Source organism: Myotis nattereri (assembly GCF_964212035.1).
Source record: "Myotis nattereri genome assembly, chromosome: 14".
In the NCBI taxonomy this organism is placed as follows: domain Eukaryota; kingdom Metazoa; phylum Chordata; class Mammalia; order Chiroptera; family Vespertilionidae; genus Myotis; species Myotis nattereri.
In genome coordinates, this window is record NC_138089.1 from 28,333,994 (window position 1) to 28,596,573 (window position 262,580).

General features: G+C 42.4%; 2 protein-coding genes and 2 pseudogenes across 9 annotated transcripts; 3 read left to right on the top strand and 1 right to left on the bottom strand.

The window, feature by feature from the left end:
- The first annotated feature begins 4,416 nt into the window (after positions 1 to 4,416).
- Positions 4,417 to 4,927, top strand: LOC308529528 (translationally-controlled tumor protein-like; annotated as a pseudogene). The gene has a single exon. The product of its transcript is annotated as a translationally-controlled tumor protein-like (transcript).
- Positions 4,928 to 20,050: 15,123 nt separating this feature from the next.
- Positions 20,051 to 184,077, bottom strand: TMCC1 (transmembrane and coiled-coil domain family 1). Of its 5 annotated transcripts, XM_081105661.1 has the most exons (7): positions 183,886 to 184,077; positions 164,635 to 164,884; positions 133,012 to 133,067; positions 127,080 to 127,784; positions 43,752 to 44,683; positions 29,715 to 29,850; positions 20,051 to 21,308 (listed from the first exon to the last, which is right to left on the bottom strand). In XM_081105661.1, exons 4-7 carry the CDS (start codon positions 127,650 to 127,652, stop codon positions 20,994 to 20,996), a joined length of 1,956 nt encoding a protein of 651 aa, XP_080961787.1. In that variant the 5' UTR covers positions 127,653 to 127,784; positions 133,012 to 133,067; positions 164,635 to 164,884; positions 183,886 to 184,077; the 3' UTR covers positions 20,051 to 20,993. The 5 variants fall into 5 exon arrangements, with proteins under 5 accessions (XP_080961787.1, XP_080961791.1, XP_080961789.1 ...); XM_081105665.1 differs by lacking the exons at positions 127,080 to 127,784; positions 164,635 to 164,884 and having other exon boundaries at positions 183,886 to 183,974; XM_081105663.1 differs by lacking the exons at positions 127,080 to 127,784; positions 133,012 to 133,067; positions 164,635 to 164,884; positions 183,886 to 184,077 and adding an exon at positions 59,591 to 60,205.
- Positions 184,078 to 184,838: 761 nt separating this feature from the next.
- Positions 184,839 to 185,868, top strand: LOC308530157 (cell adhesion molecule CEACAM21-like; annotated as a pseudogene). Its single transcript has one exon. The product of its transcript is annotated as a cell adhesion molecule CEACAM21-like (transcript).
- Positions 185,869 to 240,393: 54,525 nt separating this feature from the next.
- Positions 240,394 to 243,597, top strand: TRH (thyrotropin releasing hormone). Of its 2 annotated transcripts, none has more exons than XM_081105667.1 (3): positions 240,394 to 240,638; positions 241,474 to 241,695; positions 242,304 to 243,597. In XM_081105667.1, the coding sequence occupies exons 2-3, from the start codon at positions 241,482 to 241,484 to the stop codon at positions 242,813 to 242,815; spliced, it is 726 nt and encodes a 241-aa protein (XP_080961793.1). In that variant the 5' UTR covers positions 240,394 to 240,638; positions 241,474 to 241,481; the 3' UTR covers positions 242,816 to 243,597. The 2 variants fall into 2 exon arrangements, with proteins under 2 accessions (XP_080961793.1, XP_080961794.1); XM_081105668.1 differs by lacking the exon at positions 240,394 to 240,638 and adding an exon at positions 241,270 to 241,352.
- Positions 243,598 to 262,580: the final 18,983 nt, after the last annotated feature.

Sequence of the window (262,580 nt, forward strand, 5' to 3'; positions counted from 1 at the left end):
GCCATTCAAGTTAATTTCGCCAGGGGTGCTGTTATCCGCATTTTACAGATAAGGAAACAAGCTCAGAGAACTCACTGCCCAAACTCACACAGCCTTGTGCGCTGTCCCATCTGCACCCGCTCTGTGCCTACACCCGCTGCCCCTCCGACCCCCTGGCCTCCCATCTGAACTGCCTTCCCCCTCCCAGATCAAGACCCTTGAGCAATCACGCTCTCCTCAGCTGGTGTCCACTGAGGGCCATCTTTAGGCCCCGTGCGGAGCTCAGAGTCTCATGCAGAGGAGACGACCCTACACCAACACAACCAGCCCACAGTGGAAGGTCGATTATAACTTAATAAGAGCAGGAAGGTGCTGCTGACACCAGTTCAGTCGTGGCGGGGGATGAGGGAGGGCTTCCTGGAGGAGGTGTTGCTTCAAGGAGGCACTGGAGCTACCAACGGGGCCAGGTGTTGGGGTGGGAGGGGGACAGCACGCACAATGATCCACAGGCAGAAAGGAGCACATCAGGTCTTTTCCGAATGCTTGCCCTGCCTAGACCACTCCCCCCTCCCTGCTCTCCTCCCTCCCACCCAGTCCCCCCCTGACCTCCCCCGCCCACACTCATCCTCTCCTGGCAGCTCCTCGGAACACCAACACCGGAAAGCAAAGTGGGAATCCAGCCCCACGGCTCTCAGATGAGGAGAAACTGCTAGGAAGGGAAAAAAATTATTTCATTGTTTCTGCTCCCAGATCCTTCCTGAAAAACAAGAACAAAATCAAACCCCAGCTGGAAAGGCTTTATCTGGCAAAGTTCTCAAGGAGGGGGCTTGGATTGTGGGCCAGTCAGGACTCCCAGCAAGGTGGAGCAGGGAGACCCGGCTCCCTCAGCCACGGAGGGGGCAGGCACCTCCACGCACCTCCACGCAGCTGCGGGTGCTGGCGCTCTGCCCTAAGAGGTTCACTTACTCCCCAAGCAGCTGAGGAGGCAGAGCAGCGCCCCTCATAGAGCTGAGCTGGGGTTTGTATCTGAGTCTTTCTGACCCCAGAACCTGCCAGCTTGCCCACTTCACAGGGCTCTCGGAGCAAATAATGAGGAAATGTTGGTGAGGTCACCTCCTCCACATTCAGCTGTCTCTGCTCACGCCTCCAGGGACAGGGAGCTCACTCCTCAAAGTCCCCTTTCACGTATTTTGCAGTCAGGAATGTCCACTGCTGCCCCTACCCTTGGCTTGGTTCCTCATTTCTGACAGGAACACCAGGAGGCTCTGAAGTGACAGGGACAGGACTGGAGGAGCCGTCCCATGGGCCACTTCAGAATGGGAACAAGAATGGGGAGGTCCCAGGAGGGACGGTAAAATCTGGCCCCTTCTAGCACTACGGTCCCTCGGCCAGGTCCCTTGGAGACCTACCTCTCCGATGGTTATGATTAGGCCCATTTTATGGATGGGGAAGCTAAAGCCCCAGCACTGCACGGGCTGGCAGCTTCAGAAGCAGGAGGAGCCCCCAGGGCAGGCCACGCAGACCCCTGTGCAGGGGCCGTGCCTCCTCCCTCCCACGCGCCCGGGGTTGACCTGAACAGCCCCTGGCCGGGCTTTTCCCAGAGCCGAGGCCAGGAGCACAGGTCCCGCATGTTTGTTCAGGCCAGGCTGGGGCTCCGGGCAGGCGAGCGGAAACGGCCACAAGATGTTTGTCCAAGAGGGGGTCAGGCTCCACGGCCAGGAGGAAGGAGGAAGGGCCGGAGGAGCAGAAGGCCTGAGTCAGCAGCCTCTGTGGCCTGGATTCTGGCCCCCAGGCCTCTCCTTCCTCACCCACAGGGGCAAGCTGCACCCTACAGGCACTTAGTGGATAAGGAATCAGGCTGGAAGCAAGGAGAAACTGGCACCCTCAGCCCAGCCCCAGCGCCCCTCATTTTCTCCTCCTTCTCCAGCCACATCCCTTCTTCCCTCCTCTGGGAAACCTGCTGCTCCGCCTCTCAAACATAACAAGGCTGATCCCTGTCCCCACTGTGCGCTGTCCCATCTGTACCCGCTCTGCGCCTATACCCGCTGCCCCTCCGACACCCTGGCCCTCCCATCTGAACCTGATCCTCCCCTTCTGCCTTCCCCCTCCCAGATCAAGACGCTTGACCAATCAGTGAGGACCATGGTGCAGGGACTGGGTCCCCTACCACCCAGGTCCAGCTACCAGTTTCCAGCCCACGGCAGTGGTTCCCTCACCGTTCTCCCCATCACCCCCTGCAGACTCTTCTGGGCTTTGGCCTCAGAGGGATCCTATTAACATGCAAATCATAGCTCCTCTCTTCTAGCTCAACACTCACGAAGGCCCCCACCTCCCTGATAGCTAAAGCCATCTGTTATGAGCTACACTGTACGCCCCCCCCCCCCCCCGCCCACACACGCACACGTTAAATTCATATGTTGAAGTCCTAACCCCTAGTACCTGAGAATGTGACAGCATATGGAGACAGGGTCCCTGAAGAGGTGATGAGGTTAACATGAGGGCATATGGATGCGCCCTCTCTAATAGGGCTAGTGTCCTTATAAGGAGAGATTAGGCCAGCTGTGGGCAAACTATGGCCCACAGGCCAGATCCGGCCCATTTGAAATGAATAAGACTAAAAAAAAAAAAAAGACCGTACCCTTTTATGTAATGATGTTTACTTTGAATTTATATTAGTTCACACAAACACTCCATCCATGCTTTTGTTCCGGCCCTCCGGTCCAGTTTAAGAATCCATTGTGGCCCTCGAGTCAAAAAGTTTGCCCACCCCTGGATTAGGCCATGGACGTGTTCAGACACGGGAAAGACCACGTGAGGACACAGCAAGAAGGTGGCTCGCTCCAGACCAAAGAGGCCTCAGAAGAAACCAAACCTGCTGACACCTTGACTTTGGACTTCCGGACGCCAGAACTGTGAGGAAAGAAATTTCTGTGGTTAAACCGGTGGTGCTTTGTTATGGCAGCTGAAGCAGACTAAGCACCATCTGAGCCCATGACCTCACCAACCTTCCTCTCTTCCCTTTTCTCTCTGCCCCAGCATCACTGCCTCCTCACTGTTGCCTCTGAGTACGAAGCATGCTCCCACGTCCAGGCCTTTGCCTCTGCCTGTTAAGTCTTTCCCTAGGGCTGCCACCTTGTCATCATTCGAGTCCCTGCTCAGACATCCCCCTTCCAAAAGGCCCTCCCCGACAGAGCAGATAGGAGGACCCAGGTTGAAACCCAGTCCCATCACTTTTGACCTGGGGACTCAGTACCGGCTCCTCCCCCTGAAGCATCTGGGAAGGACTGGAGCGCAGGAAGGTGCGTGCCCCTGAGGCATGATGGGGCAGACATCTGTCCATCTGGGGTCTGACTCTGGCCCCAGGACCCCTGCCTGGACCTAAGTTCTGCCTGGAAGGTGGGGAAAGACTGGGACACGGAGGGCCCTTCCTGGAAGTGGGAACACTCTGGGTGTTTGCTCTGATTTAGTCAATAAACTCTCTTGAGACAACTCCACACCCACTGAAGGAGCTGAAATTTAAAAGACTCACAACACCAAGTATGGAGCCATGGGAGCTCTCATATACTGCTGGGGCGGGGGGTGGGGGGGTGGGGGGGGTAGGGTATTTGTGTGTGTGAAATGGTGTAGCCACTCTGGAAAACCATTTGGTAGTTTTTTTTTAAAGTCAAATGTAGACTTATGCAACCCAGCAATCCCACTCCTAGGTATTGAATAAAATGAAAACACACAACTACATAAAAACCTGTACATAAATGTTTACAGTAGATCTATTAAGAGTTGCCCTAAATTGGAAATAACCCAATGTCCCACAGCTAGTGCATAGAAAAATAGATAAAGGTACATACAGCCATACAATGGGTAATAAAGAATGAACTATTAATACACAAAGTAACATGGCTCTAGCCAGTTTGGCTCCGTGGATAGAGCATTGACCTGCAGACCAAAGGATCCTGGGTACGATTCCGGTCAAGGGCAGGTACCTTGGTCGCAGCTCCTCCCTGGACCAGGCCCTAGTCACGTGTGTGCAGGAGGCAACCAATCGATGTGTTTCTCTCACATTAATGTTTCTCTTTGTCTTTCTCTCTTCCACTCTCCCTAAAAATCAATGGAAAAATATCCTCGGGTGAGGATTAACAACAACAACAACAACAAAACAAAAGGATGGATCTCAAAGTCAGAATCTAAAGTCTTGTTAGGGGCTGGGGTTGGGGTCAGGGATTGACTGGGAAGGGGTACAAGGGACTCCTTAGAGCTGGGCATGTTCTCTCTTGTTCTGAAAATTGGTTACAGGGTATAAATGTGTAAAAACTCATCATAGCTTTTCTACCCTCCCTCTGCTACACACACACACACACACACACACACACACACCACTCCTCGGAGCTCCGTGCTCCTGCTAAGGCAGCGCCGCCCGTCTCCTTCCAGCCACCATCCAACATGATCATCTACCAGAACCTCACCAGCCATGTGAGATGTTCTCCGATATCTACAAGACCCGGGAGATGGCAGACGGGCTGTGCCTGGAGGTAGAGGGGAAGATGGTCAGTAGGACAGAGGGCAACATTGATGACTCGCTGATTGGTGGAAATGCCTCCGATGCAGGCCCTGTGGGCCACGGTACATAAGTACAGTCATCGCTGGTGTGGATATTGTTGTCACGAACCATCATTTGCAGGAAACCAGAAGCCTACAAGAAGTACGTACATCAAAGATGAGATGAAATCAATCAAAGGGAAACTCGACGAGCAAAAACCAGAAAGAATAAAGCCTTTTATGACAGGGGCTGCAGAATAGATCAAGCACATCCTGGCCAACTTCAAAAACTACCAGTTCTTTATTGTGAAGACATGAATCCAGATGGCCTGGTGGCTCTGCTGGGCTGCCGTGAGGATGGTGTGACCCATGTATGGTTTTCTTTAAGGATGGTTTAGAAGTGGGAAAATGTTAACAAATTTGGCAATTTGGATCTATCCCCTGTCATCCTAACTGGCTGCTGCCTTTCACCCACACGCCAGGACTACGACAAATGGGAATGATGGTATCGTGAGCTCTTCATTTATTTTGACCTTGATGTATTTGGAGCGGAGTCATTGTTTTTAAGAACAAACATGTCCTGTAAGTTGTCTAAAAATAAAATGCATTAGAACTCATTTGAGAGAATGCCTCTTGGTTGAATACATTTTAAAATCCATCCTGTGTCGTGTGCTGGGAGACGCTAGAGACGGGTGGTCGGCCACTACTACCTATACAGCATACAGACTGTCTGCAGTGGAAACTACTTCTGAGACTGGGGAGAAAAAATGACACCCCAAAACCAAGAATCAAACGTCTTAATTCTGAGTTGAAGCAAAGGGAAAAGACCATGCTCACAGCAGAGCCAACATTTGATGTGGATTCCTTAGACACTTCATCACCTACAAACAGAAGTAGTTAACGGGAAGAAATTACCAAAAGAATAAAAAGAGACTAAGGCAGCCGGGAGCAAAGTATTGTCTGAGCTTATTTATCATGTCAAGTTAGAACCACGTCCCATGGAAACCTGGGTCTCCTGGAATTGTCTTGCAAGCTTTTGTCAGATTTCATGAAATGGGGCTGGCAAAGTCTGTATGACTTCAAGGTGGTTACGTTTTTAAATGGGAAAAGGCAGTAGCTTGCGGGTTAGGAGCTCTAATTCGGTGTTCGGCTTTACCGGGACTTTGCCGCGACCGCTTGTTTTAGATGGCTCTGGCGCTGCAAGAGCAGAGATGAGTAACAGACCTGTGTGGCCTAGAATAAATGTGTGGACTTCTGCAAAAACAAACAAAAAAACTCATCATAGTTCACAATGAGATTTGTCCATTTCCCTTTTGGTAACTTTTACCTCAATTAAAAAAAAAAGTTTTAAAAAGCAACCACTCCCCTTGCCAGGCCGCCTGGGGACAGGGGTGGGTCGGAGTGGACCCCTGGCCCCTAGGACAGCCGCTGTGGGCAGAGCTTCGCGGCTCCGGTCCCCTCCGCTCCAGCGCCTGGCGGCGGCTGAGAAAGCCCGGAAGCTGGTGGGCGCGGGGTGGGGGTGGGGAGGGGGGGAAATGGGGGGTGGGAGGGTGGAGGAGGGGTGGCTACTGTTCCCACGTCCACTCCAGCCCCGCCTTTGCCATTGTCCCAGGGGTGGGATCCGCAGCGGAGCCAGGTCTGCCAGTAGGACCGGGAGGGAAGGGGGCTGAGTGGGGGGTGGGGAATGGGGGTGGGGGTGGGTCTGTAGATTGCGCCCCGAGAATCTCCAGCCCGAGCTGTCCCCCCTCGCTTGGAAAGGCGAGGTCCCCGCACTGGACGGGGCGGCTCTCCTGGGAGGTCCGAGCTTGGCGTCGGCGTTGGGAGTGCACACGAGCCCCTCAGCACCCCTCGCCCCGCAGTGTCGCACTCTTTTCTCTGACAGTGAACGCTGTCACCAGAGAGAAGGGCCACCACTGGCACCCCCAACACACACCCCCTTGGAGCCTTCAGCCCCCCGCCCCCCCAAACCAGATGCCCCGGCCCTCTCTGGGCCTCAGTGTCCCTCGTCGTAGAAAGCTTCTGGGTTGGAAGCCCTGACATCCTGACGTCCCTCACACCAAGATTACTGTGCCTTCACTTTGGCTGCACAAGAGATGCGCCTGCAGTGGCTCACAAAGCCAGACGGACCTAACTACGAAGCGAAATCAAACCTGTCCGGCCGGGACGCTCTGCACAGGGAAGTGGGGAGCCGATGCCAGAGGCGGCGAGTTGAAAGGACTCGGACCCTAGGGTGCGCTCCCCGCAATAGCCACCAGGCGGCGACAGAGACCAGGCTTGCCGCGTCAGAGTGTGTTTTGAAATAATTTCTGTTACAAAGTTGTGAGAACAGTACGGAGAAGGCTTGGACGCTCTTCTTAACCGAATTCACCAAGTTTTAGCATTTTGACCCCCTCTCTGCACGTTCAAGTCCCCCTCCGAGCATCAAAGAGGAAGTTGCAGATGTGATGGGCCTTGAACCCTAAACCATTCCGTGTGTATTTCCCCAGAGCAAGGACATTCTATTACCCAACCACAGCAGAGTTTTCAAGATCGGGTGATTTAATTAGGATGCAATACCATTACTTAATCTGCAAAACCGTATGCAAATATTTCCAGTTATCCCAAGGAGGTCTTTTATAGTGTTTCCCCCACCCCTGCTCCACCCACCCCACTCCACTATCACATTTTTTTGCTTTTAATTAAGTGAAATTAATTCGCACTCTGGACCGGCGGTTCAGTTGGTTGACGCACCCTCCCGGACCCCAAAAGGTTGCAGGTTCAATTCCAGGTCAGGGTACATACCTAGGTTGTGGGTTCAACCCCCAGTTGGGGTGCCTACCGATGCACGATTCTCTCTCCTTTCCTCTCTCTCTCAAGTCAATTTAAAACACACACACACACACACACACACAACAAAAACACATTCTCGAATGAGGATTTTTTTTTTAAAAAAAGAAAGAAATTAATTCACTTTAGTTAAACTTTCCTGGGCTGAAGTATCTTGCAAAAGATGGATGGAAATAGTTCCAGCCTCACCCTTCTTAACCACATGCCCCTGGGCAGGTCCCTTGTTCTCTCCACTGAGAGGTGCCAGGTTCTGGGCAGGGTGCATGGGGGAGGTTGGAGGGGGAGAGAGAATGCACTTGTATTCTGAGATGGAATCTTTCTCTCCTTCTCAGCCTGACCCATTTCCCCAGGCCTTTGGGGAAATGGGTCACCCACCACCGTCTTCAAATGGACCCACTCCTAGAGAAAGCTTCTAGCTTTGGGAAAGAAAGGCAAACGCCCCAGCCTGCCTGAGGCTGACAAAAGGCCAGTTGGAAGTCTTGCGCTGGATCTGGAGAGATGAACGGCTCCAAAGACTGGGAAATAAATCCTTTAGCCAGTCAAGTACACAGTTCCCATTTTTCACTTGCAACACAACTGCAGGAGGGTCTAATTTTCTTGTCATCTAAGAGATTAATCATAATTTCTTTAACTTTTACTATGTACAGTAAAATGGAAACAAACACAAAAGCAGAGGAACTAGTATAATAAACCCTCATTTACCTGTCACCCAGTTGCAGCAAAAAAACACAATTCTTATTGATATAATATTATTGATTTAAAATACTGGCATGACACGGCTCCATACTCCCTCCATTCTCTTACTTATGTCACGGGACTTCTGAGTGCTTTGCCTGTAAGAATGAGAACTAGGGAGAGATGAAGCTGTACACCGTCTTGAAAAAAGAAGTATCTATCCATTGATACACAAAATGGGGGAAACCCAGTCAACTCATAAAATACATTCTAATATTTTGCTGAATAAATATCAATATTTGTAATATATTTATGTTGTTTTGATCAACTGCATACTAATATTTGTAATTAAAACTTTCCAGGATAACGTTTTTAAACACTTAGTGGCTTATGGTCACAGAAAAATTTTAATTTTTAAAATGTCAGTTTGTATCTCTAGTTTTTGCTACAGAGAAGTATGACGATGTGATCAGCAGAATCTTTTAGGCATAAGGACATATTACATTAGGCTAAAACTGTGGGGACAGTAGAATTGAGCACAAGTTCAAAGAGAAAAATAAGGTAAAACCTCATTAATACGGAAGAGCTTGTTTGTGTAATTCCCATTGGGGTGACAGTGGGTATTCAATCACTATCTTTAGATTCACTGGCTGTATTACAAGTGACGAAACCGTTTAACCTTACAATGTCAATATTTAAAATACTCTGGACAATACATCCTTTGCAACTGTTTAAACATTTATATTGTAAATGTCAACTTTAAAACATGTAAGACTATTCCCAAATTCTTTGCAGGCAGGGAAGGTGCCCATCAGTAAAACAATTTGCAGTTCTCCAACAGGTGGCACCAGAGAGCTGGGTCTGAAGCGTGGGGAACCCTTGGAACGCTGGCCTCCAGATGATTCAAGTTCCTCTGAGTCCTTGTCCCATAAACCAGGAGATTTCTACCTCAATCACTGACTGTTTCATACTTGGTATCTTCCTCTCCAAAGCTGGAAGCACCCTGAGGCGCCCTTGTGGGACAGGGGCCCATAGCCCCTGCCGTTGCCTATCTATTGAGACTGCGGGGCCCCTGAGAAGAGGAGCTCGCCCTCCCCGAGTTCCCCTCACAGTCCTGCAGGTCTGCGCCACCAACTCACCCTGTGGTTGTTACAAAGGCCCAGCACAGCTGAGAAGCGGCTTCACTGCTCTGTTTGGGGAAAATAGTGAGGGGAGAAAGGTTGGTTCGGAAAGACTTCTTCTTTTTTAAAAAAATATATTTCTTTATTGTTTTCAGAGAGGAAGGGAGGAGAGAGAGATAGAAACATCAATGATGAGAGAGAATCATTGATCGGCTGCCTCCTGCACACCCCCTACTGGGGATCGAGCCTGCAACCCAGGCGTGTGCCCTTGGCCGGAATCGAACCTGGGACCCATTGGCCTGCAGGCTGATGCTCTATTCACTGAGCCAAGGCAGCTAGGGCAGTTCGGGAAGACTTTTGAGAAGAGAGGGTGTCTGAAGGAAGAATAGAAATCCGAAGTGGACAGAGGGACAGTGGGAACTTCATGTGCAGAAGTATGAAGGTGACAGCAAGCATGGAAGTGGCAACGATTTGTTACAGCCTAGCTGAGCCAAACCAGCTGGGCTAAAATGATTAATTTTATGTTACATGAATTTCACCTTAATAAAAAGAACATTTGACCAAAAATAAATAAATAAAAGAATCAAAGTGGACAAATAATGTATGCTCTCTAGTATTTGCTTCAAAAGGATCCAGTTTGAGGGGAGTAGGGACTGGAGGGCAGGTAAGGATGAAGAAAGATTGACCACATGTTGGTAATTGTTGATTGGGGTTTATTATACTACTCATTTTTTGCCTTTGGCTGAAAAAATTCTTTAATAAAGGGTTAAATAAAAGAATGAATAAGGCCCTAACTGGTTTGGCTCAGTGGATAGAGCGTCGGCCTGCAGACTGAAGGGTCCCAGGTTCGATTCCGATCAAGGGCATGTACCTTGGTTGCAGGCACATGCCCAGTAGGGGGTGTGCAGGAGGCAGCTGATTGATGTTTCTCTCTCATTGATGTTTCTACCTCTATCCCTCTCCCTTCCTCTCTGTAAAAAATCAACAAAATATATATTTTTTAAAAAAGAATGAATAAGAGCTTGCCAGGCAGACAAGTGGGGTGGGGGGAGGGGTCACTGGAAAAAGGAACAGCACATGCAAAGGTCCAGAGGAGTGAAGGGGTACCAGGCATGAAGCAAGGAGAGGGAGGACACCTGTATTAAGACTTGGGCCAACCAAGCCCACTAGTAGAAAGCCACGCTTCCCTCTTCCTTCCCTTTCTCCTTTTTCTCTTTCTCACTCTCTCTCTCCCTCCCTCCCTTTCTGCTTTCCTTCTTCTTTTTCATAAAATCGTGGTTTTAAGCAGAATCATCGCAAAGCTGCTAGATCAGCAGTCACAAAGTGCAAGTACATACCTTACTGCATGGCAGGGCCTCATCCAGAACCCATTTAATCTCACGTTGGACATAATCCTGACAAGCTGGGATATATGGAATCCTGGCCCATAGTAGATGGAAAGCAGTTTTTAGAAGGGAATTGAAAGGCTTTTTAGGTACGGCAACCACATTGGCAATAATGAAATGTGACAGCCACAGCCTGGTTTGGGAGGATATAGATAGGAAAGCTGGTGAAAAGAGATATTAGAATAAAAACACACAGTCATCAAGGAAATGCAAATCAAAACCACAATGAGATATCATTTCACACCCACAGGGTGGGTAAGAAGTCAGATAATGAAAAGTACCGGAGGATGTGGAGACTGATGGTGGGAATATAAAAGGGTTCAGCCACTTTGGAAACAGTCTGATAGTTTCTCAAAGGGTTAAACATAGTTACGATATGACCCAGCAATTCCACTCCTACGTATATACCCAAGAGAAATGAAACATGTTCATTCAAAAACTTGCACATGAATGTTCACAGTAGCACTATTCTGAATAGCCAAAAAAGTGAAAACAACCCAAATATCCATCATCTGATGAATGGATAAAAATATGGTATATCTATACAATGCCATCTTATTCAGCAACAAAAAGGAATGAAGTACTGAAACATGCTACCAGATGAATGAAGCTTGAAAACATCCTAAGTAAAAGAAGCCAGTCACAAAGGAACACATATTGCATGATTCCATTTCTATGGAATGCCCAGAATAGGCAAATCTATAGATAGAAAGATTAATGGTTTCTTAGGGCTGGGAGGGATAGAAGAGCAGCAGAGTGGCAGCTAAGGGGTGCAGGGTTCCTTTTGGGGATGATGAAAATGTTCTGGAATTAGTGATGCTGGATGCACAGCTCTGAATATATAAAAAACCACTGAATAGAACACTTTAAATGGGTGAATTGTATGGTGTGTGAATTATATACCTCAGTAAGTTGACATTTTTAAAAAAGAACAAAAGCACAGTAGTCTAGGTTGTTTTAGTGCAGGGGCAAAGAGCATCACACTCCAATCATCTGAGTCAGCTTCCCCAGGCTGACAACTGGGTCATGAAGATTAAATTAATTTCAGCAGGAAGTGTGTCATATGTTTTGGAAGACACCTGTTGGAAATGAGTAAGAGAAAAGAAAAAGCTTACACCACTGCTTAAAGCTGTGTGTGATTCAGGGTCTCTATTAAAAGGAGGCTATCAAGGACCGCCGGGGCAGGCAGCTGCCCCCACTGAACGATAACACTCATGAAGTCAACTTTTCACATTCACGAATTACACATACTCTTTAAGCTTAATTATCTAAGAAAAAGGTCCATCGATACATTAAAATACATACATATATTTGGAACTGGATAAAGGGGTCTTAAAATGAAGAAAAACCAAACTACGCGATAGAGCATTTAAAATGGACAAAAACTTTGTGACATTATGTTTGAAACTTTTACATTTTGTGCTTGAAAAATCAATTATTAAAATTAATACTTATTATTTTAAAGGACATGATGAGAAAATTTTAAGCTGCTTGTAACTACTTCTTTCAGATAACCCATGAGCCTTTAATCATTACAGTAAATGAAGACTTAAATGGGATAAAACTGTTACTATATGTTTTTTAGAACATTGAAGTACCACAGATGTGTTGATGTGCTCTGTAAGAATTCTGACCGGTTGAACACAACTTGCAGATTTCATGAAGAACATATTGAGAAGGCCCTAACCGGTTTGGCTCAGTGGATAGAGCGTTGGCCTGCGGACTGAAGGGTCCCAGGTTCAATTCCCGTCAAGGGCATGTACCTTGGTTGCGGGCACATCCCCAGTAGGAGGTTTGGAGGAGACAGCTGATCGATGTTTCTCTCTTATCGATGTTTCTAACTCTCTATCCCTTTCCCTTCCTCTCTGTAAAAAAAATCAATAAAATATATTTTTAAAAAAGAACATATTGAGAGGAATTGGCTCAATTATCATCCATTAATGTGCTATGCCACTGCCATGATACCTTGTTTTTTTCTTTTAGCTCATGAAATATTTCATATAGTAAGAGTACAGAACACCCCTGAACCCACTATCATGCAGACATTTTGTTACATTTACATCCTCCTCCCCTGGCTTCCTGCTCCCTCCCTCTACAAATCCCATTTTGGTCATACCTAGACCTCAGCTACATACTCCTATTTTGTCTTGTCCTGATGCTTAATCAGCTCAGCGATTTCAGCTTATGCTTCTAAGAAGATTGTGAGCTGGGTATCAAGCACTGTACTAAGAATATCATTTTTGTGCTGGAAAAGAACTAAGGTGACTGACTTTACACTGAGGCCCAGAAAAAGTAATTTGCCTTCTCAAGGTCAAAGAGTCTGAAATCCACAAATCTGATTCTCTGTCCAGCCAAATGGAATAGTAGAAACAGCATGGGCCTATGGCAAACTCAGCTGAATTCAAAAGCTGACTTTGCCATTTACTAGTGGAGTGGCTTATCTATAGGATGAAATTCAAGCACCTATCTGAGCTTCTGTTTTCATCTGCAACATGGAATTTATGCCGCCTCCTCTTCAGAGGAGCTGTAAGAATTAGAAGGGGAACAAGTGGCACTGTGTCTGGCACAGAAAAGGTATTCAATAAACAACATTTTAAAATGCCACTCTTTAACAAGCACCTTTTAAGTGCCAGGCACCATTCCAGGCATTAAGGACAAAGCCATGAACACAACAGTGTCCTTGTGGTTAAGAAAGCACCAGTAAAATCTATCATTAGCCAATTGTATGGGAGTCCATTTGCAAGTTTGTTCTCCATGGCTGTGATGTTCTCTTTTGTTGTTTCTATTGTCAGGGTATATTTGACCTATACTGATTTTTTTTGGTTTCCCAAACCAACTCAAGAGTCAGGGCTGGTCAGGGACAGCTCAAATTCTGGCTATTGGGCCCTTTTCCTCAGGTAAGAATGGGAAACATGATATATTCTAAAGAGATCCAGATGAGTGAGACAAATCGCTGTCTTCAAGGAATTATCAGTCTATTATTAATATTAATAGCCCGGCTGGTGTGCTCAGTGGTTGAGCGTCGAACCATAAACCAAGAGGCCACTGGTTTGATCCCGGGTCAGGGAACATGCCTGGGTTGGGGGCTCAATCCCCAGTGGGGGCGGGGTGCAGGAGGCAGCCGATTGATGTTTCTCTCTCATCTATGTTCCTATCTCTTTAACCCTCTCTCTAAAATCAATAAAAACATCTTTAAAAAATAACATTAATAATGGAAACTATTTGTGAAACGCTTACTCTACGTCAGTTGCTGGGAAAGGCACTGTATAATTATTTCATTTAATTCTCAGTATCTTTTCTTTAAGGTATGGTGGTTGTCATTTATTCCCATCATGGTTTGCTGTACATTTAATAGGAGTCTCAATAACTGTTGAAATGAAGTCTTCTAAAAGAATATTCCTTTGGACAATTTAAGCATTAAAGCAGAAACCGGAATAAATTGTGTCAAGTCCAAGCTCTAGCATTTAAGAATTAAAAAATTTAAATGTTTTTATTGATTTTTTTTTTTTAAAGAGGAGGGAGAGATAGAAACATCAATGAGAGACACACATCAATCAGCTGCCTCCTGCACACCTTCCCACTGCGGGGGTTGAGCCCAAAACCGCAACCGGACATGTGCCCCAACTGGGAATCCAACCGGAGATCTCTTGGTGCATGGGGCAATGCTCAATCCACTAGCCACTCTGAGGGTGGTGGAGGGGGGCACATTTAAGAATTTTAATGCCAAAGGTGACAGGGATTGTTTTTTGTTTGTTTTTGTAACAAGAATTGGACTCTGAGCTTCCTATACCCTCACTTCCTAGATACCAAATAATAAAATTTTCAGCTCCCCCCATTATAGGATCAAAAGGCAAAAGATCAAATACCTTGGACAGCATTTCTCAACCAGCCGATTAACTTAATGACATGAAAAAGGCTACAGGTTCCTTTAGAAAGTATTATAATTACCTTTAAACACAAGGCTGGATCATTACACCTCCCAACAGCTTTAATGGCTTCTCTTGCAACCATAGGGCAAACCTTAGCATGGCATTTGAGATTTCTTAAAACCTTCCCTACCTCCCCTACCACTTTAACTTTGTTCTTGATTCACACTTTCTTCCAAGGCAGCCTACCAGCCATCCAAGGCTCACATCCATTGCTTGAACTACTCATCTTGGCCTTTTTCACTTCTGTGAGTTTTGCTAATATTGTTCCTTCTATGTGGAATGCCCTCCTCATTCATTTCCACTCATCAGAAACCCATCATCTCTCAGCCCAGATACCACTCCCTCCTCCGTCCAGCCTTTCCCACTTGCCTCTCAGAATTGCTTCCTCCTCCTCACTCCCACACACGGCTTCTGACTCTATGACAACATGTATCTCCTTCCGCCACATTCCTTTCCCCTGGATTCAGCAATCCCCACAGCGCTGTCTTGTGCAGAATGGCTCTCAAACGCTGTTGGATGAATGAAGGGCTGAACTGAATAGGCTATCCCAGTTGCTGCAAGCACACTTCTCCACTTGTGCCCTCAAGTGGAGATATCCATTTGACCACCAAGCCCAGAAAAAGATGGTCTATTATAGCCTGGCATTAGGAACACTATCAACCTTTTTATTTTTTTAAATTTTTTACCTCTCACAATGGACTTATTATTTTCTTTAAGTTTTTACATATATACATGTATATGTGTGTGTGTGTGTGTGTGTGTGTGTATATATATATATATATATATATATATATATATATATATGTATTTCAGAGAGGACGGGAGAGGGAATGATAGAAATATCAATGAGAGAATCATTGATCGGTTGCCTCCTGCACGCCACCCACTGAGCCAAACCAGCTTGGCTAAGTTTTTATATTTTTAATTTAAAAATACACAATATACATTCATGTTAAGAGATCCATATTTTACAGGAGTCAAGCATCAAAGTCCCACGATTACTCCCACTCCTTTTCCCAGAAGTAACTATTGGGGACAGTTTTCTATGCAGTTATGTTTCTATATATTTACATATATATTTATTTACACAAAAATATTTTAAATGTAAATAGGAGACAATTCCACAACTGGCTCCTCCCCCCCCCCCCCATTTAATGCACTGATTTACACACAAGGCTGAACATTTTCTTTTGAATGCTTATTGGTAATTCGTTTCTTTTTTTTGAACTATTTTTCATAACCTTTGTCTATTTTCTATCGAGTTGACTTTTCTTCTTGGTTTGTATTAATTCTTATACTGACACACTGTGGACACCCATCTTTTGTTACATATCCTGCCAGTGTAACTTTGAGCAAGCCATTTAATTCACGCTTTTTAGCTCCACAACCAGGACAACATTGCTTGTGGGAGATTGTGGGGGAATTGAGAACTAAATGTCAAGTACCAAGCATTATGGTTGGCATTCAATAAGTACTCAACAAATGTAGCTACTCTACCTAGACCTAGTCCATAGAGTTTAAAAGTAACACATCTGAATCCTTTAGGTGAGTCATACATTTTCTAGTTGGCCGTACTGTCCCTTACCTCCCCAATCTGTTTGCTACATGGCAACTTCTCAGATTTATGCTACCAGCCTTCCATTCTCCAGTTTTTAATGAATGAAAATAACGCAGGCTTTGAAATTACATATCACCTATAATCAGAGCTGCTCTTTGTGCCCATTATGCACTGTACAACACTAAGCTGTATCCTTCATAGTGTAACTTACTTACCGAGCCCCTTGGGATTGGGCAACATACAACCTGCATTCTGTTTCTAGGAGCTTACGGAAGGGCATTCTCACAACAATTTTAAAAACTTTCTCAAGAGACCTCTCTTATTTTCACAACATCTACTAGGAAGGATCAAGATGGGTGTGATGTTTCTAGTTCATAGATGTGGTAGGAAGAACAGAGCTACTAAACCAGAAGTATGGCCCCAAATATCTTGAAATGCAGATTGGGACCGTGAAGAAGTAAGACATCAGGTCCCTGCTTAGTACCCTGTCAAAGGCAAGATTAAGCTTCTGGATTTCCAGAGGCCTTCCGTAGATCAAAAACTAATAGAAATTACTACCTCAGCCCTGGCCAATTTGACTCAGTGGATAGAGCATCGGCCTGGTGACTGAAGAGTCTCAGTTTGATTCCAATCAAGGGCGTGTATATCAGTTGCAGGCTTGATCCCCAGCCCTGGTCAGGGTGCGTGTGGGAGGCAACCAATCGATGTGTCTCTCTCACATCGTCGTTTCTGTCTGTCTCTCCCTTCCACTCTCTCTAAAAATCAATGGAAAAATACCCTCGGGTGAGGATTAACAAAAAATAAAGAAATTACTACCTCTACAACAAAACCATCCATGGAATTAGGCTAGGTAAACCCTTTACATGCACATAGAACTTGAATGTTAAATGTTTACAAAGTATGTTTATACACCCATCATAACATTTGTTTATTAACAAATGGACAGGGATTACCATCCCCACTGTGGGATCTTCAGATGCTGAATTGGGGAGTACTGCCTCTAAAGAACTCCTTCCAAAGGTCTAAAAGGCAGTCTTACCAGTCTAAAGGAATTGTGGCAAAAGGCCACATCTGAAGTGATGTGTATAAAATCCAGGGAGACAGTGATAGCCACTCAGCTATCAGTTACAGTTTCAAGATACTGGCTAAACATATACTCGCACATGCACGCACTCACACAACACAGACACACAGTTTCTAATGCACAAACCAGTGGAAAGTTTTCAGACTGACAAACTTGTCACTGGAAACGGAATATGCAAAAATAAAGAGCAAAACAAACCCAAGTCCAACCACCTCGTTAATAGCTGAGGTCTTTATTTCAATTTGTATATACAGTAAAAGTGCTGCTGAGAATCTGCAGCAACCAGACAAAACATAAATGTAATTCTCTCTCAACAATTAGCAGCTTAAGATCTATCAACTACAGTGTTAACGTTCACACGTTCACAAGTGTCATTTCTGTACTTTTCAATTCGTGCGAGTTTTTATTCTTACACACTTTGATAAAACACACTTACAGTCTAGTAGTCAGTCCTACTGGGGATATCACTTAGCATACATAACACACAGATAGAAATGTTAACTCTTAGAGCCACATTCAAAATCCCCAGTCTCATTTAGGGGTGGGAACCATAATTTTGCCTTTGTGAATTTGTTGACTATAATATTTGGTTTTGTTTTGGATGCATATTTTCCAAAGCTGATAGGCAGCTCTGTACTGGAACTCACTCGGAATTCAGCATTTCATCTGACTGTACCTCAAAGGAATATGAAATTAGAAACAAAACCAAATGTAGTGAAAGACACATGAAAATATGCTCATTATTAAGACATGACTAGCAAGGAAGGCTTAATCTCAGTATTTTCCTTGGTATCAGATTTTTACGTCAATTGGGTGGAAGGGGTACAAGGGAGAGAAAGGGTTCCAGTCAATATGAAGTGTAAAATTTAACCTACTTTTGCTTAAGGAGCCACTGGAATAGAAAGCCTTCCTTGCTAGGATGTACTGAGTATATACCAAGAAACTGAAATTGGAGCAGACAGACATGTCCTTCAATTATCATTAAAAAATGTAAAATATTAGTCATTCTATAACCTGAACAGTGTCACCCAGGCTACCACAACTAGCCTCAGGCACCACCACTAACAAGTAATCCAGGAATGCTTCATTTCAAAGGGAATGCATGTAGTCTTTAAAAGAGAAGAAGCATTAAAATGATGGGAATTTTCCACCTACAGAACAATCGTTAAATTATTAGAGCAAGGTTATAGAAGAGCTTTGAACAGACAGGAGAATCCAAGAACAGTCACAATGCAAAGAAACTCAAAGGTAATAGGTATGGGCAGCAGAAAATGGGGAAAGGCATCAAACCATATTCAGTTACAAATAGCATTAAATGCAGACAACTGTTGGGCCTGCTGAACAATCAAGAAACAAGAGAGCTAGAAGGCCATTACTGTGCCTGACCCAGCCTGAACGTCCTTCCTAAGACAGTTTGAGAGAGGAGAATGGAAAGTTAGCACAGGCATGTTTGGCTGGGAGATCAGGGGGCTTTCCAGAGGCAACAACATTCCTTTGATAGAAACCATCCCAAGGCATAAGGAATAATTGAAATTCATCTATCACAGTGACTTCCAGTGCCCACAAAACTTAGTATCCTCTACACAGTTTAGGGGACGCAAAGGTTCCATCTTAGAAAAACGGGAGAACTGTGGCTCTCTATTCTGAGCCGTAGCTAAAACAGAAAGAACAAGCTGTGCTAGTTCAACAAGGTCACGGTATCCTTTGGCACTCCGGTCTAAAATCACTGCAATATTTTTAGACAAAGTTAACATTTTAAATACATAGGCTTGGGAACAATTTGTTTTTGGCCTGAACATGAATTGGTTCCAATTATTTTTTAAAAGAAAAATCTCCCTTGAGATTAAAAAAAAAAAATCCACCCTGGTCCCTGCTCTGGGCACTAATTTTGAGAGGTCAACAGAGCTAACAGGTATGCTACAATCATCTGGGGATAGAATGAAGACTGGGGTACCTGAGTTAAAATATCAAAATGATTATGGTAACAACATGCTGACTCTGAGAAGGCCAGCTTGCCAAAGCCACCAGAGGCTGGAGCTGTCATGTAAACCATGCTGTCAGACAGACAAGGCAATGCTAATCTAGTTTCAAAGGAATTCCCCGGGATAGGGGGAAACAGGCAAAGCATGGTTTGGGGCACATCATGTGTCCCTTGCTCATTACTTGGTTGCACAGAGCTGAAGCTAAGAGGAACAACATTTTGTGACTTAATGCTGCAAATATGAAAAGATTAGCCAAAGTTTCTAGATAAATTCTAAAAGCCCAAGTTCCACCAAGATGATGGAACTGGTTATAGGAAGGGGAAGAAGACTCAGTCCATTTTTCTAAACTGTCTATAAAAGTCCACTGAGCATAATTATGTTAATGTCAGTCTATATGAAAAGGAAGCCGACAACACTTTACACCCCAAACTTGGGTCCTTCTAACCTGATATCTCCTTCTCTGCTCTTTAGGGAGAATCACCTTCAGTCAATTCTCTCAGGCAGACAAAATAAAGCTTTGAAATTAAGGATGTGGGGGCCAAAATGCAGACACAAGATTCATAATCACTTTGGTTTCAGTAATTAGGAGGTGTTAAAAAATAAATTAAGGAAACACAAGGAATTATTTATGACTCTCATAGTCTCATTTTTTTCCTAAAGACAGCTCAGCCCAAAGTCACTGAGTGAACATTTTCTTGGGGCAAAAAAATCTCTATCCTATCATGTTGGCTTGTGGAAACAGCTTCTCCCTGCACACCCCATTCCTCTCCAACCAAACCAAGCCCATGAAGTGGTGGTGGTGGTGGGGCAGCAAACACCAAAAGCAGCAGCAGCAGCAGCAGCAGCAGCCAGACAAAGGAGTTTAAGCTGCATCATAAAACAAGGGCATCAGAGGGCAGCATTTATAGCAAGTCTTCCTTTACTCAAACTGTTTCAAGATAAGAGGGAGCAGCACACTTAAATATCCACACATTTCTTCATTTAAAAACATCACTTCTTTATTTCAAAGGAAAAGTAAAAGACCCTCCCAACCCTTTCAAAAAGCAAAACAAAAAACACAAACCACCCAATAATAATAATAACAATAAAAAATCCTATTAGAAACCATAAGGAAGCACTGAGAGTTTGAGTATTACATTCTTCAAGTATGCTGTTTGGATTTATTTTTTTTTAATTGATGACTATACACGTTTTTAAAAAAACCTTAAAAGTGCGGCCATGGGATTTTGCTTAAAATTAAGTATTTGGAGGGCTACTTCAAAACACTGTAGTAGGACTATGCAGTGATCCTGTGGGGCATGATGCTCTCACACTTGTATCCTAGCAAAGGTTAAGGGACCAGGTTCAAAAGCAATCATACTTCCAGCATTAGCACGAGTAGCCAACTTGGGTGAGAAAGCCAGGGAGATCCATGTGTTCTTCCACGGACAAGGAAAATCCGCCCTGAATCCAAAAATTCAGACATGGAATGTGGTAGGATTTCACAGTAAAGTTAGTCTGGGAGGGGAGAGGTGGTGAGCCCAGACAAGGCAGGGTGTTAGGTTTAACTGGTTTCCCTAATCAGGTTTTTGCATCTTTTTAGTGGGTTTTAGTGCAGTTTTTCAAGCCACATTTTAGATGCCCTTCAGTGTGCTCCAGATTGTTGGTTCATGTTAAAGGACTGTTTAAGATTTGCATCCCAAGGAAAATCATGCTACATAAAAATGATCCAAGAATTTTGCCCAAAAAACTTCTTGGATAAAATCTAAAAAATACTATTGCAATTGTGTCTCTTGAAGAAAAAAACATTATTCTAAATGTAAACAGATTCACTCAACTCTTTTGTTGTTGTAGAAAACTTCAGAGTAGGTAAGTTGCTGTCTAATTCTTTGCTGCATGCACTCGCCAGAGGGTAGGGGAGCACTGCCTTCTTTTGCCAGCATCATCTGGGGGATGAAAAGAACCGTTCCACATAGCTGAAGAGGGCATCCCAGTGCTTCCAGAGAAAGGCAATGAAAACCACAAGAAATAAAGTGCTGAACGTCCTGTTGCGAGTCTTCATAAGAGGAACCACGCAGTTGGCTACGGTGGAGACAAAGACCAAAAGAACTGCCATGACAGCCAGAAGAATGTTGATGAGTTTGCCCAGAAGGTTCCGGGCAGTGGCATTCTCCAGCCCTTCCAGCTGCACCACCTGCTGCTGCTGCTGCTGTAGCTCCATCTTGGAGATGCGGGTCTGGCACGCCTCCAGGGCCTCCTGTGGGCCAGAACAGGGAATAGTTAAACCTTTTGCTTACAAGTAATCTGAGAAGCTGATTTGCCCCTGAGGCAAGCCAGATGCATCTTGAGCTATGCCAATGATTTTAAATATACTAGAGAGTGACCACAGCATCATGGTGAAATGGGAAGACTCCTTTGTTTCTCCCCTTAAAGTAGGAAAAGAGAGGAAAAAGGGAACAGAGAGCCTATTCAAACAAATAATGACAACTTCCCAAATAGAAAGTTAAACAAGGAAATATCGATCTTAAATGACATTACAGCTCTGGCCAGTTGCTCCGTGGTTAGAGCATTGGCCCAAGGACCGAACCAAGGGGCCACAGGTTCAATTCCTGGGCAAGGACATGGGCCTCAGTTGCAGGTTCCCAGCACCTGCAGGGACAGGCGTGGAGGCAACCAACTGATGTGTCTCGCTCACATGGATTTTTTTCTTTCTCTCTCCCCCTTCTTCCTCCCTACCACTCTCTCTAGAAATCAATGGCAAAAATATCCTGTGGGGGAGGATTAAAAAAAAGGACACATTAGAGCAAAGAACATATTTGATATTTATCGAACTTTCCACCCCCAAAGTAACAAAAATATACATTCTTTTCAAGTGCACACGAAACATTCTCAAGGATAGACCATGTTGTAGCACAAAACCAGTCTCAATAAATTTGAGAAGACAGAAATCATACCAAAGCATATTATCTGATCAAAATGGTATAAAACTACAGGAAGAAAGCTGACAAAAACATGAATATGTGAAGATAAAACAACATACTGCTGAACAACTACTGGGTCAAAGAAGAAATAAATAAAATAAAAGATCAAAAGATACAGAGAGACAAATAAAAATAAAAATACGACATACCAAAATTTTGGGGATGCAACAAAAATGGTACAAAAAGGTTTACAGCATTACATGCCTATCTCAAGAAATAAGAAAACTCTCAAATAAACCACCTAACATTATACATTAAAGAACTATAAAAAGAACAAAAATTCCAAAGTCAGTAGAAGAAAGTAATAAAAATTAGAGTGGAAATAAATGAAATAGAGAACAAAAGGATAATAGAAAAAAATAATGAAGCAAAGAGCTGGTTCTTCGAAAACAAAGAAAATTGACAAATCTCTGGCTAGACTTGCTAAGGAAAAAAGAGAAAAAGACTCAAATAAAATAAAAAATGAAAGAGAAGTTACAACGAACATCAGAGAAATACAAAGGATTATACAAGAATACCATGAAAGGCTTTATACCACCAAATTTGATAACCTTGAAAAAATAGACAAATTCTTAGAAATATGTAACCTTCCTAGACCGAGAAATGAAAAATTGGAAAACCTAAATAGTCCGATCACTAGTAAGGAAATTGAAACTGTCATAAAAAAAACTCTCAAAAAACAAAAAGTCCAAGACCAGATGGCTTCACAAGTGAATTCCACCAAACATTCAAAGAAGGTTTAATACCTATTGTTCTCATGCTCTTCAAAAAAAACTGAAAGGAAGTAATACTTCCTGACTAATTTTACAAGGCTAACATTATCCTGATACCAAAACCTGGTAAGAACAACACAAAAAAGAAAATTATAGGCCAATATCTTTGATGAACATAGATGCAAAAATCCTAAACAAAATATTGGCAAATTGAATACAGGGTACATTAAAAAGATAAAACATCATCATCAAGTGGGGTTCATTCCAGGGATGCAAGGATGGTTCAATGCATGCAAACTGGCCAATACACGACATTAACAAATAAAAGATAAGAATCATATAATCATATCAATAGATGTAGAAAAAGTTGTATCTGACAAGATACAACATCCACTTATGATAAAACACTTAATATAACTGGTTTAGAAGAAAAGTACCTTAACACAACAAAGGCCATATATAACAAACCCTCAGCTAACATCATACTAAATGGTAAAAAACTTTTCTTCTAAGATCAGGAACAAGACAAGGATGCCCATTCTCACCACTGCTATTCAATAAAGTACTGGAAGTCTTGGCCAGAGCAATTAAGCAAGAGAAAAAAGAAAAGACATCTAAATTTGGAATGAAGAAGTAAAACTGCCATTATTTGCAGATGACATGATTCTCTATATAGAAAATCCTAAAGACTACATGAAAAAACTATTAGAAACAATAAATACAGTAAAGTTAAAGGATCAACATAAAAAAATCTGCTGCACTCCTATATACTAAACAAAGTATCAGAAAGCGAGATGAAGAAAAAAATTCATTTACAATTGCAACAAAAAGGATAAAATATTTAGGAATAAACTTAACAAAAGAAGTGAAGGACTTGTACATTGAAAACTACAACACAGTGTTGCAATATATGTTTAATGCAACCCCTATCAAAATCCCAGTAGCATTTCTCTTAGAAATAGAATTTTTAAACCCCTCAAATTTGTATGGAACCACAAAAGATCCCCAATAACCAAAGCTATCCTGGAAAAAAAAAAAAAAAAGAACAAAGCTATAGGTATCACACTCCCTGTGTGATTATACTACAAATTATACTACAAAACTACAGTAATCAAAACAATAAGGTATTGGCAGAGAAATGGACAAATGGAACAGAACTGAGAGCCTAGAGATAAACCCACACATATATGGGCAACTACTTTTCAAAGGAGCCAAAAATATACAATGGAGAAAGGAAAGTCTTTAATAAATAGTGTTGGGGAAACTGAAAAGAATGAAACTAGACTATCTGACACCACACACAAAAATGAACTCAAAAGTAGTTTAAAGGCTTGAATATAAGACCAGAAACAATAAGATAGATAGAAGAAAACATAGTCACCAAACTTCAGGATGGGTATTTGTGACACCAAAGGGAAGGGAAGTAAAAGCAAAAATAAATGAATAGGACGACATCAAACCAAAAGCTTCTGCACAGCAAAAGGAACAATTAACAAAACAAAAAGGCAACCAACGAAATTCCAGAAGGTATTTGCAAATGTTACCTACCTAAAGGGGATAAAATCCAAAATATACAAAGAACAACTCAACAAGAAAAAACCCCAAACAATCCAATTAAAAAATGGGCAGAGGACCTGAATAGACATTTTCCAAGGAAGACATACAGATGACCAACAGATATATGAAAAAATGCTCAACATCACTAGCTATAAGGAAAATGCAAACCAAAACTACAATGAAGTAGTTGGAATGGCTATTATCAATAAGATAAGAAATAAATATTGCACAGGATGTGGAGGAAAGAGAACTCTCATATACTGCTGGTAGAAATATAAACTGGTGTAGCCACTATGGAATACAGCGAAGAGGTTCCTCAAAAAATTAAGGATTAGAGCTACCATATGACCCATCAATCCCTCTTCTGGGTATCTACCTGAAAATTCTGAAAACATTTATTTGTGGGTTTTTTTGGTTTATTTTTTTTACTGTTCATCAGATTATTTATTCACTTGATTTTTAGATTCACTTGTTGATAGATGTGTATTTGTTGTTCATAATTTGTATCTTTACCTTTTTCTTCTTCTTCCTCTTTTTAAAGGATACCTTTCAGTATTTCATATAATACTGGTTTGGTGGTGATGAACTCCTTTAGCTTTTTCTTATCTGAAGCTCTTTATCTGGCCTTCACTTCTGAATGATAGCTTTGCTGGATAAAGTAGTCTTGGTTGTAGGTTCTTGGTATTCATCACTTTGAATATTTCTTGCCACTCCCTTCCGGCCTGCAAAGTTTCTGTTGAGAAATCAGCTGACAGTCGTATGGGTATTCCCTTGTAGGTAACTGATTTTCTTTCTCTTGCTGCTTTTAGGATTCTCTCTTTGTCTTTTGCTCTTGGCATTTTAATTATGATGTGTCTTGGTGTGGTCCTCTTTGGATTCCTTTTGTTTGGGGTTCTCTGTGCTTCCTGGACTTGGAAATCTATTTCTTTCACCAGGTAGGGGAAGTTTTCTGTCATTATTTCTTCAAATAGGTTTTCAATATCTTGCTCTCTCTCTTCTTCTGGCACCCCTATAATTTGGATGTTGGTACGCTTGAAGCTGTCCCAGAGGCTCCTTACACTATCTTCGTATTTTTGGATTCTTTTTTCATTTTGCTTTTCTGGTTGGGTGTTTTTTGCTTCTTTTTATTTCAAATCTTTGACTTGATTCTTGCGATCCTCTGGTCTGCTGTTGGGAGTCTGTATAATATTCTTTATTTCAGTCAGTGTATGCTTAATTTCTAGTTGGTTCTTTATCACAACATCGAGGGTTTCACCAGTCTTCTTGAAGATCTCACTACATTTATCGGCAGTCTCACCAGTCTTTTTGAGGGCCTTATTAAGTTTATTGGTGGCTTCTAGACAGTTCTTTAAAGACCTTAAAAGTGTGGTTTTGAACTCTATATCCAGCAGGTTGCTTTCCTCCAATTCTGTCGTTTGTGTCCTGTTTCTTTGTCTCAGTATTTTTTATGCTTTGCTGTGTCGATAGAGTGCCTTTCTGTGCTAAGTGTCCCAATTACCTGAGGTAGATACTCTTGGTGCACCCCCTTGTGGGCTTTGTGCACAGTCTTGTTGTAGTTAAGCCTTGATTGTTGTAGTTATCACTGGGAGGAATTGACCTCCAGGCCAATTGGCTGTGAGAATCAGCTGTGTCTGCAGTGGGAGAACTTCTGTGCTGGAGACACCCCTCTGGGGCTAGACTTGCTTCGATGGGGCTTTGGTGCTCACTGAGTCTGCCCCCTGAGTGTGTCTTTTATGGTTCCACAGAGCTGCCCATTTATTTGTAAAGATATACAGACACCTATGTTCACTGCAGCATTACTTACAATAGCCAAGGCATGCAAATAACACAAGTATCTGATAGATGGTTGCATAAAGAAGATGTAGTATATATATATATACATACACACAATGGAATACTACTACTTAGCCATAAAAAGATGAAATATTGCCCTAGCTGGTTTGGCTGAGGAGAGAGAGTCAGTCTGCAGACTGAAGGGTCAGGTGTTCAAATCCGGTCAAGGGTATGTACTTCGGTTGCAGGCTTGAGCCCCAGGCCCTGGTCAGGGTGCGTGCAGGAGACACAATCCATGTGTCTCTCTCACAATGTTTCTTACTCTCTGACTCTCCCCCTCTCTTCCTCTCTCTAAAACTCAATGGAAAAATATCTTCGGGTGAGAATCAATCAACAAATGATGAAATATTGCCATTCATGACAAGATGGATGGATTTTGAAAGTCTTATGCTAAGTAAAATAAGTCAGACAGAAAAAAACAAGAAACCATATCATTTCGTTCATATGTGGGATATAAAACAAAAAGCAAACAAACAAAAAGCAAACCAAAACAAACAAACCCATAGATACAGACAACAAAATGGTGGTTATCAGAGAAGAAGGGGGTAGGGGGAGGACAAAGAGGGTAAAGGGGATTAAATACAAGGTGACAAAAGGAGTCTAGACCAGTGGTTGGCAAACTCTTTAGTCAACAGAGCCAAATATCAACAGTACAACAACTGAAATTTCTTTTGAGAGCCAAATTTTTTAAACTTAAACTATATAGGTAGGTACATTGTTATTAACTTAATTAGGGTACTCCTAAGCTGGCCTTTGCTAAAAACGTCCTCAATCTGAGGGGTTGACCTCAGCGAATGTACCCCCACTTCTTCTAATGCCACTTCTTCAAAATAGACTCGCCCAGGCCGAAAACCGACTTCCGCACATGGGCCATGAAGTTTCAATTGCACTGTACGTGCGTGTCCGCACATGGTATTTTGTGGAAGAGCCACACTCAAGGGGCCAAAGAGCCGCATGTGGCTCATGAGCCACGGTTTGCCCACCACTGGTCTAGACTAATATTCACCTAAACTGTCCTCCAATGCACTCCTGTGGGATGGCTCACAAGAAGCAGTGGGTACAATTAGATTTGGTTGAACATTTTATGGACAAGATCTCAAATATATAATGTTTCTTTTTTTATAATTTTCTTTCATTTAAAAATTATTAATTTAAGTTGCACAAGACATACCTACTTGTTCACCATAAAAAATTTCAAATAGGACACATACTTTCTCTTGATATTTTCCTCAATTCCAGCCCCTGCTCTTGAAGTAATACTGCAGTTTGGTTTGTTTTCATCCTTTCACCTATATTTTAAGTGTATACAAATATGTGCCTAGGGAAATGTATGGAATCATTTTTTTATTTTCTATCATAATATAGGACTGGTCCACACTTGCCTCTTTCACTCAACAGTGAGTCTTGGCGCTCTCTCTACGTCAATGCATAGAGATCCACCTCATTCTTTTTAACTGATGCAGGTAATTTTATAGCAGGGGTCCTCAAACTTTTTAAACAGGGGACCAGTTCACTGTCCCTCAGACCGTTGGAGGGCTGGACTATAGTTTAAAAAAAAAACTATGAACAAATTCCTATGCACACTGCACATATCTTATTTTGAACTAAAAAAACAAAACGGGAACAAATACAATATTTGTATTTGCATGTGACCAGCGGGCCATAGTTTGAGGTCCCATTTTATAGTATAAATATGTATTGGAGAGATTTAGGTTATTTCCAATGTTTCCACTAAAACAATGGAAATACACCCTACCAGGTGTTCTTTTAAATCAAGTAAGTCTCTGACATCAGTGGAAAGAGCTCTCTGCTCTGCTTTTTAAGTACAGAGCAGAGAGTACTTTCCCTTTTTAAGATTTACTGATCTATGTAGAGAGGACACTATGCTCAAATACTAGACCAAACATTATAAGAGATCTGTTCCCCTTAAGGCTATGACCTTCACCCATGAGTTTTTATGAAATTTACCATAACACTCAGGATAGAACCTATTCCCTTAGGTCAGATATCCTCCAAAATTCAGCAGTGGTGGAACCCTGGGTTTTTCTGATCTTGGTTTCAATGGGTCCTGGTTTCCTAGGATTTGAAGTGAAGATCAGGCAACTTCAGATTGAAGCTAGATGGAGAATGGACAAAGGATACTTCCTGGTCCACTATGATCTTGGGGAAAAAACTAAAAAATAAACAGAATTCCAGGCACCTGGACAAGACAGTAGCTGGGCAAATAATATAGATATTCCCTTGTTTCTTTTAAGCTACTGTAATACTAGTTTCCTGGGCCTTCTCCAAGACTAATTTCATGATGCCTTCATATTACCTCCCAACTGGATGAGCAAAAGATAAATATTCTACTTTCCCACAGAATAACTAGAAGGTCACTACTAACCTTACACACGATTGCCTTGTGGTATGCTCACAAACTGCCTAGCAATGTACCTATAGAAGGTTTTGATGTGGCAGCTAGGACAAAAGTCCCCTTTGCTACAGAAGATCGGCAAGATGGCCAGGAGACTTGTCTGCACAGCTCTTGAAGCAGTAACTACAGATGTAGTGCATATGGTTTTCTATAGGCTGAGACTATTATGAGCTTAGAAACATTTCCCAGAAAACCAAGCAAACATATCACCTCCAAATTGTACAGATTTTTGAGAACTGAAGAGCAGGTATATTATAGCTGGTATTGGGTTTATTTTGACACTCTACCCTCCCCATCTTTTCCCCTAAACTTCTTATTATGGTAAAATACACCTAACACAAAATTTAACATTTTAAAAAAGTGTACCATCTTAAGAACATTTAGTAAATTCACAATGTTGTGCACTACTATAAAAATTCCAGAACATTCTCATCATCCCAAAAAGAAACCCTCTACTCCTCAGCTATCACTTGCCGTTTTCCTTTTCCACAGCCCCAGGCAACCACTTATCTACTTTGTCTCCATAGATTGGTCTATTCTGGACATTTCATATAAGTGGAATAATATAATATGTGCCTTCTGTGACAAGTTTCTTTCACTGAACACCATGTTTTTTTGTTTGTTTGTTTTTAAAAAATATATTTTATTGATTTTTTTACAGAGAGAAAGGGAGAGGGATAGAGAGTTAGAAACATCGATGAGAGAGAAACATTGATCAGCTGCCTCCTGCACACCCCCTAGTGGGGATGTGCCTGCAAACAAGGTACATGCCCTTGACCGGAATCAAACCTGGGACCTTTCAGTCCATAGGCCAATGCTCTATCCACTGAGCCAAACCGGTTAGGGCTGAACACAATGTTTTTCAGATTCATCTATGTTGTAAAATTATCAGTACTTCATTCCTTTTTCTTTTTTTATTGTGTTAAAATATACATAACAAAATTTATCATTTAAACTTTTTAAGTATAAAGTTCAGTGGTATTAAATACAATCATATTGTTGTGCAACCATCACCACCATCCATCTTATAACTCTTTTCATCTTGTAAAACTAAAACTCTATATCTATTTAACAACAATTCCCCCTACCCACTAGCCAATGGCAACAATCATTCTACTTTCTTTTTAATCTTTTGCTTTTACACCTGGATCCTTCATGCTAACCTGGATGTCCCGGGCCCGTTCATAGGACTGATATGCAATTTTCTCTTCCATGCTGGCCAATTCCTGCTTCAAGTTCAAGATTTCATTCTGATGGAGCTCCGTTAGGTCATTTAGTTGTTCTTCTAATCGTTCACATCTAAGAAGGGGGGAAAGTTAAAATTTTAGGCATTCTGTATTTTCCTGGTGTTATTCACATCTAATCCCAAAACTCATTCTGTAAAGGAATAAAATAAAAGCACACAAAAATTGAGAGGCCTGGGGTAACAGGGCATCCTAGTGGATACAGCACTTCCCTAAAATGGGCAGTTTATCACAAGGCCATATCATAGTGGCAACATAGCTCTTTTACATTCTTCTTCACACACAGTATTTGCAGTGATGCCAGCAGCCCTGGTTAGCTTTGAGCATACCTATAATAAATGAGGCAGTTCTTTTTCTGTTCTGAGCAGAATATGGGAGAAGTGAAAACTAGAGTACAATTAAGCAGGTCTCATCAAAAGATAAATAGCACGTATAATGGAAACTGACCAAGCAGTCCCCAGTTGCTTATTTTGACCTTGGACAGGTCACTCACCTTAATGCCCATGATTCACAGCCCATCGTTCCCATGGTCAAGCACAGTGTCAAGGACAACTCAGTCAACAAATATTTACTGAAAGCCTGATGTGTGTCAGTTATGTTCAAACTACTGGGAATATTGTGGTAAGCAAGATAGAAACTCGGCCTTCAGGAGTTTACATTCTAAAGCGGAGGTGGAAGAGATGAAGGAGAGGCAGAAAACCCAAGATGATGGCAGAAAGGAATAAGTAATCCAAATAAGATCACTAGGGGTATACAGCAGAGCACCTGGTGGCTGGTTAAGATGGAAGGCCTCTTCCCAGTTCAACACTCTTCAACAATGAGAACTGAAACTTGAATGATGATATGAATAAGTGCTGTGAAGATGGGGATAGGGGGCATCTTAAAGTAGAAGGAATAACAAGTGTAAAGTTCTCAAGGTGGAAAACAAGCTTTGTAGGTTTGAGGGAAAGAACGTAGGCCTGTGTGACTATAGCTGAGTAAAAATGAGGGAAAATGAAGGGAGATGAGATTCATTGCGAGCATGGTAATATTTATTTACTTATTTATTTATTTATTTATTTGTTGTCTAAAGTTTTACATATGTCTCCTTCCCCCACCCCCCCCGCTTGACATTTTCCCCTTCCTGCCATACCCACCCCAGGCAAGCCCCCACTGCCCAGAGTCTGTGTCCACTGGCTATGCTAATATGCATGCATACAAGTCCTTTGGGAGCAAGGTGATTTTAATTCACCTTATATGACTAGCACTAGGACTACATATAAGAAAGCTTATTCTTCATAAAGATGGAACCTGGGCAGGGCATCTAAGGACCCATGGAACTGGAACAGGTTTAAAGAACAAGAGCAGAGATTCCGTGTAGAAAAGAGCATGGGTAAAGGACAAGAGGTAGAAATGTATTAGGATAATTGGAATAGTGGATCTATGTTGGAGGAAAAAAGAGAAGTTTGGTCTTAAAAGATAGGCAGGTGAGTGGGGATTCTGGAATAGATAGTAGATGGGTCCAAAGCAGATTGCTGAAAGGGGAAAGGGTGACATGATGAACACAGTGTTTTAGGAAAATAGGTTATATGTTAGTGGTGAGGAGGACAGACTGGGGTACGTTGTGTGGGGAGTCCCAGGAATCAAATTAAGAGCTACATAGGCAGGAGAAAGGTTGAAGACTACACATTTAAAAAGACTAGAAAGGAAAGAATAAACACAGCCCCAGCTAATGGTGACTAGAATGGAAGCCTCTGTCAGACAGAGGGTTCATCCCAACCGGCGCATATACTAACTAGCGAGCACTACTCAAGTAAGCACACACCTAACACTAGCATGTGAGCCTCAGAGGACTTCGTATTAAAAAAATAAAAATGCCAGAACAAACTCAAACATTTAAAACTACCCTCCCCTTTCCCTCATTTTTAACCACATCTATAGCACACAAACTTTTAAGAACTACATGAAAGGTCTTCGTTTAAGGAAATTCTTCTGTTGTGGCATCACCAACATTCTTTCTTCCAATGATTATATTATAAATAACTATATCCTTAACTTCATTCCTCCTATAAGAAACAAGATTTTTAAAAAAATATATATTTTATTGATTTTTTTATGGAGAGGAAGGGAGAGGGATAGAGAGAAACATCGATGAGAGAAACATCGATCAGCTACCTCCTGCACACCTCCCACTGGGGATGTGCCTACAACCAAGGTACATGGCTCTTGAACGGAATGGAACCTGGGACCCTTCAGTCCGCAGGCCAACGCTCTATCCACTGAGCCAAATCGGTCAGGGCAAGAAACAAGAATTTTTTTAAAAGGCATAGTCTGACCCTTTTACTATGTTACTGAATCCTGCTTAATTCTCCTTTATCCTTGATAGGAATCTGTACTGCTTCCTTTCATGCTGAGTTAGTTCTGTTACTAAAGTGACTGAACAGGATGATCAAAAAGCATTTCTACCTTTTGTCTGTAACTATGGCCAATATTTTCCATAACGCTGCCTTTTCACTTCATCTGCTGTCCAGGGCCTGTGCTCAAAAATAGGTGCCACCTCTGGAATTGATTTTCTATCAAATTTTAAGTTCACTCAAAGCTAGAAGATTAATATTTTGTCTTTTTATGAAATTAAGCCCATTGTTTTATGGTGTTTTTAGTGTTTGATGATTTTCATAATTCTCTCTCCTCACCAGAGAGGGGCTTTTAAAAACGGGTGTTCCAATGTGTCACTTCCTTGAGATTTAAGAGAAAGGCTGGGCATGTCAGCAAATAACTCTCCTAAGCTAAGGATTAATGTTGGTGGCAGGGAGGGAGCATGGTGCATCAACCTGCATACTGATGAAAGCAGACCCATGTGATATCTTTGGCATGTGTTCTATAAACTACTGCCCAACCTCTTGGCCCACAAATTATACAGTCTTTCAGGAATGTTGGGGAATCTTTATTTGATATTAAACACAGTTCACATATACCATTAGGACAGATTAAAAAGAAATAGCAGCAAAGTTACCATTTATTCAGTGCTTTCTATGCAAATTCATTTCTATAACACCAAGAAGGTAGTAGAAATTATCTTCATTTTAAAGATGAGGTAAAGTAACCTGCCCAAGGCACACAGAAATTAAGTAGGGGAGCAAGGATTTGAATCAAGATTTGACTTTATTTTAAAAATATATATATTTTTATTGATTTCAGAGAGGAAGGGAGAGGGAGAGGTAGAAACATCAATGATGAGAGAGAATCATTGATTGGCTGCCTCCTGCATGCCCCCTACTGGGGATCAAGCCCGAAACCCAGGCATGTGCCCTTGACCGGAATCAAACCCAGAACCCTTCAGTCCACAGGCCGATGCTCTATCCACTGAGCCAAACCAGCTAGGACAGGTTTATTTGACTTTAAAACCCAAGTTTTTAACCTCTACACTGTGATGCCACTTTTAAACTACTCAAGAAGCCCAGATAAGCTAACCCCTTTATAAGTAAGACATCTGAGCCAGGTGTATAGCTGATCCAAATCACACAGCTACAAAGGGAGATGGGGTGTAACAAAAAGATTATGAATCTAGAATAAAATACAAGATAATAACAAGAGTTGGCGAAGATGTGGAGAAATTCAAACCCTGAAATATTGCTGGTGGAAATATAACATGATGCAACTGTTTGGAAAAGTTTGGCAGTTCCTCAAAAAGCTAAACTTCTAACCCAGAAATTCCACTCCAAGTATATGCCAAAGAGAAATTATTTCCACACAAAAACTTGTACATAGCCCTAATCAGTTTGGCTCAGTGGATAGAGCGTCGGCCTGTGGACTGAAGGGTCCCAGGTTTGATTCCGGTCAAAGGCATGTATCTTGGTTGCGGGCACATCCCCAGTGGGAGGTGTGTAGGAGGTAGCTGATCGATGTTTCTCTCTCATCGATGATTCTGTCTCTCTATCCCTCTCCCTTCCTCTCTGTAAAATCAATAAAATATATTTTTTAAAAAAACAAAACAAAAACTTGTACATGAATGTTCACAGCAGCCTTATTCATAATAGCCCAAAAGTGGAAACAACCCAATATCCATCAACTGATAAATGAGTACATAAAATGTGGTTTACTCATAAAATGAATTATTATTGGAAAGGAAATGAAATGAGCCCTGGCTAGGTAGTTCAGTTGGTAGTTCAGCTGGTTACAGTGTTTTCCTGATATGCCAAGGTTGCAGATTCAATCTCTGGTCGGAATCAACCAATGAATGCATAAATAAGTGGAACAAATCGATGTTTCTCTCTCTCTCTCTCTTCCTCAAAATCAATGAAAAAAATATATATATACACACACATATATATAAATGAAGAAATGTAGTAATGATGCATGCTACAGTATGGATGAGCCTTGAAAATACTATGCTCCAATATGCTCAATTAATATTTGACAAAGGAGGCAAGAACATACAATGGAGCCAAGATAGTCTCTTCAATAAATGGTGTTGGGAAAATTGGACAGATATATGCAAGAAAATGAAACTAGACCACCAACTTACACCATACACAAAAATAAACTCAAAATGGATAAAGGACTTAAATGTACGGCAGGAAACCATAAAAATTCTAGAAGAATCCAAAGGCAACAAAATCTCAGACATATGCCGAAGCAATTTCTTCACTGATACAGCTCCTAGGGCACTTGAAACTAAAGAGAAAATGAACAAATGGGACTACATCAAAATAAAAATTCTAAAATGGAGAAGCCAGATACCTAGGGAATTCATATAAAGAACACTTCTATCTTTTCATTAAATATTAACACTAAAGATTGGGGGGGGGGGGAGGTCAATTGTGTTCAGCCTTTCATATGTGATTTTTTTTAAAATCAAGAACTCCCTGTAAGGAATTTTTATTTTAATCCCTTCATCTGACAATAATTAAAGCTATCTGGAAATGAAAAGGGGGATTCTTTTTTTAAAGAAAACTTTTATTATTATTTATTTTATGCTGAATTTATTCCCAGGCCACAAGTTTTTGTTTCTTCAGTGTTTTGTTTTGTTTTAAAAAAATATCTTTTTCTTCTGTGCAACTTCCTCTTCTGCTTTTCTTCACAGTAAGACCATATCAATATGACAGGGAGAGCTTATGGGTTAATCCGCTCATGAGGTCTGTTAAATTCTATGTCGCATCTTGGGAGCTTTGTTCACCTGGATGTGCTCAATGACCAGAGAATATACATCTAAACCCTAAGTTCAGCATTACCCTCTGCATTTTTAAGCATGCGCGGCAAAAATTCAGGCTCTTTTTGGCCACTGACCCTCTGTCCTGTCCCACTGTTTGGCACGGGCACACCGACCAACTCCACCATTGCAACAAGGGAATGGGACACATTGCTTTCATAAAGTGACATCCTTCAAATAGTTGGTGGCTTTGTGAATATGCATACACTGATGGCCTGGGCAATTTCACAAGTGTTCTTAAAGTGAACATGAAGATCTGAACCTCTTGATCCGCATGATTTTGTGGAGTTTTCTGGGTCAAATGAATAGCAAGCCATTTTCAGAAGTCACCTCTAGCCACTTTCAGGAAGACAGTGAAAAGGAGGATTTTTTTATCCAATAGCATATGATTTTGATTAGCATGTGCTTTTCAAGAGACTCAGTGTGGAACACAAAGTAATAATTTCATTTTAATACTTTTTCCTCAAAGGTCCTTTGTAAATCAGTACAACTCAAAGGGAACATAGACATTTCAATATGTTTTGTTGTTGGTGAACAATTCATAAATGAATACTGATCTTGGAAAAGTGTTTCATCCACTGGATTAATCAACACAGTAGTCACCTTCCTAGATCAAAGATAAGCCAGGGCTCTTTTGGGTCAAATTCCTGAGAATGAGAAACTGGGTGAGGGTACAGGTTGGGAATGCTTCACCTAATGCATCAGTCTTTAGGTGTGGCTCAAAAGTTTGGAGCCAGTGGCACTTCCCTAGTTGGGCAATAGGTCACTAGGACAGGATGGCTGAAGAATCTTGTAGAGTAGGTATTTGAGAGAAACAGGAAGAACTAGGTCCCAGGACTGACACAGATAGGCAACTATGGGAGCAAACTACTGCATTATTTTCCAAATGTTTGCCAGGGATCTGATGTAGCTTCTGCTAGTATTTGACCACAATAAAGAGACATAGTTGGAGTAGGGGATATGACATGTGGTGGGAGCTTGAATACATTCTTGGCAGAATCGCAAAAAGTGGATTTTGCCTTCTTAACTTTTGTTACCTCATTTGTGTTGAAGACTGAAAAGAGGCTCAGAAACACTGAACTAGTCTTCAGTTGAAAAAGAAGAGATTAGCCAAAGAATATATATGCATGGCCCATGAATACAAACAATGGTGTGGTGAGGGCCAGAGGGAGGGGTGGGTGGGGGCTGAGTGGAGGTAGGCAAAGGAGGGAAAATGGGGGGGCATCTGTAATAGTGTCATACACACACACACACACACACACACACACATACACACACATATACATATACTAGAGGCCTGATGCACAAAAATTTGTGCACTTGGGGGGGGGGTGGGGGGAGGAGGGGTCCCCCAGCCTGGCCTGTGCCCTCTCACAGTCTGGGACCCCTTGGGAGATGACCACCTGCTGGCTTAGGCCCACTCCCCGGGTATTGGGCCTAAGCTGGCAATCAGACATCCCTCTGGCAGCCTGGGAGCCCTCGGGGGATGTCCACTTGCCAGCGGGGAGCAGGCCTAAGTTGCAGTCTGACATCCTTAGTGCTGCTGAGGAGGTGGGAGAGGCTCCCACCACCACCGCTGTACTGGCAGCCATCCGCCTGGCTTGTGGCTGAGCAGAGCTCCCCCTGTGGGAGCGCACTGACCACCAGGGGGCAGCTCCTGCATTGAGAGTCTGCCCCCTGGTGGTCAGTGTGTGTCATAGTGACCAGTCATTCCCAGTCTTTCTGCTGTTAGGGTCAGTTTGCATATTACCCTTTTATTATATAGGATAGAGGCCTGATGCATGGGTGGGGGCCGGCTGGTTTGCCCTTCAGGGTGGGGGTCCCCACTGGGGTGCCTGGCCAGCCTGCGTGAGGGGCTGATAGCTGTTTGCAGGCTGGTCAAGCCCCCCCCCCACCCCGTGGGGACCCTCACCCCATGGAGGTTTGGCTAGCCTGGGTGAGGGGCTGATGGCTGTTTTCAGGCTGGCCACACTCCCGTTAGGGTGGGGGTCCCCACTGGGGTGCCTAGCCAGTCTGGGTGAGGGGCTGAGGGCCGTTTTCAGGCTGGCCAAGCCTCCCCGGCGACTAAAGCTCCCAGCCTCTCCTTTCTTTCTTTTTTTTTTCTGGGATTTATTTACCTTCTATAATTGAAACTTTGTAACCTGGAGTGGAGCTCAGAGCTGGCCAGGGCTTGGCTTCCTCCATCACCAGGGGCAACCCAAGGCTCCAGCTCCGTGGCCATGGCTGGCTGAAAGCAGGTATCTGGGGTTTATTTACCTTCTATAATTGAAACTTTGTTGCCTGAGTGGAGCTCAGAGCTGGCCAGGGTGGGTGGGAGGGAAAGCCTCCTGCTCGCTCCAGCTCTGTGGCCACGGCCAGCTGAAAGCAGGTATCTGGGGTTTGTTTAGCTTCTATAATTGAAACTTTGTTGCTTTCAGAGCTCAGAGCCGGGCCGCGGCAGGCGGGGAACCTTGGCTTCCTCCATCACTGGAGCAAGCAAGCCTCCTGCTCGCTCCAGCTCTGTGGCTTCTGGCCGCCATCTTTGTTGGCGGTTATTTTGCATATCTCACTGATTAGCCAATGGGAGGCATAGCAAAGGTATGGTCAATTACCATGTTTGTCTATTATTAGGTAAGACATATATATATGGCTAATATGCAAAGTTGCAAAGTGTCCCCTCGGGAGTTTAACCGGGAGTTCGACCACTCACTATGACGTGCGCTGACCACCAGGAGGGTGGTACAGAATGAGGAAGGCCCTGGTCGGCAGCCAACAGTCGGGGAAGGAAGGCCCTGGCTGGCAGCCGGAAGGCCCCAATAGGCCTTGATCACCGGCCAGGCCTAGGGACCCTACCCGTGCACATATTTCGTGCACCAGGCCTCTAGTCCTATATAATAAAAGCCTAACATGCTAAGTGTACGACTGTTTGACCAGTTGTTATGATGCACACTGACCACCAGGGAGCAGACACTCCGACTGGTAGGTTAGCTTATTGCTGGGATCTGGCCGATTGGGACTGGGTGAGATGGGCTGGACATGCCCTGGAGCCCTCCCATGGTCCCTCCCCGGCTCCGATCGTGCACCAGTGGGGTCCCTTGGCCTGGCCTGCACCCTCTCGCAATAGGGACCACTCAGGGGATGTCGGAGAGCCGGTTGCAGCCCGATCCCTGCAGGTCAGGCCAAGGGACCCCACCGGTGCACGAATCCGTGCACCGGGCCTCTAGTCTATATGTATTAAAGCTTAAGCAACCGGTCAACCATCCGGTAGCTATGACATGCACTGACCACCAGGGGGGCAGACGCTCAACGCAGGAACAGAAACCACAGGCATGGAAACATGGAACAGACTGATGAATCTCGGAAGGGGGGTTGGGGGGTGGGAAGAGATTAACCAAAGATCTTATATGCATACTAGAGGCCCAGTGAACAGATTCGTGCACCGGTGGGGTCCCTTGGCCTGGCCTGCGGGGATTGGCTCTCCGACATCTCCTGAGGGGTCCTGGATTGCGAGAGGGTGCAGGCCAGGCTGAGGGACCCCACTGGTGCATGAATCTGTGTACCAGGCCTCTAGTCTATATATATAAAAGCCTAAGTGCAGTCCCTCAGCCTGGCCTGCAGGTTTCAGCCTGATCCCCGCAGGCCAGGCCAAGGGACCCCACCAGTGCACGAATCTGTGCACCGGGCCTCTAGTCTATATATATAAAAGTCTAAGCACAGGTCCCTCGGCCTGGCCTGCGGGGATCAGGCTGAAACCGGCTCTCCAACATCCTCCAAGGGGTCCCGGATTGGGAGAGGGCGCAGGCCAGGCTGAGGGACCCCACCAGTGCACGAATTTGTGTACCGGGCCTCTAGTAAATAAATTTTAGAAAAAGGAAAGGAAAAAGTACAGAATCAGTCCCCATGGACTACTAGCCCCCCAAACTTTTAGGGCAGTGCATTGTCTTAAAGACAAGAGACAGCAGATGCCTAAAGTATATAGGGAATAAATAAAAGCTAGAAGGGCTTTCTGGGTAATTCAGACTTGGTAATGACAGCTTTCTAACATCCTGGTACACCCCAGACCATATCTCATTTAATAATCTCAACAACATGTACAATAGATATCATCATCTTGTTTTTACAGAGGAAACTGAGGCTTAAATGAGTTACATAAGGTCTTCCTCCAACCTTAATTTATTAATGAAGTAATTTATCTCCTCTCCCTTCCTTCCCTACTCTAACCTTCCTTCCCATTTTTCCTCCATTACCTTTTTAGTGGCTAAACTGGGAGGAGCTCATCTGTAAATTTCTTTTATGAAAGGTCTTATCCTTCCTAAGAGCATCTCCTAATTGGGCTTTTTTCTCTTAGAAACAAAGAGCTAATTTGATCCAATATTTTCTGTTTCTATTTCAAATTTGTTGGCCAAACCTAGTCTACATATCTTCTGGAGATTCTCTGATCAATTTGCTAGATGACAAACAGGGCTAAAACCAGAAATAAAGGGGCTAACATAGCTATATCTGTCTTATGTCCAGTGATAATTACTTTATTTTAAGTAAAATTATATTTAAGCAACAATTTGTTTAGTTAGAACTTCAATGGCCTGTACCTAATTGGGTTAGCCTAGTTACTGACTGTTCTACTGCAAGTGATGACTGCTAATGGTGACTGCTTCCTTCTGTATTTTTGCTCTTATGACTCAGTGCAATTTAAAATATTCTGGGCTTAATATAATTTCAGAAGCCAATTTCTAAAGCACAATAATCCCCTTAAAATAGAAGCTTTCATCAACATCCCTGCCCTACATGATATTGCTTTAAACAGGCAGTAGATGGGTAGGATTCTGGGCCAGATCTCCTAGGGAAAAACTACAAAAGGAACCTGTAAAACTGTTTTCCTAGTTCTCTCCTGTTTACAATGCATTTTGCCACAGCTGAATTTTTTCCTACAGTAACTCATTAATATATTATACTCACTATGAAAATAGGACTGGTTCTCCAGTTTTTAAACAGCAAATTAAATATTAATTAAACCATTTTACTGTGTGACCTGGCAAAAGTCACTTTATCTTTCTAGGTCTCACTGTACTCATTTGTAGAACAAGATTAAACTAGATATCTAAGGGCTCCTTTTATCTCTGAAGTACTAAGTGAATACTCTATTGCTACTAACAGATCTACAATAATACTTAAATGGGATGAAAAGACTACTAGCAAGACAAGAAGAATATGAAGTCAGTACAGATCCCATCACTAAAAACCTGTCTAAACCTTGTCTCCTACCTTTCCAAAAATAGTCTCACTCATATCTGAGTGCCCGATGCAAAGCTCAAATTCTAAACTACTAGTCAAAAGTTGGGGTGGAGTTTAGATCCAAGCTCTGCTACAATGGCTTCCAGGACTAAGTGCATGTGGGTGGCTAAAGTACTATTCAGTCATGACACAATTACATGGCTAGAGAGAGAGAGAGAGAGAGAGAGAGAGAGAAGGAAACTGTACTCTACAGGATCCTTAATGCTTCTGATTTTTCCAGAGTAAGTAGATGACCTTGAGCAAGAATCCTGACTTGGCACTGTCACTGAGGTAGAGAGCAATGGGAAGCACAATAAGTAACATTACTGAGAAGGAACTCTGAAAAGGGGAAATAAAGATGGGGATGAGGGTTTCTTTATAATATATATATATATTATATAAAGTTTATATATTCCTCTAGTACATATCTACACTGTTGTATTAGCTTGAGAAAACTTTCCAGAGCTTATGCATTCACAGAATTTTCCAAAATATGTTAAAAATAGTGACTCGACTTTTAGTGAAACCTAGAAAAGGTCTAATATCCATTGCCAATGACGTCTAGGTTTCTTAGAGCTAGACTATAAAAGTAGTCTTTCAATCATAGAGGTTTTAGGTTTAAGCTTGGAAAACAAAACAACTGGCCTGATATGAAAAAAACACTGGCTTTGGAATCAGATAAAACTGGGTTTGATTCCTGGCTTTACTACTTACCAAGTGACCTACCTTTGGCAAATTTTAAAACCCCACTGGGGCCAATTTCCTTATCTGTAAAATAAGGATAATACAATCCACTTGCAGGGCTATTGTGAGGATTAGCAAATATATGTAAAGCACCTAGCATTATTTGAATCACAGGAGTTTAGCAAATGCTGTTAGTGATAGCGTCCTCCTCCCCTATCACTTAAAATAACAAGCAGCAATTCTGTGTATGACCGTCCTCCTGTCAACTGTGATAATCTATAATAATAAAAGTGGAATATGCTAATTAGACTGACATCCTTCGGGATGTAGCCGGGGCTGCAAGGGAAGCCCAGGTCCCAGGTGCCTGCCGGTGGCCAGAGGGAAGCCGGTGCCGGCAGCCGGGGGAAGGAAGGCCTACTCTCACATGAATTTCATGCATTGGGCCTCTAGTCCTATATAATAAAAGGCTAATATGCAAATTGACTGAACGGCGGAACGACTGGTTGCTATGACTTGCACTGACCACCAGAGGGCAGATGCTCTACGCAGGAGCTGCCCTCTGGTGGTTAGTGTGCTCCCGCAGGGGGAGCGCCACTCAGCCAGAAGTCGGGCTCACAGCTGGCGAGCGGCCTAAACTGTCAGTTGGACATCCCCCAAGTGCTCCCAGACTGCAAGAGTGAGCAGGCTGGGCTGAAGGACCCCTGAGTCCATGAATTTTGTGCACTGGGCCTCTAGTTAGTAAAATAAACGAAAGCATTGAAAATAACCAGAAATGCATCTAGAGCAGTCATGTACACATTAATGGTTCTTGGTTAGAAAAGTATTCCTTGAGTTCATCCCTAGGCTACTTCCTTCCCAGACAAAAAGACAAGCCTGCAGGAGTCTCTCTCTTCTAATTTCTATTTCTACTCTCCTGGAGGCTTGGCTTTTTGTCTAGGAAGGAAGTAGACTGGGGATGGAGCTAAAGTTCTATCCTGTCTCTGAATTACTTTAAATGGATACAAAGGTGGATCTTGGGAGACCTGTTTTTCCTCTCTGACTTTCTCACATTGGCCTACATCTGATCTGAAGACATAACAACTCTATATGAATTTTTAAACTCTGGAAGAATTTAAAAACTGGAATGTTTTGCTATCCATTTAAAATAAAAGGGTCAAAGCAGGCAGTTGGTTTTTTGAGCAACTATGGAACACCCAGGTCTCCATGGCTCAAAGGGGCATATTTAAAAAGCAGCAGCAGCAGCTGCTACTTAACATCAACAAAGTACTTACTGGGCCAGGCACCAAGCTATGTGCTTTACATAAATTATTTCATTTAAATGTCACAGTAACCTTTGAACGACTATTATTTTTCCTGTGTTAGAGATGTGGAAACCAGAACTTAGGAACGTTAAGAAACTTGCCCAATTTTCAAGATTAGTAAGTGGCAGAACAAGAATTTGAATGTAAGACTTAAATATAATATAGTACAAAGGACCAGGTGCTTTATTTTGAGTCTACTTGAATATCTGTTAGATTGCTCACCACTTTAGATATTGTCTTCTAAGTATATTAAAGACTATATAAAACAACGAATTAAGAATGGTAATGTTTTTGCTTTTAGAACTTCCTTTCTCTTTCCCACACTTCTTTTCTTTTCTCACAGTCTTAAGTTTGAATTAAAGGATGGAAGAGTGAAGATAACAGACAGAACTGAATTACTGATTAGCATTTTCACCATGTGAAAGAGTTTGCTGCTGCAACTCTTCACTCATCTTACTGATTCACATGAATAATTTATTCAGGCCCTGAGATTATCTCACAAAAACAAACTTTAAAAAAATCACTTTAAAAAAAAAAAGGTGAAAGGGACCTTAAAAGATTGCCTGTTCAACCCTTGAGATAGTAAAATTACTGAGGATTCCCTCTCATTAGAAACTGGAACAAAACCAGAACTCACATCTTTCAAGGCCTAACCCAACCTGTGGCTCCCATGAGATTAGCCCTTAATCTGTATCAATGAGGTGGTTTGTCTCTGGTTGACAAAGTTTAGATCTGATTAAGTACTACATGGTGGACATTATTTTCTATCTGCATGTGATGGAAACAAGAGGAAAAGACACACATTTGAAGATAACTAAGAATGGTCTAATATGAATATACAGTGTAATATGAAACAAAAAAGCTATTAGCTTCTACCTTTAGCACAGATTATAACTAAAAGCATTTACCCCTTTGAGAATTCTCTAACTATTGCAGAACCATTTCACATGTTGAAGTTCACTCCCATTCAAATGTTTGCCAATTCATAGTAAAGGTAACAGACATGCTTATCTGGATTTATTTCCAGTCTAATCTTTCTACACCAACTGCCTAGATAAATGTGCTTAAAGCCCAATAACTACAGGTTCATTACATTTTGGACAGGCTATGTCTTTGATTTATACAGAGTTGGGGGTTATAACAAATCTTTTGAATTTAATGTAGTATACATACAGGCTGCAATGACTTGTGATTCTGTAATTACAAATAGGTGAAATGCCTCAGAAACCTTGGGCTTCATTTGAAAGTCTTAACCTAGAATGGAAGACTGGAGAGCTACAGTAATCATCACCTCTCAACTACAATGCTTCATGGTGTGTAACCTTGGGAGTTACTTAATTTTGTCATGCCTGTCATTTGCATTCTATGATAGGAACTCATGCAGACATCATATTACATATCTAAAGTGCTCTGGACATTACAGAAAAAGACACTCTACTAAAGATCTTTAAAAGCCAGCCCCCGCCCACAATAGCCAAAGCAAAGGGAACCCCAAACATAAGTAATTTCGGATTGTAATTCCATAGAACTTACCTATATCGCTCTTCCTGCAAGGCCTGCATTATTAATGAATAGTCCCTCTGATAATGTTCCTTGAGGGTCTCAAAGGATTCCTCTAGCCTGGCCTGGGTTTCCCGGATCTCCTGGATCTCATGTAATAGTGCATCAAACCCTGAGCTCTGCATGTCCAGAGTGTTTGTTTTGGAGCTAGATGCTCCTATAGCGATGCCTCCAGTGGTGCTATTGGCTCCTACAGAGCCTGAAGTGGCACTAGAACAATCTTCTTCACTACCATATTTTGGGCTCGACTGAAAGTTTGAAATCACTCCCAAAGCCTTCCCATCATCTACCTGCCCTTCTTCTAAAGAGTCCTTCAGGTTAGGGATGTTGTCTGCACTGCCAAATTTATTCCGAATTAATGAAGCAATCTCTCTGGGCTTTGAGACTACTGCCCCTGCTGCTGAATGAGTTGCCTGGGAGAAGCTGGAAAGTCCACCTTTGACACTGTCTACCACACCTTCACTGAAGCCAGTCACCTTCGCTCCCACATCTTTCAAACCCTGATGCATGTCCCTGAAGACATCCTTTGGCTGCCGGGGGATCCCATTCTGTTCCACTTCTCGGAGCTTCCTGTGGTAGTGCTCAAGCTTCTTTTGTAGCTGGAGGATGGTTTGGGCAGATTTCTGGTTCTTCTTCTCAAAGACCTGCTTGATGCGGGCAGCCTGCTGCTTATCTGCGCTGTTGGCAAGCTTCAAGTACTCAGCAACGTTGTCATCCCGGGCTGTTTGTGCAATCTTGATTTGTTCTGTGAGCTTCAGGATCTTCTGCTGCAGGTGAGCAATAGCAGCCTTTGTACGCTGAGGGTCTGGTGTTCCATCCACAGAGTCTGTGTGGATGCTGCCATCAGTGCTGGAGGCCACTGCACTGGAAGTCTGGGCGAGGCTGCTTACTTCCAACCGCTCGATCTAGCATCAAAGCAAAAGGTAGATGTTAAAAAGACCCCAAAAGAAGACTACTTTTCCAGAATCAATAGGCCAATCAATTATACTTTGCTTTAAGCAAGACAGATATATGAGGATTTACACAAGATGTAAACTGGGGTATTTTTCCTTTGTTAGAGGATTTAGTATGGTATATCTTGAAATAACAAAGCTCCTTAGTGGGTTTAAAGCATAAATTAATTTACATTCTTCACACATACTTTTGCTTACAAGCGTATCTATGTAAAACAAGGTACATCTGCAGTTCAATTTAATTATATAAAAATCATTTTAGTATTCAGACATCACTGTAATTCCAACCCATGTTCTAAGATTACGCTCATCTGAAAACGTTGGTGAGAACAAGTATTTTACTGGCTAGATATAAAAATCCAATTTTTATCACAGTGGGCCCATGATTTTTGGGTCTAAATCATGTCATGGGCAATGGAATCATTCTTTCCATTCTAATAGTGACACTTATTGGTAGCTGGAGACAGGTGCAGGTAAGATTGAGAAGGTACTGCTGAAAGTGGTAAGAATGAATGTGTACACTCTTGAGAGTTAAAATTCCAAAACACAAGCAACTGTGATAAACTTGGGCAACATTATGTGAACATTAGAGACAGAGACAGTAAGGTAAGTAATTTAAAAAGTCAATGACTAAGTTCAGACCTTTTAGAGGCCAAATTCTATGAGTTCTAACCAGGAAACAATTTTTATTAGGCAAGAGTCTCCAAAACACACACAATGACTATCCTTTCATACAGGTAAGCAACCATTAAAAAGAGCTAAAGAAAAAGACATGCTGCTTAGATATGAAAACTTAAACTATCATACTTCAAAACTCTTAGCCAAAGCAGGGGATAGGTTAGTTTATCTAACTCAGGAGAAAAAAGTCTTTTAACAAGGTGCCAATTGATATGGCTTGTAGTGCTGAATTAGAGTAGGGTCTATGCAGAAAGGTTTTAGAAACTATTCTCTATTGAACAATAACAGAAATACATAATTAAATAACCACTCTAGGTAATAAAAATTCCCAATAAGCACGTCAAATTACAAATTTACCATCTCAGAGACTTAAGAGCACACCCTTTTCCTTGCTTCCCATCCCTAATTTGTCATCATCAGCAATTTGCCAGAAAGAACTGTATAAAAAAAGGTTGAATTACATTTTTGTGATGACAATAATATACCAATTCTGAAATGTTCATAAAATGCTAATAATTAACTTGCCAGTCCAGACATGCATTCTCTTTTTTTCATTTTGGTTGTATCTCCTCAGTTTGCCGTCTGAACAGAATTTATGCTGATCTCTAACTCTAAAACACACTGAGTTCATGAATGAATTCAATATATTACTATTGATGTGAATAAAACAATATTTTCTTTCTAGATGAACACAAAAGAAATATCGCGCCTTTAAATAAAATCAAAATATAATTTAAAATCAAAATGAATAATAAAATGACATTATATACTCCACTAATAAAAAAAAACAAAAACAAAAAAACACCATAAAGAATAGTTAGGGACTAGTACAATAACTATTTTGTTTTTTGTTTTTCCTTTTTATTTCTTCTTCTTCTTTTTTTTTTTACAGTAACTGTTTGGTATGGCTTCCTCCATCTGCCCTATTCATCTTTTAAGTACATGCTAACTAGCAGTGAAAAGACCAGAGGAAGGCAGCAGAAGGGAAGATGAGTGAAAGTTCCAGATAGTCAAGTTGCCAAGAGTTTCAACTCTTCAGTGCCTTAGGTTCACTCTCTTAGGATGTACAGGGTTCCCACTGTGTGATTTTTCTTTCTGAATGGGATTTCAGATGCCATAATTACAATATGTAATATTGATACCATTGTAATTAACTAGTTACTAAAACTAGAGGCCCAGTGCACTGGGGGGGGGGGGGGTGTGCGGGTGAGGGGGGGGTGGGAGTCCCCTCAGTATAGCCTGCGCCCTTTCCCAGTCTGGGACCCCTCAGCGGACATCCCCCAAGGGGTCCTTAGCGCTGCCGCAGAGCCGTGAGCCCGTCTTCTGGCTGAGTGGTGCTCCCCCTGTGGGAGCACACTGACCACCAGGGGGCAGCACCTGTGTTGGGCGTCTGCCCCCTGGTGGTCAGTGTGCATCATAGTGACCAGTTGTTCTACCGTTTGGTTGATTTGCATATTAGCCTTTTATTATATAGAATAGGAAAGGAGCGAAGGGAAGGCCAGGTATTATAGGTATGTTCCCCATAAAACACTGGGGGGAGGGGATTGGCCAAAAGGAAGATAGTCGCATGCCCAGTAAAGTTGGGATGACATAGGGAAGACACTTGACTGTCAATCACACCTGGGGACAGAGATGGTTGGCCAGAATAGGGGTGGCAACTGCAAGCAAAATTTGGATACTCAATTCCCTGAACAAAGAAACTTGCTCTCTTGTGCTCTTGGCTCCTTGGGACTCGTGTGGCTCTGGGCTTATGGGGCTCTTTTGTTCCTGCTCCCCTGCATTCCCCCACATGGTCCACGGCCATGTGGACCCCATACACCATGGACTAATGGACTATAGCTAGCCTGGCTCCAACATGGAAAGGAAACTCTAGATGCTGGCTTTGATTCTAGCTTTACTGAAACCCCAGCTATACTTCTTCTATGGCTGAACTAAGAGAAATGGGACTTTGGAAACCAAGGGGTATAATTCCAAGGAAATAAAGCTTTCTATCATATCTCACCCTCTTGTGAGGGCCTCTGGAAATGTTTACTCCAGCGGTACCCCAAGAACCCCTCTTCCACTGATAAAAGATAACAATATGACCCTTATGTTTATGTTTAATAACTCAAAATCCACCACAATATAAAAGGGAAGCAAATACGAAATATAATTTGATCCAAGACTACCAGAGTAGGCATGGTTTAGTTTTCTTAGGTTGTTGTTATTAATTTGAATATCAACTTATATGTAATCTGTTGTCTAAGGAAATACAGATATGGAAATCAAGTTTAACTATTACTCTGGTAGGATAAAAATTGACTATACTGGTGAAAAGATGGCTTTGAGACTAGAATCTTTAGAACTGGAAAAAACACACACAACCAAACAAAACAAAAAACACCAACAAACTTTTAATATAATTATTTACAAATGATCAGTTAGATGTGAGTTGTTTTCTCTACACAGTAACTAAAGAAATAAACCAGGCTTTAATCTGACTTCTTTCCTACCTGGGCTATGTCCTTCCAGTGCATGGCTCCCCTGCAAGAGCTCAGCTGACAGAATCCAGTCCTCAGCTTCCAAAGAAAACTAACCCACAGCTTCAGCAGGAAGATAGTTTTAATACCTGAAACCATGAGTCACTGGATTACTCACCAACTACTCCCAATTTTGGCAGGCACTATCCTCATAAAGGAAGGAGAGAGAGAAGTGAGAAATTGGAAGCAAAAGGGAGTGGAGGGGAAGATAGCAGAGGACAGGGGGGGCAGGAGTGGAGGAGGAAAGAGGAAGATATACTGAATTGTAGAATTATAGGTCAGCTATGAACAAAGCCCTTAGAAATACAAATACTTAGCACTGGAAGTGCCTGACTTAGCCATGAGTTATGAAGACATCAACTGAAAAGTGATTCTTTTTTCCAACAGCCTTTGCTAGCATATTAGGTTATCCATATTGTGGGGGCTAAGCTAAAAAAGTAATTTTCCTCCCACCTAAGTTCTAGCTTATAAAGCTTATAAGCTAGTAATAAAATTTAACAGAGACAGATTAAGAGGAGAAAAAGTCCAAGGTTTATTATTACGTATATCAGGGGTGTCATAATAATGAGTTCCAAAACACACTGGGCTGTAGAGACTTACATACTATATGGACAAAGGAGAAAAGGGGGCATGGGTCTGGGATTTTGAAGAGGAGATAGGCAATTCACAGGTAGCAAAGAAAGAGTAAAACACACTCATGGCCAAGTTCCTGCTAGGCAACCCAGAAACAATGGGATTTAGGGGAATCTAGCTAATAGGCTCCTGCTTGGATCCTTCGTATCTACCAAACTTAATTCAGATAGGCTACTGTGAATATTCTTAAGGTGAATATGCTAAGATTCCCTTCCCAAAGCAGGTTTTTCCATCTGGATTCATTACATCAACTGTAAAATTCATCAACTGTAAAATGAATGGGGATAATATTAATGCCCATTGCAGAAAACTGCTGTAGGGATAAAATGAGTCAATAAATATAACAGTGTTCAAAACAGTACCAGGCACAGAGTAACTGCTATTACTGGGTATTACTTTTATATCATTTAATTGGGTTTTTTTAAAAATTCAAATATTAAAAGATTCCAGAATATACTTCCTTCCTAAATTTTTTACATTTCAGGCAAAACAAGGGATATATATGTAGAGAGTCTAAGCCAAAGGAATAATGTAATTCAACACTATAGTAAAATAACAGTCACGTTTCTGAATAGTTGGTCTTATGGCTAGGCACTTAGTTAGCTTATCTTCCAGTCCTCACAACAACCCCCCCAAAAAAAATAGAATTTTTATCACTAATTTACAGATGAACTGACTGTTGAGATGCCTCCTACTACCTTACCACAAGGCAGTTTGACAACAGCAGCAATAGCAGTATTACCTACTCAATAGGGCTGCCCTGATATCCTGATCATATCCATCAACGTAGCAAGTCAAAAGACATTTATGGTGGAGGTTAGAATTAATTTGTATAGAAAAAAATCTAGGTCCCTAACTGGTTTGGCTCAGTGGATAGAGCCTACGGACTGAAGGGTCCCAGGTTCGATTCCAGTCAAGGGCATGTATCTTGGTTGCAGGCACATCCCCAGTAGGGGGTGTGCAGGAGGCAGCTGATCCATGTTTCTCTCTCATCGATGTTTCTGACTCTCTATCCCTCTCCCTTCCTCTCTGTAAAAAATCAATAAAATATATATTTTTTTAAAAAGGAAAAAGAAAGAAAAAAATCTAGGACCAAAATTCAGTCAGTTAAATATATTATATCTTGACAAAACATATTATATATTGACTACTTATAAGCTAGGCAATGTGCTACAAAGCTATTTTTTTTGTATGCCCTTGACCGGAATCGAACCTGGGACTCTTCAGTCCACAGGCTGATGCTCTATCCACTGAGCCAAACCAGTCAGGGCTACAAAGCTATCTAATTGTTGCTATAACAAGCAGACACTACTGCTTTGTTTGCAGTTTGTCTCTTACTATTGAGAATTCATTTGCAAGGCTTAAATTATCTATTAATTGATCTAAATGAATTATCAGAAAACAGCCCAAGACAACATTTAAATAGACACCTCAAAACACCAATTAATCAGAGGCAGAGTAGAGTCATCTAGGACAGAGTATTAGATAAGCTTTATAATGGCTTGCAATTTTCATTTGCAAACATATTAAAAATATATCTATTTTCTTTAAGTGAATGAAAGTGTCAGAACATGGCAACACCTGGCTTTGAGAACAATCATGTTAAAGGCAATATTGTACAAAAAGCAAGGACAAGAGCAAAAGGACCTAAGTTCAAATCTGGCTTCATGCCTCCTTACTAGCTGTATTCTTTGGTCTACCTACTTGTTCTCTTTGAGTCTTAAGTTTTGTCATCTACACAATGGAGTTAACATTGTCTCAGGAAATTATCTGAAAAGATGTTAAATGTGTGTTAAATCAGATCATGCCTGCCAAACATGGTAAGCATTCAAGCAGTTATCTTTTCTATTCCTTACCTGGTTCATTATTTAAAATCCAAATTTGTAACTAGAAAAGATTCAGAAATCTCTGACTTGACATTACTATCTTCAAAAGATGACAGCCCCTACTTTAGTATGCCGAAGTCATCTTATCTATGCTTTATAGAGTACTAGTGGCCCAGTGCACGAAATCTGTGCACATTAAAAGGGAACTGATTAGAGGAAATATTTTAATATTGCTATTTGCCCTTTCTCTATAATAGAAGTGTCAGAGATGAAAGAAAATTAGTAAAATGTATATGAAAATCTTCCTCCTGTCAGAGTCTGGAGCATGCTGCAGGACCCAGAGTCAAGTCTCTGCCCACCAGTGTACACCTCGAAATTGTGTGAGACCCAGACCCGGCTGGTCCCTTCCCTTCTCACTCTATTGAGCAATTCTTTCATGTACAATTCTGACTGATATTTAGTTTGCTGTGCTGTGGAATAGAGAGATCTCAAGTGGGTGTAGTAGGAAATAAAAATGGACTAAGTTCCACTAGTTCACAGACAAAAAGCTTTTTCTCACGAGCCACAACCTGGGCATGTGCCCTGGCCAGGAATTGAACTGCGACCTCCTGGTTCATAGGTCGACACTCAACCACTGAGCCACGCTGGCCAGGTAGGCCCTACTCTTTTTCCCACCACCAGCATATTCCAGGTTCAGGTTTATCTTCATAAAAAACAAAGTTTTAAAATCGTTTCATGGGTGATATTGAATATGTGATAATGAGTAGAGGACATGCTTGTTCAAATGTGAATTCTGGTGGGGTTTGCTCACCAGCTTTGTAGCTAAAGCAAAATGACAAAAAACAAAACAAAACACCAAACACACACACAAAACAAAGCCCTATCATGGATTACTTAGGAATAATGGAAACCTTAAATTTAAATCCATATATGCTAAGAGTCACAACTATCATTTGGTTCTTCGGAATGATGTGGCATGCTGTTTTACACCTCCAGGCTTTTGCACATACAGTTGCCTCAGCCAGTCCAGGGCTTGCTCTCCTTCCCTTTTCTAGCTCACTACTATTCATCCTTCAAGACCCAGTTCAGGTGTAACCTTTTCTAGGAAGTCTTTCCTGAAAACCTCTCTCCCAGCTGGATTAATGACTTTTCCTTTATATTCCCATATATCTGTATATACATTTCTATCACTGTTCTTATCATATTACATTGAAATGACTGTTTGGGTGTCTTGCCTTCACTGACAGTTCCTGAGGGCGGGGTCATGCCACATTTATCTTTGGACCCCAAGAAGCTCGCATAATACCTTGTACAAAGACACACAGTGAATTTCTGTTTAATATAAATGCTCACCAGCATCTTAGCATGATCCTTCTAGATCTCATATGCCAGGCAGCACTGAGTCTATGTTACCATGAATGGAACAAATGTCAGAATTTTTGCAAGAAAAATAGCTTCCAATAGATGATACCCATCCTTCCAAGGCTGCTGAATAAAAACTCCTGACTGGGTTGAATATCAGTTTAGATTATTAACATCCTATCTAGCCCACCCTGCTCCAACCCAACTGCAAAATATCCATTATGGGATCTAGAGCTACTGTTCAGAATTGCTTTGTCACCGGAGGACTGATTTCCTGGCTTATGTGAAAGACATCATTGAGAATTACCACTGCCAGATATTCTTTAGACCTGATGATTGGACTTAATGGATACATGTGAGCCTGGCCAGATGATTTATTGTTCTTTTAACACTTTGCACAATGCCTCCTATGGACATGGCCTACATTAAACAATTGAGGTACTCCCTCCCCCGCCCCCTGCAAAAAAAAAAAAAGCTCTTTAGGAGCCTGCAATCCTAGTAGTGATCGTGTAAGTAGACAATAAGATGCTTTGTTATGGTTTAGTATTATTTTTACAAGCACAGATTCTCTGAGCTTATAGGAAGGAAACTGAGAGGTCACCCACTTAAGAAAATTTATTTTATAGATGAGTAACAGATTTTTAAGAGAAAGATCTCTCCCTGATACTAAAAGAAAAAATAAGTGACATATACTGAAATAAGGAGATAACAGTTTCTGCATGCTACTGGAGTATTCAAGTGCATACTTTCACCTCTGCATGTTAAGAATTTCATAGACTGCCCTAACTGGATTTGGCTCAGTGGATAGAGCGTCAGTCAGAAGACTCAAGGGCCCCAGGTTTGATTCCGGTCAAGGGCATGTATCTTGGTTGCGGGCACATCCCCAGTAGGGAATGTGCAGGAGGTAGCTGATCGATGTTTCTCTCTCATAAATGTTTCTAACTCTCTCTCTCCCTTCCTCTCTGTAAAAAATCAATAAAATATATATATTTTTAAAAAGAATTTCATAGAGTATACACTGATTGATGGTTGGAACAGATAGATGATCCAAGTTTCCTTCTAATGTTAAGATTTTAACTTTTGTTTGCAAAAAATAGTGACTCAGGCTATGGATTATTCAAAAAACATGACTTCACAATGAAGAATGAGTCCTAGCTGGTTTGGCTCAGTGGATAGAACATCGGCCTGCAAACTGAAAGGTCCTGGGTTTGATTCTGATGAAGGGCACATGCCTGGGTTGCAGGCTTGATCCCCAATAGGGGGCGTGAAGGAGATGGCCAATCAATGATTCTCATCATTGATGTTTCTATCTCTCTCTCCCTCTCTCGTCTTCTCTGAAATCAATAAAAATGCTTAAAAAAATGGAAAATGATAGTTTGAAGCATACATCCCTGCTAATGCTAAAATTAGTCTCTATTTTCTGAGTAAATGTTCACCAGTAAAAGAAGGTAACACAGAAATGTTTTCACTGCTAAGGATTTAAAAATACATATGAAGTGCGCTGGCCAATGTGGCTCAGTTGGGTGGAACATCATCCTGTGCGCAGAAGGGTCTCGGGTTCAATTCCTGGTCAGGGTACATACCCAGGTTTGTGGGTTTAATCTGGTCAGGGTGCATACTGGAGGCAATCGATCAATGTTTCTCACATTGATATTTCTCTCTCTCTTCCCCTTTCCCACAACCTTTCTCTCTCTAGAGCAGGGGTGGGCAAACTTTTTGACTCGAGGGCCACAATGGGTTCTTAAACTGGATCGGAGGACCGGAACAAAAGCATGGATGGAGTGTTTGTGTGAACTAATATAAATTCAAAGTAAACATCATTACATAAAAGGGTACGGTCTTTTTTTTCAATAGTTTTATTCATTTCAAATGGGCTGGATCCGGCCCACGGGCCATAGTTTGCCCACGGCTGCTCTAGAGTCAATGAAAAGCATATCCTCGGATGAGGATTAAATAAACATAAAAAATCCATATGCAGATAAGCCAATTGGTAAAACCACTGAGTTCCCCTTTCCAAGTTAATTTCCTACAAATACTTTTATGACACAAGTCTCATTGAGACAAAAGATTTCTAAGACTCAGTTAATCGTATTTATTTCAAGTAATTTTAATAAAATAAAATTCTAATGCAATGAAAGAATTTGGAATGCTCCGTGGGGTCTGTGATAATCTGGCTCTCTCTAAACTAGCTATTGTTAGGCTTGTCAGGTAGCTTTTGAAGAATAGAGGCTTTAAGAAGGACCTGTCCAAACTATACATTCCCAATCTCATTTTAGGGTGTAACTGATCCTTCCTCTTAAAATGGTCTTAAATATAATTTATTTGCTAATAACTTCCAAATGTATACCTCCAACCCATACTTCCCTTAATTCTAAACTCAGATATCTAACTATCTACTCAATATCTCTACATACTAATATATGCCTAACAGTCATTTCAAATTTCCTATGTACAGCCCTGGCGGGTGTGGCTTAGTTGGCTGAGTGTCATCCCATGCACTGAAAGGTTGCTGGTCGATTCCTGGTCAGGCCACATACCCAGGTTGCAGGTTTGATCACTGGTTCAGGGAATACACAGGAGGCAGCCGATCAATGTTTCTCTTTCTCCCTCTCCCTTCCTCTCTAAAATCAATGAAAACATATTTTTTTAAAAATTACTATGTGCAAAACTGAGTTCCTGATATCCCCAAACCTGCTCTTTGTGCAGTCTTTCCCATGTCAGCTAATGGCTATTCCACTGATTCCCATGCTCAGATCAAAAGCCTTGGAGTCATCTTTGATTCCTCTTTCTCTCACATACCCTATCCAGTTAACAACAACATTAATAATTCATAGGTGCTAATATATATAGTATAGTACTTACTATGTGCCAGACACTGTTCTAAATTCTTTGTATGTTTACTAAATTATTTAATTCTTACAACAATACTACAGCATGGGTATTATTATCATTTCTATTTTATAGCTAAGAAAACTGAAGCATAAAGAATTTAAGTTGAGCCTGGCCAGTGTGGCTTGGTGATTGAGCGTTGGCCCATGAACCAAGAAACCACCAGTTCGATTCCCACTCGGGTTCCATTAAAACAAGACCAGCTCCCTGCTCCTTCCCCACCATCAGATAAGTGCTTGACAGGTTAGTGGGAGGTGTGGCAAAAACAAATTTTTGGTTTCTGATAGAATAAAAACTAATATTATAATAGTTTTCTAAAACTAATGTTTCCAGCCCTGGCCGGTATGGCTCAGTTGGTTGACTGTTGTCCCTTGCACCGAAAGGTTGCCGGTTTGGTTTCCAGTCAGGGCATATACCAAGGTTTTGGGTTTGATTCCTGGTTGGGGTGCTAACGAAAGGCAACCAATCAATGTTTCTCTCTCACATCGATGTCTCTCTCTTTCTCTCTAAAAATCAGTAAAAACATATTTTTAATTAAGAAAACCCAAAACACAGCCCAGCTGGTGTGGCTCAGTGGTTGAGTGTTGACCCATGAACCAGGAGGTCATGATTCAATTCCCAGTCAGGGCATCTGGCCGGGTTGCGGGCTCGATCCCCAGTAGGAGGTATGTGGAAGGCAGCTGATCAATGTTTCTCTCTCATCATTGTATCTCTATATATCTCTCCCTTCCTCTCTCTCTCAAATCAATAAAAACATTTTTTTTAAAGGGAAAAGGAACAGAAAATGCTTCTTGGAGGAAGTAACAAATGAAATGAACCTTGAAGGAAGAAATGAACCTAAAAAGAGAAGAAAAGGCATTTCAGGTTGACAGCCTAGTATGAGGAAAGGTCTGGAAGATGAAATGTAATAACACCTTCATGGTAACTGAATGGTTCATGAGGCTGTAAAAGTACGGCAGAGGAGAGCCTTCGGTGGGAGATGAGCTCTGAAGGTAGGTCTAAACTACTGTTTTGGATTTTATTCCAAGGATATCACTGAATGCTTCCCAATGGTAAGAGTTATATAATCTGCTTTGAATCTAGACTTACTTGACTATATCAAAATCTATATATGCAAATCAACACCACGATTCTCCTCTAACACTGGTTCTCTTAAAGCATTCTGTATCTCAGGAAAAGCATCATTATCCATCAGGTTACACAAGTCCAAACCAAACCAAAGCCCAGGAACCAATCTTGACATATGCTTTCTACCTCTATCAAATCCAATCTATTTCAGTTTCCTAATTCCATGCTATCTAATAAAGAGGGAATATGCTAATTGACTTCCCCGCCCTCAAAGATGGCGGCGCCCAGTCCCCTCAGCCCTGCCAGGGTGCCTGCCTCTTGAGTCCCCCAGTCCCCTCAACCCCCCAGCCGCCCAGGGCGGGCCCGAGGCGCAGGTAACAAGGGCCGGCCAAGGCTTGCTCTGCCGGCAGTGGCAGCAGCAGAGTTGTGATGGGGGCGTCACCTTCCCCTGATCGCTGGGTCGCCTCCCGCCCTTGAGGGCTCCCGGACTGTGAGAGGGGGCAGGTTGGGCTGAGGGATGGCCCCCTTCCAGTGCATGAATTTTCATCCACTGGGCCTCTAGTCCTATGTAATACTCTCCATCTATTTCTATTTATTTCTACTGCCACCACCTTGTCATCTCTCTCCTGGATCACTCACTCTGAATAATCAATCTATCTGCATTCACTTAGGCTCTCAGTTAAGCCGGAGAATTTGTTTAAAAAAGCAGTCCTAGCCCTGGCTGGTGTGGCTCAGTGGATAAGAGTGTCAGCCTGCGGACTGAAGGGTCCCAGGTTCGATTCTGGTCAAGGGCACATGCCTGGGTTGTGGGCTCAATCCCCAGTGTGGGGTCTGCAGGAGGCAGCCGATCAATGATTCTCTCTCATCACTGATGTTTCTCTCTCTCTCTCTCTCTTTCTCATTTTCTCTCTCTCCCTTCCTCTCTGAAATCAATAAAAATATATTAAAAAAACAAAAGCAGTCCTAAATCACCCAATGCTTAAATTCTTTTAGTAGCTTCCCACAACTCTTCAAATATTAAGAACAAGAATTTGAACAGGGTCTATTAAGTCAGTCCTACGTGATTAGGCTCTGGATCTCTCTCTAGCTTCATCTTAGAGCATGCTCCCCCTATTCTGATCACACTGGCCTTTTTTAGCCTGTTTGGTTCATCCTGTTTCTTCTCACCATGGGGCCTTTGCACATGCAATACTGTGTACTTGTTCTTTCTTCAACTCTCAGCCAGTTATTTTGCTAGGTGCTTGGGTATATACTGATGAACAAAACAAAGTCTCAGTTTTCACAATGCTTAGGGCTGAGGGCGAAAAAGTGGTAGAGACAGAAAAACCAATAATCAAATAATAAAAATTGCTGAAAAGTGGTATGAAGAAAAAGAACAAAGTGATGTGAGAAAAGGAATAAAGTAAAGAAGGGAAATCTACTTTAGATTGTGTGGACAAATAGGGGCCACATGCTAACAGCTAACCTGACTAGCTCAAGGAAGGCCTGCATGGCAGCCTTGCAAATTTAGAGACCTAAAGTAAGCACAAAGGATGGTCTGAAATTAAAACTTTTTTTAAACTAAAAGCAGTTTATGGTGGATAGTTATGTCCTAAGGCAGTATTTTTCCATAACAAAGGTCAATTTTCACATTAACTAAGCCTATCCTTTTGTCTTTTTGTATCTAGGATAACATGCCTGATTAACAAAGTAATTTCCCTTTATCTGGATCCCTCAAAGTATCACAAATCCCCTCATTGTTATTGAGTTCACTGTTGACCATTAACTGTCCTGTACACACCTAAGTAAAGGAAGTATGTGTCTATCATTTTATCCAATCCTACCCGCCCCCCCACTCCCCGCCCCTCCCCGCTTTGCTTTCTCCCACCTCCCTAATCTATCACCAATAGATTTCATGTAACCCACTTACATCTCTCTCTTTTGACTGTAATGTATAAAACAAGGTGCAAAACTGCCATTCTCCAGAGCATTATCTCAATCCGTTGAGATTCTGCTTTCTGGCAATTGTCAACAGTTTGGCTCAAATAAACTCACAAAAATTCTTCACAGGTTTGAATGTTTCTTATGTTAACAATTGGGAGATCATAGAAGAATTCTTTGAACAGGGGCATTTGAACTGAGCTCTCAAAGATAGAAAAAGAAGTTGTTACTTTAACCAGGTCATAAATGAAGAAAAGTATTATTACTATACTAGAAAAGTATTATTACTATACTAGTATATTATTACTATACTAATACTACTATACTATTATTACTATTACTATACTTATATGTTACACGAGTCAAGAGAATACAGAATTTGGAATTTTATCAATACTCAAGATGAAAATACACAGTTAACATGGCAATTCAAGTAAAGACAAAAGAAAAGGATTTGTTTGTCTACTGCTTAAGAATTCACTTGGTGAAAGTATTAACAAAAAAGGTTAAGGAGCCCTAACCAGTTTGGCTCAGCAGATAGAGCGTCGGACTGCGGACTGAAGGGTCCCAGGTTCGATTCCGGTCAAGGTCATGTACCTGGGTTGTGGGCACATCCCCAGTAGGGAGCGTGCAAGAGGCAGCTGAATCGATGTTTCTCTCTCATGGATGTTTCTAACTCTGTATCCCTCGCCCTCTCCCTTCATCTCTGTGAAAAAATCAATATATTATATTAAAAAAAAGGTTAACGAAGGAGCAAAAGGATGCTAAGATAGGAAAAGGTGAGTAGTCAGGAAGGGGACTACCTGCCCAGTATCCTAATGGAGTATATGGACAGTTGTGGTTACAAGGCTTACATAACCAATGAGTCAGCAAAAAGTCAGGGCACAGGATCTCTTCAATGCCCATTCTAAACATCTAGGAAGTTTGGCTCTCTCTACCAGTGAGACGAGGGGCCCGAGAACAAGATCTGAGGCAGGCCAATTAAAGGTACCATATCTTTCAGCAATACTTGCCTAACTTATTTATTAGCATGAGGAAAAGTAAACCTTCTTGCTTAGCAAAACATAAGAAACAGGATCCAACTTAAAGCAGATTAGAGCAAGGCAATTCTGGTAAGATTTCACAGATCTAATGTTGCCCATTTCTTTAACTTGTAAAAATTCCAAAATCAAGACTCCAGAAGGTGCTGAAAACAAAACCTAGATTTAAAGAGAAAATGTCTTTATATATTTTGGGGTCCATAAATATTTCAGGGCTACTTTCTTACTCTAATATAAGCTAATATGTATTAATAGTAACAGAAAAAGGCTTCATAATGATAAAACTGGGTCTAGTAAACAAAGAAGAACATATAAAAGGGATTAAATCACAGTACAGAAAAAGATACAGCACTAACATCCACTTGGTACTGATCTGCAATGATGATGAATCCAAGACAAATGCTCGCCAACACACAGCTATGAAAACAGCAGACTCCTCATCCTGCCTTCCTCTACCTCCATACTTATATTCTCAGCCTATTACTGTTCCAGTGACAACTCAGTTAAAGCAGAAAGCCTTTATTTTTTCTTTTCCACTTCAGGCCATAGGAAAAAGCTGGTGTGAGGGGGAGGGGTGGGGAAGGGGAGGAAAAGTAGGGTGGAGGAAGGGTGTAAATATGACTGTTCAAAGAAGGGAAAGATTATCTGTTAGCATTCTTGGCTCTATAAATTCTTGGCTTCTGCCTGTTTACGGATATCTGAGAAAACGTGATAATTATCTCTGAAGGTCACAATTGAATGACCAGAAATAATGTTTTCCTTTCTGGTTCCCTTAGCCATCCCTTTCAATCAAATGTGAATCTGCAAAATGTTTTAATTATTGCAGACACAATTCTATGTAGCTGATATAGGAAAGTAAAACAAACAAGCAAACAAAAACAAGAAAAAAACAAAAACAAAACACAAGCAACACATTTACCTTACCAAAACCCCCTGTCAGGCAGTCTGCTGATTTTGCTTGCCACAAAGCTCATCCTTCATTTGTGCACTGCCAGAACAAGCTTGGATCGTGAAAACAAATCACAACCTCTTTTGGCTATAAGCTCTTTCCATTTGTCCCAGTTTCCAAGCTGCAGAGGAGCTGTGGCATAGTCTGTCACGGCTGCACGTACTTGGTTTCCGAGAATAACGCTGTAAATGAGGACAGCTACCACTGGGAATTCATTCCCCCACCAAAGAGCCAGCCGAAATGAAGCTTCTCCCTGGGCCTCTCACCTTCACAGACTCAGAAAAGGGCCTTTCACAGAACAGGCAGGTACAGCCGCACCACATCAACATCCCGCATAGCCAATCCTCCGCAGTGCCCACCTCGGCCTACGTACAGTTCCGGTTCTGTCTGCTGCACCAATTCTTAGAGCTTTCTATATCTGAGAGCCTGGGAGGACTCCGTGCTGAATAAACAGAAAGCGTCTGCCAAACAAATACCCGTGTGCGTGTGCATGTGTGTGGTTTGGGATAGCTGCTAATGCAAATGAAGTTTGAGAATGGAGATCACAAACAGTATCTGCCTCTCTTCTCAAGCTGTGAGCATCTTTTATAAAAGAGAAAGGCACCAAACTGGTTGAATTTAAAGCTACAGTACATTAATTCAACATTATGTGTCTTCTCACTTAAAACCAAATAAAATTTAGAATAACTTAAAGAAGGTTAAAAACATTCTCAATAAAGTAACACCATTTAGGTACCTTGGTTTAATAAATACAAAGAAATCTACCCATGCTTTGATAAAGGATTAACGTAAGATTGCCAGAACAGATTTCTTATGAGCCTTCCTAATGTTTCTTCTCTTGTTTTCACATGAGGCTCACAAAACCATTTAAATGAGAATTGAGCAAGGAAAAGAAAATTGAACATGAGACCCTAAAGTCTTATTCTTATGGACAAAGAGAAAAAAGCTCTTCTGAATGAAAGGCATTAGAGTTCTGTGAAGTTAAGCAACAGAGTAAAACACCACAACTATAAGCCCAGGCTCAGTCCCTGTTCTATCACATACTATTTATTGAATACCTGCAATATTGCATGAAATAACTGAACACCTTAAGGATACTATTCCTGCCCTGAAAATTCACTTCGGGATTTAGGCAAGCTATCAGAAACAAGCTTTATTTCTTCTATTGTAAAAACAGTTTTGGGGACTGCACATAGGAAGAATTTTAATGATTATAAAATACAGTGTAGCAATACAATGTATAATATCTAGTAACATTTCTCTCTGGTTAATATGTAGAAAAAAATCAGACATGACAACAGTTTGATATAGTATAGTACAGTCCTTTCTATGAGCCTAAAGTTGTGATAATTTCTGTTCTAGTTAAGTACTGAGCTGGAAGCTCAGGCTATCACAGTACTGAAAGGTCAAAGGTCTTTCCAAACAGTATTCACCAGCTTCATATAGAATTCTTTCATTTAAATCAGACAAAGCCCTCTGAATAGAATCCAAAGCCCCTTAATTTTTCAAAAAATATATTTCTATTAATTTCAGAGAGGAAGGGAGAGGGATAGAAAGATAGAAACATCAATGATGAGAAAGAATCATTGATTGGCTGCCTCTTACACGCCCCACACTGGGAATCAAGCCTGCAACCTGGACATGCGCCCTGACCGGGAATGGAACGGTGACCTCCTGGTTCATAGGTCGATGCTCAAGCTCAAGCACTGAGCCACACAGGTTGGGCCCCTTAACTGAATTTGAAGAAAATTCTGGGTTGAAACCAGGGTTCTAGAAATTCCTCTTCTGTGTTTAGAGGAACAGAACTCTGACCTTGACCCATCAGAAAAAATTAATAAAAAATTTAATGACTTAACACAAGTTTTGTTTTTGTTTCAACAAATATTTGTTTATATAAAAACAGTGTCAAAAAATTATCAACACTAGCTGATGTTAGCTTAATTCTGTTTATTAGCATTTTTAATATCCCTTATTTTAAGACAATTGTGTTCATTATAGAAAATTTTGAAATTATAAATGGGCATAAAAGAAAGTAAAAATTTTTTGTAATCTCACTGCTCACAGAAAGCCAAACCAGACACGGTATGAGGTTCTTTCATCCTTTTTTCTTACCATTGAGATCACTGAAGCCTGTGTTGAGACAAAGTGCCATAAGATCAAAACTGCCTTGATTGGACTGGATAAGCTACCATATGGACGACAGCAGCCCTGAAGAGTTGCCTGGGTCTCAAGTGGACTTGTGTATGAGAAGTGTTCATTGTATATTTGTAGGAGAGACATGATTATACTTTTAAAATTTATCCTAAAACAGCCTAGCTGGTTTGCTTCAGTGGATAGAGCATCAGCCTTCAGACTGAAGGGTCCCAAGTTTGATTCCGGTCAAGGGCACATACTCTGGTTGTAGGCTCTAGCCCGGGTCAGGGTGCATGCAGGAGGCAACCAGGAGGCAACCACTCCATGTGTCATCTCACATTGATGTTTCTCTCTGTGTCTCCCTCTCCCTTCTACTCTCTATAAAAATCAATGGGAAAATATCCTCAGGTGAGAATTAACAACAACAAAAAAATTTATCTTAGAACAGTTTTTGAGGTTCCACCAAGATGCCAATAGATTTACGAGTTGCCAGAGAAGTGGCCCTCGTTAGCTGCAATAAGCCTGGGTATATCTCTTCTTGGATCCCCAAGTAAATCTCATGTGGCAACAGAACTTTAATTTTGCTGACTTTCTGTTCTCTCAAAAATTTTTTTTCTCTTGCTGATTTTGCTTTTGTTTCTGGTTTAAGCACAGTTGATAAGTTACTCCTCATTGATGGCAGCACTTATTGAGAATTTGATTTTTAAGGTTGACCATTTGATGGTCTCTGCTGAATGATAAATATTTACTTTCTGTTGGGTGAGAAACCAAAAGAGAACCATATTAAGGAACAACAGTTGACTTTCTATAGGGAACCAATGTCTATAAAGAAGCCTTCCCAGGAAAACTGACCTGATGCCTGTATTTACAGGGTCCCTGGCTTACAGGTGGTAAAGAAGGCCACTTACTTCCTGGTAAGCCTTAGCAAATGTTGGGGAGTTGAAGATAAGATTAACTCATCCAACTTTATCAGCACTGCAGGTGAAATCTAGTCAGAGAGTTTCTTAGACATGTTCTCCTAACCTTGGAATAGTAAATAATAGAGGTGTTTAAAAGTCCATTCTAGGATTCCTTATGAAAACTTCCATACAGGAATTAATCTTGTAGCCTAAATAATTGTTCAAGCCCTGGCCGGGTGGCTCAGTTGGATGGAGCGTTGTCCGTACACCAAAAGATTGCAGGTTTGATTCCCAGTCAGAGCACATATCAAGGTTGTGGGTTTGATGCCCAGTTGGGGCATGGGAGACAACTGATTGATGTGTGTGGGGGTTTTTTCTCTCTCTCTCTCCCTTCATCTCTCTAAAAAAATTTTTTTCTTTTCTTTTTCTATTATTTTATTGCTTAAAGTATTACAAAGAGTATTACATATGTCTCCTTTTTCCCCCCGCCCTTGACAATCCCCTGGCCTCCCTTACCCCCCAGTGTCTTATGTCCATTGGTTATGCTTATATGCATGCATACAAGTCCTTCGGTTGATATCTTACTACCCCCCCCCCCAACCCTCCCTGGCCTTCCTGCTGTAGTTTGATAGTCTGTTCGATGTTGTTCTGCCTCTGTATCTATTTTTGTTCATCAGTTTATAATGGTCTTAATTATCCATAAATGAGTGAGATCATTTGGTATTTTTCTTTCATTGACGGGCTTATTTCACTTAGCATAATGCTCTCCAGTTCCATCCATGCTGTTGCAAATGGTAAGAGTTCCTTCTTTTTTACAGCAGCATAGTATTCCATCGTGTAGATGTACCACAGTTTTCTAATCCTCTCATCTGCTGATGGGCACTTAGGCTGTTTCCAGATCTTAACTATGGTAAATTGTGATGCTATGAACATAGGGGTGCACATATCCTTTCTGATTGGTGTTTCTGGTTTCTTGGGATATATTCCAAGAAGTGGAATCACTGGGTCAAATGGGAGTTCCATTTTTAACTTTTTGAGCAAACTCCATACTGTCTTCCATAATGGCTGCACCAGTCTGCATTCCCACCAGCAGTGCACGAGTGTTCCTTTTTCTCCACATCCTCTCCAGCACTTGTCGTTTGTTGATTTGTTGATGATAGCTATTCTGACAGGTGTGAGATGGTACCTCATTGTTGTTTTGATTTGCATCTCTCAGATGATTAGTGACTTTGAGCATGTTTTCATATGTCTCTTGGCTTTCTGAATGTCCTCTTTTGAAAGGTGGCTATTTAGGTCCTTTGCCCATTTTTTGATTGGATTGTTTATCTTCCTTTTGTTAAGTCGTATGAGTTCCCTATAAATGTTGGAGATTAAACCCTTATTGGTGATAACATTGGCAAATATGTTCTCCCATGAAGTGGGCTTTCTTGTTGTTTTGTTGATGGTTTCTTTTGCTGTGCAGAAGCTTTTTATTTTGATGTAGTCCCATTTGTTTATTTTCTCTTTATTTTCCAACGCCCTAGGAGCTGTATCATTGAAGAAATTGCTTCAGCAATGCCTGAGATTTTGTTGCCTTTGGATTCTTCCAGTATTTTTATGGTTTCCCGTCGTATATTTAAGCCCTTTATCCACTTTGAGTTTATTTTTGTGTATGGTGTAAGTTGGTGGTCTAGTTTCATTTTCTTGCATGTATCTGTCCAATTTTCCCAACACTATTTATTGAAGAGACTATCTTGACTCCACTGTATGTTCTTGCCTCCTTTGCCAAATATTAATTGAGCATATTGGTTCGGGCCGATTTCTGGGCTCTCTATTCTATTCCATTGATCTATATGTCTGTTCTTCTGCCAGTATCAGGCAGTTTTGAGAACAGCGGCTTTGTAAAACAGCTTAATATCTGGTATTGAGATCCCACCTACTTTGTTCTTTCTCAGGATCGCTGCAGCTATTTGGGGTCTTTTTGTTATTCCAAATGAATTTTTGGAGAGTTTGTTCTAGGTCTGTGAAATATGCCGTTGGTATTTTAATGGGAAGTGCGTTGAATTTATAGATTGCTTTGGGTAGTATGGACATTTTAATGATGTTGATTCTACCAATCCAAGAACATGGTATGTTCTTCCATCTGTTTATGTCTTCCTCTATCTCTTTTTTCAACGTCCTGTAGTTTTCTGAGTAGAGGTCTTTTACCTCTTTAGTTAAGTTTATTCCTAGGTAGCTTAATTTTTTTGGTGCGACGGTAAATGGGATTGTTTTTTTTGTCTCTCTTTCTGAAAGTTCACTATTGGTGTATAGAAATGCCACAGATTTCTTGGCGTTAATTTTGTATCCTGCTACATTGCCAAATTCATTTATTAAGTCTAATAGTTTTTTGATGGAGTCTTTAGGGTTTTTTATAAAAAATTTTTTTTTGATAAAATATCATTGCTTAAAACTCTGGATTTGCAAAGAAAATTTAAGGATGTCTGTATGATTAATTAACACTTGCTGTACTTTTGTAAATAATCCAGTCAAACCTAATGAGACCAATAATTTTGTGATCAAGAATAATCTTTAGGAATTATTTATGATCACCAGAAGGATGGGAGAGTTTCAGCAAAAATTGTGAAAAACTAAAATGGAAAAGATTTTAAGTGTCTTTTCGAGGGACTTCCTAGTGTTATCTATCCAATTCTCTGGCTTTTTGTCTTTGGCTAGGTTATTTTATAGCTCTGAAGAGATGGAAATTACCTTGGGGACAGTGTTGGTGATGCAATGCAAATAGATGTCTGGTAGAGAATATAAGTTTCCTTAAGCCCAATTCTTATTTGGACCAATTTAACATCTTACCGGTTCTTAATAACTGGTTAATTAGTGAGTTAAATAAATATTTGACACATTTTGAATGAGAGTCATACTTTTACCTTTAAAAATATTTGTATCCTTACTTTTTATTTCTCAAAGCATCTAACTAAAAAACAATTGCGTAGTTGAAATTAGCCTTTTGCCTATTTTTTAAAAGCTCTTACAAAAGAGCTAACAAGAATTTTTACATTTTTAAAGAATTGTGAAGAAGAACAAAACAAAGACGACTATGTAACAGAGAATATATGGCCCTTAATGCCTGAAATATTTATTATCTGGCTCTTTACAAAAAAAGTTTGCCAATACTTGCTTTAAAGTTATAGTATCTCAAATAGCATTGATATCTTAATATGAGTGATCAACCTAACAATATAGAAGAGACTGACTTACTCAAGTCAGCATTTTAGCAGCAAAGTCAACTTAGGACCCAGACTGAGAAAATAGGCTCCTTAATAAATATACCATAATCTTTACAATAACATAAATAAATGACTTACTAAATTTAGAATTATCTCTGACAAGAACATATTTTCTTCCCCAGTAATACAAACCTAAAATAATATCTTTATTGTATTCAATACTGTTGAGTATCAAGAATGTTGAAAGTTTCATAAGGAAATATATTTTATCTTTCCAAAATTTCTGGGAAAGATGCTTTTTAAAAACCTGTTTATTTACATATATAAAAGCAGAGAAGATAAGAAATCCTGCGCAGTCTTCATCCAGCTTAACTCATAGCCCATGCGCCCCTCTCCTACAATTATTTGGAAGCAAATTCCAGACAAAAGGTGTTCTTTATAAAAACCAAGGCTAATTCCAGAGGCTTTCCTATATTATTAAAGCCTATCTCAGCCGTCAGACTTCATGAATACTGTACTATATTTTTTCAGATAAAATGCCTAATGTTCTCCTCCCCTTCTACCCTTTACTATATTATATTCATAAAGAATCCACTGGGGAAAAATGTCCAAAGACAACAGAACTTATTCTGTTTCTATGGACTGATGGTCTTGATGTTGATACTTGATGACTGACTAGATATTTTTTCCAAAGTGGCAAAAGATGGGTAAAGTTGAGTCAAGGAAGTGTAAGTCTAACAAATCAATTACTATCTGTAGTTCTAGATGGCAGAGAACAGATGTGCAAGGAAGGCACTAAAGTTAAAATGTGTCCCATCAGTTGGCTGGGCATTCCTCAAGGAGTTTCTTTTGCGCTTCTCTATGTGGCAACCAGTTCAGCTAAAAAGTCCCTAACTGCATTTACACCTCCCACTGGGATTCCATTCTGACTTCAGCAGCTCTCTTTATGCATAAACAAATGCCCATAACCAGCCAGTCGGTGAGGGAGCAGAAAAATGACAAAGCAAGGAATTAGAAAAGGTTTTTAAATCTTCTGAGATTAATATGATCATATGGATCTCTAACTAAGGCAAGCACTTTCTTTTACTGCTTAGAACTAATTAATTCAGAAAGGAGAGCAAGAGAGGCTTTTGCTTAGTGTCAAAGCCAATATCAGAATTATGAGGTTTTAGGAAGGAATATAGGCATTGACCTTCTTTAAAAACTAAATTATCTGAGACACCTAACTAAATAATTAGAATAAGCAATGAAAATTGCTTATTTAGGCTCTGTCTACATCAAAGGAATCATGTATCATGATGCCATCTATCACCCAAGGGGCTCAAAGGTGCTGCATGAGCTGTTTCACAACTGCAAAGTACATAAAGCCATGACGGAATACCACCCCCAACTAAGGAAGGGCCAGTTAACCCCTAGTACCGTCTGCAAAGCAACTGCAGAATCATATAAATTATTAAATTAAATTGTATAATAAAATAGTCTTTTTTAATGTCATAAAAAAGAATATAGAATAGTGATTTCCAACCTCAGGTCCACAAAAGGGTCAAGTTGTTTTCAAGATTTCCAAATGCCCAATGGAAATTGTACATTCTCCCATAATAAAGGTGTATAGGCAGACCAAAATGACAAACATTTAATTTTGTCTAGAATTATAATTACTCTAGGTGATATCATTGTATCAGTGTTGTTCAGAAATGCTGACTGGCTCCTAGTCCCTATTTTTTTTTTTTAAAGGGAAAATCATATATGCTGTTTGTAAATAAACATTTTCAAAATAGCAGGCTCATGAGGGAAAAAAAATACTGGTGAATAAGGTTGATTTAAGTTTCATTTTCTAAGTAAGATCACACCTTCAATGTTAATAAAAACCAAAACACTTAAATTTAAAAAGTATGAAGTAAATCATTAGAATATGCATATTCTATGCCTGGAAAATTACCATCTGGAGGCAATATATAAGTAATGCTATAATGTTTTAGAAAATGCTATTCACCACAGTGACTGTCAGAGCTATATAAGCCATCTCTTGAAAATCCTTACTTAATATCTATTTTATATCTCCCAAATCCCATACTGGAGGCTCTCAGGAATAAAAAATAAACACAACTTTCCACATCCTAGAAAATATGAAGAAAAATAGCATCAAATGGACTATTTCAAGTCCATGTGAGAAGAACAAGGAATCATCTCAATTTATTCTTTTCAAAATATTACCAGGCATAGATGGTTGGTGTGTGTGTGTGGCGGTGGCGGGAGGGGGGGGGAGGGAGGGGGGGGGGGAGGCGGAGTGGACAGATACAAAGCTATTTTAACTGAAAATAACCTGGCTTCATTATTCTTTACTATTTAATTTTCCACTAAACTGTATAGAACCTTAGTGGTCAAATATTCTCTAAGAATAGCCACATGACTCAATATAGAAATACAACCAAGAAAGAGTAGAAAGCAAGGTGAAGACTGATTCTATAGGTATTAACTGGCTACTTACTGAAACGTACCTCCTTCTAAATTTCTTTAAGTTTGTTATAAAAAACAACAACAACTGCCCTAACCAGTTTGGCTCAGTGGATAGAGCGTCAGCCTACAGACTCAAGGCTCCCAGGTTCGATTCCGGTCAAGGGCATATACCTTGGTTGCAGGCACATGCCCAGTAGGGAGTGTGCAGGAGGCAGCTGATGTTTCTCTCTCATCGATGTTTCTAACTATCCATCTCTCTCCCTTCCTCTCTGTAAAAAATCAATAAAAAAAATTAAAAAGTAAAATAAAATAAAAAACAACAACAACCAAATGGCCAGTTTCTCATCCCTTTACCTTTTCTCTTAATATACCGACATATTATACAGTACTCTGCTTTTTTACACCATTAAGCTTAGATAGCAGGCCATATTATACTAGTAAGATGGGGTTGGAAGGGTGCTTGCCAGTCTGCAGAGGAGATGGAATTGAGTCCTTGCTTTGCCACCCATCAGTTGTGGGACTTATAGAGCTTAAAACCAATCAAGGTTTAGTACCTAAGAAATGGGATTGAAGCTTGCAGGGTTAAGGCTGAAGATGAAAAACTAGAGGGCGGGAGGTGGGTGGATTGATAAATTCCTAGACATCTGATTTTTACAATTTAAGAGTTTTCACAAGACATGATTCATTCTTTAAATACCTGAAAGCCTTCAATCTTGATTTTACTTGCCAGAATCCAGTAGTAGATGACATCACATTCACTGGTCTGATTTCTTTAGGCTCAATATATTTAAAATAATTTTTTAAAAAATCTAACATAACAATAAAATGACTTGTTCCAAATTCAAAGAGAGAAAAAACCTTGTTCAAACATTTCAGTATTTCATTATAGTATACAGACTTTCCATAGTATTTAAATAGGTAAATTAACAGGAGATGATTAAACTCTTAACAATAAAATAAGGTCAACAATCTGTGGTTCTAGTGAAATAACTCAAAAAATTATGCCCCCTAAAGGTTACTAAGACCAACTCATCATAATTATTATCATTTTTAAATTTTTTATTTTATTTTTTTAATCCTCGCTTGAGGATATGATTATTGGTTTTAGAGAGAAAGGGAGAGGGAGAGAGAAAGGGAGGGAGGGAGGGAAGAAAGGAGGGAGGGAGGGAGGGAGGGAGAGGGAGAAGATAGATCTTTGATCTTTGGGCTGCCTCCCTTTACTCACCCTGACCAGGCATCAAACCCACAACCTAAGTATGTGACCTGACCAGGAACTGAACCATGACCTCCTGGTTCATAGGTTAACACTCAATCACTGAGCCACACTGGCCTGGCTCATAATTATTTGTAAAAAGAGGGAGAGATACAAATGGAAGGCCTTACATTCACTTCTAGTTTTCCAGGACCACACAGACAGTATAGACTCAGTAAACATCTATTAAATGAATCAGTAAGAAACCTATAATAATAAAAGTGTAATATACAAATCGACGAAATGGCTGAGCAGCAGAACCACTGTCCGGGCGACCACGCTATGACATGCACTGGCACCAGGCCAGCCAAGGCAGGTGCGATGCGATTGGTCGTGTCCCCCCACCCCCCGCCATTGCCCCACGATCGCCCGCAGAGGGAAGCCCAGGTCACTGGCCGGCGGGGTGATCAACCAAGGGGGGAGGGGGGTGGTGGTGGCGGATGCGTGCAGTGCCAGGCCAAGGCAGGTGCAGGCGGGGGGGGGGGGGGGGGGGGGGCAGTGCCGATTGCAGGCAGCCAGAGAGAAGCGCGGATCCCAGGTGCCAGCAGCCAGAGGGAAGCCGGTGCCATCTGCCAGGGGAAGGAAGGCCTACCCTTGCACGATTTCGTGCATCAGGCCTCTAGTAAAAACATAAAATCATATCAGCTCAAATACATGCTTATATTATTTAAGTCTACAGCTAGTAGTGGCTGGTTTCTGAATTGAAATCTTCCATTTCTTTTATTCAGTGTTTTATAGAGTCACCTATGATTGTTAGGCAGTGTTTGTTTATGAATTGATATTAATCCTCCAAGGATTGAGTTAGTTTCTGACATTCTACAACTATATAAAAAGTAGAATTACCAAAAAACCCCAAAAACAACAACACACAAAACAACAACAACAAAACACAGAATTTCAAACTATACTTGCAGGAGTCTATAAAAGATAGTCTACCCAATGATTAAGCAAATTTATTAGAAATGTCTGAGGGGAAAAAACTCATTCACAATGAATAATAGGAGACAAATTTCTCATATAGAACTAAGAAGCAATAAATATGAAAGACCTCTATCTATAAGCCATTATTTAGAAAAATCACTATGAAACCGTCTCTCATTTGTTCCTGACTTCAGCAGCCATTCAGGAAATAAACATTTTTCATCTTCCCACAAATATGTTCTGACAAAATTGCTTTTATGTTCTTATGATTTGACAAAAAATACCATGCAAAAGATTTTAAAGTTAAAATTGGGATGACAGAATTTGTAGACCGCTAAGCCAGGGAGTTGAAAAGGAAAAAGCCCTAATTAAAATTTCTAACGTAGTGCTTTGTCTTGTACATTAAAGGGAAAACTTTAAAAAGATAAATTTGGCCCTAGCTAGTTTAGCTCAGTGGATAGAATGTTGGCCTGCAGACTGAAGGGTCCCGGGTTCGATTCTGGTCAAGGGCACATACCTGGGTTGCAGGCTCGATCCCCACTAGGGGGGCATGTAGGAGGCAACTGATTAATGATTCTTTCTCATCATTGACATTTCTATCTCTCCTCCCATCCTCTCTGAAATCAATAAAAATATATTTTAAAAAATAAATAAACAGATAAACTTGTCCATGATCAATTGATAACAGATGCTCTTTTAGTATTTCTCTGTAAACAAATTTGAAATAGGGATATTGTTAGGCATTTCATTTATTCATTTACTAGAAACTGTTTTCTCTCAGGATGTTTTATGTTGTAATTACATTAACAACAATGTTTCTAGCATAACCTATACTAATAATAGAGGAATATGCAAATTGTCTGGGACACTGTCACAGTAACAGTAACGATTGAACAGCAGGCTGTGTGGGGCGACAAGGCCGGCAGGGGGGTTAGTGAGGGATGACCAAATGACTGAACAGCAGGCTGCATGGGGCGACCAAGCCAGCAGGGGCGTTAGTGAGGGACGACCAAACGACTGAACAGCAGACTGCGTGGGTGACCAGGCCGGCAGGGGGGCAGTTGGGGGCGACCAGGCTGGCGGGGTGGGGGTGGGGGCAGTGAGGGGCAACCAGGCCAGCGGGGGGGGGGGGAGGGGACAGTAAGGGGCAACCAGGCCGGCGGGGGGTGGGGGGGTGGGGCGGGGGGTGAAGGGGGCAGTTAGGGGCAATCAGGCAGGCAGGTGAGCAGTTAGCAGCCAGCAGTCCTGGATTGTGAGAGGGATGTCCGAGGGGTCCCAGATTGGAGAGGGTGCAGGCTGGGCTGAGGGGACCCCCCCTCCCATGCATGAATTTCGTGCACCAGGCCTCTAATATACTAATAGTAAGGCAATATTAACAATGCTTTTTTTTTCTAGAATTTTAATTTCAAAATATGAGTAAGGTATCCTAATATTTTAAATGTATTGCAATGTAACAAGAGCACTGTCTGATATAGGTTCATTAAGATCCCACAAGGCAGACTCTTTCTGGTACAGAATCTAAATCACTTTGTTAAGAGTCAGACATTTGCTAGAGAACCTAGCAAATTAAATAGCCTTTAATTTAGCTCCTGTGTTTGCTTCCTTTTTCACTGAAAATGATGTTAACAATAGTTGCATCATTTGGGGAAACAAAAGAAAAAATGAACAAATAGGACTACATCAAACTAAAAACTTTTTGCACAGCAAAGGAAACCATAAAAACAAAAAAAAAGACACCCTATGGAATGGGAGAAGATATCTGCCAACAATACATATGATAAGGGGTTAATATCCAAAATATATAAAGAACTCATATAACTTAACACCAAAAAAAAAAAAAAAAGGAGGACCCAAATAGACATTTCTCCAAAGAGGACATACAGGCCAAGAGGCATGAAAAGATGCTCAAATCACTAATCAGCAGAGAAACACAAATTAAAACCACACCTATCCAAATGGCTATCATCAATAAATCAACAAATAACAAGTGTTGGGGAGAATATGGAAAAAAGGGAAACCTCATACACTGTTGGTGGGATTGCAAATTGGTGCAACTACTGTGGGAAACAGTGTGGAGGTTCCTTAAAAAATTAAAAATAGCCGAAACCGGTTTGGCTCAGTGGATAGAGCGTTGGCCTGCAGACTGAAAGGTCCCAGGTTCGATTCCGGTCAAGGGCATGTACCTGGGTTGTGGGCACATCCCCAGTAGGAGATGTGCAGGAGGCAGCTGATCGATGTTACTCTCTTGTTGATGTTTCTAACTTTCTATCTCTCTCCCTTCCTCTCTGTAAAAAATCAATAAAATATATATTTTTTTAAAAATTTAAAATAGAACTACTTTATGACCCAGCAATTCTGGCTATTTTTTTCTAAGAAATCCAAAACACTAATTCAAAAAGATATATGCATCTCTATGTTCACTGCAGCATTGTTTGGTACAACAGCCAAGATATGGAAGCAACCTAGGTGTCCATCAAAAGATGATTGGATAAAGAAATTATGGTACATATATACAATGGAATATTACTTGACCACTAAAAAGAATGAAATCTTTACCATTTGTAACAAAATGGATGGACCTAGAGAGTATTATTCTAAATGAAATAAGTCAGAGAGAAAGAGAAATAATATATGATTTAACTTACATGTGGAATCTAAAGAACAAACAAAACATAAATAGGCCCACAGATACAGAGAACAAATTGATGGTTGCCAGAGGGTTGGGCAGTTGGAGGACTGGGTCAAAAAGGTGAAGGGATTAAGAAGTACAAATTGGTAGTTACGAAAGAATCACAGGAATGTAATAATTATGTATGGTGTCAGGTAACTACTAGATTTAAGTGGGGTGGGTGGGGAGGGGGGAATACCAAAAATGTGTAATCACTAGGCTGTGTACCTAAAACTGATATAATATTAAATGTCAACTGTGATTAAAAAACAAAAGAAATAATAGAAAAATAATTGCTCTTTCCATAAATCACATAAATGTGGTACAGATTAATCTCATAATGTGCTGACTTCTGCTTTTCATTTGAGAACACCACTGGATTCCAATTCTATGGCTCAAAATTTTAATTATTTTTTTCAGTTGCCTGACAGCTTCAACTCTGATTAAGCATAGCAATGTCTGTTTTTGTAAATAAAAAAATATTTTTAATTCTGATTGCCAAATTATTTAAGGAGGGATAGAAAAGGAAAGCATTCAATATACATTTTATATAAAATAAACGAGATTACAACATAAAACAAATAATCAGGCAATGGCGTTAAAGTCTCTCTCTTCATGGTCAAAGGTTGAGGAACCAAGAGGTCACTGGTTTGATTCCCGGTCAGGGTACATGCCCAGGTTGCAGGCTCATTCCCTAGTAGGGGATTTGCAGGAGGCAGCTGAACAATGCTTCCATCTCTCTATCCCTCTCCCTTCCCTCTCTCTCTAAAAAAGTCAATGAAAACATATTTAAAAGTCTCTCTCTTCTAAAACTAAATAGTTGTAAACATTAAAAAAACAAAGACTGCAGCACTAATCAAGTAATAGAACAATGACAGATGTCTCTGGTATGCAGGCTATTGGGTTATATGCCATTCAAGAGTGTCAAAAAATGACACCTCAGTATTCACAGATGCTCACATTTCTCTACTTTAATCTTTACATTATGTAGTTTTTGTGGTACTCGCAACCCCAAGCATAGCAATGTCTTTAGCAAAGGAATTAATGAAGAGGTTGAACAGGACAAGAAGTATCTTGCAGCAAACCATCAAAGACCTGATATTTATCTAAGTATTCTTTTCACTCATTTGTTCACTTACTCAGCTATGAATAACCCCTTACAACTTCCCCCCAAAGATATAATAAAAAACTGTTAAACAAAAAAAAAAGACACAAAAAAACAACAACAAAAACTCTGTTAAAGCACTGCTGAAATCTAGATACCATGTTTTCAGAGTAGCTTTCATCCACTAGTGTAAGAATCCTATTAAAAAGGAAATGAGTTTAGTCTGGAATAACTTAAATTTAGAAAATCTACTTAACATTTTAGTAATTAGGGCTTCTTTTATAAAGTACTTTTTTCTGTACGTTTTCTAACACCACTGGTCTTTAATGGTAACAATTTAGTGCTAAGGAGACTGAAAATGTGTCTATTTTCCAAAGAATTAACAGGTACCTTTCTACACCTAATTTTAACATTAATTTAAAAAAACTAAACTTAAGCATCACAGTTTTACCTTAAGACTCAATGTTTCAGAAACTTTATTAGGGGTTGGGACCACCCGAACTAAGGGCCATACAAGGTCCTCAAAATCATTTGGTCTGGCTTTGTCAAGGCATTAGGGGTGAATTAATTAAATGACCAAATATAGCAGGCTAATTTTTAAGCTGATAATTTTGTATGGCTTTTGAATGATGTTGTAAGCATTCAAATGGCCCTTGGCAGAAAAAAGGTTCCCCACCCTTACTTTAGATCATCAAGTAAATGTTAAAAGTACACATATATACCATATAGTAATATCCATTTCACTGTACAATTTTTACTGATTTCAAATTCCAATTTATTAATCGGTAGGCCATAGAGATTAATCTTATGTACATTAAGATATGTTGTCACACCCGACTGGTGTGGCTCAGTGGTTGAGCATCAACCTAAGAACCAGGTCACAGCTCGATTCCCAGTTGGGGCACATGCCCGAGTTGTCGGCTTAATCCCCAGTGTGGTGTACAGGAGGCAGCCAATTTTCTCTCATCATTGATGTTTCTATCCCTCTCTCTTTCTCCCTTCCTCTCTGAGATCAATAAAAATATATTTAAAATAATAAAAATAAAATGTTAAAAGATATGCTGTCACTTAAAGCAGATTTTGTTTCTGTAAAATTATACATAAATTAAAGATTACATATGAATAATTTATTATCTATCTATAATAATAAAAGCATAATATGCTAATTAGACCAGACAGCTGAACGACCTTCCAGATGACCTTCGGGACGAAGCTGGGGTGGTGGCTGTGAGGGCCAAGCACCCTGCAAAAATTTCATGCATCAGGCCTCTAGTCCCAATATATAAAAACCCTGGGTCCATCACATCCACAACGACCAGAGAATCGACCTAACTCCCAGCCTTCGTGCACAGCAGGCTCTGGTGGGTGGGGACCTGTGGCAGCAGAGACGGGAACAGGGGAGGCGGGGTGGCACTCACTCTCACTCACAACCACACACACGCACAGACACACACAGCACCTACCAGCTCACAGCCTTTTCTCCCTTTCTTTCCCTCCTTCCCAGCTCACTCTTGGAGCCTCTCTCAGAATGAGGAAACAAAACAGACTGGGCCTAAAGAGGCCTGGATGGGAGGGCTGGCAGAGGGTGGAGTGGCCCTCACTGGCTCCGCCCCCTCCCAGCCAGGAAAGAGGAAGAGGGACATAGGGAGGCAGGGAGGCCTGCTGAGAAAAACAAAGAGAGATAGAGGCTGGGCGAGATCATTCTGGCAGGGGAGGGAAGTTAGGGGTGATCAGAAAGGCAGAGGCAGTGGGGGCAAGATCAGGCCGGCAGGGGGGAGCAGTTGGGGGCGAGATTAGGCCTGTAGGGGAGAGCAGTTAGGGGTGATCAGGCAAGCAGGCAGAGGCAGTTAGGGGTGATCAGGTAGGCAGGCAGATTGGGGCAATCAGGCAGGTGGTAGAGGGATTGGGGCAATCAGGCAGAGGCAGTTAGGTGTGATCAGGCAGGCAGGCAGGCAGGCAGGCGAGTGGTTAGGAGCCAGCAGTCCCAGATTGTGAGAGTGATGTCCAACTGCCACAGGGATCGGGCCTAAACTGGCAGTCAGACAACCCTGAAGGGGTCCCCGATTGGAGAGGGTGCAGGCTGGGCTGAGAGAACTCCACCCCCGTGCACGAATTTCGTGCACCGGGCCACTAGTGTACACATACATATACATACATATATATACACATATATACATACATATACACACACACATACAAACACACACATCCTATCTAATAAAAGACAATTAACCATACCTCTGCTATGCTTCCCATGGGCTAATCAGGGCGATATGCAAATTAACTGCCAACAAAGATGGCAGCCGGCAGCCACGCAGCTGAAGCGAGCAGGAGGCTTGCTTACTCCAGTGATGGAGGAAGCCAAGATTCCCCGCCTGCCGCGGCCTGGCTCTGACCTCCAGAGCAACAAAGTTTCAATTATAGAAGCTAAACAAACCCCAGATACCTGCTTTCAGCCAGCTGCAGCCTCAGAGCTGGGAGCACCAGTGACGGCAACAATGTTTCAATTATAGAAGGTAAATAAATCCCAAAATTCAAAAAAAAAAGAAAAAAAGGAGAGGTTAGGAGCTTCAGTCACCCGCCAGCCTAAAAACGGCCCTCAGCCCCTCACCCAGACTGGCCAGGCACCCCAGTGGGTACCCCCACCCTAAAGGGGTGTGGCCAGCTGCAAACAGCCATCAGCCCCTCACCCAGGCTGGCCAGGCACCCAAGCAGGACCCCCACCCTGATCCGGGACACCCTTCAAGGCAAATCAGCTGGCCCCCACCCTTGCACCAGGCCTCTATCCGATATAGTAAAAGGGTAATATGCAAACTGACCCTAACAGCAGAAAGACTGGGAATGACTGGTCACTATGACACACACTGACCACCAGGGGGCAGACTCTCAATGCAGGAGCTGCCCTCTGGTGGTCAGTGCGCTCACATGGGGGAGCTCTGCTCAGCCACAAGCCAGGCTGATGGCTGCCATTATAGAGGTGGTGGTGGGAGCCTCTCCTGCCTCCTCAGCAGCACTAAGGATGTCTGACTGCAGCTTAGGCCTGCTCCCTGCTGGCTAGTGGACATCCCCCAAGGGCTGCCAGGCTGCCAGAGGGATGTCTGATTGCCATCTTAGGCCCAATCCCCCCCAGAGAGCAGGCCTAAGCCAGCAAGTGGTCATCCCCTGAGGGGTCCCAGACTGCGAGAGGGCACAGGCCAGGCTGAGGAACCCCCCCCCCCACCCAGTGCACAAATTTTTGTGCACCAGGCCTCTAGTATATATATAAAAGGCTAAGTGACCGGCTGACCGGCCAACCGGCATGACATGCACTGACCACCGGGGGCAGACACTCAATGTAGGAGCTGCTGAGCGACAGCAACTTTGCAGAGTGCCCTCTCCCACTCTGGGACCCCTCGGGGGATGTTGGAGAGCCGGTTTCAGCCCGATCCCCGCAGGCCAAGCCAAGGGACCCCACCTGCCAGAGTGACCCCGCTCACTCCACAGACGCCCTTCAAGCCGAAGCGCCACCCCAGGTGCAGCCAGCCAGGGAGGGACTGCAGGACGTTGGCTCCAGGGCATGTCCAGCCCATCTTGCCCAGTCCCACCCCACCCCACCTTTTAATTTCCTTTCAATGTGCATGAATCCAGGCCACTAGTATTTAATAATATCATACTAGACTTAAAATGGCTACTTAAGAAAAAAATTCTGAGATGTTCTAAATTAAAATTACTCTGGCTAGACAGTGAGAGAAAGAAACAGAACAGTTAAGAAATTGCTTTTTAAAATGTAATAACTGACTAGAAACAGAGGATATATGCAAAGTTTAAGACCTGAATCTCTGTCCATTTCTGAGAACCCTTAGGAAAATGTATTTTATTTTCATTTCTATTCTTAAAAAAATACTTCATTTTTTATTCATTTATTTTTTAAAATATATTTTTATTGATTTCAGAAGAAGGGAGAGGGAGATAGAAACATCAATGATGAAAGAGAATCACTGATCGACTACCCAGGGGCATGTGCCCTGACCGGGACTCAAACTGTGACCTCCTGGTTCATAGGTCGATGTTCAACCACTGAGCTACACCGGCCTGGCCAGCTGAAAGTCTTTGGGCAGATGCTCTAACCACTGAGTCAAAACGGCTAAAGCAATATCTCTCTTTTTTAAAAATATACTTTTATTGATTTCAGAGAGGAAGGGAGAGGGAGAGAGATAAGAAACATCAATGATGAGAGAGAATCATCCATTGGCTGCCTCCTGTATGCCCCACACTGGGGATCAAGACTGCAACTCGGGCATGTGTCCTGACCGGGAATTGAACTGTGACCTCCTGGTTCATAGGTTGACGCTCAACCACTGAGCTACGCTGGGCGTGCGGCAAGATCTCATTTTAATTATCAATTGCATTCCTTTAATGATGGGTAAACTTCTTCAAATGTTTCTTTTTTATGAGGCTTACACTTATTATCACATTAAAAATGGCCGTCTACTCCCATAACTTCCAATCTCCTTTACCTATCCTTGTTATTTTCATTAGGCTTATATTTGTCATCATCTTCCCCAACTAGAATTTTAGCTGCAAGAGGACAGAGAATATATCTGTATTGTTAACTGATCTATCCCAAACACATCTCAAACTCTAAACGCTGATACACAGCAGACTCAATAATAGTTCAATGAATGAACAAATGATTGGTTTACACTCCCCTCTGTTCCAGATAGAATATAATGGAGCTGGCATTTAATAATTTCTGGTATAAATTAAAATAACTTACGGCAAATGTTTTAAGCTTGAAGTGGGAGTTCTTGACCTTTTCCCTCCAACCCTTATACAGTCATATGAGTTTATTAATTTTAAAGAGGAAATAAAGGCATTTTGAGCACTGAGAATAGGGAAACACTACAACTTGAAATAGTCTCTTGATGTAGTGTTGTATAATTCTCATCAAATCACTATCCTAGCTATTACTTTTGAATAGGATTCAATTAAAAAGGAATCCTGTGAAATAAGATAGGCAGACCTTTGCATTGTTTCTATGGGATTTGACCTTTATGTGGCACTCTGAACCCTATAGAATGATGAGATTTAGGACAGCAGCAGTTTGAAGGTTTAGATGTGAGGGGAGCTTTATTTTATCTTTCAAAAGTTTACTATTTAATATAGTGATAAACCAATGTAAATAACACTTATTCAAAAGGCATCGCATCTATATATGACAAGTGACCTCACATGCATGTTCTAAATTCCCATTGTAAATTCTGGGCATTTGTATAGAAAACGAGACAATGTCAACATTGCCAAGAAATTGTCTGGACTATTTGCATCACATACATGATTTTAACATATGTATATTATTGCAGGGTTATTAAGAAAGGGAATTACTAATCTTTAGAACTGGTCAACATCTGGGGATAGTATAATCTAATGTGTTTAAAATATAAGTATGTAATACTATGCAGATGTGAAAAAGGATCTCTTACCCTTTGAGACAGCATGGAGGGACCTGGAGAGTATTATGCTAAGCCAAATAAGCCTGTCAGAGAAAGACAAGTATCACATGATCTCACTTTTATGTGGAATCCAATGAACAAAATAAAGTGATGAACAAAATAGATCCAGAGACATAGAAGCATGGAACAGACTGATGAATCTTACAGGGAAGGTGCAGGCGGGGGTAAGGGGTGGGAGAAAGATTAGTCAAAGAACATATATGCATATATGCATAACCCATAGATACTAACAGTAGTGTAGTGAAGGCCGGGGGGTGGGGGGGTGGGCGCGGGCAGGGGGTGGAGGGGGTGAATGGGGGGGAAAAGGGGGACATCTGTGATACTTTCAACAATAAAGATAATTTTTTTTAAAAAGGACACAAATAAAAGTAGATAATTAGCAATTAAAAATATAGATATGTTCAACATTTATATAGTGTCCCACTTTTCTAAAAGTCTTTTTCTAGAATCAGATACATTTTCCCTTCTTGAGTGTTTCTTGAAAATGTTCATTCTGAAGTTTAGTATGAACTCTTCACAAAGTATGTTGCAATTTCATACAAAGAGTTCATACTTGAATTCTAATCTTTAGCAGTTTGATATATCAGATAGTTTTATTAAGAATTCCAGATGCTGGAGCAAGTACCTCATATCTGAACATTTTTTCATTTCTGAACATTTTAAATATTGTTTCAATAAGAGTATTTTAGTTCATCAGAGCTGATAATAGTTTGAGCAAGAGAGAGACGTGGGTAGGGAAGCAAGGAAACAGTTTAATCTACAATCATTTATCAGGTACTATGACTGATCAATTTATGTATTTATTATTTAAATATATTTTTATTGCTGTTAGAAAGGAAAGGAGAGGGAGAGATAAATAGAAACATCAATGATGAGAGAGAATCATTGATTGGCTGCCTCCTGCATGCATGTGCCCTGGAATTGAACCGTGACCTCTCAGTTCATATGCTGATGTTCAACTGCTGAGCTACACTGGCTGGGCCTAAGGTTTTTTTTGTGTTTTTTTTGTTGTTGTTGTTGTTGTTGTTTTTTAAATATATTTTATTGATTTTTCACAGAGAGGAAGGGAGAGAGATAGAGTTAGAAACATTGATGAGAGAAACATCGATCAGCTGCCTCTTGCACATCCCCGTGGGGGATGTGCCCGGGGATGTGCCCGCAACCCAAATACATGCCCTTGACTGGAATCGAACCCGGGACCTCCCAGTCCGCAGGCTGAAGCTCTATCCACTGAGCCAAACCGGTTTCGGCTTTTGTTTGTTTTTTAACAAACTTTCTCTTCTCATGGATTAATGGAACCAATGGAGAAAATAAAATCAATTAAGCATGTTTAAAAAATGTTTTACATTTTCCTCCTCCCTTTGGACTGTCAATAATGGAGAAAAAGGAGTTAACTTCTGTTTTACAGTCAGTCTCTACCCCCTATCCTTTCAGGGCTCTCCTAAGAATTCTTTCCTTCTGACCACCCCATTCAACCTTGGACTATCTCCCATATAATAAAAGACTAATATGCAAATCAACCGAACGGCAGAATGACTGGTCGCTATGAATGTGCACTGACCACCAGGAGCAGTCGCTCAATGCAGGAGCTTCCCCCCGGTGGTAAGTGCACTCACACAGGGGGGGCGCCACTCAGCCAGAAGCTGGGCTCACACTGGTGAGCACAGTGGCGGCTCCCACCTCCCCAGCAGCGCTAAGGACGTCTGACTGACGGCTTTAAGCCGTCAGTCGGACATCCCCCAAGGGCTCCCGTACTGCAAGAAGGCACAGGCCGGGCTGAAGGACCCCACTCCCCCGCTGAGTGCATGAATTTCGTGTACTGGGCCTCTAGTTCTTAATAAAACACAGATAAGTAAACTGACCTTTTATTATCTCAGAATAAGCAAAGATGTGCCAGAATTTTAAAACCCAAGATTACAGAAACAACAGGAAAAAAAAGTACAGATAAGAGACACAAATCTGTTAACAAAGTTAGCATTTAAACAATCAACCATAAGGGATGAGAGTAATTTAACATCAAACTTCAGAGTGAAAAATCTGTTTGGATCTTAAATCCAATGTCTCAACAGCAAACAATATTAGTGTACATTAACTTCAGTAACAGAAACTACAAAGAATCTACTTCGCTTTAGCATTAGTCTCTTAGAAATACCTATGTATCATTTATAAAATCAACTCAAAAAAGCATGGTAAAAATCAAGCTTTAGGCTGTTTTCCACTCAAAGATATGGGTGAAATGTGAAAATGGCGCTGTGTTGCATAAAGCTGGATCATCCTCCTATCCAGCTGTATTTCAGGGACCTGTTCTGCTAACCTAGAGACATGAACTTAGCACTGAGATATGTACATACTGCTTTACAATTCAGAAATTTGCCAAGTCTTAGGTAAAAAATACACTGAAAACAAGTAGCTTGGTGATAATAACCTTTTTTTAATGCGAGTAATATTTCAAATGGCTCTAATCCATATACTTATTTGTTATGCATACCTGGCACCTTCAAATTTAACCCAAGCTCTCCCAAGCTGCAAAAAGCAAACCAAACTCTTTTGTTCACTGAAGAAAACACTTATTTTCTGATAACTATTTAGCCTGAGGATAACATTGACTCTGCACTGAAGCAGCCCATCATACAAGAGTCGGGATACTCCAGTATGATCTGAGCATTCCCACACAACTAAAGATCACTCTGTCCTTTCTGCCCAAATAGCTATGGGTAAAATGAACTACTAGGAAACACGTAACATGCTTCTCGATTATTGCAACTTCACACAAGTCAGTCCAAAAATAGCAAAATGCCGTGGCTGAAATCAACTGCTGAAAAATGCTAAGTTCCAGCAGCTCAAAGCATTTCCTGTGTCTGTATATTCAACCAGCCCCCACTTAAAGCTATAGAATTGTAGAATTAAGGATAGATTTTTAAAAAAGAGACAGATACACACACATATACAACATACGGTTTCCGAGGAGAGTGAGGGTTCCATGCTTGTGAAGGAGGAAGAGGTGGAATATGCCAAATAACCCTCAGGTTTCTCCCAGATTTGAACATGCTGTACCGTGGCATGAGGTCAGCAGAGACTGACTCCAGCCCTGTGAGGCTGAATTCTACCCTGACAAAGCAGTATCACTGTAATATGAAGCAGGAGGATCCAGGGCATGTTGGCCGCTGTACAGAGTGGCTGTTCTAGAAAGTAATGGCAATTCCAAAACAAGAGATCTCTGCTGTCACATGAGATAATCTTCAGCCCAGTTAAGCAATAAGCACCAAAAATACTTTGAATCCCAAACATAGGCAGCACAAAATATTAAAAGTTAGGAAAGAACTTTTCTCCCTGAACATATTTTGTGTCTGGAGGGAAAAAAAGTTGAAGAACTATTGGTTAATTCGATTTGTATCATATGTAATATACTGATTCTAATCTGAGACAAGACACAGTCTTCCGGAAGTTGTGACCTAGCTAAAGAATCCCTTCTCTGTGTTTTTACAATGGAGTAGGGAGAATGTTCTGAAAAAATATTTTTGGTAACAGATATATGCCAGAAATAAAGATATGGCAAATAATCTCATTTCTCACATGTACCCAAAAGGCAAAGGTTGTTACAAACCTAATGCACATTATTGTTTCTTTTTAGGTCACCAAGAAAGTATACAAGTATACTATTCGAAATTCTTCCTTGAATAAGGGAAAAAATAAAAATATCTTAAAAAGGAAAAGGAGCCAGAACATGAAATTTCTGTCAAGAGAAAACAGTGCAATGTAGATAATCCTTGACATTTGTGGTTTCCCTTACATTATGGAAGTTCAACTTCAGACCAAAAATGACCCAATCTTTTTTTATTTTATTTATTTTTGTTGTTATTACCCACTGGATACTATTTTTTCCATTGATATTTAGAAAGAGTGGAAGGGAGGGAAGGAGGAAGGGAGAAAAAGAGAGGGAGGGAGAGAGGGAGGGAGGGAGGGAAAGAAACATTGATGTGAGAGAGAGAGACACCTGTGATGGAAGCTGCAACCCTTTGGTGTATGGTGCATGGGCCGAGGCTCTAACCACTTAAGCCACACCAGCCAGGGCCCCAATCTTTTTAACACATAAAACTTAGCCAGGTAACAGCAGTAAACACAAGACATGGAAATGAACAAAAACTGCATGACAGCACAAACAGAAAGGTAAATTTGTAAGAAGTTCTTTAACAGTTCAGTATTAGCACAGATTGAATGAAGTTAAACTTTTAAATGAACAGAAAATTTATCCTGTCATACAAATGCTTAAAAAAAAAATCTGTCAAAGCTCTCTGTTACTTACATGAAAAAATCCAAACAGCTATGTCACACAAAGAAAGTGATAATTAGGTCTCTGCCCACTGTTCCCATTCCATCTCCCCTGTCTTCCAATTGTACTACTCATTATTGCCATTTTACATGCAGAGAAATAGAATAGAGAGGTAAGTAACTTAGCCAGTTATATGGCTACATGGCAGGGCTGGGATTTAAAGCCACAGCGTACAATTCCAACTCTACACATGATAAGAGCTCAATCTTTAAAGAATCAGTGGAGACAGAACAGGAGCACCATAATGATGTTCAGAAAAACGAGGAAAAGTAGATGACTCTGCATTGGAGAATAGCTTCAAAGTTAGAGGTAGAACTTGAACTGAGCTGTTTATTCAAATATTTAAGGCACTGTTCTGGGCTCTAGAGCAACATCAGAGAACAGATTATGCCTACATCATACATGGGGAAGACAGCCAATAAACAAATACAATAGATATGTAATATATTCATTAGTGATAAGTGCTATGAAGAAAAATAAAGCAGAATAAAAGAGACAGAGGATGATGGGACCTCTCTAATAAAATAACAACTGAGCAGAGATCTGAATATAACCATATGGATATCTGGGAAAGGGAGCTCCAGGGAGAGATATCAAGTTTAAGGGCCCTGAGATAGGAATGAGTTTGGTGTGCAAAAGATATGCCAAGGAGGTTGAATGAACAAGGAAGGAGAAGAAAAAAAATAAGGACAGAGAGGCTTGTTTGTGGGAAGCAGGTCAAACTTATATAGGACATTGTAAGTACCATAAGAAAGTCACTGGCAGTCTTGAGCAGAGTAGGAATAGGCTCTAATTTAGATTTTAACAGGATCACTCTGAGTAAAGAACAGACAACCCTGGAGTGAATAAGGGACACTTTTGTGAGCACAGACACACAAAACTGGGGTTTTGTTTAGCTTCTATAGTTGTTGAGTATCGACCTATGAACCAGAAAGTCACGGTTTGATTCCCAGTCATGGCATATGCCCAGGTTGTGGGCTTGATCGCTAGTGTGGGGCGCGCAGGAGGCAGCTGATCAATGATTCTCACTCATCATTGATGTTTCCATCTCTCTCTCCCTCTCCCTTTTTCTCTGAAATCAATAAAAAATGTTTTTTAAAAGAGAATTTAAAGACTAGAGGACCAATGCACGAAATTCGTGCATGGGTAGGGTCCCTAAGCCTGGCTGACGATCAGGGCCCATTGGGGCCTTCTGGCTGCCAGCCGGGGCCTTCCTTCATTCTGCACCACCCCCTGGCGGTCAGTGCACATCATAGCGAGTGATCGAACTCCCGGTCTCCCAGTTGAACTCCCGAGGGGACACTTTGCATATTAGCCATAAAAATTTGTGCACTCGGGGGGGAGGGAGGAGTCCCTCAGCCTGGCCTGTGCCCTCTCGCAGTCTGGGACCCCTCGGGAGATAACGACCTGCTGGCTTAGGCCTGCTCCCGTGTGGCAGAGGGCATGCCCAATCCCTAGGTGCAGCCCCTGGTCGGGCTCAGAGCAGGGCTGATTGGGGAGTTGGGGCACCGCCCCGTGTCATGCACAGAGCAGGGCAGATCGGGAGGTTGCAATGCCACCCTCAGTCACGCTCAGGGTAGTGCCGATTGGGGGGTTGGGGCACTGCCCCCTGTCACGCACAGAGCAGGGCCCATTGGGGTTGGGGCGCTGCACCCTGTCACACGCAGAGCAGGGCCCATCGGGGGGTTGGGGCTCCATACCCTGTCACGCACAGAGCAGGGCCCATCAGGGGGTTGGGGAGCTCCCCCCTGTCACTCACAGAGTAGGGCCGATAGGGGAGTTGGGGCACCGCCCCCTGTCACACACAGAGCAGGGTGGATCAGAGGGTGAGGGCGCCGCCCTCTATCACCCACAGAGCACGGCCGATCAGGAGGTTGGGGCGCCGCCACTCTCACACTCAGGGCAGGGCCGATGGGGAGGTTATGGCTCTACCCCATCACACACAGAGCAGGGCCCGTGGGGTGGGGGTTGGGGCGCCACCTTCTATCACCCACAGAGCAGGGCCAATAAGGGGGTTGGGGCGCCGCCACTCTCACACTCAGGGCAGGGCCGATGGGGAGGTTATGCCTCTACCCCGTCACACACAGAGGAGGGCCAATCAGGGAGTTGGGGCGCTGCCCCCTGTCACACACAGAGCAGGGCCGATCAGGGGGTTGGGGCGCTGCACCCTGTCACACACAGAGCCACAAGACGATCATGGGGTTGGGGAGCTCCCCCTACCAGGCACAGAGCAGGGCTGATCGGGGGTTGGGGCGCCTTCCCCTGTCACAAACAGAGCAGGGTGGATAGGGAGGTTGTGGCCCCGCCCCCTGTCACACACAGAGCCGCAGGGCGATCGGTGGTTTTGGGTGCTGCCCCCTGTCACACTGATCCCAGTGCCGGGAGGCCTCTCGGCTCCACTGATCTCGGTGCTGGGAGGCATATTAGCCTTTTACTATATAGGATAGAGGCCTAGTGCACGGGTTGGGGCTGGCTGGTTTGCACTGAAGGGTGTCCTGGATCAGGGTGGGGGTCCCCACTGGGTTGCCTGGCCAGCCTGGGTGAGGCGATGATGGCTGTTTGCAGCTGGTCACACACCCTTCAGGTGGGGGTCTCCACTGGGGTGCCTGGCCAGTCTGGGTGAGGGGTTGAGGGCTGTTTTCAGGCTGGCGAGTGATTGAAGCTCCCAACCGCTCCTTTTTTTCTTTTTTTATTCTGGGCCAGCTTTAGCTTAGGCCTCCGCTGCTGAAAGCAGGTTTCTGGCCTTTGTTTACAATGTTACGATCCAGCTGGCTGAAGCCCAGTGGACTAAAGCAGTTTTCTGGGGTTTTGTTTAGCTTCTATATTTGTTACATAGTTGCTTAGAGTTGCAGCTCAGAGGCCTGCAGCGGCAGGCGGGGAACGTTGGTTTCCTCCGTCGCTGAAGCAAGCAAGCCTCATGTTAGTTTCAAGCTGCCTGGCTGCCAGCCGCCATCTTGGCTGGCAGTTAATTTGAATATTGCCCTGATTAGCCAATGGGAAGGGTAGCGGTCGTATGCTAATTACCATGTTTCTCTTTTATTAGATAGGACTAGAGGCCCAGTGCACAAAAATTTGTGCACAGTCCCTCAGCCCGGCCTGTGCCCTCTCGCAGTCTGGGACCCCTCGGGAGATAACGACCTGCTGGCTTAGGCCTGCTCCTGGGTGGCAGAGGGCAGGCCCAATCCCTAGGTGAAGCCCCTGGTCGGGCTCAGAGCAGGGCTGATTGGGGAGTTGGGGTGCCACCCCCTGTCATGCACAGAGCAGGGTGGATCAGGAGGTTGCGATGCCACCCTCAGTCACGATTAGGGTAGGGCCGATTGGGGGGTTGGGGCACCGGCCCCTATCACACTCAAGGCAGGGTCGATGGGGAGGTTGCGGCGCCACCCCGTCACGCACAGAGCAGGGCCAATCAGGGGTTGGGGCGCTGCCCCGTCACTCACAGAGCAGGGCCCATCAGGGGGGCTGGGGCTCCGTACCCTGTCACGCACAGAGCAGGGCATATCAGGGGGTTGGGGCGTCGCACCCTGTCACACTCAAGGCAGGGCCGATGGGGAGGTTATGGCTCTACCCTGTCACACACAGAGCAGGGCCCGTGGGGGGGGGGGGGGGCTTGGGGCACCACACCCTGTCACACACAGAGCCGCAGGGCCATCAGGGGGTTGGGGAGCGCCCCCTATCAGGCACAGAGCAGGGCTGATCAGGGGGTTGGGGCGCCTTCCCCTGTCACGAACAGAACAGGGCGGATAGGGAGGTTGTGGCCCCTCCCCGTCACACACAGAGCCACAGGGCGATCTGGGGGTTTGGGCGCTGCCCTCTGTCACGCTGATCCCGGTGCCAGGATGCCTCGCAGCTCCGCTGATCCCGGTGCTGGGAGGCGTATTACCCTTTTACTATATAGGATAGAGGCCTGGTGCACGGGTGGGGGCCAGCTGGTTTGCCCTGAAGAGTGTTCTGGATCAGGGTGGGGGTCCCCACTGGGGTGCCTGGCCAGCCTGGGTGAGGGGATGATGACTGTTTGCAGCTGGTCACACCCCCTTCAGGGTGGGGGTCCCCACTGGGGTGCTTGGCCAGTCTGGGTGAGGGGCTGAGGGCTGTTTTCAGGCTGGCGGGTGACTGAAGCTCCCAACCACTCCTTTTTTTCTTTTTTTTTATTCTGGGCCAGCTTTAGCTCTGAGGCTCAGCTGCTGAAAGCAGGTATCTGGTTTGTGTGGGTTCTATAATCGAAACACTGTTTCAACTCTAGCTCTGAGATGCTGGCTGGCTGAAAGCAGGTTTCTGGGGTTTTGTTTAGCTTCTATATTTGTAACAATGTTTCAAACTGCAAGCTCAGAGGACGGCAGCAGCAGGCGGGGAATGTTGGAGTCCTCCGTCACTGGAGCAAGCAAGCCTCATGTTCACTTCAAGCTGCCTGGCTGCCGGCCGCCATCTTGGCTGGCAGTTAATTTGCATATCACCCTGATTAGCCAATGGGAAGGGTAGCGGAGGTACAGCCAATTACCATGTTTCTCTTTTATTAGATAGGAGATAAAATCTAGCATCTTATTTTTCTTTAAGTCTAGGAAACAAATAGAAAAAAAATTGTTACTGAATAGTTTCAAAACAGGTAGTTTTTAAATACTAGATATGCAGTTTCCCATATTTAATAACTTTTGCTTTAGGTCATTTCATCAGGGCCTCTGAAAGAATGATTTACTTTGAACACAAATTTTTGTGTTGATATCAAGACTATCAAAAGAAATTTTGATTGGTTTTATGATACACAGGGAATATTAGTGTCTTTTTTTTTTTTAAATCTTCATCAGAGGATATTTTTCCCATTGATTTTTAGAGAGAGTGGAAGAGAGAGGGAAAGACAGTGAGAAATATCGATGTGAGAGAAACACATCGATTGGCTGCCTCCTGCACGAGCCCTAACCAGGGCTCAGCCCAGGGAGGAACCTGCAATTGAGGAATGTGCCCTGAACCGGAACTGAACCCGGGACCCTTCAGTCTGAAAGCTGACGCTCTATCCACTGAGCCAAACCAGGTAGGGCAGTAGTTTTTGTTTTTATCATTTTCCTAGAAATTTATCAATTTTATTAATCTTTTCTATGAATCTATTGTTTTTCTCTATTTTAGGTTTCATTGACTGCTCTTATCTTTATTATTTCCTTTTTTCTGCTTGCTTTGGACTTCACTCTTCTTTTTTAGTTTGTTAAGACTGATGCTTATATAATCAAATATAATCAATAATATAATGCTTATATTATTGACAAGTTTCTCCTTTTCCAATATAAGAATTCAGTGTTATAAATTTCCTTCTAAGTACTACTTTAGCATCCTCAAAATTTTGATACAATGTATTTTTATTTTTTTTTCAGATCAAAATATTTTCTAATTTCCCTTGAGACTTCCTCTTTGACCCATGGATTATTTTAAAGTATGTTGTTTAGTCCTAGCAGCTTTTGCTCAGTGGTTAGAACGTTGGCCCAAGGACTGAAGGGTCTCGGTTCGATTCCAGGCACGGGCACACACTTTGGTTGCAGGCCTGATGTGTCTCTCTTACATTGATGTTTCTTTCTCTGTCTCTCCCCCTCCCTTCTACTCTCTCTATAAAAAAAAAAAAAAAAAGGAAAAAATATCCTCAGGTGAGGATTAACAAAACAAAAAAATAAATAAATAAAAAATGTATACTGTTTAATTTCTAAATGTCTGGATATTTTCTGTTATCTTTATGTTACTATTTCCTAATCTAACTCTCCTACGGTCCAAGAACATAATTTATTTCAATGCTTTTAAATTTACTTGGGGTTGATTTTACAACCCATGTTATGGCCTATCTTGATGACTATTTCATGGTCACTTGAAAATAATATGTATTGTGATGATGTTGAAGTGTTCCATTTTAAAAATCCGGTTGGTGGAAGGTGCTGTTAGTTCTATATCCTTGTTGATTTTCTGCCTACTAGGTTCTATAGATCAAGAAAGGAGTGTTGAAGTCTATAATTATGGATTTATTTCTCTTTTCAGCTTTGTCCATTTTCCTTCCAGTATTCTGAAGCTCTATTGTTAAGAAAACATTTAATATAGTTTAAGAGTTTCTGCCCTGGCGATGTGGCTCAGTTAGTTGGGCGTCATCCCATGCACTGAAATGTTGCCGTTTGATTCCTGGGCAGAGCACATGCCAGGATTTGGGGCTCAATCCCCTGTAGCTGGTGTGCAGGAGGCAGCTGATCGATGTTTCACTTTCACATCAATATTTCTCTCTCTCTCCCCCTCTCCCTTCTACTCTCTTTTTAAAAAGGGGGGATAAAAGAATCGTATGTTTGGTTCCTTCTTTTCCTATTTATTAAATTATACATGTACACACATATGCATGCAAAATTAGCACACAGCATTACCTTTCTCTCCATGTTTCTCAACTCAACTGTCCTTTCTTCTGAAACCCAGTTCTGCCATTTCTGAGAAGCAGACAGTATAAACAAAAACAGCTCAGGCCTTTGTAACCTCTGATACTCTTACTTCATTTTCAAGTACTTCAGACTACCTCACATAAAGCATGGGCTCAACATACAGAGTAGGGCAAAAGTTGATTTATAGTTGTTCATATGGAAAATAATACAATAATAATCCAGGAATAAACTTTGTGTTTCAAATACTCACGACTGTAAATCTACCTTTGTCCCATCCTGTATATTAGTTACCTTTCCTATATATATTTTTATCACAGATATATTCTCATAGACACCAATCATCATGGATTTCTATGCAGAAACTGAAAGTTTGCAAATCATAATTAGAGATCAAAGTTCTTTGCTTCCCTTGTGCCAGGTGACGATATCTCCAACAGCTAAACGCCATCAAAAAGAAGCATGTCTGCTGTTTAATAATTTAGTAACAGCAGCAAGATAAGAACTGAAGCTTGAACTTTGTACCTGTCATTAGGAAGATAATGGCACAAGATAAATCAAAGAATAAAAATTGGTCTGCTCCTTTCTTGTACTCTTTTCCTGGTCTATTTGGTTTTATATTCCCAAATAATGTTTCTCAACTTGACCATGGAAAGGATAAGAAGAGTGCAGGGGCTGAGAGATCAGAACTATGAAGTATTCAAAAGATGCTGAGCTTCATGACACTTAGAAATTAACCACGGTCACCTTATTGGTGAGATGAAAAGGGTCTTCAAAGGATATGAATAAGAGAATTCTAAGAAATGACTGCCTCGTGATTCAAGGCAAAGTCTACCCACCTCCACAAGCTCTAGCATTATTTTGGCCTCTTGCACTTACCTCTGCTTTCCATCTTGACTTCATTACCTCACTGGTGTTCTGTATTCCCCTGCCTCCGGAACAAAATTTCCAAGATTCCAGCAGACACAAGGATAAACTAGTATACAACTGTGCTTCGTAACATCTAGCTCTTTCTGGGACTTACACGTTAATCAACTGGGATATACCTTTGACCTTAACGTATGACACTGTTCCACCTCACCTGTGAGATCACCAATCTTAGGACTAGTTAGGCCTTTGGAATTATATCTTAAGCTTATATATGTCTAACTTAAATCTCATTGGTGCTACCCTATTCCCTCCCCACCTCCTCCTTCACACATTAGGATCTTTCAAGCCAAAGTTAGGGTGGTACAAAGAAATCATACAGAACTGGATTAGAATAACTGCTCTATTGATTATTGACTGTACAACTTTCATAATCACTGAACATCAGTTGCTTCATTATCAAAATAAGGATATAACACACCTTGCAGAACTCTTTTGAGCACAGACACACAAACTATCAGCTGCTCCTACTACTAACTACACTGAACTTCCAAATTTCAAACATAATAATCCCTTCTCTGTATATGATTATTTCATAAGTTTTCAAAGTAATTAATTTGACATCAGTTCCATTTTACAAGAGAGGAGACTGAAGCTTGCACAAAGTCCTGAATATGGTAGCGCTTCAGTAAATGTCAAAATACTATTCTGAAGGGTAAGTGACGTAGTCAAGGTTACACACCTAGTATAGATTAGGATCAGAACCAAGGAATTCTGACTCTTCAATAACATTCTTTCCAGTACTTTGCCATTCAGGTCATTGCCTATATCAGCGGTCAGCAAACTGCGGCTTGCGAGTCACATGCGGCTCTTTGGTCCCTTGAGTGTGGCTCTTCCACAAAATACCACATGCAGGCGCGCATGTACAGTGCGACTGAAACTTCGTGGCCCATGCGCAGAAGTCAGTATTTTGTGGAAGAGCCACACTCAAGGGGCCAAAGAGCTGCATGTGGCTCGGGAGCTGCAGTTTGCCGACCACTGGCTTATACTGTGTTTCTGTGTTTATTTGAAGAAAATCCTATATAATAAAACCCTAATATGCAAATAGACCAAATGGCAGAATGACTGGTTGCTATGACACGCACTGACCACCAGGGGGCAGACGTTCAACACAGGAGTTGCCCCCAGCCGGGAGGCAAGCAGCGGTGTGATCAGGGGGCGGGTCAGCCAGTGGGCAGCACCAGGCCGCCAGCCAAGGTGGGTGCCAGTGGCCCCCCCACTCCAATCACCCCACCTGCCGGTCACACCACAGATTGCCCTGATCACCGGCAAGGCCTAGGGACCCTACCCTATATATTGGGAACAGTCTCTTAGATTTAAAAATTAAAACCTGGCAAGACTACTCTAACACTTGAAAAAACAGGATGATGCAGCGATGAAATGCATGGACTCTGGCTTGCATATTTTGTGGTCAGCCCTGATTCTGACACATAACTGTGTGACAAAGCCAATTACTTAACTCCTCTCTGCTTCAGTTTTTCTACCCATAAGATGGGGAAAATGGTACTACTGCCTCAGAAGGATCTTGTTTTGTACTACTTTTTATAATTAGGGCAAAAAAATGTAGCTGCCCATACAACAGCAAGATGCCTTTCACTTGTATGAAAAGTATGGTCACTGGTGCATGCAGCATCCCAGATTGCGAGAGGGATGTTTGACTGCTGGTTTAGGCCCAACATCCCCTGAGGGGTCCCGGATTGCAAGAGGGTGCAGGCCAGGCTGAGGTACCCCCTGCCACCCTGCATGAATTTCATGCACCGGGCCTCTAGTAAAATTATAACATATTTTTCATGCACTATCTCAACCACTTTTCTTTTTTATATTTGTTGTTGTTAATCCTCACCTGAGGGTATTTTTTCCATTGGTTTTTTAGAGAAAGGGAGGGAGGGAAGGAGGGAAAGAGGGAGGGAGGGGAGGAGAAAGAGAGAGAGAGAAACATAGATTTGATAAGACACATACTTATTGGTTGCCTCAGGGCTGGGGATTGAACCTGCAACCCAGGTATGTGTCCTTGACTGGGAACTGAAACTGCGATCCTTCCTTCAGTGCAAGGGCTGATGCTCTAACCATTGACAAATAACTAGCCAGGACTTTATTTTTTTAATCCTCACCTGAGGACATGCTTAGAGAAAGTGGGAGGGCGGTGGGGGGGGGGAGGTCAGGGGGGGCAGACAGAGGGACAGAGACAAAGACAGAGAGAGAAAAACATCAATGTAAGAAAGAATCAATCGGCTGACTGCCTGCCTTCTGTATGCGAACTGCAACCCAGGTAATGTGCCATGTATATTCCTGGGAATATACAGGACAATTGACCAACCAACTGAGCCACTCTGGCTCTCTTTATTTTATAAATTTACAGCAATTTTTGCATATTAAACTTCTCTCAAAGTTTCTCTATTCACTCATCCTATTCACTGAAGATTCCATGACTTAATTCAACAAAAGAGGTTGAGATCATCAGGCCATTTCAAGATAGGCATCTACCACTACAACTTCACTCTCTAATTCCATATTGTAATTCCTTCTCAGCAGATGTTTCATCTATTACTTATGATTTCCAACTTTCAGCCTCAAGAAAAGGACTCTTGGATCTAAGTATCTTGACCTCACACTCTCGATCTGCATAATTTCCCTATAATGCTTTCATTTCTGCCATTTATATCTCTCATTTGGAAACAATGGTTAAGGCCCCGCCAGGATACTCAGCTGGTTGGAGCATCATCCGTACACCCTAAGGTTGCAGGTTTGATTCCCAGTCAGGGCACATACCTAAGTTGTGGGTTCTATTCCCGGTTGGGATGCATATGGGAAACAATGGATAGATGTTCTCTTTCTCTCTTCCTTTTTCTCTTTCTCTGTCTCCCCAACCCCCACCTTTGTTCTCTCTATGCAAGTCCTCCACTGAGAATAAAAATATAAACAAATACATAAATAAAAAACATCATTATTCTTTAGTAAGGATTACAAAAACAACAGTGGTTAAGAATCATTTCCTTTGCCAAGACAACTCAATGGAGAAAAGAGTAGTCTTTTCAACAAATGGTAGTGAGAGAAGTGGCTATTAACATGCAAAAGAATGAAGCTGCCCCTTCCTCGCACCATATACAAAAATTAACTCAAAATTAATCAAAGAGTGTGGCTCAATTGGTTGGAGCATCATCCTGTACACCAAAAGATGGTGGGTTCAATTTACAGTCAGGGCACATACCTAGGCTGCCTTACGGGAAGCATCTGATATCTCTCTTCTCTCTCTCTCTTTTCCCTCCTTCTCCCCTCTTCCCCCTCTAAAATCAATGAAAACTATATCCTCAGGTGAGGATTTTTTTTTTAAAGAATCAAGCATCTAAATATAAAGCTAAAACTATAAAACTTTTAGAACATGGGTTTCTTTGTTACCTTGGATTTAATCAATGGTTTCTTAGATATACTAGTAACACCAAAAGCATAAGCACTTCAAAGAACACAAGAAAGTGAAAAGAAAACCCAAAGAATGGGAAAAACTTTTGCAAATAATTTATCTTGTAAGGTATCTGTACAGAGAATATGTAAAGAATTGTTACAACTTAATATTAAAAAGAAAAGCCAATTTTAAAATGGGCAAAGGACCTGAATAGACATTTCTCAAAAGAAGATACACCAATGGCCAATAAGCACATGAAAAGATGCTCAATATCATTAGCCATTAGGGAAATGCAATTCAAAAGCACAATGAGATACCACTTCACACCCACTAGGGTGGCCATAATACAAAAGACAGATAATAAAAGGAGTTGTTGAGAATGTGTAGAAAATGGAACCTTCTGGACTGCTGGTAGGAATGTAAAATGATGCAGTCCCTTTGGTAAATGGTCTGGCAGTTCCTCAAATGATTACTGTTCGGTCTGATCAAATAATTGAATCAATACCCCCTCCCCTGGGAACTGACCTTTAGGCCACTTCACAATGGACATTCTACTTGCTTAGACCACATTCCACTTGCTTAGACCATTATCTCTCCTCTTCAGGGTTTCCCAGAATCCGCACCTGCATAGAGAATTCTTCCCCCAGAAAAAGCTCGCCTAGAGTCCTTTAAAAACCTCTGACTCCCATCTTTGAGTGCTGGCGCCGTATTGGGGCTCAGCCCATCTGGTGTCCAGATGACCTAATACATTCATAATTCTTTACCCCTTCTGGCCTCGTGCGTTCCTTCTTCAGTGATTACACACAAAGTTACCATATGATCTAGCAATTCCACTCATAGGTCCATACCAAAGAGACATGGAGACACATGTCCACACAAAAACTTGTGCACAGATAAACACAACAACAACATTATTCATAATATCAAAAAGTGGAACAACTCATAGGTCCATCACTTGATGAGTAGTTAAATAAAATATAATATATCCATACAATGAAATATTACTTGGCAATAAGGGAATACTGACATCTACAATACCAATGAATCTTGAAAACGGTGTGTCAAGTGAAAGAAGCTAGTCACAAAATACTACATATTGTATGATTTCATTTAAATAAAATGTCCAGAACATAAAAAAATCTAGAGAGATAGAAACTGGGTTAGTTATTGCCTAAGGCTGGGGGGAATGGGGGAGTTTGGGCAATGATGGCTAAAGTGAGTAGGGTTTCTTTTTGGGGTAATAAAATGTTCTAAAATAAATTGTGGTGATGGTTGCAAATCTCTGTAAATATAGTAAGTCATAGAATTGTACAATTTCTTTTTAAAAAAAATATATTTTATTGATTTTTTACAGAGAGGAAGGGAGAGAGATAGAGAGTTAGAAACATCGATGAGAGAGAAACATTGATCAGCCGCCTCCTGCACATCTACTGGGGATGTGCCCGCAACCCAGGTACATGCCCTTGACCGGAATGGAACCTAGGACCTTTCAGTCCACAGGCCGACGCTCTATCCACTGAGCCAAACCGGTTTCGGCAGAATTGTACAATTTCAATGGGTGAACTGTATGATATGTGAATTATATTGTAAGAAGATGTTAAGTTTGTTAAAAAGCTGCTAAAAGTTAAAAATCACTCCTCCAAGTAATATTTCTAACAGAACTTTTCTCCTCAGCCATCTCAACTCTTAAGATCAATACAGGTTTACTACATAGATGTACCTGATAAGAAACAGAATGGTATATTCTATGGAAAGAGTCCTAGTCAAGGAGAGAAAACATATTGAATCCCAGTTTTGGCATCAATTACCTGTGGAGACAAGTCTTGCTAAGCCCCAGTTTCCTTAACTTTAAAACCTCTTACAATAAAATTCTTGATGGACTCTTTCTTAGAAAGATCTTCTTGTAATTTATACTAATTTGAATTTATAGGGGGGCTAGATAAGGGACTTCTGTAGAAAGGTGTCATCTGTACTCTATGGTATCTGCTATGATGAATCTGTGGAATAAGCAGCTACTCCTCTATATATTTATGTGAAATATTCAGAGCAAACATGAAACCATGAAATTCAAAGATAAAGTTGTAGTCACAATACACAGATGGCACTTTGGAGTATGTGTGATTAATACCAAAATTAAAAATACTTATAAAGCTGTTACACTGCATTGTACCATGGACTCTTTTAGATAACGAAACATCTCTTTACCCTAAACAATACATTACTATTTTCATTGAAGATCCTATCAGTAACCACCAAAATGAGTGACCTTTTATGTAACAGGCTCTTCATGTACATTATTTTATTCAATCCTCAAAATACCCTGCAATCTAGTTATTTACTGGCTTCATTTTTAAAGATGAGGAAATTAAGGCTTAGAGACTGCAAGCACCTTGCTATCTCTGCTATTCAACCCATCTACTGTATCTTTGATGTTCTCATAGCTTGGCCTACCTAAAAGACAAATCAAATATCAAGAGACATGCTTCATTTTATTCAATTTATCCTAAAGGAACCTTGTTAGCATCATTTTTGTTCTAATGTCTTTAGCATTACAGTGTAACAGCAGCTCAACAGAACTGGATGGCTTGTAAATTACATATAACATCCACATGGTACCGCCTCTGGGCCTAGGCTCCTGCAGCTCTCTCACCCTGGAATGTCCTTCTATCTCTATATTTCCAAGATCACCCTGATCTTAAAGGCCCAAATGTCACTGCCCACCTAAAAATTTCTCTTGAGTTTTCTTTGTATAAATTATCTTCCTCTTCTCAACTCTCATAGAATTTCATGAATGAATAATAAAATACATACATTAAGCCAGATACTGTGATGGGCACTGAGTTAGTTATACTAAAGATTTACTATTTTGTTATATGTTGCAGACCAAGGAAATCAATTGTATGTATGTTGCAGTCAGTTTAAACAAACTTGCAAATAGGCAAATCTATCTGTAAAATACCCTGTGCTGTTAAAGAAAAAAATCTTGACTCATAGCTTCAAAAATAAAGATAACTGAGGGTGAGAGACATATTCTTGAGTTCAATTTCTAAACACTAAGAAAAACTTAAAACTCACAACTTGGTTGTTATTTATTAACTTATCTTCCAATTCGAGTTTTTAAAAATAACTTCACTCTCATAAAATTCAAATCAAAGCTTTTCTCTCCATTTTGGTAGGCTTCAATTACCAAGTTCCATTTGTTTTAAAAACAATCACAGTCATAACAGCATACATCACTCTATTGCTCAAAAAGCTATATGAGCATAATATAATCTGGTGGCTAGTCTGGGAGCTTCAGGTTCCTTATCTGTAAAGTGGGAGTGCTTTCCTCGAATGGTTCTGAGGCTCACATGGTTCTGAGGCTCACATAATAAACATGACAGTATTCTGTAAATGTTCATTACGATGATAATTTAGAATCTCTCAAGCTTACCAAATCAAATTTAAATGTTTTATCCTGGTGTTTAAACTTTCTCTTATTTATCTGTACCTCACTTATCTGTGACTCCTCATTAACCACCTAGGGCAGGGGTGGTCAAACTTTTTGACTCGAGGGCCACAATGGGTTCTTAAACTGGACCGGAGGGCCGGAACAAAAGCATGGATGGAGTGTTTGTGTGAACTAATATAAATTCAAAGTAAACATTATTACATAAAAGGGTACGGTCTTTTTTTTCAATAGTTTTATTCATTTCAAACCGGCCAGCGGGCCATAGTTTGCCCACGGCTGACCTAGGGTAATTACCTCCTCTCCATCTAAATCTTACCTATCTTTTAAGAACCATTGCATGGAGGGGGTGGGGGTGGGGGGTTCAGGAGTGGGCTGGAAGAGGTCAGTGGGAGGAAAAGGAGACAAATGTAATACTTCCAACAATCAAGAATTAAAAATAAAAAAAAAGAACCATTGCAAATGACTCCTCATGGAAGCTTCCTTAGACTACTCCAGCTCAGGGTGCTCTCTCTATGAACTAGCTTTAATCCTTCCTTCTTAAGACCTCTAGTAAGCATCTTCAAACATCATTTTCATAAATGATGTATGTGTAGACCACATTTTGTTCACTTATCTGTCAATGGACCCTTGGTTTGTTTCCACCTCTTGGCTATTGTGAATACTACTTGAGGTCAAATCTCTTGGGCTGTTGTTCTCTTTAGAAGATCTGCAGAAAGATTAAAACACTCCCACTAGGAGTAAATATAAAGACTGAAAGCTAAAGATGAGTTGCCAACTACTGAAATAAGGAGCAGAGAAGGAGAACAATACAATAATGTCCTCCTCTTCCTTCTCTTTCCTTACTTCTACGGAAATGGCAAAACCAAGTCAGAAAAATTCTACTTGATAAAATCACTAATCCCTGTGTGAGCTAGAATTGCTTAGTAGGTCTGAGAGTAGACTGTTAAGAACATAAGGAGAAAGCAATGCCCTGATGAGTTGAGATGCCATGCCAGAATGTTAAATTCATTCATTCATACACATAATCATTCATTCAAATATTTTGAGTTTTTGGCATTTGTAAGGCTCTGTGGTTGGAGAATACAAAGATGACTGTGTTGCTGTAAAGCTTCATAGAAACTAATGCCTAATGTAATCTTGTTTTTTTTTTAAGCCGGGAAGCGCTTTTTTTTTATTGATTCAGAGAGGAAGGGAGAGGGAGAGAAAGATAGAAACATCAATTATGAGAGAGAATCATTGATCGGCTGCCTCCTGCACACCTCCCACTGGGGATCAAGCCCACAAACCAGGCATGTGCCCTTGACTGGAATCGAACCTGAGACCCTTCAGTCTGAAAGTTGACACTTTATGCACTGAGCCAAACCGGCTAGGGCTGGCCTTGACTATTTAAAAGTACTTGATAGTTGTAAAATGTGCTCTTGAATACTACCTTGTGTTTAAGAGTTTTAAATACCATTCCAAACTTACATCTATTGTTTGTTTCTTTGAGATAAGAAAAGTAAATATTATATCATTTCAAACGGGCCGCCCGCTGGCCGTAGTTTGCCCATGGCTGATCTAGACCCTTTTCAATGCTTTCCTCATGTCTTCCATCTATATCAATGATTTGCAAAGGAATAGAGTTCCTCCAGAAGTATACATCAGACTATGAGGGATTTTTAAAGTCACCTCCCAAATGATTACTACCTTGAGCCTAAGTCACATTCTTTTTTTAAAAAACAACAACAACCCTTTTTGAAAAATATATTTTTTTATTGATTTCAGAAAGGAAGGGAAAGGAGGAGGAGAGAGAGCGAAACATTAATGATGAGAGAGAAACATTGATCGGCTGCCTCCTGCGCGTCCCCTACAGGAGCTCGAGCCCACAACCCAGGCATGTGCCCTGAGGAGGAATTGAACCTGACCTCCTGATTAATTGGTTGATGTTCTACCACTGAACCACACCAACCAGGCCCAAGTCACATTCTTGAGGTATACTGGGAAGGAAAAATTGAGAACCACTGATCCAAATCCTTTAGATCCAACTAAAATCCCACTTCCTCTACAATGCTTTTCAAACCCATTTCAGGTTCAAAGGAGGAATTAATGACCTCTTCAAAATGGGATTATTAATTTCATAAAAATTAAAAGCTTAGAAGTGCTTTTTGTGTAAGAAAAAGGACTTGAGTTCCAGTATATTATCGCATGAAGAAAAACGTATGCATAACGTAAATTTCCATTGAAAGGAATGTCTGTTTTCATAAAGAAATTTTGAATTTTCTCTTGAAAAGAAGGAGGTAGAAGAAATGTACATCTTCTCAGTGCCTGGACTCTAATATGTAAGTATATGACTCACTAAGTTCACTTGCTATTCTCAAATTAGAATGATCAGTACTGGCTAGAAACTAAACTCCAAGCCTGTCTATTAAACTCATGAGTTTATTTATTTACTTTTGCTAAGAACAACTGTATAAAATTAGATCCCTCCTGATATAAAAAAATGGATGTTTTTTCTGGCGATTTCTATCTAGTCATTTTTCTTAGAACTTTAACCTGGCCCGCACATAACAGATCATAACATAATTTTACATTCCAAAGGGGTACTAGTGATACCATTGTAATTAGCTAGTTAGTAATAGAAAAGAAGCAAAGAGAAGGTCAGACATTACAGGCATGTCATTTGGGCAGCTTCACCAGGAAACTGCAGCTTTGCACTCCCCAGGGAACCACTGGCTATTCATTGCAAAACACTGAGGGCAGAGGACTGGACAAAGGAGGAATAGATGCATGCCCAGATAAATTTGGGGTGACATAGAGAAGGCACTTGCCTATCAATCACACTTGGGAACAGAGATCATTGGCTAGAATGGATGTGGCCACTGCAAGCACTTAAAAACTTGGGAATACATGATTTCCTAAACAAAGGAGTTGGTTCCCTTTCTTGGTGCACTTGGCTTTGACTCTTGTTGCTCATGTGGCTCTTGACTCTTGGCTCTCTTGCATTCGCTCATATGGCCCATGGCCATGGGACCCCACATGCAATGGACGAATGGACTGTACCGGGAAACACAAACTAAGCTAGTCTGATGCTAAACTGAACCTGGCTGCAACATGGAAAGGAAACTCTGGACACTGACTCTGATTTTAGCTCTGCTAAAGTCCAACTACACTTCTTCTATGACTGGGCAAAAGAAAATGAGACTTTGAAAAGTCAGGTATTTAATTCCACGAAAATGAAGTTTTCTACTACATCTCATCCTCCTGCGGAAGTCTCAGAAAATTCCTTTTCTTGGGATATCGTAAAAAAAAATAAAAATAAAAATCCACCCCCCATTAGCAACAGGGAGAGATGAGGCCCTCTATCCTCCATTAATACTAGATTAACACCCTTCAAATGTGGAGATAGCTTCAGAGAGATCAAATTACTTATCCAAAGACACCTATCCAGCCATGGTTTACTCAATTTCAGTAACAAACATCTTTGAGATAAATTTTATTAAGTGAAAAGGAAAGCTATGAAATGTTCATTATATGTGCTACCTGTGGATTTTAATTTTAGATACCACTGACTTTAAGATAGATTCATTTTAAAACACTAAACTTCCACTAAAGACAAAGTGATTTGCTTCTTACAAAACATTTAATGGAACAGACTGAGATTTAATGAAGATTTTCTGTGCTACCACAAGTTCCATCTGCATTGTTTTATTCTTATTCAACATGTTTTGTAAGATTCTGTCACAGGTTCGTGTACATAGGAGAGGTTAAATCCTAACTAACCCAGGGTATCCTAGAGACCAAATTCTTTTCATTTTCTTATGTAAGCCAAAATGATTAAGAATGAATCAGATCCGACTGGTGTGGCTCAGCGGTTTAGCACGCACCCAGGAACCAAGAGGTCGCTGATTCAATTCCCAATAGGGGCACATGCCCAGGTTGTGAGCTTGATCCCCAGTAGGGGCCGTGCAGGAGGCAGCCAACCAATGATGTTCCTCTCTCATCGATGTTTCTCTTCTCTCTCTCTCTCTATTTCTCTCTCTCTCTCTGAATTCAATAAAAATATTTTTTAAAAGAATGAATCAAAATATTTAATAGTAGTATTACATACAGCTTCATATATAGATATAACAAGTAAAATGTATTCTGTTCCTGCTTTTATACACCATTAACCAAAATGTGCTCTCAGAGTAGTAGTGTTAACTTGTTCCAAAAAGGTTCATTACTAATTATAAAGAATTAGTAATTCTATACTACAAACTTATGTATTACACACAAAGGTTATCTTCAATCTGTGAATAACCTGGATGGTTAGGAGAAAGTACCAAGCCCAGAAGAATATCATCTTTCAATCATTAATCTTTAAGTAATATTGGTGATGGTTTTCATTGAAGAATAATGAGCCTAAAATTCTCTTTTATATTGTGAAGTTTTAATAAAAAAAAAAACCCTCCACCTCCCAACCAGGTCTCTCAGATCCTCTTTCCAGAGGCAATCTATGTTACCTATCCAAAGATAGCCTATGTATGTGTGTGTTTCATAGTATATTTTAAAAACAATCACTTACTTTCAAAAATATGTATAGAATGATCTAATAATGAAAATACCATCATTTTAAATTAATATAGTGCCTTATAGTTTTCAAAGCATTTTCAAGTATATAAGCTCAATGACCTTCTAAACTAACAATCCTTGGTAAATATATTCTAACTTTAAAAAATCACCTAATTGATTTATTTAATAAAATCAACTCTCTCAAGAAAATGCTACTCAAATCAACACCAAATAATAGTTGAGTACTTAAAAAACCAACACACTTCCAAGGAAATCTAACTATCTTCTCTCAGTAGCATATTCTACTCTCAGACCTATAGTCAGTAACTTGTTATTTTTTTAAATTTAAACTCATATCAATATTGCAAAAATATTTCAGTTATAATACACACATTTCCAAATTAGTTTTCTCTACTTTAACCTGTTATTGTTAATATATTTTAATAGGAAAGCCATTCTCTATTCCTTACCTATTCCTACCACATCTACAATATATGTTGCTCTTACTAAGGATCTCATTTCATATAAAAGAAGAGCATCAGCCTTCCTATTTTGGTTATATATCAGAATGATACTATAATACTTATGACACCACTACCTAATTTAAGCCTCCTAAAAGTGGGTTAATGAATAACAGAAAGATGTAAAATTGCTAGCAAAATATAAATATAAAACATTATATTTCCAAGTATGAAGCTAATCGATATCTGAAGTAACTTTGAGAAAAGTAATTAAATAAAAATAGCATTAAAAAAGAGATGGTGGCCTGGCCGGTGTTGCTCAGTGGTTGTTGAGCTTCAATCCATGAACCAGGAGGTCATGGTTCAATTCTGGCTTAGGGCACATGCATGGGTTTCAGGCCCGATCCCCAGTAGGGGAGTATGCAAGAGGCAGCAGATCAATGATTTTCTCATTACTGATGTTTCTATCTTTCTCCTCTTCTTTTCTCTCTCTGAAATCAATAAGAATATTCTTTTTAAAAGAAATGGTGCATACATTTTTATTATTTTAAAAGTATCCATCCAGTACTTTTTGAGTTAATTATATATAATACTAGTGGCCTGGTGCATGAAATTTCATGCACTGGTGGTGGTGGTGGTGGTGGGGTCCCTTAACCTGGTCTGCACGCTCATAGTCCCCCTCACTCCTTACCGCCCTCCTGCAGTGGAGGCGGGAGAGGCTCCCACCACCGCTGCTGTGCTCGCCAGCCATGAGCCTGGCTTCTGGCTGAGCGGTGCTGCCCCTGTGGGAGCGCACAGACTACCAGGGGGCAGCTCCTGCATTGAGCGTCTACCCCCTGGTGGTGAGAGTGCTCATAGCGACCAGTTGTTCCACCCTTTGGTCAATTTGCATATTAGGGTTTTATTATATAGGATTATTTCCCTATACTCATACAGTACTTATGATTAAAAGAATTTAAAATATTTTTTAAAAATTATGGTAAAATATACATACTATTTTAGCCATCAAAATACTTTTAAAAACCCTAATTAATTTGCATAAGATAGAAATGAGATCCTTATTCCTTTTACTAATATGAATACAGTGTGGGGTAAAAGTAGGTTTACAGTTGTGAGTACATGAAACACAGTTTTTAAAAAAACAGTTTATTCTTGTATTACTTATTATTTAATAATAATTACTTATTACTTTATTGTATTATTTTCCAGATGAACAATTATAAACCTAGTTTTGCTAGTTTGTATATTCACGGAAATATTAAGCCAGTTATGTATATTATCTCAGATCATAAACCCAAAAGAAATCAGGTAGACGTGAAGATTACCCTAGCTCAGTGATGAAAACCTATGACACGCGTGTCAGAGGTGACACACGAACTCATTTTTTTGGTTGATTTTTCTTTGTTAAATGGCATTTAAATATATAAAATAAATATAAAAAATGTAAATCTTTGTTTTACTATGGTTGCAAATATTAAAAAATTTCTATATGTGACATAGCACCAGAGTTAAGTTAGGGTTTTTCAAAATGCTGACACGCCGAGCTCAAAAGGTTCGCCATCACTGCCTAGCTGGTTTGGCTCCGTGGATAGAGCGTTGGCCTGAGGACTGAAAGGTCCCAGGTTCAATTCTGGTCAAGGTTGCATACCCGGGCTGCAGGCTCGATCTCCTGTAGGGGGCGTGCAGGAGGCAGCCGATCAATGATTCTCTCTCATCATTGATGCTTCTATTTCTCTCTCTGTCTCTCTCTCTCTCCCTTCCTCTCTGAAATCAATAAAGATTTTTAAAAAAAAAATCAGGTAGAAATTCAAAGGAAATTACTACTTTTGGAAAATAGCAATTTATATTAAGAATTCAAATTATTTTATTTTTTTTGTGTGTGTTTTTTTTAACAATGAATACTTCTCTAAATCTTAAGTTTCTTAAACTGATACCAAATAACAGGACACTATCAAATATAGAAAGGGCAAGAATAACATTTTTAAACAAAAATATTTTCAAGTGGTCTACAAGTGTGGATTAAATTATTTCAATAAATCAATAGCAGAACGGGGGGGGGGGGGGCGGACCCACAATTCCTATTTCTTGGCCATTAATCTCTTCACAAGCCAATTCAAGATATACAAGTATGATTTTTATCTTGTATGTTTTTTTCACCATATGAAAAATTTTAATATAGCAAAACTGAGTAGGAAAGAAAATGTGGGATGAGTGAAAAAGAATTATCACTGATTTGCTGTTATTTTAATTATATTTGATATAGAAAATGAATTCTGATGGTTATACCTGTCCTAAAGAAAGAAAGCCTCCCAAGAAAATACGAAAATAAATGTGAACCCCAAATTGAGATAATTATTCAATCCATATCTGGAAAATTAAAGTTCAAGCTATTTTCTTAGAAAAAACTATATAGCATTTATCTTTCATTTTAGAAAGGTCAGAAAATATATTATTACACTTTCTTACATATGCATAAATAAACAATGGAAGGATAAACAAGAAACTGATTACCTATAAACTAGCTGAAAAGGTATGGTTGGAAGCAAGCTTTCAGTTATGTCATTTAAAATTTTTGAACTATGGAAATGATTGTCATTCAACAGTAAAATAAAAGGATGTCATATTTTAATGAAATAATCACTCTTAAAAACAATTTTTTCAAAGCCTCCTCAGTTTTTATCAGACCTTCTAAAAAACTGAAGTTCCTGGAAAAGAAAAAAAATTTTCTGATTTTCTCTTACCCATTTTAAAAACTAGTGAGTAAAGACAAAACTTTCTAAATGTCTAACTTATCATCTCTTTGTGAATGTCTAACTTTCATCTCTTAAAAATTATTACAGAAACTCAAGAGTAAATTTTTCTCCATAGAGTATTTTAAAAGGCAGTACAGTTTAAAGTTTCATATAAGTGCATGCAGTTAAGCTTCAACTAAATTTAATATGGCTTTATGAAATCAATTATCAAATCGATGTTTCTCTGGCCAAAGAAAACAACCTGAATTGTGGGAAACGAGTTTGACTGAAAAAATTTAAATCTTATCAGGTACTAACTTCAACTCTCTGGGAAAAGGCTGCTCTAAGGAAGTTACCCAAGTTATTTACTACATTTGTTTTCTATAAGTATGGATAAACATATAGAGTAGTATCAGAGAATGATTAATATACGAGAAGTTTATGGAGGCAACTGGTGTGGAGAAACAAAATGGGTTTGGAGTTAAACGTAAGTTTGAGCCTGACTCTATACCTCCTGCTGATCTTGGGCAAAAAACTTAATTCTTCTGAACCTGTTTCTTTAATGACAGAATGAGGCTTATAATCATCTAACTTGAAGAATCATTAGGAGAATTAAGTAAAATGAAAGAAAAAAAATTGTCAGGTTTCTGACTATATTGGCTGGCTCGTGCAGAGGATTTAGGACAGGAAGAAAAAGCTTTCTTTAAGTGATTATTTTTTAAGTCACATGTGAGGAAACAATAAAGGAAGAAAATAATTTTAAATGACAAGGAAAAGAGAAAGCTTTTCTGGATTCAGATAACTGGGATCTATTCAAAGAGAATAACTACCCATCTCTCTAAAAATAAAAAGTTTTACTTCATTTATTTCTTAATTTACTTCCTCCTTTTTACTTATTTCAGATGTGAACATCCATTAGCCTAGAAGAGTGATTTTCAACCTTTTTCATCTGATGGCACACACAAACTAATTCGTAAAGTTCTGTGACACACCAAAAAATATATTTTTTGCCAATCTGACAAAAAAAAAATAGGTATAATTTTTATTAATTCACATCAGACGGCTATTGTTGTGCTGGCTATTGTCATTTTTTTCATTCGACATCTAAGGGAAAAGAGGTCAGTGCCCCTGACTAAACAGTCAGGTATTGCATATTTTAAAAATTCTTGCAACACACTGGTTGAAAATCACTGGCCTAGAAGAATCACTAGACCAGCCGTGGGCAAACTACGGCCCGCTGGCCGGATCCGGCACGTTTGAAATGAATAAAACTAAAAAAAAAAAAAAGACCGTACCCTTTTACGTAATGATGTTTACTTTGAATTTATATTAGTTCACACAAACACTCCATCCATGCTTTTGTTCCGGCCCTCCGGTCCAGTTTAAGAACCCATTGTGGCCCTCGAGTCAAAAAGTTTGCCCACCCCTGCACTAGACTATTCTAGAGAAAATATCCAGTGTAAGTAAACATGACTATCAAATTTAAGATAAAAAGTATCTAAGTTAGATACTAGGTTTAAAATCACTGGAAACATTTATAAATATTTTCTTCCAGAAAACTTCCAATAAAATTAAAAAATGACCACATGAGTACTTTTTTTTGTAAAAACGGGCCATTGCTTTTTTAAATATGAGATTATCTTAAGACCACCCTATACTTGCGGAAGATTATTTCTTATTGGCAAAAATACTTGTTACTAAAGTTGGATTCACATGAAATTGCCATTGTTCAACTGTTATGCCCTACAAAAAACTCATTTCACAGTGAGTGTTCAATGTGTGTCAGAAATACCATACACTAGGGTATAACAGGTCCTGTTTTCAGGTAACATGAATTTAGTTGAAAAGACAGAATAGGGGCACAGTGCATTCACTGCAATTAAGTAAACCTATTGGCATAACTATTCCGTTTCTCCTTCATATTTCAGCGCCATACAGACTGAAACAATTAAGAATATTATCTTCTTCAATTCATTACTGAACATATACTATGTCTAAGGGCATTTGATAGAAAACAAATTTCCTTAGATTTGGTCCTGACCATCCAGTATCAAACTCAGAAACTACTTTTAAATGGAGGAGAGGGGATGTTATAACAAGTAAGTAAAAAGAGGTTACCTGCCTTTGAGACCTTTTATTTCTTCATATTATAGAGAAGATGTGCTACTAATTCCCCCAAAAGTGTCTTTTTAAAAAGTCACAGTAATATAGAGTATAAAGTGAAGGAGTAATTAAAGTTCAAAAAATAATTGGGAGAGAAATATTGTTAGTAAAGTACCTAGAATGCAGTTACTTTCTAATCAGAAAATTATCACCTGGCTCTCAACTATTTCAGACACTCTTGTGCAGTAATGTCACTACCCTGACAATCTACACATCTGCTTTTTATATGTACTACATATTGGAAAATACATGAATTAGAGGTTGTTGAAGGACAAGCAAAAATCATTATTTTTATTGTTTAGTGGAAATTTGGGGTATTTCTACCCTCTTCCTTCCCCACCTGGAAAGGAAGGATAAAAGAAGGGAAATTTATTTTATTACACCTAAGAAGTCCCTGCTAGGCTTGGAGATCCAAGAAACAAGATGCAATTTGACATGGGGATGGAGGGGCAAGAGCTTTGTTCATTTTTGCTTGAATGCACACATTCTACACTGAGGTAACTTGTGAGGAATTAAAGGTTTTCCCTTAAATAATAACACATTTCAGGATTTAACAATTCTGACTAACAACAAAGGAAGTGAAGAATTCCTACTGATTTTACTATTTGTTTAAGCTTCTGTCTGTAGAAAATGAACTGTGACACAGTTTAACCACCAACTGCTACATTTTTAAAATAGAGCTTTTAAAGAACAAAATTGTTTTTGAAATAAATTTCAATTCTCAGCACACCTCTTTCCAAACTAGTTTCTTAACTTGCTAAAAAGAGAGCTCAATGACTGAGTCAAGAGATGGCAGGGCACTGCCAGGGCCGATTCATTAAGTCAGCAAACCCTCTTCAAAAAGCGCTTCATTTTTTAAAATTTTATTTTACATTTGATTTTCTTAGATTAAAAGAATACCCCCTTCCCAAAGTTGCACACAGGAAATCTGTTTTTCAAACAGAACTCTGTAAAAATTGATTTCTGAGTTTCTGGTTACTGCTTTTCACACACTCCTTCATTAAGTATGCAAGCTTCTTAACACAAATACTCATTTTAACATTTTCAAGTGCATCTTGAACGATTTATGGTAGTTCTCTCCAACTCAATACTAAATTTTGTATGAAAACACTGATTCCACAGATCAATAAGGTTTTCTCATCTTGGTCAACAAGCTGCTAAGATTAACTGCTAATTAAATAAGTACTTTTTACCCGCTATTCACTTTTTCACATATACCCTCTGGAAATTGTATCTGAGAAGCAAACTACAACTTCGTCCATATTCAAAGATGACAGCTCTAGTATTAGGAGAACACAATCTGAGGTTGCCAGTGCAGTCAGCCTTAAACCTTTGTGTCTGTCAGAGGAAAGAACAAAAGGCAGTGCTTCCTCCCCCATCCTCTCCTTAGCACTGGAGGATGGCAGGCTTGACAGAACAGTCCTAGAGAAAAAGGAAGCCATGCTGAAACTAGTGAGAGTTTCCCGTTAAACACATACATAAAGCTACCCACCTTGGATAGCTGCCTCCTGAGGCTAAAACGCTGGACCATTGTCACCCTGAGCAATCTTCAGACAAAGCAATCCACGAAGGGATGAGTTTTTTTAAAAAACAGCTTCTGGGGAAAGTCGGTGGCAAAACATTTTGAAGACTGTCATAGTAAGTCCAAAGAATTTCCTTGGGAGTCTTAGCAAAGTTGGAACCACTTCATTCTTCTATGAGGAGACACTGCAAACCCTCTGTCAGACAGGACGGGCGGAACGAGGCAGGGAGGGGCAGAATCCTGGAGTGACTGCTCCCAGTGCCAAGCTCTGCTAGCACTTCCTGTGAGTCAGGCGTGAGGGGTCTAGACAGAAGGACCACCCCTTCTTCCCTTTCTACCAAACCATCACCCCAGGATGTCGCTGTGGTGCCACCTGAGACTCCGGGACCTGATGTTCTGCAGGAGGAGTGCTGCACCGGGCTCAAAAAGCTTCTGCCTCTAGTAGAAGACTGGTAACTGCAACAATTCCTCCTACTTTAAGTTCTCCCAGTAGAAGGGGAGGGGACCCCCTTGCAAAGAGCAATACCCCTTCTCAACCTTCAACTCAGGTAATATACTGGAAGAGACGATGTGAATAGAAGGACATGGCAAGAGTCCCCCCGACTCCTCCTCCCCCGTCCCCCACCCCTCCCAGCTCTGCTCAGAGAAGGAAACTCCTCCCAGCTGAGCTCGGCAGCTGTTCAGCTTTGTCTATGGTAATTGGCCAACCCTTTCCTCTTATTCACAGGGAAGGGTCCTGCCCAGGGAAGGAATGTCAGGTGCAGAGATACATACTCCGAGGGTGACTTCAACTTCATTAGGAAGTTCAACATATTAAAGCTGCCCTCTATCATAAGAACAATATAATTTTTTAAAAATCTACACAAAAGAAACACCTGAATGAATTTATGCAGGTAAAGAAGTATGAAAAATGGCTATTTTGAGGGCAGTTCCAAAGATAAAAAAATTATTTTGTTATGATTTGCCACTCTTCCTATCTGATTCTGCTTCCAGACAACCAATGTAAGGATAAAGGTTCATTTAACGAAACTTTTCACTCTACATGCTCCTCTTTGAATTGTTCATTACTTCTGAATGAGTTTAATAACTTATCAGGGCAGAACAGGTTGGCATTTATTAATTTTTCCCTGCTCCAGTGACTCTCAATTCCCTGTAAGCATGACTACATCTTATGCTGCATACAGCTTCTGGTGGAATGAACCTACTATGTGCAGTTGCAGTGTTAGGCATTCCACATCTGTTATTCCATTTATTTCTCAAACAACCCTGTGAAATATCTATCAATATCCCAACTGTTCAGATAAGTAAAGTAAGAATCTTCTCTCCAAAACCTCAATATTATTATGAGTAAACCACAATGTTACTAAAAAAAAATTTCAGTCAAGTGAAAAAGGAATTGGAAAGAAAAAGATATTTATGCTATACTTATTCTCAACTATGATTATATCACACACTACCAGTTTCCACTTATCACCAAACATGATGTACAATTTTTAAAAATTCACCTACAATATGACACATGTATTTCACACTGCCTTAAGAAGATAGAAAAAATGTATCAAAGATATATAGAGAGACATACCGTCTTTAAACATAAATATGAGGTGTTTCTGATAACAGAATCCTAGATCATTGCTGATTTTTTCTAATTACACTCCCCCAAAACTGAATGAGGAAGGTAAAAGCAATTAGAAAAAAAAAATGTCTGAAGTCTACAGACCCAGTACACATTAAATATCAATCATGAACTAAACAGGGTATAAATCCTCTAAGTTCCAGATACACAAAGAAAGGCTTATGGATTAAAAGAATGGTGTATTCATTCTAGAATGAACATACACATTTTTTGCATATTAAAATAAAGATAAAACTCCTAAATTGCTTAAATGATACAAAACCGGTAAAAGCCATAGCTGGTTTGGCTCAGTGGATAGAGCGTCCGCCTGTGTAATGAAGGGTCTCCAGGTTTGATTCTGGTCAAGGCACATCCCCAGGTTGTGGGCTCAATCCCCAGTAGGGGGTGTGCAGGAGGCAGCCAATCAATGACTCTCTCTCCTCATTGATGTTTATAGCTCTCTCTTCCTCTCCCTTCCTCTCTGAAATCAATAAACATATATATTTTTTAAAACAACAGTTAAAAATCATTTGATAAAAAACTGAAAAGATCCTCTTTTTCCCATTTTGTGGGGTACGGGCAGCTTTTTGGATAAAAATCGTAGACCAAGATCAAAGGTTTCAAAGGAATAGCAGGAAGGATATAAATGCTTAACCTAGAGAAAATTCAACAATTTTGCAATCATTCTTTAGGCTCTTGTCTGAAAATCCACACCATATTCTTATACTCTATGTGGAGGAGGCAAACAGGAACTGTTCATGGGGTTTTTCAGTCCTTCTTGGATCATGCACTCTTTGTGAATCTGTTAAAAGTTATGGACTCAGTCACTGGAGTGACATACATGAAATGCATGAACAGTCATATACAGTATTTTCTATATAATTCTAAATGATACATGGATTCCCCTAAAACTCATCCATAGATATCATATAAAAAACCTTGTTCTAGTCATGACTACAGAAGAGCTGAATATCAATCATTAAATGGTCCTGTCTTCTACTTTCCACTCTAGGTAATAGTTCTTAGTAAAACTAGGAAACAACAACAACAAAAAACCTGTCTCTGACATGTTCACCCCAACCCCAATACATTTTCTTTACTTGTATATAAAATAACAATCTACTTCCAAAGCCACAAATTTATTTATGAAGTGGTCTTTTAAGTGTTTTAGTTTTTCTTCATTGTGTAGGGGGAAAAAAGCAAAGAGATAACATTTTTATCTTTCTATATGGTTTCCTGGATATTTGTTTGTTTCACAAAACTAGGCCTATACTGTTTTCTGGTTTATCACTAAAAAAACAGATCACAAGTACCTTGGATGAATATTTATAAAATTTAAACAATCATTCCAATTTAGCTTGTTTCTATACACAAAACTCCCTTTGTTCTAGCTTCATTCTTAAAACTCTCTTATTCAAATTCTCTATAAATGCATTTTAAAAATAAGTTGACATGAAGAGTTTTGTAATTTTTAAAAATCCTCACCAGAGGATATGTTTTCATTGATGAGAGAGCAAGAGGGAGGGAGAGAGGAGGAGGGGGTGGGGGGAGAGAGGGAAGGAAGGAAGGAAGGAAGGAAGGAAGAAAGAAAGATAGATCAATCAGTTGCCTTCGGTACTCACTCTGACCGAACCCGGAAAACTAGGTATGTGTCCTTAATGGGAATTGAACCTGCAACCCTTTGATGTATGGGACAATGTTCCAACCAACTAAATGGCCTGGCCAGGGCTAAAGTTCTGTATTATGAAATATCATGTACTATGAATTACATTTTTGCAGAGAAAGAAAATAAATCATAGAGTTGGAATTAGAGTCGGGACTAGAACCCAAATACCCAGATTTCACTACTGCCGGGAGACCAATTCCAGCATGTCATAATTTCAAGAGTTTCATCAAAATGTTGAGTCCCACATGTAGTCACCTGTTGGGAATGGCTGAAGGCATTTCCCCAAACCTGAATAGGAAACTGAGAGTGGCTGCCAGACAGCTAAAAGACATCTTAATCTACATGATATAGCCTCCTACTGGCCAAACACCTGAACAGCCTTAGGCTAATTCCCCAATTCTGACAATGTTTCTGTATACCCTTTGAAGTGTGTATCTCTGCCTTGCCTCAGGACAAGTTGTGTTAATAAAAAGCATAGGGTCCTGGGGACGAAGAGAACCTAAAACTTTAGACTTAAGATCTTGGGTCTTAGCTCCTTTAGCTAAGCTCTTCTGACCCCCAATGCCTTTCAAAATTATATTTCGTCTCTGGACTCTTTATTAGTCTCTGGATTCCTATAACATCTACGCACGGCCTTCTCCAGGTTCTTGATGGTGGGACAAGAGCACCAACACACTACATTGCCTTTTCTATTACACTATGCTTCCTTCTATTTTTTAAATTATTAAAGAACACTAACTACTTAAAATACTCATGTAGTAAATTTTTTCTGTAAATTGAATAATGATTCCATTTTTAAAACTTGAAACTTTATACTGTAAGTTATGAATGAGTTTCCCTATAGCCTGGCAAACCTGAGATAGTAATATGCTTATAGTTCCTCCCTTATATCTTTGGTATCCAGTCTTGTAACAGTTACATAAAATAAATCTTTTTGTTCAAACATCCCTGTGACTTTTAACCAGTTTCCTGTGATAACCCAGTAGAAATAACTGTGCAATGCCAGCTACCAGTCAATCAACAAAACCATAAGCCCTTTACCTTTAATAGGCTTTCATTATGCAACACCACGTCACTTCAGAAAGCCCCCTCTCATTCATGCTAAACAAGCATTTTCGACACCAGACACTCAATATGGAATGAAACATTCCCTTTACTTAAGGATGTCATAATCCAGTAAAGAAACAATTGTCATAATGTGGCAAGTGCTATTATAGCAGTGATAATATAATGTGGCAACTGCTATAATAGCATAGACAATAATGGCATGAAGGAGGGAGTGATGAACTTTCTGTGGGACAAGAAGTCTTATAGCTGGAGTCTTTAAGGTTGAATAGGAATTCTGTAAACAAACAAAAAAAGGAGGGGGAGAGCATTCCATATAGTGGAAAAAAAACACAAATTAGAGAGAGAGGTGTTAATCAAGTGATAAGAAAAATTTAGTTTTTTCATACTAGACATGTCATAAGACTAGAATGTTCAGAATATTATTTTGTTTGTGGAATAGGAATGTAGATTATAACAAAATTCATTTATTCCACTTTTGCTAAATTGCACCTGTTAACTATTTTTCGATAAACTATCCAAAGGGGAATAGCCCACTATTTATAAATAATAATGTGATAGGTTCTCACTTCACAGAAGTTTTGATTCTTTTTTTAAAATATATTTTTATTGATTTCAGAGAAGAAGGGAAAGAGAAAGAGAATTGGAAATATCAATGATGAGAGAGGATCACTGATCGGCTGCCCCCTACTGGGGATCAAGCCTGCAACCCAGGCATGTGCCCTTGACTAGAATCAAACCCAGGACCCTTCAGTTGGCAGGCCCACGCTCTATCCAAAAGCCAAACCAGATAGGGCTGATTCTTTTAATTATTGTCTTCCTTTAACACAAAGGGGAGGAAATCCATTTTCAGAAAGTTTAGTAAACAGTGCTGCCAGTTTCAAGATTCCCTGTGGCAATTCAGGCTCCTTAAATGATATAAGATTTCTGTCTTGCAAAAACGAATTTCTTTTGGGAATCCCACAACAGATAACATTAAAGATCCACATTTCATCTAACATAAGATAAAGTAACTTGTGTAGTTATTTACAAAAATCCAAGGCCCTGTCGATATAAATACCCATGCAAGTAATACAATTAATAAGTAGTAAGATGTTAAAAGTTGTTGACGATTAAAAAAATTTTGAATACTACATCATATTCAATTCCATAACTAACTCATCATGATGGCTGATTTAAAGAATAGCCAACCATGTCAAATAACATTTTTATTTTGATAAATTGGACATGGCTCATTCAAAAATGCTAAAATTAAGGTTGTCTCCTTTTGTATCACCAATGCTTTAGGGCTTGCATTAATTTCCTTTAAAAAAAAAACAAAAAAAAAACTTATGCCATGCATCACCTGCAGTGAATACATACAAAGGAGAGAAGGAAAGGGAGAAGAAAGATGGGGAAGAGAGTTTATTATGTGTCTACTAAGTGCCTAGCAACTAAATAACAACTAACAAAATAACAACTAACATGACTTACACAAAATATTTAAACACTATAAAATCAAGTCCTTAAAATAGTGTACAAGGTGTTTCATGTGCTAGCCTCTGCTTTCCCTCTTTAGACATCTCACTACTTTCAACTTAACCCCAAATCTTGGCTTAGATTTCTGTTCCTTCAGGAAAGTCTCTACCAACTCTCACCAACTCCTTTCCCCAACTGATTCTTCCTTATTACACTGTATTGTATTTTCCTTGTCTCATCAGGAACCTAAAATGCTCAGTGGTATTCTGACAACTACTAGGCCCTTAGATAGTTTCTGAATGAATGACTTAAAAAACTAAGGTAGTGCTTGATGGCTCTATAAAATTTTATTTTAAAAAATATATATTTTATTGATTTTTTACAGAGAAGAAGGGAGAGAGAGAGTTAGAAACACTGATAAGAGAGAAACATCGATTAGCTGTCTCCTGCACACTCCCTATTGGGGATGTGCCTGCAACCAAGGTACATGCCCTTGACTGGAATCAAACCTGGGACCCTTCAGTCCATAGGCCGACGCTCTATCCACTGAACCAAACTGGTTAGGGCGGCTCTATAAAACTTTAAAAGTTTCTAAAACATTCTGCATTATCCTCTCTCTTCCTCAAATCTCTTCCATACCCACAAATTCCCTGATCTTTACAGCTAATTAAGTTCTACTTGTTTTTCTATTCCATTTTGTAAAAATGAACTTTAACTATTTGTCAATTATTTATTGCCCATTTATAATCACTCCCTACAATTTAATATTTTCTGATAAAATGTTTCCTATAATAAAGAGAATACAGTAAATTATAAAGAATAAGAAAGTCTGTTAATGATATTACCATACAGAAGTAACCATTACTAATGTTTTCATAAATTTTCATCTGTGATTCTTCTTTATTTTTTACTAGAGGCCCGTTGCAGGAAGATTTCTGCAAGAATAGGGCTTCCTGCGGCCGGAGCGAAGCAGAGAAGGGACTGCCATCTTTGTTGGGTTAATTTGCATACTTGCTGATTGGCTAGTAGGTGTAGCAGAGGATGGTCAATTTGCATGTTTCTCTTTTATTAGTGTAGATTATATCAGTAACTTATGAATATTTAGTTATTGTAACCACTGTTATCAGTTTATCCTTCTTTTACTATGGATTTGTATACTATCCTATATAATAAAAGGGTAATATGCAAATTGATCCTAACAGCGGAATGACCAGAACAACCGCTTGACAAGTCACTATGATTAGTCACTACTTCAACTTAACCCCAAATCTTGGCTTAGATTTCTGTTCCTTCAGGAAAGCCTCTACCAACTCTCACCAACTCCTTTCCCCAACTGATTCTTCCTTACTACACTGTATTGTATTTTCCTTCTCTGCATCCCCCTCATCAGGAACCTAAAATGCTCAGTGGTATTCTGACACTGACCACGCACTGACCACTTCTCGGTCCCTTCCCCCAGCCGGCAGGCTCCCCTTGCTCGATGGCAAACAGGGAACCAGGGGTGGGTAGGTGGCGGGGGACACAGTGGTGCCAGGCCAAGGCCCCTGCCCTGCCAGTCGCCCCACACACAGAGGGCGACCCGTGGCAGGGGTGGGGCCGGCCAACCTCTTGCTCCCTCCCCCCAGCCTGCAGGCTCCAATCACCTGATGGCGAACAGGGAACTGGTGGAGGGTGGAGCTGGCTGTTAGCAGCGGAGAAGATGGCCCCGATTGCAGGCCAGGCCTAGGGACCGTACCCGCGCACGAATTTTGTGCGCCAGGCCTCTAGTTTACTTATAAAAGTATGCAGTATATCTGCAGGCTAGCTTGGCTTGTTTTTTAACCCAACTAATGTACATATTATTTGAAACTTCCTGTATTATGTATGGTTTGAATGTTTATGCCCCCCCCATTCATATGTTGAATTCCTAAAGCCCAATGTGACATGATTAACGCTCTCGTAATAGAACCCTCCCTAGCTCTTTCCAACATGTGAGAAGTCTGCAGCCAAACGCATTTTTAAAATGGGCAAAGGACTTACACAGTTCTCCAAAGATGTTATACAAATGACCAACAAGTATATAAAAGTATGCTCAGCATCACTAATCATCAGATAAATGCAAATCAAAACCACAATGAGATCCGTCAAGATGGTGGAGTAGGTAAATTTGGTACTTACATCCTCCCAAACGCCATCAAAATTACAACTAAACTACAGAACAACCATCATTCAGAACCACCTGAAATCCAGCTGAACAGAAGTGCTATTACTGAGAATACTCAGAAGGCACATCGAGACTGGTAGGAGGGGCAGACATTCAGAGAGGGCTGGTCACACCCATGTATGGTTAAAAATAGGGAGGGATATCTCAGCTACAGAGGCCTCGCCTGAGGAGCCAGTGGTCCTAACTCTACACCAGGCTCTGCAGCCTAGGGTTCCAGTGCATCGTCTTGCAAGAATGAATTTCTTTTGGGAATCCCACAAGAGCATTGTGGCTGAGTGAGAGAGAGGGCTGCTGGAGTCCCAGGCATTACTTGCTTTGGGCTCCAGCACTGGGGCAGCAGCTCAAAAGGCTCTAGGACATATAGGATGAACTGAATAGTCCAATGAGGGCTGGAGGAACAGCTTTCTCCCAGAAAACAATGTTGTTTTCTTACTGAGCCCTCCTCCCACAGAGCCAACAGGTGGGTGCCACAACCTGAGTCTCCATCAACCTGGCTAATACTGTTCACCCCACCCTGGTGATTCCCTGAGACCATGCCCTACCCAACTTGTGGGTCCACCCAAGCCACTTGCAGTGGCTTTTCCATACAAACAGCCTATCTTGGCTCATCCTGTGGATTTTCCTAAAATCTTTCAAAGGTTCACAAACCCCAAACAAGCAGCATTTGGCCTCGGCATGCCTGTATATCTTGCTAAGTGTCCCCAAGGCCATCACTAGTGGCAAATGAACTTGGTTCACAGCTTGGCCTCTCCCAGGCACCTCCAAGCCTAGCACAAGTAACAGCCATTTGCAGATCACTCTGTAGAGTAGCCTTAGGCAGGCACAGGTGGTGGCTGACCTTGGCCTGCAACTCCCAGGAGGCCCCAGAGCAAGCATATCCAGTAGACAACTTCACCACACTGAAGCACAACCCACCCGCCTCCACAAGCAGCACACTCAAGGGGCAAACTCATTAGGCCCCAGAGCCCCATTAAATCGAGTCCTGCTCTGTGGACTTGGCCCCTGCACAGCAGATCCTCTGGTTGTGGCCAGTCCTTGCAACCAATTAGCCTGAGGTTAAATTCCTCCCACTGATGTGCCAACAGCAATCAGGCTCAACTACAATAGGAGAGTGCACACAGCCCAAACAGGGGATGAGGGTGAGGAGTGCACCTGGAGCACCCAGCTCTAGCTCAGGTGTCGGGAGGTAGGGCCTACAGCAGTGGTCGGCAAACTGCGGCTCGCGAGCCACATGTGGCTCTTTGGCCCCTTAAGTGTGGCTCTTCCACAAAATACCACATGCGGGTGCGCACGTACTGTGTGATTGAAACTTCATAGCCCATGCGCAGAAGTCAGTATTTTGTGGAAGAGCCACACTCAAGGGGCCAAAGAGCTGCATGTAGCTCGCAAGCCACAGTTTGCTGACCACTGGCCTACACCACTAGGCCCTACAGGACACCTACTACACAAGGCCACTCTACCAAGACTGGGAGATATCTGTTTGGGAGGCAGCCAAAATGATACAAAGAAAGATATCCAAAATGAAAGAAGAGAACAAAAACTCTAGAATATGAACTAAACAAAAAGCAATCTACCAGATGCAGAGTTCAAAGCACTGGTTATAAGGATGCTCAATGATTTTAGGGGAAGAGTAGATGAACTCAGGAAGAACTTCAGCAAAGAGATAGGAAACATAAAAATGGAGATAGAAGAGAAACAGTCAGTAATGAAGACTACAATAACTTAAATGAAGAATACATCATAGGGTATTAATGTTTATTGCATGTAACATTATTATATTTAAAATTGTTTTTCGTGAAAATAAAAAATTAAAACATAAAAAAGAATACATCACAGGGAATTAACAGTGGAGTGGAGAAAACAGAGGATCAACTCAGCGATTTGGAAAACAAAGAAGCAGAAAACACCTAATCAGTACAGCAAAAAGAAAACAGAATCCAAAACACTGAGGATACTTTAAGAAACCTCTGGGACAACTTCAAGGGTACAAACATTCACATCATGAGGGTACAGAAAGGAGGAAAGGGTACAGAAATTAAAAACCTATTTTAAAAAATAATGACAGGAAACTTCCCTAAGCTAGTGAAGGAAATATACATAGAAGTGCAGGAAGCACAGAGTCTCCCAAACAAGATGAACCCAAGAGGACCACACCAAGACACATCATAATTAAAATGCCAAAGGTTAAAGACAAAGAGAGAATCTTAAAAGCAGCAGGAGAAAAACAGTTAGTTACCTATAGGAGAGCTCCCAGAAGACCATCAGCTGATTTCTCAACAGAAACTTCACAAGCCAGAACAAATGGGACAAAATATTCAAAGTGATGAAAAGCAAGAACCTACCACCAAGATTACTCTACCCAGCAAAGCTATCATTTAGAATCAAAGGACAGATAATGAGCTTCCCAGACAAGAAAAAGCTAACTGATTTCATTACCACCAAATCAGTATTACAAGAAATGTTAAATGGTGATCTTTAAGAAGAAAAACTAGCCCTGGCTGGTTTGGCTCAGTGGATAGAGCGTCAGCCTGGGGACTGAGGGGTCCCGGGTTCGATTCCGGCCAAGGGCATGTGCCTTGGTTGCCGGCACATCCCCAGTGGGAGGTGCGCAGGAGGCAGCTGATCAACGTTTCTAACTCTCTATCCCTCTCCCTTCCTCTCTGTAAAAAATAAACAAAATATATTTTTAAAAAAAGAAGAAAAACTAGATAGTAAATATAAATAATAAAATGGCAATAAATATCTATGAACAACTTTAAATGCAAATGGATTAAATGCTTCAATCTAAAGACACAGGGTGGCTGAATGGATAACAAAGACCTTTTACATATGCTTTCTACAAGACACTTCAAGGGATGGAAAAAGATATTTCATGCAAATGAAAAAAAAAAAAGCAATACTTATACCAGACAAAATAGACTTTTAAACAAAGGCTATAACAAGAGACAAAGAAGGACCCAGCAATTCCACTTGTGGGTATTTATCTGAAGAAACTCTAAACACTAAATTGAAAAGATATACGAATCCATATGTTCATTGCAGCAGTGTTTACAATATGGCAGCAACTTACGTGTCTGTCAGTAGGTGAATGGATAAAGAAGAAGTAATGTATATATACAATGGGATATGACATGTCATTTTTTTAAAAAAAGAATGAAATCTTGTCATCTGCAACAACATGATGGACCTAGAGGATACTGTGTTGAGTGAAATATCAAATAGAGAAAGACAAATGCCATATTTCACTTGCATATGGAATCTAAAACACAAAACAAACAAGCAAGTAGAACAGAAACAGATTCATAGATACAGAGAACATTTTGCCTGACCAATCCCCCCAAAGCAGACTACTTCAAAGCTGGACAGTTCTATTGTAAAATATCTGTTCCTATATTGTGCAAGTGTCATATTCCTAAGGCAGTATAAATGATTTTCATATGATCTAAAAATTATTTAAAGGGGAATTATTCTAACTTTTAATCTTGTTTTAAAAACAGGATACTTGTACCCCAGGATAATCCAATGGGATGTGGAAAGAAAACATTACAACTTCCATTTATATTTTGTATTTCATTCTTTTAATTTTAATTTTTTGTCTTATATGTTATACATAATATATAGAAAGAGTTATATGTGTATAATTTATAACTAAACATAAAAATGTTAGAGACGTACTAAAAGGTGTGAATAAGCAAAATAATTTGGAGGCCAAAACATTAGATAGTTAATGCCTGTTATTTAAAAAAATTTATTTGGTCATAGGGGGCCTACCTATGTAATTATAGATCCTCAATAGATATTAAATACTCATAATTAGTATACTATCAACCAGCTATAAGTAATTATTTAGCATCAGAACTTAATGAAATTCTTCAAAATAATAAAGTGATTTTCTTGGTATTAAAATGCAGAGCTAGTGGCAGAGAAATGGATTACCCAGCTCTCCATTAAGCTTACAAACACACACATACACACACTCAGAGGAAAATAAAAACCTATGGGGACATCTTTATTCCTCCAACCTAAATCTAAAAATGAAATCTAATTTGACTAAGTTTATCTACATTTAAAGGCCTAAGATGGATTCCTCAGAATATTAACATTGGAAGTAATCTCAAGAAAATATCAATGGCAACCCAGGAACCAAGAGATCACCGGTTGGATTCCTGGTCAGGGCACATGGGTGGGTTTCAAGCTCGATCCCCAGTAGGGGGTGTGTAGGAGGCAGCCAATCAATGATGTTTCTCTCTCATCGATGCTTCTACCTCTCTAGCCCTCTTTTCCTCGCTCTAAAAATCGACATAAACATTTTTATTTTTATTTTTTTTAAATATATTTTGTTGATTTTTTACAGAGAGGAGGGTAGAGAGATAGAGAGTTAGAAACATCGATGAGAGAGAAACATCAATCAGCTGCCTCCTGCACACTCCCTACTGGAGATGTGCCCGCAACCATGGTACATGCACTTGACCGGAATCGAACCTGGGACCTTTCAGTCCGCAGGCCGACGCTCTATCCACTGAGCCAAACCGGTTACGGCAATATAAACATTTTTAAAAAAGAAGACATCAATGGGAATGCAGACTGGTATAGCCACTATGGAAAACAGTATGGAGCTTCCTAAAAAAAAAAAAATTAAAAATGAAACTGCCATTTGACCCAGTGATCCCACTTCTAGGAATATATCCAAAGAATCCTGAAACACCAATCAGAAAGAATATATTGGGGGGGGGTGGGGGGAGCAGGCTGGAGGGGGTCAATGGGATATAAAAGGGGCATTGAAAAGATGTAATACTTTCAACATTAAAGATTTTTAAAAATAATAAAATTGAATTTAAAAAAAGACTATATGCACCCCTATGTTCATAGCAGCACTATTTAAAATAGCTAAGATCTGGAAACAGCCCAAGTGCCCATCAGTAGATGAGTGGATAAAAAAAAAAATCTGCAGTACATTTAAACAATGGAATACTATGCAGCTATAAAAAAGGATCTTTTACCCTCTAAGGCAGTATGGAGAGACCTAGAAAATATATGCTAAGCAAAATAAGCCAGTCACAGAAAGACAAGAATCACATAATCTCACTTACATGTGGAATCTAAAGAACAAAATAAACTGACAAACAAAAGAGGCAGGTAAACATGCAATAGACTGACGAATCTCAGAGAGAAGCAGGGGAGGAAAGGGCCTAAGAGACTAACCAAAGAACTTATTATGTATAACCCATGGACACATAGTGCAGTAAAGGCCTGGAAAGGGGGCGGGAGTGGGGTGGAGAGGATCAATGTGGGGAGGAGGGGAAGAAGGGGACATCTGTAACACTTTCAACAATAAAGATAAATTTTTTAAAAAATAAGATATCAAGTCCATTTCAATTAACATTTAAAATGATAGTTATTCTTAAAATTAGTTTTTCAAGTACATTACTGTTTAAAGCATAGCATGCATACCATATCAAATGCTTTTTTATAGTCAGAAACAGGAAATACTTTGTTTTTAAAGAAAATGTTCATATTATCATAAGGAATATTCTCTCTCTCTATATATATATATATATACATATATATGTGTGTGTATATATATAGATTTAAGAGAAGAATGGAGAGGGAGAGAGAGATAGAAACATCAATGATGAGAGAGAATCATTGATCGCTGCTTCCTGCACACTCCACACTGGGGATCGAGCCCACAACCTGGTCATGTGCCCTTGACCGGAATCGAACCCAAGACACTTTTGTCCCCAGGCTGATGCTCTATCCACTGAGCCAAACTGGACAAGGCAAATAAGTAATATTCTAAAACAAGACAAGCAAATGAAAAATGAATCTTTGGAAAGATACCATATCTAGGATCTTTAAAAAGAAAAACACATTTAAATTGGGTTTTTAAGACATTATGTCAACTTCCTGTTATTTAAAAGGATAAAACACCTTATTGACCAAAGTGCAAATCCTAAAGTTATTTACTAACCATACAAATCCCTGCAAATTTCAGATTTTAGGCCAACATTTGTTAAGAGTTAGTCCCATAACCTGGTTGGGACCTCCTGCATGAAGATGACTTGTTAAGAGTTAGTCCCATAACCTAGCTTGAGGCCTCTGCAGGAGGATGATTTGTGAAGCATCCATATTTTACATGGACCTCTGGTGTCCTCGGTGAATTGCTAAAACTACGAACTTAAATATGTGACTGCTAATAATCTACTTGATTTGTTGGGAGTTTCCCAGTGGAACCCAGTCCCCTAACTCATTTAGCATCTCAAGGAACCCCAGAATCTCATAGCTAGAAGGTAATTTAAGCCATTCTTTAGGTCAGCTTTCTCCTAGAACTATCTACTCCAGGTCTAATTGATGGCTATGAGATTATTCTTGGCAAGACTCACTGTAGCAAAGAACAGTGGTCAAAAGTATGACTTTGGAGTTAGAAAGACTTGGTCTGACATCCAGTAAGCTTATTAAGTGGGTGAACTTGACAAGTCACTTTGACTTCAATTTTCTGTTTCCTCACTTATAAACTAATTTATGAGATAGTAATACTTTACAGTACAGTGTTTGTAGTGAGAATTCACTACAGCATTCTAACACTTAGAATGACTGGGTCAATAAATATTTGTTGAATTAAAAATAAAAAAGAATATCCCAAGGACCAGGTCAGTGATGGCGAACCTTTTGAGCTTGGCGTGTCAGCATTTTGAAAAACCCTAACTTAACTCTGGTGCCGTGTCACATATAGAAATTTTTTGATATTTGCAACCATAGTAAAACAAAGATTTATATTTTTGATATTTATTTTATATATTTAAATGCCATTTAACAACGAAAAATCAACCAAAAAAATGAGTTCGCGTGTCACCTCTGACATGCGTGTCATAGGTTCGCCATCACTGGACTAGGTATTATTAGCCTAAAGAAGGAACTATTCAGACACACACATTGTGAAAACTATTCATGTCTGCAGAGGCATTACACACATTCTGATTGGCATTAACTGGAGAAATACAGGGAACCAGATTTCAATTTAATATGTTGGATTTGTCTAATAGAAACATCACAAGTAGAATGGTAATCTTTGAGATTCTGAGAGACCAGTTAACCACTTAGGGAGAATGTTGCAGAGCTGAATAAAATGATTATAGAAGTCACTCCCAACCTAGATGATGTGTTAATGACAGACTCAAAAAGAAAAGTGGAACATTCTTAAGATAACGCTCCAGCACTCTTGTCTTACCCCTCCAGGTGGCTATATAAACTTGGCAAGGAAAAAATAACTAAAAACACAGAATTAAAAATAATCATTGCTATTAACTGCCAGATTACCTGCCAGTCAGATTACCTGAAAACAAGGATAAATCAGTCAATTACCTCTCTTTCCCCTATTTTTTCTTTTTTCTTTTCTTATTTTAAAGCACTGTTTGGAGGTTAGAAAGGCTATAATGACTTCTGGACTTTTAGCAATTTCACTGCCACCTTTTGACAATAGATACGGAAAGCATTCAGAAACCTTTACTTCTTTCTTTTATCCAAATTTCTACCTTACTCATTTCTCTACAAGAGTTAGTTTTTGGGCTTCAAATCTTGTTTTAATTGTTAAAACAAATTGTTTAATTTTTCTTAGGTGTTTTAGGAAAATTAGCCTACTTAGATGTACCTTCCAACTAGTTGGTAGGTTACTAACTTTTTGGCAGTCTAGATCCTTCTACAATCTTCTACACTCTCTGTCTTTATATTACACCTTTCCCACTAAATACATAATAAAAACTTACAATATTGAGGCATCTGTGCTATGGTAAAATGAGCAAAGAACTTAGACTCAGCCATGGACGCGCTCTCTGGTCTAAGTAAATTTTAAAAATTTCCTAAGCTCTAATTACCTTGTTTGTACAAATGGAGATCAGACATACCTCAAAAAGCTGACATGCAACTTAAATTATATTATATACATAAAAGTCTTGCATCATTATATACTCAACAAGCTGAGTATGATCCATATAATGACATTAAAACAATTTCACTTCCACAAAACATTCTTGCAAAATTATTATCAAGTACATGGAAAAGATTCTCAATTATCAAATGAGTCATTAAAATTCAGTATTCTCAAAACACCAAGCTTCTTGGTGTTTTATGGCAGTAAGAAAGACGATACAGGAATAGTTCTCACCTTCATCCCCCTTTCTTAACTATAATTATGCAACATTATATTATGGTTAATGTGAGACTTTAATTTGAGCTCTTTTCCACCCCACCCTCAACCCTGCTATGCAGAAATAGCTCCATGGAGATTATTTATTTAACTGGCTAACTCACTAAACAGAAGAGACCTTATCTTAGATACTGTAAATAATTACTTTTTTGTTCTTATTATTTTGTTTAGATATCTGAGAATCCAGAATGTCATTGCTTATATTATAATGATGAACAGTTTTAAAAATAACTTTAGGGAATCATTCCAGTATTTTATTTCCACTGCTACTCATTGGAAAAAGACAAGTTATTTAGAAGTAATAACATAAGAAACAACAAAAACAAAAGAAACCAAAAAGGGGTAGTGTTGAAATCAGCCTTTGTCACTGCTTAGATTTCTGCCTTCATTCAAACAAGCTGATCTAGTTACCAATATTTGAAAAAAGGAAAAACTTTCTTTTCCCCTTTTCTTGTCCCCTGCTTGTGGGCTCGATGCCTGATAGGGGGCCTTGCAGGAAGCGGTTGATTAATGTTTCTCTCTCATCATTGATATTTCTTTCTTTCTTTCTTTCTTTCTTTCTTTCTTTCTTTCTTTCTTTCTTTCTTCCTTTCTTTCTTTCTTCCTTTCTTTCTTTCTTCTCTCTCTCTCTCTCTCTCTCTCTCTCTCTCTCTCTTCCCCCCTTCCTCTCTAAAATCAATCAAAACATATTTTAAAAAATAAAGTGTGAAAGCCACTATTTAAAAAATAAAGAATGTATATGCTCTACTGCAGAAAGCAAAATGTATACTGAATGGCACAGTGTGTATGAAAATTATAAGCAATTTATATTTCCACACTAAGCAGACACACCCAGATTCTAGAACTTTATTCATTACCTTGATTAATGTAAGAAAGCTAATTCATGTGCAAAACCAAAGCAACAACAAAGCATCTTTGTTCCTCTACCATAAAACTGAGATTTTTAAGACATAAAGAACACATAAAGTATACTGATGATTTTAGCAAAAGAGTAAAATAAACAAAATATAGCAGTATGTTAGGAAGCAAATAGGAATATAATTATAAGCATGCATTCATTAGCTGCAATAATTATTATTCATTCCCTTTAACAAAAACAGGAACTATCTTTTACCACAACTTTGAGATATCTCTTGCTATCTCTTTTTAGTTACCAAAGAAAAGTTTAAAGAATCCCTGATAGAAAGAACAATAACAGAAAAAGAAACTCTAACAGACTTACCCGCTCTACAGTTGCCTCATCCCCTGGAAGACATGCAGCAGCAGCAGCAGCAGCACAAGCTATTTCCATAACAGCAGAGCTGGTAGGAGCATCAGTAGTGGATGAAGACCTGGGTCGGCCAGACTGCATAACAGTTGCCATCTCCTGGCCAGATTTCCTGTTGATTTGGGGACTTCCCTTTGGGGCCTCTGGCTTGCCCCGCCTACTATGCAAGCTCGTCCCTCTCTTCATCTTGGGTGGCACTCGGATCTGTTGCAGGACACGATTCAGAGCTGTGGGGTGGGTGGGGACACCATCAATCTCTGCACATGTGTTCTGGCTTTCCAGATCCATTTCAGGTTCTGGATCTGCCTGAATTTGTTGCACATCATGTGGAGACACAGATGACCTCCTGCGCTGGTGCTGGAAGAGATGCTTCAAGCCTTGGCCAATCACATTAATGTTCTCCAAAGCATTGTGAGTCATTTTAGACAACTTTTGTTCTGATTCTGTCTGCTTTCTGGCCTCTGCATCTTGGGATCTGCCTCCAGGATCAGGGTCCTCATATAACTGTTCACTGCCCGAAGGCTCCATCAGTAGACTTAATATGCTTATTTGCAAACTCAAAAATTTTAAACACACCAAGACTGTCAAATTAGGTAGGCATTTGCTTCAATAGTAACTACACATGCAGCTGTGAGATGGAGGCTTCATGCCTATCTAATGCTTAAAAAAAAAAGAAGAAGAAGAAGAAGAAGAACCTCATATTATAAATCCATGCAGAAACTCCAGTGTTAAAGAAAAACATGCCACTAGCCAAACAAATGAGCACTATCGTTAAGCAATCTTTAATCAGAAGATTAAAAGACAGTTTTCTAGATAGTGGGTAATGATTATTTTCTAGAATAAGAGAAAAAGCTCAGAAACAAGTACATAGGAAATGAAAACAGCAATGTTTTTTTTTTAAATCCCTACAAGTTTTAATATATGAAAAATTGAATACTAGAGCAGTCATCTTGGAATGGAAACCACAATAATAGTTGATAAACAGCCATTGCTTGGAAAATCAAGAGAGAACATAACATTCAATATGTATAGTCTTGCTGGGGTGATTTAATTCCTTTCATTCATAACCACTGTTAATTATTCAACTGCTGAAACTCAGTAAATTCAAACCGTAATAATAAGTAGATATCACAACCTAACTGTGTGTATTTTAATGGAAAAGAGGAATTTCTAGTTACCATTCATATTCATCAAAGTTACTGGCTGAAAAGTTTGCTCTTTAAGAAGAAAATAGAAGAGAAAAAATCTTGTAAGCTGAACTATCTGTTGAAGCACTAATGACCTTGGGGCACTACATGAGTGAATAATCCAGACAGGATCTGTTTTCAGAGAGACTAGAGTTTTGCTCAGTACCAGCTATCAGGAAAAGATATTCTAGGAACTCCCTTTCTCTGAATAGTATCATCCCTGACAGAAGCTTCCCATATATCCACAAAAATTCAAAAGCAAAGAAATAACACAATAACTGGGGTATAATAAAAGAGTAGGGAAAAAGAAAGATCAAACAGCAACAACCACACACCAATATTAAATGCAGGAAATTAAAAGGAAGCTGAAACTAAAAAATGTAAGGTCAGCACAACTGCCATGGTTACGGAAATCACATGCACAAAAAGAGGAGGAGAGATGGTAGGCATGAGATTTTTCATCACAGAAATATATAAAACAAAATTGCATTGAGGCACAGAACCTGCTAGAGAGGACAAAATATGGTATAGGAAGAAGTTCTTTATGTCCATATTTTCCCTAATTTTTTTGTTCAAAGTTCAAAGACCTTTAAAACTCCCTACACTACCCCAAGTACTCTGAACAGTTTAAGTCACTAACAATGAAGCACCAAGGTGGTCATGTTCTAGAGAAATGAGGACTCCTTGCCACCAAGTAGTAATCTAGAAGGCATTAATTAGCTGGATATAGTAAGTTTACCATAAACTCAAGGCTACTAGAGTTCAGAGGAACAGGAATGTAAACCTACTAGTTTTCTTCCTGGTAGCTACTCTCAGAAGACCTTCTTAACATGTATATGGGCAATGTCATTGTGGCTCTGCTGTTCATATTCTTTCATGCCTATTTCCCCATCTCCTGACCTCTTCATGACTCAGAAGCATAAATAATGTGATGAGGTAAAAGATACTGTCTCTCTTTTTCTAAATACCACAAAATTCTTTGCTCCCAAACTAAGCAAATAGCAGCTACGAGAATGGGAAATTTTAGTGCCTTTCACTCAAATTCTTTGTGGCCACACTAAAATCCTGCTATACCCTTTTCCTGACTGTACATTACTTCTGGGTTGTTTTTTCTTTTTTTCTATAGGAAAGCCAAGAAAGAAAAAACCCTAAATCCTTATTAGATGAATGGCTATCTTGGTCTCTACTGGAGTTTTCTGGGGCTCCTTGTGGGCAAAAATGTTGCCATAGTATACTATATTTAATTATCTTCACCTTCCCTCATGAGTTTGTAGGGTAGACTAATAGTTATTGAATTAGTTCCACTCTGCAAAGCTTTGAACTTCTCAGAGAAAATTTACCAAAATAATCCAGTAACACTGTACATCAACTAATCTCTCTTCTTGCACTGGGCTAGTTAGACTCTGAGAAGATAGGAGGATGTGAAAGCAGCAGATTGATAATGAAGAAGTAATTTACTTTTTTCCTTCTTTGTATTTCGTTACCTAAATAACACAAATGATTTTCTTGTTGGTTTAGAAAGTAAAATATATAAGATAAATTTCTCCCATGAGAGGTAAAAGGTACCATGAATAAAGGCACAATGTCAATATTAGTTGGAAAACCTACTTGTTTCATATATAAAGGTAAAAGGAATTATAAGGAATTTATTACTCAACAAACCTAATCCTTTGGGCAGTGTTAGAAACTAATCAAGTGATCTTATGCTTCTCTTATATTTAATGAAAAATATGGTACATTTTATATGTTACTAAATTCATTTGAGATTTCACTAGCATTTGGACATCATTTATTTTCATATAATTTAAAGTGATGATTAATTATAAGGAAATGCCAGCATTCCTAAGAAAATCTAGAAATAGGATGTCAATCTCCAAGCCAAAGCTTGCACAGGCTATCTACACAAATACAATGATTATGTAATAGTACAGGAATAAATTCTTGGATTTCTAAAGGCAAGACATAACCATACTAACCAGCACAGGCTTACCTAACATGGCACTCTAAGTTGAGTTTTAAACATCAAGTGCTAAGAAAAGAAGTTTGAAAAACAACCTATTACATTGACGATACCAGGTATACTGGTTAATAATGCGGATTTTTTCAATAGCTGGAGTTACACATATGTTGATATATATGCGATTTGATATGTATGCTATTTTGATGTATTGACAGCAAGCTTCAAAACTTCGTATGTCAAATTTTCTGAAGGTGTTAACATCATAGGTATTTTTACACTTAAAAATGTCAAATTTCGTGCCAAAAAAAGAGCATTTGTGGGAAGTTATAATTCATTACTTTATTTTGAAGAAAAGTGCTGTTGAATACTTCAGGAAGCTTATGGTGAACATGCTCCATCTCAAGATACTTGTGAGCGCTGGTTTAAACGCTGTGAAAGTGATGATTTCGATGTGAAAGACAAAGAACGTCCAGGTCAACCGAAAAAGTTTGAAGACCAACAATGACAAGCATTATTGGATGAAGATGCGTGTCAAACTCAAAAACAACTTGCAGAAAGAGTAAACGTTGCCCAGCAAACAATTTCTGATCGTTTACAAGCAATGGGAAAGACTTTAAAGGAAAATGGGTGCCACATCAACTGAAGAAAAGACAAATGGAAAACTGAAAAGTCATCAGTAAAATGTTGCTTCAACGGCACGAAAGAAAGTCGTTTTTGCATCGAATTGTGACTGGCGATGAAAACTGGATTTATTTTGAGAATCCCAAATGCACAAAATCATGGGTTGATCCAGGTCAACCATCAACATTGACTGCAAGGCCAAATTGCTTTGGAAAGAAGACAATGCTCTGCGTTTGGTGGGGTCAGGAAGGTGTGGTGTATTATGAGCTTCTAAAACCAGGTGAAACCGTTAATACTGTTCGCTACCAACAACAAATCATCAGTTTGAACCATGCTTTGATCGTGTAATGACCAGAATGTTCTGGAAGACAGGGCAAAGTAATTCTGCTTCATGATAACGCATCATCACACACTTCAAAACCAGTTAAAGACACGTTAAAAGATCTTGTCTGGGAAATATTAACCCACCCGCTGTATTCACCAGACTTTGTTCCTTCAGATTACCACTTGTTCTGATGGATGGCATGCGCACTTTCTGAGCAGCACTTCAAAACGTACAAAGAAGTGGAAAATTGGGTCTCTGAATGGTTTGCCTCGAAACAAGAAAAGTTCTATTGGGACGGTATCCACAAATTACCTGAAATATGGGGAGGGGGGGTGCACTGTGTAGCTAGTGATGGACATTACTTTGAATAAAGCAATTTTGATGTTTCTCTTGAAATTATTGTGTTTTCTTTGATTACAAAATCCACAATATTAACTGGTACACCTGGTAAAATGTAATCTGGTAGCTATCATCTGCATTATTACTGTGATATCAACAAACAAGAAATATGGTCTAAATTTTGACTCTTGCTAAAATTTTCTGCAGGTCAACAGGAAATCTTTAAGGCCACCTTTCAATATAAGTCAAATATTAAGGAAGATCAAATGCTGTGCCAAAAATATCAAAGACAGTAACGTTGCAATAATTAACTCTATAAAATTGCTGACAGTAACAATGTAAGCACAAGCCCAACCAGTGTAGCTCAGTGGCTGAGTGTCAACCTATGAACAAGGAGGTCACAATTTGACTCCCAATCAGGGCACATGCCGTGGTTGTGGGCTCAATCCTTAGTAGAAGATGTGCAGGAGGCAGCTGATCAATGATGTTCTAATCATTGATGTTTCTCTCTCTCTCTCTCCCTCCCTCTCTCTTACTCTCTCTGAAATCAATAAAAATATATACAAAAAGAAAGGGGAGGGGGAGGGTGGCCACAGAGTCTGTGAAAGTCACAAGAGCCGAAGCTGTCGTATCCCCTTCCTTTTCCACTTCCTATTGCAACCAATAAGGGACATTCATATCGTTTGGGGGGGGGGGGGGGAAGAATGCAAGCACTAAAGAAATTCAACAATGGCAAAGTTTTTTAGGAATCCTCTATTTTCTTCTGTAAAATTCAAATAAATAATAACTGTTGCTCAGTTTATAAAATTCCCTGAATAACTAACTATATTGAGACCCCTAGTTTAACACAAGTTCAACTGCAAAGTAAGTGTGCTTTTGTAAGAAGGAAATGTTGGCTTCTCTTTTATTCACTCAGCTTCTCTGAAAAGTAGAGTTCTTATAAGTTAACTAGAGGAAGTAAGAAAAGAAAAAGGAACAGAAGGACATGACTAAAAGGGGGCAGGGTGAAGGAGTGAAAGGGGGGAAAGAGGAGAAAAAACCACCTACATACCAAACATTTAAGGTAACTTTGTTAAATTCTCAGAATTTTTAACAATTTTTATAGAACCCATTTTGCCAAAATACAATACACCATTAGTTCACATTTAAGAAACAAGTTGTTCTGAATTAGTATCAGAAGTTAATGGGGGGATAAGTACACATATGTAATACCTTAATCAATAAAGAAAGAAAGAAAAAAGAAGTTAAAAATTATGTTTTTAAAATCTGTTGAATGTTTATGAGGGTGCTTTAAAAAAATTCCAAATTATATACAAATCCTTTTTTCTTTTTTGCCTTTAAGTTTTTCTTCCTTATATATATATATACTTTTTTTTTGATAGGTGTGGTAACCAAAGCTTACTGGTTTGACAATGAACCAGTTATTTCATTAACAATAAAGAGTTGGATACTTGCCTTTATCACTCTTCCTCAAGCACTTCTAAAGTATACAGGAATCCTTTTAGTAAAAGCTGAAAAGCAAACATTAAGAATTAAGTGAGAAACTTAGAGGGGAGAACTTATTATCTATTATATACACAGAGAAAAATACTGAGTATATACATAAAATGTTAACATTTCTCTATCACTGGTAGAAATAGGGCAATTTTTCCCAATATTTTTCATTATTTTCTAATTATTCAAAACTCAAGAAAATTTTTAATCAAAAAATATATTTGGGAAAAAAATTAACTTATCAATACTTAAAAGTGGCACATGTCATAAGTAGCAATGAATATTTTTACACTATGATATGGAATTAGAAATAGATATCCTAATAATACTAATCTTAATACAATATGAAATACAAGTACATGAAAAACAACACAATTTTATAAGCAAATATTTTTTTCAAGTAGCTTCCAATTCTGTATCTATAATTTTGCATTCAAAAGCAACTCTAAAAACTATATCTACCATGTATAATTGAGATTCAAGATGCACCAAAATTGAAAATTTCCTGAAAAATCAGCTTCTGACAGCCATTATCAGGAAGCAATTTAATTAAACAAGTATTTTGGGGACATCTGCTATGTGCTCAGCATTATATACAACAAATAAGACATATTATCCTGCCCTCAAAGAACACACAATCTAGCACTGAAAGATTTACATACTTCAAACTTAAAGAAAATAACCGAAAACAACACAATTAAGCGCTAAAATGTGTGAGGAAAACTGCAATTAACATCAGACTTCTGGAAAAGCAGTTAGAATTAGATTTGTTTAGGAAAATTTTATGAAAGAGAAAAAGACTTTAACTGAGCTTTAAAGGATAAGATGAATAAACAGGAAGATAGAAACCAAGACTTCCAGCTTAGACAGCAGTAAATACAGTATGTTTGGGGGCCAGTAAAGAGGCAAGGTGACTGTACTAGTGGATACACATCTGAGCCATCTAGAGAGAACTGGGCAGCTGGTGGGCAGGTGTGAGAGAGGTCTTTCTATCATATAACCTTCTGTATATTTTGAATTTTGTACCTCATAACTACATTATGTATTCAAAAAATAAACTCTCACACTTTAAAAAAGAAAAATACATGTCTTAATTTCTAGGATAAACATTTAAGAAAGGAGCAAAAGAGTATATAACTTCTATATTAATAGAAAGGAAAAATAGGTCTGGCCAGTGTGACTCAGCGGTTGAGCGTCAACCTAAGAACCAGGAGGTCACCAGTTGATTCCTGGTCAGGGCACATACCCGGATTGTGGCAATCCCCAGTAGGGGGCATGCAAGAGGTAGCCAATCAATGATTCTCTCTCACCATTGATGTCTCTATCTCCCTCTCCCTTCCCCTCTGAAACAATTCAAAATGTATTTTTTGAAAAAAGAAAAAACAGAATTAAAATACCCAAATAAATGCAAAAAGAGGGAGCACAATCACCAAAAAGTGGAACATATAAATAGCAAAACGTATGATGTCAAATGTAAAACCAAATATTCCAGTAATTATATTAAATGTAACTGGATCAAAAGATAAAAATTATTAGACTAAATTTTTTAAAAGGTGGGTACTGCAAATAACAGGAGGAACTTTGTAAACTATAGGATCGTCTAAGCACTATGCTGTACACCTGAAAGTAATACAAAACAGTAAATGTAAAGTATAATTTAAAAAAATTAACCAAAAATAAATAAATAAACAAAATTCAACTATTATGGTGCTTACAAGAATCACATCTAAAAATAAAAAGTATGAAAAAGGTCATACAAAATAAAGTTGCTCTAGTTTAGTACATACACAAAGCAGACTTTAATGCAAAAACATTAACAGCTATAATTTATAGGATGAAATGTATACTTCATTAGAAAGATATAACAATTTTAACATCTGTATTCATATAATTATATAGCCTCCAAAACTTAGCAAAATTACAAGTGAAAAATATCCATAAGCATAATGAGGAAATTATTATCAGTAGTTGATAGAACAAATGACCCAAAAAAGGGGGGAAATAGATAAAAATATAGATCTGAATAGCATGATTAACAAGCTGGACTTAAATAGACATTCATATGACAAAGCACCCAGTAACTGCAGAACAAATAATCAAGCACAAAAAGATCATTTATAAAAACAGATCATATGCTGAGTTCTAAGGCAAGTCTCAAATTTTTCTATAACCACAAAGTGTATTCCTAAGGTTTAGCGAGTAGAGGAAATTACTCTCCCTACTCCCCCATTTTCTCCCAACCCAGTGGTTCTCAACCTTCTGGCCCTTTAAATACAGTTCCTCATTTTGCGACCCAACCATAAAATTATTTTCGTTGCTACTTCATAACTCTAATGTTATGAATCATAATGTAAATATCTGATATGCAGGATGGTCTTAGGCGACCCCTGTGAAAGGGTCGTTTGACCGCCAAAGGGGTCGCGACCCACGGGTTGAGAACCACTGTCAGACCTAACCCAACCTCTAGGCCAGTGGTTCTCAACCTTCCTAATGCCGTGACCCTTTAATACAGTTCTTCATGTTGTGGTGACCCCCAACCATAAAATTATTTTTGTTGCTACTTCATAACTGTAATTTTGCTACTGTTATGAATCGTAATGTAAATATCTGATATGCAGGATGTATTTTCATTGTTACGAATTGAACATAATTAAAGGATAGTGATTAATCACAAAAACGATATGTAATTATATATTCAACATGTGCTTTCCGATGGTCTTAGGCGACCCCTGTGAAAGGGTCGTTCGACCCCCAAAGGGGTCGCGACCCACAGGTTGAGAACCGCTGCTCTAGGCAATGCCACCTGGATGGAGCAACACAGAGGCTGGACAAGCAACTAAAACCCTGAAGGAGGAAAAAGCCTTCTCTCTGACTAAAGGAAACAGTCACAAGAGCATGGATGAATCTCAATGCAGTTAGAAAGATTAAACCCCAAATGTTGACAAATTGCTGAAGACTGAATATGAGCTAACATGAGAGTGTGAAGTCCCTGAGGGATGTAATCATAGGAGAATTCCCACCCTATTACAGGTTGGAATTTCAAAAGGCTTATTAATGGGGGATGGGATAAGAGGTGGGAGAAATCAAAGAAAGCTCCTCATTCCTACCCTCAGGAGCTTGAAGAGTAGAATAGCAGGCAGTGCCAATTGACCCAGACCTATTTGCCCTACCTCCCTACGGAATAAAAGGCTTAATCTGCAAGGAAAAATTAATCAAGGCCTATGTACCCTGAGAACACAGATAAGAATCTTACTATAGCTAGAGGAAAGGAAAGGAGATTGACATATCCAGTCTTCACTATCTCTAAAGAAAAAATAACCTTAATGCAGAGGGGTGGGAGTGGAGGGGACTTTTAAAAAAGCTTTAAAAACCTTAGCTAAAAAAGAAATGGCTTTAAAAACCTATCCTAGACACCAGTTGGGGAAAAAGAAAGAAGGGTAGACACTCCACCCCTGAAAGTAAAGTGGAAAGTCTTGTGAAAGCTACACTTCCAAGACCCAGGTTCTAGCTGGCTCTGTTCCTCTCAAGGGCACATGCCTGGGTTGCAGGGGGCATGCAGGAGGCAGCCAATCAATGATTCTCTCTCATCATTGATGTTTCTCTCTCTCACTTCCCTCTCCCTTCCTTTCTGAAATCAATAAAAAATTTCTTTTTAAAAAGACCCAGGTTATAATACATGCCTAAATATGAGGCTTAATAGATCATCACAGAACTCCCTCATTCTCCATTACCATGCCAACAAGTTTTGAGCAAAAATAACAGTGGAACACAGCTGCAAGAGACAGATTACACTCTGAGAAACAGCACAAAGGAAAAACCCAAAGCCAAATGAGATAAGAGGCATTAGGGAAATTTGAAGTCTCTGGTTCTGATGGAAACTACAAATGTCAACTCTGATAACGACAGCAATAATAAACTTCAAACATAGCCCAGCCCCTAACAGATTAACACAATTCCACCCTAAAAGGACTAGAGAAGAAAACTTGTGGTTTTCTACAATATCAAATATTTCAACCTAGGTATGTACCCTGACCAGGAATGGAACCTGCAACCTTTTGGAGTACGGGATGACACTCCAACCAACTGAGCCACCTAGCCAGAATGTAAAAAATAATTTTGACACGCTTATTAGTAGACTTGAAACAACTCAAGGGATAGGGAGGAAGTGAACTGGAAGATAGGCTAATAGATATTACCCATACTGAAATGTAAAGAAAAGAAAAAAAGAAGAGTAGGAAAATAAAACGAGAGAAAATACAAGAACTGTGGGAAAATATCAAACAATGTAACATACACATATTTACTAGTATAATGCCAGAAGTAGAAGAGAGAATGAAGAAGAAATATGTGAATGGCTGAGAACTTACCAAAATTAGTGACAAGACACCAACACCAAAAAAAAGACTGAATACCAAAACAAAACAAAAACATATCTAGGTATATCATATTCAAATTGCTGAAAAGCAAAGAGTAAATCTTAAAGATAGCCAGAGAAGGTAAAACATATAAAGAGGAACAAGAATAAATATTATAATAAACTTTGTCAGAAACTTTGTAAGTAACAAGATAATGAGTGGAGTGACAACTTTAAAATGTTGAAAGAAACCCTGGCTAGGTAGCTCAGTTGGTTAGAGCATCATCCCAATACACTAAGGTTGTAGGTTCAATCCCTGGTCTGGGCATATACAAGAATCATTGAATGCATAAATGAGTGGAGAAATCTCTCTCTCTCTCTCTCTCTCTCTCTCTCTCTCTCTCTCTCTCTCTTTCTCCTTCTATCCCTACCTTCCTCTAAATATCAAAAATTTTAAATTTTTTAAAATAAATAAAATGTTGAAAGAATAAAAACTGCCCAACCAATATTCCATATCTAGCAAAAATATCCTTCATAAATTAAAAAGACTTTCCCAGATCAACAAACAAACCAGAGAATTCAACGCAACCAGAGCCACCCTTTAAGAAATATTAGGAACTTCTTCAGGCAGAAAGCATATAATATATGGTACAAATCAGAAACTTGGATGTACAAAAATAAATGAAGAATAAATGAAAGTAAAATAGAAGCTTTTCTTTTTCATATTTTTAATTGCTCAGAAAGATGAGTTTAAAACAGTAACAATACACTGGGCATTTCTAGCATATGTAGTAAAATGTATAATGACAGTGACAGTGAAAGAAGAATTAGGAATATACAATAATAAGACACATCTACTTATAAGAAATACACCCACCAAACTTCGAAAGGAAATCCTTTACCTTAATATAGGGTATCTATGAACAACATACAGAAATCTAGAAAAACAATGCAGGTAAAAACAACACTGTCATGAATTTAGGACTAAATGAAGATACACTTACTGTACACTTTGTATAAAAGATATACAGAATATGGCAGTGATGGTGAACCTATGACACGCTTATCAGAGGTGACACGCGAACTCATTTTTTTGGTTGATTTTTCTTTGTTAAATGGCATTTAAATATATAAAATAAATATCAAAAATATAAGTCTTTGTTTTACTATGGTTGCAAATATCAAAAAAAATCTATATGTGACACGGCACCAGAGTTAAGTTAGGGTTTTTCAAAAGGCTGACACGCTGAGCTCAAAAGGTTCGCCATCACTGGAATATGGACTACTCATAATTTAACATCCACACAGAGTTTATATTAGGTATGTCTGTATACACATGAAAATAATTAAAATGTTTGAGACCTATGAATCCTATGCATATAATGCAAATGTAGGAATAGACTCAGACAGCAATGCATTAGGTTTGCTAATTTAACTTCATTTTCAGGAAACTACAAATTAAATCCAGGGTTTGCACTAATAGGTTTTGCCTTGTCTTCTCTGCCTCCCCACCCTTCTCTCACCATTCCTGAAGAATATCCACAAGAAAGATGCTGGATCATTCTGCCTTGTTTCTAATACTATTCATGATCTTGTAAAAAACTGCAATTTTTGTTCTGCATCCCAAAATCTAATCTAAGGAGGCAGCTAATGAAGAACTGAATCCTTTGTTTTACTTTTCTGACTTAGCTCATGAACTACCAAGAATAAAAGCTCTTACCCTAGCCGGTTTGGCTTAGTGCAGTGGTCGGCAAGCTCACTAGTCAACAGAGCCAAATATCAACAGTACAACGATTGAAATTTCTTTTGAGAGCCAAATTTTTTAAACTTAAACTATATAGGTAGGTACATTGTTATTAACTTAATTAGGGTACTCCTAAGCTGGCCTTTGCTCAAAACGTCCTCAATCTGATTGAGGTACATTCGCGAGTTGAGGATGGGACAGTTGGAAGGCCAGACTTTGGATGGGGAGCACACAATGCAATGTGCAGATGATGTATTATAGAATTGTACACTTGAAACCTATATAATTTTATTGATCAATGTATCCCCAATAAGTTCAACAACAAAATAAATAAAATAGAGTTAAGAAAAGCTACATGTCTTCCAGTCAAGATGGCGGAGTAGGGAAACATGGTACTGGCAACCTTCCATGACCACATCAAAATTACAACTAGATTATAGAACCAGCATCATTGAGAAACACCTGAAATCTAGCTGAACAGAAGTCCTACAACTAAGGATATACAGAAGACGCCACAACAAGACTAATAGGAGGGGTGGAAATGTGAAACAAGCTGATCTCACACACATCTGTGGGTGGTTAAAAAATGGCAGGAAAAACCTTGTCTTTGGAGGATGCTCCTGAGGAGCAAGGGCTCCCAGCTCCACACGAGGAATGAAGGGTCCCAGCCCTGGGTTCTAGTACCAGGTAGAGAAATCACCATAACTTCTGGCAGTGAAAACCAGCAGGGATTGAGGCTGAGTGAGAAAGAGGGCTGCAGAGCTCCAGGCATTCCTCTGAAAGGGCCTATGGAGGAATTTACTCGATGATGGACTTGCTTGCTCTGAGCCCCAGCTCCAATCCTGGGGCAGCAGCCTGAAAGGCACTAGGGACATGCAGGGAGGAACTGAATTAACTGGCTTTGCTTTTCTTTTCTTTTTTAAAAATATATTTTTATTGATTTCAGAGAGGAAAGGAGAGAGAGGTAGAAACATCAATGATGAGAGAGAATCATTGTTTGGCTGCCTCCTGCACGCCCCCTACTGGGGGTCAAGCCCACAACCCAGGCATGTGCCCTTGACCAGAACCAAACCTGGGACCTTTCAGTCAGCAGGCCGACGCTCTATCCACTGAGCCAAACCAGCTAGGGCTGAATTGTCTGGCTCTAGAGCAGCGATTCTCAACCTTCCTAATGCCACAACCCTTTAATACAGTTCCTCATGTTGTGGTGACCCCCAATTTCACTGTTACAAATTGAACATAAAGCATAGTGATTAATCACAAAAACAATATGTAATTACATATGTGTTTTCCGATGGTCTTAGGCGACCCCTGTGAAAGGGTCGTTCAACCCCCAAAGGGGTCGCGACCCACAGGTTGAGAACCACTGCTCTAGAGGGAGGGCTGAAGGGTTAACTTTCTCCCAGGAGGAAATGCTGGCAAAAGGCATTATTCCTTTGCTGAGCCCTGCTCCTGCAGTTTCAGGTGAATTCATGTTCTTCTTGAATTCATGTTCTTCTACTTGCACTGCTCAAATATGGAATGTCCTATTCTTTTGTCTACCCATTCCCAAATTCAACTAAACAAATGTTTGAGTGTCTTAAAAATATAAGACATTGTAACATCCTAGCTGGATCAACAGAAATTAGAAAAGAATCCCACTTTTCCCCCCATATGCTTCCCTGAAACCAAGAGAGCTTATTTTATGCTAACATGCTGACATTAATAATATCTTCTTAGGGAAAAAAATCTACTTAGACTAGAGTTAAGGTATAGATATGTAATTTCACATTTTGTCTTTCTATCACACAAAGTCCCTTCCATGAAATAATTTGCATCCAAAATAGTGGCATTTGCTGCTGAGATGAAGTAAAGGTTTAATCACTGGAGAGCATTCACATAAAATTAAACCAGTGAACCTAAGACCTGTTCAACAGGTGGGGTTTCTCAGAGTGTTTTTTTCCCTCCTCAAGCAAGTTATACAACAATTTTCCAAACTATACACATAATACATTCATTCCCAGGAATCACTATTCAGAATCACATAAATAAACCGTTTTACAGCCAGAGTTGACCAAACGTGTTTTGACAGATCCAGGCCAACCTACTGCAAAGCTTGTAAATATGCACCCCCACGGGCCTATACAGCACCAGCCTTTGGCTCCAGCATATGTTTCCTTTCCTTCCTGTAGGCCTAGTTCTGGCTTTTGTGGAAAGAAAAATAAAGCTGACAGTTGAGTGTATCAAACTTCGAGCAGGGTAAATTTTAAAAGGTTGTCACATAAATCCCTTCAAACAAACAACTGCTGAATAGAAATGAGGGCAACTTAGTTATAAAAGACAATACAACAAAAATTCAATATATTTTAATTTTTAAAGGTGAAAGAGTAAGAAAATATTCAGATGTGTTCCTTTCATCAATTATAAACCAGCTAGGATAAATAGGTAACAATATACCATGCAGAGGGCTGTTTTTAATTTTGTCTATGTTGATTCTATTAAATAGCATGCTTCTTAGCCCTGGCCTTGTTACTCAGCTGGAGCATCGTCCCATGCTTCGAAGGATCGCAGGTTCAATTCCCAGTCAGGATGCATATCCAGGTTGTGGGTTCGATCCCCAGTCAGGGGAGGCAACTGATTGATGTTTCTCTCTCTCTTTCCCTCTCCTTTTCTCTCTCTCTAAAAATCAATTTACAAAGCAAACAAAACAAAACTTGTACACGAATTCCATAGCAGCATTACTAGTAATACGCCAAACTGGAAACAACACATATGTCCCTCAAAAGGTGAATGTTTAAACAAACTCTAGTACATCCATACCATGGAACACTACTCAAAAAAGGAACTAATGATAATGATACATGTAACAACTTGGACAGAGCTGAAGGACATTATGCTTAGCCAATCTCAAAAGATTATATATTATATGATTCCATTTATATAAAGCATCCTCAAAGTGACAAAACTAGATATGGAGAACTAACTGATCACTGGTTGCCAGGGGACAGAGACAAGGATAGATAGGAATGGAGATGTGTTCCCAAATAAAGCAATGTTTTTTTAACTAATCCAATAAACATTAACTGCCCTTGGACTTTCAAATTTTAACTCTGTCTCCAGTGAAATTATCTAACTTTCCCCCCAACTAGTTGATTCATGAAACTAGTAGCAGCTAGTAAGGCAAAACATGAATATGACTCTGACTCTGAGCCATCAAGATATTCTTACAGGAACTCTGAAGAGTAAGTGTACGAAGTTAAGTTTCAGAACACATATCAACTCCAATCTTAGTTGGCTAAAAGAAAACCTCGCTGTCAGTACCAAACATGCAAAGACTACGAATACGGGCCAAAAATGGCACACTGATAATAGGGGGAGATAGCTAAAAAATAAAGTCAAACGGACTAAACATTACTGTATTTTCTTGATTTTCTTTGACTTTGTTTTTACCATGACTTCTAGAGGAAGTCAAAGATAAAATTTACAAAAACCAATTGCTGAAAGCTAACAGAAGTAATCATTTGCAAAGATGTGGTTAGAATACAAATGTGTCAAGTGCACATGTGTGAAATGCAACCATAACAAGCCTGAGCTATATCCAAAAGAAAAGGTTTAGAAGGTTACCAAATTACAACCATAGAAGTAATTTGCTAACCTTCAATTTCCTCGTGGGTTATAATAGTACTCACCCTTATAGAGTTACTAGAGGCCTGGTGCACGAAAGTCATGCATGGGTAGGGTCCCTAGGCCTGGCCAGTGATCAGGGGCCATCAGGTTCCCGCCTCCCTGCCTACCGGCCTCCCTACCTCCTCCTTCCTTCGCTCCCTGAGCAACCACTGCCGCTGGTCAACTGCCTTGTTCCGCACCACCCCCTGGTGGTCAGCTCACATCATAGCGAGCAATCAAACTTCTGATCTCCCGGTCAAACTCCCAAGGGGACATTTTGCATATTAGCCTTTTATTATATAGGAAGATTGTAAATTGAAATATAAAACACTCAGAACAGGGCCTAGTATGCAATAAGTACAACATAAATAAAACACGTATTTTAGGAAATACCTATATAGGCAGTGGTGGCAACATCTTCCCACGCATAATGCTGCAACAGGTGTTTCTCATTACCCTGGTACAAACTTAATTTCTATGTGCCACTCACAGTTTTTGGCTCAATCTAGTGAAAAAAGGAAATCACCAATTGAGCCTAATTATAAACAAATTTATAGGAGGCAGGAAGAGCCAGTAAATTGACGGCAAACGCTAATACTAATATGAAACTGCTGTTCTTTATAGATTTAAAGACCTCTAATAGCACCACCTCACATCTGTACAGCATGTTATAGTTTCAAATACTTCTTAACACATCAACCCATTTGATCCTCACAACACTCCTATGAGGTTCTTACTATTATTTCACACTAGAGGCCCAATGGTCCCTCAGCCTGGCCTGTGGGGATTGGCCAAAACCAGCAGTCCTAATCCCTCGAGGAATGTAGTAGTGCGTGAAGCGGCAGGTGGCCAGGGAAGAACCTGAGCCCAGGCAAGGCGCAGCACTGCTCCTGCTCATCCTGGCCCCACTGTGCCTGTTGCCGCCACCACTCAGTAGGCTCACTGCCACTCTGCTGTGGTCTCCACACGCCCATCCTAGAGTGATACCAGCAGGCCCATGACTGAGAAGCGGCCACAGGCTCGTGCCCAGTCAGTTCCGATGCTGGTCCTGATGCCGGTCCGATCCCAGTCCCAGTCCAGATGGGGAGAGGCACGCAAGAGGAGTGTCTGCAGGAGAGGCTTGAGCCACCACAGACGCACTCACCATGAGCCTGGTGTCTGGCACCCGTTGGTCAGCTGAGCAGCACTCCCACTGTGGGAGTGCACTGATCACCAGGGGGCAGCTCCTGTGTTGAGCATCTGCCCCCGGTGGTCAGTGCGCATCATAGCTACCAGTCAAACGGTCACTTAGGCTTTTATATATAGACTAGAGGCCTGGTGCACAAAAATTTGTGCACACGAGTAGGGGTCCCTCAGCCCGGCCTGCGCCCATTTGCAGTCCAGGACCCCTTGGGAGATGTCCACCTATTGACTTAGGCCCACTCCCCGGGGGATCAGGCTTAAGATTGCAGTCAGACATCCTTCTGGCAGCCAGGGAGCCCTCAGGGGATGTCCGACTAAAGGCTTAGGCCCCCAAGGGATCAGGCCTAAACCGTTAGTTGGAAATTCTTAGTGCTGCCACGGAGGTGGGAGAGGCTCCTGCCACCACCTCTGCGCTGGCCAGCCATGAGCCAGCTTCTGGCTGAGTGGCACTCCCCATGTGGAAGTGCACTGACCACTAGGTGGCAGTTCCTGCATTGAGCGTCTGCCCTCTGGTGGCCAGTGCGCATCATAGCAACCGGCCATTCTGCCGTTCAGTCAATTTGCATATTAGCCTTTTATTATTATTATATAGGATGTCCCTATTTTCCCCCCTTTTGCCCCCTCTACCCAGCTCTTGCCCCCCACTTCTCTCTGGCCCTCACCATACTGTTGTCTGTGTTCATGGGTTGTGCATATATTTTCTTTGGCTAATCCCTTCTTTAAATTCACTTCTTTAAATTTTTATTTTCAGATAAGTGCTTATAACTGCACTATTATGTATTTTCTATTATATCATTTAGAGTTAAGATATTTTTTAATTGAACCCTTGTAAATTTTAGCACAATAAATTATGCTAAAAGCAATTAGGAGATTTTTCATGTAATGCATACACATTTCAATTAATATTAATTTTTAATTTTTTAATATTTTAATTTGAAATAATCTCATACATGTAAAAAAAAAACTATAAAATACTACAGCATATTATATGTACCCTCCACCCAATTTCTTAGGTGGTAATAATTTAAACATAACCATTATACAACTAACAAAATTTGGGATATATTTTTCTTATAATCTCTTTAATGTTACTTAATCCATTTACTTTGTTTTTGTTAATCTTCACCCAATGATATTTTTCCATTGAATTTTAGAGAGAGTGAAGGGAAAGGGAGAGGCACATTGACTGGTTGCCTCCTGCACATGCTCTTATAGGGACTAGGGATCAAGTCAGCAACTGAGGTACATGCCCTTAACTGGAATCTAACCTGGGACCCTTCAGTCCATGGGCTAATGCTCTATCCACTGAGCAAACAGGCTGCAGCTTAATTCTTTTACTTTTAATCTATATGTGTCTTTATATTTAAAGTGGGTTTTGTTTTTTGATTAACCCTCATAATCTGTCTTTTAATTGGTGCATTTATGCCACTGACTTTCAGAGTGCTTACTGATACAGTTACTGCCATATCTGGCGGCTTCTGGGGCTTCCGGAGCCTGCCTGCCTGCGGCCCAACCGGATCCAATGATGCGCTGTCCCGCCCTGCCTGCAGCATGCAAATTAACCGCCATCTTTGTTGGTGGTTAATTTGCATATCTCGCTGATTAGCCAATGGGAGGCGTAGCGAAGGTACAGTTAATAGATAGATTTTATAGATGAGGAAATAAGGCTTAAGTGACATGGTGAAGGTCACACAATCCGCAAGTAGAAGAGCTGAAACTTAAACCTCCTGATTACTCTACCACAGCTGCTCTATAAATGGGGATAAGTTTTAAAATGCTAAAATCACAACTTTCTAAAAACCACCCCCCATATCTCAGCAAACCATTAACAGCTTCAAGACATTTTAAAAGATGAGAATCAAAGAATTACAGGACCTTAAGGATCATTTATAATTGTAACCTCTCATCCTATCTAATAAAAGAGAAACATGGTAATTAGCGTACATCCGCTACCCTTCCCATTGGCTAATCAGCGAGATATGCAAATTAACTGCCAGCCAAGATGGCGGCCGGCAGCCAGGCAGCTTGAAGCTAACATGAGGCTTGCTTGCTTCAGTGACGGAGGGAACCAACGTTCCTGCCTGCCTTGCCGGCCTCTGAGCTTGCAGTCTGAAACATTGTTACAAATATAGAAGCTAAACAAAACCCCAGAAACCTGCTTTCAGCAAGCCAGGATCTCAGAACTGGAGTTGATACAGTGTTTCGATTATAGAACCCAAACAAACCAGATACATGCTTTCAGCAGCAGAGGCCTCAGAGCTGGAGCCAGAGCTAAAGCTGGCCCAGAATAAAAAAAAAAAAAGAAAAAAAGGAGCGGTTGGGAGCTTCAGTCACCCGCCAGCCTGAAAACAGCCCTCAGCCCCTCACCCAGACTGGCCAGGCACCCCAGTGGGGACCCCCACCCTGAAGGGTGTGTGACAAGCTGCAAACAGCCATCACCCCCTCATCCAGGCTGGCCAGGAACCCAAGTGGGACCCCCACCCTGATCCAGGACACCCTTCAGGGCAAACCAGCCGGCCCCCACCCGTGCACCAGGCCTCTATCCTATATAGTAAAAGGGTAATATGCCTCCCAGCACCAGGATCAGCGGAGCTGCGAGTCCTCCCAGCACCGGGATCAGTGGAGCCGAGAGGCCTCCCGGCACCGGGATCAGCGTGACAGGGGGCAGCGCCCAAACCCCCTGATCGCCCTGCAGCTCTGTGTGTGATAGGGGGTGGGGCCACAACCTCCCTATCCACCCTGCTCTGTTCATGACAGGGGAAGGCGCCCCAACCCCCTGATCAGCCCTGCTCTGTCCTGATAGGGGGGAGCTCCCCAACCCCCTGATCGCCCTGCGGCTCTGTGTATGACAGGGTGCGGCGACCCCCCACCCCCCACCTCCACGGGCCCTGCTCTGTGTGTGACGGGGTAGAGCTATAACCTCCCCAGCGGCCCTGCCCTGAGTGTGACAGTGGCGGTGCCCCAACCCCCTGATCGGCCCTGCTCTGTGGGTGACAGAGGGTGGTGCCCCAACTCCCGTATCGGCCCTACTCTGTGACAGGGGGGAGCTCCTCAAGCCCCTGATCAGCCCTGTTCTGTGCATGACAGGGGGGAGCGCCCCAACCCCCTGATTGGCCCTGCTCTGTCATGACGGGGTGGTGCCCCAACCCCCCAATCGGCCCTACCCTGATCGTGACTGAGGGTGGCATCGCAACCTCCCAATCCGCCCTGCTCTGTGCATGACAGGTGGCGGCGCCCCAACTCCCCAATCGGCCCTGCTCTGAGCCCGACCAGGGGCTGCACCTAGGGATTGGGCTTGCCCTCTGCCACACGGGAGCAGGCCTAAGCCAGCAGGTCGTTATCTCCCGAGGGGTCCCAGACTGCGAGAGGGCACAAGCCGGGCTGAGGGATCCCCCCACTCCCCGAGTGCATAAATTTTTGTGCACCGGGCCTCTAGTCTATACTAATAAAAGGGTAATATGCTAATTAGACCGGACATCTTCCAGACAAAGCCACAATGGCGGGGGCCAAGGCAGAGGCAGTTAGGGTGATCAGGCCGGCAGGGGAGCAGTTAGGGGTGATCAGGCTAGTAGGGGAGAGCAGTTAGGAGTGATCAGGCTGGCAGGGGAGCAGTTAGGAGTGATCAGGCTGGCAGGGGAGCAGTTAGGGGCATCAGGCAGGCAGGCAGAAGGGTTAGGGGTGATCAGGCAGGCAGAGTGGTTAGAGGCAGTTAGGCAGGCAGGCAAGTGAGCGGTTATGAGCCAGCAGTCCCAGATTGGAGAGGGTGCAGGCTGGGCTGAGGGACCCCCCTCCCATGCATGAATTTCATGCACTGGGCCTCTTGTTTTACATAAACTCTTATGAAAAGTAATATTTTTAGAACTCAAGATACTCTGTTAGCATTTGTAATCGATAGGAAAGAAAGGAAAGACTAAGTGATGCCTTAGAAAGTTTTGGTTATGCTTTTTTTTTTAATCTAGAGAAATGATACCAGTTGTTTTTTTTCTAAGTGGTATCTGGTGGATGAAAAAATTGGAAGTCTCCCACTTTCAGTGTTATACATTTAATACTGAAATATTATACATTTAGCAAGGATTATTATACAATAGTCCTTGCACTTAAAATAAGTATGTATTAGAATTATAACCAGAAAAAATAAGAAAGGCTATCACAATACCTCAAAAAGGATGCAGGGGAAATGATGAAAGCTTGGATTATAAGCTCTACAAGAGCAGGAAACATCTGTCTTATTTACCATTATATCCCTAGTACCTTGTACAATGTCTAGCACATTTTTTTTAATTGATCTCAGAGAGGAAGGGAAAGGGAGAGACAGAAACATCAATGATGAGAGAGAATCATTGATCAGCTGCCTCCTGCACACGCCCCACTGGGGATTAAGCCTGCAAACCGGGGCATGTGCCCTTGACCGGAATCGAACATAGGTTCCTTCAGTCCGCAGGCTGATGCTCTATCCACTGAGCCAAACCAGCTAGGGCTCTAGCACATATTTATGTGTTCAATAAATGTGTCAGAATAAATGAAAGAATGAATGAGGGAACAAATGAACATCCTAAAAGCTCAATGAAGAAAAAACAGTTCAGAAGTAAAATATACATTTGTTGATCAACATAAAGGCCAGGAACAAGAAGAAATCAGAGATAACCTCGAGTTTCATGGACTAGTTAGCTAAGTGAATGATAAGCCATTAATTAAGATAAGTAAAACTAGAGTAAGAATAGGGATATGGGAATGTGAAGAGATCATAGCAAAATGCTAAAGAATTTGGTTGGGAGACATTAGGTTTCAAGAACCAGTAGGGAGTCTAGACTACAGATGCAGATTTAGGAGTTACCATATGAAGCTTAATATCAGAGATCAGAATTACCACACACCATAGTTTATGAACTCTCATGATCTTAATCAATAACAGAATAGGATATGCATATCAAAATGAAATACACCCACTATTATGGCGCCCTGATGCCCTAACCTGATCTTTGCCCCAGATTTTTTTAAAACACAGATTTATGAAATAAATGCACTTTATGCTTTAAGGTCATCATTTGCCTTCTAATAGGATACAAAGGCCCACAGTTCTATTTTTACTATTTACTACAGACAGAATTCTGGGCTCACAGATCCAAGGAATATCAGAAATTCAATAGACTTTGCATTATTTACCAAAAAAACCCCCAAAATTTATATACTGGATTTATTCAATATTATTTGCTGAAAAAATCATAAAATAAAGGTTTGCCACACTCTACTGACTTTTTAAAGTTTCAGTTTGAAACTTGAAATATTTCTGATAAAACCAATGTTTTGATAGAGCAATCTTTGTCAATAAACAATGTTTTTACAGATGTTTATTCTCACAGTAGGACAGGAAAAGTTATTTTTGGACACTTCTTTCCTCTTATTCCAAAATTACAATATGATACTTCCAATAGTCCTTACTTATGCAAGTCTCTTCCCCCTCCAATTCATTCTATCTACAAATTGGGGGGTGGGGGGAACCTCCCCATTTCATTTCAACTCTACCTCTCAAAATTCATCCTTTATATCTTTTTTTTTAAAAACCTCACCTGAGGAGTGAGAATATTTTCCCACTGATTTTAGAAAGAGTGGAAGGGAGAGGAAAGGGGCTTGGAGGAGTGGGGGGAAGAAACATGGATGTGACAGAGATACGTTAATTGGTTGCCTCCCACTAGCACCCCAGGGTGGGAATCAGACCTGCAACCCAGGTATGTACCCTTGTAATTGAATCAGCCACCCTCTGGTGCACAGGCCAATGCTCTAACCACTGAACAACACTGGCCAGGATCATCCTTTATATCTTAAACTGACCTTACTCAGAACTAAGCTCGACATGGGGGAGACCTGGGGTGGGACAGGGGTTGGGTGAAGAGTGGCAAAAAGGAAAAAATAAGAGACATCTATAATACTGTCAACAATAAAATAAAATAAATTTTAAAAAGACAATTAAGCTAATGGAAAAAATTCTTCAAATATTGGCAGATCCTGTAAACTCTGCTTAAGCAGGAAATTTTTAATTTTTTTATACTTACCCAATACCTAATTATTTTTCATAAAAATCCTCATAATATATACTAAGTAAAGTTTTCTAGCAATAGAGATTCTCACTAAAGCTAATTATAAGGAAACAAATTACAAGACAAGGTATACTAACTTCTAAAAGTGCTACAAATATTTATGTTTGTGATGACTGTTACATTAATGTCCCCCAATAAATCTCACTTCTTGGTTAAAAAAAAAAATCAACTAAGCTTGAAATGTCAACAAATGGATTAGGCTAGCCTCATGAATGCAGAAACACAATATAAGATTAATTTGTCTCCATGCTTTCATGTTATTTTTCATACCTGCAATGTTATTCCTTTTTTGCAACATTTATGCAAACAGAGGTCATAGCCCGGCTGTGGTGGCTCAGTGGTCGACCTATGAACCAGGAAGTCACGTTCGATTCCCAGTCAGGGCACATGCCCAAGTTGTGGCCTCAATTCCCAGTGTGGGGCTTGTAAGAGGCAGCCAATCAATAATTCTCTCAGGGGGGTAGGGGGGGTGTCAAGCTGGGTAAAAGGAGACATATGTAAAACTTTAGACAATAAATAAATAAAATAATTATCTCTCATCATCGATGTTTCTATCTCTCTCCCTCTCCCTTCCTCTCTGAAATCAAAAATATATTTAAAAAAAAAATAGAGGTCACAGATCAAATCCTCCTCTAACCATTTCAGCACTCACCTATTGTCTCCTTTCTTTGAATTTACATAATACAAATTGAGTGGCCTTCAAAAATTAGCTGTTTTCCTCTATGTTGGAAAGTTTCCTGAAGAGAGGTGTCATATCAAAGTCCATAACAATAATAAGCACACAGTTAGCATTCAATGAATACTTACTAATTCAATGGTAGATCTGAATATATATATCTTTGATTTTTGGCTTCCTAATCATCCTTTGCCTCCACATTGCCATATACCAGAAAAAAAGAGTATATTATTTTGTTTTTCATTTTACTAGCAAATATTAGACCACCTAGAAAAATTTGGGGGCCTGTAAACATTGACATCAATCTTAAATTTATTTTACTTTTTATTTTTATTTTATTTTATTTTTTTATTTATTTTATTTTATTTTATTTTATTTTATTTTATTTATTTTATTTTATTTTTTATTTTATTTTATTTTATTTTATTATTTTATTTTATTTATTTTATTTTATTATTTTATTTTATTATTTTATTTTATTTTATTTTATTTTATTATTTTATTTTATTTTATTTTATTTTATTTTATTTTATTTTATTATTTTATTATTTTATTTTATTTTATTTTATTTTATTTTATTTTATTTTATTTATTTTATTTTATTTATTTTATTTTATTTTATTTTATTTATTTTATTTTATTTTATTATTTTATTTTATTTTATTATTTTATTTATTTTATTTTATTTTATTTTATTTTATTTTATTTTATTTTATTTTATTTATTTTATTTTATTTTATTTTATTTTATTTTATTTTATTTATTTTATTTTATTTTATTTTATTTTATTTTTTTAATATATTTTATTGATTCTCCACAGACAGGAAGGGAGAGGGACAGAGTCAGAAACATCGATGAGAGAGAAACATCGATCAGCTGCCTCCTGCACACTCCCTGCTGGGGATGTGCCTGCAACCAAGGAACATGCCCCCGACCAAAATCGAACCCGGGACCCCTGAGTCTGCAGGCCAACGCTCCATCCACTGAGCCAAACCGGCTCGGGCTTATTTTACTTTTTAAATGGCCAAGTCTATCATCTCATTTCAGGAAGAAAAACCTAATTACTAAAACACTGGAAGAGAAACACATTTCTGCAAAGTAAAAAAGAAAAAGGCAACTGTTACTTCAGAATCCTTGAACGAGCAATGCAAATTCTCTAGGTACAGGAAGAAATTAAGCAAACTCTAAATAAAATCAGATTAGAAAATTGACATTTATAACAGTACACTTCTTCAGTATAACTATAATTCATTGTCGAAACGTGACATACTGCTTAAAACATGGAGAAAATACATGAACATTTTGAAAAATTTGGTCAACTGGTCAGATTTTTCTAAACCTATCTCAACAATAAAAAACACACACGGTTTAAATAATGTTTTTCTGAACCTGAACTATACTGCACATGGTACCATTTAGGGATATCTAACTAGAAAAATGATCAGTCACTCCATGAAGCTCTTGATGGGGGGAACTCAAGAAGTTAGCTACATAGTTAATAAACTTGGTAATTAATGCACGTAGAAAACTATTATTCCAGGAACCTTGGTGCCCCAGGAGGACTGCAAGCAATCCATTGCGCTCCAGGGAGAGAATGTCAGCTGCCAAGACACAGCTAAAGAATCACCTGTCAGCAGATGAAGGGATGCTAGGAAAATCACCAGACTGCAGCTTTTATGTGATTAACCTGTTCCCTGAATTCCAAACCCCTTACCTACTTTTTCCTCAATTCCAAACCCTTCACCTACACTTTTCTTCTCCTTATAAAAAAGGTCAACTTGAGATGACATGTAAGATGGGGTTTATGGTAAACCATCTTCTCAGATCACCAGTCATCTGAATATAGCACCCACCCATAAAGCTTCAATCCTTGTCTCTACTTATTGGTTCTGGTAGTGACAAGTAACACAAATGTCGATTTTTTGGGTTTCACTCCCACTCCATCCTCTTTGGGTAGGTGCTAAGAAATGTGCTTGTTGATAAGTATCTAGTCCCAATCTAATATGAATAAAAAAATCTAATGTAATTCTACCAGAGTAAAGAAAGAACACAAACATAACCAAGCAAATAACTGAAGCCAGAGAATGGATTATTTCACAACAACATTTGCCACTCAGCCTATCTGGTGATTCTGTTTTCAAGAAACTGACTTCAAGGCCATACTGAAACTAACTTAAAAAAAAAGGGGGGGGTGGAGTGTGGGGGGAGCCTAAGAATGAACTAAATCACTGAATCAGAGCTAGAAGGGATTCTAATGATTTTAAAGATGAGAAAAGAGATTAGAATTAGGTCATACAGGTACTGGTAGCAAAGGCTAGAAAATGAAGCTTCTAATTCCCAGAAGAGCTACAGATATTTACTGAGTGCTAGGCACTATGTTAGACCAGTGCCCACTCTTGCATATCATGATACATCCCAGAGGTGCTCAAAAACATTTAAAATATTAATTTAAAACTTACATTTTTCTCTAAAGAAATTTCTGTATTAGAGCAAGACAGTATCCACATCTCTAACAAGCATGTTAAAATAAACAGAGGAAAAAAACTTGTTTAGTAGAAAAGAATTTGGAATTCCAAATAATTGACCCTTCCTGTCCTAACTATAAAAATGCACATGCTGTTGTTTACCATTAAAAAGAGCTAAGACCATCAAAAGACATCTTTACCCAAGTTTCATGAGCCAATAGTTTAAGACAAATGAGCCTTATCCTGTTGGGAAAATGATCTGTTTTTGTCACATCCCACTAAAGAATTAGCTCTGTCACAGGATTAAAGTACAGCCATCTGAGGACAAAAGTCTAGGCAGAAAAAGAAACAATACTGAAATTTGATAAAGACCCCTCAGGAATATGGCATTTAGCTGTTTCAATGGCACCTTTCATCTAAGGATCTCAAAACAAATGTTATTTACATTACCAAGAATCAAAACTGTAGCACCGTGGCCTAATAAAAAAACATATCAATGACCTAGAGCAGTGGTTGCCAACCAGTGGTCCTCGAACCACTGGTGGTCCATAAGGTCCAAAAGGTTGGCGACCGCTTACCTAGAGGGAATTCAATACTGATGTTCTAAACTCAGCCCTCTGCTCTAAAAATCAAGATCTAGTTTTATGTAAAAGTAGTGTGATATAGTAAGAAATATATGTCTTCATCCTTAATTCCTGATACAGAGCTCCTAAAGCCCTTGGAATTTCCTGAGGGATAAGTCTCTTCTTTTATTCAAAAAAATCCCTTTCGCCCTAACTGGTTTGGCTCAGTGGATAGAACATTGGCCTACGGACCAAAGGGTCCCAGGTTCAATTCTGGTCGAGCACACGTACCCCAGCTTGCAGGCTCCTTCCCAGTCTGGGTCCTGGTTGGGGTGCATGCAGGAGGCAACCAATCAATGTGATTCTCTAACAGCGATATTTCTGTCTGTCTTTCCCTCTCTCTAAAAATCAATGGAAAGCCCAGCCGGCGTGGCTCGGTGGTTGAGCGTCGACCTATGAACCAGGAGGTCATGGTTCAATTTCTGGTCAGGGCACATGCCCAGGTTGCAGGCTCAATCTCCAGTAGAGGGCGTGCAGGAGGCAGCTGATCAATGTTCTCAACATTGATATTTCTATCTCTCCCTCTCCCTTCCTCTCAGAGATCAATTTAAAAATATATTTAAAAATCCATGGAAAAATATCCTCAGGTGAGGATTAAAAAAGAAAGAAAGAAAGAAAATCCCTTTCAACCATTCCTGAGTTTAAGCTAGTGAGGCGACTCTGGGTGGCCTCCGAGATAGCTTCAGAACGGAACTGGTTGCCAAAGGAGTCAAGCATCTGAGTAGAAAGTTGGAACTTTCAAGCCCTGCCTCCAATCTGGGAAAGGGAGAGGCTGGAAACTGAGTTAATCATCAATACCATTGATTTAAGCAATCATTCCTAGATAATGGAACCTCCACAAAATCCCCTAAACAAAAGAGTTCAGAGAGCTTCTGGATGATGAACACTCTTAGGTACTGGAGGGTGGTGGGACCAGAGAGAGCATGGAAGCTTCCCATACCTTGCCCTATGCATTTCTTTCATTTGACTGTTTGTGAGTTGTATCCTTTATAATAAACCTGTAAACATAAAGTGTTTTTTGAGTTTTGTGAGTCAACCCAGGGAATTATCAAATCTGAGGAGGGGGTTGGGAGAACCTCCCACCCCCCGAATTTGTAGAGAAGCCAGAATTTGTTGCAAAGCACAGGTGGCCCAGGACTTGCAACTGGCATCTACAATGGGGGCAGTCTTGTGGAACTGAGCCCTTTAACTTGTAGGATCTGCCACTAACTACAGGTAGATAGAGAATTGAATTGTCAGAAGCTCAGTGTTACAGAATTGGACAATTGGTTGTTATGGGTGGAAGTGGAGTTCTTGCAACATCACATGGAAAAGAATTTCCTGAGACTCTCAGGGGAGGATGAGTAATATCTATTTGGGTAGAAATAAACCCCTGGGTTTTTAATGTCCCATTTCCCTCCGTCCTGCCACGGAATGTGTCCTTCAGCAGGGTCAGAATAAAGGCCACTGCTCACAATTTCTGCTTCATATTAAAGTCCAGCATCATGCGTGTGGAGTCAGCACGGCCATGGGCTATGCGCTTGCCAACGCCACCTGGCTATGGAGAGAGAATGTGTGAATGCACGATGAGTGTAGGTCCTGCACGGAGCAAGGGAGGACAAGAAAGAGGGAACTCTTTGGGATTTTAACAGGAGCTTCTTCAAACTAACCAATTAACTTTCCAAGATTTCCAGAGCTTTGCTGGAGTTTACCCCCAAGCCAATCCACTGTTCCCCAGGCTAGACTGATGACAGGCAAGCACCTCCCCTGCCCCACCACTTCTACAGTGCATGTGCCTATCTCCTTCTCCTCTCTCCCCCACCCCCCCCCCCCCACATCCTCAACCCGCCCCAACAATCCAGTCCAGGAAGGGGAAAGAAAGGACTATTAATCCCCTAGTAGGAACAATGCTATGTGAAGCTGTAGCTTCCTGGTGAAGCTTCCAGGTGACCAGGATTACAATGTCTGACTTCCCTTTGTTTTCTTTCCTTTATTAATATTAACTAGCTAATTACAACAGAAAGAGTTGTGGGATGGAAAAAAACACACACACCAGTAATTCATTCCTAGTGTATATTTGTAAAGCTTGTAGATACAAATGGATTTATTGATATAATGTCTCACTTTACCTTGCTGCACATATATGAAGACCCAAAAATTTGAGCAATGTTGTCAGAATAGTTACTAAAAATAATTAGCGTTAATTTTATGAAATATATGTCATCTTTGTGCCAAGCATTAAACTTAGGATAAATTATTTCCAGTATATACAACTCTAAAACGTAGATACTGTCTCCAACAGCAGATGTGAAAATTAATCTCATTAAATTTCCCACTGCACACAAGTGACAGAGGTAAAGACTAAACCTAGTTATAACACACAAACTCTTATATATTATAGCAAGCTTTACATTTTATTATTTATATAAAATTATAAACTCTCCAACAATCCTTGAGAATAATATGTCCCAAATTATGCTCTTGAAAGACTTGCCTTAAAGAAAGACAAGTTTGGGGGGTGGGGGGAAGGACCTCTAAATTCTGATCTACTCCAGAGTTAACTAAGTTTTTCAACCTCTTCTTTCTTATGTTTCTTTTCACTCCCTTAGTGATCTCATCCAGGCTCCTGGCTTTAAATATATTCCATTTGACAACAGTGAACCCTTTCTCCTGTATTCCAGATTCATAAACCCAACTACCTATGCAACAACTCTACTAAGTCTAATAGGCATCTATAAGGTAATATGTCCAAAACTGAACTGTTCTTTCCCTCCACACTTATTCTTTTCAGGCTCCCCCATCTCAATAAATGGCAATGGCATTCTTCCAGGAACTCATCCTGAACTCCATCTTTTCCTTCCCAGCACACATACAATCTATCAGCAAAGCTAGTTGTCTTTACCTGAAAATATCATACCATGTGTCACCAACTTCACTGCTACCCCTAGTGCAAATGGTCATCTTCTCTCACTTGGATTACAGCAGTAGCCCAACTGCTGTTCCTATTTTTGCCTTTGCCCATTCCACCACCAATCCATTACCAACACAACAGCCAGAATAATGATAATGTCAAAATGGAAATCAGATATCATACCACTACCCAAAACCCTCCAAAGACTTCTTCCCATTTCACTCAGCATAAAAGCTAAAGTCCTGCAAAGGACCAACAGAACTAGCAGCAACTGGGAGCTTATTAGAAATGGACCCCACCTCAGAACTACAAAATTACAATCTGAATTTTAACAAGAACACCTTAGGTAATTCATATGCACATTAAAGTTTAAAAAGTATTTGCATAAGGCACCACAATAAAAGTACCCACCCTCCCAGACCCTTGCCATTCCTCAAGCAAACTTCTGTCTCAGGACATTTGCACTTGCCTTTTGCTATGGCTGGAATGCTCTTCTTTTATCTCTTCTCACCTCTTTAAGCCTTTATTGAAATGTCACCTTATCTGTAAGACTGTCTGTGAATACTCAATCCCTCCCCTCAATATGTCCTATTCCTCTTTCCTGTTTATACTTTTCTCATTGGAACTTGTCATCATAGGTTAAAAAGCTGCATTTTTACCTATGTATCTTGTCTAGTCTATCTCTCCGTATAATATATATAATACTAGAGGCCCGGTGCACAAAAATTTGTGCATAGGGAAAAAAACCAAGATGGCGGCATAGGTTAACGCCGGAGATTGCTGCCTTGAACAACCAAATCAAAATACACCTAAAAGACAGAACGGACATCATCCAGAACCACAGGAAGGCTGGCTGAGTGGACATTCTACAACTAGGAGGAAAGAGAATATCATACCCAGACTCAGAGGAGGCGCAGTGCTGAAGTGAAATACTGAGGTACGGAGTGCGCGCGGAGCGGGCTGGCGGCGGAGGGCGCGGTTGGTGTTTTCAATTGGGAGGGACTCTCAGATTCTGAGCTCCAGATCCGGGCGAGTCTCTAGGGACCCAGACTCAAACGGGAGAAGCGGGACTGTCTGGCTTCGGTCGGAACTCGAAGGCAGCTTTCTCTCCGAGGTTTGCAGCGGTTGCTGGGACTCTGTGAGGCAGAGCCCCTAGGGACGGAACTGAGAGCCGCCATAACTGCTCTCTCCGGCCCACCCTGTTGATCCCGTGAGACCCACCCGCCCCGCCCAAGCCCTGCGCAGAGCCATTTGCCAGACAGCCTCAGGCAAAGGCTAGATTAGCACCTCCCTAGAGGACAGAAGTTTTCCCACGGAGACACAGCTGATTCTCACAGCCAGTTGGCCTGGAGGTCAAATCCCCCTAGTATTAACTACAACAATCAAGGCTTAACTACAGAAAGACTGCACACAAAGACCACTAGGGGGGTGCACCAAGAAAGCATAAAAAATGTGGAGACAAAGAAACAGGACAAAACTGTCAATGGAGGATATTCAATTCAGAACCACACTTTTAAGGTCTCTCAAGAACTGTCTAGAAGCCGCCGATAAAGTTATTGAGATCCTCAACAAATCTAATGAGACCCTCGATGTTATGATAGAGAACCAACTAGAAATTAAACATACACGGACTGAAATAATGAATATTATACAGAATCCCAACAGCAGACCAGAGGACCACAAGAATCAAGGCAAAGATTTGAAATGCGAAGAAGCAAAAAACACCCAACTGGAACAGCAAAATGAAAAAAGAATCCGAAAATACGAAGATAGTGTAAGGAGCTTCTGGGACAGCTTCAAGCGTACCAACATCCGAATTATAGGGGTGCCAGAAGAGAGAGAGCAAGATACTGAAAACCTATTTGAAGAAATAATGACAGAAAACTTCCCCTACCTGGTGAAAGAAATAGACTTACAAGTCCAGGAAGCGCAGAGAACCCCAAACAAAAGGAATCCAAAGAGGACCACACCAAGACACATCATAATTAAAATGCCAAAAGCAAAAGACAAAGAGAGACTCTTAAGAGCAGCAAGAGAAAGAAACTCAGTTACCTACAAGGGAATACCCATACGACTATCAGCTGATTTCTCAACAGAAACTTTGCAGGCCAGAAGGGAGTGGCAAGAAATATTCAAAGTGATGAATACCAAGAACCTACAACCAAGATTACTTTATCCAGCAAAGCTATCATTCAGAACTGAAGGTCAGATAAAGAGCTTCACAGATAAGGAAAAGCTAAAGAAGTTCATCACCACCAAACCAGTATTATATGAAATGCTGAAAGGTATCCTTTAAGAAGAGGAAGAAGAAAAAGGTAAAGATACAAATTATGAACAACAAACATGCATCTATCAACAAGTGAATCTAAGAATCAAGTGAATAAATAATCTGGTGATCATAATAGAATCAGGGACATAGAAAGGGAATGGACTGACTATTCCTGGGGGGGAAAGGGATGTGGGAGATGCGGGAAGAGACTGGACAAAAATGGTGCACCTATGGATGAGGACAGTGGGTGGGGAGTGAGGGCGGAGGGTGGGGCGGGAACTGGGAGGAGGGGAGTTATGGGGGGGAAAAAGAGGAACAAATGTAATAATCTGAACAATAAAGATTTAATAAAATAAAATTAAAAAAATAAAAAAACACACAAAAAAAACAAAATTTGTGCATGGTGGGAAGGGGGAGAGTGTCCCACAACCCGGCCTGTGCCCTCTCCCAGTCTGGGACCCCTCGGGGGATGACCACCTGCTGGTTTAGGCCTGCTCCCCGGGGGATTGGGCCTAAACTGGCAATCAGAAATCCCTCTGGCAGCCCGGGAGCCCTCAGGGGATGTCCATTTGCCAGTGGAGAGCAGGCCTAAGCTGCAGTCAAACATCCTTAGCGCTGCTGAGGAGGAGGGAGAGGCTCCCACCACCATCGCTGTACTGGCAGCTGTCAGCCTGGCTTGTGGCTGATTAGAGCTCCCCCTGTGGGAGCGCACTGACCACCAGGGGGGCAGCTCCTGCATTGAGCGTCTGCCCCCTGGTGGTCAGTGTGTGTCATAATCACCAGTCATTCCCAGTCTTTCTGCTGTTAGGGTCAGTTTGCATATTACCCTTTTATTATATAGAATAGAGGCCTGGTGCATGGGTGGGGGCCCTCTGGTTTGCCCTTCAGGGTGAGGGTCCCCACTGGGGTGCCACTGGGGTGCCTGGCCAGTCTGGGTGAGGGGCTGATGGCTGTTTTCAGGCTGGCCACACCACCTTTAGGGTGGGGGGGTCCCCACTGGGGTGCCTGGCCAGTCTGGGTGAAAGGTTGAGGGCCGTTTTCAGGCTGGCCAAGCCTCCCCAGCGACAGAAGCTCCCAGCCTCTCCTTTTTTTCTTTTTGTTTATTCTGGGATTTATTTACCTTCTATAATTGAAACTTTGTAGCCTGGAGTGGAGCTCAGAGCCCGCCAGGGCTTGGCTTCCTACATCGCCAGGGACAACCCAAGGCTCAAGCTCAGTGGCCACGGCCAGTTGAAAGCAGGTATCTGGGGTTTATTTACCTTCTATAATTGAAACTTTGTGGAGAAACCAAGATGGCAGCATAGGTTAACACCGGAAATTGCTGCCTCGCACAACCACTTCAAAAATACAACAAAAAGACAAAACGGACATAATCCAGAACCACAGGAAGGCTGGCTGAGTGGAAATTCTACAACTAGAAGGAAAGAGAAAAGCACACTGAGACTCAGAGGAGGTGCAGAAGTAAAGTGCAGAGGTACAGAGGCATGCGTGCAGCTGGCAACTGGCTGGCAACTGAGGACGGGGAGCACGCGGATAGGGCTGGCAGCTGAGGACACAGCGAACACGGAAAGGCCTGGCAGCTGAGGACGCAGTGCACGCAGAAAGGGCTGGCAGCTGAGGACGCGGTGCACGTAGAAAGGGCTGGCAACTGAGGACACAGTTGTCTTTTTCAATCAGGAGGGAGTCTCGAGCTCCCGACTGCTCTGAACTCCAGTTCCGAGCGAATCTCTGGGGACCCAGACTCATATGGGAGAAACTGCACTGTCTGGCATGGGTCGAAACTCAATGGCGGCTTTCTCTCAGATGTGCTTGCAGCAATTACTGATTACTGGGACACTGAGAAACGGGGCCTCTTAGGGGAGGACTGAGGAGCAGCCATAGCTGCTTGCTCCACCCTGTTGATCCCCTGATACCCTGCCCCACTCAAGCTGTGCCCAGAGGCTTTTGCATATGAAAGGCCTGGCCCTTTGCAATCTGAAAATTACCTAACAAACTGCAGCTGGGTCAGAGAAACCCAGAACATCCAAAAGAAGGCCCAAAGCCGCACAGCAACTTGCATTGCTTCACAGCTGGGTTCCTGCTGGGTAGCCTCAGGCAGAGGCTAGATTAGCACCTCCTTAGAGATCCAAGAGCCAGTGTACCCAGTGGTCAGAGTGGGTCCATCCAGATTACAACTCCTCAGATCCATAAGGGACACCCTCAGGGGGCAGACTCAGTGAGCACCAAAGCCCCACTGAAGCAAGTCTTGCCCCAGAAGGGTGTCTCCAGCACAGAAGTTCTCCCACTGCAGACATAGGTGATTCTCACAGCCAATTGGCCTGGAGGTCAATTCCTCCCAGTGATACCTACAACAATCAAGGCTTAACTACAACAAGACTGTGCACAAAGCCCACAAAGGGGTGCACCAAGAGTGTCCACCTCCGGTAACTGGGGAGGCTGAGCCACTGGGCCCTATAGGACACCTAGCACAGAAAGCCACTCTATCAACACAGGGAAGCATAAAAAATGCAGAGACAAAGAAACAGGTCACAAATGACAGAAATGGAGGAAAGCAAACTACTGGATATAGAGTTCAAAACCACACTTTTAAGGTTTTTCAAGAGTTTTCTAGAAACCGCCGATAAACATAGTGAGACCCTCAAGAAATCTAGTGAGACCCTCGAGGTTATGAAAAAGGACCAACTAGAAATTAAGCATACACTGACTGAAATAAAGAATAATATACAGAGTTCCAACAGCAGACTAGAGGATGGGGTGGGAACCAGGTGGAGGGGAGCTATGGGGGGGAAGAAAGAGGAACAACTGTAATAACCTGAACAATAAAGATTTAATTAAAAAAAAAAAAAAGAAACTTTGTTGCCTGTGTGGAGCTCAGAGCTGGCCAGGGCGGGTGGGAGGGAAAGCCTCCTGGGCTCCAGCTCCGTGGCCACGGCCGGCTGAAAGCACATATCTGGGGTTTATTTACCTTCTATAATTGAAACTTTGTTGCTTTGAGTGTAGTTTAGAGCCAGCCGCGGCAGGCGGGGAACCTTGGCTTCCTCCATCATTGGAGCAAGCAAGCCTCCTGCTCATTCCAACTCCATGGCTGCCGGCCACCATCTTTGTTGGCAGTTAATTTGCATATCTCGCTGATTAGCCAATGGGAAGCATAGCAAAGGTATGGTCAATTGCCATGTTTGTCTATTATTAGGTAAGATACCAGAGACCCAGTACACAAAATTCATGCACGGGTAGGGTCCCTAGGCCTGACCAACGATCAGGGTTGATCTGTAGAGCGACTGGCAAGGCGATCGGGGGGCCCCCTCTGGCATCCACCTTGTCTGGCCTGGAGCTGCCCACTCGCCATCCCTGCCCCCGCTGCCACTGCTGCCACTGGTCGCCTCCCTCTGTGGGGTGACTGGTGGAGCAATCGGGGGGCCCCTGCTGGGACCCACCTTGGTTGGCATGGCATCGCCCACTCGCCAGCCCCGCCACCCATCTCCCACCTCCCTCTGAGGGGCAACTGGCAGGGTGTTGGGGGGACCCCTACTGGCATCCGCTTTGGCTGGCCTGGCACCGCCGACTCGCCGGCCCCAGACCCTGCCACTGCCCGTCGGGGCCTGCGGGCTGGGGGCAGCTCCTGTGTTGAGCGTCTGCCCCCTGGTAGTCAGTGCGTGTCATAGCAACCGGTCGTTCCACCAGTCATTCTGCCATTCGGTTGACTTGCATATTAGGCTTTTATTATATAGGATAAGCTCTAAGAAGACAGTATTTTTGTCAGTTTTCTTTCCCAGTGCTCAGAACACAGTACCACTCAATATTTTTAAATGCATAAAACAATAAACAAATAAGGTCTCTCTTCAAAACAGTATCTGATAAGACTGTATAAAATGGTCCCTTACCATTCAAACTTACATTTTCTCAGTATCACATAAAATAAATCAACTTTTTAAAAATTAATTAATTTATTTATTTATTTTGTTAATCCTCACCCAAGGATATTTTTCCATTGATTTTTTAAAAAATATATTTTATTGATTTTTTTACAGAGAGGAAGGGAGAGGAATAGAGTTAGAAACATTGATCAGCTGCCTCCTGCACACTCCCTACTGGTGTTGTGCCCACAACCAAGGTACATGCACTTGACCGGAATCGAACCTGGGACCACTGAGTCCGCAGGCTGACGCTCTATCCATTGAGCCAAACCGGTTAGGGCTCCATTGATTTTTAGAGAGAGTGGAAGAGAGGGGGAGAGACAGAGAGAAACATCAATGTGAGAGAGACACATAATTGGTTGTCTCCCGCATGCCTGAAAAATAGACATAATTTTGATTAGTTTCCAAAAAGGAATAATAGTAATTACCTACCCGTTTTGCTCCAAAGTGACTTTTTAAAAAATCAGGTGCCTATATCCTATATAATAAAACTCTAATATGCAAATTGACCAACAGTGGAATCACTATGATGCACAATGACCACCAGGGGGCAGATGCTCAATGCAGGGGCAGACGCTCAACGCAGAAGCTGCCCCCAGCCTGCAGGCCCCAGGACGGCCAAGGCAGGTGCCAGAGGGGGCCCCCTGATCGCCCCGCTGGCTGCCCTGCAGAGGGAGGCAACCGGCGGCGGTGGCAGGGGGTAGGGGGCAGGGCCAGCAAGCAGGTGGCACCAGGCCGGCCAAGGTGAGTGCCAGCAAGGACCCCCGATCACCCTGCCGGTTGCCCGACAGATCAGCCCTGATCACCATCCAGGCCTAGGGAACCTACCCGTGCACAAATTTCATGCACCAGAACTCTAGTTTGTATATAAAGATTTCTGGTACCAAGAATTAACCAATCAGACATAACCTTATTATGCAATATGGCCAATAGATGCAACTCTATTGTATGACCTATATATTTATAGTTCAAGACAGGGCATTCACACTGGATGGCTATTGTTGTGTTAGCTATTGTCATTTTTTCATTGACAATCTAAGGGAAAAGAGGTCAGTGCCCCTGAGTAGTTAGGTATTGCTTGTTTTAAAAATTCTTGCAGCACACCTGTTGAAAACCACTGCTTTATATCAACAAAATAGTCTTCCACACAAATGTTCTCATCTGATCCTCAACAATCCTTTGAGGTCTGTGTAAAGCAAATAACAAAAAGCCTAGAGGTGAGAAAACATACTTTAACCCTCAAAGCATGACATAATAATGTCAAAACTGGGAATGAAGTCTCTTGATTTCTATGCTACTATACCGCCTCTTGCAAATGATATTAAACCAGACTATAAAATCACATAGCCATACATTATGCTGAAGATACTAAGCTTTCCCAAGCCATTCAGTGTCTATGCAGAATGGAAACAAATTCAGTTCAAAAAAGTCACAATCTCAACTTGAGGAATAAGAATTCAAACTGCTTCCTGTCACTTACTAGCATAAGTCTAACCCAGAGTCCAATGACATTTAGGAAGAATTTAAGGAATTAGTTGTTATACTGCACAAGAAGGAAGTTCTTACTAAGCTATGACAATTGCTAGAAAAAAGGGAGAATAGAAAGGTAGATGAAACCAGCGAATTGAGAACTGAGTTCTAAAGAGGAAAGTCAAGGTTATATCATCATTTTATAGTGCTCTGACTGCCTAAGTGATGCAATTTTGCAAAAAAGAAAAAAGACATACCTCCTCAAAATCCCAGCACAACAGCTTTCCTTTCTTTGCATAGATGAGGATGAAACGTTGTAATCCAAAATGTTCCCAAAAAGGTTATTTTTTTAAAAGACATAGAAATAGAAGATCCACATGAAAAGAGATCCAATCTGGGAGGATGGAGACTATCTTCTAAATCTTGTGATCAAGAACAGCTGTTTACCAAGTATCAGCATCTGAAGAAAGTGCTAACTGCAGTTGTGTCTTCTGAAGAGAGTAATACCTGCTGGGACAAAGGAGTAAGAGAAGGAAAAAGAAATAATACTGAATGCAAATGAGTGGCTGGCAAACAATTACCACTCATTAGTCTCAACATTTTTCAAGTTGGTATTAATGAATATTAAAAGATCAAGTGGAGGTAAATACAAGTGGGTGAGCCAACTGACAATGGGGTTATCAAAGACAGCAGCAATCAAAAGTACACTTCAGTCCTGGCCAGGTATTTCAGCTGGTTAGAGTGTAGTCCCAATAAGCCAAGGTTCCAGATTCGATCTCCAGTCAGGTCACATACAAGAAGCAACCAATGAATGCATAAATAAGTGGTACAACAAATCGATGTTTCTCTCACTCCCCCCACCCCCTCTAATCAATAAATAAAATGTAAAAAAAAAACAACAACAAAGGTGATCCAGTTCTCTATTTCATGTTTTTTATAGTAAGACTAGTGACCTGGTGCACGGATTCATGCAAATTGAAAGGAAATTAATTAGAAGGTGGCTGGCGGGGCGGGACTGGGTAAGACGAGCCAGACACGCCCTGGAACCAACCTCCTGTGGTCCCTTCCTGTTGGCCACACCTGGGGCAGCGCCGTGGCTCAAAGGGCATCTGCCAAGTGAGCAAGGTCCCTCTGGCAGGTGGGGTCCCTCAGCCTGGCCTGCAGGGATCAGGCCCAAACTGGCTCTCCAACATCCCCTGAGGGATCCCGGATTGCAAGAGGGCAGTTCACCGCAGCTCAGCAGCTCCTGCGTTGAGCGTCTGTCCCCTGGTGATCAGTGCGTATCATAGCTACTGGTTGAAGCATCTGCCCCCTGGTGGTCATTGCGTGTCATAGCTACCGGTTGGACGGTTGGTCAGATAGACGCTTAGCCATATATATATATATATATATATATATATATATATATAGATATAGATATAGATATAGATATAGATATAGATATAGATATAGATATGATGATCATATCATACAACCAAACACAGACAAATAATATTAGGTAGTCTTGCAAAAAGACCAAGCACTCTTATAAAACAAATATGATATTGAAGGAGAGGGGGATTAACTGGGGAACTTATATGCATATGTGCATAGCCCATGGACACAGAGAATAGTGTGGTGACGACTTGGGAGGGGCGGGTGTGAGGTGGAGGGGGTCAATGGGAAAAATAAAAATAGAACAACAAAAAATAAAGGGGACATCTGTACTTTCAACATTAAAGATAAAATAAGTAAATAAATAATAAAGAAAAAAATAAAATACTGTATAACTAATGAAGATGTCTATATCAGCAGAATATATAGAATAATCATGCAAAAAACATATATATGTAGGTCTGGCAGAAAAACAAAGGTAATGTGGAAAGGAAGGGAAATCAAAGTTAATTTGACACACATCAGGTGGTTTTCTGTACCCTTGTTAGATATCTTACAGACTTAGGAATCTGTCATATAGATTTTTAAAATATATTTTTATTGATTTCAGAGAGGAAGGGAGACGGGGAGAGAGAGAGAAACATCAATGATGAGAATCATTGATTGGCTGCCTCCTGCATGCTCCTACAGGGGATCGAGCCTGCAACCCGGGCATGTGCCCTTGACCGGAATTGAACCTAGGACCCTTCAGTCTGCAGGCCAACACTCTATCCACTGAGCCAAACCAGCTAGCGCAGGTATCTGTTATATTTTTGCAGCAAATTAGGCAATACTTCTTGATTACTGCCAAAGCACTGCATTTCCATCAAACTACAAATTATAGAATACGAAGTGAGGCAAAAGTAGGTTTACAGTTTTTCACTAGATGTACCAGTTAATAATGCAGATTTTGTAATCAAGAAAACACGATAATTTCAAGAGAAGTATCAAAAGTGCTTTATTCAAAGTAATGTCCATCACTAGCTACACATTTCCCCATCTTTCAGGTAATTTGTGGATACCGTCCCAATAGAACTTTTCTTGTTTCGAGGCAAACCATTCAGAGACCCAATTTTCCACTTCTTTGTACGTTTTGAAGTGCTGCTCAGAAAGTGCGCATGCCATCGATCAGAACAAGTGGTAATCTGAAGGAACAAAGTCTGGTGAATACAGCGGGTGGGTTAATATTTCCCAGACAAGATCTTTTAACGTGTCTTTAACTGGTTTTGAAGTGTGTGATGATGCGTTATCATGAAGCAGAATTACTTTGCCCTGTCTTCCAGAACATTCTGGTCATTACACGATCAAAGCATGGTTCAAACTGATGATTTGTTGTTGGTAGCGAACAGTATTAACGGTTTCACCTGGTTTTAGAAGCTCATAATACACCACACCTTCCTGACCCCACCAAACGCAGAGCATTGTCTTCTTTCCAAAGCAATTTGGCCTTGCAGTCAATGTTGATAGTTGACCTGGATCAACCCATGATTTTGTGCATTTGGGATTCTCAAAATAAATCCAGTTTTCATCACCAGTCACAATTCGATGCAAAAACGACTTTCTTTCGTGCCGTTGAAGCAACATTTTACTGATGACTTTTCAGTTTTCCATTTGTCTTTTCTTCAGTTGATGTGGCACCCATTTTCCTTTAAAGTCTTTCCCATTGCTTGTAAACGATCAGAAATTGTTTGCTGGGCAACGTTTACTCTTTCTGCAAGTTGTTTTTGAGTTTGACACGCATCTTCATCCAATAATGCTTGTCATTGTTGGTCTTCAAGCTTTTTCGGTTGACCTGGACGTTCTTTGTCTTTCACATCGAAATCATCACTTTTACAGCATTTAAACCAGCGTTCACAAGTATCTTGAGATGGAGCATGTTCACCATAAGCTTCCTGAAGTATTCAGCAGCACTTTTCTTCAAAATAAAGTAATGAATTATAACTTCCCACAAATGTCTTTTTTTGGCACAAAATTTGACATTTTTAAGTGTAAAAATATCTATGATGTTAACATCTTTAGCAAATTTGACATATGAAGTTTTGAAGTTTATTGTCAATACAACAAAATTGCATACATATCAAATTGCATATATATCAACATATGTGTAACTCCATCTATTGAAAAAAATCCGCATTATGTGCTAGAGCAATGTCTGTTCTTTTCCTCTGCATTGAAAGGACTGTTTATCCTCTTAAATGTATTCATAAAGTCAGCACATTATATTGAAAAAAAAAATCCACATTATTAACCGGTACACCTAGTATATGGGAAATAATTAATAATAATGTAAGAGTAAACTCTTTCACATACTCACAACTATGTAAACCTACTTTTGCCTAACACTGTATATAGTGGATTGAAATGAAATACAATGAATGGGATTAATAGCAGATAAGACAATGCAGACTAAAATATTAGTGAATGTAAAACATAAGAATAGAAACTATCAAAAATGAAATCTGAAATATAAGCAGTCTGAGAAAAAAAGAGTAGAACATCAGCGAGCTATGGGACAACCTAAAGGAGCTAATGTGTAATTAGAATCTTAAAGAGAGGGGGGCAGGATTTGAAAAAATAATATCCAAAATTTTTCCAAATTTGATGAAAACTATAAACCCATAGAGCCAGCAAGCTCAACAAACACAAAGCACAAAAACCTGGAGAAACTTAAACCAAGGAGTAATCAAAATCAAATTGCTTAAAGCCAGAGATAAGAAAAACAATCTTAAAAGCAGCCAGAAAAATACAGAATAGGAGAAAATATTTGCAAATCATATTTCTTATAAGTAATTATTATCCAGAATATGAAGAGTCCTATAACTCAACCACAAAAAAACAAACAACTCAACTCAAGATGGGCAAAAGAATAGATATTTATCCGAAGAAGATACATGAATGGTCAATTAGCACATGAAAGATACTCGACATAACTATTTATTAAAGAAATGCAAGTCAAAACCACAATGAGGTATCAACCTCATACTCATAAAGATGGCTACTAATTAAAAAATAACTAATAATGTTGGCAAGAAGATGGAGAAATTGGAACCCTTCTGCACTGTTGGTGGAAATGTAAAATTGTACAGCTACTGGGGAAAACAACATGGTGGTTCCTCAAAATTTAAATCTAGAATTACCATATAATCCAGCAATTCCACTTCTGGATATATAGCTAAAAGAATTGAAAGCAGAATAAGATATATTTGAAAAAAAGTAAAAAAAAAAAAAAAAAAAAAGAATAAGATATATTTGTACACCTATGTTTACAGCAGCATTATTCACAATAGCTAGAATGTGGAAACAAGCCAAATGTCCATCAACAGATGCATGGATAAGCAAAATATGGTCTATACATACAATGTAATATTACTCAGCCTTAAAAAGGAAATGGTGAGAGAAACCAAGATGGCGGCATAGGTAAACCCCGGAGTTTGCTGCCTCGAACAACCACTTCAAAAATACAACTAAAAGACGGAACAGACATCATCCAGAACCACACAAAGGCTGTCTGAGTGGAAGTTCTACAACTAGGAGGAAAGAGAAAAACATACCGAGACTCAGAGGAGGCGCAGTGCTGAAGTAAAATACTAAGGTGCGGAGTGCATGCGGAGCGGGCTGGCAGCTGAGGGCGCGGTTGTTGTTTTCAATCGGAAGGGAGTCTCAGGCTCTGAGCTCCAGTTCCGGGCGAGTCTCTAGGGACCCAGACTCATACGGGAGAAGCGGGACTATCTGGCATCGCTCAGAACCCTAGGGCAGCTTTCTCTCCATGGGGCTTGCAGCAATTACTGGGACACTGAGAAGCAGAGCCTCTGAGGGCAAGACTGAGAGCAGCCATAATTGCTAACCCACCCTGTTGATCCTGTGGGACCCGCCCCGCCCCACCCCGCCCAAGCCCTGCAGGGAGACTTTTGCTGGATAGCCTCAGGCAAAGGCTAGCTTAGCATCTCCCTAGAGATCCAGGAGCCAGGAAGCTCAGAGGTCAGAGTGGGACCATCCAGTTCGCAGCTCCATGGAACCATAAAAGACACACTCAGGGGGCAGACTCAGTGAGCACCAAAGCCCCATCGAAGCAAGTCTAGCCCCAGAGGGGTGTCTCCAGCACAGAAGTTCTCCCACTGCAGACACAGCTGATTCTCACAGCCAATTGGCCTGGAGGTCAATTCCTCCCAGTGATAACTACAACAATCAAGGCTTAACTACAACAAGACTGTGCACAGAGCCCACAAGGGGGTGCACCAAGAGTGTCTACCTCAGGTAATTGGGAACTTAGCACAGAAAGGCACTCTATCGACACAGCGAAGCATAAAAAATGCCGAGACAAAGAACAAGTCACAAACAACAGAATTGGAGGAAAGCAAACTGCTGGATATAGAGTTCAAAACCACACTTTTAAGGTCTTTAAAGAACTGTCTAGAAGCCGCCGATAAATTTAATAAGGCCCTCGAAAAGACTGGTGAGACCGCCGATAAATGTAGTGAGATCCTCAAGAAGACTGGTGAAACCCTCGATGTTGTGATAAAGAACCAACTAGAAATTAAGCATACACTGACTGAAATAAAGAATATTATACAGACTCCCAACAGCAGACTAGAGGGTCGCAAGAATCAAGTCAAAGATTTGAAATGCGAAGAAGCAAAAAACACCCAACCAGAAAAGCAAAATGAAAAAAGAATCCAAAAATACGAAGATAGTGTAAGGAGCCTCTGGGACAGCTTCAAGCGTACCAACATCCGAATTATAGGGGTGCCAGAAGATGAGAGAGAGCAAGATACTGTAAACCTATTTGAAGAAATAATGACAGAAAACTTCCCCTACCTGGTGAAAGAAATAGATTTCCAAGTCCAGGAAGCGCAGAGAACCCCAAACAAAAGGAATCCAAAGAAGACCACACCAAGACACATCATAATTAAAATGCCAAAAGCAAAAGACAAAGAGAGAATCCTAAAAGCAGCAAGAGAAAGAAAATCAGTTACCTACAAGGGAGTACCCATACGACTATCAGCTGATTTCTCAACAGAAACTTTGCAGGCCAGAAGGGAGTGGCAAGAAATATTCAAAGTGATGAATACCAAGAACCTACAACCAAGACTACTTTATCCAGCAAAGCTATCATTCAGTAGTGAAGGCCAGATAAAGAGCTTCACAGATAAGAAAAAGATAAAGGAGTTCATCACCACCAAACCAGTATTGTATGAAATGCTGAAGGGTATCCTTTAAGAAGAGGAAGAAGAAGAAAAAGGTAAAGATACAAATTATGAACAACAAATACACATCTATCAACAAGTGAATCTAAAAATCAAGTGAATAAATAATCTGATGAACAGTATGAACTGGTGACTGTAATAGAATCAGGGACATAGAAAGAGAATGGACTGACTATTCTTGGGGGGGGGAAGGGTTGTGGGGGTGAGGGAAGAGACTGGACAATAATCATGCACCTATGGATGAGGACAGTAGGTGGGGAGTGAGGGCGGAGGGTGGGGTGGGAACTGGGTGGAGGGGAGTTATGGTGGGGAAAAAGAGTAACTAATGTAATAATCTGAACAATAAAAATTTAATTAAAAAAAAAAAGGAAATGGCATATGCTACATGAATGAACCTTAACATCTATTAAGTGAAACAAGCCAGTCACTAAAAGACAAATACTGTATGATTCCACTTATATGAGATACCTAGAGGAGTCAAATTCATAGAGCCAGAAAGTGGAATGGTGATTACCAGGGGCTGGATGGCAGGGGAAATGGGAAGTTATTGTTTAATAGAAATAGAATTTCAGTTCTGCAACATGCAAAGAGTTCTAAGGATAGATGGTTATGATGGCTGCACAATTACATGAATGTACTTAATACCACTGATCAGTACACTTAAAAATGGTCAAGATGATTTTATATTGTATGTTTAACAGAATTTTTATAAATCGAAAGAAAAATAAAACACAGCCAGAAGAAAACAACCACACATATGTACAGAGAGACAAAGATAAGAATGACAGTGAACTTCTCATTGGAAACAATAGGACAATAAGACAAAAAACTGAAAGAAAAATACTGTCAACTTAGAATTCTATAACCAGTAAAAATAGCTTCTATAAATCAAGACAAATTAAAGACTTCTTCAGACATACAAAAGCTGAAAGGATTTATCACCAGCAAACCTGTTCTACACAAAATGTTAAAAGAAGTCCTTCATTCAGAAGGAAAATGTACCATGTAGAAATCTGGAACTATACGGAAAACTGATGAGCACTGAAAATGTAAACACACAAACTGTACCTGACAAGCAGATTCATTTACATTATTAAAATAAAGAAAAAAAAGCACTAACAAGAATTTCCATAATACATATATCTTCCCAAATGCCTTGTCTTTTTTTTTTTAATATATTTTACTGATTTTTTTTACAGAGAGGAAGGGAGAGGGATAGAGGGTTAGAAACATTGATAAGAGAGAAACATCGATCAGCTGCATCCTACACACCCCCAACTGGGGATGTGCCCGCAACTAAGGTACATGCCCTTGATCAGAACTGAACCTGGGACCCTTCAATCTGCAGGCCAACGCTCTATCCACTGAACCAAACTTAAAAAAAAAAAAAAAAAAAAAAAAGAAGTACCTTACTAGAAGAGATTTCCCATCACAACATTCTTATAAATTAGAGTCAATATTATCTTTTTATAAAAAGAAATACAAAAACAAAAACAAAAAGAAAAACCAGGTATAAATTATTTGTTCAGTAACAGAGATCTTCTTGGTTCCAGCCCAGTGTTCATTACACAAACCCTTTTAAAGGGCTTGCCTACAGTAAAGTTCCTTGGGATAAAGTTTGATGGTGGTTAATATATAACATATTTTCCGTTGCCTCCAGGGAATCCCAAAGTCACTTAGAAGTAAGCTATAAAGACAGCAAAGACTATTCCTTGCTTTCAAAAAGTCTGAAAAACATTAGGTTTCAATGGATTGGGTCAGGTTACCCCAAACTTGCAAAACAAGAAAACTTTTGCCAATTCTAAAAGGAATCTATCAAGGCAAAGGTGTTAGAGCAATAACTGCAAAACAAAGCTTCAGGGTCGGGTGCCAAAATAAGAAAACACAAATATTTAATGCTACTCTATTATAGTCCAAATCTCAGAGGGAATGTGGTAAGAATAAAACCCCTATAACATCAATGATGCCAAATAGATTACAGAATGGGAATCCTGCCTACTATTCCTCTGAATACATAATACTAACATAATTCAGACACTCAGATATTCCTTAAGACCACAAGCAAATGGTATAATTCAACTTCACAGTGAAAGACTACTTGCTACTCTCACAAGGATAACTGAATGGTACACAACGTAATTCAAGATATTTCTCTAACAGAATTCTAGGGGAAGGCTACCTACTATTACCCCATCTGGATCAAAATTCTTTACTCCATAATGACAACAGGAAAATTATGTGATTTCAGTATTCACTGATGAATACTATGCCAAGACAGAGTAGCATTCTCTCAGCACTTTACCCCAAATAAGCCACTGGAGAACTTTCAACATAAAATAAAACTTTTCAAAAAGAAAATACATTCGTACCCTAGCCGGTTTGACTCAGTGGATAGCACATCGGCTTTCGGACTGAAGGGTCCCAGGTTCCATTCGGTGAAGGGCACGTAACTCAGTTGCAGGCTCCCGGCCCTGGCCAGGGCATGTGCATGAAGCAACTAATCAATGTGTTTCTCTCACATTGATGTTTCTCTTTGTCTTTCCCTCTCTCTAAAAAAATCAATGAAAAAATATCCTTGATGAGGATTTTTAAAAAAAAGAAAATACAAGAGCATTTTAAAACATATGCTCAACAAAAACCGATACACCAGCCCGGTCAGGGTGGCTCGGTGGTTGAACATCAACCAATCGAACCATAGTTCAATTCTGGTCAGGGCACATGCCCCAGTTGCGGGCTCGATCCCCAGTGGGGGGGTGTGCAGAAGGCAGCCAATTAATGATTCTCTCTTATCACTGATGTTTCTATCCCGCTCTCCCTCTCCCTTCTTCTCTTTGAAATCAATAAAAAACATATTTTTTAAAAACTGTTATGCGAATGTTCATAGCAGCATTATTCATAATAGCCAAAAAGTGAAAACAATTCAAATGTCCATCAACTGAAGAATGTATAAACGAACAAAATGTGGTGTAACTACGCAATGGGTTATTATTCACCCATAAGAAAGGAATTAAGTACTGAAACATGCTACAACATGGAGGAACCTTAAAAATATTATGTAAAAAAAGCCAGAAACAAAGACCATATATTATGTCTCCCCATTTAAATGAAATGTCCAGAATAGGTAAATTCATAGAACAAAAATCAGACTAGGAATTGCTAGGGTTTCTTTTAGGAGTGATGAAAATGTTCTGCAATTAGATGGTGGTAGTGGTTGCACAAGACTGTGAATGAGCTAAAAGCCTCTAAACTGTATATTTCAAAGAATTTTGTGTTATGTGAATTTTACCTCAATACAAAAAAAAATGTTTCCAAGTGTTAGTTATCGAATTAATACCTGTATCTCCTACTACTTAAAAATTGCTGTATTCACTAAAATCATTCAAAAATACTTTTGAAAATTTAATATTCTGGGCCCTGGCCAGCTAGATCAGTTGGTTAGAACATCACCCTGATATGCCAAGGTTGTGGGTTTGATCCCCGGTCAGGACACACACATACAAGAAATAACCAGTGGCCCTGGCTGACGTGGCCAGTGATTAGACCATTGGCCTGTGCACCGAAGGGTCTCGGGTTTGATTCCTAGCCAAGGGCATATATCTGGATGGCAGGTTTGATCCCTGGCCCCAATTGAGGCACGTACGGAAGGCAACCAATTGATGTCTCGCTCTCATATTGATGTCTCTCTCTCTTTCTCTCTATCTCCCTCTCTGTTTCCCTCCTTTCCACTATTTAAAAAATAAAATCAAAGGAAAAAATATTAACAAAAAAAGAAAGTGAATACATGAATAAGTGGAACAACAAAGTGATGTTTCTCTCTCTTCCTCTCTCTCTCTAAAATCAATAAATTTAAAAATAATATAAAATTTGATATTGTGGAAAAGGCAATACTATATAGATGGTAGACAGATCAGTGGTTGCCAGGGGCTGGCATGGGGGGAGTTAAATAGGTGAGGCACAAACTTTTTAGAGCAGTGAAACTATTCCATATGATACTGTAATAGTGAATATATTAAAAGTTTGTATCCCTGGTTGGTGTGGCTCAGTTGGTTGAGAGTTGTCCTGTACACCAAAAGGTTGCTGGTTCGATTCCTGGTCAGGGCACATGCTGAGGTTGCCAGCTCGATCCCCAGTAGGGGGCCTGCAGAAGACAGCCAATTGATGTTTCTCTCTCTTCCTCTCTCTCCCTAAAAAATCAATAAAAATATTTTTTAAACGAAGTTTGTCAAAACCCATATAATTTTAAAGCACAAAGAATAAACAATGTATGCAAAATTTTAAATAATAATTTAAGAAGTAAAGGGATCTCCGCAAAGAATGCAGAATGTGATGAAACAATCTAAATGTACTGCAAATGTGACACAACTTCACAAAGGAGGTGGAAGAATATAGTGCCAACCTAGGAAATGAGCAGAGTCTATAAGACTAAAGCAAAAAAGAAGGATCCACAAGCACTGTACTCTCGTTAATATAGTTGTTTCCCACAGGGGCACATACTAACCATTCTAAAACCATGTATATGATCTATAGTGGAATTTAAGAATTAAGCAAATGAATGGCCAAATTTCTTGCTGGTAAAATGGAGGATGCTAGAATGATCAATGTGTTAAGGAATTAGAATTGGACACATCAGTATGAATTCATGTTTAGCTTACTATAGAGACAAATGGTTACATACAGAACTATTTATAGATATATGTGTACACATAGGTTAATATATACACATATATCTCTTTGCTAACTCACTCAGAGGGCCTAGAAGCAACAATACTCTAGTTGCAACTAGCACACTTAGCACCCAGACCATAGTTTCTGATACCATCCTATACAATAAAAGAGAAACATGTAAATTAGCCACCCCTCTGCTATGCTCAAGCTACGCTCAAGCCACCTCCACCAGCCACACCCACCAGCCACGCCCACCAGCCAATCCAAGTGACTATGCAAATTATCTGACAAAGATGGCAGTTAATTTGTATACGCAGGTGTCAAGCACCCCAGAAGGCAACGGCGGCCGCAGCACTAAAATGAAACAAATCAAGATCCTGTTCCTACATTAGATGTGATGATGTATCCTATTCTTTTTCCACATGGTGAAAAAGGCTGGAGAACAGATATTGCATTAAGACTCATAGACAACAGTGTGATCAACAATAATACTAGGCAAAATGTAAGGACATGAGTCACACAAATGCAGTATATGGATTTCATCTCTCTGTGCGGGACACATTCACTCCTATTTTAAATGCAGGAAAATTAACTCAACAATTTATCGTGGATTCGTATTCAAAAATGGAGGCCAATCAGATAAATTTCATCAAAGCAAACCAATCTAAGTTGAGAGTTGAAAAATATAGTGAGTGGTTTGATGGATTATCTCAACTCTAGTTCTGAAAAGGACAATGTGCTAATTGGTAAAATGATAATACTTCCATCATCTTCTGAGGGTAGTCCCAGAAATATGCAGCAGCAATATCAGGATGCTATGGCAATTGTAACAAAGTATGGCAAGCCCGATTTATTCATAACCATTTGGGTCAACCCCAAATGGGCAGATATTGCAAACAACTTACAACGCTGGCAAAAAGTTGAAAACAGACCTGACTTGGTAGCCAGAGTTTTTAATATTAAGCTGGATGCTCTTTTAAATGATATCTGTAAATTCCATTTATTTGGCAAACGCGGACTGCCTCATGCTCACATATTATTGATATTAGATAGTGAGTCCAAATTACGTTCCTCTAATTAATTCCCTTTCAATGTGCACGAATTTCGTGCACCAGGCTACTAGTTTCCAATAAAAGGAACTAGGCTCCTTGAAAAAATGATCAATTATAGGATTAGAGCATGATACATAAAGGATGAGCTTGAAACATTTTATGTTGTCAGAAAAGTGCCCACATACTATCATAAGAGTATGTCAAAGGAAAGACAGACAGGAGCCAACTGAAAAAGCTCCCAATAACCAAAGCTGGAACAATTTGAGCAAAGAAATTTATAGATACTAAAGGCCCGGTGCAACTGGAGGGGGGGGGGGGGGTCCCTCAGCCCAGCCTGCCCCCTCTCACAGTCCTGGAGCCCTCAGGGGCGGGAGGCGACCTGGCGATCAGGGGAAGGCGACACCCCCATCACACCTCTGCTGCTGCCACTGCCGGCAGCGCAAGCCTTGGCCGGCTCTGGTTGCCTGAGCCTCGAGCGGCCCTGGGCATCTGGGGGCGGGTCCAGCCGCACTGCGTGCCTGCCACCCCCGGCGAGGCTGAAAGGACTGGGGAACTCCGGCGGGGCTGAGGGGACTGGGCGCCACCATCTTGTGGCTATGGGCACCACCATCTCTGTGACAGTGTGATGGAATTTGTTCATAGTTTTTTTTTTAAACTATAGTCCGGCTCTCCAACGGTCTGAGGGATAGTGAACTGGCCCCCTGTTTAAAAAGTTTGAGGACCCCTGTTCTAGAGTACAGAAAGGGAAGAACAAAAGGGTAACATTACAGTGAAGAAAACAAGCATTACCTCAACCTAGGTCAGGGGTGGGCAACCTTTTTGTGAGTGCGTGCCAAGACTCAAAATTCTTCTGCGTGCCCACCCTAATTTTTTGAGAACATGTTATGCCTACTTGATATCTCTTAAGGTGTACGTATGTGAAGAACCTTGAAGAAATAATAAAATTCATTCGAGCCACAAAAACACAGTAAATGATGATGAAAAGCACATTTATTTTTTAATGAATACATGTACACTGATAGTCCGACAGAAAACTTTATGACTCTGTTTGATATAATCAGTGGGACTTTTGCTGCTGCGTCACTGATGACAGAGATTTTACATCAGGTTTATATTTCGTGACCTTCAGAGATGCACGAGCTACTACTTTCATCCATCAGGCTACTCCTATTATGAGACTTAACAAAATTCATCACTGAGAACAAAGATTCACAAGCATATGTGGATGAAAACATGGAGAGTAACGCTGTTGCAAAGTTTTTTAAACAGAAAAAATTTTCTGGAATGGCATTCCAAGTCCTCAATAGTTCATTTTCGACACTTCTCTCTGGTACTCTTGTCTCTAATCGCTTTTTTTTCAATGCTTTCCAAGTCAACTCTAAGGTCAATAAATTTCTGCTTCCAAATTGAGCTACTCTGAAATTCAATCAACTTGCATTTCAAAGTCAGCCATGTCTATGGTCTTTAAGATAACTTATGTAAAATTATTTATTTATCTAAGATGCACCTATACTGAATTTATCTGAAAAATAAAAAAGTCAATATTAAGAAAAAAATTGTAAGTGGAAGATTATGAGAGGGTTTCATGTGTCAGCAAAAGTTACTGGCGTGCCATGTTTGGCACGCATGCCAGGGGTTGCCCACCCCTGACCTAGGTGATCAAGGTTAACATTAACACTGATAAGTCGTATTAATAATATGTACTCGTGATATGTGATAAGAATGACACTTTAACTCTGTGGTCTTCCTTTCTAAATCCCATTATATCAATCTACCCCATAGAAAAACATCAGACAAATCCCAATTGAAGGACATTGTACAAAAATGCCTGATCAGTTATTTTCAAAATTACCAATGCCATTAAAATCAAGGAAAGTCAGGCCTGGCCAGCGTGGCTCAGTGGTTGAGCATCAACATAAGAACCAGGAGATCACTGTTTGATTCCCGGTCAGGGCACATGCTGGGTTGCGGGCTCGAGCCCCAGTGAGGGGCATGTAGGAGGCAGCCGATCAATGATTGTCTCTCATCATTGATGTTACTATCTCTCTCTCCCTCTCCCTTCCTCTCTGAAATCAATAATAATGTGTGTTTTTATAAATCAGCCCTAGCTGGTTTGGCTCAGTGGATAGAGCGTCGGCCTTCAGACTGAAGGGTCCCGGGTTTGATTCTGGTCAAGGGCACATGCTGGGGTTGGGGGCTTGATCCCCAGTAGGAGGCGTGCATAAGGCAGCCGATCAATGATTCTCTCTCATCATTGATGTTTCTATCTCTCTCTCCCTCTCCCTTCCTCTTGAAAACAATAAAAATATATTTTAAAAAGAAAAAAAAAGGAAAGATCAATGGGGAAAAAAATATCCTTGGGTGAGAATTAACAAAACAAAGAAAAAGAAATGAGCCCTGAGTAAAGTGAAGACTTAAGATACATAATAGCAGTGTTCAAATATTTGAAGGGTCATGTAGCAGAACTGAGAGATCATATACCCATTTAACTTACTAGCTGACCTCTGGTAAAATGTGACCAACACTCTAGTCTAGGACATAGAGAGTGGCAGATGTTCAGTAGAGCCACAACAGGAAATGCCTATTTGGAAAGACAGGAAGCAGGTGGCCTAGTTCTTCTCTACAACTTTTCAAAGGACAGTGTGAATATGAGCCCAATGAAGCAAAAATTTAGATTCAAATCCTACATTTATTAACCATGTGCCAGATGCTTCCTCGCATATTATCTCATTTAATATTCATAATATATCTATAAACATTAATGTAATAAAGGCTTAATGTAAAAATACAATAAAATAAACCCTGCAAGGAAGCAGGAACACATTAGAATTATCTACCCTCCCCCACTCTGATAGTGATTTGACAGCTGTTTTAAAAAGCAAAAATGTTTGAAGGCCTACATATCTATATAATAATTTATTTCCTCTTGCTTCTTCCTGCAGTCAAGCTCAGTGGCTCTCAGTCTGTAGCATGCATAAGAATGACATACAATTATATACAGTATACAAAAACATGCACACTATACAATGTAAGGAATTTTCAACTATAGCTTTCATCTTATGTGATTTTTGTCTCATGCAGTGACATTAGAACGGAATCCTGGGAGTGAGGTACAATCCCAGTGCAGGCTTACTCCATGTAAGGCAGCACCATGGAAAGGAGGGGAAGGACGAATCCTATTACAACATGAAGAACACTCTAACAGTTAGAGCCATCTGAAAATAGCATAGGCTACCTCAACGTAATGAATTTTCTGTCATAAAAGGTGTTCAAACAGGCTAAAAAATCACTGAGAACATTTTAGGAAAGCAATTGGGTATGAAATTAAGATTTAAGATCTCTTCCAAGTCTTAGATTCTATAACGTGTGGACTTTAAAAATCTGACAGGAAGAGAACAACTTAGTTAAGAACACAATGAAAAAAGACACAAAGGCAAGAATGACATGGTATGTGGAGAACTTCAATGCAGGGGAACATAGGAGAAGCTCATTTCCACCTGCAGATCTTTGCACTTTGTTTTATCTGCTAGGAGAACTCTTGCATCAAATATCTTCACCTTAGTGAGGAGAAAACTTTTTCTTTCTTTTTTAAAAATATATATTTTTATTGATTTCAGAAAGAAGAGGGAGAGAGAAACATCGATGGGAGGAACATCAATTGGTTGATTCCTGTACGAACCCCAGGGATCAAACCCACAAACTGGGTATGTTGCCTTGACCAGAAATCAAACTGGCGACCTTTCAGTGCACAGGACAACACTCAACCAACTGAGCCACACTGGCCAGGGCAGGAAACTTTTTCTACAAAGGGTCAGATTACAGCCCACAGGCCAAATCCAGTTTGCCCCAAGATTTTGTATGGCCTATGAGGTAAGAATGTTTTTTACATTTTTAAATGGTTGAAAAAAAAATCAAAAGGAATATTTTGTGACATGGGAAAATTATATGAAATTCAAATTTCAGTGTCCCAAGTTTAAGTAGGACAGACAAGTTTGTCTATGTACTGTCTGTGACCATTTCTACACTAAAATAACAGAGTTGAGTAGCTACAACAGAGACCATATAGCCCATAAATATTTACTTTCTGGCCCTTTACAGAAAAAGTTTGCTAATCGCTGATTTTTAGCATTATCTGAAATTATCTTGTCTATTTGCTTATTGTAATCCTCATTCTGACATACACAGAATAAAGCTCAATGAGGGCAGGACATTGTCTGCTTTGATACCTCACTGTAGCCCAGTCCTTAGAAGAAATCCTGGAACAAATTAAGAGCTCAGTAAGTATTTTATGATTAATGAGCGATACATAAATGCCACATCGAGTTTAAACTTAAGTCCTCAGCCAGGACAGGTTTTGTACATGGAAGACAGGCATAAAAAACTCTTACATAAAAGGAGAAATATTCTTGTACAAAGCAACTTAGAGCAGTGGTCAGCAAACTGCGCACAAGCCACATGCGGCTCTCTGGCCCATTAAGTGTGGCCACAAAGTTTCAATCACACTGTACGTGCACGCCCGCACGTGGTATCTTGTGGAAAAGCCACACTCAAGGGGCCGCAGTTTGCCGACCACTGGCTTAGAGTAACGGTGGTCACCAACTCCTCCAGATCACTGGGTTCTTCATCAAACTGTAGTTTGTGTGTGTGTGCTCATAAAAGATTCTCTCTACTACTTCAAAGTGTCACAACGTTCTGTCAGCTGACTGTACTTCCGTTTATCTTAAGATGCAAATAGTGAGAAATCTCATTTCAGACACATAGTACAGGGTACCCATACCATGCCAAATCTTAATAAATGTTCATAATTATAACAGATCTAGATTACGTACTAATGAATTTTTAAGATCTAAAATTTTGCTATGCTGCTGATCAGCAATCTACTCTGTAAACAGCTGAAAACTCTTTAGAAATTAAAAGGTTACTACCCACAGACCAGAAGCAGCTTTTTAATCTTTCCATACTAGCCAGAGAGTGGGTGTGTGATTTCAAAAAAATACAAGCTAACTCTGTTGGTAGAGGACAAGGTATTGTTAAGCTAAAATCTTAACTATAGGCATCTTTTGTTACATGAAACTAGTAAAACTACCACCTACTCACAAAGTTTCACTTTTTTAAATTTTATTTTTCAATTACAGTTGACATTCAATATTATTTTATACTAGAGGCCCGGTGCACGAATTTATGCACCAGTGAGGGGTCCCTCAGCCTGGCCTGCAGGAATCGGGCCAAAACCGCTCTACAACATCCCCCGAGGGGTCCCAGATTGCAAGAGGGCACAGGCCAGGCCGAGGGACCCCACTGGTGCACGATTGGGGCCAGGGAGGGTCGTGGGAGGTTGGCCAGCCGGGGAGGGACCTCGAGGGCTCCAGGGCGTGTCCAGCCTGTCTGGCTCAGTCCCAGTCGCCCAGACCCCAGCAGCAAGCTAGCCTACCAGTCGGAGCGTCAGCCCCCTGGTGGTCAGTGCACGTCATAGTGAGCAGTTGAGCGGCCTTAGCATATCATTAGCATATTACGCTTTGATTGGTTGAACAACCAGACACTTAGCATATTAGGCTTTTATTATATAGGTTTAGTTCCAGGTATACAAGCATAGTAGTTCAACAATTATATAATTTACACAGTGATCCCCTGATAATTCAATTATCCACCTGACACCATAGTTATTACAACAGTATTGATTATATTCCCTATGCTGAACTTTACTCCCCTGTAACTATTTCGTAACTACCAATTTGTACTTCTTATCCCTTCACCTTTTTCACCCAGTGGAGTCTCACTCTTCTAATATACAGTGGAAAACTGTATCTACCCCCTGAAGGAATCTTCTCTGTAACATCTAACATTTTCATAAGGTTCTTTCCTCCAGTCTTTGTAACAATGTCTATACACGGGTACTTCAAAGACAAGGATTTAGTTAACCAATCACTTCCAAATTTTAAAATACTGGTCAGAAAGCATAAATAAATCAAAGTTGCATTTTATTTTAAAGCAGCTACCTGCTTTTTAAGCCCTGGGTGACTTTTTTTTTTTTTAATAATTAACTAATTTAGGAATTCAGACCTTTTCATAGAGATGCTTATGGTACAGGTACCTCTTTTGACTTGAGAGCATCCATTTTGGATTAGTGTCTGTGTTCACCTTCCTTTCCTCTATGACAGTGGTTCTCAACCTTGGCTGCACATTAGAATCACCTGGGAATCTTTTTAAAATTCTGACTTCTGGGCCCAGATGTGCAGCCAAGGTTGAGAACCACTGCTCTATGACAAGTCAGGTTGAAAAGGCAGCCTACAAAAGCACTGGGTGAGGATCTACCAAGACTACTGTGCAAGGTGTCGCCAAAAAAGGGGGGGCGGGGGGCGATTGGCCAACAGCTCAAGGGGGCTGGGCTGCTTCAAGAAACTCTGCTGCAGACTCACCGGGGCATCCTCTTCATCAATGTTGCTAAGGAATGAACCAAACCGCTGGAAAAGCTTTGCTAAGGCTGAAAAGGGGGATGGAACCGAGGGGGGGAGGGTCGCAAGCTGTAAACTGGTTTCTGGCCCTTCGGGGGAAGACACGCCCATTTTCCTTTCCAAAGGGGCTAATAACAGGCACTCCGAACCCGGACAGCCCGGCTGCCCACCAGGCACTACCTCTGCTCCCGATCCCAGGACAGCAGGTTCCCTCCTCCCCTGAAACGACAAGTTCGAAAGCAAAACAAAAGGTGCAGAACTGGTTTCAGGTGGCAACGGCTGAGCCCTAGTGGCCAACTTCTGGGGACGCCAGGGCGAGCGAGGGCTCACAGGACCTCAGACCCCCCCCCGACCAGAGCTTAGCTCCCACACAGTCCCTCGGGCCTCGGCCCGACTCCACACGCCCCTCCCTTCCCCCAGCCCCGGAGATGGGCGCTGGGAAGGGGGCGAGACGAGGGGGGCGAGAGAAATCCGGGGTCAAAATGACAGAGGGGCCAGCCGGGAAGGCAGGCCAGGCGGGACGCTGGGGGTCAGTCCTAGGCCCGGCTTCAGCCCCGAACGGGGGCGACCGAGGGTCCGGGGCGCGCCAGGCCGTGAGGGGAGGCCTGGCCCGCGCCGGCAGCGCCGCCAGGCCACGCTTCCCGGACTCCTCTCACCCGGCGCCAAGTGGCCGTGAGGGGTCGCGGCCGCCACCACAGTCCGGGGCGGGGGCGCTCACTCACCGGCAGGGAGGGGAGGAGCAGCCGGCGTCTCCGCCAGCCCGGTCGCTCGAGTTCAGGCACCGGCTCCTGCCGCTGCGGCCGCCGCGCCCGGTCCATCCCCCCCAGCCAACCCCCCTCCCGACCCTCCCCCCACGCCGCCTCAGCCGCTCAGCCGCCGCAGCCGCCGCTGCAGCCGCCACCGCCGCTTCAGTCCCTGCGCGGGAGCGCGAGGCGGCTCGAGTAGGCGAGAGCGCGTGCGCCCGGCGTCGCCGCCCACAACCTCCGCCCCCGGCCGCGCGGCGCACGCGTGAGGCAGCGGCGGGCGCGCGCACGCAGCAGGGGGTGGGAACAGCGTCCCCCTCCCCGCGTGGCCCCGCCCCCCGGCCGCGCGCCCACCCACGCGCTCGCCGCGGAGTGGAGCTGGGTTGCTGTAGGTGGACCCCTCCCGGCCAGAGCTCCAGGAACCGAGCTCCTCCGGTTCGGCCCCTCTTTCTGGGGGGGAGAGGGCCCGAAGCAATGCAGATTTGAGCGGATTTCTGGCCGCCTCTCTGAATCACACACCTGTTCGTTCTTCCTACCTGGAATTGAAACGCCTTCTTCCTTCTCTGACCTGGCAGGTTTTCGTCTGCTGCTAGGAAAAGGGCAAAGGCCGTTACTGCTTCACGTCTGGCATTACCACGGAAGGGACCACAAGCAGCCATCAGCCTACCCTTTATTATTGCATTTCCCTAATTCATTTATTCATTCGTCACTTATGTATTGAGGCTTCCTCCCTGTGCTAGGCCCTGTTCCGAGTTGCTGGGAGTACAATGTGAGGATCAAACAGAATTCCTGATCTCAGGAAGTTAGATCTGGTGGAGAAAGAAAACGTTAAAGAAATAATCAGCCCACCAGTCGGGAGAGCAGTGCCTGTGAGCAGTTCTGGACCTCAAGCTCTTCTCACAGAGGAAGGGACAGAACAGACAGCAGACACCATGGAGTCCCCTTCAGCCCCTGCTCACAGAGGGTGCATCCCCAGGCAGGGGCTCCTACTGGCCAGTCTCACTCTTAGCCTTCTAGAGCCTGCCCACCACTGCCCAACTCACTGTTGAATCAATGCCCATCCAATGCTGCTGAAGGGAAGTATGTGTTTCTTCTTGTCCACAATCTGCCTGGGAATCTAGCAAGCTATATCTGGTACATAGGAGAACGTATAGACAGCAACCTTCTAATTGTATCCGATGTAATAGACACTCAAAAAATTACCCCCGAGCCTGCAAACAACAATCAAGAGACAATGTACCCCAATAGGTCCCTGCTGTTCCAGAAAGTCACCCTGAAGGACACAGGATACTACACCCTACATGCCCTAGAGAAAGATTTTTGGAGCAAACAAGTAACTGGACAGCTCCATGTATACCAGCCAGTGGGAAAGCCCTCCATCCAAGCCAGCAGTGCCAGAGTCACAGCACAAGGACACCGTGGTCCTGACTTGTCTCACAGATGACACTGGGATCTTCATCCAGTGGCTCTTCAAGAGCCAGAGTCTCCTGCTCACGGACAGAATGAAGCTGTCCCAGGGCAACAGCATCCCCACCATAGACCCCGTCAGGAGGGAGGATGCTGGGGATTTTCAGTGTGAGGTCTTCAACCCTATCAGTTCCAGCAAAAGTGACCCTCTCAGGCTGGACGTACAATATGATTCAACATGACAAAGTCCTGGCCTCTCAGATAAGGCTATTGCCGGCATTGTGATTGGAGTCCTGGCTGCTGTAGCTCTGATAGCAGCCCTGGTGTACTTTCTGTATGTCAGAAAGACTGGAGCGGCAAGTGATCTCATGTAGCACAAACCCTCAGCCAGCCTCCAACCACAGTTGGGGCCACTCTGACAACTCACCTAACAAGATCCCTGAAGTTACATATTCTTTGCTGAACTTCAGTGGCCAAGAATCAAAGAAACCAAAGTCAGCCTCCCCATCCCCATTAGCCACAGAACCAGTTCATTCAGAAGTAATAAAGAAGTAATGCAACCAGCCCTGCTCACTACACTGCTGACTGATTCCAAGCTTCTCATCTCCATCACTAGCAGACCCCTTTGCCCTCAGGGAAAAGGAGAAAAATAGAAAGCTGATGAAAATCCACCCCCCTCACTCTGTCATGAGGCACCTCCATGCTCCTGGTCACAGCCCCTCCCTTCAGTATCAACAGATGAAAGGGAGTCTGTAGGAAGCTCAACCTTCCTTTTCATTGACTTTTGGCTCATTAAATTAGTACTAGAACCAACAAACTCTAGAGATAGTTCTTTAAAAAGCAAACTTCTGGCAGAATTATTAAGAAAAAAAATGAAGCCCAGCTGGCATGGCTCAGTGGTTGAGCGTTGACCTATAAACCAGGAGGTTACGGTTCGATTCCTGGTCAGGGCACTGCTCACAGCCAATCAATGATTCTCTCTCATCACTGATGTTTCTATCTCTCCCGCTCCCTTCCTCTTTGAAATCAATAAAAATATATTTTTTAAAAGCCCTAGCTGGTTTGGCTCAGTGGATAGAGCATCGGCCTGTGGACTGAAAAGTCCCAGGTTCAATTCTGGTCAAGGGCACATGCCCAGGGTTGTGAGCTCAATCCCCAGTGGGAGACTTGCAGGAGGCAGCCGATCCATGATTCTCTCTCAACATGGATGTTTCTATCTCTCTCTCCCTCTTCCTTCCTCTCTGAAATCAATAAAAATATATTTTTAAAAAGTGAGAGTGGGCACAATAAGCAATATTAAGAGTGAAAAGGAAACGATGACAGCAGGCAATAGGAGGACGTTAGGACATCCTTATTGCAAATATATGAAAAATTACATTAAAAGGAGTAAATACCTAGAAAAATAAAATGAAACCAGAACTGAGTCAAAAAGAAAGAAAAGTATGAGTAGCCCTATCCTAAGCCTACTATGCAAATTGACCAAACGAAAAAACAGTTGCTATGATGCACACTGACCACCAGGGGGCAAATGCTCAATGCAGGAGCTGCCCACAGCCCACAGGCCCCAGGCCAGCCAAGGTAGGTGGCAGTGCTCCCCCCCCCCTCGATCCCCCTGCTGGTCACCCCACAGAGGGAGGCAACTGGCAGCAGCAGTGGGGGGTGGGGCAGATGAGCAGGCAGTGCCAGGCTGGCCAAGGCGGGTGCCAGCAGGGCCCCCCCCCCCGACCACCCCGCCAGTTGCTCCACAGAATAGCCCTGATCGCAGGCCAGGCCTAGGGACACAACCCATGCAAAAATTTCGTGCACTGGGCCTCTAGTTAACCAATAAAGAAACTGAATTGGTATTTTTATTCCTTCCAGTAAAAGATACATATAATCTAGATTATTTGGCAGGGAGTTTTCCAAACATTCAAGGAACAGTGAATTCTAATCTTACATGTGCTCTTACAGAAAATAGAAGAGAGAGAATACTTCCCCAGCTCTTATTGTGTGGCTTATTACCTTGACCACCAAATCAGAAGAAACTTGCTAGACATGAGCACAACAAGGACAATGGACCAGGTACAGAAACTCACCAGGGCAGAAAGCTCCAGATGACTAGCAAGGGGCAAAATTGAGAAAACACGAACCTATCTTCCCCTAGCACAGTGGTCGGCAAACTCATTAGTCAACAGAGCAAAATATCAACAGTACAACAATTGAAATTTCTTTTGAGAGCCAAATTTTTTAAACTTTAACTATATAGGTAGGTACATTGTTATTAACTTAATTAGGGTACTCCTAAGGCTTAGGAAGAGCCACACTCAAGGGACCAAAGAGCCGCATGTGGCTCAAGAGCCGCAGTTTGCCGACCACGGCCCTAGCATATCACTGGTCATGTGGTTTGGTTTAGACCTCCTGACCTTTTCCTCTCTAAAGATAACATCTAGTCTTCAATTGTAGTTCAACTCCAGGCCCAGAAAAGCAGAAAAATCAGACAAGTAACACAGTGGCTGCCTCAGGATCTATTACATTGACTAATGGCACCAACCAGTCAGTGGAGACCATGACCCTAAATGAGCACACCTGGAAAGCTGATGAATATTCTATTAAGACCCTCCCCTGAGAACTCCCCTAAGATTTCCACCTGCACAAAAGAGATAAATATGCTCAAGACAAAGAATCCAGTGTGTGCTCTCCCTCCAAGGAGCATACCTTTGCCATTCCCCCACAGGCACGTATCCCCCAACCTCGAAGGGACCCCATGAGTCTTGCAACCAGGGGAACAATGGGCAGCAACAGCTTGTCCCGGGCTAACCCCCTGAACTTGTCTCCAAGGTCCCCTTTTCTCTGACTTCTCAGTGAGTCAAAGCAGTCCAGCCTAGGTTTCTCTGTTGCTTCTTCTATGCCCTTCCTTGTCTCACAGTCCTGAGTACATGTTTGCTGCCATCATGGGCATAATACCCTTTTGCTCAATGTGTGTAGCCCTTCTCTTTGGATAGCCCCATCTCCCATCCCATTTTCCTTAAATAAATTTAATCTTCTTTTTAAAAAAAAGAATCACATAAAATTAAAAATTGCAATTAGTAAAATCTTTTCTGAGAGGTATATGGTGCCAAGAGAACCTATATGGGAGCTGTGGGTGGGGAGGTGAAGTTTGATTTAGTCAAGGCTGTTTAGGCTGGAATTTGAAGGCTGACTTGGAAGGAATTATTTACATTCCAGGGATGAGAGCTTGGCATGGCCAGAATGGGGCACTGGAAGACCACTGAGTGTGGAGTAGAGTGTGAGTTTTCCAAGTGGGGAGAGGTAGGCAAAAATTTAGGTCAGGGTTTGAGGCTTAAGGCAAAGTGAATTGGTGGTGGTGGAGAAGAGCACTTTTTAGGGAGTAAAATGTGCAGGACAATGATCTATTGGAAGAAACATGAATGCCAGGGAGGTGGCAATTTTAGCCTTTACGTTTGAGGTTGGTGGGGGATGCAATTATAGATCTCAGGAGCACTGAAGGAGCACCCCTGAGGAAATTAACTAAAAATGGATGATAAATTTGAAAACTAAAACTATAAGAAAATTTCTAGAAAAAAATATAGGAAAACATTATGTGATCTTGAGATAGGCAAAGATTTCTTAGAACACATAAAGCATGAACCATAAAAAAAAAATGATTCATAAGGTTAACTTCATCAACATTTAAAACTCTTGTTCTTTGAAAGACACCATCAGGAAAATAAAAAGGCAAGGTACAGACAGGAGGAAAAAGTTTTCAAAACAATATATCTGACAAAACAATATATCTGGATATTCTTGTATCCGGAATATATAAAGAACTCTTATAACTGAGTAATAAGAAAACAAACAACCTAATAAAACAATGGGCAAAAGGTTGTAGTAAACACTTCACCAAAGAAGATATAAAAATGGCCAATAAGCAACAAAAAGATGCTCAACATATTTAGTCATCCAAAGATTTGCAAATTAAAACCACAATGATATGCCACTATACCCTCATTAGGATAGGTAAAATTAAAAAGACTGATGATCTCCTTAACTGTACTTAAGTTCCAAATAAAAATAAAAACAAAGTCATACTTCCACCTAACATGATATAACTAACCTAAACACAATAAAAAATGCTTAACACTTTCCCTAAGAAAAGATACAAAGTCCTTGGGTTATGTTTCCTTTCTGATTTTGACATCCTGTGTTATGAAGTTAACTATTATTAATACACTAGAGGCCGGTGCACGAAATTCATGCACCAGTAGGGTTCCCAGGCCTGGCCAGCAATCAAGGCCAATCTGTGGGGCAACTGGTGGGGCAATCGGGAGGCCCCTGCTGGCACTCGCCTTGGCCAGCCTGGCGCCACCTGCTTGCCGGCCCTGCCCCCCCACCGCTGCTGCCAGTCTCCTCCCTCTGTGGGGCGACCGGGGGGGCAACCAGGGGGCCCCCACTGGCACCCACCTTGGCTGGCCTGGGGCCTGTGGGCTGGGGGCAGCTCCTGTGTTGAGCATCTGCCCCCTAGTGGTCAGTGCACATCATAGCAACTGGTCATTCTGCCGGTCATTCTGTCATTCGGTCAATTTGCATATTAGGCTTTTATTATATAGGATTCCTATTGTGTAGTAGCAATTGAATTTCCCCCTTGGTAATTAGTATCATTCATACCAGCCAGTACAATAACTCCTTTCTTTGCCTTTTCAAAGGCATGAGACGCCCCCAAGTGACCAGGTGACAGTCTCAACTTCCAATTCAATAGAAACATTGTTGTGTCTCCTGTTGGAACCATTCCTTCCTTTGGAACTAAGACCTCTAGACAGGCAGAGCTTCTGGCCATTTCTCCTTCCAGGCAAAATGAACAATCAGGTTCACTGCTTGAAGTTCTGCCAACAGGATGGCTTTTCCTTCACAGTTTTTCTTCAAGGATACCCCAGAAAGGGGCAATCGTGCTGCAACAGTTCATTTTCACTCAGTGCCTGCATATTGTGTAGAAACATCATAAACCACGTTATTAATAACCAAGACTGGATTTTCTCTTCCCCAGTCAGAGGGGATACCCCATGAGATTATAGGTTGAGTGAAAGAAAGAAAGATGATAATATAGCAGGAGTAGGGGCCATGGGCATTTTGGGCAACTTCCTTATAACTTAACTTATACCTTCAGGGCCCTCTCAAGCCCAATCTCATAAAGACAGTTTCATTGATAATGGAGTGCTGCTGCGCTTGCACAACTTTATAGCTTGGTGGACCAGACAACACTCAGCTCATGATGGGTAGCTCAGGTCACTTGGTAACTTGAGGACCTATGGTTAAGAGTTCAGTATCTACTAAGGCCTGGTAGCAAGCCAAAGGCTGTTTCTCAAAAGGAGAGTAGTTATCACAGAGAATGGCAGGGCTTTGCTCCAAAATCTTAAGTGTCTGCACTGTCACTCACCTATAGGGGCCTGCCAAAGACTTGAAATATAATCTCTATTAGCCACTTGCAGAATGAGGCTCTGGGTTTCGTTTACAGAAATCACGGAACTAAAGGTTTCTTTCAAAATAGAAATAGAAGCTTTCAGGTCATCTATGCATAGCTTGAGCTGGAAATTTGAAGCCCAGATCTCATCCTTTTCTTTTCTTTTTAATATATATTTTTATTGATTTCAAAGAGGAAGGGAGAGGGAGAGAGAGAGATAGAAACATCAATGATGAGACAGGGAATCATTGATCGGCTACCTCCTGCACGCCCCACACTGGGGATCGAGCCCGCAATCCTGGCATATGTCCTTGACCAGAATCAAAGCCAGGAGCCTTCAGTCCTCAGACTGACACTCTATCCACTGAGCAAAACTGGCTAGGGCTGTATTTCTTTTTATACTTTCATTATACTGAGCAATAGGAGCTGGAAACAAAAGAATACTTACTGTATAATCCTATATAATAAAAGACTAATATGCAAATTGACCCTAATGGTAGAGCGACTGGGAACCACTGGTTGCTATGACACTCACTGACCACCAGAGGCAGGAGCTGCCCCCCGATGGTCAGTGTGCTTCCACAGGGGGAGCACTGCTCAACCAGAAGCTGGCTAAGCCATCAGTCAGACATCCCCAAGAGGTCCTGGACTGCAAGAGGGCATAGGCCAGGCTGAGGGGAACCCCCTTCACAGTGCACGAATTTTCGTGCACCGGGCCTCTAGTCTATACAATAAAAGCCCAGCAACCGTTACAGTGAAATGACCAGAACAACCGGTTGCTATGACACACACTGACCACCAGGGGGCAGGTGCTCAATGCAGGAGCTTCCCCTTGGTGGTTAGTGTGCTCCCACAGCTGGAGCGCTGCTCAGCCAGAAGCCGGGCTCATGGCTGGCGAGTGCAGAGGTGGTGGCAGGAGCCTCTCCTGCCTCTGCAGCAGCGCTAAGGAGCAGCAAGCCAGTAGGCGAGCAGTTAGGAGCAAAGGGTCCCGATTGCAAGAGGGCACAGGTCTGGCTGAGGGACCTGCCCCCCTGCATGAATTTCGTGCATCAGGCCTCTAGTTCTATATAAAATTCTAGAAAATGCAAACTAATATATAGTGACAGCAGATCAGTGGTTGCCTGGGGCCAGATAAGGAAGGCGAGATGAGAGGTAAAGGGGCAAAAAGAAACTCTTGAGGGTGATGAGAATAATCTGAATTTTTATTATGGTGGTGGTTTCATGGGTGTATACATATGTCAAAACTCATCACATTGTATACTTTATTTATTTTTATTTTTTTAAAATATATTTTATTGATTTTTTACAGAGAGGAAGGGAGAGAGATAGAGAGAGTTAGAAACATCAATGAGAGAGAAACATCGATCAGCTGCTTCCTGCACATCTCCTATTTGGGATGTGCCCGCAACCCAGGTACATGCCCTTGACCGGAATCGAACCTGGGACCTTTCAGTCCGCAGGCCGACGCTCTATCCACTGAGCCAAATTGGCTTTGGCCCATTGTATACTTTAAAAAGGTACCATTTATTGTATGTGTATAGTCTACCTTAGTAAAGTTGTTTAACAATTTCTTTCATTGGATTAATAGCAGACTAGAAATAGCAGAACAGAGGATTAGTAACTGAAAGACAGATAGCAGAAGGTATTTGGATTAATGTAGAAAGAAAAGGAGTGAAAACAGAAAAGAACATCAGAGATATATGGGACACAGTAAAAGGTAGTGCTGCAGAATACAGAGTATATAAAATGGGAAAAACTATTAGTGTGTTCTTGTTGAAAACATTATCTGTATTAGAGTTCAGAGAAGCAGAGCCAGAATGTTTACTGGTTCAACCAACTGAGCCACAACTGGCTTTTTAAGCATTCTTTAAATTTGACAGTGAACAATGCGGTCAAAATCTCCTTTGACATGATCAATTTTTTAAATATATATTTTATTGATTTCAGAGAGAGTGGAAGGGAGAGGGAGAGAGAGATAGAAATATCAATGAGAGAGAAACAACATCAATTGGCTGCCTCCTTCCCACCCCCAGCTGTGGATCAAGCTGGCAACCCAGGCATGTGCCCTGACCCGGGAATCAAATCGTTACTTCCTGGTTCATAGGTCGACACTCAACCAGCTGGGCTTGACCTCATCAAATTTAAAAAGTATCTTCCAAAAACTGTATGACTGCTTCTCAGTTTCAATTAGACATTTGGGTGTATTGAAAAACACTGAATATAAATTTGAAACTACTTTTAAATATGTGATGGGAAAACTGAGTTGATGCTATCATGCCAGTAAAAACACAGCTACAAACAGTATGCAATGATCTTTATGATGATATTAATAAAGAATATGTGTTCTAAAATATCAGCCAAAGTTCTACTTTCAAACATATCCATGTCTAAATTGATTAGCTTAGTACTGACTTGGCATGATGCTTTAAATAAAATTAATGATTTAAGCAAAATGATACAGAAAATTTAATGAACAAAAAATGTTGACTTATATAATGCTCTCAAAAAACTCAAAGGGATTAAGAAATTATTTGAAGTATAACTGGATGAATCTTAAAAAATAAGTTATTGATTTTAAAATAAGTTGCAGAACACATATAAAATGAAATATTACTCAGCCATAAAAGAAGAATGAAATCTTGCCATTTGTAACAACATGGATGGACCTAGAGGATTATACTAAGTGAAATAAGTCAGAAAAAGAAAGACAAATAGTACATGATTTCACTTATATGTAGATTCTAAAAAATAAAACAAATGAAGAAACAAAATAAAACAGAAACAGAGTCATAGATACAAAGAACAAACTATTGGTTGCCAAAGGGGAGAGAGGTGGGGGGTGGGAGGAGACAGGCAAAATAGGTGAAGGGGATTAAGAGATACAAACTTCCAGTTATAAAATGAATAAGTCACAGGGATGTAATGTACAGCATAGGAAATATAGTCAATAATATTATAATAACTTTGTATGGTGACAGATAAAACCAGATTTATCATGGTGATCATTTTGTAATGTAGGAAAATATTGAACCACTATGTTGTACACCTGAAATTAATATAATATTGCATGTCAACTGTAATTCATTAAAAATTAATTTATTAAATAAGTAACATTGGTTGAATTGCCTCTTGACATTGATTTCAATTTCTCCAACACAGAAAATATTAGAAAAAGGAGATTTCAGTTGCAAATCCCTCAACCCATCTAGGATCCAAAACTAAAATTTTAAATCAATTTTCTTTTTATTCTGCATTGGAAATTGCAATGTCATTTTATTTTTTTTAATTAGGTTTTTTATTGATTTTATTTTTTTAAATTTTTTAAAATATATTTTATTGGTTTTTTTAGAATTAAAAAAATAAAACTCCCTATGATCGTTGTGTGTGTGTGTGTGTGTGTGTGTGTGTGTGTGTGTGTTTTGTTAATCCTCACCTCAGGATATTTTCCCATCGATTTTTAGAGAGAATGGAAGGGAGAGGGATAGAGAGTTAGAAACATCTATGAGAGAGAAGCATGGGTTAGCTGCCTCCTGCACACTCCCTACTGGGGATGTGCCCGTAACTAAGGTACATGCCCTTGACCGGAATTGAACCTAGGACCCTTGAGTCCACAGGCCGGTGGTCTATCCACTGAGGCAAACCAGCTAGGGCTGCAATGTCATTTTAAAATACAAAGTTTACAATACTGAAAGAAAATAATGATCTTTTGGTCTTCTCATCTAGATCCTTACTATTCAAAATGTAGTCCCTGGACCAGCAGCAGCAGCATTACCTAGGAGTTTGGTAAAAATGTAGAATCTCAGCCTTGCTCCAGAATCACCTTAATCCAACTCTTTATTATATAGCATAATCTGCAGGCAATTTGTATGCATATTATAGTTTGAAAAGCACTGGACCAGATGACATGTAATTTGAAAATTACAATGAACATGAACTGCAACAACTGTTAAAATTTACATTTAAAACTGATTAATGAATATTAGTGATAATGTTGATGGAAAAATGAATACAGAGGAACTAAACCTTTACATTGCTTTAAAATCTAATATAACTTCTGTTAAAGTATTGTGATATCTTTGAGGCAATAATTTGTCACATTTCCAAATAATCTCTATCTCTCAGTATGTGTTTAACTTTGCTAATATAAATAACCAGTAAAAAGTGTTGATTCACAAAATTAAAATTTAGTCAAAACTGGTTAACGTCCAGTGAGCAAAAAAGACTCTCAGGCAGTGATAATGACATATTGGAGCAAGTGAGCATTGAAACTATCATACAGCCCTAGTGGCCTGGCTCAGTGGGTAGAGCATTAGACCCACAGACTGAAGGATCCTGGGTTTGATTCTGGTCAAGGGCATGGACCTCAGTTGCGGGCTTGATCCCTAGCCCTGGTCAAGGCGTGTAGGAGGCAACCAATTGATGAGCCTCTGTCACATCGATGTTTCTCTCTGTCTCTTCCTCTCCCTTCCATTCTCTCTAAAAATCGATGGAAAAATATCCTGAGGTGAGGATTAACAAAACACACACACACACACACACACACACACACACACACACACACACACACAACGATCATAGGGAATTTTATCTCCATGAAAACAAGACAAGTAATTGTTGTATAACAATTTATCATATGCTAGTGACTTTGAATTTCTAATTATTGTGCTAGTTTCTCTCTCTTACCTCAGGACCTTTGTTTCTGCTATTTCTGGTGCCTGGTGCACCTTTCTTTTCAGCTCTGCTGGCCTTTCTGCCTCAGAGGAAACGCCAGTTCCTCAGTGAGGCCTTCCGTGACCCCATAGACAAGGTCAGCTGCTACCATCAAGCACCCTGAGGTTTCCGTTTCCGTGCACAACATACATGCAACTTCCCCCTTAAACATCTGCTTTCCTCTCTGCACTGTGAGTGCCATGGTGCAAGGAGTTTGTCTCTGTCATTCTGAACCCACTCAGCTTTCAGGGGGCTCAATACAGGCACACCTCGCAGATACTGCAAGTTTGCTTCCAGACCACCACAATAAAGCAAGTTGTAAGCTTTTTGTTGGTGGAGGGTCTGTGGCGCAACATCTGTCAAGCACAATACAATGAGGTATGCCTTTAAATGTTTATTGGATTATGAAGTGAATAAGTGGTGATTCTATTCATAATGAATGAAGCATGATGACCCTGTCTTATATTTGTATAACCCTTTATTCTTTTTAATACCTTTTTAGTTCTGTTGTCCTGTTGGAGCTTCCAAAGACCCAGGTCTACCTAGCTAGCCTTTCTCAGGCCTTAAAATGCATATGCCATCTCCTACCTCTTAGGCAAAAGCATGGGCTACAGGTGGCTTGCCTGCCTTCTGGCCCTAAGTCTGCTACTTCAGACCTGTGTCCTGGGCAAGTTACCTCACCCCTCTGCGCCCCAGTTCCCTTATTTGTACTGACGCATACGTACACTGTGAGGAAGGAGTAAATGAATACAGTTGGCCCTTGAACAATGTGGGGTTTGAAGGTGCCGACATCCCGCCACGGATTCGAAAATCCACATATAACTTTTTTGTTCTTAATCATCACCTGAGGATATTGTTTTCCATTGATTTTTTTTTAGAGGGAGTGGAAGGCAGGGAGGGGAGGGAGGGAGAGAGAAAGAGAAAAAGAGAGAGAGAAACATTGATGTGAAGGAGACACATCAATTGGTTGCCTCCCACACATGCCTCAACCGGCGCCAGGGATTGAACCTGCAACCCAGGTATGTGCCCTTGACTGGGAATCGAACCTGAAACCCTTTGGTGCTTGGAGCCTATGCTCTAACCATTGAACAACACCAGCCTGCATGTCCACATATAACTTTTGACTCTCCAAACATTTAACTACAGTCATCCCTTGGTATCCAAAGGGAATTGGTCCCAGGACTCCCTGCAGATACCAAAATCCATGGATGCTCAAGTTCCTATATAAAATGGCAAAGAACAATGTATATAGTTGGTGCTCTACATCTGCAGATTGAACCAACTTCAGACTGAAAACAGTGTCCATGGATGGGAATCGATGGATGAGGAACCTGAGGATACAGAGAACCAACTGTGTATTTATTGAAAAAAAATCCAAGTATAAGTGAACCCATGCAGTTCAACCGTGTGTTGTTCAAGGGTCAATGATATATATATATACTTTGAACAGTGCCTGGCACTTAACAAATGTTAGCTATTATAGGAGTACTGTGAAGATCAAGAATGTTGGGGCCAATATTAAAAATTAGGCATCCTGCGCTAAACCATTCATAGAAGACCTGCTTCTGGGTCGGGGTTTCATATGTAGCAGAGCAGCTCCCTCACTGAGATCTATTGAAAGTCAGCCCTCGACACAAGGGTTTGTCAAGAAAAAAAAAAGAGAAGATTTTTTATTTTAAAAATTTTGAAAAACACACAAAACAATAGAAAGAAAGAAGAACAATAAAAAAAAAAAAGAAAAATTAGGCATCCTGCCTTAGCTGGTTTGACTCAGTGGATAGAGCGTCAGCCTGAGGATCAAAGGGTCCCGGGTTTGATTCTGGTCAAGAACACGTACCTTGGTTGCAGGCTCCTCCCTGGCCTGGGCCCTGATCGGGGGCATATAGGAGGCAACCAATCGATGTGTTTCTCACACATGGTGTTTCTCTCTGTCTTTCCCTCTCTCTTCTACTCTCCCTAAAAATCAATGGAAAAAATATCCTCTGGTGAGGATTAATAACAAAAAGTAGGCATCCTTGCCTACTGTGGTTCAGCAGTTGAGCATCAACCAATGAACCAGGATGTTGAGGTTCGATTCCCAGTCAGGGCACATGCCCAGGTTGCAGGCAAGGGGCATGCAGGAGACAGACTATTGATGAAGTTTCTTTCTAATTGATATTTTTATCTCTATCCCTCTCCCTTCTTATCTCTCTAAAAATCATTAAAAACTTTTAAAAAAAATTTAAAAATTAGGCATCCTCAATATTACATTGAGTGAAAATGAAGCCAGACACAAAAGACCATATACTGTGTGATTCTATTACAGGAAATTCAAGGACAGGCAAAACTAACCTATGATGATAGAGATAGACAGAATAGAGGTGTGGGGTGGGGAGGGGGCAGCATATTGACTGGGAAGATGTATGTAGCAATCTTCCTGGTGGGGGATGTTGATAGTGAGGTTAGTTTGGGGTGGGGATAGGGATAGAAGGTATATGGGAAATTTCTGTAATATTCAGTCAGTTGTACTATGAACCTAAAACTGCTTTAAAAAATAAAACTATGCCCAGCTGGTTGAGTGTCGATTTTGAACCAGGAGTCATGGTTCGATCCCAGTCTGGGCACATGCCCAGGTTGGGTTACGGGCTCAATACACAGTGGGGGGCATGCAGGAGGCAGCTGATCAATGGTTCTCTATCATCATTGATGTTTCTATCTCTCTTTCCCTCTCCCTTCCTCTCTGAAATCAAGAAAAATATATTAAAATTTTTTAAATAATAAAAAATAAATTAAAACTATTTTTTATATTAATTTTTAGAGAGGAAGGGAGAGAGAGAGAGAGAGAGAAAGACATCAATTTGTGTTCCACTTATTTATGCATTCATTGGTTGATTTTTTTAAAAAGTTTTTTGTTGTTAATTCTTATCCAATATTTTCCATTGATTTTTAGAGAGTGGAAGGGAGGGGGAGAGACAGGGAGAGAGAAACATCTATGTGAAAGAGATACATCAATTGGTTGTCTCCCACAACCGAGGTAAGTATCTTTGTCCAGAATGGAACCCGGGACGCGGGGCAACGCTCTAGTCACTGAACCAAACTGACCATGGCCATGGGTTGATTCTTGTATGTACCCTGACTGGGGATCAAACTTACAACCTTGGCATATCAGGACGACGCTCTACCCAACTGAGCTACCCAGCCAGGGCAAATATAAAAATCTACTAGATGCCCGATGCACAAAATTCATGCAACGGGTTTGGCGCTTGCAGCCCCGGTTGCCCCAGCCAGCCCTCACAGCCTCGGCCGGCCCTCACAGCGCCAGCTTCCTCCGAAAGTCGTCCGGATGGTTGTTCTGCTGCTCGGTCTAATTAGCATGTTAGCTCTTCATTATATAGGATTTTAAAACTGCATTAGCACAATGACACATAATAAGTGTTCATCTTTTTTTTTTTTTTTTTTAAATATATTTTATCGATTCTTTACAGAGAGGAAGGGAGAGAGATAGTTAGAAACATCAATGATGAGAGAAACATCGATCAGCTGCCTCCTGCACATCTCCTACTGGGGATATGCCCGCAACCCAGGTATATGCCCTTGACCGGAATCGAACCTGGGACCTTTCAGTCCACAGGCCGACGCTCCATCCACTGAGCCAAACCGGCTTCGGCAATAAGTGTTCATCTTAAGTGCACATTATTATGATTACAATTATTCTATATGTCCTATAAAGTCCTGACATGCAATTATCCTATGATAGTAAATGGTACAACACAATAAAAAATATAAAAATATGCCTTGATTTTATTTTTACTTATCTCTTTTTAAAAAAATATATTTTATTGATTTTTTACAGAGAGGAAGGGAGAGGGATAGAGAGTTAGAAACATCAATCAGCTGCCTCCTGCACACTCCCTACTGGGGATGTGCCTGCAACCAAGGTACATGCCCTTGACCAGAATCAGACCTGGGACCCTTGAGTCTGCAGGCCGATGCTCTATCCGCTGAGCCAAGCCGGTTAGGGCTTACTTATCTCTTTATTTATTTATTTAGCTTTATTTCTATTTTACAATTTTTTCAAAATATATTTTTATTGATTTCAGAGAGGAAGGGAAAGGGACACAGAGAGAGAGAGAGAAACATCAATGAAGAGAGAGAGGGTCATTGATCAGCTGCTTGACCCCACACTGGGGGTCAAGCCCCACAACCCAGGCATATGCCCTGACTGGGAATTGAACCGTGACCTCCTGGTTCATAGGTCGACGCTCAACCACTGAGCCACACCAGCCAGACAGCCTTGTTTCTGTTTTAAATCCCTAGATTTAAACCCCCAAACATATATTGACAGAGAAGAAGGTAATGAACATTTATTGAGTAGTTACTACAGGGTGGGCAAAAGTAGGTTTACAGTTGTATGTCGAAATACAGTTTATTCCTATGTTATTATTTATTAATTATTATATTATTTTCCATTACCAACAACTGTAAACCCATTTTTGCTGCACCTTTATGTGTCAAGCAACTTTACATGTACTTTACCCATACCACCGTCACACCACCCTCTGAGGTCGGTAACTGCAGAGAGGCAGCACAATCTCTGCGTTTGGGCTGTGCGGTTTGAATAGTGGCCTTGCCACTTGTAAGCGGTGTGGCTTTGGGCAAGTTATTTACCCTCTTTGTGCCTCAGCTTTCCCATTTGCTTAAAAGAAAAATAAAATAAATGGTTTTTGTACCGATCTCATAGGAATGCCGTATGAAATGAATGAGTAAACACGTAAGACAGGGGCTGGCACATAGCAAGCCTTTTGTGTTTGCAGATGCTCTTCTAGAGATGTGGAAACTGGCCCTCGCTGGTTTTGCTCAGTGGCTAGAGCGCTGGCCTGCGGACCAAAGGATCCCAGCTTCAGTTCCGGTCAAGGGCAGGGACCTTGTTTGCAGGCTTCTCCCCAGCCCGGTGTGTTTTTCTAACGTCAATGTTTCTCGCTGTCTTTCCCTTTCTTCCACTCTCTTTAAAAGATCAGTGGGAAAATATCCTCTGGTGAGGGTTAACAAAAAAAAAAACGGGGCGGGGGGGGGGGGGAGATGTGGAAATTGAAGCACAGAGAAGTCACTTGCCCAGTGTCACACAGCTAGGAAGTGCAGATTTGGGATTTAAATTTGAGTATTCTCTTATAATAGTCTAGAGTAGACTCTAGAGGCCCGATGCACAAAATTCATGCAAGAGTAGGCCTTCCTTCCCCCAGCTTCCCTCTGGCCTCCGGGACCCCGGCTTCCCTCGCAGCCCTGGCTTCGTCAGGAAGGTCATCCGGAAGGATGCCAGGTCTAATTAGCATATTACCCTTTTATTATTATAGATAGACAAGTATATAGGCAATTACAAAGGGGATCCTTATCCTGAGCCCCATATCTTAGGCTCTGTCCCTCCAAATTCCACCCCCAGTCTTAGAGGAGGGGTGGGGGTGCCCGAGAGCTGCTAGTGAGTGAGGTCCAAGGACAGAGTGCTGAGCAGCGGGACAGGCAGCCTGCTGGCCAGAGGCTGAAGTGATCTAACCTGGCAGCTCAGGGTATTTTTAGGCCGCTGTGCCCTTGCCCCTGGGCTGGAAGCAGATTAGAGAAAAACAAAAATGAAATGACCTCTGCTTGGCCTGACCACTCCACCAAAAGGAAGAAGAGACTTTGAGAAAAAGCTAACCAGCCTTGGGTCTATTTTGCTCCCTCTTCTCTCAGCGGGTAGGAGCAAAGCCAACACCCCTAGTGGGGCTGGCACTGCTGCAAATACCTCACTTGGGACCAGGAATTTTCTCCCATCCACCCTCTCAAACTCACTGGCCACACGGCCCAAACCTACCCTCGTCACCATTGATTTACTTAACAAACATTTACATTCCAGGCTCTACTCTCAGCATTTTCTAATATTGATTCATTTAACTCTCAAACAGCCTCACTTTCACAGATGAGCAAATTGAGGTCACCGAGATTGATTAACCTGCCTGTGGCCATGAGAAGCCGAGTCAGGACTCAAACCAGGCAGTATGGTTCCGGAGAACAGACTTAACCTCCATGCTATGCCACTTCTCCAACGTCTGGCACCTTCCAGTGCTACAGGACACCAGGCACCACCCTCCTGAAGTAGCCCTGGCAGTCCCCTGACCACCCCCGTCCCCCGCACCACCACAGCTAAGGTTGCCCAAGTTACAGTGGGTATCTGTTATCCCAGAGTAATTATTAATAGAGGAATTGCTTGTCCACCCCACTCACCAGTTACCTCTGACCTGCTGCTCTGGGCTGCCCTAACAGAGGCTCTGGGACCTTCTCACACCGCCTCACCAAATTCCTCCAAGTAACCTGAGTCCAGGCTGAAGTTCTTACACAATTTTGCTGAAAGCCTGAGGGAATCAAGGAAAAATGAAACCCAGTCAGCTGCTCTCTCTGCACTGGCCATGCCCCTGCCCCGGGGGCCCCTTCTGGCTGCTTCTCTCCTCAGCACTTTGCTCTCATTTTAGTCAGAGGCCCTGACATGGGATCCTTTGTTCTCTGCCCAGAGTCTGGGAATCCTCACTTCCTAGGCCATGCCCCAGCCAGAGCAAGTAAACGCAGTCTCTTCAAAGATGCCTATTCCCTGCGCCCTCAGAACTCAGCAGTTAACATTTGCTTCCTCTGAGACCTAGGTTTCTTAGACAACAGAGGGCCCTGTGAAGTGTTTTTCCAAATAAAAGAGCAATCTTTGCCCAAAGGGTAACTCTAGTGCCATCAAAGAAATGGGCTCCTCTATATATTTGTTTAATCCTCACTTAAATATACTTTCTATTCATTTTAGAGAGAGGAAGGGAGAGAGAGAAACATTGATGTGAGAGATTAACAGCGATCGGTTGCCTCCCATACATGCACTGACCGGGGATCGAACCTGCAACCTAGGAATGTGGTTTGACCAGGAATCAAATCCGAGACCTTTTGGTGTATGGGATGACGTGTTAACTAACTGATCCACCGGGCCAGGACGAAATGGGCTCCTACAGAGAAGAGCTCTCCCTCTTCATTTCTTGACAAAACATAAGTAAGAGCTGTATACTGAGCAATGTACTCCTGTGGTATGAGGAATAGAGTGAAGAAATAAAATGCAGTCACTGTAGTCAAGCTGCTAATTTACTAGAATCAAGTAGCTTGAGGCACCAGGAAACAATTCTATTCTTGTTTCACCTTGCCTGGGATCTTAAACTTTTGAACTTTGCAGTCCTGCATCAATACCTAGATATCCATCAAGCTTCCAGATAACCCTCTGATTATCCCCAAAGGTCTAAGAAAAGAATGCTTATGGATCCGGACCACCTGACATCCATTCATTATCCAGGCCACTGGTCATTAAGGACCAGCCATAGGCTAAGAATGCAGGACAGAGTCTTCTCAAGGATGTGTACTTCTTACTATGGAACTCTCATTTTCCTTTCTTCTTGAGAACATTCTGGGTATCACCTAGTTGTGTTTGCAAACCCTAAGACTCTTTAATAAATTTTATTTATATATTTGTTTGTTTGTTTCCTTGTTTGTTTTAATCCTCACCATAGGACATGCTTACAGAGAAAGGAAGGGAGAGTGGGAGGGAGGGAAGACATGCTTACAGAGAAAGGAAGAGTGGGAGGGAGAGAGGGAGGAATGGGAGAGAGAGAAAGAGAGAGAGAGAGAGAGAGAAGAGAAATATCAATCGGCTGCCTTCTGTATGTGTCTCCACCAGGGACCGAACCCAGAACCCAGGTATGTGCCCTGACTGGGATGGAACTGGCAACCCTTCAGTGCACAGGACAATGCTCAACCAACTAAGCCACTCCAGCCAGGCTAAATATTTTTTCTTTTATTTCTAGTCAAAGCCTCCATACTGTTTTTGGGTTTGTTTGACAAGTATAATCACCAAATACTTATTTTGTCTCCCATTATCTTTTTAAATTCATTCAGTAGAGAAAGCTCTATCTCTGACCCTGGGTGAAAACTTGGATCTGATATCCCCAGAGGTGACGATTTATTTTGTGTGTCAGCTTGGCTAGGCCATGGGGTGCCCAGATATTTGGTCAAACACTATTCTGGGTCTTTCTGTGAGAGTATTTTGGGGTCAGATTAACATTTAAATTCGTGGACTTCGATTAAAGCAGATTGCCCTCATAATGTGGTTGGGCCTCACCCAATCAGCTGAAGGCCTGAATAGAACAAAAAGACCAGCTTTCCCTGAGCAAGAGAAAATTCTCCAGCAGATGGCCTTTGGACTTCATCTGCAACATCAGCTCTCCCTGGTAAAATAGCAGATGGCCTTCGGACTAAAACTGGAACTTCAGTTCTCCTGGGTCTCCAGTCTGCCAGCCCAGCTTACAGATTTTAGACTTGCCAGCTTTCATGATTGCATGAGCCAATTGCTTATGATAAATACTTCTCTCTCTCTCTCTTTCTCTCTCTCTCTCTCTCCACACACACACACACACACACACACACACACACACACACGGATATATGCCACATAACAATGTTTTGGTCAGTGATGGACTATATATTCGAAAGTAGTCTCATAAGATTATAATGGCCTAGAGGCCTGGTGCACGAATTTGTGCACATTAAAAGGAAATTAACTAGAAGAAATATTTTAATATCGCTATTCGCCCTTTCTCTATAATAGAAGTGTCAACCAAATTCACAATCGGCAATGACAGATGGAAACACACATGTGCGATTGGCGCCAGTGAGAGCTTTATATGTATTGGGCATGCACGAGTCAACTTAGCCTTTTATAGATATAGAATAAACTTGCTTAATTAGACCTGCTTTCTGATTTAGCTAAAGTTTTTCCAGCCCAGTGAAGCACCCCAACTTCTCTTTCAGGTAATTGTCAGCAACACAGCAGTAAATATCAACACAAAGCAGATTATTATTGTAGATCATGCAGGGAGAACAAAGGGTAAAATATTTAATTGCAGCAGTGTTTGACTATATTCTGCACAGTGAGAAAACCTGAAGTCATTTTCAAGGCCCACCATTTCTTACTTCTTTTCAGTCAGGTCAAGTTTTTAAACTTTCTAAATCTCCGTTTTCCGGATAATGAAAAGAAAATAGGATTCTACCAAGTCTCCTATCTACCTACTCCAGGACTTCTCTGAGGATCAAATGAGATGAGGCACAGGAAAACACTTCACAGAAATTTTGTTAAAGTGTAAAATGTTTACACCTGGCTATAAAGCAAGTTGTGTTCCTGGACTGAAGAAACTCAGATTTCCCCCATCTTTGGGACTTGTTGCTGTTCATTGTTGTCTGTTTAGTGTCTTTCCTAAACAAATTCTGTAAAGTCTGTAGTCTTTATCCTATGCGGCCACTAAAGTCTCTGCTTAGTTAGCTCAATAATCAGCTAATGGTAGGACGGAGGCTTCTTTAAACCTTAAGTCTCCTAGCCTTTTAAATTGATTTTAGCGAGAGAGACATGGATTTGTTGTTCCACTTATTTATACAGTCATTGGTTGATTCTTGTAAGTGCCCTGACTGGGAATGGAACCTGCAACCTTGACATATTGGGATGATGCTCTAACCAACTGAGCTACCAGGACAGGGTGTAAGTTTCCTAACCTTTGATAAGAGACTCTGTGTGTTTTGGGGCATGCTTTTCATGTTCTATCAGGCAGTTCACAACACTACCGTAGCTTCCACATTCTACTTAAGCAGAGCCTCAAGGTCAGCCAGAGGTGAGAGATTAGGGCTTTCTCAGGCATTTCCTGTCACGTGCACAACTCTGCCCATGTGCATGTGAAAGGGCGAGGGCTACGCCCTCTATCTTGCCCCGAATCCTCCATTTTTGGGCAGCAGCCTTAGCCATGTGTTCGGCCAGGAGCTTCTTCCCGGAAGCCCAAGCCTCTGCCAGCCACGCCCAGGATTTCTTTAAACTAACCAATGACAATCAAGGGACGCACGCCATAGATATGACCACATCCTGTGTAACAAGACACCGACTTGCACCCAGCCAATCGGCAGGGCCCGCAGTTCTCTCTCCTCCCCTTACTCCAACCCCCCTATGAAACCCCTCTTCCCACAGGGCTCTCGTGCTCCGTTGGCTGCATCGGCAAGTGTGGATGATGGGGGGGGGGGGGGGCGCGCCAAACTAGTTTGAATAAAGACTTCTGCTTTTGCCTCAGACTCGGCTGGCTCCCTGGTGGTCTATTGGGGATCTTGAAATCTGGGCATAACACATGGACTTCTAGATCCCCTAAAATATGTTGGAGCTTTTCAGATTTCTCTGTGGACATCTCATTCCCCAGCTTTCTTTTAAAATTTGTGGTCAGCTTCATCTGTGTCCCATCTGTTATCACTGCCTCAGGCAACTTCTATGTTAAATTATTGTTGCTGATTGTTTTCGACAAATGGCTCCGGGGAAAAGGCTGTTCACACTGACAGAGCTGAGTCAAGTCAAATAAAGACAAACCCTGGGAGTGGATTATTTCCAAGGACCTTCCAGACAAGTCAAATAATGACAACTCTCTGAAGATAGGACTTTTTAGGGAGTCCCAAACCCTTCTTCTCACTCCAGTGGCTGCTAAGCTGCTGGTTTTTATGGCTATCATAACTGTAAAACAGTTGGTTTTCAAGGCTATTGCAGAACTGGGACAAGAGGAATGGGATAGGATAAGTTAAAATGCCACAAAACTTGCAATTCTTAAAGTCCATTTTTTTCTCTCTCTTTTAAATAAATGTTCCTTGGGTGTTATAAGCCTTTGATTAATTTTCAGACTACATAAAAAGTTAATTTCATACCTGATCGGCATGGCTCAGCGGCTGAGCGTTGACGTATGAACCAGGAGGTCACGGTTTGATTTCCGGTCAGGGCACATGCCCGGGTTGTGGGCTTGATCCCCAGTGTGCAGGAGGCAGCCCAATGATTCTCTCTCATCACTGATGTTTCTATCTCTCTCTCCCTCTCCCTTCTTCTCTGAAATCAATTAAAAAATATGTTTTAAAATGAATGTGATGATTTTGCCAGTGTTCTCATAGGATTTATGGAGGAGTGGATTCTGGAAGTGCTCTTTCTCCCCCCCCCCCCCATCCCCCCAAAAAGACTTAGAAATTCAAAAATTTTAAATGTGCAGCCCAGCCCTGGCCAGTATGGCTCAGTTGATTAAAGAGAAAGAGAGATCAATTTGTTATTCCACTTATTTATGCTTTCATTGTGAAAGGAATTTTAGAGACAGGACAGGCAGTCAGGAGCTAAAGGGGGGTCCATTGGAGAGGAAGGCATAAGAGGGGGCTTGGAGACGCCAAAATGCTTATCTTACTTTCACAGAGGCTAGAGAAATGTTACAGGAGGGAAGCATATTTTCACAGAGAGTAGAGAAATGTTGCAAGATAAGGGGGAGAAGGAAAAGGGGGGACCAAGTGGGCTTTGACCTTTGAAACTGATACTATGTAGCAGAGTGACCAATGAGGAAACGGGGTGGGGTGGGGTGTGGGGCTCCTAAATTAAGGAAGTGTCCAATTAGAAAGAGTCATGTTCAGACAAAGAACTACAGCCTTTATCAACCCGGAGACAAAGAGACTCATAGATTTTAGATTTTTTTTTTTATTTTTTCTCATTAGAGGGAGAGAAAGCAGATTTTTCCTATTTGGGGACCCCTCCCAAAAAGAGTTTGTATATGCTCCCAATAAACGTCCACATTTTTATTAAAGAAATCTTTTAGTCCACAAATTTATCCTTCAACTTCATAGGACAAGGACCCACAGAAGAAGAATCTGCACCCTGAGCCCCACGTTTCAATTGATTGCTTTCTAATAAATTCATAAAATTCTCTTTGGGTTTGGACTTTCTTACGTCGACACAGTGTGGGTGTGTGAATGCACGTAAAAGTTTAAGGGTGTTGTATGAATGTGTGTGTGTGAATATTTGAGTGTATGTATAAGTATATGCGTGTGTGTGAATTAAATGTATGTGAGTCAGTGTGCACAAATATATCAGTATGTGTTTGTTCAAGTAAGTATATGTGTATGAATGAATATGAGTGGGAATATGTATAAATGCTTGAGTGTATATGTGTGTGAGCAGACTTAATATATATATATTTGAGTACATGGGTGCATGAGTATATGACTACATTATTGAATGTGCATTTAGATATATGAGTGTATAAGTATAACTGTGACTGTATGAGTGTGTATGTTTGCGTGTGTGTAACTACATATGTGGGTGAGTAAATGAGTGAATGTATGAGCATGTGGATATAAATGTTTGAGTGTGTAAAATATGAGCACATGTATATGTGTATGAGTACATGGGTCTGAGTGTTTACGTGTATGTGAGTGTGTGAGTGCATGTACAGAGGGTCTCTGGAGGTCTGGAGAAGCAAGCGAGTGCTTAATCACAGCTTGGAGAGAAAGCCCTGGTTCTCCCATGGGATGCGGAGCGCAGGTGGCCCCACACAGGGACTATCATGTCACACATGTCAGAAGTCCAACTGCCCGGTGCCAGCACCTCTGTTGGGCCCTAAGGGCCCTGGCCTTCTGCTCCTGGGGGGAGTGGGGGGCATAGCAGGGCTTCCAGGCATTCGTCTCATGGCTGTGGCCTTGTCTTCCCCTGAGAGTCAAAGAAGCATGGAGTTTTCAACTCACCTTTGCTAACTTGGTAATGTAGGCAGAGCATGTCTTATTGGCACCATTAAACTTTCCCCATTGGTCTCATTACAAAGTTATGAGGCAGGAAAGGCAGGTATGTTCTGGAGTTTGCTTTAAAAATCCTGTTCCTAAGTGAGGAATGATAGGGGAGGTCTCATGTCTTAGAACCAGACACTATGCTGAGGGCTTCGCATATACAGGGTGTCCCCCCAAATTGTATACACACTTTAACAGCTGACTGCTCAAGTTTGAAAATGAAATGTATTTTCATAAACATTGCCTTTGTAGTTATTCAAAGTGTGTGAATACATTTTTTGGGACACCCTGTATACAGTATTACCTCACTCAATCCTCCCAAAAGCCATTAGTAAGCCCCATTCAGAGTCAGACAGACCTGACTTCTAATAGCGATCCTGGGAGTGGTTAGCTGTGCAACCATGGAAACCAAGAGAGCCCCCTCTCAACCCAGTTGGAAGGGTGGCAGCCCTGTTCTCAGCCTTCAGGCCTCCACACAAACTTCACCTCATTCCCGCCCTCCATCATCTTCATCACATAATCCCGTGTATTTCCTTGATAACACAATCTGTAATTATCTTATTCTTTTATTAGTTTGTGATTGTTTCCACCTCCAAACTCCTCTGAGGCAGGTACTAAGTTTTCTGGTCTCACCTGCATCCACAGCACGTAACACAGCTCATGGCATGTGACATGTGGTTAGGTGCTCAATGAATAGCTCAAACTGACGGACAATGAATAAACTCATGTATATCCCACAGAAGTAAATCCCTCCTGGAGCCAGCTACACACTGCACCTCCTCTTTGCAAAGCTCAGGTGTGGTGTTTGCTGTCTTGAAATTTTACATCCACTGTATATGTGTATGTGTATGTGTATGAGTACATGGGTCTGAGTGTTTACATGTATGAGTGTGTATGTGAGTGTCAGATTTTAGAACTGTACACAATTCAATTATTTGAAAACTCCAATTGTTGAACTTGGGTCCCTAGTCCACCCAGTCACATTATTTTTGGACCTACAATGTCACCTACAGGCTATAGATAGATCTGCACCCTAGGAATGGCATTGGGGGTGCGGATCCCAGCTGATCAGGAATTTATAAAATGAGGCAGTGATTATAGAGGCTTCTGACAAGCAACCTGGTGATAAAAGATAGGAAACCTCTCTTCTCCCTCTGCTCACTTTCTTGAAGCATTAAATTCCTCTCAAGACTTCAATTCTCAGGTTCCCAGGGTCTCAGAATCCAACCAAACTCCCCTCCCTCCCTTTAAGCCTGCTTCCTCCCAAGCCTTCCCCATCACAGTAATTGCTCCAGCCCTAAACACTGGAGTCACCCGTTCTCCCACGTCCTGTTTCTAGTCCATCAGCAAACCCCATCTGCTTCATCTTTGAAAGCTGTCTGGAATCTGACCACTTCACACTATCTTCCCTGTTCTTTTTTTTAAAAAAAAATATTTTTATTGATTTCAGAGAGGAAGGGAGAGGGAGAGAAAGATAGAAATATCAACGATGAGAGGGAACCACTGATCGGCTGCCTCCCACATGCCCCCCCACTGAGGACTGAGCCCACAACCCTGGCATGTGCCCCTGACCAGAATCAAACCCAGGACACCCCAGCCCGCAGGCCGGCGCTCTATCCACTGAGCCAAACCGGCCAGGGCTGTATTCCCTGTTCTTACTCTGGTCTGAGCCAACATCATCTCTCACTAGAAAAGACACCTGCCTGAACATTTATTTAAAAAAGATATACAAATGGCCAGCAAGCACATGGAAAGATGCTCAACATTATTAGTCATTAGGGAAATACAAATCAAAGCCACAATGAGACACCACTTCAGATTCACTGGGATGGTTTTTATTTAAGAGAGAGAGAGAGAGAGAGAGAGAGAGAGAGAGAGAGAGAGAGAGAACAAGTGTTGGTGAGAAAATGGAGAAACTGGGACCCAATACTGGTGGGAATATAAACTGTGCAGCCACTGTGGAAAGCAGTTTGGAAAATGTTAAATATAGAATTTCTATGTGATCCAGGAATTCCACTTCTGGGTCTATACATGAAAGAACTGAAAGCAGGAAATCAAACAGAGATCAAAACCGGCTGTTGCTTTTCTGACAAATCTGGCTCCTGGACATGTCGTATTTGACCTGTATGGTGATATATGAACTTTGAATTAGTTGAGAACAATTAGAAATTGGGAAATTTCATCTAAAACCCAGATTTCTGGTCTTTTTTGAGAAATGAGTCTTCCTTTACTTACAACTTTGATTGGCTGGGCAAAATTGTGGTTACCCCCTTTAAGGGTTTCCTGTCACCATCTGGGGCTCAATCTAGGTAACTCCAAAGACATATATTAAAAATCTAAGCTTCTATGAAAATATTTCAGGAGGTGGGGTTTAGCATATAGCAACCCCAGGCTAGACTGGGCATTTGTCCCTTCCAGGAACTTAACCTCAAAAAGGACCACAAGTTTAACTGCAATTTTTATATTTGCCACCAGGGGGAAGCAAAACTGCAAAGTTGACCTGAGTCTTGCAGGTCCAGGATCAGCCCTCTGCTAGGACCTAGGGGTCAGGAGGCCTAAGAGGGCCTGGAGCTGAGGGGAAGGAAGTGGAAAGGAGATGGAGGAGAGAGGTGCTGGGCAATGTACCTGATTCAATGACCAACAACGAGGGGAGGCCAGAGGGGGAGAGGTTGTAGTGAGTGTGATCAGAGAATGCTTCTGGAAAAGGAGACTCTTGAATCAGGCCTTAAAGCCAGGCAACCCTAACTGGTTTGCTCAGTGGTTGGAACATTGGCCCACAGACCGAAGGGTCGAGTTTTCGATTCTCGATCAAGAGCATGTACCTCAGTTGCAGGTTCCCAAACCCTGGTTGCGTGCAGGAGGCAACCAATCGATGTGTCTCAGGTCGATGTTTCTCTTTCTCTCCTTCCCCCCTCCTCCCTCTCCTCCACTCTCTCTAGAAATCAATGAAAACAATATCCTCCAGTGAGAATTAAAAAAAAAAAAGCTAGGCAGGATTTGGACAGTAAAGGGAAAGGACCCTTAGGGAGGGAGGCATGGCTTGAGCAAAGGCATAGAAGGAGGCGAGGATTTGCACAGGGGAGGCAGCCTGGCTTGAGGCAGTAGGACAATTCTGAGATATCTCAAGCCATTGTTTTAGTCATGACTCATGGATACAAGTGACAGAAACCCACCTCAAACTGACTTAAGAAAGAAAAATTATTCTCTCACGTAACTAAAAAGTCCAGGAGAGAAAGCCTTTAGGTCTGGCGGCATGCAGGGACTCACATGATATTACTGTGCACCAGCTGCTCTCCATCTCTCGGCTCTGCCTATCCCCATGATGATTCCATTCCAGTCAATTCCCTTCTCCTGGTGGCAAGATGGCTAGCGAAGTTCCAGACAGACCCTTAACACGTCCTAGCAACCACCAGGCAAGGAGAGAACTTCACTCCCAGTACTCCCACCAGGCATCCCAGGGGTTACTCTAATTGGCCTGGACTGTGTCATATGCCCATCCAGAAACTAGTTGCTGTAACTGTGGTTGACATAGTCTGAGTTACAGGCCACCTCTGGCATGAAGGGTAGATTCATCCAGCCAACCCCTTCACTGAGGGAGGTGGGGGGGTTCTCCAAAGGAAAAGCAAGGTGAGATGTTCTTTTCAGGAGACAGACCCACAGGTGCCGCACAGACAACAGGAGGAGGGGTCTCTATACCAGGTTCTTACCTCGAGGATGGTAAATAAAAAACTGTGGGGCAGTGAAGGGTGGGTTTATGTTGGTTGTCTGCTTATTTGTTTGTTTTGCTTATTAGATGTGAATGTCTGAGTAGCTGTTTTGAAGCCATGTCTATAGCGTCCATCCTGGCCAGGCCTCCGATGTACCTTACTTAGATAGCTGCAGCCTGAACTCATTCATTCAATAACTAGCTAGTGACATTCACCATGTGCTAGGCCCTGTGCCAGAAGCGGAGAGCATCACCATGAACAAGAGATAAAGTATTTGCTTTCCTGGAGCTTATAACCTGGTGAGACAAAGGGGTAAAAACAAGGAGATAACTAAATACATAACGTGCCCAGTGATGATTAAACGCTGTGAAGAATAACGCGAGGTAAGGGCAGGGTGATTGGTTCATATGTGTGTGCACGTGTGATGTTCCATACAGGATGGTCAGGGGGGGACTTGAAGGGGGTGAGGAGTGAGCCAAGCTGAGATTTGGGGTGAGCATTCCAGGCAAAGGCCCTGAGGCAGGAATGAGGTTGATATTTTCAAGGAATAACAAAAGCCCTCGTGGCTGTCAGTCGAGGAGACAGAGGTAGGAGGTGCAGGCTTGTGGGCCACTGTGAAGACTTTGGCTTTTACTCTCCCTAAAACGAAGAGCCCTGGAGGGTTCTGAGAAGCGGAGGAATATGATCTGACTTCAGTTTTTTTTAAAAAAAAAACATCTGGCAGCCAGATGGGAAATAAGCTACAGGGGGCAAGAGTGAAATCAGGGAGACGGTTGCAGTTGACCAGGTGGGTGACTGGATCAGGGTGATGGTGGGGGAAAAAGGTGAGATTCTGAATATATTCTGAAAGACAAGCCAGTAAGATTTGCTGATGGATTGGTCCTGGGGTGTAAGAGAAAGAGAGGTGTCATGAGTGACCCCAAAGTATTTTTGCTTGAGCAACTGTTAGGAAAGTTATCTTTTCAGAGACAGAAAGGCTGCAAGAGGAGCAGTCAGCAGATACTGAAAAGCTACTATGTGCCAGGGGTTATACCTGTGACCAAGCCAACCTTGTCCTGGAGTTTGGCAAGAGAGACAGACAATAACCACGGCACCAGTAAGTAAATGAGCAGATACCGGAGAGAGGAAGGCCATGCAGAAGGTTAGAAAAGGGTCTGCGTGTTATGCTCAGAGCAACCGGGAACCACTGGAGGGTTTTCAGCGGAGAGTGACAGGATCTGCTTTAGAAGGACCCTTCGCTGTCTTGTACAGAAACAGACTTTCAGGATTTGAGGAAACGGGAGGCCAGTGAGGAGGCTGCTGAAGGCTTCGAGGTGGGAGAGGTGATTTCACGTGGAAGAGCTTGGACAGAGGAATGGAGTCAGGAAACCAACCTTCACTCTCTGTGAGAGGTGCTTTAGGACACAGCGGCACCACTGTCCCTCTCCAGGGCCTTGGACAGGCACTGCACTCAGGGACTCTCAACCCCCAGCCCCTGCCACTTGATTAGTGACTGCCACTCAGCCATTAATTGCCACATCACCCTTCATTTCCCTACAATCAGCTCCATCTCGGTTTTTTTTTTATTTCCTTAGGAGCCACCCGCTTTTGCTCATATCCTGTTGGTCCAGACCCTTCGCCTATCAGTGCAGCCTGTCCCTCTGGCTGTGACTTTCCAAAGCTTTTCTTGGGGTAGCAGGGAGGGGCTCCCACCCTCGCCTCGTCCTGCAGCCCCATGTCTGCTTTTTACCACTTCATCCTCAAAACAAAACAAAAACTCCTGGCCGTCTCAATCTCTCTCCCTAAATCTCAGAGTCAAATCACACCCAATGTGTGCACTGCACTTTACAGCTGGCACCATCCACCCTCCCATTTCACAGCACAGAGAAGTGGGTCCTTTAGGGGAAAACCCACCAGGACAAAAGCCTGGCTTTACCGTTCCCCAACTCTTACTCTGGGCCACACCTGTCACCATTCAATGCCTCAGTTTCCTCAGCTGTGAAATTGGTATCACAGTCATTGTGGAGCACGTGAAGGGTTCGGCACAGGCCCTGGCAGGTAGGAGTTGCTCAGGAACCAGGGAGTGGAGTGAGGCCTCAGGAAATGCAGAAACTCATTATGGAAGAGGGGTCGGGTCTTTTTAAGGAGAACCAGGACCCGGTTTAGAGGCAGGGAGGTGCCAGGCCTGGGCACCTCTCAAGGCTGGGGTCACTGGGTGGGTAGCAATGCCACCAGCTACTCACCTTGCTCATTTCAGAGGCAGAGCACTATGGTTCTCAAAAACTTTGGCTCTAAAGCCAGACTACCAGGGTTCAAATCCCAAATCTACCACTTGCCAACTGGGCAATCTTGAGTCATGTGAAATTCCCAGAAGCAGCCTGGCCGGTGTGGCTCAGTGGTTCCAAGTCAACTCATGAACCAGGAGGTCACAGTTCAATTCCTGGTCAGGGTACATGCCAGAGTTATGGGCTCCATCCCCAGTAGGGGGCGTGCCAATCAATGATTCTCTCTCATCGTTGATGTTTCTCTGTCTCCCTCTCCCTTCCTCTCTCTGAAATAAATAAAAAACATATTTTTTAAAAAATTCCTAGAAGCAGAGCCTGAGTTGGGGAAGATGAGGTCTCAGGAGGAATCAATAAGGAGCTGAGGAAAACAATAGGACAGGGGAAGAAGTTGGGCGAAGATGTCAGCTTGCTAGGAGGTTAGCTTAGCCTGACCCAGAGAGGGAGGGCGGGGAACACTCTGAAGCAGGAGTAGCACTATGGAGTTGTCCCACCTGTGACAAAGTACCACAGACAGTGGCTTTAGCAACACAAGTTCATTGTCTCATGGTCCTGGTGGCCAGACAACTGAGAGCGAGGTGAAGGCAGAGCCTTGTTCCGGCTGAAACTTGTGTGGGGATGAGACGGATGGACGGGGGGTCCTCTCTTGCCTCCTCTAGTGTCTTGTGGTGGCCAGCAACCCTTGGCATCCCTAGGCTTGTAGCTGCATCTCTTCAGGTCTGCCTCCACTGTGACATGGCCATCTCCCGGTATGCCTCAGTTTCCGTGTCTCCTCTCCCCTTCTTCTAAGGACACCAGTCCTACTGGGTTAAGGGTGCATTGTATTGCAGTATGACTTCACCGTTAACTAAATAGGTATATGATGATCTTATTTCCAAATAATATCACATTCTGAGATATTGGGGCTTAGTACTTCAATATATCCTTTTTGGAGGGACACAGTTCAACCCTTAACAGGTTCCTTGTGGCAATGGGCCAGGCTTTTGTACCTACATGTTCAGACAATCATTGCCCAAGAATTGTTCCCTGTGGGGAGGACTTTTGGGGAGCTGCAGAAGATGAAGATAACTCCCATCAGCCAAAGACAATTGTCAGGAGAAGGGGGCAGTCAACACCCACAGCAGCTGGGGGATGGGTGTATTAGCCAGTGAAGGGGACCTGGGTGAGGCACCCACAGCATCTAGACAGGCAAAATTTTCAACCTCTCTATGCTGCTGTTTTCTCACTTGGAGAATAGGTGGTAGAGTGCCTGCACTGGGGAGAGGTGAGGACGAAAATAATTTGTGTTCTTAGAATATCACCTGGTGCCTGGTAAGTGCTTTGGAAATGTTAGCTTATTATTGGGCCCTGGTGGCTTTGGCAGGCTCTGAGAAGTAGCAGGGTTCATTCTCAGCTCACAGACTAGTCCCTACTCATCCTTCTGGCTGATTCCAAAAAAAAAAAACAACCCAGAAAAGTTTATTTACCATTAGCCAAAATGAAGAATGAGCCCTTCAGGACCATCCAATCCAGTCCTCCATAACCATTTCACAGAGGGGGAAACTGAGGCCAGCAAGGCGCTTACCCAAGTAATAAATGGGAGGCAATAGGGTGATTTGATTGTTAAGAGAAAGATTGTGGAATCAGACAGACTTGGCTCGAATTCCAGCTGAGTGACCTTGCATCAGTACCTCTGCCTCTCTGGGTCTCAGTTCCTTGTCTATAAAATGGGTCGTCGGTTGTCATTGCATCTATGGTTGAATATTAAGTGATGCTCTCTAATTATTAAATGTGAGCTCCTGTGTCACACCAATATACTAGTAATCATGAAACATGGGATGTACATGGCCATTCTGGAAGGAGGGAGGCTTCTTTTCCCAAGCCTCTAGGACAAGCATGTCAAATATTTTTGCGGCCCAGCCAATATGACAGTATGTAAGAAACGTTTTAATAAAAATTTCATAACTTAATTTTTATAATATCCTCTTATACATAATTATTAACAACAAACTACAATGTTTGCTAATGACATATTACCATAATCGTGTTGCATTCCATTTCCCTTATACATCTTATGCACAGGCGCACCATTTCTCTCCACTAATACTAGCAGCGAATATTTTAGCAGATGATTGCCACGTCATTAGTCTTGGACTGATTTGTTTGGTGTGCACCAGGAAACATTTCGCTTTTGGAGAACAAGAAAAATAGGTTTATTTGCATTATGCTTATTAGTTTGTGTGGTTATTCAGTGTCTGGAAAGTTAATGTGCAATAAAACATGAATTTTTTTTTAAATGTATCATTTTATGTTAACAATTACTCATTTATTTCAGCCCTTTGTATTCAGCATGTCTCTATCGAAATAAACCTACGTTTCTATGACAGTTGAAGCTTTTGGTTTTTTTGCGGCCCACATAAACTTCAGCCTTGTTTATTTGGCCCACGTTAGCCTTTGAGTCTGGCATGCTTGCTCTAGGATACCCTGGCCTGGGAGGTTCCAACCCCAACCCCTTCCCCCGGTTCAGGCTCTGCACACTGTCTCCTCTCTCAGCAGAAGCTTCTGTCTGGCCTGGGCTGTGGTCCCACCAGGAAATCGATACCAGTCAGGCAGCTGTCATCCGCTTCCCCAGCACCATCACGCTGCCTAATTGTATGGATGCTGTGCTGCCGCCAAGGCCTCATTCGTCAGAGCCATGTGGTCACAGCCGTGCTTGGCTGAGAGGTACATTCATTATGGAGACAGCTTTTATTGGGACTTTCAGAGGGACTGGGAACGAGAAGCGAAGCAAGCAGGCACTCCTCATCCCCGGGGTGCCACCGGCTTCTCATTCAGGCTGCTGATAATAACAGCCAGCGTTCACGTAGGGTTTACTCTGTGCCAGCCACCTTCCTAAGAGCGTTACCAATATCAACCCACAGCAGCTCGGTGAGGTAGGCACAGTTATTATCCTTGTCCCCATTTTACAGATGGAGCAACCGAGGCCCAGAGAAGTGAAGTGGCTTGTCCAAGTTCACTCAGATAATAAGTGGGGCCAGTAGCCCCAGGGCCTGTGGGTTTAGTCCCTGCTGTGGGGCCTCTCAGTGATAAAGATGGTGATACCACGGTATCCATAATAACAATAGCAGCTTCCATGGACTGCAAGTTAGCAGGAGCCAGATGTGGTGCAAACGTCCTTTTCACACCTACTTTATTTTACTCCACTCCAACACTGAGATAGGGATGAATGGCCCCATTTTATAAGGGGGCCAATTGGGCTGTAGGGGATGAAACACTGCCCATGGCCACACAGCAGATCAAGGAAAGGGCTATTTTGCCTTTAGCTTCTTCAACCAGGGTATGTCTGGCTCTCAGCCTAGGTCAGTGATGGTGAACCTATGCCACGCGTGTCAGAGGTGACACGCGAACTCATTTTTTTGGTTGATTTGTCTTTGTTAAATGGCATTTAAATATATAAAATAAATATCAAAAATATAAGTCTTTGTTTTACTATGGTTGCAAATATCAAAAAATTTCTATATGTGACACAGTACCAGAGTTAAGTTAGGGTTTTTTTGTTTTGTTTGTTTGTTTGTTTTTAAATATATTTTATTAATATTTTACAGAGAGGAAGGGAGAGAGACAGAGAGTCAGAAACATCGATGAGAGAGAAACATCGACCAGCTGCCTCCTGCACATCCCCCACTGGGGATATGCCCGCAACCCAGGTACATGCCCTTGACCGGAGTCGAACCCGGGACCCCTCAGTCCGCAGGCCGATGCTCTATCCACTGAGCCAAACTGGTCTCGGCAAAGTTAGGGTTTTTCAAAATGAGACACGCCGAGCTCAAAAGGTTCGCCATCACTGGTCTAGGTTCTTAACCATCCTCCTCTGCTGTCTGCCATTCACTGGCTGTGTGGCTTCAGGGAGGTCACTGCCCTTCTCTGGATCTCAGTGCGCTTTTAATTCATCAATGAGCCTTTTCTGAGTTCCCATGTGCCCAGACTGGAGTTGGGGGGCTGAGGAAGGTACAAAAGAGGGAGGGGATGCCATGTCTCTGCCCACAGGGTGTCAGATACCTGTTTCCAGCCCCGAGGCAGCATTTCTCCCAGCATTTGTGGGCATAGGCCACCTGCAGCACCATGGCTGGGGAGCTTGTTAGCAAGGCCAGTGCCAGCCCCAGGAATTCTGATTCAGGAGGCCTAGGGTGGGGCTTGGGAACCTGCATTTAAAGAAACCCCCAGGGCCCAGCGGTGTGGCTCAGTTGGTTGAGCATCGTGTCATGCACCAGGATGTCTCTGTTTGATTCCTGGTCAGGGCACATGCCTGGATTTTCAGGCTCAATCCCCAGTTTGGGGTGTGCAGGATCATGTTTCTCTCTCTCTCTCCCTCACCCTTCCTCTCTGTGAAATCAATAAAACAATATTTTTTAAAAAACAACTATTAAATAATGTTTAAACTAAAGGCACAAAACAGAAAACAACTCCCAGCGAGTGGTGGTGCACAGTGCCCACAGGCCTTGCTGAGTTAGATTTTGCATTCTCTGCTCTTAGTTCAAAAACCTTATGAAGAGGACACTTTCTCTATACAAACCTTCAAGAAGGTTATTCTGGTCATTTAACAAATTAATGCAAAACTAAATAAGTTTTTAAAGTGATAAAAGAGTACTTTTCAGGTTCAGGTTAAAACATTCAAACAGTTTAGGAAGGAGCGGTAATAACCTCCAGCTTCTTCTCTTCCAGTCTGCCTCCTGGAGCTGCCCAAAGAAAACCAGCTCCAAAAGCTTATTGATCACTTACTTGTGATCAGAGAGCCAGGCATTGGAGACAGCTGGGCCAGACAGACATGGTCCTGAAGAACCAATGACAATGACCTTGGCAGTTAACACTAACAGTGGACAGACCCTGATCCTGACCTTTATAATGGGCTATGGGGTGGTACTATGATTATAATCCCTTTTTATAAAAGAGGTGAGTTGAGCCCAGCCGGTGTGCCTGCAATGGTTGAGTACTGACCTGTGAACCCGGAGATCACAATTAGATTCCCGGTGAGGGATTATGCCCAGGTTGTGGGCTTGATCCCCAGGAGGGGGCATGCAGGAGGCAGCTAATCCATGATTCTCTCTCATAAAAAATTATTTTAGAGAGGAAGGGAGAGGGAGAAATAGAAACATCACTGATGAGAGAGAATCATTGATCGGCTGCCTCCTGCACGGCCTCCACTGGGAATCGAACCCGGAGCCCAGGCATGTGTCCTTGACCGGAATCAAACCTGGGACCCTTCAGTTCGCAGGCCGACGCTCTATCCATTGTGCCAAACCAGCTAAGGCTCATTGATGTTTCTTTTATCTCTCTCTCCCTCTCCCTTCCTCTCTGAAATCAATAAAAATATATTTTAAAAAATATGAATAAAAGAGGTGAATTGAGCTTATTGTCCAAACTATGATTTCCCAAAGTTTGTTCAAGTTCTGTCTGTATCAGAAGCACTTGGACCAGTCAAGTGCAGATTCCTGAGCTTCCACCCACTGGCTTCCTGGAGCAGGCCAGGAACCTGCATTTTTAAAATATGTTTTTATTGATTTCAGAGAGGAAGAGAGAGGGAGAGAGAGGTAGAAACATCATTGATGAAAGAGAATCATAGATCAGCTGCCTCCTGCACATCCCACACTGGGGATTGAGTCCACAACCCGGGTATGTGCCCTGACTGGGAATTGAACCATGACCTCCTGGTTCATAGGTCAAAGCCCAGCCACTGAGCCACGCCAGCCAGCAGGAGCCTGGATTGTTAAAGACACACGCCAGGTGTCTCTAGGCCGCTGCTCCGTTACGAGAACCACTCCCCGAGCTGTACTGGGAGGTGGGAGGATGAGAAGAACACAGAGGTGGTAGGACTTTAAGAGGGAAAGCAGCTCCGAAGAGGGGTACGGAGGGCAGAGTTGCAGCGTGGGCTGGGCTCACCCCACTGGGTTTCTCCCCAGCAGTGTGGCTGAGCCCCCATCCACATCTAACCTTCCTCACCATAAGGCGGCTAGTCCCTGAAAACCCTCCCTCCTTCCTGAGATATGCAACGATCCCACCCCCAGCCTCCAGGCCATCCCAGCTGCTTCTGTTATATCTTATTAGTCAAGTGGAACATTAATTAAATGTGAGAATAATAGAGGCAGAGATGGGGGGAAAATTGTAAAGCCAAGGAAGAAAAGAAGTCCCTTCACATGGCTCTGCAGTAGCTGGAACCCTTAATTGTGTGACAGTGAGAAAGGCTGTCACCCTGATATTCCCACTCTGCCAGTGACTCCAGGCAGCAGGCCTTTGAATGTGCGGGAGGGGCAGGGGGGCATCGCAAAGGTGAGCCCAGGGAGCCAGGAGAAAACGGAGTCCCTGAGCCACCACGGGGCTCTGTGAGGCAGGGGCACCAGGAGAGCCACCATACTGGGATAAACCATACCCCGTGGGCAAAGAATAAAGTCCAAACTGCCTCCCTCCACCCCATTCTCACCCTCCTGTTGGCTTCCCTGGTGAACTCTCCTTTGTTTCTCAAGCCCAGCCCCAAAGACCCCCACCTCTGAGAACAGAGTTAGTCCTTGCATTTCCCAGGCTGTGGCAGCTCTGAGAGCAGCTCTCCATCACAGTTCAGGTTCCCGTACCCATGTCTGTCCCCCCTCAGGGTTCTTACTTAGAACAAAGCCTGGCCCTGAGCAGGTGTTGATGAACATTTGTTGGAAGAACAATGGGTCTTGCCAAGACAAACCCCACATCCAGCCCGTATAGGTCAAGTAGACTAGAGTTAGACAAGTAGAACTTCTTAAAGTGATATTCAAGAGACCTTACTCTAACCCACCTCTTTATCAGGGCTTCTCAAGAATATGCCTGAGTCGCCTGTGTCAGAATCACCCTGGACTTAATAAGTCAGAATCTCAGGGGGTTTGAGGAGCCCCAGTCTGCAGACAGTGGGGAGAGTGGGAGGAGTTGGTGAGGGACAGGGAGTGCACTGGTGCCCAGATAGCAGACTCCCTGGAAACAATAGATACACCTCTCACCAACCCCCAGGGCTGTAGTTTCCTCCTTTGCCAAGCAGTTAAGTTATTAAATTAAACACAGTGCTCTTAATGAAACAATAGATTCATTACACGCTCTACTGCCTCCTAGCAAAGCCTCTAATTGACTCAGCCAACCTGGGAAGGCACTGAGAATACTCTCTGTGGTCCGCCCCCATCGGGCCAGAAGGGCTCCAAAGAGCACCTACCTGCTACCAAGGTCCTAGAGCTTCGCACACCCCGCCCTGGGAGAGTTGGAGTGGTGGTAGGGTGCAGGGTGAAATGGACCTGCACAAAGAGCTCCTTCCCCAGCCTGCCTTCATTCCCCGCTTGGTGCTCACACACCTGTGATGACTTGACAGGTGGGGCTTCCCAACCAGCCCCAGCCTGCAGGCTCTGGCCCCTCCCTGGCTAAGTTTCACAAAGGGGAGCTCTGTGCACCCTCACACTCCACACCTTTTGCACTTTCAGTCCTCTGTCCCTTGACTGTCCCTCCTCTCATTTCTCCAGCTGAAAAAATCCAATCCAAGGTATCTCCTCTGTAAGACTTGCCCTAACTATTTCCATACTTTGGGCAGAAGTAATTTCTTCCTCCACTATGTCCCACAATAACTTATCAGAATTATATGAATAGAAGATAACATTTACTGAGCACTTACTATATGTTGGGCCATCTGTTTTCTGTCTGAACCCTCACTGCTATAGGCCCCATATCCCACTCTTTCTGCCTGGTAAGGAAGTGGAAGAATTGGGAGTGGAGTGGGATGGCTTCTGAGATGGCCTCATGAGGTCCCTGAGTGCTCAATTTGGTGTGAGAAGCAGCAATATGATTCTCATATTCCTAGAAACATAGAGGTAGCCCAAGAGGCCCAGGCAAGGGGATGTTGCAATGAGGGCCCAGGGCTCAGTAGACCAATGACTGCAGAGCATGCAGGCACAAGGCAGGCTCAGGGGAGAGATAGTGTGACAGATTGTATTTGCAAGATGGCCACAAGCTGTCCCATTACCCAGGCATATATTGCAAAGAGATGTTGACACTCCTTTCATTGAGAGGTAGGACTTAAGTTCCCTCCCATTGAGTATAGCAAGTGACTATAGCACAAGGATGCCATGTGACTTCCTGATCTAGGCCATTGTAAAAGGTAAGTTTGGCCTGTTCTTTTGAGTCACTTACTCTAGGAACCCAGCCACCATGCTGTAAGGCAGAGATTTTCAACCTTTTTCATCTCAAGGCACACATAAACTAATTACTAAAATTCTGTGGCACATCAAAAAATATAAATTTCGACCGAAACCAGTTTGGCTCAGTGGATAGAGCGTCGGCCTGCGGACTGAGGGGTCCCGGGTTCAATTCTGGTCGGGGGCATGTGCCTGGGTTGCGGGCACAACCCAGGGGGGGATGTGCAGGAAGCGGCTGATCGATGTTTCTCTCTCATCGATGTTTCTGACTCTCTATCTCTCTCCCTTCCTCTCTGTAAAAAAATCAATAAAACATATTTTAAAAATATATATATATAAATTTCGCCTGACAAAAAACAGGTAAATTTTTTTATTGATTTACAAAATAAAACAATAATAGTAATTGCCTACACTTTTTGCTCCAAAATGACTTTTCTAAAAATCAGATGCCTATCCTTGTATGTAAGGATTTCTGGTACAAAGAATTAACCAATCAGATACAACCTTATTATGGGACATAACCAAAAAGATGCAACTCTAATATATATATATTTCAAGACAAGGCATTCACACTGGTTTGCTGGAAAGCTATTGTTTGCAGTGGTCATTTTTGTATTTTATTGAACTATCTAAGGGAGAAGAGATCAGTGCCCCTGACTAGATAGTCAAGTATTGATGTTTTAAAAATTCTTGTGGCCCAGCTGGCGTGGCTCTGTGGTTGAGCCTCGACCAACCTATGCACCAAGAGGTCGTGGTTCAATTCCCAGTCACAGCAAATGCCTGGGATGCAGGCTGGATCCCCAGTGGGAGGCATGCAAGAAGCAGCTGATCTATGATTCTCTCTCATCATTGATGTTTCTATCTCTCTCTCCCTCTCCCTTCCTCTCTGAAATCAATGAAAAAATATTTTTAAAAATTCTCGAGGCACACCAGTTGAAAATCGCTGCAGTAGGAGGCCCAGGTAACTTGGAAAGGTCATGTATCGGAAGGTGTTTCAGGCCCCAGCCCCAGCTAAGGTCCTAACCAACAGCCAACATCAGCTGATGAATGAGGCAGCCTGGCAGCCTTCAAGATACCTCCAACCTCAGCCACTGTCTGATTGCATCAGCACAGGAGACCCTGAGCAAGAACCACCTAGCTGAACGCTGCCAACTCCCACAACTGTCCAAGAGAATAATAAGATTGTTATTGTTGTAAGCCACTAAGTTTTGGGGTGATTCCTTATGCAACAATGGAAAACCAGCACAGATGGAGACTGCAGATGGGAATTGAGAAGTAAGGATGGGGAGATTCTGAAATGATCGAGTTAAGTTTCCACTTCTTGGCAGAAAGGGAGCTTGGGGTAAAGATGAAATTTCAATCTAGAAAATAACAATTTTGCATATTTGACTTTTAGACTGGAAGTCATAACTTTTATGCCAGCTGTGTGACCTTGGGCAAGTTACTTTCCCTCTCTGAGCTTCAATCTTGATAAGGGTAAGCTTCCCTCCTTGTGGAGTGGTGCTCCTTGTGTTTTAACTGCTGTCCTCCCTTATGGCTGAGCACAGGGGGCAGTACCCTGGCCATCTCCCTTGCCACCCTCCATCTCCACTTCAGGGTCTTTCTGACACCTGAACACTTGTATGCAGCTCCTAGGGACACATATGCTCTCCCTCCCTCCTTTCCTGGTGCTGGAGTGAGCCAGGAGCCAGGTGATCAATGGCCAGCCCTGCCTGGATGAGCTCTCTGCTCATTATAAGTGCCTGCCACCTCTGCCTCCCTCCTTTCCAAGGATAGCTCCGCAGGTACTTAATTCAGAGCAGGAATAAAGCAACCAGAAATCTGCTCTCCTCCCAACCCCCACCCTATTTACCCAGAGCAGGACACCTGGCTGCTCATACCGCCCCCCTCTGACAGGGCAGGGCCTGGATGGAGACACAGAACTTCCCCTCTGGAGGGTGATGAGGTTTCTGGACAGTCACCTCTCCTGCTGGTCAGCAGCCTAAACAATTATCATTAGTCCAGATAACAATGACCTGTTTATTGAGCACTGAATGTGTAATGATCAGACCCTTTACACATACATCTCAGTTGATTCCCACCAAATCCCTGAGGTAGGCACTATAATAAGGTCAATTTGATAGATGAGAAACTGAGGAGCAAATAGGTCACTTTTCTCGGGACGCAGTTGGGCTGGAATCAGACCAGACTGACTCCTCGGTCTCCCTGTGCTCAAGGGCTATCAAAATAGCCTCCAAATTCAAGCATCAACCTGTCCAGGGCTCCACGGAAAACATCCTGTGGTTCTGATGAAGAGATAGGCAAACAGACCTATTCATTCGTTCACTGGGCACCTATTAAGTACCAAGCTGTTTCAGGTGAAGGGATAGAGCAATAAACAGAAGGAAGTCCCTGCCCTCACAGGGGTTACAATCTACTGGCCCAGAGAGGTGCTGTCACTTGCCTGAAGTCCCACAGCTGGTAAGTAGCCCTATCTGTGGACCAACTAGAAGCAGAAGGGGTGGTCATGGGTAAAGGTCCCACCTGACAAGCCAGGGTCAGGCCAGCCAAGGCAAGGAGGGCAAGAACTACTTTGGTAACAGACCAGCTAGTGTTCTAATCCTACTACCGCCACGTCCTTACCTTGCAACCCTGGGAAGGCTGCCACACCTCTCTGAACCTCTGTTTCCTCCGGAGTGAATGGGATGGTGAGGCACGTAGTGGAGCTACTTGGGAGGGTAAAAAGAGATCTGGCAAGTGCTCATGACTGGCTCATCCTCTCCCCTTTTGGTGAGGGTTTCCGGCTTCTTCCACTTCCCCCTTGTGGGTCACACTGGCCATGGTCAACCCTAATGAACTTGAAAGGGATCTGGGCATCCTGTGTTCAGATTAACCACCTCTTCTCCTCATACTCTCAGTTCATTCCTGGAATCCTGGGGCACAGACTGGCAAGGCGTTGGTGCAGGTAGGCAGCTTAATGGTAAAAGGTTACAGCACACAAAGCACAAATTATATTAAAGAAGATTAAAAAGGACTCTGGCAGTGTCAGAATGGATTGTTTAATTGGCTGTGACCTGGGTTAGTCCCTTCTGGACCACTAGTCATTCTTTTGTTTAAAATATAGTTCATTGTGTTATTAATGGACTTTCCTTCCTGTTTGGTTTTAGAGAAGCAACAGATAGTGGGTGTCCTGCCCATGAAACCCCTTATTTGGCACTTGATATCATTGTCCCATTCAGTCCTCACGTCCCTCTGTGTGCCTTTGAGTATGTTTATCTCTGTATCTAGGACTCTGTGCGTCCATGTGTATCCTTGTTGTGTGTTTCTGTGTGTCTGTCTGTGTCTCTGTATGTCCCCATGTGTGTCTATATATCTTTGGTATCTTTGTGTCTTTGTATGTGTCCTTGTGAGTATCTGAGGCCCCATATTATTCTCCACCTGTGTACATCTGTGTGTGCTGAATGTGTGACATTTTCACCACCTTCCCAGCACCCAGGCCTTGCTCACTACATTCCATCTTAGGAGATGGCAACCCTGACTTCTGTCCAGCATGGACCAGCCTGGTGGCCGTGACCTGGCCAAGGCAGCTCAGCACTCAACCTTGCATTCCAAGCCCAGAGTGACTGTGTCAGGACTTTAAAAAATAATAATAATTAATTATGCCTGGCAGGCGTGGCTCAGTGGTTAAGCATTGACCTATGAACCAGGAGGTCATGGTTTGATTCCTGGTCAGGGCACGTCCCCGGGTTGTGGGCTCGATCCCCGATTTGGGGGCATATAGGAGGCAGATAATCAATGATTCTCTCTCATCATGGATGTTTTTATCTTTCCCTCTCCCTTCCTCTTTGAAATAAATTTTAAAAATTTAAATTAATTTATTAATTAAATTTATTGGGGTTGACATTGGCTAATATGATCATACAGGTTTCAGTGTGGGTTTCTATGTTAGAAGATCTGCATACTGCAGTGTGTCCCCACCTAAGTCAAATCTTCTCCAGTCACCATATATTAGGACCCCCTTGCTCCCACCCTCTCTCTCTCTGGCAACCACCACACTGCTGCTTGTGTTCATGAGTTTTAGGTTTATATCCCACATATGAGTGAAATCATGGTTCTTAGCTTTTTCTCACTGACTTCTTTCATTTAGCATAATGTTCTCAAGGTCCATCCACGTTGTTGCAAATGGCAGTGTCTCATCCTTTTGTATGGCTGAGGAGTACTCCATTGTGTTTATGTACCACATCTTCTTGTGCAGTCCTCTATCGCAGGACACTTTGGTTGTTTCCATATCTTGGCCACCGTGAATAATGCTGCAATGAACATAGGGATGCTTATATCTTTATGAATGCATCTTTTTGAGCTTTTCGGGTATATACCCAGGAGAGGGATGTAAAGGATGCTTGAAACCCATCATTGTGACAGCTGCAGTGAATCTATTTGTGACTTCCCTGGATACAAACTGAAAAATGACAGTCAGTTAATAGTGTAGGGAGGGCTTCTCTCTCTGCAAGACTCCAGCCAGAATTTATTAAAGTTTCTTTTTTTAATTTCTTTTAATTTCCCGGTTGAACTCATTGGTTCATCAATCATGGGGCGCCTTCAGTGTGAAGTGCGTCCTCAGTATTATCACACATCATCCGGCCACACCCGTCCATTAGAGCAGGCAGTGTCTTAATGTCCCATACCCACCCCAGTCTGTGTACCTGAAAAGATCAAGCTTATTGTTCATCAGGATGCGGTCACTGCATTCCTCTCTCTGCGTTGTGGAACATTGATTGTAATTGCTGGGCCTAGATTGTGGCAGAGAAGCTTGAGAGCATGTTTACAAGGAAAGGTCTTCAAGTTTATTAGGAACAGGGCATTTAGAAACCCCTTGTGCTAGATCTATCTGACCCTCCAGATCCACTCTCCCACCTTCCCCACCCTGCTCCAGCCTGGGAAGACAACTTTATCAATGGCTCCCTTAGCTCCTGGTTTTCTGTAGGGTTCGGTCAATGGTGATTCTCAGAAGATTTCAGAGTGTGGGAGAAAAAGGGGCCTGTAGTATTTAATCCCCTGGCTCCTTCTCTGTGGGGTCCCTCAACGGAAGGCCACAGCTTCTGTCAAGACCCTTTCTATCCAACCCCCTCTTACACTGGGTTCTGGCAACTGCAGCCTCCTCTTGCCCCTTTAGACTTAGAGGTAACGACAGGTCTCCCCTCACCTTCCCTGGGTACTGCACTACCCCCGTGCACCCTGCCCATATTTTTATAAATGGCCCTTTTATTAAATTATCCTCAAACTGTCCAATTTCAGGATGCCATGTATTTCCTGGCCGTACACTTTCTCCCAAGATCATAAGCATACATATTTTTGTTGTTTAAAAAATTTTAAATGAACTATATTTGTTTCTGATGACCGAAGTGCCCATTGGAGAAAAGTCAGAAAATAAAATACTGCCATTTATCAAGTACCTACTCTGTTTCAGGCAAGCACAATGCAAGGCACATTCCGCATTTCTTCACAACAGCCTGTGCGATACGTTTTACTGCCCCTGTGGTTCAGAGGTGACATTAGTCACACATCAAAGTAGTGGTGGGCCTAGGATTGGAAACCAGGTCTAGAAACCAGATCCCAGAGTCCTTTTTGTGGCCCTGCCCCCATCCTCAGAAGCCCTTGCTTATCTGAGCATCATTCATGACTGTCCTGAATAGCTCTCTGGCCCCAGAACCAATAAAGGGAAATCTGTTTGCTGCAGCCAGCTGGGTCCTCAGAGTAGCCCTGGAGATGTGCCCAATTTTGGCCTTTGGCATGGCCAGACCCAGCATGCTTGTGCTTGATGACTCTGCCCCACCTCTCTGCCCCAGCTGTGGGCTAGAGCTAAGAGCAGCCATTACTTGTGATTTCTCCCTCCAGAATCCATGCCCTAGATCTGTGTCCACAATTAAGTCCTGGCTAAGTGATGATGGAGGAATCAGAAACGGGGAGTGCGAGGTGGGTCCGCAGGTAGGGAGCGAGTCTTACACTCGGGCCGCTCCACTCCTCCACTCGCGCACGGTGTCCCTCCGGAGTGCCCTACCCACCCCTCTTCTCCAGCTTTCCTTATACAGTATTACTCATCCTTTAGGGTCCTCACCAGTCCCACCTCAAGTTTGACTAGACATCTCCAGTCCGTAGAGACAGCTTCCTACATGACACACCATTGGTGCTATGTGTTTCGGCACGTAATTGTTTTCGTTATTTATATTGTTTTTGCCTTGTCTCCCAGCTGCCCTGGAGCCCCATAGGGCAACATATGTTGGCTTCTATCTCAGTCACTCACTAATTCACTTACTCATTAATGGATTTAATCATGTATTTACTCATTCCTGGGCTCCTTCATTCACTTAATCACTTCAAGTATTATTATTCTTAAAAGCTTTCTGGCCTCCCTTTTGCTACATATGAGCCAGGGGAAATGAGCTGTCCTTTTGTAAGTCCAGTTCAGATGTTGTCCATAAGGCCAGGCCAAGTTCCATGACACTGACCTTGTGAATGAACTTGACCTTGCTTTGTCCTCTCAGAAGCTTATGAGACTTTGGGTCACTTCCCCATAAGAACACTTCTCAAGTGGAATTGGAGCTTCCCCTGTAAGGTGCACAATAACTCAAAAAGCAGATGGGTCTTGGTGAGCCAGCAGGCAGGAAAAGCTCCGGCATCCTGCCCCCTCCTGGCCAGCTACCTTTTCAACCTCTAAGAGGTTGTGTAACATTATGGTTAGGTGGTAGAGACCTTGTCTTCCGCCTGGTGACCTTGGGCAAGTTGTCCAACCTCCTGGGTTTCAGCTTTCTCTTCCGTAAAACGGGAATAACTATAATACCTACATCACTCAATTTTTATGAGTAATAATGCACTGAAAACACTTTGCATAAGGATTAATATGTAGTAAACAGTTAGTTGACTGAATATTTTTTTATTAGTAGTGTTTAAGCATTATTATCATCCTCATTTTACAAAAGGAAAACTAGAGATGTTAAGTAATGTTCGTAAGGCCCCTAGTGAATTAGTGGCTAAACTGGTTCTCACACAGAGTCCTTCAGAGTTTGAGGCATAGCCTAAAGCAAGGGAATTTTCTTTGTTATGTGGCCCCTCTCCCCACCCTGGCATGGGATAAGCCATAACCCAACCCTGGGTCCCTTCACCTCTTTGAGTTTTATCTGTTAGTCATTAGGTTTCAAGTGACAGAAAGAACAATTCAAATTGACTTAAACACAAAAGGAACTTAGCTCCATCCAGTCATATGTCCAAACAAAATCATGAAATACCAGTTACTTTCCACTTCCTGGGTCAATTAACTTTGTGGTGACATTCATAAGCAGAATCTTCCCAGGAGGTGGCAAAAATGGCCCCAGTGGTTCTGGGCGTACACCCCACAAATGCAGCAGGTAAAGAACACCTCTTTCCACATAGTTTCAGTAAAAGTTTCATCTTTGCGTCTCATTGGTCCAGCTTGGCCAGACATCTGTCCTTGAACCAAGCTGGGGAGATTCACACCCTGACTGGCCAGGCCTTGGTCCCAAGGTGGTGCCAGCCCCACACAAACCAGCAGGTTCGAAGGCAGGGGAGGGTGGTTCTCCTTTGTAAATCCAACTTCGTGTTAGAAGAATAGAAGGACTGGAGGTTGACCAGACAAAAATAATAGTCGCCCATACAAACAGGAATAAGAAGACTTTCTTCCAAGTTTCTTATGTGAATAATGTGCGATCCTTTAGAGAACACTTCTGGTACCTTTTAGGGCCCTAAGTGGGATTTTTTTTTCTTGTTGTCCTTGACATCCGTGAGACTCCATTGTATCCCCCTCCCCTTCCCAGTCCTCAGCATTCCCCTTCTAACCCCTTTCCTCCCTCCATCTCTGTTTCCTGAAATCACAGCCAGGATCTCATGAGATTGCAGTACAAAGGAGGAGGCCTTATCCGTGAGAACTGTAAGCAACAGAACCCAACTCTAGCTAACCCAGCTGAAAGGGGATTGATTGCTCCTCAGGAAGACCAAAGGCTAGAGGCCAATAGGAAAGCCTTGCAAGAGTCCAGGCAGCAGGAAATTTTCAACCATCTCATCCTAGTGCTGTCGCTGCTACTGGCACAAATGTCCCCCCAACAACTCTGGCATCTCTCCACCCTGTAGTCTAAGTCCCAGGAGAAAGTGGGTTCCGTAGGCCAAACTTGGGCCATATGCTGATCCCTCGTACTGGGCAGTGTGACTAGTAACCCATCAAGGCCACACAGGGCAGGGGTAAGGTTATTCCCCAGAAAGAAAGAGGGATCCTTATCCTGACTGGAAGTCAAAGGGTAGATGCAGGCAGCCAAAGGACTATGGTGTCCATTCCAGACCCCTAAGTGGGTTCTCATGAGGCAATGAGAAGGGACATTTGGAAGCTCAGGAGGGACAGTGGGCACCTTGTTGGGCCAGACTGAAGGTCTCTGCCAGCACCCACTAGGCCTCTCCTCCTCCACCTGTTGTCACCCTGACTCAGGGCCCAATGTTAGTAGCAGATTAATACCTACTCCCCCACTTGGAACTTTCAGGGTGTGTACTATGTGTATTCTGAGAACAAGCTCTAATTAACTCAGAACATCGGGATAGAACCTACTTGCGGCTGACAATGAGATAAATGTACCTAAATGAGCAAGGTGAATTGGAGTTGGTTTTCATTTTTCTTCTGTAATAAGAGAGGCGAAGGCAGGGGTGGGGACTTGTAATCTCTAGTGGGCCTGATAGATGAGGAGGTGTCTTATCCGCCAGCGACTGTCACCAGCCCTACCCCAGCCCAACCAAAGCACTTCCGTCCTCGCCAGAATTAGCATATATATCCTCTGGAGATGATCCAAAGATAAACTTCGAGACATTTCAAAAGTCAGAGTCTCACTTTCTCTACCATGGGCTTTGAGACATCAGATACTGGGTTGAAGGGTAGCTTCAGATTTTTTTTTATTCCTTCAAGATACTTTCTATTAAAAATAAAAGTTCCTTTAATTTAGTGAGAAAATGTAACCAAAACATAAAAAGAATTTTACAAAAGGAAAAACTAATTCTCTGTTTTCATCATCATCCTAACTCTTTAGCGGTTTTCATCTGCCTGTATTCCCTTCCAGTAGGGTAGAGTGGAAAAAGCTTTGGAATGACACATACTTGAGTTCAAATCCAAGTAAATTCCTTTCTTTCCTGGCTGTGTGACTTTGAATAAGTCACTTCACCTCTCTGAGCCTTTGTTTCTTTATTTTCTTTATTTATTTTTTGCAATTGAAAAAGTAAAATTTATGTATTTATTATTATTTTTAAATTAAATCTATTGGGGTGACATTGGTTACGATTATACAGATTTTAAGTGTACAATTCTATTATATGTGCCTTCATTTCTTTAAACAGGCAGGGTCGTTTTGACTTCATAGGGCTGTATGAATTGAGGAAATGTGTTTAGGGCTCCCAGGAGTTGGTTTCATTACACTAGTCCTTCTCTGCTGTCCCTCTCTAGTATTGATCTTCTCCTCAGCACCCACTGTGTGCTAAGCTCTGTGGAAGATGAACACACACTCTGCCCTCAAGGAGGTTCCTTCTGTTATGGTAACACATGTTATTTACCAGACGAACTAGCAGGAAACAGAGAATGGAAGAGTAAACAGGTAAGTATTGAAGGAACAGTGAGGATGTCCAATTCATGGGTAGAACATTAGATCTAGAGCCATGTTTCCTTCCTCGATGGGACCACCGATGACCAATTGGACTGAAGAGGATTACTAGACTCTTTCCCAAACTAAGCCACAATACATGTGCCACACATGTACACATTGAGCTGTAGACCTGGGCACACACACACATGCACACGTGCACACCAAGGCATAGATATGCGTGAATGTGTGCACACCATACACATAAACTGTCCATATGAACACACATGCAGAGATAGGTGGACAAACACATATGTGCACATGTCCGTGCCAGCTGAATACATCAGACAACACCCTCCAGAAATTTCTCCTTGCATCCAACTCCATGCCAGGCCTGTGAGATAGCGGAGTCCCCACAGCCCCCAGTGCCCTCCCTGAGCACGAGCTCCTCTCAGCAATATCCAGCTGGGCAGAAAATTGCTCTTTGGAAGCAATCTGGACCACACAGACCTGCAATTGGCCTCTAAGCATGAATGTAAGAACTCATAGGGGGCACAGGGTCTGGGTTGGTAGAAGCTAATGGCTTCAGCTGTCAGTCTAGAGTCTAGTCTGTGAGTGTGGAAGCCTGGCCTGGCCCTGAGCAGCCTCAATAGTCCATAGACAGTATCCATCTCCAAACCATGCTGCTCTGGGAGGAGGGCAGGGGACCAGGCTGCTCTGCTGAGGAAGGGGAGAGGAAGCAGGTCCTCAATCAGCTTGAGCTCACCTGCTTCCAGTTCTACTTGTCTTGACTCTCCCCATCCTACAGGGTCTGGCTTCTGCCCCTCTGCCTCCCTCTGCTTTCGCTGATGTCTCTGGCCTTCAGATCTCCCCTCGCTCACTTCTAAGACTGTTCCCTTGTTTGTCTGTATCTCCTTCTGGTAAATATTTTGACTCTTTAATGTGTTGTCCAGAGGTGATAGGGGGAGGCAATATTTGTGCTCTCTCGCCTCATAAGACAGGGCCAGGCAGCTTGTGCTCACTTGCTCGAGGCTGAAAGCACTTATTCATGTAGTCATTCATTTAGCAAATCTTTATTAAGTGTCATCTATGTGCCAGGAACTGGATAAACAGTAAGAAACAAGTAGCTGTCCACATGAAGCTGAGGTTCTGGTGTGAAAGGCAGATAACAAGGGATGAGGAAATACCCAATTGCACTCGATAAAGGCTGGAGGAAAAGAGAGTGTGGCCCAGCCAGTGTGGCTCCGTGGTTGAACGTTGACGTATGAGCCAGGAGGTCATGGTTCGATTGCCAGCCAGGGCACATGCCTGGGTTGCTGGCTCGATCCCCAGTGCGGGGTGTATAAGAGGCAGCCAATCAATGATTGTCTCTCATCATTGATGCTTCTATCTCTCTCTCCTTCTCCCTTCCTCTATGAAATCAATAAAAATATATTTTTTTAAAAATCCAACTTTAAAAAAAAGAGAAAGTGTGATGGGCATCTATTCCAGTCAGGGTGGTCAGAGAAAGCCTCAGGTATGCGCTTTCATCCCAAGTAACTCCAAGACTTGTCCAATAAACCATCCTTGACCCTACAGGCTGGATCTATGGCCCCACTCCAGGGCTTTTGAACACATGGTACATTGTAATGCAATTTATGTGGCACATTCTTCTCCCCTCCAAGACTGCTAACATCTTTAGAGCTGTGTTCCTGTCTGGATCCTCTCAGGGACCCTAAAACTCTACATGTTACTTGCTCCAGGAATGTTTATTAAATGAACAAATGAAAGGATGAATGAATGAATGAATGGGCATTTGCAGTAGGCTCTTAAGAATGAGTAAGTGGCCCATACGTGGCAGGCAGTAGGTAAGGAGGGGGGCCAAAACAAGAGGTGTGTAATTGCACAGAATGTTTGTAAGATGGGTTTCATTGGTTGATATTGGGGGCGGGTGGGAGTGGAGGGGGATCTGGACATGGAGTCGGAGAGAGCTGTCAGGAGAGAAGTCTAGATTGTACTAAAATTATAGAAACTTAAATGCTAGGCTAAGAATTTGATCCTACAAGCAGCATGGAACCATACAAGGTTTGTTCCCCCTATATTCCCCGACACCTATCACATTGCCTACAAGCAAGCAGTTTGGCACTCAATAAATGTATATGGAACTGAAGTGTCCTGGAGGAACTAGATTGAATTAACTCTTCTTTGCTGGAGGCTGAGCAGTGACCAAGGGTGGCCTAGATGGAATCAAAGTAGCAGCTGCCTAGAGTTGCCTGGAGTCCCTTTGGTCACCCTGCCCATCACGGTGTCTGAGATCCCTTCATTAGAGGGTCATTTCTCAGAGGCTTAATGTTAATTGGGGCTGGCTTACCCAAAGTTTCCCAGAAAATATGATACTCTTTTAACGGCGATTTATGGTCACCAAGACCAGAACAAGAACCTGCAGGTGAGGATGGCATGTGGGGTGAAAGATAGAACCCAGTCTTCCAGCCAGAGTTTGGTTACTTTTAGTTCCTTTAGAGAAAACCCGGATCCAGCCAGTGTGAGGGAAAGACACTGGGTAGGGCACTGGTCGTGAGGTTGTTGCTAATTCACTGAGGGATGCAGACAAGCCTTCCCTTCTCTGAGTCTCGGTTTCCTCATCCATGCAGTGGGTACATAGGAGACCTGTGTTGTTTTACCGGCTCAGCATTCAACTCCTCTTTTAGTAGGTGAACCCCTCTGGAGAAGCCCCTCAGTCCATGCTGTTTAAATGGGATTGACTCCACCCCCCAGCCCTAGGGTGGGCCAATCTGAATTATAGGGACCTGTCCAGGAATGAGCATGTGAACCAGGCTGGGCCAAGGAGAGCTGACCCTAGGACTTGTAGCAAAGAGAAGGACTCTTGTTTTTAGGGTTACTCAGCTGGGAAAATGCCATCCTGGGGATGCCTCTGGCCACTTCTCCACCTGTGAGGGTATTCAGCTTGAGAATGAAACTAGCTAGAGGAAAATAGAGATAACAAATGGAGAAAAGGGATAGGCTCCTCATGGCACCATTCCAGCCTCAGGATTCGGCCATCCGGCCGCTAGTCCTAAGTCTATGCTGCTGGTGACATCCCACTTTTATTTGGCCCATGCCAGTTCAGGTTGTGCTTTCTCTCACTTGCAGCTGGTAAGAGGGATCACCCAGGGAAGGGGCTCTTTCTGAGGACTGTGCAGTTTTCTGTGGAGAAGCTGATTGGGAGGCATATGCATATGGCCATGCACACTGCAGGGGACGAGGAGACCTGGGGAAGGTGCATGGGGCTAGAGCAGACTCATGTACTTCCCAGTCCGGCAGAGCAGGAGGAGAGCCCGAGAGGAGAGGTGGACAGAGCAGGGTGAGGGAGGCGGGGGCAAGGGTTTCATGGAGGCTTCTCAGTTGGCTGGGCTGTTTCCTTCTTGCCCCTGTACACTCCTCACTCACCAAGCAGCCAGAGGGATGGTCTGAGAGATTAAAGGAATCACATCTCTCCTCTACCTTAAACCCTCTATTTTCCCATTATCTTGAGAAAAAATTCAAACTCCTTACTCTCCATGGCAACAAGGCCCCATAGGATCTGACCCCTTCCCACCTTTTTCTTACACTGTACACCACCCCAACCCATAAGCGTTGTGCACCCTGGGTCTAGAACTATGCTTGACACCTGTGTATATACTGGAAATATTTGTTGAATAAAGAAGTAAATCAGTGATTGAAATGAGAACAGCAACATTTCCAATGGATTCGGCATCGATGAAATTGGTAGGTACGGGGGAATCTGTGGATTAGAGAGATTCCTGGAGTAGGTTTCTATGGGGAAAGGGCAGACAGGAAATGAACTCATCTTCCTGAATTCCTGGGATAGTTTTATGATCTTGGAGACAATAACAGCAGACTATAAAGGAGAGAACTGAGTATATAAAAGGTACCATTTCTTGTCATTAAAAAGCCACCATGTCGTATATACACAAACCTACACATCATAAAGTTGCATAGAACAAACTGCTCTCATGTGAGTGTGTGTGTACACACACACACACACACACAAGTAAAATTGGGGTAATGGGCAAAAGGTCAGAGGATTGTATCAGTGTCAATATCCTGGTTGTGATATTGTACTATATAGTTTTTCAAGATGTAACCATTAAGAGAAGCTGGGAGAAAAGTACCCATAATCTCTTTGTCTTATTTCTTACAATTGCATGTGAATCTATAATGATCTCAAAATTTTTAATTTAAAAAATACCATACAAAAAGAGGTGCTCTGACAATGGGGCTCAGTTGTTTGGGTGTCATCCTGTGCGGGGGGGAGGGGGGGGAGGATTGGTAAGTAGGGAGAAGGGGGCGGTGTTTCTGGTTCCATCCAGTCGGGGGCATGTGCAAATGCCTGGGTTTCAGGTTCGTCCCAGGTAGGGGTGCATGCTGGAGGTGGCCTATCGATGTTTCTCTCTCATGTCAGTGTTTCTCTCTACCTCCGCCTCCCTTTGTCTTTCTCTAAAATCAACAAAAACATATTAAAAAAAAAATTTAAAGGTAACCTGGGAGGGTCTGCTTCAGGCCCTTCGGTAGCTCAGGGCTGACAAAGAACAGGAAGCAGAGGGGCTTTGAGAGAGAACTTAGGGGAGACTGGGTCTGGAACATCAGAGTCCGCCCAGTAACTTAACAGGCCCCCAGCAGGAAGGTGTGTGTGTGTGTGTGTGTGTGTGTGTTTTGCAGTGGGGAAGGGAACTGGAAGTTAGAAATTAGTGCACAAACTCACCATTAAACTATCCCATTATTCATTTTCAAAAGCATAGCAGTATTAATCTGATAAGCAGCTAAAGTACAAACACATTTGTATTGTCAGAGAGAAAAAGTTAAAAAAACATATGTAACATAATGACTGAACTCTCAGCTCCCTGTTTTGTTGTTAATCTTTACCTGAGGATATGTTTTTATTGATTTTTTATTTTTTTTTAGAGAGAGAGAGAGAAATATTGATGTGAAAGAAAAACATCTATACAGTTGCCTCCCGTATGTGCTCTGCCCCGACTGGGGATCGAACCTGCACCTTTTTGGTATATGGGACAACTCTCCAATCAACTGAGTCACCTGGCCAGGGCTCAGCTCCCTGTTTTAAATGTGGGTTTTATTATTTTTTAGGCATGATGAGGCCAATTGATCAAGAGATCACTAGTATTGGAAAGGTAGTTTATTACTCACAGTTCCTAAGAGGAGGGGGCAAACCACACCATGCGGGGCCACATGGGGCAGCGCCAAGGTCCATCAGGAGGCAGAGGGAGCAGGGAGTGGGGGGAAAGATGGGCAAGAGCCTTACTGTGGTTTCTGCAGGAAGGAACAGGCCAGGTGGGATCAGAAGGTTCCGGATCATCTAGTTTCAATAATTTCAGTGAGCTCAGGGGCATAGGCGCTGTCCCTAGTTGCCTGATACCTGGCCCTGGGTGATTAGGGCAAGAAGATAGCAGCCTAGAGAGTGGTAGGGGTGTGGGCCCTAAATCGGTTTGTTTGCATATGAGTTCCTTACTTACCTCTAGGAACTGGCTAACTCTGGGAGTTGGCAGTCTCTCCAGAGTCAGCAAGACCCCAAAGGTCAAAGTATCAGAAAGACATGGTTAATACAGTGCTCAAGGTCTAGAGCAGGTCCTGTTACTAGGAGTTCAGTGAATATTTGTCGAGGGAAAGAAGAAAGGAAGAAAGGGAAAAAGAGAGGAAGGAGGGAGGGAGGGAGAGTTGGCTTGCTGAGCACACTTCAGATACCTCTATCATCCTCTCTGCTCCCTTGAGCTATCTGGGAACTCCATTTCCTCCTCCCATTCGCGTCCCCCGTCCCCCAATCTGTTTAGCAACTCTCCTCCCAACAGGCAACTCAAATTCCTGATTATAGAAGTGCATCAAATGGGTGCACCAGGAGGTGATGTTCCAGCTACCTCACCCTTTTCTATCCATCCACTATTATCACTCCTGAGCCTCAGACACAGATATTTATTTATTTATTTATTTATTTATTTATTTATTGGTGTTGTTTGTTGGTTTGTGGTTAGGTAAGGCTGCACAGACAAAAAAAATCAAACAGCGCTAAGCGAGCCCCCTTGCACTATCTTCCCCTGTCTGGGCTCCCCAGTTCTCCTTTGGTACTGTACTTGTGCACCCCAACAGAGTCTCTGCATTACCAGTCTGTCTCCCAGGCCACCACACAGATGTACATATTGTTGTCCACTCTGCTTTTTTTTCACTTTTTCCTGGAGCTTGTTCCATATCTGTACATGTGGAGAAGGTTCATTCTTCTGAAGCTGCAATAGTACCTCATAGTTTTACATGGAACCTAGTTGATTCAAGCAGGCGCCACCTGGTGGACAAATATCCAGGCTATTTCCAATTCTGGCTTTTTTAAAAAAATGTTTTTATTAATTTTATGGAGGAAGGGAGAGGGATAGAGAGATGGAAACATGTATGAGAGGGAAACATCAATCGTCTGCCTCCTGCATACCCCCTACTGGTGATCGAGCCAGAAACCTGGACATGTGCCCTGACTCAGAATCGAACCTGTGACCTCTTGGTTCAGGGGTCCACACTCAACCACTGAGCCACATCGGCCAGGCTGACCTCCAGTTGTGGCTTCAATAAACCAGGCTGCACGGAATACCCTGTGTACACATCCTCGTGCGTAGGTGTGGGTATCTATAGGATGAATTCTGAGAAATGGAATTGTCTTGTGGAGGGTACGCATGTGTTAAATTTCCAGGTTGCCGCCCAAAGAGGTTGTATCAATTTACACCTCCACCATTGTATGTGCAAAAAATAGCAGGTCTGTCTGATTAAATGCTTAGCTAGGTTGGCAATTCTTCAACTTCTGGAATCTGGCTGGAAGAGCAAGCCTGGGATTTCAGGTTTGCAAGCTGCCCCAGCCAATCACCTGAACGTGGGCACAAAGTACGCCTGGGAGCTGGGAAGCCCATCAGGCCAACTCGCCAGGCCTCAGTTTCTTCATGTAAAAATGAGGAGAGGACTTTTAGCTGGTCATCTGAAAATTCCCTCCCATCTCTGCCCTTCAGCGTTCTTCTGCCTCCCCAGGTCTCTGTGTGCCTATCTGTAAAGTGGGACTAAAGGCCTTTACCTTATTAATCTTGCCAGGTGATGTGAGGATGCAGTGAGGTGGTGGATGTGCTAGGAAGATTGGGTGCTCTACCAAGAGAAAGAATAATAGTTCAATGCTTTTGGAATTCCTTGCCAGACCACTAGCATGGTCTGGGCATACAAGCATTAGGCTGAAGAAATATGGGATATGGAGGCAGAATAATGTTAAGATTGTTCAGAGGTAGGAGATACCTTCACAGACATTGTTCTGTCAAAAATGTGGTTCACTCTACGTTGGGCCTGGCTAACTCCTGTGTCTCCAAAACCAACGAGGGAGCCATTAAATGCTTCAGGCTGGAGGCTGTGCCCAGGACTAGATGTAGCAGGGTTCTCTTCCAAGGTATCATGTGACTTTGGGGAGAGATTGGGGGACAAGCTCCTTGGCATCCGTGCTTTTCTCCTCCCAACATTCCCTCCCCTCCTTTGCTTGGGTAGAGTGGACCCCAACAGATTTCTGGTCCTGAGTCCACCACAAACTCCAGTGTCCCTTCCTAGTGACTGGGGCAACACATTGGGAGACAGTAGGGAGTGGTGGAGAGTATGGTGACCAGGGTCAGCCAGGCTCAACTCCAGCTGGCTGTTGTTAGGAGGAAGTGTAGGTCCACTCTTTTTTTAAAAATAAATTTTATTGATTTCAGAGAGGAAGGGAGAGGGAAAGAAAGAGAAACATCAATGATGGAAATCATTGACTGGCTGCCTCCTACATGCCCCCCCCCACTGGGATCGAGACCACAACCGCAACCAGGACATGTGCCCTGACCAGGAATCTAACCACGACCTCCTGGTTTATAGGTCAGTGTTCAACCACAGAGCCACACTGGCCAAGCAAGGTCCCCTCTTCTCCAAGAGATTTTCAAGAGAAGTCATAAATCCACGTTTTACCTAAGTTCTCCTGATTTTTAAATGTTGGTTATTCAGGTTTAAAAAATACCACCTGTGGGAATCACACAAAACAGTCTGTAAACGGGCGGTGGCCCACACACTACCAGCTTTGGTGTTCTGAAAACTGTCCCTTTCCCCACTTGTACAGACAAGAAAATTGAGGCCCAGAGAGGGGGAGGCATTTGCCAGAGGTGACTACCAAGATCAAAGCCCAGATCCCACTGTCCCCTAATTTCTCCCCCTCTCACTCTACCCCTTTTTTCCTCCTTTTCTCCCTCTCCTCTCCCTCTTTGCCTGGGTCTGTCTTTCTGTCTCTCTGATGTGTGTGGTGTGTATCTCTCTGGTTTTCTCTAGATGCATCTCTGTCTTTTTCTCTATCTCCTATTCTCTCCCACGCGTCTTTTTGTGTGTGATTCTCCGTGTCTCTGTGTGTCTTTGTCCCCTACTTAGACAACCGGCCTTAAGAGCTGGGTGCAGAAATGACCCCGCACCAGCAGCCCATCCTGCGGCGTGTGTCAGCTCGCTCTCCCTCCCGCCCCGCTGCCCCCGCCCCAGATTTCCGGCGGAGCTCGAAGGCGGGCGGGCGGGGTGCCCGCGGGGCCCGCTGCCGTCAGCGCCCCTTCCCGGTGGCCGCGACCCCTCCCCGCTGACCTCACCAGCGCCGCTGCGTCTCGCGGATATAAGCGCGGGTCCCGCGGAGCAGCGGGCGCCGGTGACCGGGACTCCTGACCCACCGCCTCTAGACCTTGAAACTCCGGACTCGAAGCCCCAGGATCCCGGACCGGTTCCGGGGAGCTCGTGCCGGACAGGTAACCACCTCCGTCCCTCTCCTCCCGCAGGCGGCGTCCAGGACAGCGGGCCCTTTCCTCCCGCCCTCCAGGGTGCCCCGGGAGAAGCCGCCGCATCTGTGCTCAGGTGGGGCGCTGCGTTCGTACCCCATCTTCCACGGCGCGGGCACCTGGCGGGGTCACCCCTGTGCACTCAGGTCCCTGCATCTGGGCGTCGCCGGGAAGACTCGCCACCCCACTCTGCCCGGCCGCCAGCAGCCGGTCCCGGCGCAACGAGGCAGGCGGGGCGTCGCGGGAGCGCCTGGGAGTGAGAACCGAAGCCCGACGTTAGAAACTGAATGTTCGCGTTGGGCTCTGGTAGCCGTAGCGTCTCAGTCTCGGCGCTAGAATAGAATGTTAGCGCTGGGATTCACGTTGAAATGGGGATCTTAGGGCCAGAATTGGATTCCTTAGCTTAGTCATACAAGCATTTTATCATTAGAAATAGGGAACGAGAACGCTGGCGGAATGCGGGCATTAAATGTGGCTCTGGGAACTTCGGGGGAATCAGCCTGCGCGGGGGCAGCGAGCACCCTGGCCGTCGGGCCGACGCCGTAGCCTTGGTTACACTTCTGCCGCGTGCGCCCGGGCGCAGGCTGCCCGGCTACGCCGCACACTGAGCGGCGGCCGCGGCGGGGTTCCCACGGCCTCGCGGGCAGGACTGGGCGCGGGCAGGCGCTCGGAGCAACTCTGTAGGTGAGGACACCTGCGGCCCCGGTTCGCTACTCCGGCCTCAGGGACCCGCTGGGACAGGAAAGGAGGAGGTGCAGCTCCCTGGGAGGGGGCGCAGCGCGCTTATGCTCTCTCTGTCCTCCAGCCGCCAGGATGCCTGGCCCTTGGTTGCTGCTCGCCCTGGCTTTGACCCTGACCCTGACCGGTGTCCCCGGAGGCCGCGCACAGCCCGAGGTGGACCAGCAGGAGGCTGCGATGGCTGCAGAGCACCCGGCCCTGAGGGACCTCCTGCGCCAGGCGGGGCACCTTCTCCTCCTCCGGGAGGACCTCCAGCGGCTGCAAGGGGACCAGGGAAATCGCGAATCAGGTGAGAGGCGGGTCTGACCCGGGCTGCCCAGGCGAGATGAGGCTGAGGAGAGGGCTGAGGGGAAAGGCGGAGCAGAGGAGAGGGAGCGACTCGGTCATCCAGCCTGTTGCTCAGAAACTCTCATTGGCCGCACCCTCGGCCGGTCGTGAGTTGACCCTTTCCTGGGACCAGATTCCTCTTGCATCTCTGTCCTGGGAATACGTCACAGAAAGCATGCCCACAGTGGGGAAGATTCTGTGCTGGGAAGAAAGAGTCTGAGTGTTTACTACTTATGTTATGCCAGGCACTCACTGTTCTAAGCACTTCAAATACTTTGTCACACTATTTGACCTTCCTAACAACCTCTTAGATAGGAACTGTTATTACCCCTCATTTTACACAAAAGAAACCTGAGGCTCAGAGAAGTTAAGTGAGTTGCTTATGGTCACACAGCTAGGGAATGGCAGAGTTGGGACTGGAACCGGAAGTCATGCCTTTGACCATCTGTGAGAGTATATGTGTGGGTGAGTCCTGGGTGAGTGCTGCAGGAATTTCTACCTTGACTGGAGGAAGGCTAGAGTAGGCACTCAAGGGTCACGGGATCCCTCACTAGCTCTTTCCTTCCACAGAGTCCCAGAGCTTTCAGTCCAATGGGCTCTCTAAGCGTCAGCATCCAGGTAAAAGGGAGGAGGAGGCAGAAGAGGGAGTTGAAGAGGAGGAAGAAGAAGGAGGAGTTGTGGGGCCCCACAAACGGCAGCATCCAGGCCCATGGGAGAACGCAGCTGCGTGGTCAGTGGATGTGACCCCGCAGAAGCGGCAGCACCCTGGCCGGCGCTCCCTCTGGCTGGGGTATACTTTCACCAAGAGGCAGCACCCCGGCAGACGGCTGGTGGACCCCAAGGCCCAAAGGAGCTGGGAAGAGGAGGAGGAAGAAGAGGAGGAGGGAGAGCTGATGCCTGAGAAACGCCAGCATCCGGGCAAGAGAGCCTTGGGAGGCCCGTGTGGGCTCCAGGGAGACTGTGGTCAAGCCAGCCTCCTGCTGGGGCTCCTGGATGACCTGAGCAGGGGCCAGAGGCCTGAGGAGAAGCGACAGCACCCTGGACGGCGGGCGGCCTGGGCCAGGGAGCCCCTGCAGGAGTGAGCCCAGTTTCCTGTGAAGTCGAGTTTGGGGTCTAAGAATATCTTGAGTCCTGTGCACCCTACCCTTCTGTGACCCCTCTTCCCCTTCCCCTTAGATCCCTAATAATAAACCTGAGCCCCCCCCTCTATGCACATACCCAAACCCCTGGCTTTGCTTGCCCCCCTCCTTCAGGGACATGAAAAGGCCATCCCAGAAGCTAAAACCCCATATTACTTCATTTTGTATCACTGGCAAGGGGGCAGACCCCAGAGATCCTCGCCTACCCTGAAGGCCGGCTTCCATGCCTTAGTCCTGGCTAAGATGACCGATTTGTATCTTCTAAGGTATTCCCAGAGAGGGGCAGAGTGCCTCTGGGGCAAGCAGCCAGTGAGGGTGGGGTGCAATTGAAGTGGTGATGTCCAAATCTAGCTTCCCTCCCCCACCCCGTGTGTCAGGAGTTACCACATGTAAACTTTGCCCTCAGAATCCAGGATCTCCTTCCCTCCTTGGTTTTCTTGGGTGGTATTTTTTGTTTGTGTGGGTGGCGGCACCTGACCCACAGCTGTGTTCTGCTTGGGGGAAGCATTTTAGGTGGAGAACCCCTGCGGTGCTGTTTTGTGTGGTAGCTGCAGAGTGAATGTGTGTGGGATATGTAAACATTGCCCTGGAAGTTGTTGATAAACGTGTATGTGGGAATATGTAAACATCATCCTGGATGTTGCGGCTTGTATATAACCTGCTAGATACCTCCTCCTTGTCAATGATAATCCTCCTAATGATAATAAAACACATCTAGATAATCATGGAGCTCTGTGGTTGCGGTTCTGTCTTGGCTGATGTGGGGTTTCCCTTTTCAGCATTGAGAGGGGACCAGACTAAGAGCTCCCCAGCTCGGCTGAGAAGGGAACCTGGGACCCTGGGGACATGAAAAGTCTTCTCCACTGCCCCCACCTCAGAACAAGCTTGGGAGGTGAACAGGGACTCTGGAGCCCATTTGACACCCAGGGAAACTGAGGCCTAGAAAAAGGAAGGGCATTCTGGAAGACACAAAGCTGGCTGAGGTGGAGCTATAGGTCTTGGAGGCCACCTCAGGACCCTGCCTTGAGTTTGCCTGGTTTGGTGAGAGAGCTGGTCTGGTTTAGGTTTGTCATCAACATCGTTCTGTGGCAGGAATCAACAGTCTGTGTGACCTGGCAGGCAAAATGAAGACAAAAGCTATGATTGGGGACTCAAACCAGGCCTTCCTGGGGAAAGGGGCATTTTGCTTGAGCTTTGGAAGATAAAAGAAAAATAAATGTTTCCCAAACATTTCCTCTGGGGCCAGACATTAGGAAATGCATTTTGTAGGTGATATGTAAATGAATGAATGAATTGTCCATCATAGTCGCCCCTGTTTAGAGAAAAGGTAACTAAGAAAGAAGTAAAGTGACTTTTCTAAGTGACTTTTTCAGACTCTAATGAGTCTGAAACTTGGGGGTTGTTTGTACGGCTCTAATGCCCTATCATCTAACTTTTACCGTGTCCTGGATACGTCTCAAATCTACCCATTTACTTTCAGCTCCTCTGCTACCACCTGCTCCTGGCCTCCTCCTCCTTAGTTGTCACTTCAGACAACATTGTGGCATGCGGCACTGCATCCCACTCCTTCCTTGCAGCCATCACAGTTTGTCATTGTATCTGTCTTAGGTTGGGTTCCCCGAGCACCAGACCCTGAGATAGGATTTGCGTGCAAATAGTTTACTTGGAGGGTGATCCCAGGAAGCACTGGTCTGGAGGGAAGGAAGGAGGGAGGGAGGAAGGGAGGGAAGGAAGTGAATGGGCATGCATTAGAGAGCAGGTTTTTCTTGGGAAACCGTACTAATAGAACAGGACTCAGAGTTGTCCCACTCCACGGGGACAACTGATCAGGAGTTGAGGGCTGCTCTTGAGGATGTTAACTCCCTGGCACCTCTAGCTTGCCCTGTGTCCTGACCACAAGAAGGCCCTTAGGTGAAGAATCTCAGGAAAACATTGTGCGTACCACACAGGTGAGAACTGGGGGGATAGGGTGAGGTACTAGCAGCATCTGCCACAGTCTTCTTGGGTGATTTTTTCATAAGTGGTCCCTCCTTCACCAAACTGTGCTCCAGCATTGAGGACAGTAAACAATGTTGAGTGTGTGAATGAAGGCCACACAAGTGAGCAAAGGTGGAGCTGAGATTTGCCACCAGGTCTGCCTGATTCCTGGGCCCAAAAGGAAGGTGGTGTGGCAAATCCAAATGTTGTAGGTCACTATGCAGTCACTACAAACCTGTGAAGCTAGCCCCAAAGAGGGCCACACAGCTGACAGCTTATGTTGCAACCAAGTATAACATCTACCCAATTGCCTTTTAAAACCCTTCAGAGGGCACCAAACAGTTCTCTTCAGGCGCCGGTTTTCAGCTCTGCCATTTAGAACCTACTATGTGCTGGGTCCTATGCAAGGCATTCTCTACCCACCAATGGTACCCCCACTTTGTAGCTCAGGGAGGTAAAGAGACTTGCCTAAGCCGCATGTCTTGCATGGATAGCACCACTGGGCTCACCCTGGTTCTGTAAGACCCCAAGTCCAGTGGTCTCTCCTCTACCCCTGCTGTTCCTGACTCAGGCAGCTTTAAAGAGCTGGGGAGCATTTCTTCAAGGAGCTTCTCATGAATTCAGCAAAACTTTGCTATAAAACATCCCAATACCATGACTTCCTCTAATAGGTTCTTTAATCCTTTCTACAAACCTTATATTGATTAATTAACTGCAATCAGAGGACTGGTTTACTGAGAGTTCCTGCTCCGGCCTCTTGGGTGGCATGAGAACATGTGGGGCTTCTTACCTGAAGGATGTTGGCAATTAGAGTCCATTTCGATTGGCCAGTATGAGCTGACTGCCTTGGAGAACATCAATTAGCTGAGCGGTGAAATCGTGCTGAGAGTTATGGGTTACCAAGGGGACCCGTGGTCAATGCCAGAATTTAAGTGACTCTTATCTTTGGGGATCAGCTTTCCTGAATCGCGGCCACGTTCTGGGCCTGGTAATTATTGGCATGTTGATTAGGCTTCGGCCATTATGAGGAGTGACTTCCTAATCACCAGCTGCTGGGGAGGAGAGCTTCCCAGTAGCGACACAGGTACACCCAGCTGAGGTGCCAGAGGCCGGCAGGCACACCCAGGCACAGCTTCTTTGGGCCTGTGGCCAGAAAGATGGCACAGGGCACATGCTGGGCTCAGCCCAGTCTCCCTTGGGAGATGCACAGGGTCTCAGGGCAGCTCTGGGGAGCGCAGAACCCAGGCCATTCTAGAGTGGTTGAACATTATCTCGAAAGGGGTGCCTGGCCTAGGAAGGAAAAGGAGCCCTTACTAATGCCAGACTCAGAACTAATAATCATAACAGTGAGTGTTTACTGAGCACTTACTATGTGCCAAGCACTACTTTAACCACTCCTCAGGAAGCAAGTCATTCAGCCCTCTCTAGGAGGAAACTGAGGCACAGAGGTTAGGTGATTTTCCCACACATTTGAGGTTTATATCCAGACAGTTGAACAGCTGTAGAATGCTGGCTCTCATGCTTTATATACACCAGCACTTCTCAATGTTGCTCTGAAGACCCCTAGGATCCTAAGACCATTTTAGGGGATCTACAAGGTCTTCACTTTACTAACTACATAGCTGTGTGAAGCCAGGTTTCCTTCATCTACTTCAACCCAAATTAAATCTGTTAATTAAATGCAGAAGCACATAAGAGAATCCAGGTATATTCTACTGTCAGACATTTAAAAAAATTTGTAAACATGTAAACCAATTCCACTCTTCTCTCTAAATTGACTTTTTGAAAAAAGATTTTATTTATCTTAGCACATAATGGATCAGTTATTTTTTAAAATGTTTATTTTTATTGATTTCAGAGAGGAAGGGAAAGAGAGCGAGATAGAAACATCAATGATGAGAGAGAATAATTGATCAGCTGCCTCCTGCACGTTCCCCACTGGGTATGAAGCCCATAATCCGGGCAGGTGCCCTGACTGGGAATTGAACCGTGACCTCCTAGTACATAGGTTGACAGTCAATTGCTGAGCCAAACTGGCTAGGCAATTAGTTATTTATTTATTTTTTAAATCCTCATCTGAGGATATTTTTCCATTGATTTTTAGAGAGAGTGGAAGAGAGAGGGAAAGACAGAGAGAAATATTGATGTGCAAGAAACACATTGATTGGTTGCCTCCTGCATGAACCTCAGGGCCCATACTGGGGAGGAGCCTATAACCGAAGTACATGCCCTTGACCGGAATCGAATCCAGGACCCTCTGGTCTGCAGGCCAACACTCTATCCACTGAGCTAAACTGACTAGGGCCAATTAGTTATTTTTTAATGAACAAATAAACATTTTAGAAATTCTCATTTTAAGTTCTAATATGGGAAATATCAATAGCTATAATCCACATAAAAGTTCTTTGGGGGGTCCTTGATAATTTTTAAGAGCGTAAAGGGGTCCAGAGAGCAAGATTGAGAAGCGCTGCTATATACTATCATAAGGACTGACAGATAGCATTCCTGTGTGCTTGGCACTCTTCTAAGTACTTTATGTATTTTGACTTCTTTAGTCTTCACACCAGGAGGTAACCACTATAATTATCTCCACAGGAAAAATGAGGCACGAAGAGGTAGTCTCTTGCCCAAGACCATACAACTGGGACATAGCAGAGTTCAGACACCAACCCATGCCTCCAAGTTCCAGAGCCTATGCTCTTAGCCACGGTGTCGCGACCTACACGTTTATTCCACGTTTATATTCCACGTTTTCTCAGGTCATTTGTTTCTTTCTAATACAAGTTTTAGCAGTTTATATTTCACATTATTTTAGCATGTTTTCAAGTGGGTAATATTCCTTCCTTTCTCCCACCCTACCTTCTGCCAACCACTTGCTGGTATGTTGGGAAGGGCTCCAATCACTGTGTAGTGCAGTTTCCCTGTCACCCCTTCCTCCAAAGCCATAACCACTCTTGTCGATAACTGACATTTCTTTTCTTTTTAAAAAAATACATTTTATTGATTTTTTACAGAGAGGAAGGGAGAAGGATAGAGAGTTAGAAACATTGATGAGAAACATCGATCAGCTGCCTCCTGCACACGCCCTACTGGGGATGTGCCCGCAACTGAGGTACATGCCTTTTACCGGAATCGAACCTGGGACCCTTCAGTCTGCAGGCCGACGCTCTATCCACTGAGCCAAACCGGTTAGGGCAACTGACATTTCTTAAGGTCCAGCTGGACTCTTTTCTACCTCTGGTCATTGCTTGGTGAACTCCAGATACCGACTTCCTTGGCTTTTGGGATTTCCTGTTTGCCCTCCAGACCCCTCTTCTGCCCTGTCTGCACTGTCCCCTACCCACCCTCATGATTCCCCAGCCCCAAGCCCCAGCCCTTTTTCTGAGCTGCATTTATAATAAACTACCTGTAATGCTTTACTAGTTGATTCTCCTAGTGGCCAAGGGCGGGAGGGTCAGAACATGAGGCCCCAGTGAGTTTGGGCAGAGCCAGGATTAGGACCCTTGGGTCTCTGTGTTCCAAACCCTTAAGGGTGGTGGGCAGAAGTATGCTGTTGATATCAGGCAAACCAGGGTGGCCCCTGGCTCTGCCATTTTCAAGCCTAATGGTGTTAGGCAAATTATTTATACTCTCTACTCCCTAGTTTCCTCATCTCTAAGGAGGGCATAGAATAGATAATCACACCTGAACACCTACTTTCCTACCTTTCGGATAAATCATTTTTAAAAAGTCAGCTCTGATCATGTCACCTTTGAGCTGACAACCCTGAGCAACACTCCCCAGCCCTCTGGACAAAGGTCAAGTTCCTTGGTCTGTCATTCAGGCCCTTTGTGAAATGGATGCTGCATTGCTCCTGGCTCAGCTCCCACCACTCACCCCCTCCAGGCACACTGTGCAGACCAAACTATTTCTCTTCTTAGCCAATAAACTGCATCTTTGCCTGGAATTTTTTATGACCTGGAAAATCCCAGTTTTAGACTTAACTTAGGTACCTCTTCCTTCAGGAAATCTTCTTTACCTTCCACATTATATCAGGCAACTCCCCTGGGCTCCCATCTGCCAGAGCTGGATGGATCTAGCCCAGAATCCTAGGGTTTATCTAGTGCAGTGAATTTCAAAGCCTGGTCCAGCATCATCTGGAACTTGTGAGAAATGTAAATTCTTGGGCTCCACCTCCAGACCTACTGGATCGGATCAGAAACTCTAGGATTGGGACCCAGTGATTCGTGTTGTAAAAAGCCCTCCAGGAAGTTCTGACACTCAAGTTTGAGGACCACTGGTCGAATCCAGTCGTCTGGAACCATACTAGATGTAAGCGTTTGAAGTGCCGCATTTTATCAACTGCCACATGGCCCCAGCCCCAGCACCTGCTGCAAAAGGGAGGATCCTGGCTGAGTGGTTGGCTCCCCTGGGTGCCTGCAGCTAATGGAGTTGTTGTAATGGAGAATCTTCTCCACCATATCCCCTTCTCCCACTTGCTGGAGACACTCAACCAATTTCAAATTGTAACTTTCTTTTATTGGCAAAGAAGAAATTTCAGCACCTGTCTCATTTATTTCTCATCAACCTCTCATCTATCTCAATCCTTCCAGGCTGGGGCCTGCTGGGCTAGAGATGCAAACTTCCTGTTCAGGAAAGCTGTAAATTTCATGTGGCTCCTCTCAGACACGCAAGTGTTGTCTGGAAAAGTATTTCTTTTCTCCTCTTCTCTTGCCCAGGACCCCGCCCCTGTGGTTCAGAAAGCTGTGAGGGTCTCAGTAGTCCAAATGTTTTCTGAACCAGGTTCTCCTATGATTAGAAGAGTCGTGTGCCTCAATCCCCTGCCCTCCACTTCTGAAATCTACTAACCATTCATACTAGGAAGTTCTTGTGGTCATTGGCTCCAAACCAGCCTGTGACATACAGAGAACAAGTCGTTTAATTTCTGTTTTACAGTTCTGAGAACTAGCAAATGGCAGGCACGTAGTAGGCACTCAACAAATGTTAGTTTAGAAAACGAGTGAACGGGTGATTAATAATAACAAAATTTGACATTTGAAAATGAACATTTACTCCAAAGAATGTGTTAAGTGTTTCAGATATATTCCAACACCCAACAATCTTTATGGGATATATCCTGCTTTATTCCCATTTTCCACACGAGCTTTCCGTGTGGAAGCTCAGAGAGATTAAACAAGTTGCCTACCATCACATGGCAAATACGTCTTTGAACCCATGTGACCTAATTGTATAATTGGGGGCTCGCTTCCTGGATAGTCCCTTGAGTGCTGCTTTCTGAGAAGGCAGCTGTCACAGGAAGAAGCATCTAGCTCCTGAAGATTCATGATGAGTGGGGACAAGCCACCCATGCAGGGCCACACAGGGAAACACCAGAGGAACAGGGCCTCTAGCCTCTGAGTTGAAAAGAGATGCAGAGAGCAAAACAGTCAAGAGTGTCTGGCACACTCAGTACGTATCAAGTGTGAAAGGATTCGTGCTGAGTGTCCAGACGTAAACACAAATTCTAACAGCAGTTGCCTCTGCATTTGCACACTTGCATACATCACACGCACGCACACTCTCACATTGTTGTTTCCTGTTGTTTTACATAAATGCCCGCCCGGTCCCTCTACTCTGCTCTTTGGCCTACGATTCTTTTAACACCACAACCTGACATGACACCCTCAAGTTAGTCATCAGAGCTCTCCCCTGCTCTTTTTTTAATCAGTGCGAAGGTTGATACGTGGATGCATCATAATCATCTTGCATTCCCCTACTGATGGATATTAGGTTATTTTCAGTGCTTCCCCATTATGAATAATACCATGATGGGCAGTCTTGTTCCTGTCTTTGTGTAGATGTGAGCGTTTCTGTGGGACAAAACACATGAAAGTAAAAATTACTGGGGCAAAAGACACAGGCAGTTAAAATAGTAGATACTGCCAATTGCTCTACAAAAGGCTGTACTCAATTTATATTCCCCCTATAGGGCATGAGATTTGAGAGTACAGATTTCCCCACATAATTTCTAGCCCCGGATATTAATTTTTAATTAACCTATTTCTAAAATACATTCTACTTGATTCCAAAAGCGGTTTGAGGCAGATTTTTTTTTTTTATTATTCAAAGGTGCGTGAGGAAAGCGTTCTAAAATGGTGGTTAAGTTGTGTGGACTCTAAAGTCAAACTACTTAGATTCAAATCCCAGCAACAATACTTAAAGGCTGTGTGACTTTGGCAAGTTTCTTAACCTCTCTGTGCACTGGCTTCTTTGTGGCAGAATGAGAAGAAGAAGGGTGTGGTTTATGGCAGCCATAAAAACGTGCCGCTGAGGGTTTCAGGGATGGGGAGTGTCACTGACTGGCTCAGCGGCTCCCAGCCAGCGGCTGAGCGACTAAGCAACTGAGCAACAGGCCCCTTTCTGTGAAACAGAACTCCCCACAGACCTCATCTTACACCGTTCATTTCCTTTTTCTATTTCCTTGCCCCTCTTTATAAGGACCCTTGCAATTACATATAGGGTCCACCTGTATAATCCAGGATAATTTCCCCATCTCAAGGTCCTTAATTGAATCACATCTGCAAAGCCCTTTTTGCCATCTAAGGTAACATTCACAGGTCCCAGGGATGGGCATCTTGGGGGCCATTGCCAGCCTATCACACCACCCGCCTTTCCTCCTTTCTTCCAGGGGTCAGACTGCATCGTGCGTGGTCTGGAGACTCTCTCAGTCGCCTCCAGATAAAGTACAGGATATTCGGTTAAATTTGAATGACAGTAAACAACAAATAATTTAAAAATATATTTTTATTGATTTCAGAGAGGATGAGAGAGGGAGAGAGAAATAGAAACATCAAGGATAAGAGAGAATCATTGATTGGCTGCCTCCTGCACACCCCCTCCTGGGGATCTGGCCCACAATCCATGCCCTAACTGAGAATCCAACCGTGACCTCCTGGTTCATAGGTCGACACTCAACCACTGAACCATCCTGGCTGGACTAAATAATTTTCTTTCTTATATGTTTTTATTGATTTTACAGAGAGAGAGAGAGAGAGAGAGAGAGAGAGAGAGAGAGAGAGAGAGAACATTGATGTGAGAGAGAAACATCAATCGCTCTCTCCTGCATGCCTTCTACTGGGGATCAAGCCCGAAACCCAGGCATGTGTCCTGGCTGGGAATTGAACTGGCGACCTTTTGGTACATGGGACAATCCTCCACCAACTGAGCCACACCAGCCAGGACCAAATAAATTTTTTTTACAAATAATTTTTTAATGTGAGTATACATGGGACATTTTGCACAGGACATACTTATAGTAAAAAATTATTCATTGTTTATCTAACATTCCAATTTACTAGGTGTACCATATTTTTGTTTGCTTAGTCTGGTGACCTTACTTTATTTCCTTCCCCATTTTCCTTCACAGGCATTTTTCCCAATAAATCTCTTTCATGTCTAACTCCATATTCGTGTCTGCTTCTCAGAGGACCCTGAGTGAGAATTATATGAAAAAACATACAAAAAGATCACAAAATAATGATCTGGTCCCCAGGAAGCAAAGATTTGCTCTTAGCAGGTAGACACGGCCAAATATTACCAGCTGATGTGTGAGCCTAGGCCTGTCTAATTCCCTAGCCTGTGTGTCCTCACCCCCACCCTTATACTTATTAGGTGCTCAAATCCCATTTCATGAGAGATGTATGTATTTGTTTGCATGTTTGCAGACTATTTCTGAAGGACACCAAGGATTGGTGGTTGCCATGGAGAGCAAGTAAGAAAGGGAAATTCACTTTTCACTAAATGATCTCACCCACCTTTTGAATTTGTGCCATGTGAAAACTACATAATTTTAAACATGGTTTAAATTAAAAGTTCATAGCAGTTTTTTATATCTTGGAGACCCAAACTGTTCAGGAGGCCTGAGTCAGAAGCCACTGTACTGCCCAAGAACCCACATCACTCTTGAGATGCATTGGCTTGGAGGTAGCAAGAGCTCCCACCATCTCCTCTGTTCCTGAAGGTGCTTTTGCAAAGCCAAGTTCCTATGTCAATGCCAAACAATGACCTTTGATGCTAGATGACCCTAAGGACCTCCCCAATCATTCCAGTTCAGGGCTCTCCACCCACCTAAGTTCTTCTTTGGGAGGCAAGGAGATTGGCATGGAGGCAAGAAAATACCTCCCACCTTCTCTCACATTTCGCCCACCAGCGGCGGAGGAAGCAGGACTCACGTCAGGGAATTGGAGTCACAGAAGCTTAGCATTCAAAGACCCTTAAAGGTAAGGGAGGGTAGGAAAATTCTCCCTGTTTCCTCAGTCCATGCTTGCCTCCAGGGATGGGGATCTTATTCCCTCCGGAATGACCTTCTTAACCAGCACAGCTCTGCGAGGAAGAAAGTATTTGCTCTCTCTGAGCTGAGACCTGTGCCCTGTGAGTGCCCCATGATGTCCTATGAGTCCTTGCTCTGTCCTCTGGGCCCCTAGACCCCATTCGCTTGCTGCAAAGTTGCCCCCATGAAGCTTCCTTTGGCTCCTTTGGAGATTTCATGGCCTCCTACTTGCCCTGGGCACACTCAGCCTGGCTCTCTCACAGGGCCCAGCATCTAGGAATGGGATGGAAAGCCAAGATATCTTCAGAAAGCACCTTCTCAGCTGAAACTCAGAGAAACATTTGTTTTCTGGGTCTACCCTCGCTGACGCCAGAGGATAGTGGGTCTCCCATGACCCAAACACTGGGTGCCCCCACCCCAATTCTGCATCTCTTCTGCTTGGACAGGGCTGGACACTCTCAGACAAAGCTAGAGTTCTGAGATAGTCTAAGCATTTTCAGCATGTATGTGCTGTCCTTGACTTGGGAGAGGACCCCCATGCCTCCCTGTATGAGCAACCCCAGAGGGCAATCTCTATTCCCTGATCCCACACACTCCCTCCCAGATGTGGTAAATGTACCTCTGGTTCTGCAAAGAATGATTCTGAGTGGTACATGGGTCTAACTTTTAACAGTTTAGCATTTATTTTAAATGCATATTAAAGAAAACAAACAAGTACATCCAATCCATAATTTCATATCTGCACAGAATGTGGTTAAAATTTAAAAGTGAGTTGTGTTCAAAGTAAATAACACTCAGTTTGTAGACGGGGGAAATGGTACAGGAGGCACAGGGACAACTCAAAAGCTTGGAAATGCCCCTACCGCCTGTAAGAAGTGGGTCAAGAAGGGGAAACTGGTGCTTGGCACCTAGAAAGAGCCCGCCAGCAGTTGGCAGAGGAAGGCAGAGGCTCTCGGGCTGTGATTCTCAAACTAAGCTGAACATCAACCTCACAATGGGGAGCATTAAAAAATCCCGAGGCCTAGGTTGGTTCCAGATCAATCTGAGGGTGTGGGACCAGCATCATAAATTCCACCAGGGACAGTTGAGTGGGTCCCAGAGCTCCTCTGAGCCTCTCAGGAGAAGACAAATGTCGGGCGCCCCCTGGTGGCGGGAGGAGCCGCAAGGGCCCACTCTGGTGAGCTTTGCTGGGGGGCTTGGGGTCTCTCAGCTAAATGGGGTAAGAGCCTGGCCCGCTTATATAAGCTCTGCTCCAGGCTTCCTATTAACGGTTAGCAAGCGGAGGCTATTTAAAGCAGGCGGCTGGGAGGCATGTGGGAGGCCACCAGGTCTGGCGCAGGGGCTCAGGAAGCCGGCAGAGGATGACGGCCCAAATGCTGATCCTCCAAGTGCTGCCCAGGCCAAACAAAAATAGGAGGCGAAGGCAGCGAAGGCAGCGACCAGACAGCACCAAGGCATGGAGGAGGCTCTAATTAAAATGCTTAATGCACTTGGTGACGTTCCTATTTTTGTCGTAGCTAAAGGTTTACCCATCCTCAAGCACCAATCTTCTGCTTGTGAACTTGAAGGTCATTCATAATTTATCAATTTATTTTATTCAGCAAATAATTCCTGGGCCAGGTCCTATGTAAGGCACTGGAGGATAATAAAAATAACAATAGCTCACATTTATTGAGTGCTGACTTTGGGTCAGCTACTGTCTTAGGTGCTTTGCATGTATTAACTCATTCAATCCTCACACAGTCCTTTGAGGAGGGTCCTTATTACTCTCATTGGACAGGTTAGGGAATGGATGCACAGAGATGTTAAAGAACTTGTCCGAGATCTCACAGCTAGGACGTGACTGGCATGTGACTAAGAGAGCAGTCATTCCTTTGAGAAGCTCACAGTCTAGTGGAGTGACAAACCGGGGAAACATATAGGTACCTAGGGACTCACCATAGATGAAGTGCCACCTCTGTTTGGGATGGGGGGGTGGTGGTACAGGGGGGTTTGACAGTGCACCTGGCATCCTGAATTCAAGGCTCACAGTTCCAAGAAATAACCATAATGTTTTCAGGGCAAGAGAAGGGAGACCTGGGTGTTCTCTGTGTTTGTTCCACCATGAGGCAGGGTGGAGGGAAGGAGCCTGAAGACACCATGTGTTTGGCCCCCTCCCTGCTTCTCACATCAGCCTGTTCAGGAGGAACAACTGGAGGTAGAGAGGGCATAGAGGGGATAAATGGTGATGGGAAAATTTTTATTTTTTATTTTTTTATAAAAGAGGAACAACTGGTTTTCCCGATGACCTGTGTCCAGCCTGGGGCCTGCCCCAGTACACACCCTTCATGGGGAAAAGAAAATATGAGAGAGTCTTTCAGTCAAGAGGACCAAGATTCCCATACTGGCTCCACAAGTCACTTACCCTCTTGGCAGCTCAGCTCCGGATGTGTGAATTGGTGATTAACACCCACCTTGAAGGGTCATCATTTTATTCAGGATACAGCTAGGTGTTTGTGGTAGATTGAACACAAAAATAGTCACAGTAAAAAAAAGTCACAGTCTCTACCTGTTATGGGCTGAACTGTGTTCCCCCAAAAGTAATATGTTGAAATCCTAACTCCTGAGACATCAAAATGTGACTGTATTTGGAGATATGGTCTTTAAAGAGGTAATTACATTAAAATGAAGTCATTACAGTGGGCCCTAACACAATATGGTGTCCCTATGAGAAGAGAAAATTTGACACAGACATGCACAGAGGGAAGACCTTGTGAAGATACAGGGAGAAGACAGCCATCTGCAAGCCAAGCAAAGAGGCCTCAGAAGAAACCAACCCTGCTGACACCTTGATCTTGGACTTCTAGCTCCAGAACTTGGAGGGAATACATTTCTGTTGGTTCAGTCACTCAGTCTGTGGTACTTTGTTATGGTAGCCTGCAAATTGACACCTACCCCTTTGTGATTCCTCCCAGAAAGAGGTGGGTCTATTTCTCCATCCTTGGATCTAGGCTGGTCTTGTGACTTGCTTTGGCCAATAGAAGGCTAGAAGGCATTAGAAGTGACAGTGTGATGATTCTGAGCTTAGGCCTCAAGAGTTTATGCATGCTTCTGCTTGCTATCCGTTTATGAATAAACCTGGACTGGCCTGCTGGAAAATGAGAGACCACATGGAGGAGAGCTCATTTAATTTATTCCAGTCAAAACCACTCCAGACCAGTCAACTCCCAAACATGTGAGAAAGCCCGTTCTGACCTGCCTGGGTTGTGCTATTTTGATAGGTAACATTTATGCAGAGGCCTAAGGAGGTGAGGGAGAGAGGCATTTAGGAATCTGGGAGAAGGTGATTCCATGCACGGGACCAGCAGAGATGGAGCATCCACCTGTGAGAACAGGAGCAGGAGGCCCTTGTGCCTGTATACTGGGCCTGGGGAAGGTGCTGAGATGAGTCGGGGCGGGGGGGGGGGGGGGGGCGGGTTACAGGGCCAGGTATGCAAGGCCCTGTGGGCCATTGTGAGGACTTTGGTGGGAGCCATGGGAGTGTACTAGGCAGAGGAGGGACATGGGGAGCAGAGGCTGGGATTGGGGGGTGAGAACAGAGGCAGGGATTACAGGGAGGGGGCTACAGCAGTTATCCAGGTGAGAGACAGATGGGTGGCAGCAAGGTGAGGAGGGGTGGGCCTATTCTAGATCCATTTCAAAGCAAAAGCTGACAGGACCTGCTGATGGATTAGAAGTAAGCTGTGAGAGAAAGAGAGGGGTCAAAGATGACCTCAAGGGTTTGGGCTGGAGCACCTGCCATTTATTCGAATGAAAGAGCTGTGGAAAAAGCAGGCTTAGGGGTGGGTTCCCAAGGGAAAAGAGCCCTGCTGAAGGCACAAGATCAGTCCAGTGCCATGCCACCTGAGCTCCATACTGTCGTTGACTGCTCAGTTGAGCTCCTCCCTGCCAGAGAAAGGGGAATGGAGTCTTCAGTGCAGGGGCTTGGTAGGAGGAACTGACTCTCCCGGCCCAGGCCAGTGGGATGCTCACCCTCCTCTGCTAGACAGCAGGTGGGAGCCTTGGAAGGTATTAGACATGAACCAGCACAACCACCTTGGCTTTGAAAACCTAGAGTGTCTGCATGATTTTTATGTGGCCATATGGCGCCCCCTGGTGGCTAACTAGGCTTTTCATAGCCTTCTGCTCACCTTGCATACACAGCCCACAATGTGTTGTGAAAAGGAGGTCTCCCTCAGACACCAGCTCCCCGCCCCAGAGGCAATGACTATTACTAGTAGAGTTCGTGTTTCCTTCCAAAGGAGGTGCACTCGACATGATACTTACTGAGGATTTACTGTGTGCCAAGCACACTTAGCACTTTTGTCCTCTGAATCTCTTCTCAACGCCGAAGCCAGAGGTGAGATCCTGTTCTCCCCTTACTCCAAACTCTCTCCAGGCCCCCACTTCACTCAGAGTAAAGGCCAAAGTCCCTACAATATCCAGGACCTGCCCTCTCCCCTTGATCTCTTGGATCTTCCTTAACTCCCTCTCTTGCTCCCTCTGTTCCAGCTACATTGGCCTAATTACCATTTATTCTTGTGGTAAAATAAACACAATATAGTATTTATCATATTAACCATTTGCAAGTGTACAATTCAGTGGCATTAAATAAATTCACACTGTAGTATAACCAGCACCACTTTCTATACCAAATTTTTTTCCTCATCGTGTTCCCCCCCCCCCAAACTCTGTACCCATTAAACACCCACTTCCCTATCTCCCCTCCCCCAAGCCCATGGTAACCTCTATTCAATTTTCTGTCCCTGTAAACTTGCCTGTTCTAGGTACCTCATGTGAGTGAATCATACAGTATTTGTCCTTCTGTGTCTATCTTATTTTGCTAAGCATGATGGAAAAGGTCCAACCATGCTGTAGTGTATGCCCCAATTTCATTCTTTTTATGGCCAAATAATATTTCATTGCATTTTGTTTATCCAATTCATCCATTGGTGGACCCTGGGGGTGTTCCCACCTCTTGGCTATTGTGAACAATGCAGCTTTGCACGTGGGTGTTGGCCTCATTACTTGTTCTTCAACCGGCCGGGCACACCCCTGCCTTGAGAACTTTGCACTGGCTGTTCCCTCCGCATGGAATGTTCTTCCCCAAGAGCTCAACATGGCCAATTCCTCTCTGCCTTCAGTTCTCTGTCCATATGGTGTCTTCTCTGTGAGGCCCATTCTGGCCACCTTACTAAATACTGTGACCTGGCACTTCCCATCCCCTTTACTCAATTTTTTAAAAATTTTTTCTATAGCACTTACCACTTTATAATATACTATATAATGTACTTAGTATATTTATTTTTTAGTGTCTGTGTCTCGCCACTAGAATGTCAGCTGCATGAGGGCAGGAACGGCTGTCAGGTTTAGCTCAGGCACCCATGTAGGCAGGTGCTCAATACATAGGTTGTTGAATTAACTTAAAATCACAGGCCCAAGTCAACTTCTGAGTTACACATTTTAAATTGGAGTCACAAGACAAATGTGTTCGATGCTCTACACATCAAGCTCTCTTAAATGCCTTAAATATTTAAAATACCACATGTACAAATCTGGGTTAGAAGTGGGGTTAACTTCTCAACTGGCTGAGGAATGAGGAGATCTGAAGCTGCAGGCAACCAGTGTGATTTTTAAAAAATATGTTTTTATTGATTTTAGAGAGAGGAAGGGAGAGAGAAAAAAAGAAACGTTGATGTAAGAGAGAAATATCAATTAGTCGCTTCCCACATGCACCCCAAGTCCTACATGCACCCCAAGCACCCCAACCAGAGACCAAACCCCGCAACCCAGACATGTGCCCTGACTGGGAATCCAAATGGCAATTCTTCAGTAAACAGGGATGAAACTCAACCAACTGAGCCACACCAGCCAGGGCAACCAGTGTGACTTTTTCTCGTGACCTTGCTGAGCCTTTTTTTCTTGTCCCTGGCCCTGACCATCTTGTAGGCGTGTACAGCACAGCTGAGGGGGTGCGTGGGGGCAGAAATCTAGTTCATGACCAACTCATGAGGCATATGGTTTGAGTCCTGGCACGGGCTGCATGTGTTGGAAGGAGCCCCTCTAGGCTGGCAGTGGCACTGCTTTGTCAAAGGTGATGCTGGCCCATGACCTGCAGACTGGGCGGCCTTGCAGCTCACATTCCCCAAATAAATCCCATATTTCCTACTTTACAGGTCTTTTGAGGCTGCCACTCCCCACCCCACTGCCCCACTGGGTTCAATAAATGTAGTTACTATTTGATTCTATTCTCAGTTCCCATCTGGCAGGGCCATGACTCTCAAAGCTATTTATTTCCACGACACCAAAATGGATCCTCACACCTCCTATGGCAGTGTCTGACTCAGCTTGACACAACTGCCAAGGCATTGAATGACACCTCCCTTCGCTTTTCCTTCATTTAACAAACATTTACATAGCCCTTCCATGTGCCAGGCAGTGTTCTAGCACTTTCCAAATACTAACCTATTTAATCCTCCAGCCTAGGAGGTAGGTCCTGTTATTATCCATTTTTCATATGAGGAAACTAAAGCTCAGAGAATTTAAGTTGACTCACCCAGGATCACACAGCTACAGGGCTGGGGTTCAAACCCCATCAACTGGCTCTGGAGTCTGTGCTTATAACTGGCTCATGAAGCCTGGCTATCTCTGAACATTTTTCTTGTCTTTCTTTTCTCCCTCTTTCCTTTCTTGCTTCTCTCCCTCTCTTTCCTTTCCTTTCCTCCATTCTCTGCTTCCTTCCTGTCCCTGAGCAGCTGCCACCTGCTTCCCCTGGCCACCACCCAGCCTGGCACACCCTTTGTCAATTCTCTAGACCAGGCCCTGCCCTCCTGGGCCCTGCCAGTCCTTCCGTCAATACTCTCATTTCCCTGTGCCAGCGTATGAGGTATGCCAACCTCTACCCCCTCAACCCGTCTGCTCACGACTGCAGCAGCAGTTGGCAGAGGCCTGGGGAGCTGGGGTTTGGGCCAGCCTGGAGGGAAGCCAGATCTTCAGGGAGTTACATGCTGTGCTGCACACCTTCCCCTGACGTACACTTATCCACATCATGATTTCTCTTTCCTGCTCAGGGATTTTAATGTAATTCTTGTGCTGCTTGGGGAAAACTTGGATAATAGGGGGCCAGAAAGAGAGATATGGAGAGGGAGAGGGAGAGGGAGAGGGAGAGGGAAAGGGAGAGGGAGAGAGGGAGGGAGAGAGAGAGAGAGAGAGAGAGAGAGAGAGAGAGAGAGAGAGAGAGAGAACACTAAGCTGGAAGGCAAAGGTGAAGAGAGCCAGCTACCCAAGGTTCTGCTACTAGAAGTGGCTCGCTGCAGTGCTGGGAAAAAGGAGGAGTGCCTCAATAGCATCACTCTAAGTGTGAATTAATTTTTCTAAGTTTCTCAAAGGACACATGTCCTTCCCCATGACCAAGCCTCTGCATAGCCGTTCCCCTGGCCTGGAGGGCCCTCCAGACCATCTCTACCTGAGAGCTCTGCTCATGTGTTGCCGCCTCTGGGAAACCTTTCCTGAATTCCTACAGGGGATTTCCTCAGCCTCCCTTTGATGCCAGAGCATCTGCACACATGTGCGCCTCTCTCTCTCTCTCTCCCTCCCTCTCAATTGCCTTATGAACTGCTGTCTTCCCTGCCACCTATAGCCTCCTTGAAGACTGAGACCATCTTGCTGATGCCGATTCTCCTCACACCCTCTATCTCTATGCTTGGTACATGGTTGGTCCCTGGAAAATGCTAAGAGATACAGGAAGGCTCAAAGACCAGGCCTTCACAGAGGAAGGAAAAGAGGGGGTTATGCAAGTCTCAAGATGAGATGACTCTGGATACAGCACTTACCAGCTGTGTGACCTTGGGCAAGTCACTTAACCTTTCTGTGTCTCATATTCCTCACAAATAAAATGGGAACAATATTAGTCTGTACCACATAGGGTTGTATGAGCTAAGACATGTAAAGCACATAGAACAATGACTGGCATATGCAAATCACTGAGTAAACATTAGTTGCTGTTGTTCTAATTAAAATGAAACTAGTAACAGAATTGCCTAAAAATTTTAAGTAACAAAAGTGATTTTGATAAACTGTAAAGCACACAGGAAGGTCTTTGCCACCACCAGTTTAAAAAATCTCAGTCGAATAGCAGTGGCTGATCCAACATGATTTCCAGAATTAATTCCTAAGCTGCAGGCCACATTGCTACTTTTTTTTGAGAAAATGAAATGGTGAGTGTGACACTGGCTTTTCTAAATGATAGAACGACAGACAAAATCATGATGGTTTAATAAAAGGTTCATCACCTGGCTAAATGCATGGCCAGTTCTGGGACTTACCCAGCTCCAGACACTCAAGAAGGTGTTTTCACTCCCCAAGAACTGGCTACCAGGAGCCAAGGCAGGAGCTGGTGATAGAGGCAGAGCTGGGTCTGTTGTTTTGCTTTTGACAGGTTGGAAAGTCTCTTGTTTGTGCCTGTACACAAAGGCGAGTCACTGTCCCCTCTTGCCAACCCTGTAAAGTTAAAAAAAATTTTTTTGGGGGCTATCAGATTGAGGAAATAAAAGAGCACGAAAGTCTTTGGAAACCATTTTATCTGTACAGATGGGAAAGTTGAGGCCCAAGGAGGGGAAGAGACCTGTTGAAAGACACATGGTAATGTGTGGTCAGGGCTAGAACCCAGGGCCCAGGACCCCTAGCTCACTGCCCTTCCATTGGCAATTGCCTTCCCAAGTCTCAATGCTCCCCATGCTAAGAGCCCGTGTCCTTAAATGGAAGGTGATAGGGGCCCAGCAGAATCAGTGCTCCTGCTCAGAGGTAGAGCCACAATCCAGCTCCCCATCCCCAGCCTCTTCTGTCCCTGGCAACCACCAATCTGTTTTCTGTGTCTATGAGCTCAAGTTTTGTTTGTTTTTTAAAGATTCCACATATAAGTGAGATTGTATGGTATTTGTCTTTCGCTGTCTGACTTACTTCACTTAGCATAAATGCCTTCAAAGTCCATCCATGTTGTCCCAAATGTCAATCTTTTTTTGTGGCTGAATGATATTCATATATAAATATATATAATATATGTGTAAATATATATAATATATATGTATATATATATAATATATATGTATATATATATATTCTTTTTCCATTTATCCATTGATGAACACTTAGGTTGCTTCCATATCTTGGCTATTATAAATAACTAGAGGACCGGTGCACGGATTTGTGCACCGGTGGGTCCCTCACCCTGGTCTGCGGACATCCCCTGAGGGGTCCCGGATTGCAAGAGGGTACAGGCCAGGCCAAAGGACCCCACCATTGCACGATTGGGGCAAGGAGGGACTGCAGGAGGGCTCCAGGGTGTGTCCAGCCTGTCTAGTCTAGTCCCAATTGGCTGGACCCCAGCAGCAAGCTAACCTACTGGTT

Coding starts and splice junctions, on each gene's coding strand:
- TMCC1 (XM_081105661.1), bottom strand. CDS start 127,652: ATGGAGCCTTCGGGCAGTGAACAGTTATATGAGGACCCTGATCCTGGA. Junction 29,851..43,751: donor TTGCAGGAAGAGCGATATAG/GTAAGTTCTATG, acceptor CCCCCTTCTTAG/ATGTGAACGATTAGAAGAAC. Junction 21,309..29,714: donor AACGGGCCCGGGACATCCAG/GTTAGCATGAAG, acceptor TCTGGCCCACAG/GAGGCCCTGGAGGCGTGCCA.
- TRH (XM_081105667.1), top strand. CDS start 241,482: ATGCCTGGCCCTTGGTTGCTGCTCGCCCTGGCTTTGACCCTGACCCTG. Junction 241,696..242,303: donor CCAGGGAAATCGCGAATCAG/GTGAGAGGCGGG, acceptor TTCCTTCCACAG/AGTCCCAGAGCTTTCAGTCC.